Genomic DNA, 274,897 nt, shown 5'->3' on the forward strand with positions numbered 1-274,897 from the left:
CTCTCTCCGTTAATCATTTGTAGGGGAAACGCAAAACTGACCCAAGATCGGTGTCAAGGGGCAACTTCTCCCTACATGTGTATAGTGTCCATATAATGTCACTGGTCCTAGTTTTTCTGAGAGTTCCAAAATAATTGTACTGGTATATATATACAATTGGAATAATCTGGAAGAGGCAGTGTAATTGTTATTTCCTGGAAATGTCAGTGCAGCCTCATGGCCACTAGATGTCACTGTTGAACAAAGAATTCCCTCATGTGGATTTTTTTTTATTTTTTTTTTTTTTTTTTATTTCACCTTTATTTAACCAGGTAGGCTAGTTGAGAACAAGTTCTCATTTGCAACTGCGACCTGGCCAAGATAAGGCATAGCAGTGTGAACAGACAACACAGAGTTACACATGGAGTAAACAATTAACAAGTCAATAACACAGTAGAAAAAAGGGGAGTCTATATATACATTGTGTGCAAAAGGCATGAGAAGGTAGGCAAATAATTACAATTATGCAGATTAACACTGGAGTGATAAATGATCAGATGGTTATGTACAGGTAGAGAGAGATATTGGTGTGCAAAAGAGCAGAAAAATAAAAATAAATAAATAAAAACAGTATGGGGATGAGGTAGGTGAAAATGGGTGGGCTATTTACCAATAGACTATGTACAGCTGCAGCGATCGGTTAGCTGCTCAGATAGCAGATGTTTGAAGTTGGTGAGGGAGATAAAAGTCTCCAACTTCAGCGATTTTTGCAATTCGTTCCAGTCACAGGCAGCAGAGAACTGGAACGAAAGGCGGCCAAATGAGGTGTTGGCTTTAGGGATGATCAGTGAGATACACCTGCTGGAGCGCGTGCTACGGATGGGTGTTGCCATCGTAACCAGTGAACTGAGATAAGGCGGAGCTTTACCTAGCATGGACTTGTAGATGACCTGGAGCCAGTGGGTCTGGCGACGAATATGTAGCGAGGGCCAGCCGACTAGAGCATACAAGTCGCAGTGGTGGGTGGTATAAGGTGCTTTAGTGACAAAACGGATGGCACTGTGATAAACTGCATCCAGTTTGCTGAGTAGAGTGTTGGAAGCAATTTTGTAGATGACGTCGCCGAAGTCGAGGATCGGTAGGATAGTCAGTTTTACTAGGGTAAGTTTGGCGGCGTGAGTGAAGGAGGCTTTGTTGCGGAATAGAAAGCCGACTCTTGATTTGATTTTCGATTGGAGATGTTTGATATGGGTCTGGAAGGAGAGTTTAGAGTCTAGCCAGACACCTAGGTACTTATAGATGTCCACATATTCAAGGTCGGAACCATCCAGGGTGGTGATGCTGGTCAGGCGTGCGGGTGCAGGCAGCGAACGGTTGAAAAGCATGCATTTGGTTTTACTAGCGTTTAAGAGCAGTTGGAGGCCACGGAAGGAGTGCTGTATGGCATTGAAGCTCGTTTGGAGGTTAGATAGCACAGTGTCCAAGGACGGGCCGGAAGTATATAGAATGGTGTCGTCTGCGTAGAGGTGGATCAGGGAATCGCCCGCAGCATGAGAAACATCATTGATATATACAGAGAAAAGAGTCGGCCCGAGAATTGAACCCTGTGGCACCCCCATAGAGACTGCCAGAGGACCGGACAGCATGCCCTCCGATTTGACACACTGAACTCTGTCTGCAAAGTAATTGGTGAACCAGGCAAGGCAGTCATCCGAAAAACCGAGGCTACTGAGTCTGCCGATAAGAATACGGTGATTGACAGAGTCGAAAGCCTTGGCAAGGTCTATGAAGACGGCTGCACAGTACTGTCTTTTATCGATGGCGGTTATGATATCGTTTAGTACCTTGAGCGTGGCTGAGGTACACCCGTGACCGGCTCGGAAACCAGATTGCACAGCGGAGAAGGTACGGTGGGATTCAAGATGGTCAGTGACCTGTTTGTTGACTTGGCTTTCGAAGACCTTAGATAGGCAGGGCAGGATGGATATAGGTCTGTAACAGTTTGGGTCCAGGGTGTCGCCCCCTTTGAAGAGGGGGATGACTGCGGCAGCTTTCCAATCCTTGGGGATCTCAGACGATATGAAAGAGAGGTTGAACAGGCTGGTAATAGGGGTTGCGACAATGGCGGCGGATAGTTTCAGGAATAGAGGGTCCAGATTGTCCAGCCCAGCTGATTTGTACGGGTCCAGGTTTTGCAGCTCTTTCAGGACATCTGCTATCTGGATTTGGGTAAAGGAGAACCTGGAGAGGCTTGGGCGAGTAGCTGCGGGGGGGGGGAGCTGTTGTCCGAGGTTGGAGTAGCCAGGCGGAAGGCATGGCCAGCCGTTGAGAAATGCTTGTTGAAGTTTTCGATAATCATGGATTTATCGGTGGTGACCATGTTACCTAGTCTCAGTGCAGTGGGCAGCTGGGAGGAGGTGCTCTTGTTCTCCATGGACTTCACAGTGTCCCAGAACTTTTTGGAGTTGGAGCTACAGGATGCAAACTTCTGCCTGAAGAAGTTGGCTTTAGCTTTCCTGACTGACTGTGTGTATTGGTTCCTGACTTCCCTGAACAGTTGCATATCGCGGGGACTATTCGATGTTAGCGCAGTCCGCCACAGGATGTTTTTGTGCTGGTCGAGGGCAGTCAGGTCTGGAGTGAACCAGGGGCTATATCTGTTCTTAGTTCTGCATTTTTTGAACGGAGCATGCTTATCTAAAATGGTGAGGAAGTTACTTTTAAAGAAAGACCAGGCATCCTCAACTGACGGGATGAGGTCAATGTCCTTCCAGGATACCCGGGCCAGGATGTTGCCCATCTTATTTATATTTGATTTTAATTCAGATTTTTCAGGGGGTGCTGCAGCACCCTCAGCGACCCTACTTCCTGCCGCTATGCTTCCAACCCTCAGAAAATACAAGTACTAAGTTTTTGTTTTTTCAAGGACAAACTTGACCACCACCCCTATTGTCTCATAAAATAGGCTTGCTCATTCGTAATATTACACTTGCTAGATTCTGCCAGTGGTTGTTCAGTAGCTTTAACATCTGAAAGAAAAACAAAATACAGACTATCAAGATGCTGTGTCATCGTGCCATCAGGTTACAGTTTGTTTTCTTGTGCGTTGGATTGGCATCCTAGCTTTGCCCCCCTGTGGCTGGCCTATCATAGGTGGAGTGCTATGAGTGTTTTTGCGTCCTCCAGTGAGGCCCAGAGTGGAAACAGACAGACAGCTGCCCTTGGGGCTGTTACCTCGACACACAGATCAGCCACGACATGGGGCGTGTTCCACCCATTGAAACCCCCAAGCCACCTGGTGCCTGAGCTACAACAGTGATCACATATACATACACACACACACAAACACACACAGTTTATGATTTCCTTTTGCTACCTCTCAAGTTGCCGTGGCAATGCCCTCTGGGTAGTGCCAGGCGGTCCTTGTTTCCTGTGAGGGATTGGGATGTTTAGAGGGGTCTCTCGGGGATGCCCGCCTTAGGTTGGCACTGCAAGCCTTTAACAGCCGCAGGCGAGCAGGGCAGAGGCCTGGAGTGCAGTCTCTTCATCCCAGATTATACCCTCTGGAGTGGGGTCTCCCTGTTGTTTATCAGGGGCCAACACACTGTCCTCCCATCAACAGGAACAGGACTCCCACCTAGAGAGGAAGAACGGAGAGAGAGTGGGGAAGAGAAAGAACAAAGACAGGAAGGGATGGAGCGGAGAGAGACCAAAGAGTGCATTTCTTGTGTCCTTATGGGGAATTACTGTAGGACGGAGTTCTATAACCAGATTTATATTTCCTCCACCTGGTTTGTCACTCTGGTTGACAGTAAGAAATCTCCAACATTGCTTGTCCCTGTCCAGTTCAGGCATCCCCCCGCACCTCTCTGATTCAGAGGGGTTGGGTAAAATGCGGAGACACATTTCAGTTGAAGGCATTCAGTTGTACAGCTGATTAGGTTGTTTCCCTTTCACTATGTTGCTGACATGTCTTACAAACAATACTGTCTAAGCCTATAGATGTTATATGTTGGGTACTTTCCTTCACAACCCCAGTTTCGTTGTATTGAACCTTTATCTAACAGTTAAGAACACATTCTTATTTACAATGACGGCCTACCGGGAAACTGCTTTGTTCAGGGGCAGAATGACCAATTTTTACCTTGTCAGCTCGGGGATTCGATCCAGCAGCCTTTCGGTTACTGGCCCAATACTCTAACCACTAGGCTACCTGCCACCCCGTATGACCTTAGGAAGGGAAATGTAATCTTAGTGTACAGTCTGTAATCTAACCCAGTGAGAGGTCTTTGTAGTTATCAAGTCCTTAGTCGGAGCCCCGGGTACTGGGCAGTTGTGGTGACTGAATGGTTATTGCCCCTCTAACAAAGCTCTGTGTTGTTATTGCCCAGTGGGTATTGTCCATCTTCAAAGGAAGGAATCCACATACACCTGTCACTGGCATCAAGACTGTTGTATACCATCTCACAACAAGTTGTTCAATGTGTACATTACTGTGTTTCCTCAATACCAGCCTGTTTTATGGTCTAGGCTCTATGGGCTCAACATTTTTTGTATTATTTTGCATGTAAAATCAGAGAACAAAAAAAGACAAACATGAGCAGTGAAGTGAAACACTTCATAAGGACTTATGATAGTGTCCTAACCCAAACGATCACATAAAGAATTAATTAAAATAGACCTACTACTGTAATTCTATGATATTTTCGGGAAATAATTGTACTTCAATGAACGATAACTGGCTGGCTCCTGGTCTTTGGTTTTGGATTTGTAACGGTTTTCTTTAGGCGAAGGAGAGTCGGACCAAAATGCAGCGTGGTATTCTTGATACATATTTAATAAATAAGAAAACACGAACAATACAAAAACGGAACGTGAAAACCTATACAGCCTATCTGGTGACAACAAACACAGGAACAATCACCCACGAAACACTCAAAGAATATGGCTGCCTAAATATGGTTCCCAATCAGAGACAACGATAAACACCTGCCTCTGATTGAGAACCACTCCAGACAGCCATAGACTTTGCTAGAGAACCCCACTAAGCCACAATCCCAATACCTACGAAAACCCCAAGACAAAACACACCACATAAATAAACCCATGTCACACCCTGGCCTGACCAAAATAATAAAGAAAACACAAAATACTAAGACCATGGCGTGACAGGATTATTTGATGTGGTGATTAGAGGCTACTTTAATCTTGAGAAAACAACTTTGACCATACAGTACCAGTCAAAAGTTTGGACACGCCTACTCATTTAAGGGTTTTTCTTTATTTTTTACTATTTTCTACATTGTAGAATAATAGAAAAGACATAAACTATGAAATAACACATTTGGAATCATGTAGTAACCAAAAAAGTGTTAAAATAATCAAAATATATTTTATATTTGAGATTCTTCAAAGTAGCCGCCCTTTGTCTTGATGACAGCTTTGCACATTCTTGGCATTCTCTCAACCAGCTTCCAGGTGGTCTCCTGGAATGCATTTCACTTAACAGGTGCGCCTTGTTAAAAGTTCATTTGTGGAATTTATTTTCCTTCTTAATGTGTTTGAGCCAATCCGTTGTGTTGTGACAAGGTAGGAGTGGTATACAGAAGATATTTGGTAAAATACCAAGTCCATATTATGGCAAGAACAGCTCAAATAAGCAAAGAGAAATGACAGTCCCTCATTACTTTAAGACATGAAGGTCAGTCAATGTGAAAAAGTTCAAGAACTTTGAACGTTTATTCAAGTGCAGTCGCAAATAACCATCAAGCACTATGATGAACCTGACTCTCATGAGGACTGCCACAGGAAAGGAAGACCCAGAGTTACCTCTGCTGCAGAGGATAAGTTCATTAAAGTTACCAGCCTCAGAAAATGACGCTGTCTGGTTTCCTTCCACTCTGGTCTGGTCTGATAAGAGGATCATTTACTAGTCAACAAAATCAAAGCATCTTGTGATTTATCATAATGGAAAATCAGTTCCTACTACGGCTGGGTCATATTCATTAGACATCAAATGGAACAAAACCAACTGAAATAGGATGCACTACTTGTGCTTGTCCAATAAGAAACACATTTTTGTCTTCCGTTGCAAAATATTTCCTCTGCATTCCATAATGATGTTGACAGATCAGAGAGATGAGGTTTCAGCCCCAGATCGATGACATCCGAACCGGGGGGTCTTATGCCCTATGAGGGGCCCCTCCCTCTAACTCAATCAGTTTATCAGGCTTTTACGGGTAAGTACGCTAATCGCAAATAGGGACCCAGACAGAATAATGCGTTTCCTGATAGTTGTCATTACTAATTGCATTGAACATTTCAATTGGACCACAGGAAAAGCAAAGCACATGTATCGCTAGTGTAATTCCTCGTTGGGTTACAGAGAAGCACTATTGGTCGCTTTACTGTTTGTGTTATTATTATTATTATCTCTTAGCCGACTTCAGGACACTACCACTCATCCACTGCCGCTCGCCCGCCAAATGGACCAGGCGGATATCAGATACACAGTAGTACCACACCGCTAATGACCATCCTAGCCTCCATCACTCGCATTATCCAGTTTACCACACACACTGTCTGTCTGGCAGACAAACTGCATCTCAATAATATAACGCAGTGTCCTGTCCTCGTGTTCTCTCCTTCATCTGCATTGATTTTGGGGAACTTGCTTGAACCTATCCAGTCTTTTCACATGGGATGGATACAGGGGATAGGTACAGGGGATAGGTAGACATTTAAACCAGGTTTTCCCAAACTCGGTCCTGGGGGCCACCCTGGGTGTACGTTTTAGTTTGTTCCGTAGCACTACACAGCTGATTCAGAGGTTTATGATGAGTTGGTTATTTGATTCAGCTGTGTAGATCTGGGGGGGGGGGGGTGCACTCAGGGGGGTCCCAGGACCAAGTTTGGGAAACCCTAAGATGCTGGAAATGATAGATTTGTCATAGGTCGTCTAGCTGTAATGATTATGCCATCATTACGTAATGGGTGACAGTAATCCAGTCTGAGCTCAGCTGGGTAGCTTTACTGGGTAGCGTGCCATTATGCCAACCTGTTTGTCAGGGATCACCAGCCACAGAAGGTCAGGAGAAGGGGTGGGGACTCCATGATGATTTGTTGAAATACGTTTCCAATGTATGAATTTATGAATAATAAACTGTCACAGGATTGTTCATTAGAATCAACTTCTCCCAACAGCTAATAAATATGGGGAGCAGAGAAGTTCTCATTTGGAAGATGGGGCCTTGTGTGTCCGCTTTACATAGACCAACCAATTTGCGTGGGAAATCTATATGGGGAGAGATGAATCTAGGATGTAGAGTACAGACTGGGATAATCCTTTTATCACCTAAATACTCTTAACTCTATTAAGGCCAACACCATAAAGGGAATTGAATACAGCTGGATCAAATGTAATCACATTTTTTTGTGTAATCCAACTCATTACGTTGTAAATTACACTGAACAAAAATATGACCACAAAATGTAAAGTTGATGAAACTGGGTTTGCACAACCAAAGAATTTATGCAGCAACTGTCTGCAGTTGTCCTCAACTGGCTCGTCGTCCTCACCAGGGTCTTGACCTGACTGCAGTTCGACGTCGTAACCGACTTCAGTGGGCAAATGCTCACCTTCGATTGCCACTGGCACGCTGGAGAAGTGTGCTCTTCACAGATTAATCCTGGTTTCAACTGTACAGGGCAGATGTCAGACAGCGTGTATGGCGTTGTGGGTAAGCGGTTTGCTGAAGTCAACGTTGTGAACAGAGTACCCCATGGTGGCGGTGGGGTTATGGTATGGGCAGGCATAAGCTACGGGAAAAAAACACAATTGCATATTATTGATTGCATTTTGAATGCACAAGAGATACCATGACGAGATCCTGAGGCCCATTGTCATGCCATACATTCGCCGCCATCACCTCATGCTTCAGCATGATAATGCACAGCCCCATGTCGCAAGGTTCTGTACACAATTCCTGGAAGCTGAGAATGTCCCAGTTCTTTCATGGCCTGCATACTCACCAAACATGTCAACCATTAAGCATGTTTGGGGTGCTCTGGATTGACGTGTATGACAGAGTGTTCCAGTTCCCGCCAGTATCTAGCAAACGTGGACAACATTCCACAGGTCAAAATAAACGGCCTGATCAACTCTATTCAAAAAGATGTGCTGCGCTGCATGAGGCAAATGGTGGTCACACCAGAAACTGACAATTTTTCAGATCCACCTTTTTTTTAAAAAGGTATCTGTGACCAACAGATGCATATCTGTATTCCCAATATTGTGAAATCCATAGATTAGGACCTAATGAATTTATTTAAATGTAATGGTTTTTATGAACAGTAACTCAGTCTTTTAAATTGTGACATGTTGCGTTTATGTTTTTGTTCACTGACATGAGAAAGTTCATATCCTCACGTGCCCTTTTGGGAGATTGCCAGAATATTCAAAGGTATTGCTACAGATGTTTAGAATTTGAATGGAAGGATTTATCATAATAAATAGGCTATTGAGAGTCATACCTGATTCACACTACGTGCATTTACAAAACGTGCAGTGCTGGCTCGGTTGTTTCCATTTCACATGGTCCTTTCCAGCATGGTGCAAGTAAATATGAAAAAGGGTTTATTCAATTAGTGTAGACATACCTTACAATTGGAGGCAGTGCAAATAGTATCTTACTGCCCTGTTTGGAGGCATTGTTATTCATATTAGAACAGATTTTGTAGCTCACAGCCCACTGGGCAAAAATAGTTGGATTCAATGTTGTTTCCACATCATTTCAACCCCCAAAATCTATGTGATGATGTTAAATCAAGGTGGAAAATAGATTTGGATTTACAAAACCATATCACTTTTTAACCCAAATCCAATTACATGGTGACATTGTTGTTGATTTCACATTGAATTCACAATTAGTTGACAACTCAACGAAAACTAGACGTTGAACTACTAATGTCTATACCCAGTGGGAGTGCTCTATCAAGCAACTTTGGGACATGTGCATTAAACATAAAATGAACTCTCTACTTTTCACAGTGCAGCGAGTCACCTGAAACTCATCAAAAGGCGCTAACTGTGGGTCTTGAGTGCTACTGACGCAGGAACACTTTATCTGGTGGCTTTCCATGCTGAGAGCAATCAGAAAATTGATGCACAAACCACTAGTTGCTGCCCACGACCTCCACAGGATTTCCAATCTCCCAGAGCAGGAAGTGGTGGGAGCGAGTGGCGGGCGTGGGTGGTTTTGACACAGTGTGACTGAGTGGCGTTTATTTCAATCGAGATGTGCTAGTCTCTGCTGTGAGTGTGTGTGTCTGTCATACCTGAAATTGAATGTATGCGTGCATGTGAAAGTTTGTGTCCTTGGGCTCCTTTTATGCTGTGTGTGTGTGTGTGTGTGTGTGTGTGTGTGTGTGTGTGTGTGTGTGTGTGTGTGTGTGTGTGTGTGTGTGTGTGTGTGTGTGTGTGTGTGTGTGTGTGTGTGTGTGTGTGTGTGTGTGTGTGTGTGTGTGTGTGTGTGTGTGTGTGTGTGTGTGTGTGTGTGTGTGTGTGTGTGTGTGTGTTACGGAGCATTGTTTCTCCTGCCCATGCAAACCTTTGCTGATTCTGTGTGGAGCAGGTGCGTTGGCCAACCCTAGGCTGTAATTAGCAGGCCCAGTCTGCCACGGTGTTGGAGTGAATTCCCCCTCAAAACAACATGCCATGTTAGCAATTAGCCTATCTTTGCTCTGCTATAGTAAGGCCTCGCAAGGTATGAACTGTCCTCTAGTTTACAGCACAGTAGGAGTTCCGTTGCGGCTTGGGCAATGTATGTAGGCCTACACAATTCTGGGTGAGAAAGAAAACTTCTCTCTCACTTCCTCTATGCCCCTTCATAGACCAAGCAACAAAAACAATGCTGTAAAATGATTTAACCATTGTATTTAATCCAGGATTTTCAAAGCTTGGCAACCCTATAGGTAACACCATTTGGGGCTCTCAATATAACTTCCTCATCTCAGTCCTTTCCATAGTCTGCTCAGATACTGAGCACTAACTCTCGGTCAAAACAGATATGAGGAAAACTGTTGGCGTTTCCTTCGATGGCATGTCTCCTTTAGCAGAGAGCAGGTACATTAAGCTGTGTTCAGGACACTCTTGGTTCCTAACCGTAGAAACCAGCAGGTGGGGATGTTCGACAGTATCAGTGAGCTGATTACCCCACGTCTTTAGAGCTGATGGTAATGACAGTGCAGTTTATTACCAGCAGGTTTAGGATCTCGCTCTGGAGCACAGAAGTCAGGCTTGAATTGTGTGTGTGTGTGTGTGTGTGTGGACACAGACTGCAGGAGCGGCAGATGTGGGATGGAGGGAGATGAAGAGAAGGAGAGCGAGGGGGTAACAAGCCAGACTCCTGAGGGGATTGAGGTCAAAGGATCTGTGATTAAGACTAGCCTTTTCTCACGATCCTGTAAATTACACTGGCTTTGCCCCCGTCCAAATATGATCTCCTTATATCATCCTCCTAAAGGTGCTTAAAGAACCACATGGGAAGAAGAACTGGTTTCTAGTTTACTAATGCCTGAGTCGTATTCATTAGGGCACACCGTAGCAAAACATTTTGTAACGGAAAACAAAAATGAGTGTTTCTTATTGGGCAAAGTCACGTAGAGTAGTCCCTCCCTGTTTCAGTCTGTGGCCTAATGAATATGACCTACAGTGCCTTGCGAAAGTATTCGGCCCCCTTGAACTTTGCGAACTTTTGCCACATTTCAGGCTTCAAACATAAATATATAAAACTGTATTTTTTTGTGAAGAATCAACAACAAGTGGGACACAATCATGAAGTGGAACGACATTTATTGGATATTTCAAACTTTTTTAACAAATCAAAAACTGAAAAATTGGGCGTGCAAAATTATTCAGCCCCTTTACTTTCAGTGCAGCAAACTCTCTCCAGAAGTTCAGTGAGGATCTCTGAATGATCCAATGTTGACCTAAATGACTAATGATGATAAATACAATCCACCTGTGTGTAATCAAGTCTCCGTATAAATGCACCTGCACTGTGATAGTCTCAGAGGTCCGTTAAAAGCGCAGAGAGCATCATGAAGAACAAGGAACACACCGGGTAGGTCCGAGATACTGTTGTGAAGAAGTTTAAAGCCGGATTTGGATACAAAAATATTTCCCAAGCTTTAAACATCCCAAGGAGCACTGTGCAAGCGATAATATTGAAATGGAAGGAGTATCAGACCACTGCAAATCTACCAAGACCTGGCCGTCCCTCTAAACTTTCAGCTCATACAAGGAGAAGACTGATCAGAGATGCAGCCAAGAGGCCCATGATCACTCTGGATGAACTGCAGAGATCTACAGCGGAGGTGGGAGACTCTGTCCATAGGACAACAATCAGTCATATATTGCACAAATCTGGCCTTTATGGAAAGTGGCAAGAAGAAAGCCATTTCTTAAAGATATCCATAAAAAGTGTCGTTTAAAGTTTGCCACAAGCCACCTGGGAGACACACCAAACATGTGGAAGAAGGTGCTCTGATCAGATGAAACCAAAATTGAACTTTTTGGCAACAATGCAAAACGTTATGTTTGGTGTAAAAGCAACACAGCTGAACACACCATTCCCACTGTCAAACATGGTTGTGGCAGCATCATGGTTTGGGCCTGCTTTTCTTCAGCAGGGACAGGGAAGATGGTTAAAATTGATGGGAAGATGGATGGAGCCAAATACAGGACCATTCTGGAAGAAAACCTGATGGAGTCTGCAAAAGACCTGAGACTGGGACGGAGATTTGTCTTCCAACAAGACAATGATCCAAAACATAAAGCAAAATCTACAATGGAACGGTTCAAAAATAAACATATCCAGGTGTTAGAATGGCCAAGTCAAAGTCCAGACCTGAATCCAATCGAGAATCTGTGGAAAGAACTGAAAACTGCTGTTCACAAATGCTCTCCATCCAACCTCACTGAGCTCGAGCTGTTTTGCAAGGAGGAATGGGAAAAAATGTCAGTCTCTCGATGTGCAAAACTGATAGAGACATACCCCAAGCGACTTACAGCTGTAATCGCAGCAAAAGGTGGCGCTACAAAGTATTAACTTAAAGGGGCTGAATAATTTTGCACGCCCAATTTTTCAGTTTTTGATTTGTTAAAAAAGTTTGAAATATCCAATAAATGTCGTTCCACTTCATGATTGTGTCCCACTTGTTGTTGATTCTTCACAAAAAAATACAGTTTTATATCTTTATGTTTGAAGCCTGAAATGTGGCAAAAGGTTGCAAAGTTCAAGGGGGCCGAATACTTTCGCAAGGCACTGTAGGTGTGTGTCTGTCCACACAGACTAAAGGTGCAATATGTAACTTTTTCGGTGACCTGACCGAGTTATAAATCTGTCATTCTCATTGAAAGCAAGTCTAAGAAGTGGTAGATCTGTTCTATGTGAGCTATTTCTATGCTTCCTGTTCTTAAGTTTTGTTTTTGCTTCTTTTAATTTCAGTTTTGTACACAAGCTTCAAACAGCTGAAAATACAATATTTTTGGTTATGGAAAATATATTTCACAGCGGTTTAGATGGTATAGTGGTTCAATACACTATACTTGCTTGTTTAGTCACATGAACTGAAATTTTAGCAACCAGGAAATGGCAGATAGATTTTTGCATAGTGCATCTTTAAACAGTGGTGAAATTAGTTCATTAATATTTATAGCTTAGCCCTACAACTGACTTGTTCTGCTTACTGGAATACTTTTTTTAGGCCACTTTTACCTCCTTTGTCTTATTCTTAAAACTAGACCTGTCAAAAATAGAAACAATTAACTTTTTTAAGTGCTGTGAAGTAGGTCGGATAATATTATGCTTTGTGTATCCTGGGCCTCCAATAGAAGTTAAGGCCAGCTAATAAACTATTATCTCTGTCTCTCTATCTCTCTCTCTCTCTCACTCTCTCACTCTCTCATTCTCTCACTCACTCACTCACTCACTCACTCACTCACTCACTCACTCACTCACTCACTCTCTCTCTCATTGTCTTTGTTTTCAAATTATTTGTGTATCTAACATGGTCATATTTGACAGGAGTTTAGGAAGTGCAGCTCAATTTCCACCATTTTGTGAGCAGTGTGCACATAGCCTGTCTTCTCTTGAGAGTCAGGTCTGCCTTCGGAGGCCTTTCTCAATAGCAAGGCTATGCTCGCTGAGTCTGTACATAGTCAAAGATTTCCTTAATTTTGGGTCTGTCACAGTGGTCAGATATTCTGCCACTGTGTACTCTCTGTTTAGGGCCAAATAGCGTTCTAGTTTACTCTGTTTTTTTGTAAATTCTTTCCAATGTGTCAAGTAATTATATTTTGTTTTCTCATGATTTGGTTGGGTCTAAATGTGTTGGTGATTCAGTGTTGCTGTCCTGGGGCTCTGTGTGGTCAGTTTGTGAACAGCGCCTCAGTCTCTCTCTCTCTCTCTCTCTCTCTCTCTCTCTCTCTCTCTCTCTCTCTCTCTCTCTCTCTCTCTCTCTCTCTGTCTCTGTCTGTCTCTGTCTCTCTCTGTCTCCCTCTCTTTTGTTTCTCCTGACCCTCATTAGTCGACAGAATGAACTTCAGAAGGAGTTGCTCTCTCTTCCTCACTCCCTCTTTCTTTCTCTCTTTCCCCTGACCCTGGCGAGCTGTCTCGTTGAATTAGCAAGACAATGCCACCCTTAAAGACGCAGCAAAACACAGAGACGTTCTGAGGTCAGGCATCCTAGAGGACAACAGGATCGGCTCTGAGGACCACTCGCATTATGTCTGAGTGAGGAGGGCTGGGGCTGACATGCTGTTGGAGGGGGTTCCGGTATTATTGTTTTTGTGGCTTTGGCCTCCCAGAGCACACTCACTGCTGGCTTGACTTTCCTGGAAGCTCGTCAAGGAGAGGCACTTGCCACACAATTCGGCAGTGGCTTGAATTGTTTACTCTAGATCTTCTTAAACTCCAGGGGGTATGTGGGATGGTCTTTGAGAAAGGCGATTATTCAGCACTTGAACAATTTTTTGATGCTTGAACACTATCCAACACCGAGAAGAGTGTATGATCATTCAAAACCCTTCAAAACATCCCTTGTTTTTGCATCTTTAGGGGGTCCTTGAGAAACAATCACCCAGGGTCCCATTTTGACAATCAAAGTAAGTAGTGTTAGCATCAATATAAATACAGTGCCATAAGAAGCTGTGGTAGCATCTAAATAACAAGTGGTAGCATCCAGATAAGAAGTATTATCACCCAAATAAGCAGTGGTAGCATCTAAATAAGAAGTGGTAGCATTTAATAAAAAGTGGTAGCATTTAATAAGAAGTGGTAGCATCTAAACAAGAAGTGGTAGCATCTCAATAAGAAGTGGTAGCATCTCAATAAGAAGTGGTAACAACTGAATAAGAAGTGGTAGTATCTAAATAAGAAGTGGTAGTATCTAAATAAGAAGTGGTAGTATCTAAATAAGAAGTGGTAGCATCTCAATAAGAAGTGGTAACAACTGAATAAGAAGTGGTAACAACTGAATAAGAAGTGGTAGTATCTAAATAAGAAGTGGTAGTATCTAAATAAGAAGTGGTAGCATCTCAATAAGAAGTGGTAGTATCTAAATAAGAAGTGGTAGCATCTCAATAAGAAGTGGTAGCATCTCAATAAGAAGTGGTAGCATCTCAATAAGAAGTGGTAACAACTGAATTAGAAGTGGTAGCATCTAAATAAGAAGTGGTAGCATCTAAATAAGAAGTGGTAGTATCTAAATAAGAAGTGGTAGTATCTAAATAAGAAGTGGTAGCATCCCAAAAAGAAGTGGTAGTATCTAAATAAGAAGTGGTGGCATCTAAATAAGAAGTGGTAGTATCTAAATAAGAAGTGTTAGCATCTCAAGAAGAAGTGGTTGAATCTCAATATCCAGTGGTAGCATCTAAATAAGCAGTGGTAGGATCTAAATAAAAAGTGGTAGGATCTAAATAAGAAGTGGTAGGATCTAAATAAGAAGTGGTAGGATCTAAATAAGAAGTGGTAGGATCTAAATAAGAAGTGGTATGATCTCAATAAGCAGTGGTAACATCTAAATAAGAAGTGGTAGGATCTAAATAATAAGTGGTGGCATCTAAATAAGAAGTGGTAGCATCTAAATAAGAAGTGGTAGCATCCCAAAAAGAAGTGGTAGTATCTAAATAAGAAGTGGTAGCATCTAAATAAGAAGTGGTAGCATCTAAATAAGAAGTGGTAGCATCCCAAAAAGAAGTGGTAGTACAGTGCCTTGCGAAAGTATTCGGCCCCCTGGAACTTTGCGACCTTTTGCCACATTTCAGGCTTAGCACCTGTATTTTTAACAAATCAAAAACTGAGAAATTGGGCGTGCAAAATTATTCAGCCCCTTTACTTTCAGTGCAGCAAACTCTCTCCAGAAGTTCAGTGAGGATCTCTGAATGATCCAATGTTGACCTAAATGACTAATGATGATAAATACAATCCACCTGTGTGTAATCAAGTCTCCGTATAAATGCACCTGCACTGTGATAGTCTCAGAGGTCCGAGATACACACCAGGCAGGTCCGAGATACTGTTGTGAAGAAGTTTAAAGCCGGATTTGGATACAAAAATATTTCCCAAGCTTTAAACATCCCAAGGAGCACTGTGCAAGCGATAATATTGAAATGGAAGGAGTATCAGACCACTGCAAATCTACCAAGACCTGGCCGTCCCTCTAAACTTTCAGCTCATACAAGGAGAAGACTGATCAGAGATTCAGCCAAGAGGCCCATGATCACTCTGGATGAACTGCAGAGATCTACAGCTGAGGTGGGAGACTCTGTCCATAGGACAACAATATTGCACAAATCTGGCCTTTATGGAAGAGTGGCAAGAAGAAAGCCATTTCTTAAAGATATCCATAAAAAGTGTCGTTTAAAGTTTGCCACAAGCCACCTGGGAGACACACCAAGCATGTGGAAGAAGGTGCTCTGGTCAGATGAAACCAAAATTGAACTTTTTGGCAACAATGCAAAACGTTATGTTTGGCGTAAAAGCAACACAGCTGAACACACCATCCCCACTGTCAAACATGGTGGTGGCAGCATCATGGTTTGGGCCTGCTTTTCTTCAGCAGGGACAGGGAAGATGGTTAAAATTGATGGGAAGATGGATGGAGCCAAATACAGGACCATTCTGGAAGAAAACCTGATGGAGTCTGCAAAAGACCTGAGACTGGGACGGAGATTTGTCTTCCAACAAGACAATGATCCAAAACATAAAGCAAAATCTACAATGGAATGGTTCAAAAATAAACATATCCAGGTGTTAGAATGGCCAAGTCAAAGTCCAGACCTGAATCCAATCGAGAATCTGTGGAAAGAACTGAAAACTGCTGTTCACAAATGCTCTCCATCCAACCTCACTGACCTCGAGCTGTTTTGCAAGGAGGAATGGGAAAAAGTCTCTCGATGTGCAAAACTGATAGAGACATACCCCAAGCGACTTACAGCTGTAATCACAGCAAAAGGTGGCGCTACAAAGTATTAACTTAAGGGGGCTGAATAATTTTGCACGCCCAATTTTTCAGTTTTTGATTTGTTAAAAAAGTTTGAAATATCCAATAAATGTTGTTCCACTTCATGATACTTCCACTTCAAAATATAGTTTTATATCTTTATGTTTGAAGCCTGAAATGTGGCAAAAGTTCGCAAAGTTCAAGGGGGCTGAATACTTTCGCAAGGCACTGTATCTAAATAAGAAGTGGTAGCATCTAAATAAGAAGTGGAAGTGGTAGCATCTAAATAAGAAGTGGTAGCATCTAAATAAGAAGTGGTAGCATCCCAAAAAGAAGTGGTAGCATCTAAATAAGAAGTGGTAGCTTCTCAATAGAATGTATCAGGTTCGTTCCACCATTTTGTTGCCTTCTGGGATGTGTAACTTGGTGAAAAAAACATTTGATTTCACCATATTTTTACATTCTGTCATAAAGAGCACATGTTCAATTTCATAAAAAACATGCTTCCCATCTGAAGAGGTTCATTTAAACATTACTATAGTAAGTGCCTATTATGGGCTAAATAAAATTACAGCGTTGACCGTAACAGGCTTGACAATTTTGTCTTAAATCCTTAATAGTCTATTTATGGCTGATTTAAGTAACATAATAAAAAAATCCCCATGAAAATCTGTCAGTTTAAGCTATTGATGGCTGTTTTTTCATGGGCTGCGTCTCAATACATCACATCTGCCTGTGTCGGCCTTCCACATCTGCAGTGGAAAGTGGCAGAGCTACTTTGTCAGACCAGGAGCCTATGGAAAGATGAGACTCTCACGAACACGATGGCGTTCTCTGTTTGGCTCTAGGACTCCCACAACTGTCACGGGACTGATCTGAAGGTAACCCATACAAATGAACGGAAGCACGCTATGGAGGTAGTTTTGGGCCAAAAAAAGAGGAATTAGATATGTCCAAAAAAACTAAAATATTTCCAAAACGTTCTTATATCTCATAGATATAGAACAGACACTTTGAAACCTTTCTTACGATTGTATTTTTTTACTGTCTTTCTGGGGGTTATTTATGAACATGTTTTTCAATGCATTTTTACGGGCTGTAATAGTAAAGGCCAAATTCAAAATGTTCTCAAACAAATGTTTTATATGTATGTTTTTATACATAAAGGGGTCCTAAAATGCTAAATCAAATAGCTAAAAGATCCAAGATCCAATAGCTAAATTGACCAATGAGTCAATTTGCAGAAGTTTGAAATGCAACTTTTCCTAACCTTGATTCAACAGGGTCTTACTGTAAGTGAGGGATGCTCTTCTCTGTCACTATAGATTACCTCTCTGTATGGCTGTGGGTGTGTGTTGGCATGACCTGCATGTGTGTGTGTGTGTGTGCACATGCATGTATGTGAGTGGTGCGGTTCGTAGTCATCTCCGTGTGAGACGGGAGACAAACAGGAGGATTAACCCCAGGAGAGTGAGGTCAGATCCTCCCACCGGGACATTCTCATCTTCCGAGGGCCATCCTGAGTCCTCATCAGGACCAGGGCTTCCATGGCAACGCCATACAACAACACACCGCTCCCCCGGGACCCACCGTAGACACAAGCTTATCTCTGAACACATAGAGGCAGGGGAGAAGAGAGGAGAGGAAGTGAGAAGGAGAAATAAATTAAATTACAGAGAAGAATAGAGAGAGAGACCCCAGTGCTGTCTGACTACTGCTCTGTTCTGCCTCATCACAGAAGGGACCTGTGGTGGGTGGCAGTGCTAGTCAGCTTTTTTTCAGTTTACTAAGGGTTTTCCATTGACACAGACTGTTTTAGTTCAAGTTAATGGTCATGTGTATGTTGTAGTTACTTCTTAATCCACAATGCCTTTTGTTGACTTTATATTGTATGTGTTGATATAATAATGGATTTAAACCCTCAACTTAAATACAGTGCTTTTCAATAGAAGTAAATATTATTCAAACCTAATCACTGCGGGAGCAAAACAGTCTGGAATAGAATACAATAGGATATCATAAAATGATAATCACTTTATGTACGGTAGGTTCTGTAAACTTGTGGCCAACTGTGTGGCTAGCTGTTGTCTTCTGAGCATCCCATGCGGTGTTCTCTCTCAAACCTACCCTCTTAACCAACTCTAACCTACCTGTTAACCAACTCTAACCTCCCCTCTTAACCAACTCTAACCTCCCTGTTAACCATCTCTAACCTCCCCTCTTAACCAACACTAACCTCCCCTCTTAACCAACACTAACCTACCCTCTTAACCAAATCTAACCTCCCCTCTTAACCAACTCTAACCTCCCCTCTTAACCAACACTAACCTCCCCTCTTAACCATCTCTAACCTTCCCTCTTAACCAACACTTTCCTCCCCTCTTAACCAACTCTAACCTCCCCTCTCAACCAACTCTAACCTCTAACCAACCTATGTTGGTTTCATCATTGACTCTGCAAATAAACTCCAGACTAAGTGCCTACCCTACCAGGACTAGCCAACTGCACCCCAACTTCTGGCTAGGGCACAGGACAACATTTGCCCAATGTTCACCCAACCCACAACTACCCCTTCTCCCCAATGGTCCGCCTACCCATAAATCCCTGGGTGGTGGGTAGGACACACACACAAACACACACCGTATCAGGATGCCGACCTCAAGGCACTGCTGGCTCCAATAAGAAAGGCAGACCGAGACACTCATGGTGCCAGTGTCAGCAAAATGTGCAGTGCTAATGTCCTCACCCTGTCATGGTCGGTCTGCTGTTAGATGCTAGTATTTTAGTGCCCTGGTCGAGAGACAAATACTCCCACCAAATAGCCCCTTTTCCAGGGTTCACTGTCTGTTTGTCTTTCTAACACAGCTGTTAGAGGCAAAACTGGTGGTTTACCAGTCCAAATCTCATCTCTCTCTCCTACCATCCCCACATACCCACCCACTACCCTATCCCACTCCTCACCCCACTGTCTCTCTCTCTATCCCAAACCCCCTCATCCCTGTCTGCTATCCCCCATCTCCTCAATCCTTAAATCCCCTATTTCCTTACCATACCTACTCTTATCTTAAATAATAATAATAATACATTTTATTTAAAGCACTTTTGAAGACACCCAAAGTCACATTACATACAGGAGATGATCAGCAGGATAAAAAGTTATAAAAACACACATTAAAATAAATAAATATATAAAAGAAGACTAATCATAACGACAGACTAACCAGGGAAGTAAACTACATTTCGGATCTTAACTTGATCACTCTTTTATCAAAGAGAATTTTCCTGATGCATCAGGAAATTCAAATGAGCCTCGTGAGTGGCTGAAAATGAGCAGTTCTCTTTCTCTCCTTGAGGGGGCAATTGAGTCACTGGGATCAGGGCTTGCTATTAAAATGACGTTCTCTCTCGATAGCTCATTAAATGTTAGACCGATGTCCTTTTACTGCAACATTCAAATGTACAAAAATGTATCTGAAATGAAGCCAATACACATCAACAATTGTCATTTTATATCGCGTAATAACACAATTTTCACCATCTTGAAGGAGTTCCCACATATGCTGAGCACTTGTTGGCTGCTTTCCTTCACTCTGCATTCCAACTCATCCCAAACCATCTCAATTGGGTTGAGGTTGGGTGATTGGGGAGGACAGGTCATCTGATGCAGCACCCTCACTCTCCTTCTTGGTCAAATAGCCCTTACACAGCCTGGAGGTGTGTTTTGGATGGGATGGCGTATCGTTGCAGAATGCTGTGGAAGCCATGCTGGTTAAGTTTGCCTTGAATTCTAAATAAATCACAGACAGTGTCACCAGAAAAGCACCCCCACACCATCACACCATCACACTACCTCCTCCATGCTTCATGGTGGGAACAACACAAGTGTCAGGAAAATAACCTCACACTCAACAAAATTAAGAAGATGATTGTGGACTTCAGGAAACAGCAGAGGGAGCACCCCCTATCCACATCGATCGGACAGTAGTGGAGACAAACTGAATTGGTCCACCCACACAGACAGCATCGTGAAGAAGGCGCAGAAGCGCCTCTTCAAACTCAGGAGGCTGAAGAAATTCGGCTTGTCACCAAAAGCACTCACAAACTTCTACAGATGCACAATCGAGAGCATCCTGTCGGGCTGTATCACCGCCTGGTACGGCAACTGCTCCGCCCACAACCATATGGCTCTCCAGAGGGTAGTGAGGTCTGCACAACTCATCACCGGGGGCAAACTACCTGCCCTCCAGGACACCTACACCACCCGATGTCACAGGAAGGCCATAAAGATCATCAAGGATAACAACCACCCGAGCCACTGCCTGTCAGTGTATATGTATATACTGTACTCTATATCATCTACTGCATCTTTATGTAATACATGTATCACTAGCCACTTTAAACTATGCCACTTTGTTTACATACCCTACATTACTCATGTCATATGTATATACTGTACTCGATACCATCTACTGCATCTTGCCTATGCCGTTCTGTACCATCACTCATTCATATATCTTTATGTACATATTCTTTATCCCTTTACACTTGTGTGTATAAGGTAGTAGTTTTGGAATTGTTAGGTTAGATTACTCGTTGGTTATTACTGCATTGTCGGAACTAGAAGCACAAGCATTTCGCTACACTCGCATTAACATCTGCTAACCGTGTGTATGTGAAAAATAAATTTGATTTGATTTTGAAGTGGAGATCATCTATTCACTTACTCTGTGTCTCACAAAGACACGGCGGTTGGAACCGAAAATCTCAAATTTGGATTTCCATCGGTCTAATGTCCATTGCTCGTGTTTCTTGGCCCAAGCAAATTTCTTCTTATTATTGGTGTCCTTTAGTAGTGGTTTCTTTGCAGCAATTTGACCATGAAGGCCTGATTCACTTAGTCTCCTCTGAACAGTTGATGTTGAGATGTGTCTGTTACTTAAACTCCGTGAATTGTGTATTTTGGCTCCAATCTGAGGCTGGTACCTCTAATGAACTTATCCTCTGCAGCAGAGGTAACTCTAGGTCTTCCTTTCCTGTGGCGGTCCTCGTGAGAGACAGTTAACTCTAATGGACTTATCCTCTGCAGCAGAGGTAACTCTAGGTCTTCCTTTCCTGTGGCGGTCCTCATGAGAGACAGTTAACTCTAATGAACTTATCCTCTGCAGCAGAGGTAACTCTAGGTCTTCCTTTCCTGTGGCGGTCCTCGTGAGAGACAGTTAACTCTAATGGACTTATCCTCTGCAGCAGAGGTAACTCTAGGTCTTCCTTTCCTGTGGCGGTCCTCATGAGAGACAGGTAACTCTAATGAACTTATCCTCTGCAGCAGAGGTAACTCTAGGTCTTCCTTTCCTGTGGCGGTCCTCATGAGAGACAGTTAACTCTAATGGACTTATCCTCTGCAGCAGAGGTAACTCTAGGTCTTCCTTTCCTGTGGCGGTCCTCGTGATCCTCTGAGGTCTTCCTTTCCTGTGGCGGTCCTCATGAGAGACAGGTAACTCTAATGAACTTATCCTCTGCAGCAGAGGTAACTCTAGGTCTTCCTTTCCTGTGGCGGTCCTCATGAGAGACAGTTAACTCTAATGAACTTATCCTCTGCAGCAGAGGTAACTCTAGGTCTTCCTTTCCTGTGGCGGTCCTCGTGAGAGCCAGTTAACTCTAATGAACTTATCCTCTGCAGCAGAGGTAACTCTAGGTCTTCCTTTCCTGTGGCGGTCCTCATGAGAGACAGTTAACTCTAATGAACTTATCCTCTGCAGCAGAGGTAACTCTGGGTCTTCCTTTCCTGTGGCGGTCCTCGTGAGAGCCAGTTAACTCTAATGAACTTATCCTCTGCAGCAGAGGTAACTCTGGGTCTTCCTTTCCTGTGGCGGTCCTCGTGAGAGCCAGTTAACTCTAATGAACTTATCCTCTGCAGCAGAGGTAACTCTGGGTCTTCCTTTCCTGTGGCGGTCCTCGTGAGAGCCAGTTAACTCTAATGAACTTATCCTCTGCAGCAGAGGTAACTCTAGGTCTTCCTTTCCTGTGGCGGTCCTCATGAGAGACAGTTAACTCTAATGAACTTATCCTCTGCAGCAGAGGTAACTCTAGGTCTTCCTTTCCTGTGGCGGTCCTCATGAGAGACAGTTAACTCTAATGAACTTATCCTCTGCAGCAGAGGTAACTCTAGGTCTTCCTTTCCTGTGGCGGTCCTCGTGAGAGCCAGTTAACTCTAATGAACTTATCCTCTGCAGCAGAGGTAACTCTAGGTCTTCCTTTCCTGTGGCGGTCCTCATGAGAGACAGTTAACTCTAATGAACTTATCCTCTGCAGCAGAGGTAACTCTAGGTCTTCCTTTCCTGTGGCGGTCCTCATGAGAGACAGTTAACTCTAATGAACTTATCCTCTGCAGCAGAGGTAACTCTAGGTCTTCCTTTCCTGTGGCGGTCCTCGTGAGAGCCAGTTAACTCTAATGAACTTATCCTCTGCAGCAGAGGTAACTCTGGGTCTTCCTTTCCTGTGGCGGTCCTCGTGAGAGCCAGTTAACTCTAATGAACTTATCATCTGCAGCAGAGGTAACTCTAGGTCTTCCTTTCCTGTGGCGGTCCTCATGAGAGACAGTTAACTCTAATGAACTTATCCTCTGCAGCAGAGGTAACTCTAGGTCTTCCTTTCCTGTGGCGGTCCTCATGAGAGACAGTTAACTCTAATGAACTTATCCTCTGCAGCAGAGGTAACTCTAGGTCTTCCTTTCCTGTGGCGGTCCTCGTGAGAGCCAGTTAACTCTAATGAACTTATCCTCTGCAGCAGAGGTAACTCTGGGTCTTCCTTTCCTGTGGCGGTCCTCGTGAGAGCCAGTTAACTCTAATGGACTTATCCTCTGCAGCAGAGGTAACTCTAGGTCTTCCTTTCCTGTGGCGGTCCTCATGAGAGACAGGTAACTCTAATGAACTTATCCTCTGCAGCAGAGGTAACTCTAGGTCTTCCTTTCCTGTGGCGGTCCTCATGAGAGACAGTTAACTCTAATGAACTTATCCTCTGCAGCAGAGGTAACTCTAGGTCTTCCTTTCCTGTGGCGGTCCTCGTGAGAGCCAGTTAACTCTAATGAACTTATCCTCTGCAGCAGAGGTAACTCTAGGTCTTCCTTTCCTGTGGCGGTCCTCATGAGAGACAGTTAACTCTAATGAACTTATCCTCTGCAGCAGAGGTAACTCTAGGTCTTCCTTTCCTGTGGCGGTCCTCAGGAGAGACAGGTAACTCTAATGAACTTATCCTCTGCAGCAGAGGTAACTCTAGGTCTTCCTTTCCTGTGGCGGTCCTCATGAGAGACAGTTAACTCTAATGAACTTATCCTCTGCAGCAGAGGTAACTCTGGGTCTTCCTTTCCTGTGGCGGTCCTCGTGAGAGCCAGTTAACTCTAATGAACTTATCCTCTGCAGCAGAGGTAACTCTGGGTCTTCCTTTCCTGTGGCGGTCCTCGTGAGAGCCAGTTAACTCTAATGAACTTATCCTCTGCAGCAGAGGTAACTCTAGGTCTTCCTTTCCTGTGGCGGTCCTCATGAGAGACAGTTAACTCTAATGAACTTATCCTCTGCAGCAGAGGTAACTCTAGGTCTTCCTTTCCTGTGGCGGTCCTCATGAGAGACAGTTAACTCTAATGAACTTATCCTCTGCAGCAGAGGTAACTCTAGGTCTTCCTTTCCTGTGGCGGTCCTCGTGAGAGCCAGTTAACTCTAATGAACTTATCCTCTGCAGCAGAGGTAACTCTGGGTCTTCCTTTCCTGTGGCGGTCCTCATGAGAGACAGTTAACTCTAATGAACTTATCCTCTGCAGCAGAGGTAACTCTGGGTCTTCCTTTCCTGTGACTGTCCTCATGAGAGACAGTTAACTCTAATGGACTTATCCTCTTCAGCAGAGGTAACTCTGGGTCTTCCTTTCCTGTGACTGTCCTCATGAGAGCCAGTTTCATCGTAGCGCTTGATGGTTTTTGCGACTGCATTTGAAGAGACGTTCAAAGTTCTTGAAATGTTTCGCATTGACTGACCTTCATGTCTTAAAGTAATGATGGACTGTCGTTTCTCTTTGCTTATTTGAGCTGTTCTGGCCATAATTTAGACTTGGTCTTTTACCAAATAGGTAAATCTTCTGTATTCCACCTCTACCTTGTCACAACACAACTGATGGGCTCAAATGCATTAAGAATGAAAGAAATTCCACAAATGAACTTTTAACAAAACACACCTGTTAATTGAAATGCATTCCAGGTGACTGCCTCATGAAGATGACTGAGAGAATGCCAAGAGTGTGCAAAGCTGTCATCAAGGCAAAGGGTGGCTACTTTGAAGAATCTCAAATATATTATATATTTTTATTTGTTTAACACTTTTTTGGTTACTACGGTGCCCTCCACTAATATTGGCACCCTTGGTAAATATGAGCAAAATGGCTGTGAATAAAAGGTCTTTGCTGTTTATCATCTTGGTATTTCATTCAAAATATTCACAAAAATCAAACCTTTAATTGAAGTAAAATAATTTAAAAAAGAAATGTGAATTAAATATTTTTCTCCAAAACATGTGTGCCACATTTATTGGCACCCTTAAATTCTTATGAGTAAAATCTAACTGAAGTATATTCCCATTCATATTTGACGAATTTAAGTTTACCTTAGTGATTAGGAAGACTTAAGTGGTAAGCCATGACTTCCTGTTTCACTGGGGTATAAATATGAGGTGACACACAGACCAAGTTCCCATAATCATCCATCACTATGGGAAAGACCCGAGAATGCAGTAATGATGTGCGACAAAAGGTTGTTGAGACGCACAAATCAGGAAATGGCCTCAAGAAAATAGCTCAACGTTTGAAAATGCCCATTTCCACTATCAGGGCAATAATGAAGAAGTGTAAAGCAACTGGAGATGTTAACGATCAGCCCGGGAAGAGAACGTGTGTCTATATTGACACCACGCACAGTGAGGAGGATATTTTGAGTGGACAAACATCTCCAAGGATCACAGCTGGAAAATTGCAGCTGTTAATTGGGTTTTGGTGTAGGAAAGTTTCCAAACTACGATCAGACATCACCTACGTAACCACAAGTTGTTTGGGAGGGTTGCCATAAAAAAAAGCCTTTGCTGGCATCAAACAACAAACTCAGTTTGCCAAACATTACTGGAACTTTCAACGGGACCGGGTTCTATGTTTAACTGGTGTGAAATAGCTAGCTAGTTAGCGGGGTGCGCGCTAATAGCGTTTCAATCGGTGACTTCACTCACTCAGACCTTGAAGTAGTTGTTTCCCTTGCTCTGCAAGGGCAGCGGCTTTTGTGGAGCGATGGGTAACGATGCTTCGTGGGAGGCAGTTGTTGATGTGTGCAGAGGGCCAGGTAGGGGCGAGGAGAGGGACTGAAGCTAAACTGTTACATATGGTCAGATGAGACCAAAACAGAGCTTTTTGGAAACAAACACCAGAGGTGAGTTTGGCATAGACAGAAAAGATAGCCATGCAGAAAAGTACCTCATCCCCACTGTGAAGTATTGTGGTGGATCTTTGATGTTGTTCTTTCCAAGGCACTGGACTACTTGTTATGATACATGTTATCGTGGACTTCATCAAGTACCAGCAGATATTAAATCAAAACTACACTGTCTCTGCTAGGAAGCTTAAACTGGACTGTGGTTGTAAATTCCAGCAGGACAATGATCCAAAGCACACCTCAAAATCAACACAAAAATGGTTCACTGACCACAGAATCATGGTTTTACCGTGGCCATCCCAGTCCCCTGACCTAAACCCCATAGAAAACCTGTGGGATGAGCTGAAGAGGAGAGTCCACAAGTGTGGACCTGGGAATCTGAAGGATCTGGAGAGATTCTGTATGGAGGAATGGTCGCAGATCCCTTGCCATGTGTTCTCCAACCTCATTATACATTATAGGAGAAGACTCATAGCTGTTACAGTATCTTGGCAAAGGGAGGTTGCACAAAATATTGAATGAAGGGGTGCCAATAATTGTGGCACACATATATTTGAGAAAAATATTTGTTTTATGATTAGAATTTATTTTACTCTAATTAAAGGTTAGATTTTTGTGATTATTTTGAATGAAAAAGCAAGAGGACAAACAACAAATAGATTTTTTCCCAGCCCATTTAGCACATATTTACCAAGGGTGGCAATATTAGTGGAGGGCACTATATGATTCTATATGTGTTATTACATAGTTTGATGTCTTCACTATTATTCTACAATGTAGAAAATTGTAAAAAAATAAAGAAAAACCTTGAATGAGTAGGTGTGTCCAAACTTTGACTGGAACTGTACATACATACACAGCTCTTTGGTCTTGGCCATAGTGGAGTTTGGAGTGTGACTGTTTGAGGTTGTGGACAGGTGTCTTTTATACTTATAACAAGTTCAAACAGGTGCCATTAATACAGGTAACGAGTGGAGGACAGAGGAGCCTCTTAAAGAAGAAGTTCCAGGTCTGTGAGAGCCAGAAATCTTGCTTGTTTGTAGGTGACCAAATACTTATTTTCCACCATAATTTGCAAATAAATTCATAAAAAATCCTACAATGTGATTTTCTGGATTTTTTTTCTCGTTTTGTCTGTCATAGTTGAAGTGTACCTATGATGACAATTACAGGCCTCTCTCATCTTTTTAAGTGGGAGAACTTGCACAATTGGTGGCTGACTAAATACTTTTTTGCCCCACTGTACCTTTGACTACTGGATGCTCTAATAGGCACTTTAGTATTGCCAGCCTAATCTCAGGAGTTGATAGGCTTGAAGTCATAAAAATCGCTGTGATTTAATCATTGCTAAGAGCTGCTTGCAAACACAGTAAAGTTTGAATGAATGGTTATGAGCCTGCTGCTGCCTACCACCGCTCAGTCAGACTGCTCTATCAAATATCAAATCATAGACTTAATTATAATATAATAAACACAGAAATACGAGCCTTTAGTCATTAATATGGTCAAATCTGGAAACTATCATTTCGAAAACAAATTGTTTATTCTTTCAGTGAAATGCAGAACCGTTCCGTATTTTATCGAACGGGTGGCAACCATAAGTCTAAATATTGCTGTTACATTGGACAACCTTCAATGTTATGACATAATTATGTAAAATTCTGGCAAATTAGTTTGCAACGAGCCAGGCGGCCCAAACTGTTGCATATACCCTGACTCTGCTTGCAATGAACACAAGAGAAGTGACACAATTTCCCTAGTTAATATTGCCTGGTAACATGAATTTCTTTGAACTAAATATGCAGGTTTAAAAATATATACTTCTGTGTATTGATTTTGAGAAAGGCATTGATGTTTATGTTTAGGTACATTCGTGCAATGATTGTGCTTTTTTCGCGAATTAGATTTTGTTAAATCAGCACCCGTTTGGCGAAGTAGGCTGTGATTCGATGATGAATTAACAGGCACGGCATTGATTATATACAATGCAGGACAAGCTAGTTAAACTAGTAATATCATCAACCATGTGTAGTTAACTAGTGATTATGTGAAGATTGATTGTTTTTTATAAGAAGTTTAATGCTAGCTAGCGACTTACCTTGGCTCCTTGCAGCACTCGCGTAACAGGTGGTCAGCCTGCCACGCAGTTTCCTCGTGGAATGTAATGTAATCAGCCATAATCGGCGTCCAAAAATGCCGATCACCGATTGTTAATCGGCCATGCCGATTAGTTAATCGGCCATAATCGGTCGACCTCTAGTTCCCACAGTGAAGCATGGAGGAGCAGGTGTGATCCTGTGGGTGTGCTTTGCGGGTGAGCTGTCTGTGATTTATTTAGAATTCAAGGCACACTTAACCAGCATGGCTACCACAGCATTCTGCAACGATGCTCTAACCCGTCTGGTTTGCGCTTAGTGGGATTATAATTTGTTTTTCATTAGGACAATGACCCAACACACCACCAGGCTGTATAAGGGCTTTTTGACCAAGAAGGAAAGTGATGGAGTGCTGCATCAGATGACCTGGCCTCCAAAATCACCCAACCTCAACCCAATTGAGATGTTTGGGATGAGTTGGGCCGCAGAGTGAAGGAAAAGCAGCCAACAAGTGCTCAGTTAGACAGGTTTACCCGACACCAGCTCAAATAGACAGATGCGTGCCATATAGCAGACTAATCCAAACTCACCTCTTGGCATGTTCGCCCACTCAAGGTTGCTGCCTTTTTCTGTGGCTTAACCAACTAGGCTCCTAATTTAACAATTTTATTAGTATTTATAGATGGCATAAAAGTTTGTTATTAATGCACGTGAAAGTTCACATGTTCGAGAAGGCTGTTCTGCTGAAAAACGCATTTTGATTAAAAAAAACTTTTTTTTTTACACTCAAACGGCTCTCCTGTGAAGTTGTGAATTGCGACCTACGCCTAGTTTCCTGAAATGGGTCACATGTAGGAACTCCTTCAAGACTGTTGGAAAAACATAGCAGGTGAAGCTGGTTGAGAGAATGCCAAGACTGTGCAAAGCTGTCATCAAGACAAAGGCTACTTTGATGAATCTCAAAAATAAAATATATTTTTATTTGTTTAACACTTTTTTGGTTATTATGTGATTCAAAATGTTATTTCATAGTTTTGATGTAGGTGTGTCCAAACTTTTGACTGGAACTGTATTTAAAACTAGCCTACACTGCATTACACACTGCAATGGATAGTAGTTTCCAATTATGAGCCCTGGACTGCTCTTGCTGATGTAAACACTGTTGTTCTGTCTATCTAATGGCTGTTCTGTGTACAGTGGCACTTCAGGAGGTGAGTCAAATGCTTCTTTAATTTGTAAAAACAAATGCATTATCTGTACATGCGTACTACTCCTTCTGGTGTCCTGTTCATTTGGAGAGCGCAAAGATGAAAAGGAGGACTGGAGGTAAGCTTGCTACTGCTATAATTGACTTTAATGAAGCTATTTGTCAGAGTTATTGATGTCACAATAAGCCATATTCGAGAAATATACATAACTACATTACTATGAAGCTGCATCCGCTAAGTTGCGAAGCACATGGGTGCTGAAAGTACAGTGCCTTGCGAAAGTATTCGGCCCCCTTGAACTTTGCGACCTTTTGCCACATTTCAGGCTTCAAACATAAAGATATAAAACTGTATTTTTTGTGAAGAATCAACAACAAGTGGGACACAATCATGAAGTGGAACGACATTTATTGGATATTTCAAACTTTTTTAACAAATCAAAAACTGAAAAATTGGGCGTGCAAAATTATTCGGTCGCAAAGTTCAAGGGGGCCGATTACTTTCGCAAGGCACTGTAGGTTAATTCAAGAAGGCCTATAATTAATTTAAACAGTCTTCATTTTAATTTGACTTTAGGCTACCAACAATGAAAGGGCATTGTGTTGGAGCCCATTTCTTCTTATTCAAGAAGTAAGCGGTAGGCCTACCTGTTTACAGTTGGTGGAAAAAGTATCCTATTGCCATACTTGAGTAAAAGTAAAGATACCATAAAAGAAAAGTGAAAGTAACCCAGTAAATTTATAATTGAGTAAAAGTATTTGGTTGGAAATATATTTAAGTTTCAAAAGTAAATGTAATTGCAAAAATATACTTAAGTATCACAATTAAAAGTATAAATAATAATTTCAAATTCCTTATGTTAAGCAAACCAGATGGCACAATTTGTACAAAAAAAATATATAGATAGCCAGTGTCACACTACAACATGCAGAAATAATTTACAATGGGATGAGCATTTGTGTTTAGTCAGATCAGCATTTGTGAGTCCGCCAGATCAGAGCCAGTAGGGATGACCAGTGATAAGTCATTGAATTGGACCATTTACCTGTCCCGCTAAACATTCAAAATGTAACGAGTACTGTTGGGTTTCAGGGAAAATGTATGGAATAAAAAGTACATTATTTTCTTTAGGAATATAGTGAAGTAAAAGTAAGTATGAGTATAAATAGCAAAGTACAGATACCCCAAAAAACAATCTGTGTCCCTTCCCCGGGATGGTTGAGGTAACGTAGGCTAATGCGATTAGCATGAGGTTGTAAGTAACAAGAACATTTCCCAGGACATAGACATATCTGATGTTGGCAGAAAGCTTAAATTCTTGTTAATCTAACCGCACTTTCCAAGTTACAGTAGCTATTAAACTGAAAGAATACCATGCTATTGTTGAGGAGAGTGCACCATTTTGAACATGAAGTTATTAATAAAGAAATTAGGCACATTTGGGCAGTCTTGATACAAAATTTTTAACAGAAATGTAATGGTTCATTGGATCAGTCTAAAACATTGCACATACACTGATGCCATCTAGTGGCCAAAATCTAAATTGCAATCGCACTGGAATAATTTATTTTGCCCTTTCTCTTGCATTTCAAAGATGATGGTACAAAAAATACAAATTACGGTTGGTTTTTTCTTTGTATTATCTTTTACCAGATCTATTGTGCTATATTCTACTACATTCCTTTCACATTTCCGTTAACTTCTAAGTATTTTATTTCAAATGGTACCAAGAATATGCATATCCTTAATTCAGGGCTTGGGCTACAGGCAATGAGATTTGGGTATGTAATTTTATGTAGAAATTCTTTAAAAAGGGGCTAATCCTTAAGAGTTACTAAATAGTACTTTAAAATATTTTCACTTAAGTACTTTACACCACGGCCTGATTGACAAACTAAATTATAGTCTACTATCCATAGATTTTTGTCAGCCAGGTCCTTCTGTCACCATGCACTCCTTAAATATCTGTCAGCAAAGGGCTTGGTGTGTTAAGTTAAAACCGGGGCTCGAATTGTGGGGGTATGTGAGGGAATTGTGGCTTTTGATAAAGAACATTTACTTTGCTTGTGAAGTAATGTGTGATTCTGTCACTATCAATGGATGTTCAACATTGCAACAGGCTATTAAAGAACATACTGTAATTCTCTAAATCAGTCAGTAGCAAGCCAGGTAGCCTAAAAAGTAACGACAATTAATTATTTAGGTCATATTATTACTATTTCAATGTTTTAGCCTACCATTTAAGAAATACAGTGCATTCGAGAGGTACCCTAGACTTTTTATACCTTTTGTCACGTTACAGCCTTATTCTAAAAAGGATTTTAAAACATTTTTAAAACATCAATCTACACACAATACCCCATAATGACAAAGGAAAAACAGGTTTTTACACATGAAATATCACATTTACATATTGGGGACTATTCTACATTGCCTTTATATTCAGTTCAAGAAACAGGATTTTGGCCTCTCTTTGGTTTGAGGATAATGCGGTGAGTTATGCATGCCTAGTTTGTTAATTTAGCCTTGCAGATGCTATTAAATGCCCATGCCCTAATCGAAGTCAACATAAATCTATTTTGTATCAACAACATCATGGAATAAAATAAAATTTAAAATGATACTTTCCCAAATGAAACAAATTGCTTACACTGTAGGCCTAGTTGATGATATAAAGCTGCTGTGTTTAAAAACATGTTTTTTTCTCTAATTCATTGATGATCAGTCACATTTTTACAGTTGATAAACCACTTTGGCACTGTTCCATACTTAGACTACCCTCCTGGTGCTGCAGCATGCACTCATTCGTTGGCATGCTCTGTTGTGGTATTAAAACGATTCTGCTTATCTCCAGTCATGGAAAATTACGTAGAATTGCATGAAATGCATTAATAAAGGCCATTTTTTTCTCAGACGACAAATAAGATGATTGATGCTTTTCATATAATGGAGATCCTCCTGTGAATTCACAACCTTCTGGCTACTTTGCCAACGCTTATAAAATGAGGAACAGTTTCTAAAACTGCATATCTAAGCTTCTGGTCTGTCCTAGGAGTGAGGGTAAATGGTAGGCACAGCCAGAAGAGGACTGGCCATCCCACATATGCTCTCTCTAATTCTCTCTTTCTTTCTCTCTCTCGGAGGACGTGAGCTTTAGGACCATGCCCCAGGAATACCTGACATGATGACTCCTTGCTGTCCCCAGTCCACCTGACCGTGCTGCTACTCCAGTTTCAACTGTTCTGCCTTATTATTATTTGACCATGTTGGTCATTTATGAACATTTGAACATCTTGGCCATGTTCTGTTATAATCTCCACCCGGCACAGCCAGAAGAGGACTGGCCACCCCACATAGCCTGCTTCCTCTCTAGGTTTCTTCCTAGTTTTTGGCCTTTCTAGGGAGTTTTTCCCAGCCACCGTGCTTCTACACCTGCATTGCTTGCTGTTTGGGGTTTTAGGCTGGGTTTCTGTACAGCACTTTGAGATATCAGCTGATGTACGAAGGGCTATATAAATAAATTTGATTTGATTTGATTTAGGCATGTGCTCTGCTATCCACGCTATGTTTTTATTGTTATTTTGGTAATAGGCGAGTGTCACTTGTTTTTTTTTCAAGAGTTCAGGGATGGTCGGGTAAAAATATATTTTACTGAAGGCAGGGCCATCGATTTTCTTTCAGAGATGTCTGATTTTCTCCAGGTAACCCTCATTGTAAATAAAGAACAGTCCCTCAAATACTCATTTTCAGGGACTAAAGTGGTCACCATGTTTCACTCCATTGCATTGGCTTGCCAGGAGACTCGTTTGGAGGTAAGACATTTTAACAACATTTGATGAAAAACGTAGGATATATAGCCAGCTGTGTTCTGTTCAGTCTAGGCTTGCTAGCCAGCCAAGTTATGTTTTACATTCTGTTGATTAGTCTGTTTTTCTACCTATCAGCATGCAGTGTCTGCTTACCTAGCTAACGTTAGCTATATTTCACTTGCCATATTACCTTCCCCTATTGTGTTGCACCATTGGGGTTGGTGTTTCTAATTTATTTTACTCTTACTGTAGGCTTCCTAGCTGTTACAAAACTATTGTACATTAATGAAGGTAATTGTGGCTTCAGCAGCTGTGCCCCCAACCGGCCTTTGCCGGACATCGGAGCAGGCGCTTCTACTAGCCCTGAACTGCTAACTTTAAACGCTGTATCTCCCGCTTGCTAGGTAGTAACGACTTCCCAGTGGCTTCTCTGTTTCATCTATTGCTGTTCACTGGACCCTATGATCACTTGGCTACATAGCTGATGCCTGATGGACTGTTCATTAATCACGGTACTCCATTTAGTTTATTTTCTGTTTATCTCTCGGCCCCAGCCTCGAACTCAGGCCCTGTGTGTAGTTAACTGACACTCTCTGCACAATTCAATTGATTGCCCCTCATCTATTTTCAGAGTTTGTTCTGTTAGGTGACCTAAACTGGGATATGCTTCACCCCGGCAGTCCTACAATCTAAGATCTTCAATCTCACACAAATTATCAAGGAACCCACAGGTACAACCCTAAATCCGTAAACATGAGCACCCTCATAGATATCATCCTGACCAACTTGCCCTCCAAATATACCTCTACTGTTTTCAATCAGGATCTCAGTGATCATTGCCTGCATCCGCTATGGGTCTGCGGTCAAACGACCACCCCTCATCACTGTCAAACGCTCCCTAAAACACTTCCGCAAGCAGGCCTTTCTAATCGACCTGGCCCGGGTATCCTGGAAGGATATTGAACTCATCCCGTCAGTCGAGGATGCCTGGTCGTTCTTTAAATGTAATTTCCTCACCATCTTAAATAAGCATGCCCCTTTCAGAAAATGCAGAACTAAGAACAGATATAGTCCTTGGTTCACTCCAGACCTGATTGCCCTCGACTAGCACAAAAAAATCCTGTGGCGGACTGCAATAGCATCGAATAGTCCCTGCGATATGCAACTGTTCATAGAAGTCAGGAACCAATACACGCAGTCAGTCAGGAAAGCAAAGGCTAGCTTTTTCAAACAGAAATTTGCATCCTGTAGCTCTAACTCCAAAAAGTTTTGGGACACTGTAAAGTCCATAGAGAACAAGAACACCTCCTCCCAGCTGCCCACTGCACCGAGGCTAGGTAACACTGTCACAACCGATAAATCCACGATAATCGAGAATTTCAATAAGCATTTCTCTACGGCTGGCCATGTTTTCCTCCTGGCTACCCCAACCCTGGCCACCAAAGCCCCGTATACCACCCACCACTGCGACCTGAATGCTCTAATCGGCTGGTCCTCGCTACATATTCGTCACCAGACCCACTGGCTCCAGGTCATCTATAAGTCTTTGCTAGGTAAATCTCCACCTTATCTCAGCTCACTGGTCATGATAACAACACCCACCCGTAGCACGGGCTCCAGCAGGTATATCTCACTGGTCATCCGCCTTTCCTTCCAGTTCTCTGCTGCCAATGACTGGAACAAATTGCAAAGATCGCTGAAGCTGGAGACTTATATTTCCCTCACTAACTTTAAACATCAGCTATCCGAGTAGCTAACTGATCGCTGTAGCTGTACATAGCCCATCTGTAAACAGCCAATCCAATCTACCTACCTCATCCCCATATTGTTTTTATTTACTTTTCTGCTCTTTTGCACACCAGTGTTTCTACTTGCACATCATCATCTGCACATCTATCACTCCAGTGTTAATATGCTAAATTGTAATTACCTGCTACTATGGCATATTTATTGCCTTACCTCCTCACGCCATTTGCACACACTGTATATAGACTTTCTTTTTTTTCTATTGTTTTATTGACTGTACGTTTATTCCATGTGTAACTCTGTTGTTGCTTGTGTCACACTGCTTTGCTTTATCTTGGCAAGGTCACAGTTGTAAATGAGAACTTGTCATCAACTACAGTGCCTTGCGAAAGTATTCGGCCCCCTTGAACTTTGCGACCTTTTGCCACATTTCAGGCTTCAAACATAAAGATATAAAACTGTATTTTTTTGTGAAGAATCAACAACAAGTGGGGCACAATCATGAAGTGGAACAACATTTATTGGATATTTCAAACTTTTTTAACATACAAAAACTGAAAGATTGGGTGTGCAAAATTATTCAGCCCCTTTACTTTCAGTGCAGCAAACTCTCTCCAGAAGTTCAGTGAGGATCTCTGAATGATCCAATGTTGACCTAAATGACTAATGATAATAAATACAATCCACCTGTGTGTAATCAAGTCTCCGTATAAATGCACCTGCACTGTGATAGTCTCAGAGGTCCGTTAAAAGCGCAGAGAGCATCATGAAGAACAAGGAACACACCAGGCAGGTCCGAGATACTGTTGTGAAGAAGTTTAAAGCCTGATTTGGATACAAAAAGATTTCCCAAGCTTTAAACATCCCAAGGAGCACTGTGCAAGCGATAATATTGAAATGGAAGGAGTATCAGACCACTGCAAATCTACCAAGACCTGGCCGTCCCTCTAAACTTTCAGCTCATACAAGGAGAAGACTGATCAGAGATGCAGCCAAGAGGCCCATGATCACTCTGGATGAACTGCAGAGATCTACAGCTGAGGTGGGAGACTCTGTCCATAGGACAACAATCAGTCGTATATTGCACAAATCTGGCCTTTATGGAAGAGTGGCAAGAAGAAAGTCATTTCTTAAAGATATCCATAAAAAGTGTAGTTTAAAGTTTGCCACAAGCCACCTGGGAGACACACCAAACATGTGGAAGAAGGTGCTCTGGTCAGATGAAACCAAAATTGAACTTTTTGGCAACAATGCAAAACGTTATGTTTGGCGTAAAAGCAACACAGCTCATCACCCTGAACACACCATCCCCACTGTCAAACATGGTGGTGGCAGCATCATGGTTTGGGCCTGCTTTTCTTCAGCAGGGACAGGGAAGATGGTTAAAATTGATGGGAAGATGGATGGAGCCAAATACAGGACCATTCTGGAAGAAAACCTGATGGAGTCTGCAAAAGACCTGAGACTGGGACGGAGATTTGTCTTCCAACAAGACAATGATCCAAAACATAAAGCAAAATCTACAATGGAATGGTTCAAAAATAAACATATCCAGGTGTTAGAATGGCCAAGTCAAAGTCCAGACCTGAATCCAATCGAGAATCTGTGGAAAGAACTGAAAACTGCTGTTCACAAATGCTCTCCATCCAACCTCACTGAGCTCGAGCTGTTTTGCAAGGAGGAATGGGAAAAAAATTCAGTCTCTCGATGTGCAAAACTGATAGAGACATACCCCAAGCGACTTACAGCTGTAATCGCAGCAAAAGGTGGCGCTACAAAGTATTAACTTAAGGGGGCCGAATAATTTTTTTTTGATTTGTTAAAAAAGTTTGAAATATCCAATAAATGTCGTTCCACTTCAGGATTGTGTCCCACTTGTTGTTGATTCTTCACAAAAAAAACAGTTTTATATCTTTATGTTTGAAGCCTGAAATGTGGCAAAAGGTCGCAAAGTTCAAGGGGGCCGAATACTTTCGCAAGGCACTGTAGCTTACCTGGTTAAATAAAGGTGAAATAAATAAAATATATATAAAAAAGGTTAATTTCTCCCCCCTTGTCTCTGTGTTCCAGGTTGAAGGACACCCTACAGATGTGATGTAAAAACTTGTTGTGAACCTCCCAGCCACCAGGATAATCACCATATCCCAGGATATTATTTAGGAATGTGCAACATCACCATGTTAGATAGAAATAGATTCCTCAATGTTATTGTTTATCATGCAGATTTGTCAGAACATTGTAACTTATGAAGGCAGCTTATGGTAGAGAAATGAGCATTAAATTCTCTGGCAACAGCTCTGGTGGACATTCCTGCAGTCAGCATGCCAATTGCACGCTCACTCAAAACTTGAGACATCTGTGGCATCGGGTTGTGGGACAAAACTTCACATTTTAGAGTGGCCTTTTATTGTCCCCAGCACAAGATGCACCTGTGTAATGATCATGCTGTTTAATCAGCTTCTTGATATGTCACACCTGTGTCCCTCTCCTCCTCTCTCTCCCTGTAGTGCTGTACTGAAACAGCTGCAAAAATGGGTCACCTGACTCGTGACGTTGTTGGATACAGGCCTCGCTCTGCTCCGCCAGTGAATTTGTGATTCAGAAAGTGTGGACTATTCGTTTTTTATTGAAAGTGTTCGGCCGAATTAGCTATTTTTTGTCAAAAGTAGTAATGGTTTTGAGTCAAAAAATTTATGCTTTTCCACCTAAAACATTTGCGATTATTTAATTGAATTATGTTATGTGGATATGGGTAACAACTCCCCATGTGCGCCCTTGTGGGGGAGACCTTGCTACGTAGAAACGTCACGCTATAGGCTCTTATTCACAGCAAGTTTTTTTCAGCTCTTATGCAACAAACACACAACATTACAGATCTACATATTTTAGTCAGAGGCCTTCATGCTCTCTGTTGTCTAAGCTTCATGTTAAGGATTATAGAGTGATACAGTGATATGAAACATATAGAAGGTCTTTTGATTTAATGACTAATCAGAGCTTAGAACTGAGAGGTTGACTTACAATGGAGCCTCATTGACTTATTGAGAGCATATTAAAGATCACAGTCATACAGCAGACTTGCTGGTATGTCACGTGGGGATACATTCCAGCCTTGTGATGTTCTGCTATGTCCGCTGAGCCTCTTCCTTCCCCCATTGCTGATTGGTTAAACTCACACCTCAGGTTGAAATACCCCCACCGACCAATGCCATCGAATTGCTAGCTTTTCTGTGGCGCAGCTGGTTAAGAGTCACGTGTGTTTGCATGACAGACGACCTAATATCTAGTCCCTGTGAGAACTGGTGAGGAAGGAATCAATACTGTTACACTATAGCTATTCTATACCTGGAAGCCGGTTACATATCCATGTGTGTGTTGTGCGTGAGAAGAGTGGGAGGTGGCGGGGGGATGTTCAAACACCTAACATGACGAGGATGCATAGTCCTGACTCGTGCTGTGGCAGCAACGTGTCCAGAGTGTGTGCGACAGCACCATGTGATTGATAGGAATGAGCCGGGTGAAGGTATGGAAATAAGCACCGTGCCTTAACCATAAGACACACAAGGTACACACTGAGCCAAAGTGACAACTGTCACTGTGTTTTAATGACAGACACGACCCGAGGGGACCACTGAACAGTCAGGTGAGACAACTACATGGGCAATGTTTACATAACACACAGATATACGTCATGCATAATTTATAGTGCCCGTTCCTGTCCCCTAATAAAGCCTAGTCCTGGATTAAAAACAATTCGGATAAAATATTTTAGTCCAGGGCACAGTGTCTCATAACTTGACATGTTTACAAGGACACAGCTGTGTCCTACGTGTGCTTAGAACTTGATAATGTTGGAAATGTTGAAAATGTTTATAATGGATGATCTAGGGTCAGTTTTTACTTTCAGATCATAAGATATAAAACAGGGGAGCGATATTAAAACAGGCAAATTATTTTATTATTTTATTTCACCTAATATGTGACCGACCGGCTCGATTTGGTCTTATGTAGAAACATTTGAAATTGTGTTTTTTACATTGGATAAAAGTGGAGACTCTGAGCTAGAAAATGGTATATCATACAGTTGAGGAACAATGGGAAAGTAATTCTGCTTTCAAAGTTGATAAACTTGTAACTTCACTTTTTAGAAAATGGCTTTTGAATATTTTGGTACCAACTGGAGAGTTCTTCATTGTCTACACCCATTCAGTATTGTTCACACCCTCTTCAATTTAGCCCCACCCATTTCTTTAAGGGTTGATTGGAGCATTCTGTCTTGACAACAGCAGTCAAGCACCCAAGCTAACTGGCTAACGTTGGCTAGCTACTTCCAGATGCAAATGAGAGAACAGCTCACTGACCATTTTACCTGCCCTAGCATAGCTGGTTAGGCTGTATTAATGTTATCCAGGGAGTTGATGACTGCAACTGTGCTGCTGGCAACAATGTATTTTTTTTGCCAACGTTTACTGACACCGACCATATTCAACGTTGAGTGTTCGTATATTCGTCAGTTATTCTGCACTCTGGCACACTCAGGTGAGAGTGCTCTGAAATCGGAGTAGATAGCTAGAGCGAATTACCAGCTACATCTATCAACAGCTGTCGTATTGCAGTGACATCATTAACATTCTATTGAAATGAATACTTGCATTATGGTTAATAGCTAAACAATTAACCATAATCCCAACTCATGACGTTGCTACCCTGCATGAAGCTGCAGGTAGCTAACCAACAAGGTTCAATGTTAGCTAGCTAACATTAGGCTATACCTAGCAAAGCAAATGCCTCTGAGATATGAATATTATTACTACACAAATCATACACGTAATGTTAGCTAGCTGACCTAACAACAGCAGTCAAGCACCCAAGCTAACTGGCCAACGTTGACTAGCTTGCTAGCTACTTCCAGACACAAATGAGAGAACGGCTCACTGACCAATTTACTCGCCTTAGCAGAGCTGGTTAGGCTGATTTTATGTTATTCAGAGTGTTGGTGACTGCAACTGTGCTGCTGGCAACAATTTAATCACACATTTTTGCCAACGTTTGTGACATCATCCATATTCAACGGGTGTTGAGCATTCGTAAATTCGTCAGTTATTCTGATGCCGTGTTTGCCCTTAGTTTGAAGATGTAATCCAGAGACAGGTGTTTTCTCCATCTCCTTAGCTACCGTACTCTAATTCCACTGATTTAAAAACTCGGTCCTCCAGAAAGTGGAGAACAACAATTATGCAGTTCTACTACACCAGGTATTTCATAAACTGGGGTACGTGCAATGCGATTCACATTTAAATGTGATTCACATTTAAAAATATATAGATCTTTTTTTTGTTCTTCACATTTTCAAACAGTCCATTTATATTTTCCAATGGTGCTATACATTTGGCTGAGGTTTTTTCTCGCCTGAGTAGCCCGTTTCACTGCCAAAAATCAAATTAAACCATCTAGTGTTCAGCGAAATAACAGCACAATGTCAAATACAGGTAGCCTAGTCAAATAATTAACATCCAATCACATTAACTGTTACTCTCTCGCGGGAATTCCACTAACGGTCCATATGTAGCCAAACATAGCTGCTACTCATTCCGTTTTCTTGAAAATTGATAAATGGTTAAAAAAAAGTCCATAGAGACACATACAGTGGTTCTTTAAAAGTTGTGTCATACTGCGGCACACCTTGCATGCTGCCACAGCATTCTGTGCCACGTTATTTAATTCCGAGCCATTTTTTTCTGTTACTGCATGTTATTGCTAGTTTGACCACCAGAGGCATCTTTGAGAAGCATTTGGTAGTATTCCATATTGGCATTACCAGAGAATTTAAAACCTTTTTTATAATAACATAGTATATGGGATTGATTTTAAGAAATTTGGCTTAATTAATGTGATTAATATTATGGAGTTTCTATTAAGAGGAAAAACAAAAAATTAAACCCTGAGGGTTTCTGTTAGGATGGAATGGAAAATATGGCGATGTATTGTACAATAGGCTACAGGATTGGAGGATTCTAAATTGTTTTCCTTCATTAGACAACTTTGTTCCAATATTTTTGTAAATCAGTGATATTTATTCCCATAGTAATTCATTATGGATCCATAACTAAATCAACATCTGCATTTTGAAAGAGTCCCATGTTAACTATAGCATGTATTGTAGACTGCACAGTAGCCTAAAAAACAAATAAACACATTTTGTTAATAAAATAATGATAAGAAAATACTCTTTCAAAATGCAGATGTTGATTTAGTTATGGATCCAAATGGATAAATGGTTAAACAAAAGTCCATGGAGACACATACAGTACCAGCTCTCCTGGTCATACTGCTACTACCAGCAGTACTACACCTGCAACTGTCAACAACACATGTTGTTCTGTTTCCACGAGCGCATTCCAATGCTAGCATCAGTAATTCTACATTTGTTGTTAGCCAAGCTAGCATGGACACTGAATCTGATGCAGCCGAAGAGCTACTGCCCCCTTACCCAGGAAAGCACCGAACAACAGACAGGGACAACAGACAGGATTTGAAAGTTCACTTATATTGGGAGTAGTGCCTTTCCTCAGCCACAGTGTGTTGTATATGCAAAAGTACTTTCTCACAACTATTGCGCAGACATTTAGAAACCAAATATGCCAATTTGAAAAATAAGCCATAGGAGATTTCTAAGCGAGACTATAGACGACTTTCGAGTAGTAGGACATGTATAAAAGCAACAGATACCATTAATTAGAAGGGGCTAGAAGCATCTTATATGGTGAGCTACCGAGTGACTAGGACAGGCAAGCCCCATACTATTGTGGAGGATATAATTCCTCCTGCTGCCAGGAGGAATAGTGGGGACAATGATGTGGGAATAAGCCCAAAAAACTATATAGACAATGCTTTTATCAAACAACACTGTTTCACGATGCATCAGTGACATGGAAGGAGATGTTTTGAAACAATTACTGCTTTGCATACAAGCCAGTGAATTCTATGCATTACAGCTGGATGAATCAACAGACGTGGCGGGCCTGGCACAGCTCCTGGTATATGTCCATTACGTTTATGGGGGGTCAATTAAGGAAGACATCCTCTTCTGGAAACAAGGACAACATGAGAGGATATTTTTAAAGTACTGAACAGCTTTGTGACATCAAATGGACTTTGGTGGTCAAGATGTGTTGGTATCTGTACTGATGGTGCAAAAGCCATGACAGGGGACTGGTAATGCGCGTGCAAGCAGTTGCTCCAAGTGCACTGAAGCACTGAAGACTCTTGCTGCCAAAAGAATGCCTGACAGCTTGAAAGATGTTTTGGACACTGCAGTGAAAATTATTCACTTTGTTAAAGCAAGGCCCCTGAATGGGCAGCGACCATGTAACACTTTTACAACATATAGAAGTGCGCTGGTTATCAAGGAGCAAAGTATTGACATGTTTATTTATTTTTTTGAGATGAGCTTCAAGTTTTCTTTACTGACCATCATTTTCACTTGTCTGACTGCTTGCATGATGACGAGTTTCTCACAAGGCTGTCCTATCTGGGTGATATTTTTTCTCGCCTGAATGATCTGAATCTAGAATTACATGGACTCTCCGCGACTATATCAATGTGCAGGACAAAATTGAGGCCATGATTTGGGTGGCAGGTAGTCGAAAGGTTGCTGGATCGAATCCCAGAGCTGACAAGGTAAAAATCTGCCGTTCTGAACAAGGCAGTTAACGCACGGTTCCCCTGTAGGCTGTCATTGTAAATAAGAATTTGTTCTTAACTGACTTGCCTAGTTAAAAATAAAGGTTACTTTTTAAAAAATGATTAAGAAGTTGGAGCTCCTCTCTGTCTGGACAACATATATGTCTTTCAATCATTGTATGATTGTTGTGTGCAAATGAACTCAAGCTTACGGACAATGTCAAATGTGATATAACGAAGCACCTGAGTTAGTTGGGTGCTCAATTACGCAGGTACTTTCCCGAAATGGATGACACAAACAACTGGATTCGTTATCCCTTTCTTGCCCTGCCTCCAGTCCACTTACCGATATCTGAACAAGAGAGCCTCATCGAAATTGCAACAAACGGTTCTGTGAAAATGTTATTTAATCAGAAGCCACTGCCAGATTTCTGGATTGGGCAGCTCTCAGAGTATCCTGCCTTGGCAAATTGCGCCATTAAGACACTAATGCCCTTTGCAACCACATACTTATATCTAAGATGGCTAAATAAAGAATGTATTGATTATTATTATTTGTGCCCTGGTCCTAAAAGAGCACTTTGTTACTTCCCATGAGCAGGGTTGTGACAAAAACTCACACTCATTCTTATGTTTAATAAACACATTGTATAGTGTGTGTGTTGGCAGGCTTACAATGATGGCAAAAACAACATTTGAGAGTGTGCTGACCCTGGTGCTAGAGGGGGTACACTGCTGGAGGTTGAATGTTTGAAGGGGTACGGGACCATAAAAAAGTTTGCGAACCACTGTACTACGCGATATATATAAAAAAAAGCAATGTTAGACAGGATTACCTACACATACTGACCAGCTCAAATAGACAGAAGTGTTGCAGACCAATCCGAACTCATCTCTCGGCATGTCCAGCCCACTCATTATCTCAGCCAATCATGGCTAGCGGGAAGGTTGCCTCCTTTTTCTGTGGCTAAACCAACTAGGCTCGTAATTTAACAATTTTATTTGTATTAACAGATGGCATACAAGTTTGCTATAAGACACATGGAAGTTCACTTTCCAGAAGGTGTTTCTGCCAAAAAACGCATTTTGATGGGAAAAAAATATGTTCAAATGGCTTTCCTGTGAAGTAATGACATGCAACATACACCTAGTTTCCTGAAACGAGTCACCTATAGTCAAATAAAATTGAGTAAACTGAAGGACTGTGGCTTTCTATAGGTCGTTGTCCTCTGATGAGACCTGCTCCAGTGGAGGAAGAGCTCATCTCTCTCATGTACAAACACTAATCTAATAGAAGACATCAAGGCAACTTCCTTCCCAATGACATTGATGAGGACATACAGGGAGTTGACTGCCTGGCTAATGTCGACATTTCCGCCACTGTCTGTCACTTGGCTTGGCTATTCTACGTTTCTCCCATACCACGGGTGTGTGTGCTGCCAGTGGTTGAGTGTGTCATGTACATTCACTCAGTTCCCACAGAGACATATGTCGATGTTGTCCGGGCATTTAGACATTTCAGACCAGGGTCAGACCAGGGTCAGATTAGGACCCTCCTTCACATCTTTACTACTAGGGTACGTTTCCATAGTCTACAGTGTCTTTGGGTGACCCCAATCTCCTTGATTTCAGGCCCCCCAGATAGCAAATGAACATCTCATAAGCCCATAGCCACGGGAAGTAGGGGTGCAGCACCCCTTGAAAAATCTGAATTGACCAAATAAACCATGATTTTGTTGGCAGGAATGACAGGAAATTAGCTTTAATGTTGCAAAAATTATATCTCAGCCTCATAGCAAAATGTGTAGAATAGGAGGAAATTAGCTCAGGGATTCTTGAAAGTTAGGATTAGTGGCACACCCGTCATTCAGGATGCAGAGCCCCACATGTAATTATTTTTTTTTTTAAATATGTCACATATCAGTTTGAAAACAATGTAAAAAAAAAATTAATAATAATAATACAAATAAATAAAAAATAATAAAAATATATAAAAGATATAAAACAAACCCCTGGGTGGCAGGTAGCCTAGTGGTTAGAGTATTGGACTAGTAACCGCAAGGTTGCAAAATCAAATCCCCAAGCTGACAAGGTTGTTCTGCCCCTGAACAAGACAGTTAACCTGCTGTTCCTAGGCTGTCATTGTTTCAACCTAGCTCAGTGCTTTCTGTGGTGGTAGGGCATCCAGCGGAAAATAAAGAGCATTGGGGTTGATAATGTTCTCTAGTTGCACATCCGATCTGAAGATTACTGACGTCATGATTCAACCTCGTTTTTTTTCAGTTGTTTCCAGTTGTCTTGACAGCACCATAAATCCAGAGAATGTCAGACTTTGATGACAAAGTTTGATGACAAAATTTGCCCACAAGAAGGACCGCCACGTCACGCCACCTTCCTGTTCAAGTGAGCACAGCACAGTAAGGTGAGTCCAAAAATGTATTGTATGCCGCTGCATAAATTATGTAATATGCCAGGGAGATATGTATACTGTAGCTAAGAAAGTAATACTAAGTGTATGCTTTTAGTAACCCTAATAATTTGGTCCCTTTCCCCCTCATAACTTAGCCTACTGTTCTGACTTGGTGGTGTACATGTAGCCTATAGCCTGTTTTAGAGAAATGTCATCATCGAATATTGTAATAGCTTTCATTGTCTGCTTATATGACCCCTTTACTTGGTGTACAGGAAGAATACTGTAAGAACGGCCCATGTTCTGAACTCTATTGCTGTACATTTCAAAAGTGCTGAACAAATAGTTATATTGACTATGTCCGTCTTAGCTCGCTCATTAATGTCTTAATCGAAATTACTCATTGCCTCTTATCCACTCATCGTTCCCTTATGCCATAGTTTGTACATCTCAAATGTCAGTAGAAACCACATTTCTTTCATCAAGTCAGCCATATCAGCTATGTTTTTTAAAAGGCAGTAAGTGAGGCTGAGTGAACTGTTTCGCTGCGAGATAAGGCTCCGCTGACAGCCAGGTGTAGCAGTGGTAAGGATTCACTACATGGTGCTGAAATGAAAACTCTGCTGTTGGGACAGCTTTATGTAGGCCCCAGGGGTGGAAAGAGTACTGTAAAATACTACTCAAGTAGAAGTACTGTTACTTTAATGAAATTGTAATCAAGTGGAAGTTAAAGTACTTGAGTAAAAGTCAAAAGTAGCACATTTTAAAAGTACTCAGAGTAAAAGTTATTAAGTTACATCTAAAATAATGTTCTATTGAAATATTTGATGGTTCTTTTTATTTTCCTTTTACAAGAATGGAAGTTCTTGGAAGGTGTGACAATTGAATGCAGCTTCACAAACAAATCAATATATATAAAAAAATCTATATTTTCTATATTCTATATTTCTGTATATGTAATATTGTTTACATGTAATGCTTGACAGACTAAATGTTTCATAAAACACCATAAAACAACCAACAAGATAAGATCCAGCACAGCTGACTTTAACCCTTGTGTAGTCTTAACATTCTGTATACTCCCCTTGTGTAGTCTTAACATTCTGTATACTCCCCTTGTCCTAACGATAAAAAAGTATCCACCTTCACTAAACCCCTAAAATAAAGCAGCTTAATTGAATTTTAAACCTCAAATCTATTTGGCATGAAGAAACAACCTGTTGTTCATCACAACCTTTGTGAATATCTGTGCTTTCCCTCTTCACTATGAAGAAAGACTGCATTTAATCAATAGAGACACCACTTGTTTTTATTACAACACACCTGTCATAATTGTTTTCTTTACTAAATTTTATTGAAGAGAAACAATAACAGTCTTGAAAGTTTTTGGTAACATAGTGATATATTCTTATATACTGTACAATGAGGAATGCAACTACAAAATACTAGTCTTCTCCCATTTTTTTTAACCATTGCCCCCACCCACAAGGTGTATAAACAACAACAATAAATAAGAATAAAATAAGATAATAGATACAAAACAAAAATGTGAAGAACATAAATCAATCAACTCTAATTAGCACATGTAGGACAGTATGTAAGTATGTAAGTGTGGTTGCATGGACTTTGCAGATGTATTTCTCACAGGTGCAGCACATAGTATTTGTGTTACAGTCCTTCTTTGGGGGGCAGAATTGGCATCTCCTCCTCTTACCTGCACCAGCTGCAGCCTCAGGTGGATCATGACAAGATTCAGCCCCCTGAACAGCTTTCACAAGCGCTGCAGAGGTTGCTGTGCGGGGGAGGCGTTCCCTTCTTTGAATGTGTGGGGTTACAAGTGCCTTTCCCAGCTGCTCCAGGAACACCCTCCTCTTGTTCTGCTTATCAGGCATCCAGGTAGAGTTGATCTTGTTCCATATCACGAAGGCATTGTATGAGGACACATCAATGATGTTATGGAAGATGACCAGGGGCCAGCAGGCAGTCATCCTCCTGCAGCTGTAAGTTCCAATAACCTAGTCCAGGTTGTCCACACCTACTTTGTTGTGGTTGTAGTCCAGGATGATGGCTGGCAAACTGTCCTCATGATCACTGATCTCAGCCGTTTTGTGCAGTGTGCTCAGGAGGACCACATTCTATTTCGCAACAAAGCATCCTTTACTCATGCTGCCAAACATACCCTCGTAAAACTGACCATCCTACCGATCCTCGACTTCGGCGATGTCATTTACAAAATAGCCTCCAATACCCTACTCAATAAAATGGATGCAATCTATCACAGTGCCATCCGTTTTGTCACCAAAGCCCATATAATACCCACCACTGCGACCTGTACGCTCTCATTGGCTGGCCCTCGCTTCATACTCGTCGCCGAACCCACTGGCTCCAGGTCATCTACAAGACCCTGCTAGGTAAAGTCCCCCCTTATCTCAGCTCGTTGGTCACCATAGCAGCACCCAATTGTAGCATGCGCTCCAGCATTTATATCTCTCTGGTCACCCCCAAAACCAATTCTTCCTTTGGCCGCCTCTCCTTCCAGTTCTCTGCTGCCAATGACTGCAACGAACTACAAAAATCTCTGAAACTGGAAACACTTATCTCCCTCACTAGCTCCCTCACTAGCTCACTCACAGATTACTGCACCTGTACATAGCCCATCTATAATTTAGCCCAAACAACTACCTCGTCCTCTACTGTATTTATTTATTTATTATGCTCAATTGCGCCCCATTATTTCTATCTCTACTTTGCACATTCTTCCACTGCAAATCTACCATTCCAGTGTTTTACTTGCTATATTGTATTTACTTTGCCACCATGACCTTTTTTGCCTTTACCTCCCTTATCTCACCTCATAGACTTATTTTTCTACTGTATTATTGACTGTATGTTTGTTTTACCCCATGAGTAACTCTGTGTTGTTGTATGTGTCGAACTGCTTTGCTTTAGCTTGGCCAGGTCGCAATTGCAAATGAGAACTTGTTCTCAACTTGCCTACCTGGTTCTTCTCCGGGCCTCCACTGGTCTGCTTCCCTGTGTAGACTTGCTTCTTCCAAGCGTAGCTGGATTGTGCGTCACAGACCACCCATATCTTGATGCCATACTTTGCTGACTTGCTGGGCATATGCTTTAGGAAAGGACAACCTTTTTACGAAAGAGATTACTATCAGTAATTAGTATCACTGTCACAGAAAACAATTACAATTACATAAATCAATGATATTACAGCAATACATAATAAAACTATGAAAATCACATTTCAGAATTGAAACTAAAAATGTACCTCTGAATGGAATGTACCTCCACTGTTACTTCAGGCCCAGGGTTGAAGAAGACGCTCCACCACTTCTCCCAGACCTCTCTTACCGCCATTTTGGCCGCCAGGCCGCCAGTTCTCTCACACGTCTTGCAGGTCTTGACTCACGGTTATAAAATTCTTGAGAAAGTGTGAAAGACTTTCAATGGCATCATGGAACGAAAAATTGCCCTTCCACTCTCTACATCCCAGAGACTACATGTAGCATTACCTTGGGACTTACAGTTGAAGTCGGAAGTTTACATACACCTTAGCCAACTACATTTAAACTCAGTTTTTCACAATTCCTGACATTTAATCCTGGTGAAAATTCCCTGTTTTAGGTCAGTTAGGATCACCACTTTATTTTAAGAAGTGAAATCTCAGAATAATACTATAGAGAATGTTTATTTCAGCTTTTATTTCTTTCATCACATTCCCAGTGGGTTAGAAGGTTACATACACTCAATTAGTATTTGGTAGCATTGACTTTAAATTGTTTAACTTGGGTCAAACGTTTTGTGCAGCCTTCCACAAGCTTCCCACATTAGTTGGGTGAATTTGACCCATTCCTCCTGACAGAGCTGGTGTAACTGAGTCAGGTTTGTAGGCCTCCTTGCTCGCACACGCTTTTGCAGTTCTGCCCATAAATGTTCTATGTGATTGAGGTCAGGGCTGTGTGATGGCCACTCAAATACCTTGACTTTGTTGTTCCTAAAGTCAGTTTGCCACAACTTTGGAAGTATGCTTTGGGTCATTGTCCATTTGGAAGAAACATTTCCTGACTGATGTCTTGAGATGTTGCTTCAATATATCCATGTAATTTTCCTTCCTCATGGTGCCATCTACTTTGTTAAGTGAACCAGTCCCTCCTGTAGAAAAGCACCCCCACAACATGATGCTGTCACCCCCATGCTTCATGGTTGGGATAGTGTTCTTCAGATTGCAAGCATCCCCCTTTATCCTCCAAACATAACAATGGTCATTATGGCCAAACAGTTCTATTTTTGATTCATCGGATCAGAGGACATTTCTCGAAAAAGTACAATCTTTGTTCCCATGTGCAGTTGCAAACCGCAGTCTGGCTTTTTGATGGCGGTAATGGTGCAGTGGCTTCTTCCTTGCTGATCGGCCTTTCAGGTTATGTCGATATCGGGCTAGTTTTACTGTGGATATAGATACTTTTTGTACCTACCTGTTTCCTCCAGCATCTTCACAAGGTCCTTTGCTGTTGTTCTGGGATTGATTTGCACTGTTCACACCAAAGTACGTTCATCTCTAGGAGACTGCATGCGTCTCCTTCCTAAGATGTATGACAGCTGCGTGGTCACATGGTGTTTATACTTGTGTACTATTGTTTGTACAGATGAACATTGTACCTTCAGGCATTTGGAAATTGCTCCCAAGGATGAACCAGACTTGTGGAAGTCTACAATATTGTTTCTGAGGTCTTGGCTGATTTCTTTTGATGTAGATGTCCTAACCGACTTGCCAAAACTATAGTTTGTTAACAATACATTTGTGGAGTGGTTGAAAAACGAGTTTTAATGACTCCAACCTAAGTGTATGTAAACTTCTGACTTCAACTATATACACACCCGCTAAGATTAGCATCCCTATGTAGGCACGCAGGTCAATCTCATCCATTCTTTACCAGTTGTCTCCATATTTACTGAAACCCTCCAGATTTGTCATCTCAAGGATGATTTTTTTCGGTGGCTGGTGTGATGAACATGTAGAATGTTGAGGTGATGTCCTGGGCATGGGCAACTGACTGCATGTCTTGTCGGCCCTGGGGTCATTCTTATGACATTTTGTGCTACCATCCTGCCCTTGTTGTCATATGGTGACAAGGACCATGTTCTTTTTCTGTTCTTTGACAAAAATGTCTCTCTTTCAGCTTGGGGGATTTCTTCTTCATCTGAAGATGATGCATCATGCTCTGGGTTGTATTCTTCCCCATCTTCTTCTTCAGATACCTCCTCCTATTCTAAATCATTGTTCTCTTTTTCCTCCTGGACATCTGAAAAAATCCGATCTACGACCTCATGGCTTCAGCAAAGAGAGAATTGGGGGGACTGTTATCTGAAGCCCCTTTATAGCCTCTGGCTGCATTCCCCATTAGTAAACATGACTGCATTCCCATCTTGAAAACATTAGTAATGCTTTCAAGACATTTTTATTTTGTCTGAAAATGTGTTAATTTTGTCTGAAATGTTGTTTACTTTGTCTGTGAACTTGAGTCATGTGTGGGGTCATGGAGGGAAGATGCTGCACATGCACAATAAAGTTTTAGTTTAGTCTAAGTTCAATCAGTAGCACACACAATCTCAATCTCTCATTGTGTCTGTGTGTGTGTGTCTTTGTGGTTTTTGGCGTTTGTCAATTATTTTATAACTGCCGGGTCAAAAATGACCCTCAGACAATCTTTGTACCCTGGTGGTGTACAGCTTTCATGGAAATATGATGTTGGTGATGTTTTACTTTTTCTAATGTTGGGGTCACTCTAGGAAAAGTCATCAAATTTCAAGTTGAAAAAATATCATTTAGGGGGTTTTCTCTGCTGTTAAACATAGTGGCGGGTCATTTTTGACCCTTAAGACAACACAATCTTCAACTTCACATACACAAATGTTCAAAGGGCATATGTTTTGTGGAACTACTTATTGAACACTTAACTCACTTCACTTCTCTCTGAATTTGCCATTCAGTTTCAGTAGGAGCAGAATTTCTAAGTTAATTGTGGCTCTCCTGGCTTGATTTGCATGAAGTTTAATCCAGCACAGCTAAAAAAGACGCTCACCGGTGGCAGATGCAGCCAGGCCCGTGTTGAGTTTGATGGACAATTTCTTTAAGTACGGAAACAAATTAAGTAAATCCATTTTGTCCGATGGACTAGCAAGATACTCATCCAGCTCCCCTGTACCTTCTGACCGTTCAGTTGTCAGTGATGAGAAGAAATCCTCTTCATCAGATGAATGCTGCCTTAGATGCTCAGTCTCGTCCTGTGTGATTGTGTCAAGATGATTCTTCAGGTACAGCAAACTCTGTTGTATGTGGCTGACAACACAATCATAGTATTGGCATTGCAATAGCTCTAACACAGACTTCCACACTTGTTATTCTCAGATACTGAGATTGGTTTGAGTTGTTCAAATACATTCAGACCTAACAAATTCTCTAATGTTGAGGTGAGTCCATGTCTGGCTGTACCCAAACATAGTTATATGCAAAGGTTACTGTCCGGCACCTGTAATGCAACTTAAATAATGAAAAAATGAAAAACAGAACAAAAAACAATTTAAAGAAAAGACCAAATGATATCATCCTATGGACAATGAGGTTAAAACCTTTTGGAGTAAAGAAATCATACCGGCTGTGATGACATCAGCTTTGTCCAAGACGTCTTGAACTTCGGCAGAAGGAATGCAGCAGCAATAAGCGGTGGCTCCTCCATCATTTCTCCAAAGCGCTTTTGGAGACCGTTCTGAATGGCTCTGATAAGTGGTAGGCACATTTGGCAAGATGCTTCCAGCCTTTGAAGTTTTGTTTTTAGTAAGAAGATCACTGGCAGCAGCCACCCCATATTCCTGTTGGTCTCAGACTGTTGAATATTCAAAGCTGAGACCAACGGCTTCATCACTTTGCAGTACTCTTTCAAGAAGGACATTTCTGCCGGGCTCAGCCTGAAAGATAAGGTAAGGTAAATGTAATACCTCTTAGAATTCTAACATTTCATGGACAATACATATTACTGTAATAGGAAAACATTTTTATTGATTCAAAGAATTGCTACTCACATTTTCACTTTTAATTTGTCACACACATTTCTTATGGCATCCTCCCCCTTCTCTTGTATGATACCTGTGATCCTCTCCACAGCCAGGTAAGTGGAGTTCCAACGTGTTTGATTTGGACAGATCAACTGCAGTTTGCACTCATTCACTACAACTTCAGCAGCTAAGGTTGACCTCCCCGTTGTCCGCTAGCGGGACACCAGCTGACAACATCCAGGGAAATTGGAGGGCACGCAATTCAAATAAATAATTGTAATATTAAACATTCATGAACATTCATGAACATCTTATATCATTTGAAAGCTTAAATTATTGTTATTCTAACTGCATTGTCAGATTTCAAATAGGCTTTACGGCGAAAGCATACCATGCAATTGTCTGAGGACAGCGCCCGACATCAACATATTTCTCAACCAGCACAGGCTTCATAAAATCACAAATAGCGATTAAATAAATCACTTACTTTTGAAGATCTTCCTCTGTTTGCAGTCTCAAGGGTCCCAGCTACAACTTGAATGGTCGTTTGGTTAGATAAAATCCTTCTTTACATCCCAAAAAGTCTGGTTAGTTGACGCCATCGATATCAGTAATCCACTCGTTCAACATGCAGACAAAGGAGTCCAAAAAGCTACCACTAAACTGTGTCCAAACAGGTAAAACAACTTTTCTGTTTAATCCCCAGGTACTCTAAAATGTAAATAAACTATAATATTTCAAATAGCGCAAAAAAATAAATAATTCCAGTTGATTTTCTTCTGTTTTTCGCCTGCCATATCAATTCTGTTATAGTGTCAGACATTATTTTAATAGTTTTAGAAACTTCAAAGTGTTTTTACCAAACATGATTTTTGGCTATTATTCGAAACTCAGTGATCCAACCAGATATAGCTAGGTAATAAGCAAGCAAAAAAAGACAATGCACATACCTAACAATCCCAGGTCTCAAAATTCAACAACATACATTATGGGGATGGCTAGCTACTAGCCACCATAATGTCAATGCGGTAGTAGCCCGCACTACAGCTTATAGTTCCTTCAGCTGTGTAAAAGACATTGGTCAGGGTTAGCTTCTAACTAGCTAGCAACAGGATGTGCTAGCTAATGTTAGCATTATGCTACAGATTAAATGCAACTGGCTAGTAGCAACACTTTTTTAGCTCCATAGTCTACACGACAAACGCCATTGATGGTGATAAAATATATGTATAACTTTACTTTTCATACCATTACATGTTTGACGCAGAGTTTTTGTAGTCAGCCACCTCCACCATCTTAGGTAAGTAGAGCTTACATTCCATCATTACACTGTCTCCTCTTCTCTGCTTGAAGCTGAAGTGTTCTTTGAGATGCTGCCAGGGATCGCCTTCCACGTGGTCTCTGTGTGTGTCTGAGTAGGTTCAGGAGACAATACAACTCATTAGGCTCCATTTATTTTTCAAGTTGATTAGGAAACTTGTTTTTTTTCATGGCACGTAGCTACCTTTTTTTTACTGTTAGAAAATCATGCTACCGATCATCATTTGGTTTGCATACAGCTGTGATTGGGCCATTTTGGTGTGATGCGTGAAATTAAATTGTATTGGTCATGTTACTTGTCACTGACAAACAAGTGGACAGTTCTAGCTGCTACAAAAGGTGCAAACTTTATGTGCTTGCCATGATGATGTGTATCCTTTTTCTAGATTGTACTCTGTAACAGATGGTTTTGAAAAGATACCTAATTCAGGTGAAAATTCAGGAAACTAGACCCTATTCCTAAGTTATTTAAGTACTTTACTTCATTCAAAATGTACTTAAGTAAAAGTACAGCCTTTGAAAAATACTCAAAAAAGTACAAGTACACAGAAAGGCTACTCAATTAGAGGAACGTGAGTCATTGTAATTCGTTACTTCCACCCCTGGTAGGCCCTAACACTTTGTGGGCACCGTTTGTCTCTGTCATAGTGCAATTAGTATATTGTTCAGCGTTGTGTTGTATAGTGGCTTTGCTGGCATGCATTAACAATATTTAAATGCTCAAATTGCCACTGGCTAGGACTATACTTGTCTGACAGGGAAACTTAGTTTTTTAGCTTAAAATGTACATTATGGGCAAAGGAAAAATATTTGTTTTAGGAATTTTCTAAATACTTTCAATATTGTTAATTTTCATGTCGGCTTTATGCTTGGAAATGCACTTGTCTGGGGCAAAGTATCCCAAATTTAAACTCTCCAAAAAAGTGTTTTACATTTGAAAAAACTGCCAATAATGAATGCCACTAGCACAGTCAGTGTAGTCAGCTCAGTTGACAGACCGTGCCTGTGCCTCGATCTAGGTTGGACAAAACTAAACATGGCGGTGTTCGTTTTAGCAATCTCACTGGAATTAAAGACCACCTTCATTCCTGTCATTAATGAAAGAGATTGTGATATCTCACATCTCAAAATAGGGCTACTTAATGTTAGATCCCTCACTTCCAAGGCAGTTAAAGTCAATGAACTAATCACTGATCATAATCTTGATGTGATTGGCCTGAATGAAACATGGCTTCAGCCTGATTAATTTTTTGTGTTAAATGAGGCCTCTCCTACTGGTTACACTAGCGACCATATCCCCTGCGCATCCTTCGAAGGCACAGGTGTTGAAAACATTTCCGATACCAAATTTCAATTTACAACCATTTTTGTTTTTGTTTTTGTCTCTTGAGCTTCTTATCATGAAGCTTATCATGAAATCTATGCAGCCTACAAATCCAGGAGGCCTACAGGCCGTATACAGTGTTCCTCACTAAGTTCCCTGAATTCCTATCGGATCTAGTAGTCATGGCAGATAATATTCACATTTTTGGTGACTTTAATATTCACATGGAAAAATAATAAATATTGTGGATCTCAATGTTTTTCCTCATAATCCTGGACTATGAGACCACCATTTTATTACATTTGCAATCGCAACAAATAATCTGCTCAGACCCCAACCAAGGATCATCAAAGTCGTGCTATAAATTCTTGGGACAACGCAAAGATTCCTAGATACCCTTCCAGACTCCCTCCACCTACCCAAGGACGTCAGAGTACAACAATCGGTTAACCACCTAACTGAGGAACTTAATTTAACCTTGCGTAACACTCTAGATGCAGTCGCACCCATAAAAACAAAAAACATTTGTCATATGAAACTAGCTTCCTTGTATATAGAAAATACATAAGCTCTGAAGCAAGCTTCCAGAAAATTAGAATGGAAATGGCGCTACACCAAACTGGAAGTCTTCCGACTATCGAAGAGCCCTCACTGCTGCTCGTTCATCCTTATTTTCTAACTTAACCCTCCTGTGTTCGTTTCATGTTAATTTATTCTGTGTTCCTGGTCCAAAATGACCGCCCCATTATAGCTGATTATAAATCCATAATAATACATATATTATCACCTAATGTTGTGTTAAATCTTTTTTATCACCTTAAGTTCTTGTGGACATTACAAGTTTTGAACTTCTATTTGCTATTTACGGCCTGTAGGCCTCATTGACCTGAGCTCATTAAACTCGTTTTTGAGTTTAAAAAAAAGCATCATGTGTTTTGTTTTTGTTTTGAAACCATTTCACATTTTTAAATAGTGGCAGGATTTTATGTCATCAACTCGGGATATGGTGTATCTCATTGGTGCTGGGTTCATCCTGATAACATTTTCAGCTGACAGCCGATCTCTCCTCTCAGGTGGGGATGAAGACCAGGACAAATTCCCATTCTTTGACCGGAATGTAACAACAACCTCAGCAGGGCCCTCTTCCTCATCACTGGATTGTTCCACATCGGTTGTCTCTTGTTCTGTGTTGTGTTCAACACTTCCTCCTCTAATGCATCTTCACTGTCAGTTTCCTGGCCTCTCTCCTTCTCACCAGTGTCATGATCAAAGATATGATCAAGAGCCTCATATACAGTATATCGTTTGGTCATTGTGCTGCCACAGAATGAATTGTGGGCCAGGCCTCAAAAAAGCTTAATATACCAGAGCTGCGAGAAAAGTTCTATATATTATTGAAACAATGTTGCGATTGTTTGTGAGAATGCCAAAAGGTGTGGTTCCCGTGGGGGGAAGATTCTATTGGGGAAAGGTTCATGTGGGGGTAGCCTAGAAGGGGAGTGAGGTGTGTGTGTGTGTGTGTGTGTGTGTGTGTGTGTGTGTGTGTGTGTGTGTGTGTGTGTGTGTGTGTGTGTGTGTGTGTGTGTGTGTGTGTGTGTGTGTGTGTGTGTGTGTGTGTGTGTGTGTGTGTGTGTTCAAACACATATGTATGTGGGGGTCTGGGAGAGGAAGTGTGTCCATCTGATGAATGGGCATGTGCCTGAACTCAATTTTATACACTAATTGCAGTCTCACCCATTAATTTCTAATGACCGGTCATTTTTGACCGGGAACACCACAAGTTAAATAAAACACTCAAAATGTATTTTGTGTGTTCAGTGTGGACAAAGTCATGGAACCTTATGACAATCAGATTCAATTAAGTACATTTTTCAGAAAGGAAAACGGAACAATTCGACCGGAACACAGCAGGAGGGTTAATTGAGGAGAATAAGAACAATCCTAAAATTATTTTTGATACTGTCGCAACGCTAACTAAAAAGCAGCATTCCCCAAGAGAGGATGGCTTTCACTTCAGCAGTGATAAATTCATTAACTTCTTTAATGAAAAGATCATGATCATTACAAAGAAAATTACAGACTCCTCTTTAAATCTGCGTATTTCTCCAAAGCTCAGTTGTCCTGAGTCTACACAACACTGTCAGGACCTGGAATCAAGAGAGACACTTACGTTTTTTAATATTATATCTCCTGACACATTGATGAAAATAGTCATGGCCTCTAAACCTTTAAGCTGCATACTGGACCCTATTCCAACTAAACTACTGAAAGAGCTGCTTCCTGTGCTTGGCCCTCCTATGTTGACCATAATAGACAGCTCCCAGATGTGTAGCAAACTCACTAAAAGTGGCAGTAATAAAGCCTCTCTTGAAACAGCTAAACATTGACCCAGAAAATGTAAAAAAAAACTATCAGCCTATATCAAATCTCCCATTCCTCTCAAAAAAAATTGAAGAGCTGTTGGTACATTTTAATGGCGTCAGACCAAGGCTCTGCATCTGTCCTCGTGCTCCTAGACCTTAGTGCTGCTTTTGATACCATCAATCACCACATTCTTTTGGAGAGATTGGAAACTCAAATTGGTCTACACGGAGAAGTTCTGACCTGGTTTAGATCTTATCTGTCCAGAAAAATATCAGTTTGTCTCTGTGGATGGTTTGTCCTCTGACAAATCAACTGTACATTTCGATGTTCCTCAAGGTTCCGTTTTAGGACCTCTATTGTTTTCACTATATATTTTACCTCTTGCTGATGTCATTCGGGAAACATAATGTTAACTTTCACTGCTATGCTATGCAGACAATACACAGCTGTACATTTCGATGAAACACGGTGAAGCCCCAAAATTGCCCTCCTTGGAAGCCTGTGTTTCAAACATAAGGTAGTGGATGGCGGCGAATGTTTTACTTTTAAACTTGGACAAAACAGAGATGCTAGTTCTAGGTCCTAATAAACAAAGAGATCTTCTGTTTGATCTGACAATTAATCTTGATGGTTGTAGGGTCATCTCAAATAAAACTGTGAATGACCTCTGTTACTCTGGACCTTGATCTCTCTTTTGACGAACATATCAAGACTGCTGCAAGGACAGCTTTTTTCCATCTACGTCACATTGCCAAATAGTGGTGCTAAACACAGCTTCTAGATTCTTGACTAGAACCCCCAAAATTGATCATATTACTTCAGGGTTAGCCTCTTCCTGTTAAGGAAAGGGGTGATTTTAAGGATTTACTGCTAACCTACAATCATTACATGGGCTTGGGCTTACATGGGCTTGGGCTTGCTCCTACCTATCTTTCCGATTTTGCCCTGCCATACATACCTACATGTATGCTACGGTCACAAGATGTAGGCCTCCTAATTGTCCCTAGAATTTCTAATCAAACATCTGGAGGAAGGGCTTTCTCCTATAGAACTCAATTTTTATGGAATGGTCTGCCTATCCATGTGAGAGACGCAGACGGTCTCGACCTTTAGGTCTTTATTGAAGACTCATCTCTTTAGTAGGTCTTATGATTGAGTGTAGTCTGGCCCATGGGTGTGAAGGTGAACGGAAAGGCACTGGAGCGACAAACCACCCTTGCCGTCTCTGCCTGGCCGGTTCCCCTCTCTCCACTGGGATTCTCTGCCTCTAACCCTATTACGGGGGCTGGCTTACTAGTGCGGAGTCACTGGCTTACTAGTGCTCTTCCATGCCATCCCTAGGAGGGATATGTCACTTAAGTGGATTGAGTCTCTGACATGATCTTCCTGTCTGGGTTGGTGCCCCCTTTGGGTTCGTACCGTGGGGGAGATATTTGTAGGCTATTCTCGGCCTTGTCTCAGGGTAGTAAGTTGGTAGTTGAAGATATCCCTCTAGTGGTGTGGGGGCTGTGCTTTGGCAAAGTGGGGTTATAGTCCGGGGGTATAGTCGGACGGGGCCACAGTGTCTCCTGACCCCTCCTGTCTCAGTCTCCAGTAATTATGCTGCAATAGTTTGTGTCGGGGGGCTAGGGTCAGTCTGTTATATCTGGAGTATCTCTCCTGTCTTATCCGGTGTCCTGTGTGAATTTAAGTATGCTAGCTCTAATTCTCTCTCTCTCGCTTTCTCTCGCTTTCTCTTCTCTTCTGCTGCTGCTCCAGTTTCAACGGTTCTGCCTGAGGCTATGGAACCCTGACCTGTTCACCGGACGTGCTACCTTGTCCTGGACGTACTGTTTTCGACGCTCTCTCTCTCTACCACACCTGCTGTCTCTAACTCTGAATGGTTGGCTATGAAAAGCCCATTGACATTTACTCCTGAGGTGCTGACCTGTTGCACCCTTTACAACCACTGTGATAATTATTATTTGACCCAGTTGGTCATCTATGAACGTTTGAACATCTTGGCCATGTTCTGTTATAATCTCCACCCGGCACAGCCAGAAGAGGACTGGCCACCCCTCAGAGCCTGGTTCCTCTCTAGGTTTCTTCCTAGGTTCCTGCCTTTCTAGGGAGTTTTTCCCAGTCACTGTGCTTCTACATCTGCATTGCTTGCTGTTTGGGGTTTTAGGCTGGTTTTCTGTACAGCACTTTGTGACATTGGCGGATGTAAAAAGGGCTTTATAAATACATTTGATTGATTGATACAAGCAAAAAATATACACACATACACAATACCCATTACATAATACACAATGTATACAGTAGATATACTCTTGGGGCACACACGAGAGCATGCACATAAGCTCACACACATATTTGGACACACACAATCACACAATTAAAGCTCAGGCTGTGTGCCATAAGACTTAGGGCTGAATTCAGTCAAACCTACCATGGAAATGTTTCTGCCATGTCTTGCAGTATAAAATCACTGCTCTTCCACATGTACTCGGAAAACCATAAGCATTGGAGTGAACAAAATCAACTGCTTTTTTCTTCTTTTTACAGTAACGACAGATGTGCATTCTTATCCTCAGAGAACCTCAGCGTCATCCTCTGGCATGATATTAGATGATAACCGTTTTAGGATTTTTCTGACAACAGGAAAAACATATATACTGTACACTGAACAAAAATATAAACACAGTAAAGTGGTGGTCCCATGTTTCATGAGCTGATCTTGTCTCAGAAATGTTCCACACGCACAAAAAGCTTATTTCTCTCAAATTTGTTTCCATCGCTGTTAGTGAGCATTTCTCCTTTGCCAAGAGAATCCATCCACCTGACAGGTGTGGCATGTCAAGAAGCTGATTAAACAGCATGATCATTACACAGATGCATCTTGTGCTGGGGACAATAAAATGCCACTCTAAAATGTGCAGTTTTGTCACACAAAACAATGCCACAGATGTCTAAAAATGTGTAGGGAGCATGCAATTGCCATGCTGACTGCAGGAATGTCCACCAGAGCTGTTGCCAGAGAATCTTATGTTAATTTCTCTAACATAAGCCGCCTCCAACGTTGTTTTAGAGAATTTGGCAGTACGTCCAACCTGCCTCACAATCGCAGACCATGTGTAACCACGGCAGCCCGGGACCTCCAGATCTGACTTCTTCACCTGTGGGATTGTCTAAACTCAGCCACCCGGACAGCTTAGGAAACTGATGAGCATTTTTGTCTGTAATAAAGACCTATTGTGGGGAAAAACTCATTCTAATTGGCTAGGCCTGGCTCCCAGTGGGTGGACCTGGCTCCCAAGTGGGTTGGCCTATGCCCCCACCAGGCCCACCCATTGCTGCGCCCCTGCCCACTCATGAAATCCATAGATTAAGGCCTAGTGAATTTATTTCAATTGACTGATTTTGTTTTGTGAACTGTAGCTCAGTAAAATAATTTAAATTGTTGCATGTTGCGTTTTATGTTTTTGTTCAGTATATTTATAAGCTACAGCATAAATACTGCTTTCAAATTCGATTGGATTGAGCCCTAAAACAGGTTTAGGGTCCATTTTGAATGTCTCCTTCTTGTTGCACATAGCAATATGCACAGTACAATGCAAATAGGCTTAAAGTAATTTCCTCTACTGTAACATCTATACCTTTAATGTGAGTTTTTTTTCAGCAGTTTCTGTATCGTTGGCCCTACCTCATGATTTGATTATTTTAGCTTGCCTAATTATGTTCCCTTCAATCTGTGTTTGAAAATAAATTAATTACCAATTTACTGTTGCCAGAATGAACCCAACTGAATCCAAATTACATTATCTCTTTTCAGGGTTGTTGGGATCATCTGCATTCTAACCCTGGTGTGGTTTCTGTTTCAATAGCCAATCTTCCTTGTGTGACCATCCACTGGGCAAAAACTGGTTGAATCAACGTTGTTTCCACGTCATTTGAACCCCGCTGAATCAATGTGGAAAACTAATTTTCAAAAAGTCATCAAAACGTAAGCACATTTCTTTTTTTTACCCAACTTTTAACCTAAATCCAATGAAATTGTGATTTTTTTGTTGTTGAATTCACATTGAATTTCAACATCTCACGGCACAATACTTCTCTCCCCTATTTGACCTAGGTAGTTTATGTGTATGTATTGATATGTAGGCTACGTGTACCTTTAAAAAAAAGTTCTGTCCTTGAGATGTTCTTGTCTATTAATGTTCTGTATTATGTCATGTTTCATGTTGTGTGTGGACCCCAGGAATAGTAGCTGCTTTTGCAACATCTATTGGGGATCTTACTAAAATACCCAAAATACCAAATACCACTTGAGTTCATGTTCTGAGCTACTGTAGCATGATGCTGCATTCCTTCTTCATGCCAAGTCCCAACGTCTTCTTCATGCTGCGGCATCACACTACAATCTATCGCATTCTTCTCAATATAATGTCACTCTCATTTGGCAAAATAAAGACTGCTTGCATAATACTGTACCACATGCCAGACCTGCATTCAAAAAGTATCCATTTGATTGTGCCTGGATTGGGGGTGAGTTTACCCTTTTGGGACTATCTCATTACTTCCATGTCACCAGAAAAGCTAAATCGCGCACAGTTATTATATTATCACAGTTAAAGTATTTGAAAGAAAATAATATTTGAACCTGGGTCTGCCACATAAATGACTCTGAAATCAAAAGAATAATCAGTGATATTGTAGGCTCTCTTTTATTTCACAGGAGGTCGTTATTTTATATACAGAGGCATGTGTTTGCAAAGTACAAAAAATATTTAAACTTAAAGTACTAAAATGTATTTATAAATAATATTTACTGCAATATGGGCATTACTGAGGCACTGCATTGTGGTTGAGCAGTGAGACATGTAAAGCCATTATCTACTGACTGCTGAGAAGATGCCTGTTGTAGGCTACTGCATTTATGACAGTTCATAAGAATGGAGAGAGAAAAAAACATTTTATGTTCATGTCTTGGATGTTATTATGATGAAGCAGCTCTTGTTATGATGAAAACAGTACATTTATGACAGAGATGTGTCGAGTTGACTTTTCACCATGATGTTTTTGTGTAAAAATGTCCCCCCCCCCCCCCCTAACAACAAATAGGACCGCTCCCGAGTTCTAAACATTTTCCCCAATGTTCCCGATACAAAGCAAGCAATCAGAAATCTCTTTAGAAAAGTCCCCCGTAGACACTGATAAATAGCAGTGTGATCCCAGTCACTCATCCATGGCATCTAATGGGGCAACGATGTGGGTAGAGATCCATTTTAGAAACAGGACAGGGGTACTGTATATACCAGGCACACACTGGATCTATTGCTACAGAAAACAGCCCTTCAACACACCTGCAACCATAACATGAAAATATACAGTATATCATATTAAAGTTGAGCGGTGTCTTTTTTATTATTATTCTAGTCGAATAGAAACTATATGTGCCGGTATCAGTCCTACAGTGGAGAGTAGTCTATGGGTAACCAAGAGAAGCTGAATGGCCTGTAGAGCAAACCAAAAAAATGCTGTACAAACGTTTACACTTTTTTCTGTAAAATAATTCACTTAAAAGTAGCAAATTACTTCTAAACACAGTTTCTGCAAAATACTGTAGAGAAATTATAGCTGTTCAGCCTTGGGCGTGACTTGTCTATATGATGCATTCAAAACATGCAAAACAAATACTTAAAATAATAAATAAATAGGACGATTATCCACCCATCTAATAGTGAATAAGATCTCTGATGCTCATAAAATATGCAGCCATTTGGGCAGTTTAAGTCCTAAAGAAGTTACGGAGAAAAAAAAAACATCTGTCAATCTTAACCATGAGATGTAGGTTTGATTGTCACATACTGATCTTGGTTACTGAATTGCTTCTTAGCTTTGTGTAACTAAGACCAGATCGTTATGGTTGAAAAATGAACTAATATGCAGGGAGCCCGGGATATTTTGACATGTAAATGCAAGAGAAAGAAATGCTTAAAACAGTTCAAATACAGCGTTTTTTAATGTGAAAAGTTATTACCTGCCCGTTCGTCTTGTTACAGTGTGGAAGTATTCCCTTTCATGGTAAGCGACTCCAATTCAGAAGAGGCCATGTTTTTTTTTCTTACTCTAAAAATATCAAAAATAGTAATAATTGTACTGCTATGAAAGACTGGCAACATCAACAAAGTTATACTTTACTACGAAAAATTGTATCCCTTTGTTTTTTCTCCCACATCTCACAGTTATAAAACTGTTGATCATAATCAATCACACCAATAATAGTAAGACCTTTAATGAACTCATACGGTCAGGCATTCTTTGTAAATACTGATAAACTGTATTTCTTTTAGTCTAATAAATGATTATTACATCAGTGATATAATTGTTGTGACCCTGCAGAGGTTATTCATGCATATTAACTGTGAAGCGAACTTGACATGAGCAGGGTCAATGGTCATCTAGGATTTACACACGCCCCCTTTGTGTACTCCCACAAAGCATGTTCACCAAAAATAAACAAATAATTTGCCTTTTCTCTATGAAAACCCCTAGCAGAACCACATGTACTAAACCAGGGTAATTTGAGCTATTTTACATTCGGTAAACAACAACAACAACAACAAAAAATGTAAAAGAGAAAAAAAAGCATTTCCTAGTCGCTGTTACAGAAATGTCTCACGGTCTCTGTCGGGGGCAAGGCAATGTTCGCTTAGGTCACTGTTCCTGGACTGTTCGAGAATTAAAACTTGGAAAAGTTCACTAGTCGCCCGTGTGACGCTGTCGTAAGACGGTGGAGAGGAGGTGGAGGACAGGGTCTCCATCAGCTCCATCTCAGGCCCCCCGTAGTTCTCCTTGATCATGGAGGCTATGAGGCCCTCTTTCTCCGGGGCGGTGACCCTCTTGTCCGTGGAGCTTTGCGTCAGATTGATCTGCATTGATCTGTACATGAAGGAGGCTTGCTTCATCTGCCTCCGCAACAGGTGCCGGCGGTAGCACCTCTGGATGACTGCTGCGGACATGTCCTCCTGTTTGCGCCTCAGCGTGGTTGTGATGGGCTCGTAGGAGATCTTGGATGGGTTGGCCATCATGAACTTCTCCTCCATTTGCTGCTTAAGAGCGTCCATCTCGCCCGACTCGCCCAACACACGCTTGGTGAAGGCAAACAGAATGTCCAGGCAGTGGATCTTGTCTCCACTGACCATGGGCAGGTCCATGGAGATCAGCTTAATCTTGTTAGGCTTGCCAATGCGCAGTGGCTCCGACAGTGTGTCGGCAAAGTCTGACAGCTTGGCGTACTCAATGAACTGCGTGGCCTCTGGGTCGAACTTCTCCCACACCTCATAGAACATCTCAAAGTCGTCCTCACTCAGCGGCTCGGTGCTCTCCTCGGTGGCCACGCTGAAGTTCTCCAGGATGATGGCGATGTACATGTTGACCACGATGAGGAAGGAGATGATGATATAGGTGACAAAGAAGGTGATGCCCACTGAGGGGTTGCCACAGTTGCCCCGGGCGTTGGTGCCTGTGTGGACGAGGTTGGGGTTGCACTCTTCTGGGGAGTTGTTGAGGATGGGGCTGAGCAGGCCGTCCCAGCCCGCTGACGTGGTGATCTGGAATAGGCAGATCATACTGTTGCCGAACGTCTCAAAGTTGAACATGTCGTCGATGCCAGCCTGCTTCTTGACATAGGCAAAGTTGGCCATGCCAAAGATGGCGTATATGAACATGACCAGAAAGAGCAGGAGGCCGATGTTGAATAGGGCGGGAAGGGACATCATTAAGGCAAAGAGTAAGGTCCTTATTCCTTTGGCTCCACGGATGAGTCGAAGTACTCGTCCGATCCTGGCCAATCGAATGACTCGGAACAGTGTCGGCGACACAAAGTACTTCTCTATGATGTCAGCGAGAACGATACCTGGAAGATAGGGGGAAAAACATGAGATCTCTGTACTTCTAATTAGACCATCATTAACAGTAAGGCTAGCTCTTTCCCACACTACGCACGCAATATCATATGGAATTAGATTGACTATTGGTAACCAGGAGTAAATTAGGCTGAAGGACAGGGTCTCACTGCTATCACCAATACGCTTCCTTCTCCTTCATGTCAATTCTAGCTTCCCCAAACCCATTCACCAATGAGCTCATGATAAAGGCTTCCACTATTACTGGGTCTGCCTGCCTTCAAATGACATTCAAGTTGCCTCCAATCCCTCTCACCTCCACGACCACTTTACCATCTGTCCCTGATTTGTGACCCTCCTCTCCCATGGACCAGGAAGGTCACACCTGAGTTATTGATTGTGGAGAGGGGTTGGGAATCACCCTTTGGAGCCATACATTAAGCCCCCAACCCCCCACCAACCACAACCCTCTGATGCAGCACTTCAATCATGCCCAAATCACCCCCGCTGACAACCCTGATTGCTACAATTACCTTCATCTCAACAGAGGCATCCTTGCCCACGCATGTCATTTAGCATGGGGACGGATACTTAGATTCAATCTATATATTAGCCCTTTGGTTTGTTTTAGTTCCCCATTAGGGCCATGCAGAACATACATGTGCCTCTGATTCATCAGATAAAAGCCCCACTTACTATCAATGACTTGATTGACATGATAGATAACCTTGCCAAATGGATACAAAATCTTTTATGCCAGAGGTGATGGCCAAGGTATATTGCAAAACACAATTACGGTTCTGAAATGTGTTCTTCAGGTATGACTTATTGTTTAGAACTAAACAGCAATCTTATCCAGAGCGACTTACAGTAGTTCCCTCTAAGCTGCACGCGTGTGCGGGTAGTAGCCCTGAGACTACCGAGTAGACTGCCTCGCAGGAATATCAGCCCCCGAGAGAAGCACGAAATTGAATTTCACTCAACTTTCTAGAGCCGTGTTCACCAACTGGTCGATCTCCAACGCATTCCTAGTCGATCACTAAACATTTCTGTAAAACTGTTGGCAGTAGGTGCACCCGATTCAGCTACCCTGTGAGATTTCAAAACGTTTAAAACCATGACTAGAGAGAGGCTGTCAACGAATAAAGCAATGAGATGCTGTTTTTATGAGTGAGTTCATGTTTAAGTTCTTTCTCAGCATTGTCAACACTTTGTATCCAACACTTTTATAAACCATAAAATGCACGTTCTTCCTATTTCCACTCAGCGCAACAAGCACTGCAGCATTAATGAATAAGTCGGAAAGTGTCTCTATAGACTTGCGCTGTTGTTATTATTACCATGTGGGTCTTTTTTAATATCGAGGAACATTTCACTGTTCATCGGAGTAATAACATGAATTTGTGCATGAGGCAGAAATAATGCGGTGCGACTCGAGTTTTGCCATCAGCTGGAAGACGGTGTCCCTTTTTGGTCAGTGTCAGTGGAGGAAAGAGGGAGTAGGGATGTTAAGAGGTGGACCCTCAGTCTGCTGCTCTCTCACTACGCTGAGACTGACCATCAGATGCAGGCACCATCAGCCCAGTAAAATAAAAATAAAATGATTTAAAGGTATGCTCACTCAGCTGTGATTCACAAGTAATACATCAATGGATCTATTACTGGCGTGATCATATAGCCTACCTCAAATGTTGAAATATAACTTTAAAAATGGCCTGAACAACATGTTGCATTGGCAGGGCAATTCAAGCAAACCCAATATGCTGTGATAATGTATTGGGCCTATGGCTTACTGTACAAACATCATTGTTACAGTACTGTTTTTAATTGGTTAATGTTGCATAGGCTTACATTTTTTAAGTCATGTTAATTAAACATCAGAGCGGGAGATCTCGGCTTGCATTTTGACTCAAAGTGATCGAATTAACGCAACAGTAGCCACGTTCAATGCAACAAAACAAAACAAACTATGCAAGAGATTTTGTTGTAGGCAGAAAGCATCGGAGTAGGATTTTATTGAATTGACATGTACTACTCAGCCCGTACTCTACCGAGACCGGTGCGGCATAAACAATCAGAGCTACAGTAGGCCTATATGCAAATAGACAATTGCAATACATGGATCTGTGCAATTTACTTTGAACTGGACTGTGTTCACAGCATGAACGGTTGTGAGTAGATACACTTGTTTTGAGATAAAAGCGAGACCTGCATGTAGCCACTTCATATCCTTTGCTACTTTGTGAGTTATTAGCTCAGTTATAGATCATTTATAGTTAGCAATAGGAGAGTGATTGCTTCCTACAAGAGCAGAAAATGTGTACATTTCTCTTTGAAAAGAGAGTCAGGTAAAGGGTTAATTTTTGTCTTAAAGGGGCAGTGTTGTATTTTGGATAAGCTAAGTAGCCAATAGCCAGAGGGAAGCATAATTTGTCTGATTCTCTGTAATAATGGTATGGTAAAATGTATGCATTTTATTTTGTAAAGTGATTTATTGCATTAAGCAACACAACAACATTTTCAGTCACCTCCTTGTCCGAAGGACGAGTGGATAAACAGGTTAAGGTCAAGCCCTGCATGTTTTTGGTCTCATGGAATGTAGGCCTACATTGAACACCACACATTGGCTGCTACTGTAGACAGACTAGCTATTTCCATGTTAAAATGTTATGTGATGCATTTTCATTGTTATTTTATGGTAAGCCACTCTGGTAGGCCTCCATTATGATCAAATAGCCACAGTAGCCTACACGGCCACAGTAAAACTGTAACTTAAAGCGGGTACAGCCTCAGTGTTCACAGTAAACGCAAGCTGGAAGTTGCACAGAATTTTCATAACGTTCAAGTTTGCACTCAACAGACCTAAAATTTGCTCAGTGATAAAAAAAATGAGAGGGAACATTGCCATAACCCTAGCGTTGCAAGCACCCAGGCACTAAAACTGAGCTACATGGGAAATCTGTCAATATAATATTTATTGGTCAATTTGAAGGTCCCAAGCTAAATGTCATTATCTGTGTATGAGCCAGCTAGTGACTTGGAATGCCTTGCTTATAGGCAAACAACCAAGGTCATGAGTTCAACTGTATCACCCAAGGATGTTGACCTGCCACAGCAGCATTAGACGAGAACTGCAGTGCCTTCGGAAAGTATTCAGACCCCTTGACTTTTTCCACATTTTGTTCTATAACAGCCTTTTAAAATCGATTAAAATAAAAAACTCCTCATCAATCTACACACAATATCCCATAATGACGAAGCGAAAACAGGTTTTTAGAAATTTTAGCAAACAAAATTAAATATAAAAACAAAAATACCTTATTTACATAAGTATTCAGACCGTTTGCTATGAAACTCTAAATTGAGCTCAGGTGCATCCTGTTTCCACGGATCATCCTTGAGATGTTTCTACAACTTGATTGGAGTCCACCTGTGGTAAATTCAATTGACTGGACATGATTTGGAAAGGCACATACCTGTCTATATAAGGTCCCACAGTTGACAGTGCACGTCAGAGCAAAAACCAAGCCATATGGTCGAAGGAATAGTTCGTAGAGCTCAGAGACAGGATTGTGTCGAGGCACAGATCTGGGAAAGGGTACCAAAACATTTCTGCAGCATTGAAGGTCCGCAAGAACACAGTGGCCTGCATCATTCTTAAATGGAAGAAGTTTGGAACCACCAAGACTCTTCCTAGAGTGGCCAAACTGAGCAATCAGGGGAGAAGGGCCTTGGTCAGGCAGGTGACCGAGTACCTGATGGTCACTCTGACAGAGCTCTAGAGTTCTGTGGAGATGGAAAAACCTTCCATAAGGACGACCATCTCTGCATCACTCCACCAATCATGCCTTTATGGTAGAGTGGCCAGGCGGAAGCCACTCCTCAGTAAAATGTCAGTCCACTTGGAATTTGCAAAAAGGCATGTAAAAGACTCTCAAACCATGAGAAACAAGATTCTCTGGTCAGATGAAACTAAGATTGAAATCTTTAGCCTGAATGCCAAGCATCACGTCTGTAGGAAACCTGGCACCATCCCTACCGTGAGGCATGGTGGTGGCAGCATCATGCTGTGGGGATGTTTTTCAGCGGCAGGGACTGGGAGACTAGTCAGGAGGGAGGCAAAGATGTACGGAGCAAAGTACAGAGAGATCCTTGATGAAAACATGCTCCACCGTTAAAGTTTGCTTTCTAGAAGAAGAAAAACGAGAATAAATTTGAACTTAATTGTTTAATGTGATAGATGCATGTAAGGACCTCAGTCTGGGGCGACGGTTCACCTTCCAACAGGAAAATGACCCTAAGCACACAGCCAAGACAAAGCAGGAGTGGGTTCGGGACAAGTCTCTGAATGTCCTTGAGTGGTCCAGCCAGAGCCCGGATTTGAACCTGATCGAACATCTCTGGAGAGACCTGAAAATAGCTGTGCTATCCTCTCAACCTGACGGAGCTTGAGTATCACCAGAGAAGAATGGTAGAAACTCCCCAAATACACGTGTGCCAAGCTTGTAGCATCATACCCAAGAAGACTCGAGGCTGTAATCTCTGCCATAGGTGCTTCAACAAAGTACAGAGTAAAGGATCTAAATACTTATGTAAATGTGATATTTACGTTTTTTAAACATTTCTAAAAACGTGTTTTTGCTTTTTCATTATGGGGTATTGTGTGTAGATTGAGGAGGAAAGAAAACGATTTAATCAACTTTAGAATAAGGCTGTAACATATCAAAATATGGAAAAAATGAAGGGGTCTGAATACTTTCCGAATGCACTGTACATACCGATAGCCATACATCAGCTACATATAGCAACCATATTTCAGTATAACTGCCAGTTAACTTCTTGGATATAGGGGGCGCTATTTTAATTTTTGGATGAAAAACGTTCCCGTTTTAAAGAAGATATTTTGTCACGAAAAGATGCTCGACTATGCATATAATTAACAGCTTTGGAAAGAAAACACTCTGACGTTTCCAAAACTGCAAAGATATTGTCTGTGAGTGCCACAGAACTGATGTTACAGAAAAAAACAATCAGGAAGTGCCACATTTTTTGAAACCGCCTCATGGCAATGGCAATATGGCTGTGAAAGAGCTAGGAGTCAGCTTACGTTTTCCACGTTTTCCCCAAGGTGTCTGCAGCATTGTGATGTATTTGTAGGCATATCATTGGAAGATTAACCATAAGAGACTACATCTACCAGGTGGTCGCTTGGTGTCCTCCGTCGCAATTATTGCGTAATCTCCAGCTGCAGTATTTTTCCGTTTTCTTCTGATGAGAAGGCAACTGCCACCACTGATAGATTATCGAATAGATATGTGAAAAAACACCTTGAGGATTGATTCTAAACAACGTTTGCCATATTTCTGTCGATATTATGGAGCTAATTTGGAAAAAAGTTTGGCGTTGTAAGTGACTGCATTTTCCGGTGTTTTTCTTAGCCAAACGTGATGAACAAAATGGAGCTATTTCGTCTACACAAATAATATTTTTGGAAAAAATGAACATTTGCTATCTAACTAAGAGTCTCGTCATTGAAAACATCCAAAGTTCTTCAAAGGTAAATTATTTTATTTGAATGCTTTTCTTGTTTTTGTGAAAATGTTGCCTGCTGAATGCTAGGCTTAATGCTATGCTAGGCTATCAATACTCTTACACAAATGCTTGTGTAGCTTTGGTTGAAAATAATATTTTGAACATCTGAGATGATAGTGTTGTTAACAAAAGGCTAAGCTTGTGTTTGAATATATTTATTTCATTTGCGATTTTCATGAATAGGAAACGTTGCGTTATGGTAATGAGCTTGAGGCTATGATTACGCTCCCGGATACGGGATTGCTCGACCCTAGAGGTTAACAGACCCATGCAATTACATCGCAATGAGCATCATTGAAAACCCCTGATTATTTATGACATTTTTTGGTACTTTTTTACCTTTTTTCTCCCCAATTGGTAGCTACAGTTATTTCCCATCACTGCAACTCCCGTATGGACTCGGGAGAGGCTGCTGTCGAGAGCCATGTGTCCTCCAAAACACGTTACCCTGCCAAGCCGCACTGCTTCTTGACACACTGCTCGCTTAACCAGGAAGCCAGCCGCACCAATGTGTCGGCGGAAACACCGTACAGCTGGCGACCCAATTCAAATTGCATGCGCCCGGCTCGCCATAAGGACTTGCTATAGAGCGCGATGGGACAAGGACATCCCGGCCGGCCTAACCCGGACGCCGCCGGGCCAATTGTGCACCGCCTCATTGATCTCACAGCCAGCTGCGACACAGCCTGAGATCAAACCCGGGTCTGTAGTTACACCTCTAGCACTGCGATGCAGTGCCTTAGACCGCTACGCCACTTGGGAGGCAGACCCCTGATTAATTAAGCCCAAGCAACAAACTCACCAACGATGGAGAGGATGACCACTACAAAGTCGAAGATGTTCCAGCCAATGGTGAAGAAGTAGCAGCGTAGCGCCACGATCTTGATGAGGCACTCGCAGGAGAAGATGATGATGAAGGCCAGGTTGATTTTGTTGAGGATGTACTCCATGCGGGCCGGCTGCTCGTCCGTCTCCACCATCATGGTAATCATGTTGAGCAGGATGAGGACCATGATGATGATGTCGAATGCCTGCTTTCCCACCAGGTCGAAGAAGAAGCCCTGTACTTGGTTCTGGGAGAAGAGAGGTAGTGAGTAATAGGTGTTATTTTGAAACGCAAGAGGCTTATGCACTAAGGTGAAGAAAATTGAAAGAATAGGAAACTTTTTTAAGGTTTGAACTTTTGTTATATATATTTTTTTTAAACTATCCTGCCCAATACTTCGCCCAGTCCTTTTTTTTTTTACATATTTGTATTTCACCTTTATTTAACCAGGTAAGCTAGTTGAGAACAAGTTGTTATTTACAACTAATTTACAACTATCCCTATAAGATCCAGAAATACCAGTCATTGGAACACAAGAGGCTTAGGCAAAGAAAATAAAAGGAATAGTTCCCTTTTTGGGGGGTTTTAACTTATTTTCTACTTATCTGGCATGTTATCAAAAATAAGCTAAAAGTTCCAAAAACGTGAACTATCCCTTTAATTAGATCAAGAAAATAGGGTTCAATTAGCTCCAGCTCACCAATGGCCTTGGAATTGGTTTCTGAGGCTTTTTAGACCCTAGCTTCTTCATGGCATTGTAGTACTTTTTCTGTTCCTCTGTCATGAAGATGTCTTGCCCACCTAAGTAAAGAGACATCCCTTTTCTGTTATTTTCACTGTGAAAATAACCCACTTTTTTAAAAGCTCATGGCATTTGTTGGCCATGATGGTTTTGATACTTATCTTTCGTTTCTGCTGGTTGAAGTTGTCAATGATGACACCAATGAAGAGGTTAAGGGTGAAGAAGGAGCCAAAGATGATGAAAATGACGAAGTATAGGTACATGTACATGTTGACCTCTCTGATAGGCTGTTCGTCCACCTAGTGCAGCCAGAGAAAAAACATGTTAGGACAATACACCGTTCAGCTACATACGTTATTCTGGTAAATGTTATGGTGGTATTACATCAAGGCATGATTATGACAACAACAAATATTTTCACATTTAAATTTCAAGTCATTTTTAAGACAGTCTTATATAGGCTTTATGATGGAATATTCAAATGTTAAAATCGTGTTATACAAAACAAGTACATTGACGTGTAATACTTACAGCACGAGAATCCACTGCTGCATACATGATCTCCATCCAGCCTTTGAATGTAGCCTTGTAACAAAGGACATGAATGTCAATGAGCATGTGCCACTATCAACTTCAATGAGCATGTGCCACCATCAACTTCAATGAGCATGTGCCACTATCAACTTCAATGAGCATGTGCCACCATCAACTTCAATGAGCATGTGCCACCATTAAATTCAATGACATGTGCCACCATCAACTTCAATGACATGTGCCACTATCAACTTCAATGAGCATGTGCCACCATCAACTTCAATGAGCATGTGCCACTATCAACTTCAATGAGCATGTGCCACCATCAACTTCAATGAGCATGTGCCACTATCAACTTCAATGAGCATGTGTCACTATCAACTTCAATGAGCATGTGCCACTATCAACTTCAATGAGCATGTGTCATTATCAACTTCAATGAGCATGTGCCACTATCAACTTCAACGCCATGTGCCACTATCAACTTCAATGATCATGTGCCACCATCAACTTCAATGAGCATGTGCCACTATCAACTTCAATGAGCATGTGCCACTATCAACTTCAACGCCATGTGCCACTATCAACTTCAATGAGCATGTGCCACTATCAACTTCAATGAGCATGTGCCACTATCAACTTCAATGAGCATGTGTCACTATCAACTTCAATGAGCATGTGTCACTATCAACTTCAATGAGCATGTGCCACTATCAACTTCAATGAGCATGTGCCACTATCAACTTCAATGAGCATGTGCCACTATCAACTTCAATGAGCATGTGCCACTATCAACTTCAATGAGCATGTGCCACTATCAACTTCAATGAGCATGTGCCACTATCAACTTCAATGAGCATGTGTCACTATCAACTTCAATGAGCATGTGCCACTATCAACTTCAATGAGCATGTGCCATTATCAACTTCAATGAGCATGTGCCACTATCAACTTCAATGAGCATGTGCCACTATCAACTTCAATGAGCATGTGCCACTATCAACTTCAATGAGCATGTGCCACCATCAACTTCAATGAGCATGTGCCACTATCAACTTCAATGAGCATGTGCCACCATCAACTTCAATGAGCATGTGCCACCATCAACTTCAATGAGCATGCGCCACTATCATCACTATATAAAGGCATGCATAGGAACATTATTTTAAAATGCAAACGATATATGCTTGTATTTCTATATGACCCCCTTCAAAAAACAAAAACATACAGTCTCTACAAAATAAATACTGGCCATGTGCCATGTTAGAGCTGAGATGTTATGAATGGCAGTGGAAAGGATTTATATGTGCTTCCTCCTGACCACATGGAGTGTCTTTCTAGACGGAGGAAGAAGGAGAGTGAGCGGGGTGCCCTACTTCATCACAAGTGAGTTCTTATCAGCGAGAAATCACGGTGGTGGGTCTTTTCGCCTTGGTTACGGGTTATTATTGGCTTTTGTGAATGACTGAGGGCCAGACTGTTTCCAGATGCAAATGGGGGAAGGAGCTAAGTGCAAATGTGGAAAGGAGCTAAGTGAATTGTTGCTAGGCACCCACACCAACTAAGTTAAAGCGAAGAATGAAGTGCATGCACTTGCCATTACAGAGAATGTTGTGCATTTAGCAGTGATGGAGGCCTTTATAAAGAATGTTGTGCTTTTAGCAGAGATGGAGGCAGAGAATGTTGTGCACAACATTCTCTGTAATGGCCTCCATCGCTGCTAAAAGCATAACATTCTCTGTAATGGCCTCCATCGCTGCTAAAAGCATAACATTCTCTGTAATGGCCTCCATCGCTGCTAAAAGCATAACATTCTCTGTAATGGCCTCCATCGCTGCTAAAAGCATAACATTCTCTGTAATGGCCTCCATCGCTGCTAAAAGCATAACATTCTCTCTAATGGCCTCCATCGCTGCTAAAAGCATAACATTCTCTGTAATGGCCTCCATCGCTGCTAAAAGCATAACATTCTCTGTAATGGCCTCCATCGCTGCTAAAAGCATAACATTCTCTGTAATGGCCTCCATCGCTGCTAAAAGCATAACATTCTCTGTAATGGCCTCCATCGCTGCTAAAAGCATAACATTCTCTGTAATGGCCTCCATCGCTGCTAAAAGCATAACATTCTCTGTAATGGCCTCTATCGCTGCTAAAAGCATAACATTCTCTGTAATGGCCTCCATCGCTGCTAAAAGCATAACATTCTCTGTAATGGCCTCCATCGCTGCTAAAAGCATAACATTCTCTGTAATGGCTTCCGTCGCTGCTAAAAGTAAAAGCTTGCGACTTGTTGATCGATTCGGGGATCTCTGGACAGACATGGTGGGCAGCGTAAAAAAGTATGAGCGAGGAAAGAACGTCTCAAACTGTGAGAAAAACTAAAAGAAAAGGGGAAAAAAAAGTCCAACTCACAACTTGTAAGAGGGCAAGGTAACCAGCGCCCACGTTGTCGAAGTTGACCTTGACTCTGGTCCAGTAGAACTGCGTGTCATTCATGGCCCGGCAGTCGGTCTTGTTGTTGACCATGGACACATTGTGGATGTAGCCCGTCTGGTTGACGCAGCGTCCGTACTTTCCGGCGAACAGATTGACCCCCATGATGCTGAAGATGAGCCAGAAGATCAGGCACACCAGCAGTACGTTCATGATGGACGGGATGGCGCCGATCAGGGCGTTTACCACAACCTGTCGCCATGGAAACACACACGTCAAGCGTCCATCTGCCCCATTCTGCTTTCACATGACACACTCCATACATGATGCCAGTAACTTAATCAGAGAAACTCATACCAGTGTGCACATGCTTGTGGTTCACTTACTCTAAGTATATATACATATCAAACTATTCAAACACACTTTGTAGAATAATCCCACCACCTTAAAAATATCACATTTCCAAAATTCATGCAAACTAGTGAAACTGGCAAATGAGATTAAAATGAGAATGTTTGTTTGTCTCATATTCAATCACAAGCAGCAGCAACTTTTTAAAACTACCCTGGTAAGATTTTTCCTGGTTGAGACGAACCTTAAAGTGCTAGACTAGAGGAACAGGAGGGTAGTGTGCAGAGCTAGGAGTTCCTGAGTGTGACTGCTCTAATAGAACGAGTGGATATTGGGGTTTAGCCCTGCACATCCCTTAAGGTGTCACAAAGAAATCTGCTGCTCACTCACTCCTCTGTATACTGTAGCCGGGCTGCACTTCCACTTCGCGTTTCCCACTGAGGAGTAGACCCAGACGTTTTCAAGCAGCGTGACGCCTTATCCCATTTGCCAAATTTACAGTGGAGGAGAGCAGCGAGCTCGGCGGACATCAGCCCTCCCATTTCCGACAGCATGCAAATTTCATGGGCAGGAATTCAAATTCATTCCAGTGGATGTCAGGGGAAATTATATACATATTAAAGGGCTACAAGCTAGGCTGACAGCTGTTGACTTAAACTAACACTGTGCAACAGGAGGGAACAATAGCCCAAAATCTTAACTTCAGTGTGCATGAACTGTTCGAGGGGGTTTAAGGATGTGTTTGAGGGAATGAATAATGATTATGGAAATGTTACTGGCTAAACATTCATCTGAATATCTGTACACAGAAATGCATGTAAGAGAACGTGATAAGAAAATCAGCCACTTAAACAAACAGTGGAATAGCAATGAGATTTATATTAATACTGCCAGAAGTGAGAAACAACTTGTAAAGCAGTATCACAGGCAGGTAAAGATGTGAGAAAGGATACAAAGATTGGAATGAGATAATGGAAATGCTACATACTAAGTATACGTATTATGTACAGTTGAAGTCTGAAGTTTACATATACCTTAGCCAAATACATTTAAACTCAGTTTTTCACAATTCCTGACATTTAATCCTAGTAAAAATTCCCTGTTTTAGGTCAGATAGGATCATCACTTTATTTTAAGAATGTGAAATGTCAGAATAATAGTAGAGAAAATGAATTATTTCAGCATAAATTTTTATTTATCACATTCCCAGTGGGTCAGTCGTTTACATACACTCCATTCGTATTTGGTAGCATTGCCTTTAAATTGTTTAACTTGGAAAAACGTTTCGGGTAGCCTTCCACAAGCTTCCCACAATAAGTTGGGTGAATTTTGGCCCATTTCTCTTGACAGAGCTGGTGTAACGGAGTCAGGTTTGTAGGCCTCCTTGCTCGCACACACTTTTCAGTTCTGCCCACAAATATCTATAGGATTGAGGTCAGGGGTTTGTGATGGCCACTCTAATACCTTGACTTTGTTGTCCTTAAGACATTTTGCCACAACTATGGAAGTATGCTTGGGGTCATTGTACATTTGGAAGACCTATTTGTGACCAAACTTTAACTACCTGACTGATGTCTTGAGATGTTGCTTCAATATATCCACATAATTTTCCTTCCTCAATATGCTATCTATTTTGTGAAGTGCACCAGTCCCTCCTGCAGCAAAGCCCCCCCACAACATGATGCTGTCACCCCCGTGCTTCACGGTTCTAATGGTGTTCTTCTGCTTGCAAGCCTCCCTCTTTTTTCTCCAAACATAACGATAGTCATTATGGCCAAACATTTTTGATTCATCAGACCAGAGAACATTTCTCCAAAAAGTACGATCTTTGTCCCCATATGCAGTTGCAAACCGTAGTCTGGCTTTTTTTATGGCAGTTTTGGAGCAATGGCTTCTTCCTTGCTGAGCGGCCTTTCAGGTTATGTAAATATAGGACTCGTTGTACTGTGGATGTATATACACATTTCTACCGGTTTCCTCCAGCATCTTAACAAGGTCCTTTGTTGTTGTGGGATTGATTTGCACTTTTCACACCAAAGTACGTTCATCTCTAGGAGACAGAACGTGTCTCCTTCCTGAGCGGTATGACGGCTGTGTGGTCCCATGGTGTTTATACTTGCGTACTATTGTTTGTACAGATGAATGTGGTACCTTCAGGTGTTTGGAAATTGCTCCCAAGGATGAACCAGACTCGGGGAGGTCTACAATTGGTTGTCTGAGGTCTTGGCTGATTTATTTTGATTTTCCCATGATGTCAAGCGAAGAGGCACTGAGTTTGAAGTTAGGCCTTGAAATACATCCACAGGTACACCTCCAATTGACTCAAATGATGTCAATTAGCCTATCAGAAGCTTCTAAAGCCATGACATCATTTTCTGGAATTTTCCAAGCTGTTTAATGGCACAGTCAACATAGTGTATATAAACTTCTGACCCACTTGAATTGTAAGTGAAATAATCTGTCTGTAAACAATTGTTGGGAAAATGACTTGTGTCATGCACAAAGTAGACTTGCCAAAACTAGAGTTTGTTAAAAATAAATTTGTGGAGTGGTTGAAAAACTGATTTGAATGACTCCAACCTAAGTGCATGTAAACTTCTGACTTCAACTGTACATGAAGTATGGGCATGCATGACACTGCTATATTTATTAGCTTTTCTGGTAACACTTTACAATTATGTGTCCATATTCCTGTGTAATAATGCTGTAACAACATTGATTTAGTGAGAACTGGGCTTTTTAACGGAAACCCCTTGATAAAGACAGGCAATAATGATTGTATAAAATAAATCATTCAAACAGTGAGATATATTGCATGCTCCCAAAAAAAATGTAATACTTTTTTTCTCTCAGAAAAAGAAGGGGTCAAAATGATTGACACCCCTAAAGATTCTTATTAAAAACGTAATCAAAAGTTTAGTATTTGCTCTCATAATCCTAGCACTTAATGACTATATAAATCTTGTGACATGTTGGATGCATTTGGAGTTCATTTTGGTTGTGTTTCAGAATGTTTTGTGCCCAAGACAGCCTCCTCTGTTATTGGTAATGGTGAGAGGTTAGCACATCTTTGACCCTCTGTAACTTTCTCACTCATCATTATTCATGATTATCCTTAATCATGGTAGCATCGTCATTAATGTAGAAGTGTATAGAAACATATTTTATTCTTATCTATAATAAAAGTGACTCCAAAATGACACAAAACAACAGCCCTTGTTCAACCTCAGGAGGCTGAAGAAATGGGTCTTGTCACCTAAAACCCTCACAAACTTTTACAGATACATAATTGAGAGCATCCTGTCGGGCTGCATTACCGCCTGGGAAGGAAACTTCCCCGCACACAACCGCAAGGCTCTCCAGAGGGTGGTGCGGTCTGCACAACGCATACCCGGGGGCAAACTACCTTCACTCCAGGAGACCTACAGCACCCAATGTGACAGGAAGGCCAAAAAGATCAACAGCCACCCGAGCCACTGCCTGTTCACCCAGCTACCATCCAGTAGGCGAGGTCAGTACAGTTTTTTTATTTTATTTATTTCACCTTTATTTACAACAACACATGGAGTAAAACAGACATACAGTCAATAGTACAGTATAAACAAGTCTACAGTATATACGATCTGAGCAAATGAGGTGAGATAAGGGAGGTAAAGGCAAAAGAGGCCATGGTGGCAAAGTAAATACAATATAGCAAGTAAAACAGTGGAATGGTAGATTTGCAATGGAAGAATGTGCAAAGTAGAAATAAAAATAATGGGGTGCAAAGGATCAAAATAAATAAATAAATTAAATACAGTAGGGAAAGAGGTAGTTGTTTGGTCTAAATTATAGGTGGGCTATGTACAGGTGCAATAATCTGTGAGCTGCTCTGACAGCTGGTGCTTAAAGCTAGTGAGGGAGATAAGTGTTTCCAGTTTCAGAGATTTTTGTAGTTCGTTCCAGTCATTGGCAGCAGAGAACTGGAAGGAGAGGCGGCCAAAGAAAGAATTGGTTTTGGGGGTGACTAGAGAGATATACATGCTAGAGCATGTGCTACAGGTGGGAGATGCTATGGTGACCAGCGAGCTGAGATAAGGGGGGACTTTACCTAGCAGGGTCTTGTAGATGACATGGAGCCAGTGGGTTTGGCGACGAGTATGAAGCGAGGGCCAGCCAACGAGAGCGTACAGGTCGCAATGGTGGGTAGTATATGGGGCTTTGGTGACAAAACGGATTGCACTGTGATAGACTGCATCCAATTTGTTGAGTAGGGTATTGGAGGCTATTTTGTAAATGACATTGCCAAAGTCGAGGATTGGTAGGATGGTCAGTTTTACAAGGGTATGTTTGGCAGCATGAGTGAAGGATGCTTTGTTGCGAAATAGGAAGCCAATTCTAGATTTAACTTTGGATTGGAGGTGTTTGATATGGGTCTGGAAGAGTTTACAGTCTAACCAGACACCTAGGTATTTGTAGTTGTCCAGTATTCTAAGTCAGAGCCGTCCAGAGTAGTGATGTTGGACAGGCGGGTAGGTGCAGGTAGCGATCGGTTGAAGAGCATGCATTTAGTTTTACTTGTATTTAAGAGCAATTGGAGGCCACGGAAGGAGAGTTGTATGGCATTGAAGCTTGCCTGGAGGGTTGTTAACACAGTGTCCAAAGAAAGGCCAGAAGTATACAGAATGGTGTCGTCTGCGTAGAGGTGGATCAGAGACTCACCAGCAGCAAGAGCGACCTCATTGATGTATACAGAGAAGAGAGTCGGTCCAAGAATTGAACCCTGTGGCACCCCCATAGAGCTGGCCAGGGGTCCGGACAGCAGACCCTCCGATTTGACACACTGAACTCTATCAGATAAGTAGTTGGTGAACCAGGCGAGGCAATCATTTGAGAAACCAAGGCTTTCGAGTCTGCCGATGAGGATGTGGTGATTGACAGAGTCGAAAGCCTTGGCCAGATCAATGAATACGGCTGCACAGTAATGTTTCTTATCGATGGCGGTTAAGATATCGTTTAGGACCTTGAACGTGGCTGAGGTGCACCCATGACCAGCTCTGAAACCAGATTGCATAGCAGAGAAGGTATGGTGAGATTCAAAATGGTCGGTAATCTGTTTGTTGACTTGGCTTTCGAAGACCTTAGAAAGGCATGGTAGGATAGATATAGGTCTGTAGCAGTTTGGGTCATGAGTGTCCCCCCCTTTGAAGAGGGGGATGACCGCAGCTGCTTTCCAATCTTTGGGAATCTCAGACGACACGAAAGAGAGGTTGAACAGGCTAGTAATAGGGGTGGCAACAATTTCGGCAGATAATTTTAGAAAGAAAGGGTCCAGATTGTCTAGCCCGGCTGATTTGTAGGGGTCCAGATTTTGCAGCTCATTCAGAACATCAGCTGAACGGATTTGGGAGAAGGAGAAATGGGGAAGGCTTGGGCGAGTTGCTGTGGGGGGTGCAGTGCTGTTGACCGGGGTAGGAGTAGCCAGGTGGAAAGCATGGCCAGCCGAAGAAAAATGCTTATTGAAATTCTCAATTATGGTGGATTTATCAGTGGTGACAGTGCTTCCTATCTTCAGTGCAGTGGGCAGCTGGGAGGAGGTGTTCTTATTCTCCATGGACTTTACAGTGTCCCAGAAATTTTTGGAGTTAGTGTTGCAGGAAGCAAATTTCTGCTTGAAAAAGCTAGCCTTGGCTTTTCTAACTGCCTGTGTATAATGGTTTCCTGCTTCCCTGAACAGCTGCATATCACGGGGGCTGTTCGATGCTAATGCAGAACGCCATAGGATGTTTTTGTGTTGGTTAAGGGCAGTCAGGTCTGGGGAGAACCAAGGGCTATATCTGTTCCTGGTTCTAAATTTCTTTAATGGGGCCTGTTTATTTAAGATGGTTAGGAAGGCATTTAAAAAAAATATCCAGGCATCCTCTACTGACGGGATGAGATCAATATCCTTCCAGGATACCCCGGCCAGGTCGATTAGAAAGGCCTGCTCGCGAAGTGTTTCAGGGAGCGTTTTACAGTGATGAGTGGAGGTCGTTTGACCGCTGACCCATTACGGATGCAGGCAATGAGGCAGTGATCGCTGAGATCTTGGTTGAAGACAGCAGAGGTGTATTTAGAAGGCAAGTTGGTTAGGATGATATCTATGAGGGTGCCCGTGTTTAAGGCTTTGGGGAGGTACCTGGTGGGTTCATTTGTGTTAATTTGTGTGAGATTGAGGGCATCAAGTTTAGATTGTAGGATGACTGGGGTGTTAAGCATGTTCCAGTTTAGGTCGCCTAGCAGCACGAGCTCTGAAGATAGATGGGGGGCAATCAGTTCACATATTGTGTCCAGAGCACAGCTGGGGGCAGAGGGTGGTCTATAGCAGGCGGCAACGGTGAGAGACTTGTTTTTAGAGAGGTGGATTTTTAAAAGTAGAAGTTCGAATTGTTTTGGTACAGACCTGGATAGTAAGACAGAACTCTGCAGGCTATCTTTGCAGTAGATTGCAACACCGCCCCCTTTGGCAGTTCTATCTTGTCTGAAAATGTTGTAGTTTGGATTAAAAATTTCAGAATTTTTGGTGGTCTTCCTAAGCCAGGATTCAGACACAGCTAGAACATCCGGGTTGGCAGAGTGTGCTAAAGCAGTGAATAGAACAAACTTAGGGAGGAGGCTTCTAATGTTAACATGCATGAAACCAAGGCTATTACGGTTACAGAAGTCGTCAAAAGAGAGTGCCTGGGGAATAGGAGTGGAGCTAGGCACTACAGGGCCTGGATTCACCTCTACATCACCAGAGGTGTGAGAGAGATATTGTCTCTAGAAACATCATTGAAACCAGGAGATGTCATTGCATGTGTGGGTGGTGGAACTAATAGGTTGGATAAGGTATAGTGAGCAGGACTAGAGGCTCTACAGTGAAATAAGCCAATACACACTAACCAGAACAGCAATGGACAAGGCATATTGACATTAAGGAGAGGCATGTTTAGTCGAGTGATCAAAAGGGTCCGGTGAGTGGAGAGGTTGGTTGGGGGTCACGGCGATTTAGACAGCTAGCCAGGCCATCGGTAGCAAGCTAGCATAGGATGGAGGTCTGTTATTAGCCACCTCTTGCGTTCCGTCAATAGATTAGTGGGGTTCCTTGTGGTAGAGGGGATTAATCCAAATCACACAACAACAACAAAAATAAAAACAATAGATATAGTTATAGAGGCCCCCCAAAAAATATATAATAATAATAATAATAAAAAATAAAGAAATAAATTGTCAGATTGTCTATTCAGATAGCAGCCGATAAGAAGGCCAACGGCTAGCAGGCCGCAGATGGGCGCCCAGGCAACGTCGCGACGGAGGAGCCAGCCGGACAACTCCCTCGGGTAGACAACGTCGGCAGTCCAGCTGTGAAGGCCCGGTGGGGCTCCGCGTAGGCAGCAAAACGGGTCCGGATAGGTGACTGCAGCCCAGGAGCGATCGATGGAACTCTTCAGCTGGCTAGCTCCGGATCAATTGATGTTTGCTCCGGAATCGACGAAAGCCGATAGTCACACGGATAGCAGCTAGCTAGCTGTGAGATCCAGGCATGAAAGTCCAGAGCCAGCGGTCGAAATCCAGGGACATGGAGAGAAAAACTGGTCCGGTATGTTCCGAGCCGCGCTGCGCTGCGCCGTACAAGACTGGCGATAGACTCTCGAGCCAAAGGACAGCCGATGACCACAAACCGTGGTTAGCTGAACACCAACGATTTGCCAGCAAAGAAGCTAACTAGCTTCTGAACCAGCTTCTGATTAGCTTCTGGCTAGCTTCTGGCTAGCTCCCGGCTAGCTTCTGGCTAGTTTCTGGCCAGCCTCCTGGAGCCTCCGGCTAGCTTCTTGGAGGACCACAGTTCTGAGGTAAATAATACTTTTTTATAAATATAAATTGGTGAGGCGGGTTGCAGGAGAGTGTTTTGAAGATGAGTTTATGAAAAAAAAAAAAAAAATGAATGTGAAAAAAGTTGTAAATATATATATATATACGGGACACGACAGGACGAGGACAAAAGACCTCTGAACTGCTATCCAATCTTGGACGAAAGGTGCATCAAAGCTGGGACAGAGAGACTGAAAAACAGCTTCTATCTCAAGGCCATCAGACATTTTAATAAATGGATCACTAGTCACTTTAATAATGCCACTTTAATAATGTCTACATATATTGCATTACTCATCTCATATGTATATACCAGTGGAGGCTCCTCAGAGGAGAAAGGGGAGGACCATCCTCTTCAGTGAATTTCATACAAATGGTTAAACATTGAGTTATCCTTTTTAGATAAAACTATACTAAATATACTCACGTCACCAAATAATTGATTAAAGCACACTGTTTTGCAATGAAGCTCTACAGTAGCCTCAACAGCACTCTGTAGGGTAGCACCATGGTGTAGGCGGAGGACAGCTAGCTTCCGTCCTCCTCTTCGTATATTGACTTAAAAACAAAACCTAGGAAGTACTTGGTTCTCACCCCCTTCCATAGGCTTACACGGTAATTATGACAACTTCCGGAGGATGACCTCCAACCTATAAGAGCTCTTGCAGCATGAACTGACATGTCGTCCACCCAATCAAAGGATCAGAGAATGAATCTAGTACTGAAAGCATAACCTACAGCTAGCTAGCACTGCAGTGCATAGCTAGAAGAAGCAAGAGAGAGAGAGATTGTCATTTATTTATTTTTCACTTTTAGTTTAATTTACTTAGCTAGCAAATGCAGCTGGCTAGTTTGGTTACTCAAACAAAGGGAAGCTATTTTATCTATCTGGCAATGACTATCCAACACAACACTGGAACTCTTCCAAGTCAAGGTAAGCTCTTGGTTTTATTAATTTATTGCCACCGGGGCCCACCGGTGTAACTGCTAACTGACTAACGGTGACTAACCTCATTCTGTACAAATTTGCGCAACCGCGATATTCAAATGAGGCTGCACTGAAAACTAATGGGACTATAGCAACTGTGTTGACATCAAAATCTTGGGTGTGAACTATGTTTCTATTCAAGCATTGATTGACATGGTAATGGCTCAATAGTACTGGAGAAAAGTTATTAAAAAAACGGACCCCTCCGACACTACGTTAAATTGTGATGTGTCATGACGTAACGTACAGCACGCATAAATCAACTAATTATCTGTCTTACAGCCTCTCTCCACCAGGTGTAGCACTTCTCTCACCATTTAAAAACAAGACAGGGACAGGGACAGGGTAAGGGGGATACCTCGTCATTTCTTGGTTCATCACTGCAAGCCATCGTGACTCTCAAAAGCCGCTGTTCACTTCTGAAGATAACTTTAGCGCCGCCTTAAAAACTTGTTTCAAATTTGACACAACTCTTCAAATAGGTATGTAATGACACATTTACATTTGAGAGGTTTTAAGGTGATAAGTTGGACAGATCGAATGAAAAACGCAGCTTCCCCACACAACATCTCTCCTTCTTACTATCACACAATAGGTTTCACTTCCCCACCCACCATTTTTAAAAAGACCCGACAGAGCTCATTGCCTTCTTGAATCATGCAGAGATGGGCATCATGAAGGTCTCGTCATTGATTTTTTCGGAAAGGGGAGAAATTGTGCTTTACAATGGTATTGATATTATGGTATTATATGGTATTACTTTTTTTGGGCGCTAAAATAAGGTCAATTGTACGGACCAGCACGATGTACACAAGTGAGTTAGTTAACGTTATGCATTGTAACATTACTGCATGATTGTAGCAGGTTTACTAATGCATTAGTTATATTATCTATGTTGACTAGGACGATACTTTAGCTAATATGGGGACAACGATGTAGGCTGTGTGTAGCGGTTATGACATGGTATGGCAAGTTTTTTTTTCCGGCTGGTCAAACACAGCTTATGTGTTGTGCATTGAAGTCCACAAGCGAAGAGAAGAGAAGGAATACAAAGTGGCTGTTATGAGAGTGAACTCTGTTTACGCGTGATCAGGGGTGTATTCATTCCTCCGATTCTGTTGAAAAAAAAGTTTCTTAAACAGAAGCAAATGGAACAAAACAGGGATAAACATACCTGAATTTGTTCAATAGAAACTCTAGTTTGCAACTGTTGGACTAATGATTACACCCTAGATCAGATAATGCAGTTAAGAGTGTGCAAGGCGGTATTGAATGTCACTGTGTGTCACCTCAAATTTGTTTCTCGATCTGTGTGTACCTATGTTGTAAACGTTCATTCATAGGCTAGGTTGTAGCAACCTCATGATGGGTATAGGGGACAATTCGAGTATCATGTAGTAGCTTAAACCTATTGCTGTTACATTGAACTAGGTGAATGGAATATGAATGAGAGTCATCCAATGTGCTGTAACAGAAACATGAAAGAACATTTTCCTCCCTCATCTTAAACGGCACTGACCCCCACTGGCTATATATACTGTATTTCATACCATCTATTACATCTTGCCTATGCCACTCTGTCATTGCCCATCCATATATTTATATGTATATATTCTTATTATAAATGCGAATCCGACCGTCACCCCTGGTGAGACAAAACCACGACTTGTCAGTGAGAGCACCTTTTGCCAGTCGTGTCTGGTCCACGACGGTGGGTTTGTGCCCATAGGCAACGTTGTTGCCAGTGATGTCTGGTGAGGACCTGCCTTACAACAGGCCTACAAGTCCTCAGTCCAGCCTCTCTCAGCCTATTGCGGACAGTTTGAGCACTGATGGAGAGATTTTGCGTTCCTGGTGTAACTCGGGGAGTTGTTGACATCCTGTACCTGTCCCGCAGGTGTGGTGTTCGGATGTACCGATCCTGTTACACATGGTCTGCCACTGCGAGGACGATCAGCTGTCCGTCCTGTCTCCCTGCAGTGCTGTCTTAGGCGTCTCACAGTACGGACATTGCAAATTATTGCCCTAGCCACATCTGCAGTCCTCATTCCTCCTTGCAGCATGCCTAAGGCACGTTCACGCAGATGAGCAGGGACCCTTGGGCATCTTTCTTTTCTTTTTTTTCCAGAGTCAGTAGAAAGGCCTCTTTAGTGTCCTAAGTTTTCATAACTGTGACCTTAATTGCCTACCGTCTGTGAGCTGTTAGTGTCTTAACGACCATTCCACAGGTGCATGTTCATTCATTGTTTATGGTTAATTGAGCATTGGAAACAGTGATTAAACCCTTTACAATGAAGATATGTGAAGTTATTTGGATTTTTAAGAATTATCTTTGTAAGACAGGGTCCTAAGTTTGCAGCGAAATGTTTGTGCTTCTACTCTGCTAACCATATGTATGTGACCAATCAAATTTGATTTGATTTCTATTGGGTACAAAATCTGACACACAAACAAAACAAACTGCAAATAAATCCCACACGTTTGTAGAGTCACAAACTTCATGTAGCCATTGCGTGGTAAGAATACGGGACCAAATACTCAACTTTTGACGACTTTATTCATAAGAATGTGTCAATTTTGACCCCTACCTTTTGAGATTTTTTTATATATATTTTTATTAAACAAAATCATTCTCTGAGCAATTGAATTAGTATAAAATAATATAAATTCACTATTTTTTTGGAGCATACTCAGTATTTGAAGTATTTATTTTTTACAGTCATTATTGCTCAAGGGTGTCAATAATTTCAGACCCTACCGTATCTGTCAAGGATTGGAAATGATGTGATGACAATAGGCAATTTTCTGTTCTAACTTAAATATGGTGTAAACATTTGGTATATGTTACCTGTTTTGATGATTCCTAAATGGTGATGTAGGGCCTAATAATGATTTCACTATGAAAGGTTGAGGTAAAAAAAAAAAAAAAGACCACAAAATAAAGCTTAATACGAAATAAAGCTTATCCAAATTGATCAAATTGATAATCTGGATAATGATGTAGTCATGTCATGCTAAGGGGAGAGTTGAGGGTAATTATGAAAACATAATTAGCTCTTCATGCTAATATTGCCACTTTGTGCTAATATTGCCACTTTGTGCTAATATTGCCACTTTTGGCTCCAAGGGAAAGATTGGCCAGGGATTAGTGGCGTTAGCTGGAGAATTAAGAGATGAGCAATTCATGGATTTGATGGCATTATAACACCATAAGAAGAGATATGAGTATTCTAAAAAGAAACTGAAAATTCTGGTAAGGAAAAGAAAGGGTGGCAACAGAGGTAGAGTGTGACAGATGAGAAGGTTCGAAGACATCAGGAGTGAGGGAGTTGATGAGTTAGAAAAGAGAGCGGAGAGATGACTCTTACCCGCATGCCTTCAAATCGGGACAGTGCTCTTAGCGGCCTCAGAGCTCTGAGGGTTCTAAGTGATTTGATGGCAGCGAAGTCCGAGTAGCCAAGCGTGTTAGCCACTAGGCTCACCAAAGACACCTAGGAGGATGAAGAAAGGGCAAGTACTCACATGGTTAGGGGGGCTGCCACAAACTGTTCAAAGAAATGTCAACACAGTACCTGAAAAGGAACACTGGACCACTCTGGCAAGTCCCTCCGGTTAGCAACTATGTTAAGGGTTTATAAGTCAACCCAGAGTGGGAGCATCGAGGTCGTCCTTTTAATATTCAAGGGGATATAATGTTAAAATTCGGTTATTTCATAGCAGAACATAGAATGGTCACAAATCTTCTGCTTTGATCTGTGTAAGAGAGAGAGGAAGAGAGGTCAATCAAAAGCCAACCTCAAAGCCAACCAGAAACTACAGTTCTAGGTGTCTACTGTGTACGGTCAGTGGTGGTGTTTAGGGGTCAGATTGGGCCTCACCCTTATGCCGGCAAACCGGGCCACCACAATGCTCACAGGGTCCTGAGGACTCGTGGGTGCCAATTTGCTCTTCATTGACGGCACTGGTCAACAGGCCAATCACTGATATCTTGCCAACAGTGAATCAAATTACTTACTTTTAAATATGTAGTACAGACTGATCCAATACATACAGGTTTTTACACAAGCAAACTTGAATGTAGTAAAGTGGGTGGTTTTGAATTCCCTTTTGCCCCTCACAAATTAATATTCAACTGCCCTCCATGCACTGTCTGAGACTCATACCACAATCAGATAAATTACTGAAATGATTCTCCAAGGTTCACAGACATCTGTGCTTCGTCATGTTGTTTAAATGAATCACTGATTCAAGAGCAGGGGCTTTTTGTGCTCTTATGCCTTGGGGTGTAAGAAAATTAATACATCACAACACCTTTGTTGAACACGATCAGCACAGCACATAGAGATGGACAGAGGGAGTAAACCCACTGGTGATCTTCTTGCCAAAAGGGTTTGGTACTTCAGCACTTGGAGACCTTTCGGCATTACGCATACTGTTTCGGTATGAATTATAACACTTCGGTGAGGGGGTTTAAAGAAGATTCAGCAAGCACACGTACACATTGTGATTTCCCCTCCAAATCTAGATCAGGAATTTAGAATATTGAATCACTCAGGAGGAAACTGCACATCACCACCAGTGGTATGAATCCACCGTCACATTTCCGTTACTTCCGTGTACAATAGGAAGGCATGATCATTTTGATTTCCATGTTTGGTTATCTTTTCAATTCACTTCGTCTCACAATTTACATGAACAAAAGGAAATGATAAGCGCTGAAGAAACACAGGCAATATGGCAGATTACATAGAACAACATCTGCTGCACATCCTAAAAAAAAGATGCATAAAGGTATCATCTATCATTAGAAATAGTCCCAACAAGCTGTGTAAGGGGAATATGTATTGACTTGGTAGTTTGCATGGCAATGGTAAAACATGAAGCCATGCCGGAGAAATTTCCCTGGGGAAAAAATGCTGTTTACATCTATCTAGTCAGCTCTGGCCTCTTTTTCTTTCTTTCTCTCTCTTCTCTCCTCCTCCCTCTCCCACTCCACCACTCTTTCTCTTCCTTCCCCCCTGCCATCTCTCTCCCTCCCTTTGTGCGGTGTGTCTGTGTGCAGAGAGCAAACACTAATTGCTCAAGGCTCTCTCTCTGCCTAAAGACTCTCTGCCACAGACCAATATGTCCAAACTACTGACGTGAACTCAGCTCTCATGTTTCTCCCCGAGGATAAAGTGGTAACAAATAAGTGACGTATGAACCCAGGGGATTGTGGTGTTGCTAGACTCGCTACAGGGCTGCACTGATTGGACAAAGCGTTTTTGAGAACAGCAGTAGGTCGGTGAGCATTCCAGAAATGTGCCCAATCCTGTACATACTGTACATTATGAGCAGTTTTCCCACATACAAATTAAGATTCCCTGACAATATTCTCCATTCAGCATCCTTATTAATTTGGGATTAGGCTTTTCTGAATCCGGCCCTATGACTGTCTGGCATGACAGCCAAGCCATCCAGAAAGTGAAGTGCCTCAATAATGTTCAATGTGTTGGAAAACTATTATTGACAGAGTAAGACAAGACAAATCAGGATTCCACATTGTCCAAGTCACAGAGCTTTCAGAATGCATGCGACAAACAGATCGATTGATCGCGTCTGACCAGATTATAAAACACAATCAAGTGAAGTGGGCCGCCGTTTTAGCAAATGACCTCATCGTCTCAACATCATGTCTGAGGGTTTGGAAATAAACATGGCACTTACATCCACAATCAGGAAATCCAGCCAGCACCAGTAGTTAGTGAAGTACTTCTTGAATCCGTATGCAATCCACTTGAGGAGCATCTCCAGAATGAAAATGTAGGTGAAGATCTTGTCGGCGTACTCCAGCACCACTTTGACCACTTTTCTCTGTTCGATGTAGATGTCCTCAAAGGCCTTCGAAAAGACACATGGGGAGACGAGCCATGATTAGGGCTTTTAAAATAGTCAATAGGCAATTAGTCTCATGCTGTAATTCTATGGAACGTCCCTAGTCTCGTAATCACTCGGCAATCAATCTTACCATAGCAATATTAATGCAGTATCTTAATGACATACATACTGACTGTGTGTATCAGTGTCTTATTCTAATCACTAGAAACTGGCAGTATGTATTGTTATGATGTGGGGGAAGGTTAGTGTTAGGACAGACACACTACCAGGATACACTTCCACACTCCATCCCCAGGTGGCAGCAGCAACTGGTTTAGATGCTGAGCCAAGCCTTTATTTGCACAGACGTGCTGCCAATTAAGGTGATTGTCAGTCAGTGTCCCAGCTGGCATGGCTGTGAGGCTGCTGGCTTTGTTAGGTGGCAATTGAGTCTTTAGTTTAGGCATGCCTCCTTGTAGTTTTCTTTTTGTATGTCACCATCTGAACAAATAATAATCTGCTTGGACTGGCTGACAATGGGAGTCAAGACTGAGCTGGCCCTGGACCTGAGGTATAAGGTCTTCTGGGCACAAGCACTGAACACCTGGTCGCATATGCTTATGTCTCACATTTAAGCACACATCAAATCAGGTTACAGACCATGTAGCTAGGCCTAAGATCCCTAGACATAATGAGTCAGGTTACAGACCATGTAGCTGGGCCTAAGATCCCTAGACATAATGAGTCAGGTTACAGACCATGTAGCTAGGCCTAAGATCCCTAGACATAATGAGTCAGGTTACAGACCATGTAGCTGGGCCTAAGACCCCTAGACATAATGAGTCAGGTTACAGACCATGTAGCTGGGCCTAAGACCCCTAGACATAATGAGTCAGGTTACAGACCATGTAGCTGGGCCTAAGATCCCTAGACATAATGAGTCAGGTTGCAGATCATGTAGCTGGGCCTAAGACCCCTAGACATAATGAGTCAGGTTACAGACCATGTAGCTAGGCCTAAGACCCCTAGACATAATGAGTCAGGTTACAGACCATGTAGCTGGGCCTAAGACCCCTAGACATAATGAGTCAGGTTACAGACCATGTAGCTAGGCCTAAGACCCCTAGACATAATGAGTCAGGTTACAGACCATGTAGCTAGGCCTAAGACCCCTAGACATAATGAGTCAGGTTACAGACCATGTAGCTAGGCCTAAGACCCCTAGACATAATGAGTCAGGTTACAGACCATGTAGCTAGGCCTAAGACCCCTAGACATAATGAGTCAGGTTACAGACCATGTAGCTAGGCCTAAGACCCCTAGACATAATGAGTCAGGTTACAGACCATGTAGCTAGGCTTAAGACCCCTAGACATAATGAGTCAGGTTACAGACCATGTAGCTGGGCCTAAGACCCCTAGACATAATGAGTCAGGTTACAGACCATGTAGCTAGGCCTAAGACCCCTAGACAAAATGAGTCAGGTTGCAGACCATGTAGCTGGGCCTAAGACCCCTAGACATAATGAGTCAGGTTACAGACCATGTAGCTGGGCCTAAGACCCCTAGACATAATGAGTCAGGTTACAGACCATGTAGCTAGGCTTAAGACCCCTAGACATAATGAGTCAGGTTACAGACCATGTAGCTGGGCCTAAGACCCCTAGACATAATGAGTCAGGTTACAGACCATGTAGCTAGGCCTAAGACCCCTAGACATAATGAGTCAGGTTACAGACCATGTAGCTAGGCTTAAGACCCCTAGACATAATGAGTCAGGTTACAGACCATGTAGCTAGGCCTAAGACCCCTAGACAAAATGAGTCAGGTTACAGACCATGTAGCTGGGCCTAAGACCCCTAGACATAATGAGTCAGGTTACAGACCATGTAGCTAGGCCTAAGACCCCTAGACAAAATGAGTCAGGTTACAGACCATGTAGCTAGGCCTAAGTCCCCTAGACATAATGAGTCAGGTTACAGACCATGTAGCTAGGCCTAAGACCCCTAGACATAATGAGTCAGGTTACAGACCATGTAGCTAGGCCTAAGACCCCTAGACAAAATGAGTCAGGTTACAGACCATGTAGCTAGGCCTAAGACCCCTAGACATAACGAGTCAGGTTACAGACCATGTAGCTAGGCCTAAGACCCCTAGACATAACGAGTCAGGTTACAGACCATGTAGCTAGGCCTAAGACCCCTAGACAAAATGAGTCAGGTTACAGACCATGTAGCTAGGCCTAAGACCCCTAGACATAACGAGTCAGGTTACAGACCATGTAGCTAGGCCTAAGACCCCTAGACATAACGAGTCAGGTTACAGACCATGTAGCTAGGCCTAAGACCCCTAGACATAACGAGTCAGGTTACAGACCATGTAGCTGGGCCTAAGACCCCTAGACATAACGAGTCAGGTTACAGACCATGTAGCTAGGCCTAAGACCCCTAGACATAACGAGTCAGGTTACAGACCATGTAGCTAGGCCTAAGACCCCTAGACATAATGAGTCAGGTTACAGACCATGTAGCTAGGCCTAAGACCCCTAGACATAACGAGTCAGGTTACAGACCATGTAGCTAGGCCTAAGACCCCTAGACATAATGAGTCAGGTTACAGACCATGTAGCTAGGCCTAAGACCCCTAGACATAACGAGTCAGGTTACAGACCATGTAGCTAGGCCTAAGACCCCTAGACATAATGAGTCAGGTTACAGACCATGTAGCTAGGCCTAAGACCCCTAGACATAACGAGTCAGGTTACAGACCATGTAGCTAGGCCTAAGACCCCTAGACATAATGAGTCAGGTTACAGACCATGTAGCTAGGCCTAAGACCCCTAGACATAATGAGTCAGGTTACAGACCATGTAGCTAGGCCTAAGACCCCTAGACATAACGAGTCAGGTTACAGACCATGTAGCTAGGCCTAAGACCCCTAGACATAATGAGTCAGGTTACAGACCATGTAGCTAGGCCTAAGACCCCTAGACATAACGAGTCAGGTTACAGACCATGTAGCTAGGCCTAAGACCCCTAGACATAATGAGTCAGGTTACAGACCATGTAGCTGGGCCTAAGACCCCTAGACATAACGAGTGCAGCAAACCCAGTAGGCTAGTTTCTGGTTTCGTAACAGTATGTACCCATGAGGGAAGTCCACATGCTATTTTTACATGAAACCCTTTCAGTGATTTTATTTCACAACCGGAAAAATGATATATTTATACAGTATGCATCAGTGTATAATAATTGATTGAGGCCTTTTGCATCACAGTTATTACTCAGATAATAAAGTTGAATGAGAACAACAAAGGGTCTTTACAGATGATAACATTTCTAGAATGAGGAACATTGAGTTGAAAAATGTCCAGTATTGTATAATGTACCGTACGCACATCCAATGACTTGTGGCTGCTGGGTACAAAAATAAACTCAGGAAATAATAGATACTCACACACTGATGAAAGCTCCCGTTGTTTAACGTTTCAAACCAAATGTCCTCGTCAGGCTTAACCCACATAAAAAAATGTGATGATATTTATAGATTCAACATAATAAGCAGGCGATACAGGCTGTGTCATTAACTATACCTTCGTCATAATACACACACATTGCACAGTAAAGCAACAGGAATATTCATCACTGTGTCAGTATCTATTCTTTATCATAATGACTAACATGCCGCACACATGGAATATGCCTCTGCATGCTTTTCTGTAAAAGAAGGAAAGTGCTATCAGAGGAAAATAAACAAAATGGAGTGCTTTTGCTGAGCAACAAGAGCACTCTCTAGCTAGACGCGTCGTCGTCATCGGAAACCTTTTGCTTTACTCTCATGAGGTATGCCGCCATGCACCCTAAATTAACGCCACGCAGGCTTAGCCTGCATACCCATCACCGGGCAATACCCAGGAGAATGCCCACACTGACAGGGAAAGGCCCAGGAGAAACAACAATCTGCTTGGACAGAGATTGAGGAGTAGGAGGGTGGATGGAAAACGGGTTAGGGGTCGGGGGGGGGGGGGGGGCACTGGTAGCACAGCTGAGGTTTGGGCACGCTCCGACCAATCCACTGCTAATTAGGAGGAGAGCGGAGAAGGCTTGACTAATCATTGATCTGACTCCTCTCAGCTGCATATCTGTTCATGCACTACATCACTGTGGAGGAGGAAATTGAGGACGATGAGGAGTGAAAGGGCCCAGGCAGATGCAATGAAAAGCTGCACCTCAACCAATCATTCCTTGTTTCTGTGTGCCCAATTTATTGCAATAGACACTTTGTTTTCAATGTTTTTATACTATATATATATATATATCACAATTTGTCTTATCTCAATTTCGCCTGCTTGACATTCTCAGCTAGCTCTACTATGTTGGGCACTTCATGCCTGCCAACCTTGGTGTTAGATTGTAATAGCAGGTGAAAGAGTGATTGACCTTGTTTGTGAGCTGCATCCTGGAACAAATGGTCTTAGAGTTAGTCCTTGGAGGCTTGTAGGGTGCTGTCTAGGAAATACTGTACAAGGGCTCATGGAAATAACGGCCATCATAGTGTTAGTGTTATTACAACCTAAGGCCAAGGTTAGCACATCACAAAAGCTGATCAAGAGTCGGCCATCCATGTTAGCATCCTCCCGACATCAAATATGGGATTTTGAGCAGTCTATTGGCTAACCTATTTGATGAGATTATCTTATTATTATCTTATTAAATAGCCTGGATCTTAGAGTAAATCATTAACTGTGGAGACAAAGAGCAATAAAAAAAGAGATGAGGTAACAAACAACTTGTATGATCAGAGAGATTATTCCTAAGCATCACACACAGCCGGAAGCCTCTACTTACAGCATATTACACTCTTAGAAGAAGAAAAAGGTGCCATCTAGAACCAAAAAGGGTTCTTTGGCAGTCCCCATTGGCAAACCCTTTGAAGGACCCTTTTGGTTCCAGGTAGAACCCTTTTGGTTCCAGGTTCCTTTCTACAGAGGGTTCTACATGGAACTAAAAATGGTTCTACCTGGAACCAAAAGGGTTCTCCTATGTTGACAGCGGAAGAACCCCTTTGGAACTGTCCTTGTTGGATATCTCTGTCATCCCCTGTTTCACCCCACACTGAGTGGCCTGGCCTGGCATATTGACCATTCAGCAGGCAGGGCCGACTGCCCGACCCGACCCCCGCCACCCCTACCCAGCATGCACGCTGCTTACCAGAGCGCCGCTGCTCAGCAGGATCATAAAAATGATGAAGGACTCGAACCAGCTGTGCTCCACGATCTGAAAGCAGGTCTTCCTCAACCGCCACCATGCCTGGCCCAGGCCCGCCGTGGTTTGGATGTCACAGCACTGGAAGTGGCGCACGCATACTGGGGGAGAGAGAGAGAGAAAAAGAAAGAGAGAGATAGACGGATAAAGAGAGACAGAAAAAGAGAATGACTACTACATTGTAGGTGTGCAAATGGCTACTCTATTGACTGATCAGTGTTTTAAAGAGAGAGAGAGAATGGAAGTGTTTGACAAGTGTACTGTAATGTCAATGTCTCTTTTTCCCAATATGTATCCAAGGCCAACATTTTACCCATTAATTTAATGATTCAATTAGTATTTCTGCGAACTCATCTTAATACACATAAAACAGGAAGTAATGACAGGAAGTAGTGAACTTACAGAGATCATAGCCCATGTGAGTGCTAGCTAGCTAGCACACCTTAGCCTAGTGGTTAGAGCGTTGGACTAGTAACCGAAAGGTTGCAAGATTGAATCCCTGAGCTGACAAGGTAAAGATCTACCGTTCTGCCCCTGAACAAGGCAGTTAACCCACTGTTCCTAGGCTGTCATTGAAAATAAGAATTTGTTCTTAACTGACTTGCCTAATTTAAAAATGACTTTATACTAGCTCTCCAGCCTAGCCAGGAGGATAAGGACCGAGTGTCCTTGCTAATCTCGACTATGGTTTTGGAGCAACATATTCCCTGGTATCAATTACTCTTTAAAAGCTTTCCAGCCAGAACAATGGCTGAGGCTGGCTGCTATGAAATCGCATTTGAGCCGTCAACCCATAATGGCCGCAGAGTCGACCCAGCTCCTCCATAACCGTCATCTGAGCCCCCCGTCCAAATGAATTTATTGCCTGTAAACTTAATAATGATGGGATTATGGTAACGGACCACTTGCAACTCAATTTCTAACGATGATCCCAGGCTCTTTCTTGGAAACCGCGGACGTTTTAGCGCCCTGGCACTGACATCTGCCAAGCAATTAATGGCCATCAACAAGAAATCAAGAGGTTTTATTGACTTTGACAAGGCATTTACAGTTATCATCCGGTCGATATACGGTCAGACCTCGGAGTAGAGGCATTTCCTAAGGGATGTCTTTTTTTGTTTTGTTCTTTGAGAGTACAAATAATGCAAATATCTTGTGTTGAAATGCTGCTACCTCTCATCTCTGAGTGTAAAACGCCATGAATTGCCCGCATAACCTTGTGCATGTTTGAGTACACGTCGGCTTGAGGGAGCTGGATAGAAACTTAACGCAGGGTGAAGACAGGCCTTCTTCTTACAGTTTGTCCGTTTAGCTCAGTTACTGTAAAGTCTATTGATGGTCTGGAAATCGATACAGTTACTTATTTTGGAAGATATTAAGATATAGGTTTGTTTTATTTTGCTAGGCAGCATTAGCTAGCACTAGTCAGGTTTACCTGCGGCAAAATGCTGGTATTTTTCATCCTATAGCTTGTTCTCCTTCTTCTTTTTAAATAGTGAGCCAACATGTTTTCAGCACTTTCATTTCCATGATTGATCAAATAAATTTTCTCATGCTCTCTCGTCTCTCTGCAGCAGACATATAGTGAGCAATATCGGCTTGCAATACATAAAGAATACATAAAGAATCATTTTAATTGTACGAATTTTGAGAATCGCAATACATATTGTATTGCAATACCTAAGTATTGTGATATTTCATTGTGAGCCCCCTGGAAATTTCCAGCCCTAGTAACGTCCCTCTAATGATTTAGTCCCTCGAGCTATCGTTAGAAAAGTCCAGAGAGTTGTGGTTTGTTAGGTTGGCGGCCATTTTGTATGAAAAACCACTAGTCATGGCACGGAGACATAGAGACAAAACCAATGTGACATGAGCTTGCCCCAAGCGCATGCCTCAAATGTAAACAATGGTCCTCATGTATATAAAGTGCCTGCCCCCAGCCAAACTACAATGCTAGCGCTACCTCCTCTAGCTGTGAAACGACCCTGCTGAACCTGAACCTAAACTACTCCATGTTTCTTTCAACAGGGAGGCAACAGCCATGTAGCCTAGGTGTCAGTCTCTTTTCGCTTTAACCAACTTTTGTTGAATGGTTAAATCCAGTAACAACAGCAACAACAATTATCACCATTTGACTTTATTCTGCTGTGCTATTCCTGTCTGGTGAAAAGCCCCACACTAGGCTAGAGACAGAGGAATTGATAGGCAGCTGTAACGTCCCAGTACGTAGCTCCGGGATTGATCTGTTTTCATTTATTTTATGGCGGAACACCACCATTTTGTCTTTCTTACGCCACCCAGAACAGTGTGAAATATGGCCATGTAACAGCTCTTCATCTACTCTCCAGTGACAGTACTTCTGCTTCATCCCATTCCCATTTTGGGGAAGCACAGGAACATGTAGTGTTCTTAGTGTTGAAGGTGTAGATACACAATCACAACTTACTACATGCTTGTGTTGGGCTTAACTATACTATATTTAAGCAATAAGGCCTGAGGAGGTGTGGTATATGGCCAATATACCACAAATCCCAGAGGTTCCTTATTGCTATTATAAACTGGTTACCAATGTAAATAGAGCAGTACAAATAAATGTTGGGTCATACCTGTGGTATACGGGTGGTCTGATATACCACGGCTTTCAGCCAATCAGCATTCAGGGCTGGAACCACCCGGTTTATAAATGCCCTTTTGGGCTTTCCAGGGTGCACATGCTTCTGTGTTGGCACCACACCTAACAAACAGGCCGTGGCTAAGTCTACCGTGAGTATCATATGATTGATAATAAATCAGTGTCACTAAGAGCCTGCGGTACTGGTGGGATCAGAGTCCCGGTCACGTCCAAGGAACACAAATGGGTTTCCATGGTGAGGTAATCAAACCATTAGGTTTGCATTTAGGATATTATGACGTAACCTTAATAGAGTCCTCTGATTAGAACTATCCACCACCCACACCTTTGAGTTTACTAGCATTCTGAGGTAGTACTCTGAAAGGAATAGAGGGTTTCAGCCTCTACTGTAGTCCACGTTATTAAAGTAGTGATGGTGCTCTGGTTGTTTTTCTACGGAGACTTCCTGTGTAATCGAAGGAACACGTACACATGGTAATATGATGCCTCATACACAATTCACACTCTAATCAATGACTACCTATCAGTGTCAGCATTCAGGAAACACCTCTTGTTCATTGAACCCAGAAACACTTAGAATGAAAGTACTTCACAACCACAGTGTAAGTGTAATCAAAGAGTGTGATCCCCTAATCAAATCTAGATTAAAAACACTGTACTTTTCAACAATTACCAGACCTTTAGTAATGATGTTACCGCTATAAAATAAACATGTCGAAAGCTTTTTAGAACAACCTCCAACGATGCTGACCGTTTCAATGTACACTCAGCCAATGCTGACTGGTTCAGTGTACAGAGAATTACCACGATTGTCTCGGAGGCATCACGTGATTGGTCCAGCGTACTAGGTTACCTCAGAAGGTCTGAGGGGGTTGATTAGTTGGGACCAAATTGAATTCAGGGAGTCAGTCATCATCAAATTAACTAGAGTCCATTTTGTGCCTGACACGCCTTTTCAAATCTCTGCTGACACAGGACATTCAATTTAATGCGCCATTACCCTTTGAAATGTCACTTAATTGTTTAATGTTTTATATCAAATGGCCTCCACTTGAAGCAAAAGCCAACCATTTTGGATAGTCCCAAATAAATGTTTAGATTCGGGCTCACAGAGAGAGTGAGTCAAACCCTATACTAACATAAACTGTTAAAAATATACAAATGTTTAGTTTGGACTGCAAAGTTATCATGACATACTAATATACACATTTGAAGTATGATGGAAACACATTCATTGACGTGTTTGACATGTTTCTGTTCTGTTTCCATTTCCACATACAGTATACGGATGAACCTCATGTCTAAATCTGATTTTTTTCCCAAACAATAGAAAATAATGCTGCTGATAATATTACATTAAATAATATTCCTTAAATGTGCTTACCTGTCTTTTACCTGTCTTTTACCTGTCTGTCTTTTACCCGTCTTTTACCCGTCTTTTACCCGTCTTTTACCTGTCTTTTACCTGTCTTTTACCTGTCTTTTACCTGTCTTTTACCCGTCTTTTACCCGTCTTTTACCCGTCTTTTACCTGTCTTTTACCTGTCTTTTACCTGTCTTTTACCCGTCTTTTCCTGTCTTTACCTGTCTTTTACATGTCTTTACATGTCTTTACCTGTCTTTTACCTGTATTTTACCTGTCTTTTACCTGTCTTTTACCCGTCTTTTACCCGTCTTTTACCTGTCTTTTACCTGTCTTTTACCTGTCTTTTACATGTCTTTTCCTGTCTTTACCTGTCTTTTACCCGTCTTTTCCTGTCTTTACCTGTCTTTTACCTGTCTTTTACCTGTCTTTTACCCGTCTTTTCCTGTCTTTACCTGTCTTTTACCCGTCTTTTCCTGTCTTTACCTGTCTTTTACATGTCTTTACATGTCTTTACCTGTCTTTTACCTGTATTTTACCTGTCTTTTACCTGTCTTTTACCCGTCTTTTACCTGTCTTTTACCTGTCTTTTACCTGTCTTTACCTGTCTTTTACCCGTCTTTTACCCGTCTTTTACCTGTCTTTTACCTGTCTTTTACCTGTCTTTTACCTGTCTTTTACCTGTCTTTACCTGTCTTTTACCCGTCTTTTCCTGTCTTTACCCGTCTTTACCCGTCTTTACCTGTCTTTTACCTGTCTTTTACCTGTCTTTTACCCGTCTTTACCTGTCTTTACCTGTCTTTTACCCGTCTTTTACCTGTCTTTTACCTGTCTTTTACCTGTCTTTTACCTGTCTTTTACCTGTCTTTTACATGTCTTTTACATGTCTTTTACATGTCTTTACCTGTCTTTACCTGTCTTTTACTTATGTACCATTGCAGTATACTGTATTATTAGTGCATGTATACAGTATATTAAGCTGCATGACTGTTTATGCTTATACCTCTTGCGCCAGAGCTCCCTTGAAAAAGAGATTAGTATCTCTGCTACTGTACATAATGGCATGATGTACTTTAGCATGAATTACTACAGTACCCATAATGCTCTCTACCAGTTTCATTTTAGCAAAGATGTTCTAACGAAAACATAATGGTGTCCTCTCTCCTTATTGACACATGGTGTCATAAGTGGATTACGAAACCACGCCCGCTTACCAATAGAATCTCAAGGGGGACTCACCTGATTAAATAAAGGATGGATAAGCTTACCATCAGGGAAGCAGTTGTCAGGATCCATGGTCTCTTCGGCCATCTCCGAATACTCATCCTCTTCCTCCCCTGGCTTCCTCAGATCCACTGTGCTGCCCTCTGAAAGGCTGATGTCATCCTTTACCTGAGGAAAACAACCAATCAGAGCCATGTTAGATGAAAATATATATTATATATTACCATTGATATATTGGTAATATAGTAGAAGGTGATCTGGTAGGTATGGAGAGAGAATTGTTCCGTCTTTTTCTCCATCTATGAAAACCATTCAGAAGGAAATAATAAATAACTACTACTGTCATGATGACGACATATTTGATTTTCACATTCTGGTGCCTATAAAGTCTGGGTATGTCTAATATGACATCTAACCTGGCATTTCCTTTGTGGCTTTTATCGTATTGTATTTTACAGCACATCTTAATCTGCAGCATTTGTTTCAATCTGATCTGGTAAATTTCAAGTCAAGCAATCAGAGATCTGGAGTGAGATTTATAGCATCAGCCTTTAATAGACAGAGGTGTAGTAGGATGGATATTTAAAAACAAATCCAGGCAAAACCCAGAGACTGCATTGTTGAAAATGGACCGGTAAGGAAGCGTTTCACTGTTGTTTATGAAGCATGTGACAAATAACATTTGATTTGACTCTCTAGATTGGGATTAATGTGGATATCTGTTTACTCACAGATACACTATAAAAAGCTAGAGGTTGCCATGTTCACCTGTTAGTAAACACTGAGGCAATACAAGACCAATCTACTTGAAGACACTCTTCCAGTAACCCTGTGTGTGTGTGTGTGTGTGTGTGTGTGTGTGTGTGTGTGTGTGTGTGTGTGTGTGTGTGTGTGTGTGTGTGTGTGTGTTTGAGCATGTGTTTGAGTGCATATCAGAGTGGGAATGTTGATGGAGATGATGAGTGAAGCCTAACACCTCGAACACACCCACAGTGTCATTGGGCAAAATGGAACACAGCATCATCTGGATATGTACTGTACGCAACAAAACTTCAACATTCACCTTCTGCTACCATTTTTGTCAAGCCGTTTACACATACAATTTGATGCATATGTTCAATAAATCCAATGTACGCACAACACAGAACGCACTAAGGAGCAACAGAAAGAGCAAGAAAGGGGCGGAAGAGGGAGAGAGAGAGACAGAGAAGAGAGGGGGGGGGTGGATTGAGAGAGAGAGACAGAGAAGAGAGGGGGGGGGCGATGGATTGAGAGAGAGAGGAACTTTAAGACAAAGCAGATCTCTCTTGACAAGTGGCCGCTGTGCCTTACTCTCCTAGAGACTAACTGTTGAAATGCGTCCTGTCTGACGACACCTCTCTACTGAGGAGAAGGAATCATCCGTAATCAACCTTCACAAACCACATCTGACCAGATACAAAGGCACAGGATGCGAGGAGCAGGAAAAAAGCCCTTCTTTACTTCAAAGGCTCGTGTTTTCCAAGCTGGAACATCTCAATTTACTGTACGAGGCCAACAACAAAGACGTGAGCCCCTGACACGGATCTTCTCCTGAATGTAGAGACCATTTTACCTCCATAAGGATAATGATGATGGGTTGTATTTACATATATATAATGCCGGATTGCACTTCTTTTCAATATGTCTCAGTGCAATACATTGTTGTAAGGGTAACTCACATGATAAAACAGTCCCAAATGTAGGGAAAATTATGAATAGTTGGACAATATTTTTTTTTTTAAACCTGTATTTTACTATTGAATACTATTGAACACACACGTAAACTTTTCCAACAGGTTTTCAGTCTTCAACAGTGTGTGATTTATATACAGGATCTATTTATTTTCTATTTGGGTCTAATCCTGAATACTGATTGGTTAAAACCGCATTCCAGCTAGTGTCCATTCCATTTTTATACAATGGGTGGGTCCAATCCTGAATGCTGATTGGTTAAAACCACATTCCAGCCAGTGGTTTTCCATTCCATTCTATGCACTTGGAAAAATAATGGATCTACTTTTGAACTACCTATTTGCACCGGGACTCTGTGGACTGCTCGCGGTGTATCGTAGTGTCTGAGGTAAGGTGACAACACCAGAGTCAATGAGACAGTCATGCATAAACACAGAGTAAAGTCTGGGTAGAGGAAGTTCCAGGGTGACGAATGTCAGCCTTCGGCATAATAGAACCCTCAACGCTCTCCATCTTTAATCATTCTTTAATTCATATCCTTCATGGCCATGTGTCATTTAAAAGGATGGTGCACTCCAAAACTGAAGTATGATCGATGTTTTTATATTTGTAAAGTGGGCTAAAGTGGAGCACAATCCATACCTTAATTCTTCTGTTCGGTGGAATACTTTTTCATTGTGGAATTCCCTATGCATTTTCTCCACCCTCAAGGATGCTAGCCTTGGACAGCACCGCTGAGAGAGAGAGGGATGACTTAACAGTTCAGTAGATGTTCTCAACTGTCCAATACAGCCATACAGCCATTCTGTACAGACAATAAAAGGAGGCGGCCCTTCAACAAACAATCTTTACTCCAATTTCACTCTCACATTCTCTGGGCATTAGAGGATCAGTATTATATTACCGCTGCCAATAACCCACGAATGCCCGACAATAACTACAACATCAATCTAAAACCAATACTGTACAGTCATTGTCCCGCTCAACTTTATGAAGCTTTCTTTTCTTTTTCCTCCTAAATAAACAGATAAACCTTTTATGTCATCTCATCTCTTGAGTTTTACTGGTCATGCCATACCTATGTCAGACTTGTAACAACATATCATCAGATGGACAGTACCTGTCATGCGGGCATCCCATGAGCCTTTGGGTTTTACAGAATCGTCAGGCTCAGCTAAGGGGGGCCCTACTGTGACAAGGTCAGCTATGTCTGGTAAAAGCACCGATGATGGCCTCACAAACCCCCACGGTCCTGATACACATACCAGGGGCCATACACCCCCCCCCCCCCCCCCCCCCCCCCCCCCATATGACAGACCCATAAATAGCCCCTTTGGAGAGAGAATGGATAACTAACAAGAGTTAGACACGAGCGTGCGCAACACACACACACACACACACACACACACATATCCCAACTCTATGAAACAGGACTCCCCTGAATGCATGTTTAGCCATGTGTTGTTGTCAGAAGCCACCTGCGGGTAGTCTCTTTTCCTCTACGGGGTTAAAGGGGGTTAAGAGTCAGGGGTCATGTACACATGGTGTAGTGTCAGGCATTAAGGGTGGCCATGAGGTATTTAAGGGGTCCCAAAGAGCGACACAATAAGATAGAAAAGAAACTGCCAAAGTAAATGCCCTGCTTGAGTGACACTCTTCTTGGACTGGCTAGCCAAAATTGGAGAGGTATGTTTTATAGAACGCACCAGGGAGAAGTCTGTAAAGTGGCTATAGTTGGCAGTGTAATATATGGATGAATAAGGAGGTATCCGTAAATGTCAATATGAACGACAACTGTTTCTATCATCACTACCCATAACACTCTGGGGTGCAGCAAAAACCCTCCTGCAGGTTAGGAGAACTCACACAGCAGGTTAGGAGAAGTAACGTAGCAGGTTAGGAGAATTAGGTTATGGTTAGGTGTTGGTGAAAATGCTTTCCTAACCTGCTACGAAAAGTCACTTGCATTGAAGTGCCGTATCTTATGGAGGCTCCCCCTGGGGAGCTACCCCCCCCCTGGGGAGCTACCCCCCCCCCCCCCCCCAAACCCTAATCTACCCCACCTGATGCTAATGCTTACAAGGACCTCGACTGGCTGATAAGCTGAATCAGGTGTGTTACAACAGGGTTGGAGCAAAAACCTGCATACCCATTTCTCCCAGAGGAGGCTTGGCCCCAACCCTTATTTAGACATTAAGAGCCACTGACATGCTAGGAGAAATTCCCCGCCAAAACAATTTCAAGCATGTTTTCAGTCAATGAATTATACCAGAAAAAAGGTCTCATCTCATCATGTATCCCATTTCCTCTTCAGTCTCCTCTGGGATCTGGGGCGGCCCCGGTTGTTGCCGTGGTTGCTTTCGGACACAGCTGTGCGGCATTACCCAACCGTTGGTCCCTGGAGGACCCGAGCCATCAGAGCCGACGCTCATACCTCACACTTCCTGCTCTTCTCCACGACTGACAATGACACGTTGCTGCCAGAGACGTTCGTACCCCTTATAGGTACCACTACGCCACTTAGAATAGATGGCCAACACATACAGTAGCTTCATCCCATGCTATTACTTTGGTAATCAGAACGTTTTAAATGACTCAACTGTGAATTGCTAATAACGTGCAAATTGCATAATTTATTAGCACTGAAAGGAACATGATTGAAAGTTTCAACTAGTTTACTAGTTCAACCCAAACAAATCCCATGTTCTATCTGGAGAACGCTGAGGTATTTACCCTTGGGGTTAGCAGAAGTAAAAGTTAAGCACACTGGCAGGAAGTGTAGCACTGTGACGTGAGCATGGTCTTTCTATGTTTTTACAGGATTAGCCTTGCACAATAACCTTGTTAGTGGGATAATCAACATAGGCTTCCCGCTAAAACATTATCAAGCCACTAGTGACAGAGTTGAATTTACAAGCTATGGTTCTGATATACAATGGCTCACTGGTGTGAGGAAATGGTCAGTAACAGCTCCAGCCTCTACAAACACTCACACTCACACACACACACACACACACACACACACACACACACACACACACACACACACACACACACACACACACACACACACACACACACACACCCTCCGAGGTGTAAAAAGTGGTCCTGGCCTTGGCCCCCTGTAGTGATGAATCAGACAGACAGGCTGTTGACTGAGGAAGAGGTAAGGTGGGGGTCAGAGGTTAAAACATGCCATCTACATTTTCCCAGTCTTTCAGCCGGCAGTGACATAACAGCTCATATGGGAGGTTTGTCTGCATGTGTGCTAGCACTGCTTTTCTCTCACCCCCCCCCCCCCCCCCCAGCCACACTTTGACGTTAAGGGGTTGTGAAAGGGACGAGCCACGTCTGCCTCCGCTGCACACTCTCCACAGCAAAAACTAAAGCAGAGACACTTTGTTTCCTGCTGCTAACCTATATGAAACTCTTCATTTCCAATGTTTTGGATGTTTCTATTATTTATTTTTTTTTACAATAGAAAACATACACATACAAACGACAACATACAGAAATATCCACAACATCACCCCTGCCCTGTTTTGAATGTTTCTAATTCACTTGTAGGTGCTAACTAATGTTTCAGGGCAATATTCTCTCTCGCTGCCCTTTTCCTGACAAGGGATAGCGACAGGCACGCATCCGAGGCCACGGTTACATGAATAGATGCAGACAGTTGATTTTTATGCCATGTTTTCCCTTGTGGGCCACATCCCTGTCTGCATGGGAAACTGGCTAGGGAAACAGAGGGAACGGCACACCACCATGATCATCTACACATTGAGCCACGGCAAACGTTTAGGGAACATTTCACAAACGTGGAAACCTGATAAAGCCTCCATGGGAGACATGTACAGAACAGGTTGTTGAGAGAGGACAGGTGTAGAGAAAGATAAAACAGAATGAGTGGGTGGACGGGCAGGTGTACCGAGATGGAGTGAGTGTAGAGATAAAAGAGGGAAAAAGAGAACAAGGGAAGGTGAGAAGACAGGTGCGTTGTGTGATTAAAGCAGGTGGGCAAGACGTAACCGCTCTCTTAAAACTGATTGGAGCACAGGTGTGCAAAGAAACAAACCAGTCATCTCGGTTTAGAGTGAGAGAGAGAAAGAAAGAGAACACAGATGCTTTTTGTCTCTCACTCTCTCTCCCTCAACAACCTGTTCTACATGTTGGTAATTCTACATCATATTCCCATAAACAGCCATTGCTCTATATACTTCAACCTTGTAGTACACACCGGTGGTATGCCGAGTCCTCTCTCCCTCTCTCCTTGCCTCAACTATTTTAACAAGTCAAATTACAGTTTTACATTTATTCATGGAGCCTTGCTCATTTCACATGCCTCCTTATCAACATCAATTCATCTTTGAAATTGACCATAACCCCCAGACAACAAAGTAACGGCACACGATCTAGCTTCCTATAGTGGATGCAGACACAGAGACAGTAACGTTAAAGACAAATGCAGGCAAACAAATGCACCTTGCCCTTAAGGATCTAATTCCATATTCCTGATTGGGCGGAAATATAGAGGGCCATTGTTACCAAATGGAAGAAGGACCCAATTGCCAAAATAGTAGTATAAATCTTTAGAAAGGGGTAAAATTGGACAGGGCATCCATTTTGGGAAGAGTCCGCTTGGGGCCAAATTGCTCTGGAGGAAACGAGAAAACAAAACAAGGCATGAAAATAGCCTTTGTGCGTGGGCTTGGAGTGGCTCACTTGGAGAGAGGGAGAGAGAGGGATAGGGATGGAATGAGAGAAAGGGAGGAGGGAGAGCATGAGAGATAGAGGGAGCAAGAAAGAGAGAAGGCTTTCTCTCTCCCTCTAAGGCTCTCTCTCCAGTTATTTGCCTAGCTAAGCAACCTCTCGGGCCAGAGAGCGAGTGAGCGAGAGAGAGAGAGAGAGAGAGAGACAGAGAGAGAGAGAGAGAGAGAGAGACAGTGAGAGAGAGAGAGAGATCTACAATAATTAATTAATCTATCTGATCCTCAATTAGTAAACACAATCAAACAGTACAGCTCTACCATTTCATGAGCGAGCCGATGTCAGAGAAGCACACATGATAATACCTGTACAACAGGGAGGGGCAAATGGTGGCCAGCGGGCAACAGGCCCTCAGATTTTAACTTTTTTTTTTTTAAATGCTATATTTTTTAAATCTTAGTTGGAGAAAAACTTACTGTTGCAAGTTAGAACAGTAGAATCCGCAAGATGCAATTTCGAAATATGGTTTTGCGTCAGAAGTTTTTATCTTGTTATGTCACTGATAGTCATTCAATTAGCCATGTTACTGTCAGGGGGGGCATAGGTTTTGTTAGTCAGTCTCAATCAGATATCATATTAAAAACTACAAACATTTGTAGAAATGTGTAGAATTGCATGAAATGAATTATACAATTGTAAAATATTGTCTCCGCCCCATAGCAAAATGTGTAGAATTGCATGAAATGAATTATACAATTGCAAAATATTGTCTCCGCCCCATAGCAAAATGTGTAGAATTGCAGAAAACTAGCTTTAATAATGCAATATTTTCACTACGCACAATGGTAAAATTAGTAAAAATAACTCAAAATGTCTCTCTGCTGTCAAGAAGGGGGCTGCTAAAATGTTTTGCTCGCAATGTGGTAGTGGCTATGTGCATTTGGGTACGCAGACCTGTGAGCAACTGCGGATTTTGTGTGGCCCCCACCCCATCAAAGTTGCCCATCCATGCTGTAGAGTGAAACAAGACAAACTCTGTCACGATTCCATTCCTACCACTAGTCTGCACTCTGGAGTCAATTACTAATTAAAGATGCAGTCCGGGATCTTAAGTACTTACAAATTCAGAACACATTGTACCAATTAAAATTCGTAACATATCATACGAATTGCACTTTTTCTTTGCAGGACGTAACATATCATACGAAATGGATGACGTAGAACACAATTTTCGGGGACCCATTTTAGCTCGTGAGCAATACTTTCAAAACTATTGGCTGAAATTATACAAAAGCTCTGGAGCATCACTTAAAAGTAGGAAATATTAGCTTAACTAATCAGGAATCCATCCAACCTTTTTATGCACGTAAAGTACATGTTGGATACATTTCTTTACGACGGGCCTGATTGAAACAGCAAATTTGGTTAGTAAACTTTGTAAATGTCAACAAAACAAAATCCGCTAGACAAGGTGGGATCTTTTTGTGTCTGTAAAATTAATCATGCAAGAAATGGCGATGGAAGCATTTTATTCACAAATAGTGATATGATAACCATCATATCAAAGTAAACGTGGAGCCATGTTGTGTGGTCCTCCTACAACAACTGGGGAGGACATGCAGTTTATTAGGCTACTGATCAAATCAGTTATGATGAACTTCACAGGGTGGTGAAAGTGCAAGGTGATGAGCTTGATGCTCCTGTCCAATAAATTGCACTACACAGCTGATTCAAATAACCAAAGCTTGATGATTAGTTGGTTATTTGAGTCAGCTGTGTAGGGCTCGAGGGGGAGTACATTTGCTATAAAACGCAACTTTTTTGAGTGACAAAACCATCAGTAGAGTTGAAAACACATGGAAACATATTTAACTTGTATTTTGTATTCAGTACACGGGAATTTAACCGCAAAAGTTACCACGTCACCACGCACAGCCTCTTATCCGCAGCAAGTAAATTGTTTTAATGCAGATTTTTAAATATTTGCATAAAAATCTTTCGCCAACTGGTTGGAAACCTAGTTTATGAGGAGATAACAATATCTGAATAGCTCGTATCGCAAAGATGCAGCTGATATTGTTATAGACTTTCCAATATCGGTACCCAACACTACCACCAACCCATCCTACCTGCTTGCTCTCCTCCACTTCCTCCTCCTCCTCCTCCGAGCTCTCGCTCTCATCCTCATCATCATCATCCTCCTCAGGGAACTCCACGTCTGATTCGCCAGGAGCGATGGGCACGCTGATGGTCAGATTGGGGTTTGTCATGTAGCTGTCATCGACCTCCGGGACCATTATCTTCTCTCCGTGGCGCCCGATCACCCCGATCCCTCCCCCCACCGTCACCACTGTCCCGTTGCCCACCTCGCCAAGCGGAGCACCGTGGCTCAGCCTCTTGAGCTTCACCATGGCCTTTGTTTCTTTTCTCTTCTGCCGTCGCCTCTTGAAGTTGCCGTTGAAGAAGTCGCAGATCTACAATGAAGTAATGAACTATGTTTACAAGATGTGATGAACTTGTATTTTTGTATGTACTTCATTTTTTTCCGGTGATTCATTTGTTTGTTTGGTTGTTATTGGTTGTTTTATTTTGCCCCGTCGTACATTTTGTGTCATATCTTACCTAGAATCTATGTAATTGTCCACACTATATAGTAAAAAAAGTATATCATAATTATGAAATAAAAATATATGAAAAAAGTGTCCGACCTGGCTTCGGAGCCAGCCCATGCCGCTTTTGATGCGACCAAGAGCGATTTGCAGGTTGTTCATCTCGCCGTCGTCATCGGGTGCCGAGAGGTTGTCTGAGCTGAATGAGCTGAGCAGCAAGGCTAGGAAGAGGTTGAGTACCTGGGAGGAGTAGAGAGGGAGATGAGTTTGAATAAAACCTTGTCCTTCTGTTTAGTATAACTAGGTAAAGTCAATGATGAATATATGCCCAACTGGAGTCCTTAAGATGTTATTACTTTCACGTTGATTGAAAAGTTAGTCACAAACAACATCTTACAGTTAACCATACAGCTGGATAAAAAGACTAGATAAAGCTAGCCTGCGGGTTTGGTTCCTGAGTCGGTGTGGATGGAGAGGGCCCAGATGTGTAACACTAGAAATGTAAACAGCAGGAGTGATTTGAGCCCGGTATAAATGTCAGCCTCCAACTGGAACCGGAGATCTCCTTGTCCATGTTAAACAAGAGAACCTACTCCTCTGGGTTGTAGGGCTGTGTGGTTTTAGTGTGTGTCATCCGTGCTTGTGTGTGTGCCTGCCTGCATTTGCGGATGCGCGTGTGTGTGTGCATGTGTGTGCGCTTGTTTGATTAAAGTGCACGCAGCAACCATGGTCCCTTAGACACAGGGCCACTTTTCCTCGGTTTAGTAAATGTCAACCGTGCATGCAGTTTCATGATGGAGTTTCATTACCACCGTGTAATGATTACAAACACCATTTTGTAGTCAAATTTAGATTTTTCTCCATGTCCTAACATGAGCTTCACTAATGAAATCCTTTCTGTGATTTGATAGAGCCTATCAAAGTAACATTACAATTTTTTTCCCGGGGGCCGCATTTGGTCTTCAAAGAGGTCTGGAGGACCGCACTGAAAGTTAGTTCTAGTTCCTCTACGTCTTCTGTTTGACACCCCTGTCCTAAGACCTAAAATGCATTGTTCACGTTTACCTGAGACGGTTCTCTCTCTGTTTCTCCAAAGACTCATAGCTGTTGTAGCAACACATCGATCAAATCAATCCAAATCAATTAATTGTCATGTCATTCATCTGTTTCTTGATAAACATCCATTTATTATATCTCTGCAGCCAGCATCAATCAAAGTTGACAATGTTCATTGGTTCTGAAATTCTGAAATTTGGTGAAGTGAAAACCAAAATTGCCCGTGAGTGTCTAGCGTGTCCCCAAATTACCAAAGGGAGCGAACTATCACAGTGCGTGCGTTGTGCATATATTCATCCATATGTGTATGTGTTTATGTGTGTGTGTGTTTGAGGATGGGAGTTGGAAGCAACATAGCCCTGGACCCCCTGTGCCGGCCCCTCCCACCCCCTGTGCCCCATACCCATCTCGCCACGCCTGATGCCCACTGTGACAGGTGTAATTGGGTGTCTGGTTTTTCCATTTTCTGCCCTGCTACACTTGTCCTTTACAACACACCGTCCATGACATCCTGCCATCTCAGAGAGTGATACAGCAAAACACCATGTTGTCCACTGAATCGCCACCTCATCTTGCTTCCAACCATTCCATTTTTTTTCAGATCAAGAAAAGGTGTCCTAGGATGTAGGCTGGTTTTGGGGCGGGGATTTTTAGGTTTACAGGATGTGGTCGACCTTAGAAATGATGGACATTCAGATCTACCACCAACACTCCCCCATTGAGAATCCACAGGAGACACATCATAGCAGCTCCTCCATAAACACCTCATATCTCATCCCATATATCCCAAGGAACCCACTGTGCTGCGCTGGGCAGATGAGTGCGTGTCAAATCGCCACACTCGTCTCGCGTGCTGATATGTTATGCTTGTCGCCAGGGGATCCCTGACACACCTAGCCAGGATAGAATCAGCAATAAGCTGCTTTGTCATGACTGATGTATATATGGCGTAGTCTGTTGCTTTACCGTGATTATAAATATATATGGCATAGTCATCTGCTTTAACATGACTATAAATATATATGGCGTAGTCGTCTGCTTTAACATGATTATAAATATATATGGCGTAGTCGTCTGCTTTACCATGACTATAAATATATATAGCGTAGTCGTCTGCTTTAACATGATTATAAATATATATAGCGTAGTCGTCTGCTTTACCATGACTTCAAATATATATGGCGTAGTCGTCTGCTTTACCATGACTATAAATATATATGGCGTAGTCGGCTGCTTTAACGTGACTATAAATATATATGGCGTAGTCTGTTGCTTTACCATGACTATAAATATATAGGACATAATCAGCTCAACCCTCCTCTTCCAACCTCCATCCACCTGATGGTGTTACAATGAAATCCCCCCCCCCCCCCCCACAGAATTACCAAGGGGTAATATAATTTAAGCTATAGAGCTATAATGCTAGGATAAACCTTATAGGCTAATAGGATTTTATTTTCCAGACCAACTTGGCTATTATGCTGAATGTGTCCTTTTTTTATTTAATGATGAATTTGCATTGTATGGCTACTGTAGCCTATAGGGGAAAAGAACGGCTGTACATCCAACTTGATTAGCAGATATAATGTAAAGGGGAATTCTCAATTCCCAATGGGATTAATAGGGACTCACAAACACCTCGGGATGCTCTTCATTTGGTGATGTCAGTCATTCAGCCAGTCAGTCAAACACACAGATTTGCGCATTGGCACACACAAAGACACAGGGCGGGTTTAGGGTCATGAAATATTGTGTGGGTTGCATAAAGAGAAAACAATACCTTAAAAAATGTCAATTTATAGGTTACATTTAGGCTTTTCTTTGATTATTTAATCTGGCATTAGTGCGTAAGCCTAATAGCCTACATACCAATAGCCAAATGCTATTGGGAACAGGCATAAAAAGTGAATGTCAGTCCATCGAGGCAAAAAGGACAAAGTCTGAGTTTAATTCAATAAGAGAAAAGCTGTGGAGAGTTGAAAATCAATAGAAGGCAGGGCCAGAAAAGTAATGTTTTGGAGAGATTAGTGGTAAAAGATAACGATAGCAATGCCTATTTGTGATTATGGTGAGGCGCTACAGTTGAAGTCGGAAGTTTATATACACCTTAGCCAAATACATTTAAACTCAGTCACAATTACTGACATTTAATCCTAAAAATTCCCTGTCTTAGGTCAGTTAGGATTACCACTTCATTTTAAGAATGTGAAATGTCAGAATAATAGTAGAGAGAATTTCAGCTTTTATTTCTTTCATCATATTCCCAGTGGGTCAGAAGTTTACATACACTCAATTAGTATTTGGTAGCATTGCCTTTAAATTGTTTAACTTGGTTCAACAGTTTTGGGTAGCCTTCCAATAGCTTCAAATAGCCTATAAGTTGGGTGAATTTTGGCCCATTCCTCCTGACAGAGCTGGTGTAACTGGGTCCGGTTTGTAGGCCTACTTGCTCGCACACGCTTTTTCAGTTCTGCCCACAAATTTTCTATGGGATTGAGATCAGGGCTTTGTGATGGCCACTCCAATACCTTGACTTTGTTGTCCTTAAGCCATTTTGCCACAACTTTGGAAGTCTGCTTGGGGTCATTGTCCATTTGGAAGACCTATTTGCGACCAAGCTTCAACTTGATGTCTTGAGATGTTGCTTCAATATATCCACATAATTTCCCTTCCACATGATTCCATCTATTTTGTGAAGTGCACCCGTCCCTCCTGTAGCAAATCACCCCCACAACATGATGCTGCCACCCGTGCTTCATGGTTGGGATGGTGTTCTTCGGCTTGCAAGCATCCCCCTTTATCCTCCAAACTTGTGGAGGTCTACAATTGGTTTTCTGAGGTCTTGGCTGATTCCTTTTGATTTTCCTTTTGATTTTCCTTTTGATGTCAAGCAAAGAGGCACTGAGTTTGAAGGTTGGCCTTGAAATACATCCACAGGTACAACTGACTCATATGATGTCAATTAGCCTATCAGAAGCTTCTAAAGCCATGACATAATTTTCCGGAATTTTCTAAGCTGTTTAAAGGCACAGTAAACTTCTTACATACGCTAATTATGATACAGTGAATTATAAGTGAAATAATCTGTCTGTAAACAATTGTTGGAAAAATTACTTGTGTCATGCACAAAGTAGATATCCTAACCGACTTGCCAAAACTATAGTTTGTTAACAAGAAATGTGTGGAATGGTTGAAAAACAAGTTTTAATGACTAAAACCCAAGTGTATGTAAACTTCCAATTTCAACTGTATACAAATTAGACAGTCAAAGGCCTATGGCACATCAAGGGACTCTAGAATACTGTTCATCTGGGTTAAATGGAAACTCAAATCTGGATACTGACTGTAGGTCTATAATCTCTGACAGAGCCTTAATATGAACTCCTACAGAATTAAGCATTTCTTGCAGTAAAGTATTTTCTTTGCTCCATGAAAGAGGTAGAGATGACAGAGAAAACTTTACCGATGTTAACTAGATTACTTGTCCAGTTGTAAGCAAAATAGAAAGTTGCGAAAACGACCCAACATGTTTATCGCAAGATTTAAATTTGGCTAGGATGCATATTTTATGTGTTTGAAATACTAAAAGATTTTATGATGCTGATAAAGATAGCATCTCTACAGATTGTATCGAAATGAGCATTCACATTTTCTAAAGATGCTGAAAGAAATTGGATTTCTCCTGTTCCTGATAATTTTTTATGTCTACATTTGATGTATCATTTTACTGCAAGAAATCCTTAATTCTGCAGGAGTTAATATTAAGCATATGTGGGAGGTTATAGACCTACAGTCAGTGTCCAGATTTCAGTTTCCATTCAACCCATCTGAACAGTATTCTAGAGTCCTTTGACATGTGAACTCACAGCCTGGTCTCATAGACTAGAGGTAACATAGTAAATGTAAATTCGGCACTCAAATGAGTATGGTATGTTAAGTTTGGCATGGTTACATAAGACAGAAGGTTACTTAAGGCAAATATGAAAGGAGGTTGGTTGGTCGCGGTGGATGTGTAGGCTTATAACGCAAATGTCTAGCAACTCAAATGTTGCGTGTTCGAATCTCATCACATAACATTTTAGCTAATTAGCTACTTGCAACTACTTAGCATGTTAGCTAACCTGTCCCCTAACTTTAACCCTATCCTTAATCCTTTTAGATAACCCTTCCCCTAACCCTTAGCCTAGCTAACGTTAGCGTTAACCACCTGGCTAATGTTAGCAACAACAAATTAGAATTCATAACATATCGTACATTTTTCAAAATCGTAACATTGTTCCTTTCGCAAATTCAAAAAAAATTGTCCGAATTGCAATTTGTAACATATCATACAAAATGGATGCTGGACATCTACAAATTAATACATACCATACGAAACCTAACAACTAAGTGCAGTGTCTCGGATTTACGTACAGCATAATATGAAATGCTGTGAGACCAGGTTGCTTTTCTTAACTCAGGACAATGACAGGACAATGCCAACACATCACATGCATTTGTGTGCCATTAACTGCACCCACTGATGGTGTATGTACATCACCTCATTGCGTAATATTAATACAGGGAACAAAATAAATTGTGCTCCTGGTTCAATAAACAAATCCCTTCCTTAACATAATCTGACCTTCACAGTTGGGCCTGCACAGATTGAGATGTATTTGGATTCACCTGCAGTGTGTGTTTTTGTTTTACTATCCTTGTGGGTACCAGAAGGCCTCACAAGGATAGTAAAACAAGGAACAGTTGGACAAGTGGGAACATTTTTGCAGGTCCCCATGAGGAAAAATGCTGTTAGGCTTAGGGGTTGGGTTTAGGGTTAGGGTTACAATTAGGATTAGAATTAAGGTTGGAGTTAGGATTAGGGGCTATGGTTAGGTTATGAGTTAGGAGTTAGGTAACGTTATAGTTTTATGGTTGGGGGGTTAGGGCTAAGGCTTAGGGTTAAGTTGAGGGTTATGGTTAGGTTAAGGGTTGAGGTTAGGGTTAGGGTTAGGGGTTAGGGAAAATAGGATTTTGGATGGGAATCAATTATTTGTTCCCCACAAGGATAGCAATACAAACGGCTGTGTGTGTGTGTGTGTGTGTGTGTGTGTGTGTGTGTGTGTGTGTGTGTGTGTGTGTGTGTGTGTGTGTGTGTGTGTGTGTGTGCATCTATAAATTGATTATAGTGTGTGATCAGCGGTAAAGATCTGGGATGGGTGTCAGTCACCATCCACATGACCCCTTCCTGTTCCCACTATCCTGGGATCTGATTGGCTGTCGCACATTTTCAACCAGTAATGGATCAACTAGTCATGGCATGAGCTGACAGTGCTGGGTGGACAACTTCATTCATAGATTTATAGATAAATTATATAAATCTATAAATATAAATTATATATTTTTTTACAGTCAACCATGCTCTATACCTACTGTACAGGAATATCATAATATATCAAATATAATAATTTATATATAATAATTAATATATAATATATCCTCCATCTTTGTCAGATATATAGTATATACAAATACTAGGCACTTCATTTATCTTGGAATTTGAACCCCTGGTTCAACCCGGGATTGATCTTAACAAAAAGGAACAGCTGTCCAATAGGGGGACACGGACCCTCCCACCCACATCCTGCGATAGGATGAAAAAATGAATAAAACATTTGCTAAATGTCAACGTTTCAAGTCAATTTGGTGGATCTATCCGAGGCAGAGAAGATGTTTTGACGTGAGGGGTATGTGTCTGCCAGGGAAGAGCAGCAGGATTTTGATGATAAACGCTGAAGTGGAAGGGGAGGGTGCAGTAATGTCAGCTGCAGTAATTCAGGGCCACAGTGAATGACAGAGAAATATGTGTGTGTGTGTGTGTGTCTGTTGTTGTACTTGTTTTCCTACCTTATCAGGACCCCAATGTCCTAACAATTCTATCCAATTCACCTCAATGTCCTGACAGGGTAGAAAAACAAGAACTTCGTATTGACTACTTTCTTATGTCATTCTCGCTGGCACCAAACGTTTAAAAAGAGTTGATAGGGGACAGAATGCGGCCGGACCATCCTATAATTACGTTATAATTTCAACGTAGGCGAGGATATTGGAAATGTATTCAAAGCTGACAACTTGTTTTTACACAGGACAGAATAATTACAGAATAATTAATAACAGACTTTTTCCAACATAATATAGGTACAGCATATCACCTTATTGTATAGGATACTTTTATTCAATTCAATACTGATCTTTAAAACAAAAGCCATTTAGGTCAAAATAATTCATATTAGCAAAATAAATGAAGGGACTAACAGTACAGTTAGATAGCAATCCAAACTGTACCATAGAGGCACAGAATACGTTAGAGGAAAAACAAAAAGAAATGAAGTAACTTATTCAAGAAAGATCAAGTGTAATACTGTATATTATAAAAAATAAAGCAAACTGGATGGAATATGGGGGAAAACGCACCAAATTATAGAAATGCTACCAAAAATAATTTACTGAAACTTTTTTTAAATGATGGAGTCACCCATGATTCACAAAACAATATTTAGAAAGAGGAAGCAAAGTAGTTTAAGCAGATGTTTTCAGTTCAGTCTCCTCCATCTTCACTAACCAAAGTTAATTGTAAGGATTTTCTATTAATAATGTAAAACGAACAGCTGTACAGAAAGACTCAAGTGAAGGCTAAAAATACAGAGGAGGAACTTAAAGATGCAATTAAAGCCTTTAAGTCCCGAAAACCTCCAGGGCTGGATGGCATACCAGTTGAGGAATACCAAACCTTTTTTTATGTACTAAGAGGACCGTTATTAGCATATTTTAACCACTCCTATAAAAATGGTATATTATTAGATACACAAGGTCTGATTTCAATATTACTGAAACAGGACCCAAATATAAATATGGAGGCCCCTTACACTTACACACTTACACAACCAGTGCTGTGATGCAAAAATTCAAGCAAAATGTATAGCGCATATAATTAAAAAGGTATTGTCGGATATTATTCATCCTAATCAGATTTTTTACATTGGTGATACATTGGGGATAATATAAGACCAGTACCAGTAGTGCATTTATCTAAACAACCCAGTTTTTTTGTTATTCGGCAAAGGGTAACGTCTACAAAACTTAGTCCACTTTGTTCGTAACAGATTTTAGTTTTGGGAACAGAAAACTGTATTGAGATCAAATATTTCATTGACGAGAACATTGCAGAATGTCAGTTTTTGCCATGTTCTGTCCATGTGTGAGTGATTGAAGCAGGGAGAACATGGCATGGCCTGGGTGGCTGGGGTCCCTGATGATCTTCTTGGCCTTCCTGCGACACCTGGTATTGTAGGTGTTCTGTAGGGCAAGCAGTGTGCACCCAATCGTGCGTTCGGCTGCATGTATCACCCTCCGAAGAGCCGTGCGGTCCAAGGCGGTGGAGTTGCCATACCAGGCTGTGATGCATCCCAACAGTACGCTCTCGATGGTGCTGCTGTTGAACACTATGAGGGCCCTCGGGGACAGCCCAAATTTCTTCAGCATCCTGAGGTTGAAGAGTCGCTGTCGTGCCTTCTTCACTACGCTGTCCATGTGGTTAAAACATTTCAGCTTCTCTGAGATGTATACGCCGAGGAATTTGAAGTTATTGACCGTTACACGGCGGCCATGTTGATGAGAATGGGGGCGTGTCCAGCCTGGTTCATCCTTAAATCCACAATAATCTCCTTTGTTTTCGTAAAGTTGAGGGAGAGGTTGTTTACCTGGCACCACGCCATCAGAGTGCCTACCGACTCCCTGTAGGCTGTCTTGTCGTTTTTGGTGGGCAGGCCGACTACTTTTGTGTCGTCAGCGAACTTGATGATGGAAGGCCACGCAGTCCTGGATATACAGAGAATAAAGGAGGGGACTGAGGATGCACCCTTGTGGGGCTCCGTGTTGAGGATCAGTGTAAAGGAGGTAATGTTGCCTACCTTCAACACCTGTGAACGTCCCATCAGGAAGTCCAAGACCAAGTTTAATATGGAGTAGTTCAGACCCAGGGCTGTGAGCTTTGTTAGGAGCTTATAGGGCACTATGATATTGAAGGTCGAACTGTAGTCGATGAATGTATGTATTCCTTTTGTCCAGGTGTGTAAGTGCAGTGTGCAGTACAATGGCGATTGCGTCGTCTGTGGATCTGTCAGGGCGATAGGCAATTTGGAGAGGGTCAAGAGTGTCGGGGAGGGAGGAGGTGATATGGTCTTTGACTAGCCTCTCGAAGCAGTTCATGATGACGGAAGTGAGTCCTACTGCTCGGTAGTCATTCAGTTCAGTTACTTTCCCTTTCTTGGCCACAGGGATTATAGTGGGTATAGAGGCCTGAGCTAGGGAGAGATTGAAAATGTCAGAGAACACAATAGCCAGCTGGGCCAGCTAGGCCATGGCTAGCGACATCATCCGGCAGCCTTGTGGGGGTTAACACGTTTGAATTACATTACATGTCCTCAGTGGAGACTGAGTGTGTAGCCCATGTTGTCATCGGGGGCTCTCCTCGGCAGCTCAGGGTCATTGTACTCTAATCTTGAAAAAAAGGTGTTTATCACGTCTGGTAGGGTGGCGTTGGTGACCATGATGTGCCTGGGTTTCTTTTTGTAATCGTTGATCATTAGGAGCCCCTGCCACATATGCCTTGTGGCCGACCTACTGAATTGCTCCTCCACTTTATATTTGTCTCTATGCTTGTGTTTCACCATCTTCCTAAATCTGCATAAATCCTACTTGTACTGTTTAACCAAACTATTGTCCACGGTCACCTTGACTTGATTATAAGCAGCATATAACCACCATAATTTGCAAATAAATTCATTAAAAATCCTACAACGTGATTTTCTGGATTCTTTTATCTCATTTTGTTTGTCATAGTTGAAGTGTACCTATGATGAAAATTACAGACCTCTCTCATCTTTTTAAGTGGGAGAACTTGCACAATTGGTGGCTGACTAAATACTTTTTTGCCCCACTGTATACTGTATCTATGGGGGATACAACCTTCCCAGCTCTACAGATTTTGCTGCAAAGAGACAGAATCATTACATCATATGTTTTGGTAATGTCCATATGTAGCTTGTTTTTGGTCCAATCTATCAATAATATAATAATACTCATCTAAAATGTTTATCTTTCATTTACAATCTGTACAAACTATGAGAATAGAAAGGTTCAGAACTTTTGTGAAACATCACAGCACAGTTGAAATATATATGGCAAATAGAAATCAAAACTGGATGGTGTTCAGAGATAGATGGGAGGGGTTGAGGGTAGCTGAAGGATGGGACTAAAAACAAACAATAGATAACTAATGTAAAATATACTGTGTATGTAAAATTTATATAGTATGTATAAGATGGAATTAGAAGCCTTAGTGTTGTTGTCCATTGGTTTACTCCAATTACTGTAGGTGAGGGATGGTAGGGTTAGGGGAAAATAATAAAGGAAAATATATTTTAAAAAATATATATATATATTATATATTTACAAATAAATGTATGGGAGATTGGTAATTATGCAGACAATTACATTGATGGAAGCGATTAAAGCTGATCTACCCCATAAACATGAGAACAAAAAACATTGTTGAACATTTTCCAGGGCCTGATTTGTTCAAATGCTATTTTAAGCTTAAGGGTTAGGTTTAGGGTTTTGGGGGTAGGGTTAGGGTTATGTTTAGGTTTAGGGTTTTGGGGGTTAGGATTAAGGTTAAGGTTAGTGTTAGGTTTAGGGTTATGGGGTAGGGAATATATGATTTTTAATGGTCAAGCATTTTTACTCCTCAAAAAGTCCTGACATTTCACAAAAATAAAGCTCTATGTGTGTGTCGGGGTTTGTGCGTGTGTGTGTGTTTGTTAGTGGTACCTTAATTGGGGAAGACGGGCTTGTGGTAATGGCTGGAGCGGAATGAGTGGAATGGTATCAAATACATGGTGTTTCATTCCATTCCACTCATTCTGCTCCAGCCATTATTATGAGCCGTCCTCACCTCAGCAGCCTCCACTGGTGTATATACTGTATGTGCACACACAAACACACACACTGAACCAACATCCCACCTGAAACTGCACCCATCATGTCAAAGTACTTTACTCTTCATAACAATAACAACATCAACAACAATAAACCAGTTGCCCTGTGTGAAGTATTAAACCCTGCGTTCGAAACAAATCACCTTTAACAGCCACAGCCCTGCTTCCCCCTCCACAGCCTGCTCCCCCCTCCACAGCCTGCTTCCCCCTCCACAGCCTGCCTCCCCCTCCACAGCCTGCTTCCCCCTCCACAGCCTGCTTCCCCCTCCACAGCCTGCTTCCCCCTCCACAGCCTTCTTCCCCCTCCACAGCCTGCGTCCCCCTCCACAGCCTGCTTCCCCCTCCACAGCCTGCTTCCCCCTCCACAGCCTTCTTCCCCCTCCACAGCCTGCTTCCCCCTCCACAGCCTTCTTCCCCCTCCACAGCCTTCTTCCCCCTCCACAGCCTGCTTCCCCCTCCACAGCCTGCTTCCCCCTCCACAGCCTGCTTCCCCCTCCACAGCCTGCTTCCCCCTCCACAGCCTTCTTCCCCCTCCACAGCCTGCTTCCCCCTCCACAGCCTGCTTCCCCCTCCACAGCCTGCTTCCCCCTCCACAGCCTGCTTCCCCCTCCACAGCCTGCTTCCCCCTCCACAGCCTTCTTCCCCCTCCACAGCCTGCTTCCCCCTCCACAGCCTGCTTCCCCCTCCACAGCCTGCTTCCCACTCCACAGCCTGCCCCCCCCCCCCCCTCCACAGCCTGCCTCCCCCTCCACAGCCTGCAGCTCTGGACCTCTGACTCTGTCCGAGACCAGAGGCAATATCGCCAAGTGAAGACCTCAACCCACAAAGGCGCTATAATCGCAACATACACACAAACGTGCACATGCACACACCGGCTGTGGCAGCCTCACATTTTACTGGGGGAAGGGGCGGCAAACCGTGATGCATTCATCAATTTCCCCCGTGAAGGATTACAGAATGTTAGGAGTCCCATCCCACCTGAGCCCGACTCATTTAGCAGGAGCGTACCAATTAGTTTAGATTGGGTCAGGCCTTTACTCCAGATAACTGGTATACTCTCATATAAATCTGTGAAAAAACAATATAATAACCTGGCTAAAAGGAAACTGGAGCTCAAACCAAACCACGTACTTAGTGTATTGGGGCACAGCAACAGAACGAACCAAGTAAGGCTTCTGCATCGTAAGAGTTAGCTCAAGACTAGGGGAGAATACAGAGGTATGTTGTGATAGCCTCAAGGGCCTTGAAGGTGCTGAGGCCTGAACGACAAGGCAGCAGTCTAGCCCCATAGCTCTCTAATACTCCCTGTCTGCGTCCCTCTCTGAGACCCAGGGCAGCGCAAATGTCACCTGAACCAAATCGCTCATCACAGCATGCAGTCATGCTTCCCACAACAAAACACCAGACACTGACTTGTGTTAGAGAGATAAACCCTGAGATACGAAGGCAGAATATTTAAGGTTGTCGGGATTGAAAGAGTTATGACTCTGTGTCTTTCAGTTGTATCGATGTTGCCCAGAATTAGCCATCAGTTGAGTAAAAAGCTACCAAGCTAAAGCTCACTAGCTCTCTCTCTCTCAATTCAATTCAAGGGGCTTTTTGGCATGGGAAACATATGTTTACAACAGTAAATATTACACTTCCAAAATAATAGAGACATTCAAAATGTCATATTGTGTCTATATACAGTGTTGTAACGATGTGCACATCGTTAAAGTACAAAAGGGAAAATAAATAAACATAAATATAGGTTGTTTTTACAATGATATTTGTTCTTTGGCTCCCAAGTGGCACAGCGAGACCGGCACTGCATCTCAGTGACTACAGACACCCTGGTTCAAATCCAGGCTGTATAACATCTGGCTGTGATTGGGAGTCCCATAGGACGGTTCACAATTGGCCCAGCGTCGTCCGAGTTTGCCTGGTGTAAGCCGTCATTGTAAATAAGAATTTGTTCTTAACTGACTTGCCAGGTTAAATAAAATACTTTTTTTTTAAATTCACTGGTTGCCCTTCTCTTGTGGCAACAGGTCACAAATCTTGCTGCTGTTATGGCACACTGGTATTTTACCCAATAGATATGGGATCTCTCTCTGTCTGTCTCTCTGTCTCTTGAACCTGGGTGGTAGGCATACCACAAGACTGTTAGCACGCTGAGCTAAAGACCTGGGATTGGCATGGAGAGCTAATGCAAGTCTTCAGGCCTGAGGAAAATATCCTTCTTCCTTCATCGTTGTCTAATACCCTTTCACACTAATGTACCATCCCGAACCATACAATACCACCTCTGATGTTGTCTGCTGGAACTGTTCTGGATACGTAACCAGGCCAGCTCAGCTAGGCTCAGTAGTGTGAAATGGGTATATTTGTGTCTGTGTCTTAGTTTATTGAGGAGAGCAAATGATGTTTATTAGGTCACAATCTCCCAGTGGAGGAGAGTCTAGTGCCTTAGCCTGCCACCCGAACACACAGCAGGCAATGAACGTGCCCAATGAAGCATAAAGACCACTCTTCCAGTCCACTTGAGGCCCTTTATAATGAAATAATGCACTTCAGAAAACATTAAGTGCCCATGATAGTTAACGATGCCATCTAACTTGATTCACACGCCTCTGATTGATAGAAATGTGTACGGCTAATAACATAGCCCTAATGACAGAGAGGAGAGGCGCAGTATTAGATGTTGTAATTACAACCAAGGCATTTTTGCATTAAAGCATTTTTTAAAGCGTTGTTTGAAGCGTTCTTAGAAGCGTTGTTAGAAGCGTTCTTAGAAGCGTTGTTTGAAGCGTTGTTTGAAGCGTTCTTAGAAGCGTTCTTAGAAGCGTTGTTTGAAGCGTTCTTAGAAGCGTTGTTTGAAGCGTTCTTAGAAGCGTTGTTTGAAGCGTTCTTAGAAGCGTTGTTTGAAGCGTTCTTAGAAGCGTTCTTAGAAGCGTTGTTTGAAGCGTTCTTAGAAGCGTTGTTTGAAGCGTTCTTAGAAGCGTTGTTTGAAGCGTTCTTAGAAGCGTTGTTTGAAGCGTTCTTAGAAGCGTTGTTTGAAGCGTTCTTTGAAGCGTTCTTAGAAGCGTTGTTTGAAGCGTTCTTAGAAGCGTTGTTTGAAGCGTTCTTTGAAGCGTTCTTAGAAGCGTTGTTTGAAGCGTTCTTAGAAGCGTTGTTTGAAGCGTTCTTTGAAGCGTTCTTAGAAGCGTTGTTTGAAGCGTTCTTAGAAGCGTTGTTTGAAGCGTTCTTAGAAGCGTTCTTAGAAGCGTTGTTTGAAGCGTTCTTAGAAGCGTTGTTTGAAGCGTTCTTAGAAGCGTTGTTTGAAGCGTTCTTAGAAACGTTCTTAGAAGCGTTGTTTGAAGCGTTCTTAGAAACGTTCTTAGAAGCGTTGTTTGAAGCGTTCTTAGAAGCGTTAGAAGCGTTGTTTGAAGCGTTCTTAGAAGCGTTGTTTGAAGCGTTCTTAGCGTTGAAGCGTTCTTTGTTTGAAGCGTTCTTAGAAGCGTTGTTTGAAGCGTTAGAAGCGTTTTGAAGCGTTCTTAGAAGCGTTGTTTGAAGCGTTCTTAGAAGCGTTCTTAGAAGCGTTGTTTGAAGCGTTCTTAGAAGCGTTGTTTGAAGCGTTCTTAGAAGCGTTGTTTGAAGCGTTCTTAGAAGCGTTGTTTGAAGCGTTCTTAGAAGCGTTCTTAGAAGCGTTTTCTTAGAAGCGTTCTTTGAAGCGTTGTTTGAAGCGTTGTTTGAAGCGTTCTTAGAAGCGTTGTTTGAAGCGTTGTTTGAAGCGTTCTTAGAAGCGTTTTGAAGCGTTGTTTGAAGCGTTGAAGCGTTTTGAAGCGTTCTTAGAAGCGTTCTTAGAAGCGTTCTTAGAAGCGTTGTTAGAAGCGTTCTTAGAAGCGTTCTTAGAAGCGTTGTTAGAAGCGTTGTTTGAAGCGTTGTTTGAAGCGTTGTTTGAAGCGTTGTTTGAAGCGTTCTTAGAAGCGTTGTTTGAAGCGTTCTTAGAAGCGTTGTTTGAAGCGTTCTTAGAAGCGTTGTTTGAAGCGTTCTTAGAAGCGTTGTTTGAAGCGTTCTTAGAAGCGTTGTTTGAAGCGTTCTTAGAAGCGTTGTTTGAAGCGTTGTTTGAAGCGTTCTTAGAAGCGTTCTTAGAAGCGTTGTTTGAAGCGTTCTTAGAAGCGTTGTTTGAAGCGTTGTTTGAAGCGTTGTTTGAAGCGTTCTTAGAAGCGTTGTTTGAAGCGTTGTTTGAAGCGTTGTTTGAAGCGTTGTTTGAAGCGTTGTTTGAAGCGTTCTTAGAAGCGTTCTTAGAAGCGTTCTTAGAAGCGTTGTTAGAAGCGTTCTTAGAAGCGTTCTTAGAAGCGTTGTTAGAAGCGTTGTTTGAAGCGTTGTTTGAAGCGTTGTTAGAAGCTTTTTTTAAACTAATGCTTTTGTGATTCTCAACATTTTCTTTCAGTTCTTTGTAATGAATTACACCAGATACAATTCTGATGATTTTACTAAAATGCGAACTTTCTCTTGAAAATAGGTATTCAATCTCAAGAGATTATAATGGTTACACACACACACAATCCCCCACCACTGCCACCACCTACCAATACACACACACACACGTGTCTTGACCCGTGCTCATTAGTGTCCAGTCTGCAGAACCCAATGGGTATTATAATATCATATTAGTATTAAGAGCCATCTGGGTGACCAAACTAAACCAGTCTTCTCTCTCCCAGCCCACCACCATGTCTTAGCCACCACCATGTCCTAGCCACCACCATGTCTTAGCCACCACCATGTCTTAGCCACCACCATGTCTTAGCCACCACCATGTCCTAGCCACCACCATGTCCTAGCCACCACCATGTCCTAGCCACCACCATGTCTTAGCCACCACCATGTCCTAGCCACCACCATGTCCTAGCCACCACCATGTCTTAGCCACCACCATGTCCTAGCCACCACCATGTCTTAGCCACCACCATGTCCTAGCCACCACCATGTCTTAGCCACCACCATGTCCTAGCCACCACCATGTCCTAGCCACCACCATGTCTTAGCCACCACCATGTCTTAGCCACCACCATGTCTTAGCCACCACCATGTCCTAGCCACCACCATGTCTTAGCCACCACCATGTCTTAGCCACCACCATGTCCTAGCCACCACCATGTCTTAGCCACCACCATGTCTTAGCCACCACCATGTCTTAGCCACCACCATGTCTTAGCCACCACCATGTCCTAGCCACCACCATGTCCTAGCCACCACCATGTCTTAGCCACCACCATGTCCTAGCCACCACCATGTCCTAGCCACCACCATGTCCTAGCCACCACCATGTCTTAGCCACCACCATGTCCTAGCCACCACCATGTCCTAGCTACCACCATGTCTTAGCCACCACCATGTCCTAGCCACCACCATGTCCTAGCCACCACCATGTCCTAGCCACCACCATGTCCTAGCCACCACCATGTCTTAGCCACCACCATGTCCTAGCCACCACCATGTCCTAGCCACCACCATGTCCTAGCCACCACCATGTCTTAGCCACCACCATGTCCTAGCCACCACCATGTCCTAGCCACCACCATGTCCTAGCCACCACCATGTCCTAGCCACCACAGCCACCAGGAGATATTCACCTTATCCCTTTTTAGAGGCAGACAGGGACAATTAATTTGAACCTTAATAATATCCCATATGCTTGCCTAGCCACCACCCCTGTCTCGTCATCCTACTCACAGTCCCATTTCCAACACTGTCTTTTTACCCCGTCCTATAAATCACTGAATAGTTAAGAAAGTGCTCAAGGTAGAATTATGTTGTCCCTAGTCTATGATCAGATCTCCCTAACCTCAAGCTAAATCTTTACCATTATGGGACAACACATATCTGAAAGAGTATCAGTGACAACTAAGGACTGGCACAGCGGTCTAAGGCGCTGCATCTCAGTGTTAGAGGTGTCACTAAAGACACCCTGGTTTGAATCCAGGCTGTATCACAACTGGCTGTGACTGGGAGTCCCATAGGGCAGTGCACAATTGGCCTAGTGTTGTCTGGGTTTGGCCGGTGTAAGCTGTCATTGTAAATAAGAATTTGTTCTTAACTGACTTGCCTAGTTAAATAAAGAAAAAATAAAAGGGCAACTAGTACCTACTCTCACCTTAACCACACTGCTAAACTTAAATTGCATTTTTGTTTTCATGACTTTTATAAAACGATATAGCCAATTTTGACTTTGTGGCTGTGTTATCTAGTGGAAACCAAAAAGTGGGCCTGGTCGGCCATCTTGGATGAGGTCAGATTAGTACGAGGTCACTGAGCAGGTAGCTCCGGTGCCATAGTGTCACCTGTTCTGTATAGCCTAATAGCTGCATACCTCCCCTGGCTTTAGCTGGGGAGCGACATGAGCCATAAATAGACCATTGTCTCTACAGGCCTAGCACACACACACACAAGCACGTAGATTTACACAGCCCAGTTATGACATTCATCAAATGGTCTTACCCATTATCAACTTAGAAAAAAGCAGTATAATACCTCATCAGATCAGTCTGGATTGGTTTTACTGTAAATGTACAACGAGGATACAACTGGAGAACAGATTTTAGAATTTCATCAGTAGCATCAACAGAATTCCATCAGTAGCACCAACAGATTTTCTTCAGTAGAACCAACAGAATTTCCTCAGTAGCACCAACAGATTTTCTTCAGTAGCACCAACAGAATTTCATCAGTAGCATCAACAGAATTTATTCAGTAGCATCAACAGAATTCCATCAGTAGCACCAACTGAATTCCATCAGTAGCACCAACAGAATTTCATCAGTAACAGCAACAGAATTTCATCAGTAGCACCAACAGAATTCCATCAGTAGCACCAACATAATTTCATCAGTTACAGCAACAGAATTTCATCAGTAGCACCAACAGAATTCCATCAGTAGCACCAACAGAATTTCATCAGTAGCACCAACAGAATTTCATCAGTAACAGCAACAGAATTTCATCAGTAGCACCAACAGAATTCCATCAGTAGCACCAACATAATTTCATCAGTTACAGCAACAGAATTTCATCAGTAGCACCAACAGAATTCCATCAGTAGCACCAACAGAATTTCATCAGTAGCACCAACAGAATTTCATCAGTAGCACCAACAGAATTTCATCAGTAGCACCAACAGAATTTCATCAGTAACAGCAACAGAATTTCATCAGTAGCACCAACAGAATTCCATCAGTAGCACCAACATAATTTCATCAGTTACAGCAACAGAATTTCATCAGTAGCACCAACAGAATTCCATCAGTAGCACCAACAGAATTTCATCAGTAGCACCAACAGAATTTCATCAGTAGCACCAACAGAATTTCATCAGTAGCACCAACAGAATTCCATCAGTAGCACCAACAGAATTCCATCAGTAGCACCAACAGAATTTCATCAGTAGCACCAACAGAATTTCATCAGTTGCACCAACAGAATTTCATCAGTAGCACCAACAGAATTTCATCAGTAGCACCAACAGAATTCCATCAGTAGCACCAACAGAATTTCATCAGTAGCACCAACAGAATTCCATCAGTAGCACCAACAGAATTTCATCAGTAGCACCAACAGAATTCCATCAGTAGCACCAACAGAATTTCATCAGTAGCACCAACAGAATTTCATCAGTAGCACCAACAGAATTTCATCAGTAACACCAACAGAATTGGAGCAAATATTGTTTTCATGCCTTCTACTCCCTTGAGGATCAGTGACATCTTGACAGAGAGGAGAAACAGCAAAATGTCCAGGGCAAAATACCAAAAAGGTAGACGTTAATGCACTGTTGATTGGTATTTTACCAACTCACACAGTCTAGCCAATAACCATGAGTCATACAAGACCAAGTACAGCCAACCAATAACTTCAACCGCAGACATTTTAGGATATCTTGACAAACTGAATCTCAATATTGTGTTTGATAACGATTGACATTTGACATTTGACTTGGCATTTGAAGCTGTTCTCGAGTAAAAAATTGACCGAAACCCTGTCGTCTGTATCCAAGCAACGAATGTTGTGACAACTGAATATTAAACTGCAACCAAACACGCACGCACATGCATGAACTCACACACACACACACACACATTGCGTGGTTACTTTACCCATCCATGCAAAATGATAGCATTTCTGTGCCGATAAGTCACATGAATGGCTGGAAGGCATTAGCCTTAGAGCAGTGTGGCCCATATTCTCACTGCTAAACCCTTTGAGGGTCTGCATCATTGTCTCCCAAAAACCTTATCAAAAGAGGGCTCTTTTTACTATGAATCCTACTGTTACAGTGAGGATCAGGGTCCGCCTATGGCTAGCCTATGGTATGATTTGAGACACATGATTCAGGATAAAAGTAATTAAAATGCCTTGCATCAATGAATTTCAATGCTTTAATATTAGTAAGTACTAAACCACTGTGTTATTTGATTAGACTATAGTGAGACTACCCTGGCAGTAAATTCTCACATGAATTAAATTCTAATTAAAAATGTAGTGATTATTTGGTAATATTAGAATTACTTGGTGATGGCTTTTTCTAATCTGTAGTAATATGCTTTGAGGAAAACACAACAACAAATCCCTAGAAACTGTTGCCATCAGAGACTGTGTGTAAACATAAGAGGAATTTGGAAAGAGCAAGGTGTAGCAGGCTCCTGGTTGCCATACAGTTAGTGAGGTGCTAACTGCTGCCAGTTGTGTCTGGGTATTAACACCTAGCATAGTTAGGAGTCCCACAGGGCCAGGGTCCAATGGAAGGACACCACCTAACATGCAACCTTCCAAAGAGACACCTTAGGAGTCCCATACACACTTAAAGTAGAGGTGGACACACACACATAAACACACATTTAGTATGACTGTCACTGGGCTTTGGGTGTGTGGCATTTAACACTCACTGATGAGAGACCATGAGACCCAATCTCTGCCTTAGTTTAGCTGATCTGGTGATTAATTATTTATTTTACCTTTATTTAACTAGGCAAGTCAGTTATGAACAAATTCTTCTTTTCAATAACGGCCTAGGAACAGTGGGTTAACTGTCTTGTTCAGGGGCAGAACGGCAGATTTTCACCTTGTCAGCTCAAGGATTCAATCTTGCAACCTTTTGGTTACTAGTCCAACGCTCTAACCACTAGGCTATGAATGACAGTGATACTGTCACGCACTGACCTGAAAAAGCCTTTTATGTCTCTATTTTGGTTTGGTCAGGGTGTATTTGGGTGGGCATTCTATGTTTTGTTTTCCCGGTCCGGGGCCCGCAGCGAGGGTCCCCAGTCCCGCAGTGAGGGTCCCCACACCAGAGGCCCTACCAAAGTGAGGTGAGTCAGAGGTGGAGCGGGGTCTACGTCCCGCACCAGAGCCGCCACCGCGGATAGATGCCCACCCGGACCTCGCCTATAGGTTCAGGTTTTGCGGCCTGAGTCCGCACCTTTGGGGGAGGGGTACTGTCCCGCCCTGACCTGAGAGAGCCTTTTTTCATCTCTATTTTGGTTTGGTCAGGGTGTGATTTGGGTGGGCATTCTATGTTTTGTTTTCTATGTTTCTTTATTTCTATGTTTTGGCCGGGTATGGTTCTCAATCAGGGACAGCTGTCTATCGCATTGCGTAAGTGGCCAGCTGATGGCTCTCAGAGTGATTCTTGCGTAAAAGAGAGAGGTAGCCATTTTTCCTCCCAGTCCTACTGAAAAGCCAACTGTCCCGGTTGATATATTATCAAATAGATATTTGAATAACACCTTGAAGATTGATTATAAAAAACGTTTGCCATGTTTCTGTCGATATTATGGATATTATTTTATGGATAGAATTGGATAGAATTTTTTTCGCTGTTGTCGTGACCGCTATTTCCGGTGGATTTCTGAACTTAACGTGACAAACAAACGGAGGTATTGTGGGTATAAAAATAATCTTTATGGAACAAAAGGAACATTTGCTGTCTAACTGGGAGTCTCGTCAGTGAAAACATCCAAAGATCATCAAAGGTAAACGGTTCATTTGATTGATTTTCTGATTTTCGTGACCAAGCTTCCTGCTGCTAGCTGGACATAATGCTATGCTAGGCTATCAATAAACGTACACAAACGCTTGTCTTGCTATCGCTGTAAAGCATAATTTTTAAATCTGAGACGACAGGGTGATTAACAAAAGGATCCGGGATGTGCAGTTCCAAGAGGTTTTAACCTTTTGTGACTAGGGGGCAGTATTTTCATTTTTGGAAAAATAACGTTCCCGTAGTAAACGGGATATTTTGTCAGGACAAGATGCTAGAATATGCATATACTTGACAGCTTAGGATAGAAAACACTCTAAAGTTTCCAAAACTGTAAAAATATTGTCTGTGAGTATAACAGAACTGATATTGCAGGCGAAAGCCTGAGAAAAATCCAATCCGGAAGTGCCTCATGTTTTGAAAGCGCTGCGTTCCAATGCGTCCCTATTGAGCAGTGAATGGGCTATCAACCAGATTACTTTTTCTCCGTATTCCCCAAGGTGTCTACAGCATTGCGACGTAGTTTTACGCATTTATGTTGAAGAATACCCGTAAGCGGCTACATTGCGCAACTGAGTTGCGTAAGAGTGACTCTCGCGTAAAATACAGAGGTAACCATTATTCCAATCGGTCGTACTGAAAAACCAATTGTCCCGGTGGATATATTATCGAATAGATATTTTAAAAACACCTTGAGGATTGATTATAAAGAACGTTTGCCATGTTTCTGTCGACATTATGGAGCTAATTTTGAATATTTTTCGGCGTTTTCGTGACTGCAATTTCGGGGCGATTTCTCAGCCAAACGTGAAGAACAAACGGAGCTATTTTGCCTACAAAAATAATCCTTTTGGAAAAAAGAAACATTGGCTATCTAACTGGGAGTCTCGTGAGTGAAAACATCCGAAGCTCATCCAAGGTAAACGATTTAATTTGATTGCTTTTCTGATTTCCGTGACCAAGTTACCTGCTGCTAGCTGGACAAAATGCTATGCTAGGCTATCGATAAACTTACACAAATGCTTGTCTAGCTTTGGCTGTAAAGCATATTTTGAACATCTGAATTGACAGGGTGATTAACAAAAGGCTAAGCTGTGTGTCAATATATTTCACTTGTGATTTTCATGAATAGGAATATTTTCTAGGAATATTTATGTCCTTTGCGTTATGCTAATTAGTGTCAGTCGATGATTACGCTCCCTCATGTGGGATGGGGAGTCGCTACAAAACAATGTGCTTTTCTTTAAAAACAAGGACAAGTGACCCCAAACTTTTGAACGGTAGTGTATACATATGAGATGCAAAATGTGTAAACATTATTAAAGTGTTCCCTTATTAAAGTTGCCAGTGATTTCAAGTTTGTGTATATAGGGCAGCAGCCTCTAAGGTGCTACTGATGGCTGTTTAACAGTCTGATGGCCTTGAGATAGAAGCTGTTTTTCAGTCTCTCTGTCCCAGCTTTGATGCACCTGTATTGACCTCGCCTTCTGGATGATAGCGGTGTGAACAGGCAGTGGCTCAGGTGGTTGTTGTCCTTGATGATCTTTTTGGTCTTCCTGTGACATTGGATGCTGTAGGTGTCCTGGAGGTCAAGTAGTTTGCCCCCGTTGATGCGTTGTGCAGACCGCACCACCCTCTAGAGAGCCCAGCGATTGCAGGCGGTGCAGTTGCCGTACTAGGTGGTGATACAGCCCGACAGGATGTTCCCAATTGTGCATCTGTAAAAGTTTGTGAGGTTTTTGGGTGTCAAGCTCAATTTCTTCAGCCTCCTGAGGTTGAAGAGGTACTGAAGTGCCTTCTTCACTACACTGTCTGTGTGGGTTGACCATTTCAGTTTGTCAGTGATGTGTACGCCGAGGAACTTTAAGCTTTCCAACTTCTCCACTGCGGTCCCTTCGATGTGGATAGGGTGGTGCTGAGAACTCAACTGGCTGTATGGACTCAGACAGTATATCCCCATGTTTCCATATAACAGGGTATGTTACAATACCTGATGTCGCTCTGGAAGGAAATCCTTGGCCTGAGCTTGTCAACTTTATTATCCAGAGACAGAAAATGTGTAATATACTCGGAAGCGGTGGGTGGGGTGTGCGCATCCTGAGTAGGACTAGAAGTCCACTCCGATGAACACTTCTCTGCCGGTGGTGTTTTGGATCAGCCTCTGGAATCCAATTCCCCTGGGGGGTACGAACAAAGTAACCGATTCGGGAAAGTCGTATTCCTGTTCGTAATGCTGGTAATGCTGGGGAGTTACCGGCGCTCTGATATCCAGAAGTTCTTCCCGGCTGGATGTAATAACACCCAAAAAATTCTGGGCTAATAATGTAAGAAATAACGCCTCCCGGGTGGCGCAGTGGTTAAGGGCGCTGTACTGCAGCTCCAGCTGTGCCATCAGAGTCCCTGGGTTCGCGCCCAGGCTCTGTCGTAACCGGCCGCGACAGGGAGGTCCGTGGGGCGACGCACAATTGGCCTAGCGTCGTCCGGGTTAGGGAGGGCTTGGTCGGTAGGGGTGTCCTTGTCTCATCGCACACCAGCGACTCCTGTGGCGGGCCGGGCGCAGTGCGCGCTAACCAAGGTGGCCAGGTACACGGTGTTTCCTCCGACACATTGGTGCGGCTGGCTTCCGGGTTGGATGCGCACTGTGTTAAGAAGCAGTGCGGCTTGGTTGGGTGTGTATCGGAGGACGCATGACTTTCAACCTTCGTCTCTCCCGAGCCCGTACGGGAGTTGTAGCGATGAGACAAGAGTGTGTTCTAGAGTGTGCTACTACAACAATTGGATACCACGAAATTGGGGAGAAAAAGGAGTAAATTCAAAAAAATAAAAAAATATTTAACTACACATAAAAACAAACTACTGCAAAGTTGCCTAGGAGTTAGAAACACGGCTGCCCTATCTATCGGCGCCATCTTGGTCTTGTGAAACACTTCTCCTGCATGGTATTCTGTGAACACTCCCCTCTCCTGCATGGTACTCTGAACACTCCCCTGTTCTACATGGTACTCTGTGAACAATCCCCTCTCCTGCGTGGTACTCTGTGAACACTCCCCTCTCCTGCATGGTACTCTGTGAACACTCCCCTCTCCTGCATGGTACTCTGTGAACAATCCCCTCTCCTGTGTGATACTCTGTGAACATTCCCCTCTCCTGCATGGTACTCTGTGAACACTCCTCTCTCCTGCATGGCACTCTGTGAACACTCCCTTCTCCTGCGTGAGACTCTGTGAACATTCCCCTCTCCTGCATGGTACTCTGTGAACACTCCCCTCTTCTACATGGTACTCTATGAACACTCCCCTCTCCTGCATGGTACTCTGTGAACACTCCCCTCTCCTGCATGGTACTTTGAACACTCCCCTCTTCTACATGGTACTCTGTGAACAATCCCCTCTCCTGCATGGTACTCTGTGAACACTCCCCTCTCCTGCATGGTACTCTGTGAACACTCCCCTCTTCTACATGGTACTCTATGAAAACTCCCCTCTCCTGCATGGTACTCTGTGAACACTCCCCTCTCCTGCATGGTACTTTGAACACTCCCCTGTTCTACATGGTACTCTGTGAACAATCCCCTCTCCTGCATGGTACTCTGTGAACACTCCCCTCTCCTGCATGGTACTCTGTGAACACTCCCTTCTCCTGCGTGGGACTCTGTGAACACTCCATTCTCCTGCGTGGGACTCTGTGAACACTCCCTTCTCCTGCGTGGGACTCTGTGAACACTCCCCTCTCCTGCATGGTACTCTGTGAACACTCCCCTCTCCTGCATGGTACTCTGAACCCTCCCATGTTCTACATGGTACTCTGTGAACATTCCCCTGTTCTACATGGTACTCTGTGAACACTCCCCTCTCCTGCATGGTACTCTGAACCCTCCCCTGTTTTACATGGTACTCTGTGAACATTCCCCTGTTCTACATGGTACTCTGTGAACACTCCCCTCTCCTGCATGGTACTCTGTGAACACTCCCTTCTCCTGCGTGGGACTCTGTGAACACTCCCTTCTCCTGCGTGGGACTCTGTGAACATTCCCCTCTCCTGCATGGTACTCTGTGAACACTCCCCTCTTCTACATGGTACTCTATGAACACTCCCCTCTCCTGCATGGTACTCTGTGAACATTCCCCTCTTCTACATGGTACTCTGAACACTCCCCTGTTCTACATGGTACTCTGTGAACACCCCCCTGTTCTACATGGTACTCTGTGAACAATCCCCTCTCCTGCATGGTACTCTGTGAACACTCCCCTCTCCTGCATGGTACTCTGTGAACACTCCCTTCTCCTGCGTGGGACTCTGTGAACACTCCCTTCTCCTGCGTGGGACTCTGTGAACACTCCCTTCTGCTGCGTGGGACTCAATGAACACTCCCCTCTCCTGCATGGTACTCTGTGAACACTCCCCTCTCCTGCATGGTACTCTGAACCCTCCTCTGTTCTACATGGTACTCTGTGAACATTCCCCTCTTCTACATGGTACTCTGTGAACACTCCCCTCTCCTGCATGGTACTCTGTGAACACTCCCTTCTCCTGCGTGGGACTCTGTGAATACTCCCTTCTCCTGCGTGGGACTCTGTGAACACCCCCTTCTCCTGCGTGGGACTCTGTGAACACTCCCTTCTCCTGCGTGGGACTCTGTGAACACTCCCTTCTCCTGCGTGGGACTCTGTGAACACTCCCTTCTCCTGCGTGGGACTCTGTGAACACCCCCCTCTTCTACATGGTACTCTGTGAACATTCCCCTCTTCTACATGGTACTCTTTGAACACTCCCTTCTCCTGTGTGGGACTCTGTGAACACTCCCTTCTCCTGCGTGGGACTCTGTGAACAGTCCCCTCTCTGTGGACACGAGTGGACCAATTTGAACAATCCAATAGCTGCCCTGAATGTGCTTGTAAATGTCTGCACAATATCCCCATGGCATGAATGTCTTGTTTTCACTCAGGGAAAGGGAGAGTGAGATAGAGAGAAAGAGGGAGAGAGAGGAATAGAGAGAAAGAGAGACAGAGACAGAGAGAGAGTAAAATGGAGAAGGGGGGTGAGTATCGTGGAGATCCATGGCAATAGCATTCTCTAATCCCTTGTTCTGGGAATCCTGTGAACGCGATGAGTGCAGCACAAACACAGGTCATTACGCCACCGCCTGCCACTCTCATCCCCAGCAACAATGTTCAGAAGCAATCTGACTGGAGAGACTAGACTAGAGAGTCTGTCCTCTATCCAGGCAGCTTGCCAGCCTAACCCTACACCCCTGCTCTCAAACATACTGTATGTGGGCCATGGCCAGTAAGGTTCAGTTACAGTATACAGTGTGGTCTTGGCTTGGGGGGTTGAATATACAGGTGTAGGATCTTAATTCGAGCCAGTTTGCTACAACAGGAATAGAATCCTGCAGCAACAGGAAATTAGAAGTACTATGTGGATTATATTTAATGTATATTTATTTGTAGGGGTAGATACAAATCAAGTCTGACGTTTTAAAGTGGAAATTTCAAACTTTAGAAGCCTTTTTAAACATTGAATACACTACAGTATAAGTTAGCATTTCTCAGCAACAAAAGAGTGATCAAATTAACATCCTACATTTTTTACAGGGATAGGGGATGGTTATCTCCTTTAATTATCCCTTTTCATCTCGGTGTCATGTTACCTTACCAGCCTTGTACCTCTCCTCCCCTTCGCCTCTAACTTTGAAAGGTTGTTTGGACCACACACACGGTGGAAACAAATGTGTCGTCAGTCAAGAAAGAAAGAAAGAAAGAGAGAAAGAGACAGAGAGAGCGAGCGAGTGGGTGTTGTGCACGTGTGTGTGTGTGTGTGGGAAGTGGGGTCACTAAACAGAGAGAGATGTGTGTGTGGGAAGAGGGGTCACTAAACAGAGAGAGATGTGTGTGTGGGGGGGGTAACTAAACAGAGAGAGATGTGTGTGTGGGAAGAGGGGTCACTAAACAGAGAGAGATGTGTGTGTGGGAAGAGGGGTCACTAAACAGAGAGAGATGTGTGTGTGGGAAGAGGGGTCACTAAACAGAGAGAGATGTGTGTGTGGGAAGAGGGGTCACTAAACAGAGAGAGATGTGTGTGTGGGAAGAGGGGTCACTAAACAGAGAGAGATGTGTGTGTGGGAAGAGGGGTCACTAAACAGAGAGAGATGTGTGTGTGGGAAGAGGGGTCACTAAACAGAGAGAGATGTGTGTGTGGGAAGAGGGATCACTAAACAGAGAGAGATGTGTGTGTGGGAAGAGGGGTCACTAAACAGAGAGAGATGTGTGTGTGGGAAGAGGGGTCACTAAACAGAGAGAGATGTGTGTGTGGGAAGAGGGGTCACTAAACAGAGAGAGATGTGTGTGTGGGAAGAGGGGTCACTAAACAGAGAGAGATGTGTGTGTGGGAAGAGGGGTCACTAAACAGAGAGAGATGTGTGTGTGGGGGGGGGGTAACTAAACAGAGAGAGATGTGTGTGTGGGAATAGGGGTCACTAAATGAGAGAGATGTGTGTGTGGGAAGAGGGGTCACTAAACAGAGAGAGATGTGTGTGTGGGAAGAGGGGTCACTAAACAGAGAGAGATGTGTGTGTGGGAAGAGGGGTCACTAAACAGAGAGAGATGTGTGTGTGGGAAGAGGGGTCACTAAACAGAGAGAGATGTGTGTGTGGGAAGAGGGGTCACTAAACAGAGAGAGATGTGTGTGTGGGAAGAGGGGTCACTAAACAGAGAGAGATGTGTGTGTGGGAAGAGGGGTCACTAAACAGAGAGAGATGTGTGTGTGGGAAGAGGGGTCACTAAACAGAGAGAGATGTGTGTGTGGGAAGAGGGGTCACTAAACAGAGAGAGATGTGTGTGTGGGAAGAGGGGTCACTAAACAGAGAGAGAGATGTGTGTGGGAAGAGGGGTCACTAAACAGAGAGAGATGTGTGTGTGGGAAGAGGGGTCACTAAACAGAGAGAGATGTGTGTGTGGGAAGAGGGGTCACTAAACAGAGAGAGATGTGTGTGTGGGAAGAGGGGTCACTAAACAGAGAGAGATGTGTGTGTGGGAAGAGGGGTCACTAAACAGAGAGAGATGTGTGTGTGGGAAGAGGGGTCACTAAACAGAGAGAGATGTGTGTGTGGGAAGAGGGGTCACTAAACAGAGAGAGATGTGTGTGTGGGAAGAGGGGTCACTAAACAGAGAGAGATGTGTGTGTGGGAAGAGGGGTCACTAAACAGAGAGAGATGTGTGTGTGGGAAGAGGGGTCACTAAACAGAGAGAGATGTGTGTGTGGGAAGAGGGGTCACTAAACAGAGAGAGATGTGTGTGTGGGAAGAGGGGTCACTAAACAGAGAGAGATGTGTGTGTGGGAAGAGGGGTCACTAAACAGAGAGAGATGTGTGTGTGGGAAGAGGGGTCACTAAACAGAGAGAGATGTGTGTGTGGGAAGAGGGGTCACTAAACAGAGAGAGATGTGTGTGTGGGAAGAGGGGTCACTAAACAGAGAGAGATGTGTGTGTGGGAAGAGGGGTCACTAAACAGAGAGAGATGTGTGTGTGGGAAGAGGGGTCACTAAACAGAGAGAGATGTGTGTGTGGGAAGAGGGGTCACTAAACAGAGAGAGATGTGTGTGTGGGAAGAGGGGTCACTAAACAGAGAGAGATGTGTGTGTGGGAAGAGGGGTCACTAAACAGAGAGAGATGTGTGTGTGGGAAGAGGGGTCACTAAACAGAGAGAGATGTGTGTGTGGGAAGAGGGGTCACTAAACAGAGAGAGATGTGTGTGTGGGAAGAGGGGTCACTAAACAGAGAGAGATGTGTGTGTGGGAAGAGGGGTCACTAAACAGAGAGAGATGTGTGTGTGGGAAGAGGGGTCACTAAACAGAGAGAGATGTGTGTGTGGGAAGAGGGGTCACTAAACAGAGAGAGATGTGTGTGTGGGAAGAGGGGTCACTAAACAGAGAGAGATGTGTGTGTGGGAAGAGGGGTCACTAAACAGAGAGAGATGTGTGTGTGGGGGGGGGGTAACTAAACAGAGAGAGATGTGTGTGTGGGAATAGGGGTCACTAAATGAGAGAGATGTGTGTGTGGGAAGAGGGGTCACTAAACAGAGAGAGATGTGTGTGTGGGAAGAGGGGTCACTAAACAGAGAGAGATGTGTGTGTGGGAAGAGGGGTCACTAAACAGAGAGAGATGTGTGTGTGGGAAGAGGGGTCACTAAACAGAGAGAGATGTGTGTGTGGGAAGAGGGGTCACTAAACAGAGAGAGATGTGTGTGTGGGAAGAGGGGTCACTAAACAGAGAGAGATGTGTGTGTGGGAAGAGGGGTCACTAAACAGAGAGAGATGTGTGTGTGGGAAGAGGGGTCACTAAACAGAGAGAGATGTGTGTGTGGGAAGAGGGGTCACTAAACAGAGAGAGATGTGTGTGTGGGAAGAGGGGTCACTAAACAGAGAGAGATGTGTGTGTGGGAAGAGGGGTCACTAAACAGAGAGAGATGTGTGTGTGGGAAGAGGGGTCACTAAACAGAGAGAGATGTGTGTGTGGGAAGAGGGGTCACTAAACAGAGAGAGATGTGTGTGTGGGAAGAGGGGTCACTAAACAGAGAGAGATGTGTGTGTGGGAAGAGGGGTCACTAAACAGAGAGAGATGTGTGTGTGGGAAGAGGGGTCACTAAACAGAGAGAGATGTGTGTGTGGGAAGAGGGGTCACTAAACAGAGAGAGATGTGTGTGTGGGAAGAGGGGTCACTAAACAGAGAGAGATGTGTGTGTGGGGGGGGTAACTAAACAGAGAGAGATGTGTGTGTGGGAATAGGGGTCACTAAACAGAGAGAGATGTGTGTGTGGGAAGAGGGGTCACTAAACAGAGAGAGATGTGTGTGTGGGAAGAGGGGTCACTAAACAGAGAGAGATGTGTGTGTGGGAAGAGGGGTCACTAAACAGAGAGAGATGTGTGTGTGGGAAGAGGGGTCACTAAACAGAGAGAGATGTGTGTGTGGGGGGGGGGTAACTAAACAGAGAGAGATGTGTGTGTGGGAAGAGGGGTCACTAAACAGAGAGAGATGTGTGTGTGGGAAGAGGGGTCACTAAACAGAGAGAGATGTGTGTGTGGGAAGAGGGGTCACTAAACAGAGAGAGATGTGTGTGTGGGAAGAGGGGTCACTAAACAGAGAGAGATGTGTGTGTGGGGGGGGTAACTAAACAGAGAGAGATGTGTGTGTGGGAAGAGGGGTCACTAAACAGAGAGAGATGTGTGTGTGGGAAGAGGGGTCACTAAACAGAGAGAGATGTGTGTGTGGGAAGAGGGGTCACTAAACAGAGAGAGATGTGTGTGTGGGAAGAGGGGTCACTAAACAGAGAGAGATGTGTGTGTGGGAAGAGGGGTCACTAAACAGAGAGAGATGTGTGTGTGGGGGGGGTAACTAAACAGAGAGAGATGTGTGTGTGGGAATAGGGGTCACTAAACAGAGAGAGATGTGTGTGTGGGAAGAGGGGTCACTAAACAGAGAGAGATGTGTGTGTGGGAAGAGGGGTCACTAAACAGAGAGAGATGTGTGTGTGGGAAGAGGGGTCACTAAACAGAGAGAGATGTGTGTGTGGGGGGGGGGTAACTAAACAGAGAGAGATGTGTGTGTGGGAAGAGGGGTCACTAAACAGAGAGAGATGTGTGTGTGGGGGGGGGGTAACTAAACAGAGAGATGTGTGTGTGGGAAGAGGGGTCACTAAACAGAGAGAGATGTGTGTGTGGGAAGAGGGGTCACTAAACAGAGAGAGATGTGTGTGTGGGAAGAGGGGTCACTAAACAGAGAGAGATGTGTGTGTGGGAAGAGGGGTCACTAAACAGAGAGAGATGTGTGTGTGGGAAGAGGGGTCACTAAACAGAGAGAGATGTGTGTGTGGCCCTTTTTGCACCAACTCCAATGACTCATCACATACACTGCTGCTACTGTTTATAATATATCCCATCGACTAGGTACTGGTACCCCGTGTATATAGCCGTTATCATTACTCATTGTGTATTTATTCCTTACATAAAAACCATTTTCTCAATATTTTTCACTCTGCATTTTGGGGCATTTAAGCATTTCACTCTTAGTCTACACCTGTTGTTTACGAAGCATGTGACAAATAAAATGGGATCTGTCTGTGTGTCTGTGCGTGAGTGTCTGTGTGTCTGTGCGTGAGTGTCTGTGTGTCTGTGTCTGTGCGTGAGTGTCTGTGTGTCTGTGCGTGAGTGTCTGTGTGTCCCTATCTGCTGGGAGCTTCAATCAGCGGAGCAGATGATGCGAGCGGATATGCTCTGGGTCCCTGCACCTGCGGGGGTCTGGTGCTAATCAGCATTATTCAAAGCAGAACGGACAGCCTGGTAACTGGAGAGGTGAAAGTAGGCCCGTTATCTGATGGGCAAGCCTAGATTATATCCTGGGCTGTGTATGTATATGTGCCGGACCAGGGACCAGACTGGGTCAGGTTGCGCTCAATCTTTCAGCCTGGCTGAGTCACACCATGCCCGTTGTACACGCCCGTTGGTTTTCTCTTAGCATCACAGAGGCGAGACATTCATCATTACCAAAACTGTTGAATTCTATATGAATTCCGTCCATTGAATGACCTATGTAAACGTAATTCTAGGTAACAAGATAGCTTTAAAATAACATCAAATTGATCAGAAATACAGTGTAGACATTGTTAATGTTGTAAATAACTATTGTTCCTGGAAACAGATGATTTTTTTAGGGAATATCTACATAGGCATTCAGAGGCCCTTTATCAGCAACTATCACGCCTGTGTTCCAATGGCACATTTTCAGCTGTGTTAACATAATTGCAAAAGGATATTCTAATAATCAATTAGCCTTTTAAAATGATAAACTTGGATTAGCTAACACAACGTGCCATTGGAACACAGAAGTAATGGTTTCTGATAATGGTCCTCTGAACGCCTATGTAGATATTCCATTAAAAATCCACCGTTTCCAGCTACAGTAGTCATTTACAACATTAACAATGTATACTCTCTTTTTCTGATCAATTGGATGTTATTTTAATGGACAAAAAAATGTGCTTTTCTTTCAAAAAGAAGGACATTTCTTAGTGACCCCAAACTTTTGAATGGTAGTGTATACTATATTCTATTCTACTGTATCTTAGTCTATGGCGCTCCGACATTCCTCGTTCAAATATTTATAGATTCTTAATTCCATTCCTTTATATTGGATTTGTGTGTATTGTTATGAAATTGTTAGATACTTGTTAGATGTTACTGCACTGTTGGAGCTAGAAACATAAGCATTTCACTACACCCACAATAACATCTGCTAATCACGTGTATGTGAGAAATAACATTTGATTTGATTTGACAACACTTGAGACAATAGGGACCTGAGGTAGAAGATCACTTGAGGTCAGGTCTGGATACCTAGACGAGTGCTCATTTTCTAATGAACCTCAGTATGACTCGAGTCTTTTGACGTTGACGTTGGTTGATCTGGATCTGTTAACACGCCGTCCCACATCAGACATTTTGTCAGCCTCCCGACAAGACACTGGCAGCCATGTTATGTTACACAACACAAGGTCTCGCAGACCAGGCAGTACTAAGTCTCACTGACCTCCTTTGACTGCTCAGCTAAAATAAATATGACAGGGGGAGGGAGGAGGAGGGAGAGAGAGAAAAGGAGGTAGAGAAGGAGGGAGGAGGAGGGAGAGAGAGAAAAGAAGGTAGAGAAGGAGGAGGGAGGAGGGAGAGAGAAAAGAGGAGGTAGAGAAGGAGGGAGGAGGAGGGAGAGAGAGAGAGAAAGGAGGTAGAGAAGGAGGGAGGAGGAAGGAGAAAGAGAAGAGGAGGTGGGGAAGGAGGAGGAGAGATGGAAGAGGCCGAGAAGAGGATGAGGGTGGCGGAGGAGGGGGGGCAGAAGGGGAGAGAGAAGAGGATGAGGGTGGCGGAGGAGGGGGGCAGAAGGGGAGAGAGAAGAGGAGGAGGGGGGGCAGAAGGGGAGAGAGAAGAGGATGAGGGTGGCGGAGGAGGGGGGGCAGAAGGGGGGAGAGAAGAGGATGAGGGTGGCGGAGGAGGGGGGGCAGAAGGGGGGAGAGAAGAGGATGAGGGTGGCGGAGGAGGGGGGCAGAAGCGAGGAGGAGAGGAGGAGAGGAGGGGTCCTCTAACACAAGTGCGTAAGCAAATGACAGGCGCTGACTTGACTAAGGGACTGGGGGCGACCCCGCAGAGAAAGATAATATTAGCAGATACATTTGGCTGGGTAATTGTGGCTTCGTTGCTCGGCTGCCCCGCGGATGGAAACAGTAGTGGAGTATGTAGTGAAAGAGGCGACCACTGAGGACAGAGAGGACACTGTAAATAGAGAGCGGTACTGGGAAGACTGAGTACCACTCCATACAGTAGAGAGCCTTGACTCATTTAGTCCCTAATTAAGTGGCTCAATGGGTTGGGGTGGGGTAGGGCAGTGGCAAGGATGTGGGTTCACTTCCTGCATGGTAATCATGAGACATTTTGTATTTAAACAACCCCAACACATACAGTAGGAGACTTATACACTAACCCTCAGTATGGCATTGGGCTGCCCAACGATGCCAGTGTAAACTTCAGCACCTGTCTACATGTCAGTTAGTGTGGAAAACCCCTCACCGATGACAGCCTTAAGGACATGGAATTAGGTCTGCCAGGACAAAGTGTGTGTGTGTTTGTGAGTGACAGAGAGAGAGAGAGATACAGACAGCAGAAATACAGTCAAGGAGGTCAGCCTTGTAAGTGTGCAGATATCCCCAGGATCTAACAAAACTGCTGAAGTCAGCCTTGTAAGTGTGCAGATATCCCCAGGATCTAACAAAACTGCCAAACTCAGCCTTGTAAGTGTGCAGATATCCCCAGGATCTAACAAAACTGCCAAACTCAGCCTTGTAAGTGTGCGGATATCCCCAGGATCTAACAAAACTGCTGAAGTCAGCCTTGTAAGTGTGCAGATATCCCCAGGATCTAACAAAACTGTTGAAGTCAACCTTGTAAGTGTGCAGATATCCCCAGGATCTAACAAAACTGCTGAAGTCAGCCTTGTAAGTGTGCAGATATCCCCAGGATCTAACAAAACTGCTGAAGTCAGCCTTGTAAGTGTGCAGATATCCCCAAGATCTAACAAAACTGCTGAAGTCAGCCTTGTAAGTGTGCAGATATCCCCAGGATCTACAAAACTGTTGAAGTCAACCTTGTAAGTGTGCAGATATCCCCAGGATCTAACAAAACTGCTGAAGTCAGCGCTACAGTCGGTAACACTGCATAGGCTTCTGTGACAAATGGTATCTAGACCTACTGAGGCCCAGGACCCTGTTACTTCCTTTATCACTGTTAGTTTCCCCAGCTGAACCCCCTGACCTTTAAAGGGGTGTCTTTTAATTACTATACATGTGGAGCAGGACTGTAAAACGAAGCAGTCACAAAACAGAACCCTGTGACATCTCAACATTTCATCCCTCTGTGTTCCTTTGCCAAGGCTAACAAGGCTAACAAGGCTAACAAGGCTAGCCACTGCCAGGCATGCGTCTTTGTGAAACTGAATCAGGCCCCGTATCGGGAACATGTGAGCTTTGTGGGGAAGGGGGAGGGAGGGGGATCATTTTATTGCAACACTCCCTTCCACCGACCCCTGCAGCTCTGGACACAGTAGTGGGCGGTGGGGAGTTCGACGAGGGCCACCATCAGGGTCGTGTTGTCATACCACTACCAAAACAGTTCATGGAGATTAGCTCACCCCCACCCTCTCTCCTTTCCCACAACCCCCTGTACACCCCTCCCACCCTGCCAAAAGCTCCAAACATGGCAGGTAGAGAGACATTGGTAGGAGGGGGATAAAGTGGATGGGCAGAAAGCTAGTTGAGGCACTCACCCCCTCACTCACACAAGCATACAAACAAACACCCCATGTTTTTTGAGGACACTGAGTAATGTCAAACTTGGGTATAAGCCCTGAAATTACACATAATCTAGACGTTTCATAAACAACACAGCAAAACTAAATCAGTAAAAACAATGTGTCCAATGTTTTCCTTTAAACTCGAACATGCTACTAAATTACATACTATTTATAACCCACCCTAGCCAAAGAGACTGAGTGACTTAGTTTGACTTAGACAGTCTTTATAACCCACCATAGCCAAAGAGACTGAGTGACTTAGTTTGACTTAGACAGTCTTTATAACCCACCCTAGCCAAAGAGACTGAGTGACTTAGTTTGACTTAGACAGTCTTTATAACCCACCCTAGCCAAAGAGACTGAGTGACTTAGTTTGACTTAGACAGTCTTTATAATCCACCCTAGCCAAAGAGACTGAGTGACTTAGTTTGACTTAGACAGTCTTTATAACCCACCCTAGCCAAAGAGACTGAGTGACTTAGTTTGACTTAGACAGTCTTTATAACCCACCCTAGCCAAAGAGACTAAGTGACTTAGTTTGACTTAGACAGACTTTATAACCCACCATAGCCAAAGAGACTGAGTGACTTAGTTTGACTCACCACTAGGTTCCCGATCACCATGACGAGCATGAAGACCAGGATGCAGAGAGGTTGCCCGGCCACCTCCATACAATCCCACATGGTCTCGATCCACTCGCCACACAGCACCCTGAATACGATGAGGAACGAGTGGAAGAAGTCCTTCATGTGCCAGCGCGGCAGCGTACAGTCCTTGGAGATCTTACACACACAGTCCTGGTAGTTCTTGCCGAACAGCTGCATGCCCACTACGGCAAAGATGAAGACTATGATGGCTAGGACCAGGGTCAAGTTTCCCAGGGCGCCCACCGAGTTGCCGATGATCTTGATGAGTGTGTTGAGGGTGGGCCACGACTTGGCCAACTTGAACACCCTCAGCTGTGGGAGGGGAGATAGTGAGACCAGCTGTTTGTTAGTTGTCTGAGAAATGAATTTAGAAATTAATGTTAACTAGAAGCTGAATCAAGAGATTTAGAGACAAATTATATTTTCTTTATCCTATTCTCATGTTCGAGTTTAAACTTTCAGTAAAATGTTTATTAGTCACATTTAACTTTTCTGTGTAATTTTTATCCCCCCCTTTCGTGATTACAATCGTCTCATCGCTCGTTGCAACTCCCCAATGGGCTCTGGCGAGGCAAAGGTCAAGTGCTGCAAATCATGACCAGCTAAATCGCGCTTCTTAACACATGCTTGTATAACCCGGACGACAGCTGCACCAATGTGTCGGAGGAAACACAATTCAACTGATGACCGAAGTCAGCCTGCAGGCACCCGGCCCGCCACAAGGAGTCACTAGAGCACGATGAGCTAAGTAAAGCCCCCCTGGCCAAACCCTCCCCTAACCCGGACAACGCTGGGCCAATTTTGCGCTGCCCTATGGGACTCCCGGTCACTGCCAGTAATGACCAAACCCCAGGCTGTAGTGGCACCACAACACTGTGATGCAGTGCCTTAGACCGCTGCACCATTCGGGAGGCACACATTTCACATTTCTAAATAAAGAAGTGGCTACTGACTACAATTCAAATTATTCTGTCAATGGGATATGGTAGTAAAATGGGGTTACATAACTCAGGCTGGTTTAGTAACTGTTGAGAAGGACTTGCCAATGGTCTCACAGTTAGGGGTACTTACAGTTCGCATACATGTACAGTACCATTGGGTGAGAGACCTAACCAGTCACACTGTCCAACAGTGCAGGCTTTAACACACCCATTCCAGACAACCATCACCTACAATCACACAGAGAGACAGACAGCACACAGAGACAGAGATAGGCCAGAGGGGTGACATGTTAAATGGTTAAATACCAGTCTGAAGGACCGGAGAACGGACAGTCCCTCCACGTCGGACAGGCCCAGCTCCATGAGGCTGAGGCACACGATGATGCTGTCAAAGATGTTCCAACCTTGTTGGAAATAGTAGTATGGATCCAGAGCGATGATCTTTAAAACCATCTCAGCGGTGAAGATCCCGGAGAATACCTAGGAAACACAGACACACACAGACACAAACAGAGAGGGAGAGCTTAGCCTGGGGGTAGGAAACTTCAGAGCAGGTTAGAGTCAGAATCAGGCCTCCCTTGAACATGAAGCACTGCAGTAGGACACTGGTGGCTGTCGCTTTGCCTGATTGTCTCCCAATCTACTGATCTTATCCATCTGGAACCATCTGGAACCATCTGGAAGTCAGGGCTGTACTTGGAGGACTAATGGGAGCTGATGAGAAATGTTTTTAAATAAGATCTAAAGTATTGCCCAAAACCATCCTCTTAGATTTGTTTTTTGCCAATGCCTACCCATACAAGCACAGCAGCTCTACCTGCATCGTTGACAAGTGCACTGCACTCAACAAAAGGTCATTTACGCTTGATCCGACATCCGCAGCGTTTAGTGTGAATGTGATCTCAGCGAACGTCAGGGAAATTACCAGTACAATGCACCTTTGATTAAATCCCTGTCTTGCTGTTTTCTTCATTGGAGCATCTGGAACTGCGACATCAAACTGCACAGTTAATGCAACGTCAATAATAAAACTGAGACCTCAGACTGGGAGCTTTCCTGTATATTGAATTAAGACTCACAGCCTTTACTGCACACAGTGAGCTGGCTCCTGTGTCCACCTAATCTCCTTAAGGGGAAATCTGCTTATGATATCAGTTTTCAGATGCTGTTTTAGGAGCATCCTCATCTCTTTCATGTTAGCCACCATCGTTGTTTTTTCTTCCTTTGGCTGGACCACTATGGAGATAGGTATTGCCTCTTGCTCTGTGTTTGTGTTGTAAAAGCTAAAGCAGCTGACAGGTCTGCAGTATAGGTGTGTGTGTGTGTGTGCGTGTATTTGTGCTTTGCTTCTGTGATCTCTGTGTGTTTTCGTCTTGCAGCTCTCTGCTAGTTGTTCCTTGCAGACGTGCTCCTCGATGCGACACTGAGTACGTGACACACGGGCGGAAGGCGAGGGTGGAGGGGGTAGCGGGTGGACAAGGTGAAATCGTCATAGGGCACGTTTGGGTAGCCTTGAAAGGATCTGATCTGGAGTCTGTTTAGACTAGCTGGTTATGTCCACACACAAACACAAACTCACACACACACAGTGAGTGGCTTAGTGAGCAGTTTGGTGTGATTACAGCTGGGATATTGACTGGCACTGAAGCCCCCACTTTCAGTCGCCTGGAGGGGCCTAATGTCTGTGTGTGTGTGTGTGTGTGTGTGTGTGTGCACGCGCCTGCCTACCTGCTTTGGTGTGTGTGTGTGTGTGTGTGTGTGTGTATCTATTCTCATTTACATGGGGCTCATTAAGCTCGGTACACAGCTCGTTATCAATGACAAGGTACTTCACAATCATACTGTTATTACGCTGTCAGGACCCGAGGATGAGACAGGGCGTTTATTATGATTGGGCGGAGGAGTATCCTGCGAGCGATGATGCTGCCGCTGCATCTCACAGAGATCAGTGCCAACATGAAGCCAGGAAGACGTCCAACACGACATGGCATCGCCCCAGAAAAGGACAACACATGGACATGTAGCCTACTATATGAATTGATTGAGTTTGTGGCTCACACTTTATTCTGATAGTCCCATATAGATGATCTACAGATGGCCATATAATCAACAAATGACTAAATATGTTGATAAACAACTGCTTGCTAAGGTTACGGTTAGGATTAGGGTTAGAATAAATGTTAGGTTTAGGTTTGGATTATGGTTTGGTGTAAGGGTTAAGTTTAGTTGATAGTTCATTGAAATTTTGTTGACACTTATTCAACATCTACTGAACATGCACAAACCATCTACAAACCATGTACTTGGGACTATCCATATAAAGTGTTATCAGTTTGTGTGCTGTACTGTATTGGTTTGGGGTAGATATGGTGCAGGAGACAATAACTTAATGTCTTTAGGATGAAGTTGATGTCGCCTAGTGTGATGCTCAAATTCCTGTGAGTTAATAATAACGGTTTGCTTGGGTGAATGACTTTCCACTACTGGAAATGCGCACACCAGAAATGTGTTGAAAAATTAATTTACTTTGTTGCAATGTTATTAAAACGCATTTTCATCAAGTCTGTACTTCAAATTAGCATCTCTGTAATTCGAAAACAGATAATGAGTATTTACATTTTTGTTATTTAACCTTTATTTAACTAGGCAAGTGAGTTAACTTATTTGCAATAACAGTCTACCAAAAGGCAAAAGGCCTCCTGCAGGAACGGGGGCTGGGATTTAAAAAACAAATAAATTAAATAAAGATATAGGACAAAACACACATTATGACAGGAGAAACAACACAACACTACATAAAGAGACATCACAACACTGCATAAAGAGACATCACAACACTGCATAAAGAGAGACCTAAGACAACAACATAGCATGGCAGCATCACAACATGACAACAACATGGTAGCAACACGATATGGCAGCAGCACAGCATGGTAGCAGCACAAAACATGGTACAAACATTATTGGTCACAGACAACAGCACAAAGGGCAAGAAGGTAGAGACAACAATACATCACGCAAAGCAGCCACAACTGTCAATAAGAGTGTCCATGATTGAGTCTTTGAATGGAGAGATGGAGATAAAACTGTCCAGTTTGAATGTTTGTTGCAGCTCATTCCAGTTGCAATCTGCAGTGAACTGAAAAGACGAGCGACCCAGGGATGTGTGTGCTTTGGGGACGTTTAACAGAATGTGACTGGCAGAACGGGTGTTGTACGTGGAGGATGAGGGCTGCAGTAGATATCTCAGATAGGGGGGAGTGAGGCCTAAGAGGGTTTTATAAATAAGCATCAACCAGTGGGTCTTGCGACGGGTATACAGAGTGGGCCACGGCACTAACACTGTTTGTTCAACTAATCTCATATGTTAATTCAAATATTATTTGGGCATATTAACAAAAATAGTCTGCATAACAATGTTTTCAACTCAGGTATTTGATACATATGACTACATTATACATATTAATTTATACAGTAATTATTATTCAACATGTCCTCATCTGGGATTTGAACTCACAACCTCTTGGTTCATGGCATTCTGATCTTCCTGCTACTTTATGCCACCATGTCTGTGTCAATTATCAGTTCATCTCACTATTCTCTCATTATTTATTTCACTTGTTTATTTCAGAAATGTTGGGGTTTTCTGTATAGTTGTCTAATGTTTGTGGGGCATATTAACCTGTGTAAATGTTACTCCTTAATTACTCCTTAATCACAATAATTGCAACTATTTTCAACTATTGCATGTCACTAGTTCCACAGCCTTATTTAGTGAAAATGCCCAAATAATAATTTATAGTTGAATGAACATATGAGACAAGTGGAACAAAAACATAATTTGAAGTTGACTGAATTTTGCAAGTTTGGGAAAAGCTTTAATTGAAAAGTTGAGTAAAAAAAAAAAAAAAACAGTGGAACCAGTTACTTAAAAATAATTAGTTTAAACAACTACAATGTTTTTATAGTGAATGTTGTGTCACAAATGGTTCTCTATTCCCTCCATAGTGCACTACTTTTGACCAGGGACAATAGGACTCTGGTCAAAAGTAGTGCACTATATTGGGAGTAGAGTGTCATTTGGGACACAATCCAAAGGCATGAAGGTTAATTATTTCTGTCAGGCCAAAGCAGCAGTAATGAGTAAGTGTTTAGGATGCCCAGGCAGACATGGTAATTGAATAATACTGACGTGTTGGTCTGAGCATGTCACGGCATCGTGACCACACAATTCATATCTCCTGTGATAAGAGTACAGCTGGAATCATTAATTGGTGGAACTGCCACGTCCGTTTGGGACATTACAAAAACAAAGAAATTACTGCAAATAAACGAACATCATTGCCAGTGGTGATTCGTCATTCAGGGCAGAGGGCTTGGTAATGTTCTCTAGTTGCGTCGTGATTGGCTCAGTGTTTTGTCACTCTAGGGGACACTACATCACTGCCAAATCTAAGGGTAGAGCTAAAAAATGCAAGCCCCTTAGGTGCTGCCATAGAGTTACATTAGAAGTGCCCATCCAAGAAGGCTCAAGGTCATTGGCCACAAATAAAATGATGTCAAATGATGTTATATCTACAGTAGCTTTGATTGGACTGATACTTTCAAAATCTTAGCTAGCAAGCTAGCAGTCATTATCATGACCCATGTTGACAATCAACTGGCAAATCCTTTTTAATCCTTGTCATATGAATATAAATAATTAATAGAAATTATAGACAAAACGTATCGGTGCTTATCGGCCATTGGACATAAACATTACACAACAAGTTGGAAATTGCAAATTCAACAATCAGTGGTTTTGAAGGAATCAGTGGCTAACTGCAGGCATCGCAAAGCAATCACTAGCTTGCTATTCAGTGGAGTGGCTGTGTGGTCCCAAGTCTGGATTTGAGGGTCTCTTTTCCAAGCTTAAAAAGATAAACAATCAACATTGGCCCTGCTGTCATTCTAGTATGACTTCTGCCATGCTCAAAACAACTGGAAACTCAGGACTGGGAAATCTGACTTCAGTGAGTTCAAGACAACTGGGAACTCAGAAAAAAATAACTCTGACTCTGAACATGGGAAAATACATTTTGAATGGTCATCCAACTCAGAATTGCAAGTCTGGAACTCAGGCCCCAGTTGCCTTGAAGCTGTTAGTAGCCCATATGCCTCACCCTAATAATTTGGTCCCCTCTTAATTTCCCCTACTGTCCTGACTTGGTGGTGCACATGTAGCCTATGGCCTGTTTTAGAGAAATGTCATCATCAAATACAGTAAGAGCATTCATTGTCTGCTTATATGCCCCCTTTATTTATCATGCGGTTCTGACTTGGTGTACAGGGAGAATACTGTAAGAACGGCCCATGTTCTGAATTCTGTCGATATGCATTTCAAATGTGCTGAACAAATAGTTATATTGACTACGCCCATCCTAGCTCATTGTCTTAATCAAAATTACAGATTGCCTCTTATCCACTTATCCAGTCGTCCCAATATGCCATAGTTTGTACATCTCAATTTTCTGTAGAAACCACATTTGTTTAAGCAAGTCAGACATATCAGCTATGTTTTTATCAAAGGCAGAAAATAAAGCTAAATGAACTGTTTCGCTGCAAGACAAGGCTCCGCTGATAGCCAGGTGTAGCAGTGGTAAGGTGTTGGGACTGCTGTTTGTGGGCACCGTTAAAGTGCAATTAATGTATTGTTTAGTGTTTTGTTGTGTTGTGTAGTGGCTTTGCTGGCATGCATCTAAAAAAAAATATTGCAGTACCTTGATGTACATTTACTGTACTTTGTTTTGCACGCATTACTGTCCTCTGTTTCTACTCCATAACATCAACAAAACAATAACAAAAACAGCAAGGCACTGTTTTCTCCAATGTGGATTGGATCTTTAGGAAAGTGTGCAGGTTGTGTGTGAAGTCTACCCTCTTAAGGACACTGAGACAAGCAACGTTATACTGAATAGGTCAAGTGAAGCACTGAAATGGCACCCTATTCCCTAGAGCAGAAGTGCTCTACTGTAGACCAAGCTCTGGCAAAAAAAAACATACATTATATAGGGAATAGGTTGCTTTGAGGCGGCAGGTAGCTTAGTGGCTAAGAGTTGGGCCAGTAACTGAAAGGTTGCTGGTTCAAATCCCCAAGCTGACGAGGTGAAAAATCTGTTGATTTGCCCTTGAGCAAGGCACTTAACCCCAAATGCACCTGCAAGTCACTCTGGATACGAGCTGAAAGAATAGAATGCCATTTCAGATGCAACCATTCTGTTTTGTGCGGAAAACCTAATACAAAAATATGTTTAGTGTTTTTGTGTTGTGCGCGTGGGCGTGTTGAATATCCCACAACGTTGAACCAAATTAGCTTGGTTTCCAGGCTAAATGGGAATATTAAAATGATATATTCAATCAGATGAACCTACTAAAAGACTGAAAGGACACACCTGTGTGTTGCCTATCTGCTGAATCCTTACTGAAAAAAACACATTCATGTCACATGATCACATGTGAAGTGTTCCAAAAACATGTTTTTAATCAAATGATGTGTTTTATCCGTAAGAGATTACTCATCTAACCGCTGCCTCAGACAACCTGTCTGTCACTCTCCCACCCCAAACAACTCACTGTCCTCTCACAGACATACAGATGTACGGTTCTGAAAAGAACATCATGCCAGCATCCAACACACTCATGTGTCTATCTAACAGCCCGGAGGTGTTGTCCATACATCTGTCCAGCTGTGTCTGTGTGACTGAGGGGTAGCTGAAGGGCACAGGAGGACAGCTGGATGGGTATTGCTGTGTAAACTAGGGCCTGTGCTGTGCTGGCTGTGGCTGTGATAGTAACAGCAAAGAGTCCTGGCTCAGCATATATGAAGATATACACGCATGCATACATAAATGTATACAGACACACACACACACACACGTGTGTATACAGAGACACACACACACACACACACACACACACACACACACACACACACACACACACTCGTATACACACACACACACACACACACGTGTGTATACAGACACTCACACACACACACACACACACACACGTGTGTATACAGAGATACACACACACACATGTATACACACTCGTATACACACACACACACACACACGTGTGTATACAGACACTCACACACACACACATACACACACACACACACACACACACACACACACACACACACACACACGTGTGTATACAGAGACACACACACACACGTGTATACACACTCAAATACCCACACACACACCCACACACAGCAGAGTGAGGCTCATGCGAGCGGAAGGGCGGTGGGCGTGGGCTCAACGGGGAAGGGGGCAGAGAGGAGATGTCATGTGACAAGCACTCTCTGTGAAGCACGTCAACAAGGTTTCGCTCCCACGGTCAACACAATCCACGTGACTACGCACGCCCAACTGGCCTCGGGTGAACAGTCCACACATAACGTATACAAACACACACACATACGTGTGCAGATGGAAACATTTCAAACACACACATTTCCAACACACACACACACGTATACACACACAAACACACACACATACACATTTGGGAGAATTGAGGGGAAAGAAACCTCTTTGTTACAAGGAGATTCCTCCCGTCATAACGGTAACATCAAAAGGTTAAATAATGAAACAATATTTCTGTAGTCCAAGTGGTTGGAGTGGTCCTTGGGCACTTATAGAACAATTATGTCAGATCAGTTGTGTTTTGTGATCCCATGAAGGACAGTATAATAACATAACTGAATATCTGAACGTGTATTTTTCCAAGTGATCATATTCACATCCAAATGTTGGTGAACTGACATAATTAAAAATTAAACTATTTGTGAGAAGATATAAAGTGATGTTAGCCTTCTAAATGAGAGAATTGTTTTTCATGTGAAGTCTTAACCAAGTCAGTGGCCACATCCACGTGAGTACAGACATTATGTCGGCGCCATGGAACATCCCTTTTCCCAGAGTGCATAAAACTAATTTCTGACAAAAATGTACATTAGACCAAGCAGGCGGACAGTGTTGAACCATACATCACGAATGGTTAGACTCCACCAGACCAGCTACGTGCAGCGCCAGCTGTACACGTTGAAATGGTTAAGAAAACTACACTTTCACAGTCTGCAGCTGTATAGGCAAAATAGTCTAGGAAACTCGACCGAAGAAGAGAAAGAAGAACAATTTCCTCTCACCACTATAGATCCCTCTAAAGTATCTATCTTAACAAACCGAGCACGAGAACAACCGGCTGGTACTTTGAAAATATCCATTCTAAAATAACATTCCCATATCCAACCACCATTGGTACGTCTGGAAGACCCGTTGTAACAGACACAACCAGAGACTTTCTGTCGAATTACACCCCAGACGGACCGATTCCAACAGAGACAACAAAGGCATGCAATCATAAATATATAGAGTGGCTTGTGAAAGTATTCACCCCCCTTTTGAGGGTTTGTGTCATGTGATTTACACAACAAGCCTACCACTTTGAAGATGCAAAATATTTTCTCTTGTGAAACAAACAAGAAATAAGACAACAAAAAAAACTGAAAACTTGAGATTGCATAACTGTTAACCCACCCAAAATCAATACTGTGTAGAGCCACCTTACTCAGCAATTACAGCCGCAAGTCTCTTGGGGTATGTCTCTATAAGCTTGGCACATCTAGCCACTGGGTTTTTTGCCCATTCTTCAAGGCAAAACTGCTCCAGCTCCTTCAAGTTGGATGGATTCTGCTGGTGTACAGCAATCTTTAAGTCATACCACATATTCTTAATTGGATTGAGGTCTGGGCTTTGACTAGGCCATTCCAAGAAATTTAAATGTTTCGCCTTTAACCACTGGAAAGTTGCTTTAGCAGTGTGCTTAGGGTCATTGTCCTGCTGGAAGGTGAACCTCCATCCCAGTCTCAAATCTCTGGAAGACTGAAACAGGTTTCCCTCAAGAATTTCCCTGTATTTAGCACCATGCATAATTTCTTCAATTCTGACCAGTTTCCCAGTTCCTGCCGATGAAAAACACCTCCACAGCATGATAATGCCACCATGCTTCACATGTGGGGATGGTATATTCTCGGGGTGATGAGAGGTTTTGGGTTTGCACCAGACATATGGCCAAAAAGCTAAATTTTTGTTTCATCTGACCAGAGTACCTTCTTCCATATGAACACCAAACTTGCTTGCTTATTTTTTCTTTAAGCAATAGCTTTTTCTGCCCACTCTTCAATAAAGCCCAGCTCTGTGGAGTGTATGGCTTAAAGTGGTCCTATGGATAGATATTCCAATCTCCGCTGTGGAGCTTTGCATCTCCTTCCGGGTTATCTTTGGCTTCTTTGTTGCCTCTCTGATTAATGTCCTCCTTGCCTGGTCTGTGAGTTTTGGTGGGCGGCCCTGTCTTGGCAGGTTGGTTGTGGTGCCATATTCTTTCCATTTTTTATCATGGATTTAATGGTGCTCCGTGGGATGTTCAAAGTTTTGGATATTTTTTTATAACCCAACCCTGATTTGTACTTATCCACAACTTTGTCCCTGACTTGTTTGGAGAGCTCCTTGGTCTTCATGGTGCCACTGGCTTGGTGGTGCCTCTTGTTTAATGGTGTTGCAGACTCTGGGGCCTTTCAGAACAGGTATATATATACTGAGATAATGTGACACTTAGATTGCACACAGGTGGACTTTATTTAACAAATTATGTGACTTCTGAAGGTAAGTGGTTGCACCAGATCTTATTTAGGGGCTTCATAGCAAAGGGGGTGAATACATATTTTTTTTTTTTTACATTTTAAACAAGTTCTTTTTTTCATTTCACTTCACCAATTTGGACCATTTTGTGTATGTCCATTACATGAAATCTAAATAACAGGTTGTAATGCAACAAAATAGGAAAAACGCCAAGGGGGATGAATACTTTTGCAAAGCACTGTGCAATGCAAATTATATTTTCGAATGAACGGCCGATCATGTGCAAAGTATTACCATTTCCATGAGCCTAGTTATCAGCTGTATGTACGATAGTGGAGTCCTTTGTCTTTTCTCCTGCTCTTTCTTACATGCCCCTCCCTTTTCATTTGGTGTAACAAGTCGTCATATCTATCGGGTTTAGTCCACTTGGGCCTTTCATTTCATTATGTAGTACTCAATGTGTAAGCTATTCTGTTGGTGTGTTTATGTCATTCTTTGTGATTATTTAGTTAGTAAATAAATAATTAGGCCAATTTGTGTATTGCATATTCATCATTTATGCTAGAGTTCGTGCAGATATCCAAGGATATTGCGACATTCAGAAAGAGACTGATAGAAGATAAAATTAATGAATGACTGATTGATGACTGAAATGTCAGAGATATTTATATCTTTAGAGTTCATTCGGAAACGGTAACTCATTAAACAAACTTTTTCCATGGTGTCCCAAGATTGCTGATGAGTTAATTGTTACATGAGTAATTTAATCATCGTAATAATTAAACATACTGTAGTTAATCGATTTGATAAAGCAATTGTCATCACATTAATGATAGCCAAAAAACACGACACAAGCATGCACATAACACTTAGAGAGAGAGCCAATATCTCTCCACTATAATAGGGATGAGAGAAAAATTCCTCTTCAAACAAATCTCCAAGTACAGAGACAAAAAAGTTTTTCATGTGTGATGCTGCATCTAGCAAACTGGCAGTTATCCAATACAGTCACCACCCCACGACAGTTCAGACTCTCTATTTATCCAACACAGTCAACACCCCACGACAGTTCAGACTCTCTATGTATCCAACACAGTCACCACCCCACGACAGTTCAGACTCTCTATGTATCCAATACAGTCACCACCCCACGACAGTTCAGACTCTCCATTTATCCAACACAGTCACCACCCCACGACAGTTCAGACTCTCTATTTATCCAACACAGTCACCACCCCACGACAGTTCAGACTCTCTATTTATCCAACACAGTCACCACCCCACGACAGTTCAGACTCTCTATTTATCCAACACAGTCACCACCCCACGACAGTTCAGACTCTCTATTTATCCAACACAGTCACCACCCCACGACAGTTCAGACTCTCTATTTATCCAACACAGTCACCACCCCACGACAGTTCAGACTCTCTATTTATCCAACACAGTCACCACCCCACGACAGTTCAGACTCTCTATTTATCCAACACAGTCAACACCCCACGACAGTTCAGACTCTCTATGTATCCAACACAGTCACCACCCCACGACAGTTCAGACGTTTGTCACCAAGGCGATAATGACTTGCTGAAATATGGGAAAGACCAGAGAGGGAAGTCATTACAAATATAGTTGAAGTCGGAATTTTACATACACTTAGGTTGGAGTCATTAAAACTCGTTAAACCACTCCACAAATTTCTTGTTAACAAACTATAGTTTTGGCAAGTCGGTTAGGACATCTACTTTGTGCATGACACAAGTAAATTTTCCAACAGTTGTTTACAGACAGATTATTTCACTTATTTTCACTGTATCACAATTCCAGTGGGTCAGAAGTTTACATACACTAAGTTGACTGTGCCTTTTAACAGCTTGGAAAATTCCAGAAAATGATGTCATGGCTTTAGAAGCTTCTGATAGGCTAATTGACATCATTTGAGTCAATTGAAGGTGTACTTGTGGATGTATTTCAAGGCCTACCTTCAAACTCAGTGCCTCTTTGCTTGACATCATGGGAAAATCAAAAGAAATCAGCCAAGACTGATTTGTAGACCTCCAAAATTGTAGACGTCCACAAGTCTGGTTCATCCTTGGGAGCAATTTCCAAACACCTGAAGGTACCATGTTTATCTGTACAAACAATAGTGCGCAAGTATAAACCCCATGGGATCACGCAGCCATGATGCCGCTCAGGAAGGAGACACGTTCCATTTCCTAGAGATGAACGTACTTTGGTGTGAAAAGTGCAAATCAATCCCACAACAACAGCAAAGGACCTTGTGAAGATGCTGGAGGAAACAGGTACAAAAGTATCTATATTCACAGTAAAACGAGTCCTATGTCGACATAACCTGAAAGGCCGCTCAGCAAGGAAGAAGCCACTGCTCCAAAACCGCCATAAAAAGCCAGACTACGGTTTGCAACTGCACATGGGGACAAATATCGTACTTTTTGGAGAAATGTCCTCTGGTCTGATGAAACAAAAATATAACTGTTTGGCCATAATGACCATCGTTATGTTTGGAGGGAAAAGGGGGAGGCTTGCAAGCCGAAGAACACCATCCTAACTGTGAAGCACGGGGGTGGCAGCATCATGTTGTGGGGGTGGTTTGCTGCAGGAGGGACTGGTGCACTTCACAAAATAGAGGGCATCATGCGGAGGGGAAATTATGTGGATATATTGAAGCAACATCTCAAAACATCAGTAAGGAAGTTAAAGCTTGGTCGCAAATGGGTCTTCCAAATGGACAATGACCCCAAGCAGACTTCCAAAGTTGTGGCAAAATGGCTTAAGGACAACAAAGTCAAGGTAATGGAGTGGCCATCACAAAGCCCTGACCTCAATCCCATATTACATGTGTGGGCAGAACAAGAGCAAGGAGGCCAAAACGGCCTACAAACCTGACTCAGTTACACCAGCTCTATAAGGAGGAATGGGTCAAAATTCACCAAACTTATTGTAGGATTCTACCCGAAACGTTTGACCCAAGTTAAACAATTTAAGGCAATGCTACCAAATACTAATTGAGTGTATGTAAACTTCTGACCCACTGGGAATGTGATGAAAGAAATAAAAGCTGAAATAAATAATTATCTCTACTATTTTTCTGACAATTCTCATTCTTAAAATAAAGTGGCGATCCTAACTGAGCTAAAACAGGGATTAAATGTCAGGAATTGTGAAAAACTGAGTTGAAATGTATTTGGCCAAGGTATATGTAAACTTCCCATTTCAACTGTATCTGCTGTGGACACACATGCACATACATACACACACACACACACACCAGCCAGATTGTCCACTGTAGCACACAGTGGCCAGCCAAGTGGAAGAAAACTCTATTGATTTTGACACCGTTGGCCTGAAATGACTTCCTTGTTGGACTACTCCTGGTACCACACAACCAATTACATAACACCAACAATACCATGGCTGTGTCCCAAATGGCACCCTATTCTCTATATAGTGCTGGACTTCAGACCAGGGCCCATACCCAGCACTATAGAGAACCAGCATATATCATACAAACACACATAACTGGTTCCAGTGAATTGTAATGAATCGAAACACCATATTGACTTCATAATGTGATTGTAAACTCATTGTTGTGAATGATGTCTGTTGATGTGTGATTAACAGGTCATTTCACGGTTATTATCCCAATGGAACCTTAGCCCCTACGCCCTATGGAGGTTTGATACTGTGAAAATTCAGTGAGCCAATCAGTCAGCCAATCAGATGCTACTAACATACTACTTGTACCTAACTATTCCTCTCAGGTCTCCACAAGTGCATAAGGGGTAGAGGCTTGGGGTTCATTTAGGTTTGGGTGTGAATCTCAGTGACAATATCAAATCAAGTCAAATCACATTTTATTTGTCACATGCGCTGAATATGTAATGCTTACTTCCAAGCCCTTAACCAACAATGGAGTATAAGAAATAGAGTTAAGAAAATATTTCCAAAATATATATATATTTTTTAATCTAACTGTAACACAAGAAAATTACATAACAATAACGAGGCTATGTACAGGGGGTACCGGTACTGAGTCAGTGTGCGGGGGTACAGCGAGTAGCAGCAATGCAAATAGTCCGGACGGCCATTTGATTAATTGTTCAGTAGTCTCTGTTAAGGAACCTTTTGGTTCTAGACTTGGCGCTCCACTACCACTTGCCGTGCGGAAGAACAGAGAGAACAGTCTATGACTTGGGTGACTGGAGTCTTTGGGCCTTCATCTGACACCGACTAAAATAGGTCCTGGATGTCAGGAAGCTCGGCCACAGTGATATACTGGGCCGTACACACTACCCTCTGAAGCGCCTTACAGTCAGATGCCGAGCAGTTGCCATACCAGGTGGTGATGCAACCGGACAGCATGCTCTCGATGGTGCAGCTGTATAACTTTTTGAGGATCTGGGGACCCATGCCAAATCTTTTCAGTCTCCTGAGGGGGAAAAAGTGTTGTCGTACCCTCTTCACAGCTATCTTGGTGTGTTTGGACCATGATAGTTCTGACCTCCTCCCTATAGGCTGTCTCATCGTTGTCGGTTCAGGCCTAACACTCGTCAGCAAACTTAACAACGGTGTTGGAGTTGTGCTTGGCCCGCAGTTGTGGGTGAATAGGGAGTACTGGAGGGGAATAAGCACTTATCCCAGATGTGTTGTTGACAGATGTGTTGTTGCCTACCCTTACCACCTGGGGGCGGTCCGTCAGGAAATCCAGGATCCAGTTGCAGAGGGAGTGTTTAGTCCCAGGGTCCTTATCTTTGTGATGAGCTTTGTGGGTACTATGGTGTTGAATGCTGAGCTGTCATCAATGAACAGCATTCTCTCATAGGTGTTCCTTTTGTCCAGGTGGGGAAGGGCAGCGTGGAGTGCGATTGAGATTGCGTGATCTGTGGATCTGTTGGGGCGGTATGCGAATTTTAGTGGGTCTAGTGTTTCCGGCATGACGGTGTTGATGTGAGTCATGACCAGCCTTTCGAAGCACTTCATGGCTACAGATGTGAGTGCTACGGGTGGTAGTCATTTAGGCAGGTTACCAAGGCATTCTTGGGAACTATGGTGGTCTGCTTGAAACATGTAGGTATTACAGACTCGGTCAGGGAGAGGTTGAAAATGTCAGTGAAGACACTTGTCAGTTGGTCCGCGCATGCTTTGAGTGCACGTCCTGGTAATCTGTCTGACCCCGCGGCTTTGTGAATGTTGACCTGTTTAAAGGTCTTGCACACATCAGCTATGGAGAGCGTGATCACACAGTTGTCCTGAACAACTTGTGCTCTCATGCATGCTTCAGATTTGCTTGCCTCGAAGCAAGCATAAAAGGCATTTTGTTTGTCTGGTAGGCTCGTGTCACTGGGCAGCTCGCGGCTGGGTCTCCGTTTGTAGTTCTTAATAGTTTCAAGCCCTGCCACATGTGACGAGCATCAGAGCCGATGTAGTAGGATTCAATCTTAGTTCTGTATTGACGCTTTGCCTGTTTGATGGTTCGTCTGAGGGTATAGAGGGATTTCTTATAAGTGTAGGGATTAGTGTCCTGCTCCTTGAAAGCTGCAGCTTTGGGCTTTCTCTCAGTGCGGATGTTGTCTGTAATCCATGGTTTCTGGTTGGGATATGTACGTATGGTCACTGTGGGGACGACGTTGTCGAATCACTTATTGATGAAGCCAGTCACTGAGGTGGTATACTCCTCAATGGCATTGGATGAATCCCAGAACATATTCCATTCTGTGCTAGCAAAACAGCCCTGTAGCTTAGCATCCGCGTCATCGGACCACTTCCGGGGCGGCAGGGTAGCCTAGTGGTTAGAGTGTTGGACTAGTAACCGAAAGTTTGCAAGTTCGAATCCCCCGGCTGACAAGGTACAAATCTGTCGTTCTGCCCCTGAACAGGCAATTAACCCACTGTTCCTAGGCCGTCATTGAAAATAAGAATGTGTTCTTAACTGACTTGCATAGTAAAATAAAATAAAAATCGTACCACTTTCGTATTAAGTGTTAGTCACTGGTATTTCCTGCTTTAGTTTTTGCTTGTAAGCAGGAATCAGGAGGATATAATTATGGACATATTTGCCAATTGGAGGACGAGGGAGAGCCTTGTATGCATCTCTGTGTGTGGAGTAAATGTGGTCTAGAGGTTTCTTCCTCTGGTTGCACATGTGACATGCTGGTAGAAATTAGGTCAAATTTAAGTTTGCCTGCATTAAAGTCCCCACTAGGAGCGTTGATTTTGGATGAGCATTTTCTTGGTTGCTTATGGCCTTATACAGCTCGTTGAGTGCGATCTTGGTGCCAGTATCTGTTTGTCGTGGTAAAGAGACGGCTACAAATAATAAAGATAAGAGCTCTCTTGGTATATAATGTGGTCTACAGCTTATCATGAGGTATTCTACCTCAGGTGAGCAATACCTCAAGACTTCTTTAATATTAGACATCGCGCACCAGCAGTTCTTGACAATAGACAGACACCCCCGCCCTTGTCAGACGTAGCTGCTCTGTCCTGCCGATGCACGGAGAAGCCAGCCAGCTCTATATTTTCAGTGTTGTCGTTTAGCCACGTCTAGGTGAAACATATGATATTACCGTTTTTAATGTCCCGTTGGTAGGATAGTCTTAATCATAGATCGTCCAGTTTGTTCCCCAATGATTGCACGTTGGCCAGTAATACAGAGGGTAGTGGTGGTTTACCTACTCGTCGGCAAATTCTTACAAGGCACGTTGCCCTCCTTCCCCTTTTTCTCCATCTTATCTTCATGTGGATGACGGGGATTTGGGCCTTGTCTTGACAAAGCAGCATATCCATTGCGTCGGACTCATTAAAGAAAAAAATCCTTGTCCAGTTCGAGGTGAGTAATCGCTGTTCTAATGTCCAGAAGCTCTTTTTGGTCATAAGAGACGGTAGCAACAACATTATGTACAAAATGAGTTACAAATAATGAGAAAAAACTAACAAAATAGCACAGTTAGTTAGGACAATAGTGGAGCCAATAGTTTTTTTTTCTCTGAGTAACTGACCTGACTAGGGTAAACCTCTAGGCCCTAAACTTCCGTGTTCCTCCAACAAAAATGGTGGGTAAAAATGTACACAAAAATGTTTCTCCAAGAGTTTCCTTTGTGCCCTCTCCTCTCCACTTACCAGGTTGCCTATGGACAGCATGCCGTTGAATTCGTCAGTCATGGGGTAGTGCTCCATGGCCATGAACAGGGTGTTGAGCACGATGCAGATGGTAATGGCTAGGTCCAGAAAGGGATCCATCACCATCACCTTGACCAGCGCCTTCAACCGAAGCCAACGTGGACTGCTTTCCCAGATCAGGTACTTGTGGGCAAACTCATACCAGCAGGGGTGGCACTTCTGATGCGACTCCTCCAGTTCTAGGGGGGGGGGGGGGGGGGGGGTGCAAAGGAGTACATTTTCTTCAGGGAGGTTATCACAGTGTGCCTTTGCCAGATGTGGGTGGGGCCTAGCTTGGGTGCATGCATGTGTAATGAGGGAGTTTGATGAAGATTGATAGCAAGTCACTGAGGATGAGGTGGTAGGGCCTAATGTGTGATCATGACTCTGCTAATGTTTTTATCTGTCGGTGTAACTTTGCACTGTGGCTTCTGCCGCACAGTCACCCTCTATCTAGTCCATAGGCACGGCCCGTGCACATTTGAGGACACCGTCAGCCTCAATCCTCATAGAGGGGTAAACAGCAGATAAGAGGAGCTGATGGGCTCACACAATTTGCCCCTCAATGAGGCAGTGGGGCGAACAGCAGAGGACAGAGGACCTTACCCTCCAAGGCATCTGTGAGGTAGCTGGCGGCGCTCAGAGCTCGGTCCCTGCGTGCGTGCTCTTGTCTGGATACCTGGCGAGGGAGCAGCATGTTGCTCAGCTCTGTGCTGGAGTTAGGCCTCTGGAGGAGAAAGAACAGTTGATATACTGTATATATTGGTGAGGAGAGGTGGCCATATTGGTGAGGAGAGGCAGCCATATTGGTGAGGTGAGGAATCCATATTGGACAATATAGGCAGCCATATTGGTCAGGAAAGGTGGCCATTCTGGTGAGGAGAGGCATATTTGGATTATTCAATGCAGTCAAATTTAATTTAATTATCTGCTAGTGATTAGGAAATGACTGGGCCATAAGTCAGGGTTACAGCTTCAATATGTACTTTATCTCACATTGATTCCACAGACAGGTCTTTCAATTTATGTCGGGTCAATGGCAGTGGCATGATTCAAGACAGAGGCAGGTTGGTGACATTTATCTAAGACACACACACACACACACACACACACACACACACACACACACACACACACACACACACACACACACACACACACACACACACACACACACACACACACACAGAAACATACATACACATTGTTGTGGCAATTTCCTGTATTACCAAATGAGGAGAGTTACAAACCACACAACATTCAGAGTTATACTTAAACTTCATCTTTAATAATATGAGCTTTACCATAGCCCTTTGACTTTCAACAATTCACTATCTATAATGAATTTTTGAGAGTCCCAACATAATGGCAACTGAGATCTTTTATAGCAAAGATACACCCCTCTCAACTTACATGACGAACCACAGATCTTAGGAACTCTTCACAAAGGGCCGTTTACTTGAGAAGGGAGAATCCCTTAGCCAGATTGCATTCGCTATAAATTATCGCTCAGTTTGGTCTCTAAAACGAGGTTCTAATCTCATTCCTGGTACTTCATAGTACCAAAAACATTACCTCATCCAAGGCATAACTCAATTGTCAACTATATCTACTCCCATCTCAAGTAAAACCCCTCTTCTCCCCACTCCTGGGCAAGCTCACTGAGGGGAGTGACTTGCGCACAAACATTGTGGAGTCAATTAATTGGTTCCCCCTTAATCACGCCATCCCTTCACATGTTTTAACAGATACATTCACATATGAAGACAATGTTCCATCCTGTCCTCTTCCCTTTCTGATATTCTGCATAGCACCAGAGACATGTAAAAGACAAGTCTGACCTCTCCCCTCTCTGGGCCCCAAATGACTGAGCCCCAGCTGAGAAGGGAAAAGTGCAACTGCCAACACTATAGTCCAAAGGGATACATTCTAATGACAAGTATCTCACATAAGCATATTATGTAAATAAAACATCTTATTTATCTATGTTACCCAACTAATTCAGATTCATCCACCACAACATACAAACACACAACACATACATATCATCCCTAGTGTCGTGATATCCCTATACCTAGTATTAGTAGTGTTCTCTACACTTCAGATACATTATTACACCAGGATTTCAAATATGAATGTAAAACATTGTAAATGAGATTCAAATGTAGTTATTTATTTTGCTGAGGGAGGATTAAGGGAGGATCTATTGTAATTTTCCTCCAAACATCCTACATCTTTCTTATTCTGCAGAATAACAGCAGTCCACCTCTTACCGCAAATATAACAAGATACACATTTCCTTCCAGCTGAATGTGTGAATGACAGGGGTTATATTGAGTCCAATCAAAGCCTTCCCGACACAAATCAGACTCCCTCTATGATTACATAGCATCTCATTGCTGTCCCAGGTAGTCAGGCTGGCAGGCATGTGTGACGCACATCCCCAGTCTCAGGGCTCACATAAAACCACCCACTCACTGTTTGGCAAGTAGGGAATCCACCACCGGACCATTCACCATCTCTCCCTGGTGAAAGGAGAGCAGCAGGCCCCTCCACCAAAACTGCCACAAATGCTCGTTTAGCATTTGTCTCTACTGTGGGTTGCCATGGTTGCATTTTCAAGACTACTGGGCGTCTGTGCAGCACACAAGCACGCACAATACACTATATCATATGTATATACTGTATTCTATTCAAGGCTCGTGCTATATAACTACTGCCATACACACCTTTCTATTCACATGCTGTTCATAATGTCTATACACACCATTATATACAGTATATTTATATTCCGGACTCTGACATTCCTCGTTCTGATATTTCTTAATTTCTTTATTTGTATTTTGGGGATTTGTGTGTATTGTTTTGTATTGTTAGCATTTCACTTCACCTGCGATAACATTCTTTAAAATATATGTGTACGCAATCAATACAATGTTACTTTATTTGACACACACACACACACACACACACACACACACACACACACACACACACACACACACACACACACACAGATCTGTATTAGCAGACTTAAGAGCATCCTGGTGTAAAAGCAACACAGAGGTTTATTATTACTGTATTGTCCTCCAGAGGACAATAACTCTGGTTATTAGTTCCTCCAGGATTTTGGTGTCATTTTTTGTGGTATTTGCAACAACAAAAAAAATGGTTTTGCTGTGGTAAATCTGACATTTTGCATGGCAATATGCAATGATTTTGTCAAATTTCTCCCAAAAAATTGCCGACGAGGGAAAGAGTTTGTTAACATGTGGCTTGATTGAACTCTATTATGTGGTAAAGGTGCTGTGATTGGTTGAAATTGCAAGCCCTCTTTTCTAGTGCGGTGATCGGTCAGTTTTATGAGATAATATTGTGATGATTTGACTGTTTTATGTGGTAATAGTGAGTTGATTGGTTAAGTTTGCAAGACCAAGCATGATATGCGGGAAATGTTGATTATGCTAAAAAAAATGGTGGTCAATCTCAAAATGATCAATGAACTGTGCTTGTTCTTTTGTTTGGGGTAAATATAAATTATTGGTAGTCCTTTGAAATAGAATCTTTTGATTTGATTTATTTTCATCATTTGTTTATAGTGTATTCGGAAAGTATTCAGACCCCTTGACATTTTCCACATTTTGTTACGTTTTTAAATGTCCTCAGCATTCTACATACGATACCCCATCATGACAAAGCAAAAACAGGTTTTTAGACATTTTTGCAGATTTATTACAAATAGAAAACATCCTTATGTACACAGTATTCGAAAATGAGCTCAGGTGGATCCTGTTTCCATTGATCATACTTGAGATGTTTCTACAATGGGATTTGAGTCCACCAGTGGTAAATTCAATTGATTGGACATGATTTGGAAAGAAACACACCTGTCTATATAATGTCCCACAGTCTACAGTGAGTGTCAGAGTAAAAACCAAGCCATGAGGTCGAAGGAATTGTCCGTAAAGCTCCGAAACAGGATTTTGTCGAAGTTTGGAGTCACTGAGATTCTTCCAAGAGCTGGCTGCCCGGCCAAACTGAGCAAGCGGGGGAGAAAGGCCTTGGTCTGGGAGGTGACCAAGAACCCGATGGTCACTCTGACAGAGCTCTAGAGTTCCTCTGTGGAGATGGTAGAAGCTTCCAGAAGGACAACCATCTCTGCAGCACTCTACCAATCAGGCCTTTATGGTAGAGTGACCTGACAGAAGCAACTACACAGAAATGGGCACATGACAGCCCGCTTGGAGTTTGCCAAAAGGCACCTTAAGTCTGTCAGACCATGAGAAACAAGATTCTCTGGTCTGATGAAACCAAGATTGAACTATTTGACCTGAATACCGAGCGTCACGTCTGGAGGAATCCTGGCACCATCCCTACAGTGAATCACGTGGTGGCAGCATCATACTGTGGGGATGTTTTTCAGCAGCAGGGACTGGGAGTCGAGTCAGGATCGAGTGAAAGATAAACGGAGAAAAGTACAGAGTGATCCTTGATGAAAATCTGCTCCAGAGCACTCAGGACCTCAGACTTGGGCGACAGTTTACCTTCCAACAGGACAACGACCCTGAGTACACAGCCAAGACAACGCAAGAGTGGTTTGGGTGACAAGTCTCTGAATGTTCTTGAGTGGCCCAGCCAGAGCCCGGACTTGAACACGGTTCAACATCTCTGGAGAGACCTGAAAAAAGCTGTGCAGCAACGCTCCCCATCCACCTTGAAAGAGCTTGAGAGCATCTGCAGAGAAGAATGGGAGAAACTCCACAAATACAGGTGTGCCAAGCTTGTGTTTCATACCCAAGAAGACTCTATGCTATAATCACTGCCAAAGGTGTTTCAACAAAGTACTGAGTAAACAGTCTGAATACTTACGTAAATGTGATATATCAGGTTTATATTTTTAATAAATTTGCTAACGTTTTCTAAAAACCTGTTTTTGCTTTGTCGTTATGGGGTATTGTGTGCAGATTGATGAGGGAAAAAACAATTTAATACATTATTGAATAAGGCTGTAACGTAACAAAATGTGGAAAAAGTCAAGGGGTCGGAATACTTTCCAAAGGCACTGTACATGATACCTGGTCTGGCAATAGACAGGCAGATAGGTTGGTCACCTAAGGGGGACCTAGGCAGGGAAGAAACACAGCCAGCCATAGCCAGGGGATTTGGCCAGTAAATCTCATTGACCCAGGAGACCCTGTTGCTGTGTGTGTGTGTGTGTGTGTGTGTGTGTGTGTGTGTGTGTGTGTGTGTGTGTGTGTGTGTGTGTGTGTGTGTGTGTGTGTGTGTGTGTGTGTGTGTGTGTGTGTGTGTGTGTGTGTGTGTGTGTGTGTGTGTGTGTGTGTGTGTGTGTGAATGAAAAAGAGATATCAAAAAGGATCAGTAATGGAGATAGGGTTAGTGGAGTGCATTGACACCCATGCTGGTCTGACACGTCTGTTCTGAGAGCAGTCTGTTCTGATATCAGTCTGTTCTGAGAGAAGTCTGTTCTGAGAGCAGTCTGTTCCCTGGGAGAGAGGAGCATAATGTTCTTTATTTGTGCCCACACACACACTCGCACTCTCTGAAGAGCCAGATAAAACAAGAGGGTCCCCTGCGTCAATGAGATTTACTGGCCAAATCCCCTGGCTGTGGCTGGCTGTCCTGTGTGTGGTCTTGCTGTTCCCAGCCTGGGTCCCCCTGTTAGGTAACCTACCTATCTGACAGTCTACTGCCAGACCACACAAATGACTACAGCTGAGGGGAAAAATAGATTTGAACCTGTCATTTCTTGTATCACTTACTGTTATTTCTTAAAACAAACATGCCTCATTGTAAGAAATTGCAGGAAGTCAATCAATAAAATGTTGAATTGTGACAAATTGTTGTGCACTGGAGTTAGAAGGTGTGATGTTATGGATTACTCTTAATAATAACTGTGGATGAATAACTTTTAACCATTTGAGTCTAAGCCATGTTTAAGCCGGGGGTCATTTTGCTATTTGATTTTGAATTTTAAGACCCTTGCAATATATACAAAAATAATTTGATCAAAAAATGTATTTCCGCCTTACTGCTATTAGCCCATAAAAACTAATTGAATAACATATTCACTACATGGAACAGATAGTCCCCCCCAAAAAAATCTAAAGGAAGTTTGTTCTGAAGTGTCTATCTTATATCTGTCAAGAAAGATAAGGATAGTTTTATTTTTGTATTTTTTTACATGTATTTAACCTGTTATTTTTGTCACTAAACAGTATTGATATGCAGTACCAGTCAAAAGATTGGACACATATACTCATGCAAGGGTTTTTCTTCATTTTTGCTATTTTCTACATTGAAGAATAATAGTGAAGACATCAAGACTATGAAATAACACATAGTTTTGTTTAACAAAAAAGTGTTAAACAAATCAAAATATATGTGAGAATTGAGATAGAATTGAGATTCTTCAAAGTAGCCACCCTTTGCCTTGATGACAGCTTTGTACACTATTGGCATTCTCTCAACCAGCTTCACAAGGTAGTCACCTGGAATGCATTTAAACTAACAGGTGTGCATTGTTAAAAGTTAATTTGTGGAATTTCTTTCCTTCTTAATGCATTTGAGCCAATCAGTTGTGTTGTCACAAGGTAGGGGTGGTATACAGAAGATAGCCCTATTTAGTAAAAGACCAAGTCCATATTATGGCAAGAACAGCTCAAATAAGCAAAGAGAAAAGACAGCCCGTCAGTACTTTAACTTCTTATGGCTGGGGGCGCTATTTTCATGTTCGGATGAAAAGTGTGCCCAGAGTAAACTGCCTGCGACTCAGGCCCAGAAGCGAAGATATGCATATTATTAGTGGACTGGGAGATGTTTCGTATTGCGTCAGATAACAACATTGACGAATACGCTGATTCGGTGTGCGAGTTCATTAGAACGTGCGTTGAAGATGTCGTTCCCATAGCAACGATTAAAACATTCCCTAACCAGAAACCGTGGATTGATGGCAGCATTCGTGTGAAACTGAAAGCGCGAACCACTGCTTTTAATCAGGGCAAGGTGTCTGGTAACATGACCGAATACAAACAGTGCAGCTATTCCCTCCGCAAGGCTATCAAACAAGCTAAGCGCCAGTACAGCGACAAAGTAGAATCTCAATTCAACGGCTCAGACACAAGAGGCATGTGGCAGGGTCTACAGTCAATCACGGACTACAGGAAGAAACCCAGCCCAGTCACGGACCAGGATGTCTTGCTCCCAGGCAGACTAAATAACTTTTTTGCCCGCTTTGAGGACAATACAGTGCCACTGACACGGCCTGCAACGAAAACATGCGGTCTCTCCTTCACTGCAGCCGAGGTGAGTAAGACATTTAAACGTGTTAACCCTCGCAAGGCTGCAGGCCCAGATGGCATCCCCAGCCGCGCCCTCAGAGCATGCGCAGACCAGCTGGCCGGTGTGTTTACGGACATATTCAATCAATCCCTATACCAGTCTGCTGTTCCCACATGCTTCAAGAGGGCCACCATTGTTCCTGTTCCCAAGAAAGCTAAGGTAACTGAGCTAAATGACTACCGCCCCGTAGCACTCACATCCGTCATCATGAAGTGCTTTGAGAGACTAGTCAAGGACCATATCACCTCCACCCTACCTGACACCCTAGACCCACTCCAATTTGCTTACCGCCCAAATAGGTCCACAGACGATGCAATCTCAACCACACTGCACACTGCCCTAACCCATCTGGACAAGAGGAATACCTATGTGAGAATGCTGTTCATCGACTACAGCTCGGCATTCAACACCATAGTACCCTCCAAGCTCGTCATCAAGCTCGAGACCCTGGGTCTCGACCCCGCCCTGTGCAACTGGGTACTGGACTTCCTGACGGGCCGCCCCCAGGTGGTGAGGGTAGGCAACAACATCTCCTCCCCGCTGATCCTCAACACTGGGGCCCCACAAGGTTGCGTTCTGAGCCCTCTCCTGTACTCCCTGTTCACCCACGACTGCGTGGCCACGCACGCCTCCAACTCAATCATCAAGTTTGCGGACGACACTACAGTGGTAGGCTTGATTACCAACAACGATGAGACGGCCTACAGGGAGGAGGTGAGGGCCCTCGGAGTGTGGTGTCAGGAAAACAACCTCACACTCAACGTCAACAAAACTAAGGAGATGATTGTGGACTTCAGGAAACAGCAGAGGGAACACCCCCCTATCCACATCGATGGAACAGTAGTGGAGAGGGTAGCAAGTTTTAAGTTCCTCGGCATACACATCACAGACAAACTGAATTGGTCCACTCACACAGACAGCATCGTGAAGAAGGCGCAGCAGCGCCTCTTCAACCTCAGGAGGCTGAAGAAATTCGGCTTGTCACCAAAAGCACTCACAAACTTCTACAGATGCACAATCGAGAGCATCCTGGCGGGCTGTATCACCGCCTGGTATGGCAACTGCACCGCCCTCAACCGTAAGGCTCTCCAGAGGGTAGTGAGGTCTGCACAACGCATCACCGGGGGCAAACTACCTGCCCTCCAGGACACCTACACCACCCGATGTCACAGGAAGGCCATAAAGATCATCAAGGACATCAACCACCCGAGCCACTGCCTGTTCACCCCGCTATCATCCAGAAGGCGAGGTCAGTACAGGTGCATCAAAGCTGGGACCGAGAGACTGAAAAACAGCTTCTATCTCAAGGCCATCAGACTGTTAAACAGCCACCACTAACACTGAGTGGCTGCTGCCAACACACTGACACTGACTCAACTCCAGCCACTTTAATAATGGGAATTGATGGGAAATGATGTAAATATATCACTAGCCACTTTAAACAATGCTACCTTATATAAATGTTACTTACCCTACATTATTCATCTCACACGCATACGTATATACTGTACTCTATATCATCGACGGTATCCTTATGTAATACATGTATCACTAGCCACTTTATACTATACTATGCCACTTTGTTTACATACTCATCTCATTTGTACATACTGTACCCGATACCATCTACTGTATCTTGCCTATGCTGCTCTGTACCATCACTCATTCATATATCCTTATGTACATATTCTTTATCCCCTTACACTGTGTACAAGACAGTAGTTTTGGAATTGTTAGTTAGATTACTTGTTATTACTGCATTGTCGGAACTAGAAGCACAAGCATTTCGCTACACTCGCATTAACATCTGCTAACCATGTGTATGTGACAAATAAAATTTGATTTGATTTGATTTGATTTAGATTTGGATAGAAAACACCCTGAAGTTTCTAAAACTGTTTTAATTACGTCTGTGAGTATAACAGAACTCATATGGCAGGCAAAAACCTGAGAAAAAATTCAACCAGGAAGTGGGAAATCTGAGGTTTGTAGGTTTTCAAGTCTTTGGCTATCCAAGAAACAGTGTAAATTTGGTCCGATTGCACTTCCTAAGGCTTCCACTAGATGTCAACAGTCTTTAAAACCTTGTTTCAGGCTTCTACTGTGGAGGGGGAGTGAATAAGAGGTGTTTGACTAAGAGGTCTAGCAGAATGCCAAGTTATGAGCGCGGTCGTGAGAGTGAGCTACGTTCCTTTTCATTTCCAAAGATAAAGGAATTGTCCAGTTGGAATATTATTGAAGAATTATGATAAAAATATCCTACAGATGGATTCTATACATCGTTTGACATGTTTCTACAAACTGTAATGGAACTTTTTGACTTTTTGTCTGGACTAAGTGCCTGCGCCTCGTGAATTTGGATTTGTGAACTAAACGCGTGAACAAAAAGGAGGTATTTGGACATAAATGATGGACTGCTGCAGAGGATAAGTTCATTAGAGTTACCTGACTCAGAAATTGAAGCCCAAATAAATGCTTCACAGAGTTCAAGTAACAGACACACCTCAACATCAACTGTTCAGAGAAGACTGCAGGCCTTCATGGTCGAATTACTGCAAAGAAACCACTATAAAACACACCAATAAGAAGAGACTTGCTTGGGCTAAGAAACACGAGCAATGAACATTAGACCGGTGGAAATCTTGGTCTGATGAGTCCAAATCTGAGATTTTTGGTTCCAACCGCCGTGTCTTTGTGAGACGCAGAGGGAAAGTAATCTAGGGAAAGGGTGACTACGATGAAGAACCTCAAATATAAAACATATTTTGATTTGTTTAACACTTTTTTGGTTACTACATGATTTCATATGTGTTATTCCATAGTTTTGATGTCTTTACAATGTAGAAAATAGTAAAATAAAGAAATCAGTAGGCGTGTCCAAACTTTTGACTGGTACTGTATCCTTCCATACATTCGGGCGGGTCTTGTGAGGACTGTGGGCTTCCTTCCTGAGAGTCTCACCTTTACACAGAGGGGTCATATTAGTGTGTAGCCAAAACTGTACGGATGCTACACAGAAGTTGGCAGATCTGCTGTATCGACATCAGACGAGTCCCTTGATCCTTGTGGGGGTCGTAGAGCAAAACCTGAGAGTATCATCTTTGTTCCTGAGATCATCTTTCCATAGAGGGGTCATACATGTTTTTAGGCCAAACCGTTCAGACGCTACAGAAGATTTTTTGAGAAGACAATTTTCTGGATGTCTCATGGTCTGACAAACATCACTCTAGCTCTCTTACCTTTCACCGCAGTTTTACATAGACGGATGAGGTGTATTGAGATGCATCCAATGCAGAAAAACGGATATCTCTAGCTTAAACTGACAGATTATTATGTTGATTTTTTCTTTATGCTAAATACATTTCCGCGTGGGTTGGACATCAGTTGGTGTTGAAGACTTTCATTAATGATCAAGTTGTAATGCTTTCTAAATGCATATTTCCCTCCACCTTTATTCAGGTATTTCATTTGATTTAGGTTTGTGGTAAAAGGAAGGATGCCTTTGAAAGTATCCAAATAGGGCCCTAGTTTAGATATTTTTTAATTTCTTTAATTATTTTACCCCTTTTTTCTCCCCAATTGATAGTAGTAACAGTCTTGTCTCATCGCTGCAACTCCCGCAGGGACTCAGGAGAGGCGAAGGTCGAGAGCCATGCGTCCTCCGAAACACAACCCAACCAAGCCGCACTGCTTCTTGACACAATGCACATCCAACCCGGAAGCCAGCCGCACCAAGGTGTCGGAGGAAACACTGTACACCTGGCGACCTGGTCAGCGTGCACTGCACCCAGCCTAACACAGGATTCGCTAGTGCACGATGAGACAAGGATATCCCTGCCAGCCAAACCCTCCCCAACCCAGACAACACTGGGCCAATTGTGCGCCGGTCGCGGCCGGCTGCGACAGAGCCTGAGCTCAAAGCCAGAATCTGGTGGCACAGCTAGCACTGCGGTGCAGTGCCTTAGACCACTGCGCTACCCGGGAGGCCTAGATATTTTCCTTGAGGTCATGCAGGGCAGCATAATATCATGGGATATGTAAGATATGTACAGTAGCTATCCAGACCAAAATAAGCACATGCTCTGTTTCACTCTACAATAAACCCTGTCAACACAAACACACACAGACACTCACACACAAACAGCCACACAGACACACACACACAAACACAAGGCAGCGACAGCATGGAAAGTGATTCATTGAGTATTAGAGAAAATGCAATTGCATTAAGGCTCTTTCCTCTTCCGTTCCTACACAGTTGCTAACACCTCCGCGGGGTAGTGTGAATCATCTGTATTGAAACAGCAAATCAAACCGTGTGTTGTGTTAATGTTGAGGAGCCCAGTGGGGAAGAGGGAGCTGTTAGCTGTACCAGTGTCACAGAGGTCTTGGCCAATGACTCCAGACAGCCAGAGGCTACTAAGCCCTGAGTCTACACTGCAGGATACGAGCCTGGCCATTCCTTTGATACAGGCTTATATAATAGTTATCCAGTTATCCACAGAGTGAATTCCCATGATGCACGCAGATACGCAACAACACACACAGACACACAAAGCAACTCAGTAACTCCACTCAGAACATGACGCCGTGCTGGATAGTCGCATGTACTTTGCTATGTTGTGATTCTTTTGACGTTTATCTTTACTTTATTTTCATGAAATGTCTGCTATCATTTTTTATAACCAACAATAAATTTGAACATCAGATTGGCAGTTACTTCCCCAATTCCTGCTGCAACTTTGACTTATCTGCGCTGGGCTCTTTCTTATAATTCCGACCCAATTTTCGGGGTATGCAAGAGGAGCGCCAGCATTACAGAGGCAGGAGAGGGGGAGTCCTGGCGAGATTAAGGTGAAGTGAAAACCAGCCACCTCTTCCCGACTTTCTATTGGCCAATGTACAGTGGCTTACAAGAGTATTCATCCCCCTTGGCGTTTTTCCTATTTTGTTGCATTACAACCTGTAATTTAAATGGATTTTATTTGGATTTCATGTCATGGACATACACAAAATAGTCCAAATTGGTGAAGTGAAATGAAAAAAATTACTTGTTTCAAAAAATGCTAACAAATAAAAAACTGAAAAGTGGTGCGTGCATATGTATTCACCCCCTTTGCTATGAAGCCCCTAAATAAGATCTGATGCAACCAATTACCTTCAGAAGTCACATAATTAGTTAGATTGCACACAGGTGGACTTTATTTAAGTGTCACATGATCTCAGTATATATATACCTGTTCTTAAAGGCCCCAGAGTCTTAACACCATTAAACAAGGAGCACCACCAAGCAAGCGGCACCATGAAGACCAAGGAGCACTCCAAACAGGTCAGGGACAAAGTTGTGGATAAGTACAGATCAGGGTTGGGTTATAAAAAAAATATCCAAAACTTTGAACATCCCATGGAGCACCATTAAATCCATTGTTAAAAAATGGAAAGAATATGGCACCACAACAAACCTGCCAAGAGAAGGCCGCCCAACAAAACTCACGAACCAGGCAAGGAGGGCGTTAATCAGAAAGGCAACAAAGAGGCCAAAGATAACCTGGAAGGAGCTGCAAAGCTCCACAGCGGAGATTGGAATATCTGTCTATAGCACCACTTTAAGCCATACACTCCAAGGAGCTGGGCTTTATGGAAGAGTGGTTAGAAAAAAAGGCATTGCTTAAAGAAAAAAATAAGCAAATATGTTTGGTGTTCACCAAAAGGCATTTGGGAGATTCCCCAAACATATGGAAGAAGGTACTCTGATCAGATGAAACAAAAATTGAGCTTTTTGGCCATCAAGGAAAACACTATGTCTGGCGCAAACCCAAAACGTCTCATCGCCCTGAGAATACCATCTCCACAGTGAAGCATGGTCGTGGCAACATCATGCTATGGGATGTTTTTCATCGACAAGGACTGGGAAACTGGTCAGAATTAAAGGAATTATGGATGCTGCTAAATACAGAGACATCCTTGAGGGAAACCTGTTTCAGTCTTCCAGAGATTTAAGACTGGGATGGAGGTTCACCTTCCAGCAGGACAATGACCCTAAGCACACTGCTAAAGCAACACTCAAGTGGTTTAAGGGGAAGCATTTAAATGTCTTGGAACGGCCTAGTCAAAGCCCAGACCTCAATCCAATTGAGAATATGTGGTATGACTTAAAGATTGCTGTACACCAGCGGAACCCATCCAACTTGAAGGAGCTGGAGCAGTTTTGCCTTGAAGAATGGGCAAAAACCCCAGTGGCTAGATGTGCCAAGCTTATAGAGACATGGCCCAAGAGACTTGCAGCTGTAATTGCTGAGAATGGTGGCTCTACAAAGTATTGATTTTGGGGGGGTGAATAGTTTTGCACGCTCAAGTTTTCTGTTTTTCTTGTCTTATTTCTTGTTTAATTCACAATAAAAAATATTTTGTATCTTCAAAGTGGTAGGCATGTTGTCTAAATCAAATGTTACATAACCTATTTAAAAAATATATATTTTAATTCCAGGTTGTAAGGCAACAAAATAGAAAAAATGCCAAGGGGGGTGAATACTTTCACAAGCCACTGTACAGTCACATGATAATAAAATGCATGATCTCCGATCGCGGATTGTCCACCAACGTGACTCTCGTAACTGCAATATTCTCGGCTTTTCTTAAACATGGCTTTCGGACAACTCGAGAAGGTCAATGGATTCTCCATTCACCGAGTGGACAGGGCAGTAGAGTCAGGGAAATGAAGGAGGGGAGGTTTTTGCCTCTTCATAAACAACAAATGGTGTGCTGACTTGAGCGCAGTGGTAGTCTCAACCCATTGTTCACCTGTCTTGGAATAACCGATGGTCAAATGCCGACCCTTCTACCTCCCTAGGGAGTCTTCAGCTGTTATTGTGACTGTTGTATACATTTCACCTCAGGACAAGAAATATAACAATCTGGCACTTAACGAACTGTACAAGGCTATAAACAAGCAGGAAAACTTACACCCAGAGGCTGCCTTTCTTGTCGCTAGCTATTTTAACTCCGTGGCATTAAGACACATGATTCCCTATTTCCATTAACACGTCTCCTTCGCCACAAGGTACAATAAAGTCCTAGACCATTGTTACTCTACCCACAACAAGCATACAAGGCCCTCCTTTGTCCGCCATTCAGCAAATCAGATCATGACTCCGTACTGTTTACAAGCAGAAGCTTAAACAGGAAGTACCCGTGACTCACTTTGTTAAGAAATGGTAGTCAGAATCAGAGATTATGCTACAGGACTGCTTTGCTAGCGCTGATTGGAATCTATTCCGACACCCCGGCGATATCCATCGATGAGTTAACCACCTCCGTCACCGGCTTCATATGGAAATGCATAGGCAATGTTTCCCCACAGAAGGTTCGACGCTTCCTCAACCAAGAGCCCTGGATTAACACAGAGGTTGGCGCTAAAATAAAGGACAGAGCTACCGCACACAGGGCTATCACAGACGACTCTGAGCCTACTGGTAAGGACAGGAACAAGTACAAGAAGTCCCGCTACGACCTGCACAGAGTCATCGAACGAGCAAAAGGACAATATAGGAATAAGGTGGAATCATATTACACAGTTTCCGATGCCCACCGCGTGGCAGGGCATCGGAGTCCATTAAGGATTTCAAAGGAAGATCCAGCCGTGATCTGCCCAACGATGCTTATTTTCCAGTTGAACTCAATGCATTTTATGCACACTTCGACAATAACAACACTGTGCGTGAGGTCCCCCCCAACCTAGAGGACTGGGTGATCTCACTCTCTGGGGCCATTGTGTGTAAGGTATTTAATCAGGTCAACACTCGCAAGGCTTTGGGTCCGGACGGTTGCACATTGACAGGGCTGCAGTGGAGCAGGTCAAGAGCTTCAAATTCCTCGGTGTCCAAATCTCTAAGAACTAAAATGGTCAACGCGCACAGTCATGAAGAAGGAGCAACAGAGCCTCTTCCCCTCAGGAAGTTGGAAAGGTTTGGCATCAAATCCTCAAGTTATACAACTGCACCATTGATAGCATCCATACCAGACGGTGATGCGGACAGCCCAATATATCAATAGGGCCGAACACCGTGCCATCCAGGACCTCTATATCAGGTGGTCTGAAAGGAAGGCCCGGAAAATCATTAAAGACTCCAGCCACCCAAGCCATAGACTGTTCTCACTACTTCCGCATGGTAAGCGGTATTCATGCATCGTCTGACACCAAAAGGCTCCTGAACAGATTCTATCCTGAAGCCATAAGACTACTAAATAGCTAACAGAATGGCTACACAGACTATCTGAGTTGACCCTTGTATTTAATTTGTATTCAGTTTTCACTGTTTCTATGCACACTCTAAGGACTCTACACACTCACACACACACTGACACTCCAACACACATATACTGTAACATAAACACATATGTATACTGACTCTACACATGCACACACACTCACATACAATCAGAATTTACACTGCTGCTAATCTGTTTATCATACACTGAGTGTACAAAACATGTTCTTTCCATGACATAGACTGACCAGGTGAATCCAGGAGAAAGTTATGTTCCCTTATTGATGGCACTTGTTAAATCCACTTAAATCGGTGTTGATTAATTAAGGGGGGGAGACAGGTTAAATAATTATTTTTAAGCCTTGAGACAATTGATACATGGATTGTGTATGTGTGCTATTCAGAGGGTGAATGGGCAAGACAACACTTTTAAGGGCCTTTGAACGGGGTATGGTAGTAGCTGCCAGGCGCGTGTGTCGAGAACTTCAACGCTGCTGGGTTTTTCATGCTCAACAGTTTCCTGTGTGTATCAAGAACGGTCTACCACCCAAAGGACATCCAGGGAACTTGACACAACTGTGGGAAGCACTGAAGTCGACATGGGCCAGCATCCCTGTGGAACGCTTTCGACACCTTGTAGAGTCTATGCTCTGACGAATTGAGGTTGTTCTGAGGGCAAAAGGGGGTGCAACTTAATATTAGGAAGGTATTCCTAATGTTTTGTACAATCAGTGTATATCCTGGTGCCTAGTCACATTACCCCTATACATATCTACTTCTATCCCTCCAGTATCCCTGCACATTGTACATATGGTAATATTGGAGCTGACCCTGTATATAGCTTCTTACTTTCTCGTGTTCTTTTTCTTATTTGTATTTCTTGCTTGTGTTTGTTCTATCTTGTGTTATTTTTAATGCTACATTGATATTGAATACTGCATTGTTGGGTTTGGAGCTTGTAAGAAAGGCATTTCACTATACTTGTGCACGTGACATTAAAACTTGAAACATCAAACTCAGTACTCACACTCTCCTCCTTGACCCTCTCAATGGTGCATGCTGGGAGGCCCTGCGGGGTGACCCCGTTCTGGTCCATGGCCACAAACAGCTTCCCATTGATGTTGAGGAAGACCTGGGAACCCCGGCTGCCCGTGCTGTAGGTACTGGGCCTGCGTCTGGTGCTCCACGGGACCACCAGGGACCCAGCACGACTGTGTGTCCCCTCATTGTCCCCATGGACACTGAGCTCATCGTCGGCAAAGTCACCCTCTGAGTCTTTGTTCCGGCGATTGAAGTTAAATATACTGACGTTGCTTCCTCGTCTAGTGCGCGTGGAGATTGTGCGGATGAGGAGGGGGTGTGTCGGCTGGTGGGGGAGTGGAGAAATAGTTTTGAGTGGGCTATAAGGTAGGTACGTCTTCTGTTAGAAAAGAGTAAGATACTTGACTAAAACCCTGGAAATCAGATAATTCTTTGACAAATCAGGATTGCCTTTAATCACTATAGATTCAGAAAAGTGAAAGATCTATATACCAAAATACATACTTCTCTACAAAACCTGAAATTCTACTTCAGATTCAGCATGTTTGTATTCATCCATAATGTTTTATCCATGATGAAACATCATGATTAAATAACAATCCATTACGAATACATAATTATGATATTTACCCTGCCCCCATCCACTGTATCCACCTTTAATGTTTTCACGTCTCCCTTCTCCACGTCTCCCTCGTTCTCCGTCTCCTCCACCAGCCCCTCTAGACTTCTCCTCCTGCTCTGCAACTCCTTGTTGTCAGGCAGAGCCAGGCCAGGGGACAGGTCCAGGAAAATCAATGAATCTGTGTCTTGAGCTTTCTGAGTAGCGTTGGAAGGCAAAGCGTCAGTTCATTTATTTTTACCTAGATTTGCTATGAAAAACATTTTCATGTATGAGTGACTGGGTTTCGAACCTGAGTCTTTTAGGTCTATCAAGGCTATGTTAGCCTGTTGAACAGAATCCTAGGGCCAACAGCTATAGTCCTTTTTCAGGATATTGTCTCATTCCAAATTAACAGAAGTCCCATACCAGTACCTGATAACCAATTTAAAGAAATCTGCAAGTGTATGTCTACAGTCCAAGTTCCCAAAGCATTAGCCATAAAATGACAACATGAAACTCTGTCTTACCTGTGCTTCCTTCTTGAGGCACTCCATGGCCAGCTGGAACTCCCTCTCTTTCTGCCAGGCCTCCTGGATAGTGGCCTGGTTCTGTTCCTCGTAGGCCATAGCCACCACAGCCAGGATCAGGTTAACCAGGTAGAATGACCCCAGGAAGATGACCACCACGAAGAACACCATGTAGGTCTTTCCTGCTGACCGCAGAGTCTGAGGAGGGATGGATGGACACATGATCTTTCAGACTATGACCTGAATTAGGAGATCGTTTGAAATAAAGCTGACCATTTCCAGGTGTCCTTACTGACCTGGTGATAGAGGTTCTCCCAGTAATCTTGTGTCATCAGCCGGAAGAGGGAGAGAAACGCCCAACCAAAGCTGTCAAAGCTGGTGTAACCATAGTTAGGGTTCCTTCCTGCCTTCCTACATTCAAACCCATCTGGGCAATGCCTGGGGAGAAAACAGAAACAAAACATCAAGATAACGGCGTAAGGCTCTTGTCCAGAAACAAAACATCAAGATAACGCCGTAAGGCTCTCGTCCAGAAACAACACATCAAGATAACGCCGTAAGGCTCTCGTCCAGAAACAACACATCAAGATAACGCCGTAAGGCTCTCGTCCAGAAACAACACCTAGCTCCTTAACACCTAGGCACGTGTGTAAAGCTGAAGGAATTGGATATGTTTAGGCAATATGGCAAAAAAATCCACTTAGCCTATGAAGATGGAGGGCAAGATGGAGCTGCAACCATATTGCTCATACCTAGATGATTATTTCAAATCTACCTGTGCTTAGGGGTTAGGAGCCAGGGTTTCTGGATGGGGCCTAAGATCCTAAAAAAAACACATACTAAAGGAAATGTAGAAAAAGATTGGATCTCGTACCAATATGCTGCCTCTTTAAGGTGACCCCATACGAGGGTCGGTTTGCTCCTAGCAGAACTAGGCTAGGTGGCCTGTGCTTTGCACTTAATGTGTTGTGAAATCTGTTGTGAAATGTACTGTAATGTCAACTGCCTGAACTGTTTTAATGTTGTTGGACCCCATGAAGAGTAGTTGCTGCCTTAGCAACATCTAATGGGGATCCATAATAAATGCAAGTACAAATACTCCCTTAAAAGACCTTCGCTTGAAAAATCTGGGGAAAAAAGTAATTTGACTGTTTGTCCCTTTTGAGACACCATAGCCAGTATGCCAGTACGCTTCCTCAAAATAGTATGAATAATCTTAGATAAATCTGTAATAAAATCTGACATTTATGCCGAGGATGTCTTAGTCTCACAATTTTAGATTTAACTAAGATGTTTGGTGCAGTATTTCTCAAGTAAAAAAAAAAACTCAACTAAACGCCATCATAAAAACCTACCGAACACCAAAACAATCAAAAACTTCACAACAACATTTCTGCGTAACATATACGCAAACTGTTTCAACTGGGAAGCATGCGACAGGCTTTAAGTGTGTACAGTTCATGCACATTCTTTGGCTTGTCATTGCCGCACAGTGAGCTCATCCTATGCCTGTTATCTTAGAGAAGGGGGGCCATTAAGATAAATAACTGTGTCCACAGGCTTTATCCAAGCGACAAGGTCCCATACAGGTCATGGCAGTCACTTATTACAGATAATATAAATTCAGCAAGGGGAAATTTCACACATATAGTACATCAGCTTATCGGAGTAGTATGGGATTGTTGTTCAAAATATGTAGATGACATAATGGGACAGGTTTAGATGCTTTTCCATGACTAAACCCTCGTGTAGACAACACTTATCGGGCCTAAGAGGGTGATGTCAGCCCAGAGCAATGCCACTGCATGCCACCCCACGTTAGATATGCCCCCCACCCCCTCGAACCCCCATGACAGAAAGGTGAGTGACTCCGACACCCGGCTTCCTCTGAGACACGGACCGAGCTAGAGTGGCTAGAGGAGCTAGGGGGGCATGTGAAATGGGTGGGTGTCTTGAAGAGGAGTTGAAAGGACGTGGCGCCACCAACCTGCCATCACGCCAGTCACTCGTCCCCTCACACCACCTCAGCCCTTCACCCATCCCTGAAAAGCCTACCAGGCAACACGTGTCAACCAGGGATAGGATTGATTTCAATTTAATTTGAAATTCTAATTCAATTCTTGAATTCACTCATGAAGTGGAAAATGTATGTTGAATTCAATTTCAATTTCAACAGTTCAAGTTATGGAATTGGAATTGAATTGGAAATAGACTGTTTGGACTTTTTGAATTGGAATTGAATTGGAAATAGACTGTTTGGACTTTTTGAATTGGAATTGAATTGGAAATAGACTGTTTGGACTTTTTGAATTGGAATTGAATTGGAAATAGACTGTTTGGACTTTTTGAATTGGAATTGAATTGGAAATAGACTGTTTGGACTTTTTGAATTGGAATTGAATTGGAAATAGACTGTTTGTACTTTTTGAATTGGAATTGAATTGGAAATAGACTGTTTGGACTTTTTGAATTGGAAATAGACTGTTTGGACTTTTTGAATTGGAATTGAATTGGAAATAGACTGTTTGGACTTTTTGAATTGGAATTGAATTGGATTTGTAAAAACAAAATCTTTGGAATCTTTTAATTATATTGGAATTAAATATTTTTACATTTGCCAGTTGATGGGCTTAATTCACATACTGTAGTATAAAAAATGTACTTCAGGATATGTTTTAAATAATTTATACTTGTACATCTACAATTCCAGTATAGCTAGGCTGTCTGAACATTTACATGATCAGCCTCAAAGCATGAGGGAATTTTAATTTGTGGACGTGTTGGGGTTAATATTGAATCGGGAATTTAATTATTATAATTGACCTAACACTGGAATTGAGAGAAATTGAACCATCTCAGAATTCAAATACTGACCTGGAATTTGAATGGAATTAAATGGAATTTACAGGGAGAGAGAATTGAATTAGAATTGAATTTGTGGAATTAACCCAAACCCTGCAGGCAACATCCATCTCTCAGCGGCTTTGGCCGCGGCTGTGGCATGTGGAGGGAGAGTGTGAGGGTGTGGGGCAATGGGCTCTATCACCCACCAGACACGTCTTTGTGTTTCTGAGGACGTGTTAATGGACAGGCCCCACTTCAGCCTCTGGGACGCCCTTAATGGGAGGCCCTAAACCCTGCTCTTCCTGGCCTTCGCCTCATATCACACACACACACAAACACACACACACATACCCCAACACAATTCTCATACAGTGGCTCGACATAAACACGTCTGAAGTGGAGATAAAACAGAATTTAATCTATCATCGTTTTTAAGATGTATTTACTACTTTTTCAATTTCAGAATCTACATGTAAGTACACCCTTTTCGTGTTTTCTGTAATTGTTATCATGGCTGCATGTACGCAAGTCCATAGTTAGCCACAAAAACACGCTAGCTGAACAATGTTTTGTTAATTTCTAGTGGCATAAATCCTTATGGCCTTTCAGGAAAACCAGGAAAGAGTGGCAGGGATTACACCGAGGAAGATGAGCACTCGTGCTATCTTTACAGGGGTGGATATACTCCTCCCTGCCATTGGTAATGCCACGCATCGATGTAGACGGAACGTTCTGAACGTTCTGAACTCTGTCATTTTGTGATGGTTCCTGTCCTAGAACTGTCAATCTGAGACCCAGATTATAATATCACCTGTGTTTGCAATCTCTAACAGTGGGGCACTTAAAGGCATCAATAAAATTGATCTAATTTGAGCCAGAAATGCTGGACTACAACATGAAGAGGAACAGGAAAAACCTTTTCAAACATAACAATGCCTCACAATGTAATTAAAAGGACCATGGATTGGTTAAATTAATGTTTTCACCCTTCATCTCTAATTTGACGGCACAGAATGTGTCACTACAAACTTGGCAGTTGATGAGCCCCAAACATGCAACAGCTACAGAATCAGATCACTTTTATAGGATACAAGTCCTACCCTGCAATCAAAACCCTGCCCGCCGTTCTTGTTGTTATGTGTAACGTGTTGTGTTCTTGTTAGCGAGAGATAAGGAGGAGTCATTGAGCAGGAAGGAGTCACTCAGAAGGGAGGAGTCACTCAGCAGGGAGGAGTCACTGAGCAGGGAGGAGTCACTGAGCAGGGATGAAGTCAATGAGCAGGGAGAAGTCATTCAGCAGGGAGGAGTCAATGAGTAGGGAGAAGTCACTGAGCGGGGATGAAGTCACTGAGCGGGGATGAAGTCACTGAGCGGGGATGAAGTCACTGAGCGGGGATGAAGTCACTGAGCGGGGATGAAGTCACTGAGCGGGGATGAAGTCACTCAGCAGGGAGGAGTCACTGAGCAGGGAGGAGTCACTGAGCAGTGGGGAGTCCCTGAGCAGTGGGGAGTCACTCAGCAGGGAGGAATCACTGAGCAGGGAGAAGTCACTCAGCAGGGAGGAGTCACACAGCAGGGGGAAGATACTGAGCAGGGAGGAGTCACTGAGCCGTGGGGAATCACTGAGCAGGGAGGAGTCACTCAGCAGGGAGGAATCACTGAGCAGGGAGGAGTCACACAGCAGGGAGAAGATACTGAGCAGGGAGGAGTCACTGAGCAGTGGAGAATCACTGAGCAGGGAGGAGTCACTCAGCAGGGAGGAATCACAGAGCAGGGAGGAGTCACTGAGCAGTGGGGAGTCCCTGAGCAGTGGGGAGTCACTCAGCAGGGAGGAATCACTGAGCAGGGAGGAGTCACTCAGCAGGGAGAAGATACTGAGCAGGGAGGAGTCACTGAGCAGTGGAGAATCACTGAGCAGGGAGGAGTCACTCAGCAGGGAGGAATCACTGAGCAGGGAGGAGTCACACAGCAGGGAGAAGATACTGAGCAGGGAGGAGTCACTGAGCAGTGGGGAATCACTGAGCAGGGAGGAGTCACTCAGCAGGGAGGAATCACTGAGCAGGGAGGAGTCACACAGCAGGGAGAAGATACTGAGCAAGGAGGAGTCACTGAGCAGTGGAGAATCACTGAGCAGGGAGGAGTCACTCAGCAGGGAGGAATCACAGAGCAGGGAGGAGACACTGAGCAGGGAGGAGTAACTGAGCAGTGGGGAATCACTGAGCAGGGAGGAGTCACTCAGCAGGGAGGAATCACTGAGCAGGGAGGAGTCACACAGCAGGGAGAAGATACTGAGCAGGGAGGAGTCACTGAGCAGTGGAGAATCACTGAGCAGGGAGGAGTCACTCAGCAGGGAGGAATCACTGAGCAGGGAGGAGTCACTCAGCAGGGAGAAGATATTGAGCAGGGAGGAGTCACTGAGCAGTGGGGAATCACTGAGCAGGGAGGAGTCACTCAGCAGGGAGGAATCACTGAGCAGGGAGGAGTCACACAGCAGGGAGAAGATACTGAGCAGGGAGGAGTCACTGAGCAGTGGAGAATCACTGAGCAGGGAGGAGTCACTCAGCAGGGAGGAATCACAGAGCAGGGAGGAGACACTGAGCAGGGAGGAGTCACTGAGCAGGGAGGAGACACTGAGCAGGGAGGAGACACTGAGCAGGGAGGAGTCACTGAGCAGGGAGGAGTCACTGAGCAGGGAGGAGACACTGAGCAGGGAGGAGTCACTGAGCAGGGAGGAGTCACTGAGCAGGGAGGAGTCAATGAGCAGGGAGGAGTCACTGAGCAGGGAGGAGTCACTGAGCAGGGAGGAGACACTGAGCAGGGAGGAGTCTCTCAGCAACCTGTTGTTATGTGTAACGTGTTGTGTTCTTGTCAGCGAGAGATAGAGAGGAGTCACTGAGCAGGGAGGAGACACTGAGCAGGGAGGAGTCACTGAGCAGGGAGGAGTCACTGAGCAGGGAGGAATAACTCACCAGGGAGAAGTCACTGAGCAGGGAGGAGACACTGAGCAGGGAGGAGTCACTGAGCAGGGAGGAATAACTCACCAGGGAGAAGTCACTGAGCAGGGAGGAATAACTCACCAGGGAGAAGTCACTCAGCAGGGAGGAGACACTGAGCAGGGAGGAGTCACTGAGCAGGGAGGAGACACTGAGCAGGGAGGAGTCACTGAGCAGGGAGGAGACACTGAGCAGGGAGGAGTCACTGGGCAGGGAGAAGTCACTGGGCAGGGGGGAGTCACTGCGCAGGGGGGAGTCACTGGGCAGGGGGGAGTCACTGAGCAGGGAGGAGTCACTGAGCAGGGAGGAGTCACTGAGCAGGGAGGAGTCACTCAGCAGGGAGGAGTCACTCAGCAGGGAGGAGTCACTGGGCAGGTGGGAGTCACTGAGCAGGGAGGAGTCACTCAGCAGGGAGGAGTCACTGGGCAGGGAGGAGTCACTGGGCAGGGAGGAGTCACTGGGCAGGGGGGAGTCACTGCGCAGGGGGGAGTCACTGGGCAGGGGGGAGTCACTGAGCAGGGAGGAGTCACTGAGCAGGGAGGAGTCACTGAGCAGGGAGGAGTCACTCAGCAGGGAGGAGTCACTCAGCAGGGAGGAGTCACTGGGCAGGTGGGAGTCACTGAGCAGGGAGGAGTCGCTCAGCAGGGAGGAGACACTGAGCAGGGAGGAGTCACTGAGCAGGGAGGAGTCTCTCAGCACTCCGGCAGCTGGGGGTGTGATTGGCTGCTATCCTATCTCTGGCCAGGGAACTGGGCATTCTGATATGGGGTTATTTTGGGCACCAGCTGTGAGCCCTGGCCACTGTCCCGTTAGGAGGATCGGGGGGGGGGGGGGGGGATTGACTATATCCCAGGGAAGATAGTAACTACCTAACGGTTCATCACAATACGCTGTTGAAAAGGGAGCAGTAATGTACACTATATATAGTATATGCCAGTGGTTCCCAAACTTTTCATAGTCCCGTACCCCTTCAAACATTCAACCTCCAGCCCCTCTAGCGCCAGAGGCCAGTGTTTTTTGCCATCATTGTAAGCCTGCCACACACACGCACTATACGATACATTTATTAAACATAAGAATGAGTGTGAGTTTTTGGCAGAACCCAGCTCGTGGGAAGTGACAAAGATGCTCTGTCAAAATGGCACCGGAAGAAATGGCAGCAGTTTTACAGGCGCCCAACCAATTGTGCTATTATGTGTATTTTCGCATTATTTGAAACTCATTTTGTACATAATGTTTCTGCAACCCTATCGTATGGCAAAAAAGAGCTTCTGGATATCAGGACAGCGCTCACTCACCTCAGATTAGACAAATATTTTATCTTCAACAAGCAAGGACAAATGAGGTGCCCAATGTAAACTACCTGTTTCTCAGGCCCAGAAGCTAGGATATGCATATGCATGGTAGTACTGGACATAAAACACTCTAACATTTCCAAAACTGTTCAAATAATGTCTGTGAGTATAACAGAACTGATATGGCAGGCGAAAACCTGAGAACAAAATCCATCCAGGAAGTGGGATATTTTTGATGTGGGTACTTTTCAATTGAATGCCTATACAGTATGTAATGGGATAGGACCCAGATTGCAGTTCCTATGGCTTCCACTAGATGTCAACAGTCTTTAGACATTGTTTCAAGCTTGGTTTCTGAAAAAATGAAGAGAATGAGACCATTCTTTAGGTGGACTGTAGAAAGAAGCAGAGCTGGTTTGCAATTTCTCTGCAATTTCACCGGATGTTGGCCAGATAGATAATGCAGGGAAACTTAAATCAGTTCTACCAAATTTCCATCAACATGTTAAATGTGCAACCAGAGGGAAAACAATTCTAGATCACCTGTACTCCACACACAGAGATGCGTACAAAGCTCTCCCTCACCCGCCATTTGGAAAATCCGACCACAACTCTATCCTCCTGATTCCTGCTTACAAGCAAAAATTAAAGCAGGAAGCACCAGTGACTCGGTCTATAAAAAAGTGGTCAGATGAAGCAGATGCTAAACTACAGGACTGTTTTGCTATCACAGACTGGAACATGTTCCGGGATTCTTCCGATGACATTGAGGAGTACACCACATCAGTAACTGGCTTTATCAATAAGTGCATTGAGGACGTCGTCCCCATAGTGACTGTACATACATACCCCAACCAGAAGCCATGGATTACAGGCAACATTCGCACTGAGCTAAAGGGCAGAGCTGTCGCTTTCAAGGTGCGGGACAATAACCCGGAAGCTTACAAGAAATCCTGCTATGCCCTGCGATGAACCATCAAACAGGCAAAGCGTCAATACAGGGCTAAGATTGAATCATACTACACCGGCTCCGACGCTCGTCTTATGTGGCAGGGCTTGCAAACTACTACAGACTTCAAAGGGAAGCACAGCCACGAGCTGCCCAGTGACACGAGCCTACCAGACGAGCTAAATCACTTCTATGCTCGCTTCGAGGCAAGCAACACTGAGGCATGCATGAGAGCATCAGCTGTTCCGGACGACTGTGTGATCACGCTCTCCGTAGCCGACGTGAGTAAGACCTTTAAACAGGTCAACATACAGAAGGCTGCGGGGCCAGACGGATTACCAGGACGTGTGCTCCGGGCATGTGCTGAACAACTGGCAGGTGTCTTCACTGACATTTTCAACATGTCCCTGATTGAGTCTGTAATCCCAACATGTTTCAAGCAGACCACCATAGTCCCTGTTCCCAAGAACACAAAGGCAACATGCCTAAATTACTACAGACTTGTAGCACTCACGTCTGTAGCCATGAAGTGCTTTGAAAGGTTGGTAATGGCTCACATCAACACCATTATCCCAGAAACCCTAGACCCACTCCAATTTGCATACCGCCCAAACAGTTCCACGGATTATGTCATCTCTATTGCACACTGCCCTTTCCCACCTGGACAAAAGGAACACTTATGTGAGAATGATATTCATTGACTACAGCTCAGCATTCCACACCATAGTACCCTCAAAGCTCATCACTAAGCTAAGGATCCTGGGACTAAACACCTCCCTCTGCAACTGGATCCTGGACTTCCTGACGGCTGCCCCAGGTGGTGAGGGTAAGTAGCAACACATCTGCCAAGCTGATCCTCAACACTGGAGTCCCTCAGGGGTGCGTGCTCATTCCCTTCCTGTGCTGCCTGTTGTATTCGGCGCACGTGACAAATCAACTTGGACTTTTATTTTAGCTCTTATAGGATCAGGGCACAAATAATAACATAATAATAATCAATAATTTTGCTCTTTATTTAGCCATCATGCTTATAAAACCTTATTTGTTCATTGAAAATTGTGAATAACTCACCACAGGTTAATGAGAAGGGTGTGCTTGAAAGGATGAACATAACTCTGCAATGTTGGGTTGTATTGGAGAGAGTCTCAGTCTTAAATAATTTTCCATACACAGTCTGTGCCTGTATTTCGTTTTCATGCTAGCGAGGGCGTAGAATCCACTCTCACATAGGTATGTGGTTACAAAGGGCATTAGTGTCTTAACGGCGTGAATTGCCAAGGGCAAGAAACTTTGACTGCAGCCATTTCCAGAAATTTGGCAGTGGCTTCTGATTAAGTAAAATTTTCACAGAACCGCTTGTTGCAATTTTGATGAGGCTTTCTTGATCAGATATCGGTAAGTGAACTGGAGGCAGGGCATGAAAAGGATAACGAATCCAGTTGTTTCGGGAAAGTACCTGCATAAGGTGTATCCAAGAGGTGTATCCAAGATGGAGTAGCAGTCAGACGTAACTTTTTCTTCGCGTTCTTTTTAATATTTTTCCTAAACCTCAACTTCAAAATACTCTCCTGCAACACGCCTCACCCAATGTGGTGTGGATCTGTTTTTTTTTCCTAAAGTATTTCTATTTTCATCTGAACTAGAATACCAAAGCTAGCTAGCTAACTAGCTACCAGCTATCAATCAGCTAACCACTGCGAGCGGTCATCAGCTAACCTTTAGCTTGGAAAGCTCTCGCCAGTTCGTACAACGTGCTTCAAACCAGAGCATACCGGACCTATTTTTCTCTCCATATCCCCGAATTCCTACCGCAAGCTCCTGGGCACTCCTGGGCTACAATATCTGTACCCCTTCTACTGCCGGTGCGGGGCACGGAACCCCACCGATCCTCTATGACTGGAATACCGACATCATCTGCCCGAGGATTCCAACAGGCCCCTCAGACGCTTGGCTACGCATGCCTCTCTCAAATACCAGGAGCTGTGCCAGGCCCGTCAGGTCTGTTGACTCATCCAGCTGTAACGCATTTAATTCACTGGCTTGTATGCAAAGCAGTAATTGTTTCAAAACATCTCCTGCCATGTCACTGATGCATCGTAAAACAGTGTTGTTTGATGAAGACATTGTCTATATAGTTTTTTGGGCTTATTCCCACATCATTGTCCCAACCATATCCATGGCAGCAGGAGGAATTATATCCTCCACAATAGTATGGGGCTTGCCTGTCCTAGCCACTCGGTAGCTCACCATAAAAGACGCTTCTAGCCCCTTCTAATTAATGGTATCTGTTGCTTTTATACATGTCTTACTAATCGAAAGTTGTCTTTATTCTCGCTCAAAAGACTCTGGTGGCTTATTTTTCAAATTGTCATGTTTCGTTTCCAAATGTCTGTGCAAGAGTGAAGGTTTCCCGCGAGAGAGTAACGGTTAATGTGATTGGATGTTCATTATTTGACTAGGCTACCTGTATTTGACATTGTGTTTTTATTTTTGCTGAACAGTAGATGGTTTAATTTTATTTTTGGTAGTGAAACGAGGCTACTCAGGCGAGGAAAAAAACCTCACTCATATGTATAGCCCAGTTGGAAAATATAAATGTACTGGTTGAAAATGTGAAGTATTTGGCATACCCCCGACGGCATTGCATGTACCCCTGGGTGTAAGCGCAATGCCGTACCCCAGTTTTGGAATATCTGGTCTATACTATAGACCCTCACTCTTAGAAAAAAGGGTTGCAAAATGGTTCTTCGGTAGTCCCCATAGGAGAACCCCTTTTGGTTCCAGGTAGAACCCTTTTTGGTTCCAGGTAGAACCCCTTTGTGGTTCCAAGTAGACTTTTGGGGTTTCATGTAGAACCCTCTGTGGAAAGGGTTGAACCTGTAACCAAAAAAAGGTTCTTCAAAGGGTTCTCCTATGGTGATAGCCAAAGCATCCTTTTAGGTTCTTGATAGCATCTTCTTTTTTGAAGAGTGTAATACCAGGGAAACTATTTGTCAAGGAAGGAACAGTACACCACTGACAACAGTGTTGTAAAGTACTTAAGTAAAAATACTTTAAAAGACTACTTAAGTCATTTTTGGGGGTATCTGTACTTTACTATTCATATGTTTTACTTTTACTTCACTGCATTCCTAAACAAAATGATGTACCTTTTACTCCATACATTTTCTCTGACACCCAAAAGTACTCATTACATTTTGAATGCTTAGCAGGACAGAAAATCATCCAATTCACACACTTATCAAGAGAACATCCCTGGTCATCCCTACTACCTCTGATCTGGTGGACTCACTAAACACACATACTTTGTTTGTAAATTATTTGCTTATATGCTTTCTGTTTTGCTTAATATAAGGAATTTGAAATTATTTATACTTGTACTTTTACTTTTGATACTTAAGTATATATACTACACTTACTTTGATGCTTAAGTATATTTAAAACCAAATACTTTTAGGCTTTCACTAAAGTAGTATTTTACTGGCTGACTTTTACTTGAGTCATTTTTCATTAAGGTATCTTTACTTTTACTCAAGCATGACAATTAGGCACTTTTTCCACCACTGACAACAGTACACCTCTGACAACAGTACACCTCTGACAACAGTAAACCACTGACAACAGTAAACCACTGACAACAGTACACCTCTGACAACAGTACACCACTGACAACAGTACACCTCTGACAACAGTAAACCACTGACAACAGTACACCTCTGACAACAGTACACCTCTGACAACAGTACACCACTGACAACAATACACCTCTGACAACAGTAAACCACTGACAACAGTACAGCACTGACAACAGTAAACCACTGACAACAATACACCTCTGACAACAGTAAACCACTGACAACAGTACAGCACTGACAACAGTAAACCACTGACAACAGTACACCTCTGACAACCATACAGACCACAACACGGATGGAGACCAAACAGATTGGCAGCAGCAAAACAGTATTAGTGGTCTACATGCATTACAAACTAGTAGGCTATTAAAAGTATCAATGCAGCTGTGGAGGATTTATTGTAACATCAGATCGCCATATCTGAGCACATGGCCCATGTAGCAGACAGGTGTGTGTTCATCAGATTGGGCCATTACATCACATCCCCCCAGTAGTTGGCCGATCATAGAAGAGAATAGAAGCGGGAGCAGGGGGAGTGCGAGAGCATCTGAGGGTTCCCTAGGGTCGCGGGGTGGAGGGAACATTGGCTTGGCTGAGAGTTGAGTCACCCCTTTCAGATCCAACCCTTTCACCCTGTGAAACAACAAAGCCCAGTGGGGAAGCCTTCAAAGACTGGTGGGTGGAGGAGGCTGCCTTGACCTGGTGTTCTCACAGCTCAGATTTAGGCATTAGGCACCAAATGGAAGAAAACATTTGAATATCCAGAGGGACTACCAAGACTGTAAATGCTCCCCCCCCCCCCCCCCCCCTAATGTGCCCTAATGAACATGAGCCAGGATTCTGACCAACCACAGGCTCAGAATAGCCAGGGCTGAGTCTTTCATTAGAGCTTGCAATGGAAAACTCTTCAAAAAATGTTGCAGTGGAAAATGAAAATGAGTGTTCTTAAGTCCAGTTTATCCCTCCCTGATTCAGTCTGCTTTTTCCATTTGGTATCTAATGAACATGATCCTGATGAATAACTCTGCAATAGGCCTCAGTTCTCACGAAACCACACTTCCTCCCGAGGTACTGATACAGATAGAGTGAACAAATCAGAAAAATAATACAGAAATGAACTAAGATTCCTACACTGGTAATAATGATGTTCAAAATGTTACGTCAAAGAGGAAAATGAATAGTTTGGGTGTATTTTGTCACTACATAATACGTGTTTTAGCAGAATTACAACGTTCACTGGAAATTAAACTGTAGATACAGTATGTCTAGCTACTGTAGGCACCCATAATGTTAGGTCCTCTCATCTCACATAGAAACAATCTCATCATTACAACCTACTACTAGAGAGGTCTAGGACTGAGGTCTATGATAATGAAAGTACTTAACATTTCTATAGCAACAGTATCCAGGAGGTTGTTGCCCATGGAGATTGTTTTGTGACACCTCTCCGGAGGATGTGGATCGGCCTCTCAGGGATTGGAGGAACTCAGTGGAGGCAGGTAATATGATTGTTTTGTCATGATTTATGTTTGATTTTATGACGTTTCTTATTTCCAGTGTAGCTCGTGAAGATTAGGACGGATTGACTGATTAGGTAAGAATGCCATAAGATTTACTTTCACAAAATTGGCATTTATTAGATATTTCATGTTATTCATGCATTTACAAAATAGTTTAGTTTCCTTTAAAATTAATTCATATATTGTTTATAAGTTGATAGTTTATGCCAATTTAATTTATATACTGTAAGTATATTCAGTCTGCTCATAACCAGAATCCATAATAATTTGATAAAGGGAAACTTCTGATCAACGTTTATCTTAGGTAAATAAGCTATGAAGTAAAACGTCTGGAGAAACACACAAACAATAATACAACTACGACTATGCTGTTTCCAATCAAATGCTTTTAGGTGAACCTGTCTGGCTTTTGACCAGAACCTAGAACCGTCCGTTTGGTCAAATTATATACATACTCATGTAATCTTACGAGCATCTAAAATACATCCTAATTACAGTTTATTAATATAAAAAAGTACCTTAATGAAATACATTTACACTCTGTAATTATCAGTGTAATACAAGCTTGCTGATGGGTCTTTATGAACATTTACAGTTCTAAGAAAATGACCAGATCATTAGAGTCCTTCAGCTGGTATCATAACTGGGAAAATGTGGCGTAGTTGTTAGCATACCCTTGGCCTATCTTAAAGTATTCTGTGAAGTAGCCCCCTGAATGGCCACCCCTAACGACAAAGGCCTATAGCCTAAACCAGTGATAATGCCATCCCCCAAAAAATTCTAACAGCAAAACTAGCCAGCATAAATAACCAAAAATAAAGGCCCTTCAACATGCACTCGATATAAATGCAATTAACGAGCTGTTACATTCAATTTGATGACTCATTCGAGTAGAACTGGATAGAACTGGAGTAGGAGAAATACCAGGAGTTAAGAACACTTCAACGGTTCTATAGAACATGACACATACGGAGAGCTTAGTGGGGGGGGGGGATCGTAAGTGAGAGGCAATAATCTTCACTTTGCAGTCAGGGTAGCCATTAACAACCCCATTAGAGTGAAGCCAGAAAGCTTCAAATGGATTAAATGTGACTTAAATGGAGGGAAAAAACATTCCCCCTCCATCCACGGGCCCCTACACCCCCATTTGGAATGCTCCGTAGAACTGCCCACGTCGATTGTATTTAGACTGAGTTAGACTAGCCAAAATGCATGTGCCAATCTAATGTAACTGTCTGTAACACACAGGGAACAAGATAGTGAACAACACATTCTCATTTACTCTCCAGTATAGCACAGTTCTGACAGAGTTTTTGCACTTTTTCTTGGATGGGACAGGAACTAGAATGATTTTTGATAAGGGTAAAGATACCTCTCTGATGCATTTTGTCTCTTGATATCTGCACTATTAGTCCTAGGGTATGCCTGGGCCGTTGTCATCAAGAGTCTCCTAAATCAGCATTTCACAGGATTCTTACGATATTTTTTCTCAAAAGTTTGATAAATATGGGCCCAGATCCATGTGCATTTTGATTGACAGCCAAAAGTTCCGGTGAGTGACAGCCAGTGAGCAGTTGAATGTGGGACTGGCCTATGGTAGAATTGATTTCTTCAGACCTTTATTTACACTATGAGAGAGTGGCAGCCAGACCAGTAAACAAACGAATATCATTGTCTGTCATGTATTTAATATAAAGGGTGCTGTGTCAATACAAACTCCCAAAAGGCATTTGACAGTTCACCTCGGTTCATCTCCACAAAAAATACAATATATATTATACAGTGCACTCAGAAAGTATTCAGACCACTTTACTTTTTCCAGTGGTGTAAAGTACTACTTAAGTAGTTTTTAATTTATTTTTGGTATCTGTACTTTACTTTATTATTTATATTTTTGACTACTTTTACTTTCACTTCACTACATTCCTTAAGAAAATATATGTAAGGGAGTTCGTAACTGGCAGCAGGGAAGTCAGGCGCAGGAGAGCAAAACTGGGTATTCAACAGAGCAGTTTTATTTAAAAAACCACCGGAAAGCAGAACAATAAACAAATGGGTACAAAACCCGTCGCGCACCAGAGAAAACGTGCACATGCACTTACAATAAACAATTCCGCACAAGACATGGAGGGGAACAGAGGGTTAAATACACAACATGTAATGAGGGAATTGAGACCAGGTGTGTGGGAAGACAAGAGAAAAACAAAAGGAAAATGAAAAGTGGATCGATGATGGCTAGAAGACCGGCGACGCCGACCGCCGAGTGCTACCCGAACAAGGAGAGGAATCGACTTCGGCAGAAGTCTTGACAATATAGCTTTTTACTCCACACATTTTCCTTGACAGCCAAAAGTACTTGTTACAGTTTGAATGCTTAGCAGGATAGGTAAATAGTCAAATTCACACACTTATCAACCGAACATCCCTGGTCATCCCTACTGCCTCTGATATGGCGGACTCACTAAACAGAGAACATCCCTGGTCATCCCTACTGCCTCTGATATGGCGGACTCACTAAACAGAGAACATCCCTGGTCATCTACTACCTCTGATTTGGCGGACTCACTAAACACACATGCTTCATTTGTAAATGATGTCTGAATGTTGGAAGGTGCCCGGGGCTTTCCGTAAATTCAAAAAACAAGAAAATGGTGCCATCTTGTTTGCTTAATATAAGGAATTTGAAAGGATTTATACTTTTAATTTTGACAGTTAAGTATATTTTAAACCAAATACATTTAGACTTTTACTGAAGTAGTATTTTACTGGGTGACTTTTACTTTTACCTGAGTCATTTTCTATTAAGGTATCTTTACATTTACTGAAGTATGACAGTTGGGTATTTTTCCCACATTTTGTTATGTTACAGCCTTATAATACAATTGATTAAATCGTTTTTTTCCTTCATCAATCTAAACACAATACCCCATAAAGACAAAGCAAAAACTGGTTGTTATACATTTTTGCAAATGGATTAAAAACAAAAAAATGAAATATGACATTTACATAAGTATTCAGATCGTTTTCTCAGTACTTTGTTGAAGCACCTTTGGCAGTGATTACAGCCTCGAGTCATCTTGGGTATGACGCTATAAGCTTGGCACACCTGTATTTGGGGAGTTTATCCCATTCTTCTCTGCAGATCCTCTGAAGTTCTGTCAGGTTGGATGGGGAGCGTCGCTGCACCGCTATTTCCAGGTCTCTCCAGAGATGTTTGATCGGGTTCGAGTCCGGGCTCTGGCTCGGCCACTCAAGGACATTTAGAGACTTGGCACCAAGCCACTTTTGCACTGTCTTGAGTGTGTGCTTAGGGTCATTGTCAGGTTGGAAGGGGAACCTTGGCCCCAGTCTGATGTCCTGAGTGCTCTGGAGCAGGTTTTCATCAAGGATCTCTCTGTGTTTTGCTCTGTTCATCTTCCCCTCGATCCTGACTAGTCTCCCAGTCCCTGCCGCTGAAAAACATCCCTACAGTATGATGCTGCCACCACCATGCTTCAGAGTAGGTATGGTGCCAGGTTTCCTCCTGAAGTAATGCTTGGCATTCAGGCCATATAGTTAAATATTGGTTTCATCAGACCAGAGAATCTTGTTTCTCATGGTCTGAGAGTCTTTAGGTGCCTTTTGGCTAACTCCAAACGGGCTGTCATGTGCCTTTTACTCAGGAGAGGCTTCCATCTGCCCTCTCTACCATAAAGGCCTGAGAGATGGTTGTCATTCTGGGAGGTTCTCCCATCTCCACAGAGGAACTCTGGAGCTCTGACAGAGTGACCTTCGAATTCTCGGTCACCTCCCTGACCAAGGCCCTTCTCCCCCGATGCTCAGTTTGGCCGGGCAGCCAGCTCTAGGAAGAGTCTTGGTGGTTCCAAACTTCTTCCATTTAAGAATGATGGAGGCCACTGTGTTCTTGGGGACACAGTGCTGCAGACATCTTCCCCAGATCTGTGCCTCGACACAATCCTGTCTCGGAGCTCTACAGACAACTCCTTCGACCTCATGTCTTAGTTTTTGCTCTGACATGCACTGTCAACTGTGGGACATTATAAAGCCAGGTGTGTACCTTTCCAAATCATGTCCAATCAATTTAATTTACCACAGGTGGACTCCAATCAAGTTGTAGAACATCTGAAGGATGATCAATGGAAACAGGATGCACCTGAGTTCAATTTCAATTCTTAAAGCAAAGGTTCTGAATACTTACTTAAATAAGATATTTCAGTTTTTTCTTTTAAATAATTTGCAAAAATGTCTAAAAAACTGTTTTCACTTGATCAATATAGGGTATTGTACGTAGATTGACAAAAATTTTGATTTATTTTATACATTTTGGAATAAGGCTGTAATGTAACCAAATGTGGAAAAAGTCAAGAGATCTAAATAAGTTCCAAATGCACTGTATTTTCTAGTCAATATTTGGAGGGGAAGTTCAAGCCTCTGACCACTTAGATGGGTGTTTGGATTTTGGAGAAAAAAAAAACATTGAAAAAATAAAGGTGAGACATAATGTAAGGCCATGCAAGGCCACCGGATTTAAATCCTTTATTGTACCATTTACATTTTAATTAATGGCTAAAATAAGGTGACTAAATCAGAGCTTTGGTGACCAATCACCATGCACCAGACAGACAAAGCTTAGAATCTGTCTGTTTATCATTCGTGGACACAAGCTGTATCGTGCGTTTGGATTGGCCGTTATCTCTCAGAGAGACAGACAGATCTGTCGTTTGTCTTTTTGTAGCTGGAGGCAGATGTTACATTCACCGAGTCCCCAGCCCATCATAACTCACCCCAATGGACCGTTACACTGCTCTCCCGTTAGGCAGCCTCCCAATAACTCACAACCCCAATGTCCTTTATATGTTCAATATATTCCCAGTCTTACAGGAATAATCAAAAATAGATTTGAATGTTGATGATATCACGTTGTCAATTACAGCTGCTTTAAAGATAATGTTTCAAACATTTGTGGAAGGGGGAAGTTGAAAGCATGAGCTAGCATCACAGGCATTGAGGGCATTGGAGGTGGTTTGCATCATGTGTCAGCACATCCTTTGCTCATAAAAGATGGAGATTGCCTGTGTGATTGCTTGTGTGAGTTCCTGGAAAAGACATGGGCGCAATGTTGTTGGTATTCCTTTTCCATATTTCTCTTGTAACTATAAAAGTAGGAGATGAAATTGAAAGTGGGGACTATTTTGTCTGTGAGCATGACCCGACCTGTCTATAACCCTGATATGATGCAACAATGTCAGATCACTGGTTCAAAGAGCTCATAAAACCACTTAAATGATACTCTTCAAATCTGGCAAAACAGACTTTAGGCACGCACCAAATAATAAGACAATGACATCTAATATTTATTGAGTAATTGAATCTATACAGAACAAATATATAAATGCAGTGTTGGTCCAGTGTTTCATGAGCTGAAATAAAATATCCCTGAAATGTTCCAATATGCACTAATAGCTTATTTCTTTCAAATTTTGTGCAGAATTTTGTTTACATCCCTGTTAGTGAGCATTTCTCATTTGCCAACATAATCCATCCACCTGACAAATGTGGCATGTCAAGAAGCTGATTAAACAGCATGATCATTACACAGGTGCACCTTGTGCTGGGGACAACAAAAGGCCATTCTAAAATGTGCAGTTTTGTCACGCAACATAATGCCACAGATGTCAAGTTTTGAGGGAGCATGTAATTGGCATGCTGATTGAAGGGATGTCCACCAGAGCTGTTGCCAGATAATTTAATGTTAATTTCTCTACGATAAGCCGCCTCCAACATCATTTGAGAGAATTTGGCAGCATGTCCAACCGGCCTCACAACCACAGACCACGTGTAACCACGCCAGCCCAGGACGTCCACTTCCGGCTTCTTCACCTGTGGTATCGTCCGAGACCAGCCACCGGACTGCTGGTGAAACTGATGAGCATTTCTGTCTGTAATAAAGCCCTTTTGTGGGGAAAAACTCGTTCTGATTTGCTGGGCCTGGCTCCGCAGTGGGTGGGCCTGACTCCCATGTTGCCTATGCCCTCCCAGGTCTATGCCCTCCCAGGCCCACCCATGGATAGGCCCACTCATGCCTTTGCCCATGCCGAGTCATGTGAAATCCATAGACTAGAGCCTAACAAATTTATTTCAATTGACTGATTTCCTTATATGAACTATAACTCAGTAAAATTTTTGAAATTGTTGCATGTTGCGTTTAAATTTATATTCAGTATAGTTACTTACTTATTGATCTGTTTCTAATACATTTATCCATGTATTCATACGGATAACAAGTGCATTCCAATAATGGATACCTTCCAGTGGTGTAAAGTACTTAAGTAAAAACTACTTTAAAATACTACTTAGTTTTTTTCGGTATCTGTACTTAACTATTTATATTTTTGACAACTTTTACTTTTACTTCACTACATTCCTAAAGAAAATAATGTACTTTTTACTGCATACATTTTCCCCAACAACCAAAAGTACTCATTCCATTTTGAATGTTTAGCAGGATAGTAAATTGGCCCAATTTACACACTCAAGAGAATATCCCTGGTCATCCCTACTGCCTCTGATCTGGCAGACTACCTGAACACAATTTTTTTTGTGTTTATAAATTATATCTGAGTGTTGGAGTGTGCCCCTGGCTATCCGTAAATTAAACAAAACAAGAAAATCGTTCCGTCTGATAAGGAATGTGAAATGAGCTATACTTTTGATACGTAAGTATATTTAAAAGTAAATACTTTTAGACTTTTCCTCAAGTAGTATTTTACTGGGTTGCTTGCACTTTTACGTGTCATTTTCTATTAAGGTATCTTTACTTTTACTCAAGTATGACAATTGAGTACTTTATCCACCACTGATACCTTCCAATAATGTCCTGCACCAACACAAACCATGTATTTGAACCCATTACAGTTGTTCAAATATCAATACCAGACAAGAAACAGAGACTTACAGTGTGGTAAAAAAGTATTTAGTCAGCCACCAATTGTGCAAGTTCTCCCACTTAAAAAGAGGAGAGAGGCCTGTAATTTTCATCATAGGTACACTTCAACTATGACAGACAAAATGAGAAGAAAAAATCCAGAAAATCACATTGTAGGATTTTTAATGAATTTATTTGCAACTTATGGTGGAAAATAAGTATTTGGTCACCTGCAAAAGTTGATCTCAATACTTTGTTATATACCCTTTGTTGGCAATGACAGAGGTCAAATGTTTTCTGTAAGTCTTCACAAGGTTTTCACACACTGTTGTTGGTATTTTGGCCCATTCCTCCATGCAGATCTCCTTTAGAGCAGTGATGTTTTGGGGCTGTTGCTGGGCAACACGGACTTTCAACTCCCTCCAAAGATTTTCTATGGGGTTGAGATCTGGAGACAGGCTAGGCCATTCCAGGACCTTGAAATGCTTCTTACGAAGCCACTCCTTCGTTGCCCGGGCGGTGTGTTTGGGATCATTGTCATGCTGAAAGACCCAGCCACGTTTCATCTTCAATGCCCTTGCTGATGGAAGGAGGTTTTCACTCAAAATCTCACGATACTGTACATGGCCCCATTCATTCTTTCCTTTACACAGATCAGTCGTCCTGGTCCCTTTGCAGAAAAACAGCCCAAAAGCATGATGTTTCCACCCCCATGCTTCACAGTAGGTATGGTGTTCTTTGGATGCAACTCAGCATTCTTTGTCCTCCAAACACAACGAGTTGAGTTTTTACCAAAAAGTTATATTTTGGTTTCATCTGACCATATGGCATTCTCCCAATCTTCTTCTGGATCATCCAAATGCTCTCTAGCAAACTTCAGACGGGCCTGGACATGTACTGGCTTAAGCAGGGGGACATGTCTGGCACTGCAGGATTTGAGTCCCTGGCGGCATAGTGTGTTACTGATGGTAGGCTTTGTTACTTTGGTCCCAGCTCTCTGCAGGTCATTCACTAGGTCCCCCCGTGTGGTTCTGGGATTTTTGCTCACCTTTCTTGTGATAATTTTGACCCCACAGGGTGCGATCTTGCGTGGAGCCCCAGATCGAGGGAGATTATCAGTTGTATGTCTTCCATTTCCTAATAATTGCTCCCACAGTTGATTTCTTCAAACCAAGCTGCTTACCTATTGCAGATTCAGTCTTCCCAGCATGGTGCAGGTCTACAATTTTGTTTCTGGTGTGATTTGACAGCTCTTTGGTCTTGGCCATAGTGGAGTTTGGAGTGTGACTGTTTGAGGTTGTGGACAGGTGTCTTTTATACTGATAACAAGTTCAAACAGGTGCCATTAATACAGGTAACGAGTGGAGGACAGAGGAGCCTCTTAAAGAAGAAGTTACAGGTCTGTGAGAGCCAGAAATGTTGCTTGTTTGTAGGGGACCAAATACTTATTTTCCACCATAATTTGCAAATAAATTCATTAAAAATCCTACAATGTGATTTTCTGGATTTATTTTTCTAATTTTGTCTGTCATAGTTGAAGTGTACCTATGTTGAAAATTACAGGCCTCTCTCATCTTTTTAAGTGGGAGAACATGCACAATTGGTGGCTGACTAACACTCGTGCTTGGCACCGAACAGAACACAGATGGGTATTATTTACATTTGTAAATTCCTAGATCTTTGCCCTGGCAGCGTTGGCATCAAGAACTCCTCTCCTGCCACTCCTGCCCGCCGCTCCAAAAGCACTTGGCATTACAGGATTAGAGTGTCAGTGGAACGGGCCGCGCTAGAGTTAAGGGTATTCATTACTTCTATGTCTATGGACAATATAGTCATTTGATGAGTAGCCGGGTTGAGAATGAGACTGAAAATGTCTCAGACCTACATCAGAGGGTTTGGGACAACACAGATATCATGTGCAATGAACAGCCCCTTCGTCCCCAAGTCTGTCTGTATGTGAAAGTGACTTAGATGTTATTTCTTGACTAAGAAAGATGCCACATTTTCAAGGACAAATGTTTTTCACCGTTGCGTACTCAGTGTAGTTATGTCCAGGCTCATTTCCTTCTTTACTGTTGACAAAAAAACTGCCGCTTTGTCTCCTAAAATGTACACTGTAAACTCTGTGGGATTTTAGAGGTCACAGTCAAGCAGCAACAGGTATGTTCTCCAAATCACCACCCCCATCTCAGTCCAAAATAGAGTACATCCCCTCGCCATTCCAAATCTCGGTCCAAAATATATCAGAGTTGGGTTTAGGTCAATTTCATTTCACTACAGTCAATGTGGGAGATAAATATTAATTGCAGAAAAAAAGTATTTAAAAGTATTATCAACTGTAAAATGGAGTTGTCCCCAATCTTTAAAACACAAAGATCATCCAATGCCAAAGTGACACTACAAAGTTACACACCCCAAAGTTATGAGTTACACAAAATTACACTGAATTTATAAGCTGGGTTTACTTCTATCCACATTCCTACAACTGTCCTACAATAACTAAAGGTTACGCATTTTGACAGCAAAAATATATTTTTTTAACTATGGGATTCAGTCCTTCTTGGACCTGTAAGACTACTGCCTAGAACACCAGTGCCATCCACACGACTCAAAAATACACTATCCCTCTGAGCTAAAGCCTAAACAAGGCATTAGCTCTGGGAGCTAACACAAGTGTTCCCGTCCAAGACAAGGTTACTCATTAAGCATAGTTTGGGGAAACCACCTCAGGCACGTAATAAACATAACCATAATTAACATCACTGTCAAGGCCCACTCTCTTGTTAAAGCCTATTGGCTCTCACAGACTGGGTGGTGGATGATAAACCCATGGTCTCTTCTCTCTACAGCCTGAGGGCAGCTGAGTCACCATCGGTCGCCATCACTCCGTTTTGCTGACTCACACCCTCAGAGCCAGGCTATCTCTGTTGACTTATCCACACAGCGACAGGCATCACCTCAGCCACCTAAACCTTAACCTCAGGGCCCCTTCGTGACGTCCTTTGGTAATGCTCAACGGGATGTACTAGATTAGAGTATACAGCATGAGTCTATGGTTCATGAGTCTATGGTTCACGAGGCTATGGTTCACAAGGCTATGGTTGTACCATCTACAAGCCACCGTTATACTAGCCTGGTGGTCCAGTCTGTTTGGGCTTCAGCCATGCAAAACAAGATTAATAAGAGGAGAGCTGGCCACAGCACGTACAGAATGGGACCAGGCTATCATCACTCTAACCCACATTCATAATCACTGGCTTTTCTTCACTGATAGCAAGAAGAGCAAAGGAAGGACGAGAAAGAGTAGTCACTTACCCAGCATCACTCCCGTCCCCGCATATTAAGGCATCCTTCGCTCCCTCCACTTTGTAGTAGTTATCTGAAATCAAAGAAAATAACAGAAGATTTGATTCATTTGATTACAAGGATTAATTTGAATACACTTTGTAGTAGTTTTCAAAAATAAAAATAGAATATAATGGATGAGACCTGGATTTGATTCATGTGATTACAGTGATTCATTTGATTAAAGGGATTAACTTGATTACATGGCACTAGTATTGCTGATCCTACAAACATTTTCATCTCAAGGTCAAACGTCTGTCAGTGGCACTCAGACCTTATGACCAGAACTCCTGCCCTGGTTGGGGAAAGAAGTTTATTGAATATATTAATCATAAGGCATCAACATTGATCTTACATCAGTCCACCCTTAAATAACCCACTGAATGTACGATTTTAGCCATTTATCAAATTAAGAAAATGGTTTTGTTTCGTGTTTCACCCGAGCTTTTAGGGATCAATACCGAGGCCTGCCTTGGACATTTTACATTTGTGTAAGGTGATGGATAGCAGAGACTGCTTGAAGTTGAAGGGGATGGAAATGAAAGAATAAATAGCAATAGCATAACCTGTTGACTGTGTTGCTGCCGACTCCAACTAGAGCACACTAAGAGATTACAAGTCCAGAAGGTTCCATGACCACTCCAACGCTCCTTCATGCTAAGCGTTCCTCCATTTTATCTTGCCTCCTTTTCACAGCGTTTCAGCTTCACTGTCCCACTCTAGAGGGTTTGAGTGCCGTTAGACCACTATGGGGCTGGGAGAGGAGCCGCAGGAGGAGAGGGGCTGGAGAAGGGCTCGCCTGACGGGCACTTTGGCAGGCGGCCCAAACCCTCCGTCAGTTGTCAGCATTCCTGGTTTCAGCATGGCCTTAAATGTTCCTCCTTTATGGACCATGGACCTCTCCAACACGCACGCACGCACGCACGCACGCACGCACGCACGCACGCACGCACGCACACACACACACACACACACACACACACACACACACACACACACACACACACACACACACACACACAAAAGCCGGACCCCAGAGCCACTTTTCAGTGACAGCCCAGAGCCACTCTTCAGCGACAGCTTTCACCTTTCACCACCATACTGTGCAGATTGACTAGATGTGTTTTTGAAAGATGAGTCTTACATTTTGATAAGGGTGTTTTGTGTATTTTTTTTATTCATTTTACATTATTGCTGTTTTAAAGAAAAAAACAGTAGACGCAATCTCAGGAAATGCCTTGTTGTTTTGGTTGTCTCATGTACTGTCATCTTTAAGCGTCGTACAATGTGCACCTCTTTGGGTCCCCGGGACCAGGATTGAGAAGCACAGCCTTTGAACAATGTAAAAAATGTCCATGACCCTCTGACTCATCTACACATATGTAACTGCATGAAGTAATCTGAAAATGTCAATCATGAAATATGTAATAACTTGAAATATGTAATAACTTGAAATATGTAATAACTTGAAATATGAAATAACTTGAAATATGAAATAACTTGAAATATGAAATAACTTGAAATATGAAATAACTTGAAATATGTAATAACTTGAAATATGTAATAACTTGAAATATGAAATAACTTGAAGTATGAAATACGAAGTCCGGCCACGTGACCATTCATGATTAGAGGAATGACTGTTCATTTAAACATCTGCCCCACATCAGTGTTGTGCAGCAAAAGTAAGCATGCCATAATCTGTGTCAGTGAGGGAGGACCCATTCTAGTTGTGCAATCGCTGCAGGGCTGTCTCTGTTACTGCCTGTTTGGATAGTGCAGTAAAGAGGACACTGGAATGGAACTTTGCCATGTCATGCGTGCCCATGACAAGCTTCTGAACTGCTGTGTGGGACTTTTTTCTAGGCTACAAATTATCCCTTACAAACATGTCATGTTATAGCTGCAAGTAGCGTTTTGTTGACACCACTGTCACACAACTGCAAGACTCATCCAAAGCTAAGAGACCCACGACCAACATCGTGACCATATTAGTGCAGTTAAGAAACGTCAATCGCTACGACAGTATGAGAGCCAGATCTGAGTTTAACTAGATGAAATCAGTAAAATACTTTCACTGTGCTGGATTGAGCTTGACTGGCACAATGTAGCCAATTTAATAGTCCCAAACATACATACTCTGCCCATCTGGCCCTACAGGCAGGCTAAAGCAAGCATTGAAAGTATTTGAAAGATTTCAAATACTGTTTGAAACCAGGTCTATATTACAGCACATTCATCTTATACACTAACAGAGACAAAGAAACCATGGCTTGTGCCTTGGCCCATAGCTCATATGAGAGGGAGAGAAAGAGAGAGTGTAGGCCAGCGCAGGTCAGGAACAAAGAAGAGAGATAACAATTAATCTAAGACCCTTTTATAAGAATCTGTTGTTAGGATTCAAAATCTGACTCGTTGACCAATAGCTTTACTGTTGAGTTAACTTCCAATCAGACATCAGACCCACATGATGTAAAGACAACAGACCCTCTGCTTCAAAGAGGTGAGACTAAATGTGGGTGGGAGAGACACTGAGGTGTTCTGAAGACAACACACACGCATCGTTGCATACAGCTGATAAGAGTCACTTTGAGGGCAGTAATACCATTAAACTACTGCTGCAGTGTTGTTCACTGTCTCATATTCTGAGGATATCGTATCACAAGTCAACAACACACATAGCCTTGAGTGAAAACTCAACTTCACAGAAACTTGAGGCACGCCCACGCCATTTCATGAGTCTAATTAGATTGTGCCAGTCTTTACATCATGTAGGTCTGATATCTGATTGGAAGTTAACTCAACAGTAAAGCTATTGGTCAACGAGTCAGATTTTGAATCCAAACATCAGATGCTTATAAAAGGGTAGATTCATTGTTATCTCTCTTCTTTGTTCCTGACCTGCGCTGGCCTCTTTCTCTCCCTCTCCTATGAGCCAAGGCACAATATATTGTTTCTCTCTCTCTCTCTCTCTCTCTCTCTCTGACCATGCTTAGAATAATGCCTTGTAATGTTGTTAATGCCTTGTAACGTAAGCTTTATGTCTTCTATGTGAATCCACTCATTTTTACAAAGCAATTAACTCAACTATAGTGTTCTATTACTGTAACTCAACTATAGTGTTCTATTACTGTAACTCAACTATAGTGTTCTATTACTGTAACTAAACTATAGTGTTCTATTACTGTAACTAAACTATAGTGTTCTATTACTGTAACTATAGTGTTCTATTACTGTAACTCTACTATAGTGTTCTATTACTGTAACTCAACTATAGTGTTCTATTACTGTAACTATGGTGTTCTATTACTGTAACTCAACTATAGTGTTCTATTACTGTAACTATAGTTTTGGCAAGTCGGTTAGGACATCTGCTTTGTGCATGACACAAGGAATATTTCCAACAATTGTTTACAGATATATTATTTCACTTATAATTCACTATATCACAATTCCAGTGGGTCAAAAGTTTACATACACTAAGTTGACTGTGCCTTTAAAAATTCCAGAAAATTATGTCATGGCTTTAGAAGCTTCTGATAGCCCAATTGAAATCATTTGAGTCAATTGGAGGTGTACCTGTGGATGTATTTCAAGGCCTACCTTCAAACTCAATGCCTCTTTGCTTGGAAAATCAAAAGAAATCAACCAAGACCTCAGAAAAACAATTGTAGACCTCCAAAAGTCTGGTTCATCCTTGGGAGCAATTTCCAAATGCCTGAAGGTACCACATTCATCTGTACAAACAATAGTACACAAGTATAAACACCATGGGACCACGCAGCCGTCATACCACTCAGGAAGGAGACACGTTCTGTCTCCTAGAGATGAACGTACTTTGGTGTGAAAAGTGAAAATCAATCCCACAACAACAGAAAAGGACCTTGTGAAGACGCTGGGGGAAACAGGTAGAAAAGTATCTACAGTATATCCACAGTGAAACGAGTCCTATGTCGACATAACCTGAAAGGCCGCTCAGTAAGGAAGAAGCCACTGCTCAAAAACCGCAATAAAAAAGCCAGACTACGGTTTGCAACTGCATATGGGGACAAATATCGTACTTTTTGGAGAAATGTCCTATGGTCTGATGAAACAAAAATAGATCTGAAGAACACTATCCCAACCGTGAAGCATGGGGGTGGCAGCATCATGTTGTGGGGGTGCTTTGCTGCAGGAGGAACTGGTGCGCTTCACAAAATAGATGGCATGAGATGGAAAATGATGTTGATATATTGAAGCAACATCTCAAGACATCAGTCAGGAAGTTAAGCTTGGTCGCAAATGGGTCTTCCAAATGGACAATGACCCCAAGCATACTTCCAAAGTTGTGGCAAAATGACTTAAGGACAACAAAGTCAAGGTATTGGAGTGGTCATCACAAAGCCCTGACCTCAATCCTATAGAAAATGTGTGGGCAGAACAGAAAAAATGTGTGCGAGCAAGGAGGCCGACAACCTGACTCAGTTACACCAGCTCTGTCAGGAGGAATGGGCCAAAATTCACCCAACTTATTGTGGGAAGCTTGTGGAAGGCTACACAAAACGTTTGACCCAAGTTAAACAATTTCAAGGCAATGCTAACAAATACTAATTGAGTGTATGTAAACTTCTGACCCACTGGGAATGTGATGAAAGAAATAAAAGCTGAAAGAAATCATTCTCTTGTCACGCCTTGACCATAGAAAGCTGTTTATTCTCTATGTTGGCTGGGGCGTGATAGTGACTAGGGTGGGTCATCTAGGTGTTTTTGTATTTCTATGGTGGCCTGCTATGGTTCCCAATCAGAGGCAGCTGTTTATCGTTGTCTCTGATTGGGGATCATATTTAGGTAGCCATTTCCATTGGTATTCGTGGGATCTTGTCTACGGATAGTTGCCAGTGTGCACCAGTAGCGGCACGGTTCGTTTGTGCTTGTTAGTTTTATTTTGTTCGGTTTCGGTTTATTAAAAATATGTGGAACTCTACTCATGCTGTGCCTTGGTCTACTCCTTTCGACGAGCGTGACATCTCTCCACTATTATTCTGACATTTCACATTCTTAAAATAAAGTGGTGATCCTAACTGACCTAAGACAGGGAATTTTTACTAGGATTAAATGTCAGGAATTGTGAAAAACTGAGTTTAAATGTATTTGGCTAAAGTGTATGTAAACTTCTGACTTCAATTGTATATATAATATACTGTATATTCAAATATCAAATTTAACTTCCCACTGCAGAGTATTCGTTGGGGTTCTCATTTTGGCACAAAGCTCAACTATGCAGTACAGGAAAACTCCAATAGACGAGAGGTCTTCTAATATTGACAAATTAACTGACTGGCTGACAAACAGACTGACTGGCTGACTGGCTTGCTGACAAACTAACTGACTGGCTGGCTGACTGGCAGACAAATGAACTGACTGGCAGACAAACAGACTGACTGGCAGACTGGCAGACAAACTAACAATGGCTGGTTGGCTGACTGGCTGACAAACTAACAATGGCTGGTTGGCTGACTGGCTGACAAACTAACTGGCTGACTGGCTGACAAATGAACTGACTGGCTGACAAAGTAACTGACTGGCTGGCTGACTGGCTGACAAAAGAACTGACTGGCAGACAAACTAACTGACTGGCTGGCTGGCAGACAAACTAACAATGGCTGGTTGGCTGACTGGCTGACAAAGTAACTGACTGGCTGACAAATGAACTGACTGGCTGACAAATGAACTGACTGGCTGACAAAGTAACTGACTGGCTGGCTGGCAGACAAACTAACAATGGCTGGTTGGCTGACTGGCTGACAAACTAACTGACTGGCTGGCTGACTGGCAGACAAATGAACTGACTGGCAGACAAACTAACTGACTGGCTGACTATTTTCAGTCTCCTCAAACATAACAAATCTTTGCTCTCAATAGGGGTCAACATTTTAAATAAGTGATACATTCATGAATCAATTAAAAAGGCATTTAACTGACACACAGTGCTCACCTTCGTCTGCAATAAAGTCTTTTAGTGAGGACCACGTCCGGTTGTTGCAGAAAAAGGTTGTGTTGGTGTTGAGGGTGTTGTTGACGCAGTTCGCCGTGCTGCGTACGCACTTCTGTCGTAGGTTACCCATGAAGAGCTGAAGGCCGATGAGGGCGAACACACTGAGGCAGAAAACGGTTAGGATCATCACGTCCGCCAGCTTCTTCACTGACTGGATCAGCGCACCCACGATGGTCTTCAGGCCTTCCCAGGAAAACAGGGGCAGAGGTCAATAGGTCAGCATGCACACACATGGACATGGAAATGGACACGGTAATTATCTTTGGCTAGCTAGCTCCGTGTAATCATAAGGAGTTGGTTTAGATCTAGAATCTGAAGTTATGGTTATTGTGAATATGTAATTTATTAACAAAACATTTTGAAAAAATTATTAAAAATTCTGGAAGCTACTTGTCTGGTTACTTTTTATAATCACATACAGTATAGTAGTAACAGTAACTTAAGTACAGTGTATTACTATGTATAATACATTATACAAATTACAACTATTGTATTAGGAACAATACAACAACTCACTATCCATAAACATGACATGGATTAAATATACTGTACAGTAACAAATTCAGAACATCAAAGCAACAAAGCCAAACACAACTTTAAGACACCAACACCACAGTGAAGACAAAAATAAATCTAACGCAAACAAACTAACCACAGCAGGAAGAAAAATTGTCTTGCGTTTCTTTTCGAGATTTCAAAAATGCACAGCAAATTCACAATGTATGCTCATTGACAACAGACACTTCCCAAAATAATAAGTGAAACCATCTAATTGAACTAGTTTTGGCTGGCTGGCTGGCTGACTGGCTAACAAACTAAATAACTGACTGACTGACTGACAAACCAACTGACTGACTGAAAAACTAACTGGCTGGCTGGCTGACAAACTATCTGACTGGTTGACTGGCTGACAAACTATCTGACTGGTTGACTGGCTGACAAACTATCTGACTGGTTGACTGGCTGACAAACTAACTGACTGGTTGACTGGCTGACAAACTAACTGACAGGTTGACTGGCTGACAAACTAACTGACTGGCTGACTATGGCGGCTGACTGGCTGACAAACTAACTGACTGGCTGACTATGGCGGCTGACTGGCTGACAAACTAACTGACTGGCTGACTATGACGGCTGACTGGCTGACAAACTAACTGACTGGCTGACTATGGCGGCTGACTGGCTGACAAACTAACTGACTGGCTGACTATGGCGGCTGACTGGCTGACAAACTAACTGGCTAGCTGGCTGGCTGGCTGGTTGATCGGCTGACTAATTTACTGACTGGCTGGCTGGCTGACTAGCATATTTAGACTTTAACCCTGTCTCAGAGTGTGCCCAAAGCATTTTCAAGCTTTCCTAGCATTTTGTTTGCTAGCTAACTACATATCATCTGAGCCTATGCTATTATCTCACTATCCTGATTCCTACTGGATTAAAGGTAGTGTAGCTGGGGCAGGGTCAGAATGCTGCACAGTACAGTATGAACACAAAGAAGAATTGACAGACTCTAAGCCATCACTTCCACTCTGGCATTTACAGCAGACGGCGTGGGCCAAAGGAGGTCAGCCGTGAAGAGCCTGACGCACCATGTCTCTGAAGAGCACCAGACAACAGGAAGTAGTGGTGGAATACCTGGGCCATGACTGATGTAAATTAGCCCTTTCAGAGTAGATACTGGGTACCTATGGTACTGGCAATCCCTATGTGACCTAACCAGGAAAAACTCCAGGCCCTAGTTAGGCTAAAGTAAAAAGTAGGGTTGAGGGTGTTTCCCTGGTCAGGTCAAGTGGACATGTTATGTACTGTAGGATTACAGATGTAGGATCTTAATTTAGCCAGTTTATCACAGCAGGAAAATAATCCTGCAGCAACAGAAAATGTGAATTATTGTTTGGATTATAATGAATTACATTTTTTGTACGGGTAGATATATTTTATATTAGATCAAATCAATTCGGACATTTTAAAGTGGAAATTACAAACTTTAGAAGTATTTATAGACCATGAATACACTACAAGTTTGCGTTTCGTGCTGTGCATGACATTTCCTCCAACAACAAGGTGCCTAAATTAAGATCCCTGCTCAGAAATATACTGCACTATATGTTCCTAAGGGTACTGTACAGCTATTTCATCCAAACAAGATTTGGTCCTACTTGATTAGAGATCCGTTCTGAATGGGGAGCGTCTGTTGTGAATTGAGATATTATTACCATATGAAGTGGTATTTGACTATACCCATGCATGTTTGATGTTAAACACTAAGGGTGAATGAGACCTGTTGAGTTTAACCTTTATTTAACTAGGCAAGTCAGTTAATTAAGAACAAAATAGTATTTACAATGACAGCCTACCAGGGAAGAGTGAGTGTGTGGACCTGCCTTGTTCAGGGGCAGAATGACAGATTTTTACCTTGTCAGCTCGGGGATTTTATCCAGCAACCTTTTGGTTACTAGCCCAACGCTCTAACCACTAGGCTACCTGCCACCCCAAAGGTAACATGATCTTTGGGCTTCAGGCCAGATGTCATGCTGAAACTTTATCCATGGACTACATTCACTTTGTTGATGTCTATAGCATAGTGTTTGCATATAGCAGGTGGACGCAAGCATGTGTGCATGGCCACTAGATTTTTTAAATGTATTTAATTTTTAATTTTTAATAAATGACTGACATACAAACTTAACATCTTAATAGAAAACAAACTATAGGCAAACATATTCTATAGAGTACCTAAAAATGTGAGAATCCTCCATTTTGAATCAGAGGTTGCCCAACCCAAAGGTCTCATTTCCTACACCTCTGGCATTTCCACTCACTGGTTTTTTAATCAACAGAAACACAAATGAAATGACAAGGGATTCTGTTCCAATACCCACACTAGCAGGCCACTTTGAATGCATTGCTTCATCCTAAGTAGTGTGCTAATAAGGACGTATTGGAACAAAGCCGGGGGGTTTAGTTCTTCCAGCGGTGGGTGGTGTCTTAGTGTTTGAAACTCCCTTCTCACCTGGGATGACTGAGATAGTTTTCAGTGCTCGTAGGACTCTGAATGTCCGTAATGCTGAGACATTGCCCAGGTCCACAAATTCAGTAACATATCTGCAATAAGCGAAAGTCAAGCAGACACAATGACAAAGCACCAACGACAGGCAAAACACAACAGGTGAAGGGCCAGGATTGGAGGAGAGAAAAGAGGGGGGAATGTGGCTAGAGGTCAAGGGTCATAGAGAGTGGCTTTGGATTGGAGAGAGGTGGAAGACGGGGGAGGGGCTTGTACAGAATAGTAACAGTACGTGGACTGGACAATAGAAGATGCAACCCATTTTTTTCGGTAACACTGCAGCAGCAGGGGAGACTCCCTCTTACCTGGGATTACCGAAATAGTTTTCAATGCTCTGAGGACCCTGAATGTTCGAAGTGCTTGGAGATTGCCTACTTTAACAGACTCGGTTAGCAACCTGCAGGATCAAATTACAGTTATTTGGTCAAACACAAAAAAGGAAAGATGACTGTAGGCTCAGCACTGCTCACTGTGTCTTAGTGTGTTGTTTCCCTGGAGAACAGGACAGAAACAGATATTTAGAGGGACCCTTTTGACCTTTAAGACTGCTGTTAGTGTATCTCCAAACCAAGAGACAGCTGAGAGCCCAGAAAATGTTGGGAAAAACCAGTATGGTGCCAGTCCATGTAATGCTTATGTGAGTTACAGTATATCAAGTCTTCTGTGCCAAAGTGGTTCCTTTCCCTATTGCATTTCTTATGTGAGTTTCCCAAAAGCTTCATAGCTAACATGGCATGTTATTTCTCTCGGGGACCCAGGCCCAGCCTACTTGTAGAACAGCAAAATGTATCTTCCCCATTTAACACAACCGCTCTGAATTAGAGAGGTTGCCTTAATCTACGTCCATGGCGCCCTGGGAGCAGTCGTTATTGGGGGTTAACTGCCTTGCTTAACGGCAGAACCGAAATTCTTTCCACCTTACCGGCTCTGGGATTCAAACCAGCGACCTTACGGTTACTGGCCCAACGCTCTTAACCGCAAGGCTACCTGCCAACCCACAGGGGGATGACATCCCTCCGTTTCCATGGGAACCCACGGGGTTGGGGGTGTGGACATTTATCAGCGTGGTGGGGGGGTTAACCGCTTCTCCGATCATCAGTCTGAATTTAATAAAGCCAGCAGCGGGAAGGAAGGTAGCCTGTCGTAGAAACTAGCAGGAGGGCTGCGAGGGTCGGTGACTTATGTGTTCCTGTCCTGCTAAAGATCCATCTGACCCCACAGAGGCTTCCAGTTCAAGGACGACTGGCCCTCTGGAAGGAGAGGTAAATAAAACTGTAGAAGCCAAAAGAGAAATCAGCACTTCATCACCGTACGGGGGGATTCATGGGGGGGGGTGGGTTCAAAATTGTTGCCTTAGAAAAAGGTGCTGTGTTTAGACCATCCACAGTCGAAGGTCATGAGGAAAATACATTAATCAAAAGCAACTTAAGGTGCTTTCTACACCCACACAACTAAAGCAAAATATAACATTTTGGTCATTTAATTTAGGTTGCATTGTACAATTTTGGAAGTAAACGTTTGTACTGCCACGGTTGGCAAAAAAAAGGGATTGAAGAGGATTGAAGTATAATATACCTCTATTACAGTAATGCAAATGTCACAGTCAAATTTTGAGGAAAATATAATTGTTTTATAATCATAAAGAGAAGCCCTCAATATTGAGGTCAAATATTAATTGAAGCTTCAGAGTTGAGGATCATTCCTCTTATCTGAGTCGTATGGCACTTTGTCAACTCAAATTAATCTCCAATTGGATCAGTAACTAATCCCGATGTTAGTGATTTTCAGTTAATCATTAAGTAACATGGATGCATCAAAAAGATGTATCAACTTAAAACAACCAAGTTGTTTTCATAGAACTGTAGTTTCCTCCAATATTGAAGAACAAGAGGAAGTAAGAACAGCATCCACAAACTTTTACTTCCAGTGACATTTTCCGGTCGAATGTAAAGGGACTTGACAAATGAGTATAGTGGAGAGATAGACGGAGGTCAGAATATAACATGTCAGACAATAAATATCATACAATACTCAAATACACTCTTCACACTATTGTGCAAACCCAAACCGTAATCTGCTGGCTCAGATGTTTTCCTTTCACGTTTTTCATTCCATCACGGTTACGTCAACTGTTACAACAACGGTTCCAACAACTGTTACAACATTGTGGATGCATAACCAGGCCAGCACAGTACAGCTTGGCTCGGCTCAGTTCGACTCAGCTCAATAGTGTGAAAAGAGTATTAGAGAAGGATTAAAAGGACTTCTATTGCTTTGAGAGTTCAGGTTAGAAGGAATGAGAGGACAGGTTAGAAGGAATGAGAGGACAGGTTAGAGGGAATGAGAGGACAGGTTAGAAGGAATGAGAGGACAGGTTAGAGGGAATGAGAGGACAGGTTAGAAGGAATGAGAGGACAGGTTAGAAGGAATGAGAGGACAGGTTAGAAGGAATGAGAGGACAGGTTAGAGGGAATGAGAGGACAGGTTAGAGGGAATGAGAGGACAGGTTAGAGGGAATGAGAGGACAGGTTAGAAGGAATGAGAGGACAGGTTAGAGGGAAGGAGAGGACAGGTTAGAGGGAAGGAGAGGACAGGTTAGAGGGAATGAGAGGACAGGTTAGAAGGAAGGAGAGGACAGGTTAGAAGGAATGAGAGGACAGGTTAGAGGGAAGGAGAGGACAGGTTAGAAGGAATGAGAGGACAGGTTAGAAGGAATGAGAGGACAGGTTAGAGGGAATGAGAGGACAGGTTAGAAGGAATGAGAGGACAGGTTAGAGGGAATGAGAGGACAGGTTAGAAGGAATGAGAGGACAGGTTAGAGGGAAGGAGAGGACAGGTTAGAGGGAAGGAGAGGACAGGTTAGAGGGAAGGAGAGGACAGGTTAGAGGGAAGGAGAGGACAGGTTAGAAGGAATGAGAGGACAGGTTAGAGAGAAGGAGAGGACAGGTTAGAAGGAATGAGAGGACAGGTTAGAAGGAATGAGAGGACAGGTTAGAAGGAATAAGAGGACAGGTTAGAAGGAAGGAGAGGACAGGTTAGAGGGAAGGAGAGGACAGGTTAGAAGGAAGGAGAGGACAGGTTAGAGGGAAGGAGAGGACAGGTTAGAAGGAAGGAGGGGACAGGTTAGAAGGAATGAGAGGACAGGTTAGAAGGAATAAGAGGACAGGTTAGAAGGAAGGAGAGGACAGGTTAGAGGGAAGGAGAGGACAGGTTAGAAGGAAGGAGGGGACAGGTTAGAGGGAAGGAGAGGACAGGTTAAAAGGAAAGAGAGGGCAGGTTAGAAGGAAGGTTTAGGGTCACACAGTAACAGGAGAAATACAGGGAGGTCTACTGTAACAAGAGAGATACTTACGCCATGACAATCACACTGAAATCCAGCCAGTTCCAAGGGTCCCGTAGGAAGGTAAATGGCCCCACACAGAATCCCCTTGCCAGAATCTTTATCAACGATTCAAACGTGTAAATGCCAGTGAAAGTGTACCTGGGTGGGTGTATGGGGTAAGGGAAGGGGAGAACAAAAGGTCAAAACATTAGCAAGCAATGGCATAAGCTAGGGTGAGGGACAACCCTCCCCCTTCTTCCTTCACATGGTTGCCCCAACTCCAAGTGCAGTTCTAATAAAATAAAATGTAAAAAGAAGAAAGAAACCAAGAAGGAAAGGGACAGAGAGGTAAACACGTAGCAGATTTAGGGAGACAGAGACACAGGACAGGAAGAATGAGAAGTGCATGGACAGTACAGCACTTGTCAGCCCAGAGGGAATGAGACAGACAGCAAGCTCTTTGACAGCAGTGCTCCTTGATGAGTTAAGCAGGTCATCAAGACAAGAATATGCATTCAAATCCAGGATGTCACTGTAATGTATTGGTTTGGCTCAGACTGACGGGAATCATTGAACTGTACTTTACATTGACAGTAAATATCAGTCCAAGTCAATACATTAGTCACTTAATTGTAACATCGAATAAATGAAAGAGAGTGAGAGAGAGACACTCTTCAGAGTCAAAGGACACTGGGATGAAGGATGCAGCATTCGGCGGAAGTGCACAGCCATATTCCTTTTAGTTTTTGTCATAGCTACTGACTCAGTTCTTCCTGTAAGGTTAATGGTTAACAAGTGAGACTGTGACTGGCTCGGAGTCATTTCATGCTACAGATTTTTCCAATGAGCCCCTTTTTGAGTGAGAATATAAACAGCCTGATTTGTAGTGTGTTGTTGACAGTGTAGATTCCATTTGCTGAAAGGCTGCCTTCATTAAAGGTAAACTTGGCAGGCTGACTCTGACTTAAAACAGGGTGGTTGCTTTAACATAGAGGACTACACTACACTGGTTACATGTCTGTGGGTCAAATACACCTTGTCCATATGACAGATGCCTCTGCCTAACAGCAAATCCATAGTGTGGGATGGACTTATACTCTGAATGATTGAGAATAGAGAAGAGATAGATAGATAGATAGATAGATAGATAGATAGATAGATAGATACATTTTACCCAAGTCCAACTCTACTGATCCCATTTCTATAAAACTTCATCTGAATGATAATTCCCATTTCATCATTGATTTTGCTTTCAGTTGTTTGTTTATCGTAGTGGTTGGAATATGAATCCCTTTAATGAAAATTTAAGAAGGCATAAACGCTATGTGTCACCCATGGTTGTTCATTCCGATGCAGCATAGCAAGAGTGCAATTAGCAAATTAGCTGGGTACACTAAAATCATGAACTTACTTGCTAATTGTGGTTGGCAAGGCAACAAACACCTGGCAAAGCGTTACATCAGGACACATAGGGCACAGAGGGTCAATACAGTCAAAAAGGTTTGAGGGAACAGAAAAGAAAGAACACAAGAGAGAATTCACAGAAGAAGCTAGCGTCAATGCTGAGAGACAGAGAAGATGGGAGGACAAGGCATACTTACTCTACATACTTGGCCCAATACTCTGGTTCCGACATGGCCATGAAGCAACAGTTGGTCAAAATAGTGCACATTATGAACAGACTGAATAACGTGCACGTGGTTAAGGAAAATAGTGATTCAATAACAACATATACATACATCACAACACTACTATTCTGAATATAAAGACATAATGATTATGCCCTTGTTCCCCATTTAGGTTTGGTTTGACTGCTGTCATTATCACCGTCATTGAGCAGAGTAAAGAGAACAAAATAAAATTGCAAACACGTTATGGGAAAGGGAAAGGGGGGTAACTAGTCAGTTGTACAACTAAATGCATTCAACTGAAATGTCTTCTGCATTTAACCTAACCCCTCTGAATCAGAGAGGGGCGGAGGGCTGCCTTAATCGACATCCACGTCTTCGGTGCCTGGGGAACATTGGGTTAACTGACTTGCTCAGGGGAAGAACAACATATTTTTACCTTGTCAGTTTGGGGATTCAATAAAGCAACCTTTCGGTTACAGGCCCAACGCTCCTACCCGCCTACCCTGCTACCCGCCATGTGTTTTAAAGCTGTTTAACAACATTGTTGTTAAATACATTTTCAGTGTTGTAGTTGGATAAATATGACATTTACAGAAGTATTCAGACCGTTTACTCAGTACTTTGTTGAAGCACTTTTGGCAGTGATTACAGCCTTGAGTCTCCTTGGGAATGTTGCCACAAGCTTGGCACACCTGTATTTGGGGAGTTTCTCCCATTCTTCTCTGCAGATCCTCTCAAGATCTGTCAGGTCGGATGGGGAGCGTTGCTGCACAGCTATTTTCAGGTCTCTCCAGAGATGTTCAACCGGGTTCAAGTCCAGGCTCTGGCTGGGCCACTCAAGGACATTCAGAGACTTGTCCCGAAGCCACTCGTGCATTGTCTTGTTTATGTGCTTAGGGCTGTTGTCCTGATGTAACGCTTTGCCAGGTGTTTGTCCTGTCCCCCAGTCTGAGGTCCTGAGTGCTATGGGGCAGGTTTTCATCAAGGATCTCACGGTACTTTAATCTATTCATCTTTCCCTTGATACTGGCTAGTCTCCCAGTTTCTCCTGCTGAAAAACGTCCCAACAGGATGATGCTGCCACCATCATGCTTCACCGTAGGGATGGTGCCACCACCACCATGCTTCACCGTAGGAATGATGCCAGTATTCCTCCAGAAGTGGACAGGCCAAAGTGTTCAATCCTGGTTTCATCAGACCAGAGTATCTTGATTCTCATGGTCTAAGAGTCCTTTAGGTGCTTTTTGGCAAACTCCAAACGGGCTGTCATGTGCCTTTTCCTGAGGAGTGGCTTCCGTCTGGCCACTCTACCATAAAGGCCTGATTGGAAAGTTCTCTCATCTCCACAGAGAAACTCTGGAGCTCTGTCAGAGTGACTATCGGGTTCTTGGTCACCTCCCTGACCAAGGCCCTTCTCCTCCGATTGCTCAGTTGGGCCGGGTGGCCAGCTCTAGGAAGAGTCTTGGTGGTTCCAAACTTCTTCCGTTTAATAATGATGGAGGCCACTGTGTTCTTGGGGACTTTCAATGCTGCAGATATTTGGTACCCTTCCCCAGATCTAGAACCAGGTTTGGCCGGGGTAAGCCGTCATTGCACATAAGAATTTGTTATTAACTGACTTGCCTAGCTAAATAAAGGTTAAATAAACAATTAAATAAATATATAAAAAGATCTGTGCCTCAACACATTCCTGTCTTGGAGCTCTACGGACAATTCCTTCAACCTCATGGCTTGGTTTCTGCTCTGACATGCACTGTCAACTGTGGGACATTATATAGACAGGCGTGTGCCTTTCCAAATGTCCCATTGAATTTACCACAAGTGGACTCCAATCAAGTTGTAGAAACATCTCAAGGATGATCAATGGAATCAGGATGCACCTGAACTCAATTTCGAGTCTCATGGCAAAGGGTTAGATGAAGCTTACGTAAATAAGATATTTTTTTGTTTGAATACATTTGCAAAAATGTCTAAAAATGTGTTTTCACTTTGTCGTTATGGGGGATTGTATGTAGAGTGATGAGGAAAATAGATAATTTTATAAATGTTAGAATAAGGCTGTAATGTAACAAAATGTGGAAAAAGTCAAGGGGTCTGAATACTTTCCGAATGCACTGTATGCGTTCTCCAAGATGTATGTTAAGTTATATCATCCAATTTGTATACTATTGTAAGACTGGGTACGATGAATGATACTATACGTCCTCTAATTCGTATGATATTGTTTGGCCGCTATTCCATTTATAATGTAACCTAACGTAACGTAATACTGTACATCAATGGATGTACATCAATGGAGGGAACAGATTTAAGTACCGAATCCTACGAATTGCCCTGAGACCAGGTTGGGCAAAGTGCAAGCACAAAACAAATATTCTAACTGTTTGCTGGGGGGGGGGGGGGGGGGGGGGGCGAAAGCTAATTGACGCCAACAATTATACCTCAGCTGTTGGTTAGCCCTGGCCACCATGGTGCTGATAGAATTATCATCCCGCTCCCACCTCCCTTCTCATTTCATAGGCAGGATTAGATCATCTGCTGTGCTGTGTGGAGAGTGGTAACAGGAACCCAAACCGCTTATTTAAAAACATATTAAATATGCAACTTAAACTCACCCAGTGAGGTGGAATTGAGAAGGTGTTTATGGAAACTATGTGGCTTGAAAGTTGATTTCCTGTCCCAAATGTTCTATTTAGCCTATATTTTTGGATGCTGATTGGTTGATATGTCTATCAAACTTTTCTTGATAGAATAAATTTTCCCTCATTTGCATTAATAGTTGGAATTGGCTTGCTCTAGGCTACGCCAAAAGCAATTGGCTATTCGTATGGGAGAACTTTCTGCAAACTTATTGTTTCTTGTATTCATACACTCTTAGAAAAAAGGGTTCCAAAAGGGTTATTCGGCTGTCCCCATAGGAGAACCCTTTTTGGTGTCAGGGAGAACCCTTTTGGGTTCCATGTAGAGCCCTCTGTGGAAAGGGTCCTACTTGGTATGTGAAAGGGTTCTACCTGGAACCAAAAAGGGTTCTTCAAAGGGTTATCCTATGGGGACAGCCGAAGAACCACATTAGGTTCTAGATAGAACCTTTTTTCTATGAGTGCAGGTGGTTCAGAAACACCCTCGGGTGATGAATAACTTTGACTGAGACCTGAAGATTCCTCATGCTAAGGCTTCAGCTCAGAGGGCTAGCCACAGGCGACCCAGGTTTAGAACCCCTGGTTAGTTACACAATCAAATGACCTACTGACAAAACAGAAGTGTCAAAATAATGGCTGCCGTATAGTCCTTTTGCCTGAGGAATAGTCCTTTTGCCTGAGGAATAGTCCTTTGCCTGAGGAAGCACTGCATTACTATGAAGTACCTCTCTCATCCCGACAGCTAGTTTCAATTCCCACACTCACAGACAGCACTTTACTCAAATGAGTCACCATAACGATAAGCACCCTGGCTCTACAGAGGATTCCAGAGCTCCCACACTATTAATGAGAAAGTCAATTTCAGCATTATGTACAAATCAGACTGCTGCCAAAAAGCTGCTAAGGCCTGGAATCCCAGGGTTTGTTTATAAACCGCTAGAGTAATGTACACAGGCGTTTTCTTACGCGCTAACAGGCCTGTCAAACTGCCAGTCGTCAAAGTATATCTTGGCGGCAGCTTTTGCCTCAATTATCATCCCTTTATGAAATGCTTACTTAGGTTTTTCCCCGCTTTATGGTCTCATATGGCTTAATCTACAGACTATATTCTATCTTCTCTCTTTGATGACTTCACTCACAGCTTTGTAGTGCTGTACCCCCTTTAAAGTAAGAGTGTTCTGGCTACAACTTCATTGATCCCTTGTTAGTAATCAAACATGTACCCTGATACCTTATGACCTTTGTCACTGCACAGTGCTTGACTTCAACTGAACTAGGTGCCGGTACTCATTTTGGGTTCCTTGACTGCTTATATTTCGGTGCAGGAGCGCCACAATACTTTTAATATTCTATAAGAGGAACAAGCAGTTTGAAACAAACATTTGAAGTGCTGGTACTCAGTTCCAGTGTGAGCTCCTGCCCAAGTCAAGCATTGTCACTACAGTAAATTTCCATATGGGCTTTCCCAATCCTCTGAGCAAAGAAGCTGGTGTTATTAGCTTGTCATATACAGCATCACTTGACTTAGCTTACAGTAACCATTCAGTCTATTACATAACCTACCATTAACCATCCAGTCTATTACATAACCTACCAGTAACCATCCAGTCTATTACATAACCTACCATTAACCATCCAGTCTATTACATAACCTACCAGTAACCATCCAGTCTATTACATAACCTACCATTAACCATCCAGTCTATTACATAACCTACCAGTAACCATCCAGTCTATTACATAACCTACCAGTAACCATTCAGTCTATTACATAACCTACCAGTAACCATCCAGTCTATAACATAACCTACCAGTAACCATCCAGCCTATTACATAACCTACCAGTAACCATCCAGTCTATAACATAACCTACCAGTAACCATCCAGTCTATTACATAACCTACCAGTAACCATCCAGTCTATTACATAACCTACCAGTAACCATTCAGTCTATTACATAACCTAACAGTAACCATCCAGTCTATTACATAACCTACCAGTAACCATTCAGTCTATTACATAACCTACCAGTAACCATCCAGTCTATTACATAACCTACCAGTAACCATCCAGTCTATAACATAACCTACCAGTAACCATCCAGTCTATCACATAACCTACCAGTAACCATCCAGTCTATTCCATAACCTACCATTAACCATCCAGTCTATAACATAACCTACCAGTAACCATCCAGTCTATTCCATAACCTACCAGTAACCATCCAGTCTATTCCATAACCTACCAGTAACCATCCAGTCTGATCACTCTTTTGTTGCTGAGAATTTTCCTGCACTGCAGGAAATGCTAACTTGTAGTGTATTTGAAGTTTAAAAAGGCTTCTAAAGTTTGTAATTTCCATTTTAACATGTCAGACTTACAGTGCCTTGCGAAAGTATTCGGCCCCCTTGAACTTTGCGACCTTTTGCCACATTTCAGGCTTCAAACATAAAGATATAAAACTGTATTTTTTTGTGAAGAATCAACAACAAGTGGGACACAATCATGAAGTGGAACGACATTTATTGGATATTTCAAACTTTTTTAACAAATCAAAAACTGAAAAATTGGGCGTGCAAAATTATTCAGCCCCTTTACTTTCAGTGCAGCAAACTCTCTCCAGAAGTTCAGTGAGGATCTCTGAATGATCCAATGTTGACCTAAATGACTAATGATGATAAATACAATCCACCTGTTTGTAATCAAGTCTCCATATAAATGCACCTGCTCTGTGATAGTCTCAGAGGTCCGTTAAAAGCGCAGAGAGCATCGTGAAGAACAAGGAACACACCAGGCAGGTCCGAGATACTGTTGTGAAGAAGTTTAAAGCCGGATTTGGATACAAAAAGATTTCCCAAGCTTTAAACATCCCAAGGAGCACTGTGCAAGCGATAATATTGAAATGGAAGGAGTATCAGACCACTGCAAATCTAACAAGACCTGGCCGTCCCTCTAAACTTTCAGCTCATACAAGGAGAAGACTGATCAGAGATGCAGCCAAGAGGCCCATGATCACTCTGGATGAACTGCAGAGATCTACAGCTGAGGTGGGAGACTCTGTCCATAGGACAACAATCAGTCGTATATTGCACAAATCTGGCCTTTATGGAAGAGTGGCAAGAAGAAAGCCATTTCTTAAAGATATCCATAAAAAGTGTTGTTTAAAGTTTGCCACAAGCCACCTGGGAGACACACCAAACATGTGGAAGAAGGTGCTCTGGTCAGATGAAACCAAAATGGAACTTTTGGGCAACAATGCAAAACGTTATGTTTGGCGTAAAAGCAACACAGCTGAACACACCATCCCCACTGTCAAACATGGTGGTGGCAGCATCATGGTTTGGGCCTGCTTTTCTTCAGCAGGGACAGGGAAGATGGTTAAAATTGATGGGAAGATGGATGGAGCCAAATACAGGACCATTCTGGAAGAAAACCTGATGTAGTCTGCAAAAGACCTGAGACTGGGACGGAGATTTGTCTTCCAACAAGACAATGATCCAAAACATAAAGCAAAATCTACAATGGAATGGTTCAAAAATAAACATATCCAGGTGTTAGAATGGCCAAGTCAAAGTCCAGACCTGAATCCAATCGAGAATCTGTGGAAAGAACTGAAAACTGCTGTTCACAAATGCTCTCCATCCAACCTCACTGAGCTCGAGCTGTTTTGCAAGGAGGAATGGGAAAACATTTCAGTCTCTCGATGTGCAAAACTGATAGAGACATGCCCCAAGCGACTTACAGCTGTAATCGCAGCAAAAGGTGGCGCTACAAAGTATTAACTTAAGGGGGCTGAATAATTTTGCACAAAATTATCACAAAAAAAATCTTCACAAAAAAATACAGTTTTATATCTTTATGTTTGAAGCCTGAAATGTGGCAAAAGGTCGCAAAGTTCAAGGGGGCCGAATACTTTCGCAAGGCACTGTACGTGCAATGAGTTCATTGCACATAAGGCAAGGGACAATTCTGTGTTGAGAAATTTTCAAGAGATACTCAAATATTCTGATTTCAGAGTATAAGTCTAGTCCTGTTTAGAATCCTCTCAATCATTGATTGCGTAATAAAACAGTACACTACAAACGAATAGTGGGACTGATGCTCCCTCTGTTTACTGACGGTGAGACAGCAGGCAACACCAACGGCTCAAATCTGAGCAGCTCAACACCCTTCCCAGTCCCTATTTCCCCGATCAGTACACAAAGTCAACATAATTACAACGAGAATGACATGACAATCTATCTAGACAAACTGAACTAGAGTAGGCTCTTACAGGCTATCCCAAGTCTTTTTCTTCCCTCCCAAATGTTAAATCTCTGCTCATTGATTTTCATTTTGAAACCCACCTCCTAAAACAGACAAGAGTTGGTGGAATGTTGAGTGTTCCACCAGAAAGGATATGAGTGTACTAAAACCTTTATTGATGCTCTTCTAACAGGATGAAAGGGGCTAAAAATATAGAGTGCAGATGTGGCACTAAATCGGAAGATGGCCTTCCCTTTGTTCAGTACTATAAAAGTCTGTGGAGAAACAGGAAGTGAGATAGGCAGAGAGGAGGAGGAGGAGGGGGGAGGGGTGATAGAAAGGGACAAGGGACAGAGAGATGCGTCATGGTTAAGGACAACATGGCATGGCAATAAACATGTACAATAAACTTGCAGTGACACCAACCACACACTCACATCTACACACACACACACTCACATCTACACACACTCACATCTACACACACACACACTCACACTCACATCTACACACACACTCATGCATACACACACACACACACACACACACACGCACACACACACACAGGCACACACACACACACAGGCACAAACAAAAACACTGATTACGTGGCATAACGAGCAAGATGCTGCTAAAAAAAAGCAGGCCTATAGAACTCTTAAGGGAGTCTCCTCATAGGAGATACAACACAACACAGAGATGAGGGGGAATGATAACAGCCAACCTAGAATGTGCTGGAACTCCCATGTCCTCTATCAAACGCTGCTCTGTGTTTAAAGGGACATTACACTCAAAGTGTGTCAGATGTTTTCAGACCTCAAATGTAGTCTAATGTGAAGATGAGTCCACATCCCAAGCCATCCGTTGTGTCGATCCAGCAATACGCCTCAACCACAAATGGATGTAAAACGTAAATACTAAACTTTTGAAATTATATGGTGCTTATCTTTTCAATGCATTTTGGAATGTAGCTAGTTGAATCTACGAAACAGATGGCCTGGAACGTGGACTAATCTCAACAGAAGACCACTTCGGTATGAACATATTTGACAGATGCTGATTTTGAAGTATAATGTCCATTTAAAATTCAAGCAGGTCTGTTCACATGTCTGTTCAGGGTAGTTGAGAAAGTGTGAGAACATTACAGTGGCTGTAGTCACATCACTGGAGTGGAACATACTGTGAAGTAGTGTTAACGTTCCTCTATTATCCAGAGATACCGAACAATAAAGCTAACCCACTCTTTACCACACGGCTGCACAACAAAGAAGTCTGAATATCTATCTACTCTCTCACTTTGAACTCGTGTAAACCTATTGGATCATCAGATAGCGAGCTCTACACCGTTTAAGATAAATGATGACAGCTTGGTTTTGCTTACACTGGAGATGTGCACCTGGGCAGATTTGGGGACTTGAGGAGGGAGGGGAGAGAGAGTGAGAGAGTGAAAGAGAGAAAAAGAGAGGGAACGAGAGATGGGGGAGAGAGAGAGAGAGAGAGAGAGAGAGAGAGAGAGAGAGAGAGGCATAGACAATGAGGAAGTGAAAGCGTTATAGAGAAATTGAGATATTGAGGACCCACAACTGTATCCAGCTGACCAGTCCACTGTTCCTAGGAGAACTACCTATCCTCAGGAGAAATTGCTTTTCACACACCCCTCAGCCTCTTTCTGGGTCCTGGGCAAACCAGCCAAAGCTACTGACTGATGCATTTTGAAAGAGTACATTTGAAACTGAGCATCATGAGAACCGTAGCTTACTCTAGTCCCTGTCCTTTTCACATACTGTAACGGTATAATTTCCACTCCCTGGGCAGCTGATTCAATCAAATCATAATGTATTTTCTCAACTGCTACACACTGAAATCACAACTCATGCCACAGCAACTACAGCCATAGCTGTCAGTTCAATTAGATTTATCCACCAGCTTAAAAGCCTACAATCCTGGAATGCATGTTTAGTCTTACAGTAACCCCAGGGTTGCACATTTTTGTTCCAGCCCAACACTATCACACCTGATGCAACTGATCAAGGTGCTTGACGATAAGTCGAGTAAAGTTCATTTAGGACGTGCTAGTGCTGGGCTGGAACACAAATGTGCCACTCTGGGGGGTTTACTTTAATACGTACTAAATAGCACATGTGTCAGAGGAGTTTCTAAGGGTTTTTGCTCCTCCCTTGTACTTCATTGATGAATTAAGGTCACTAATAAGTAAGGAACTGCTTCGCCTGGTTGTCTAGGGTTTAATTGAAATTAAAAAACAAAAACCAGCCAACACTAGGCCCTCAATGGAACAGGTTTGACACCACTTCCTTTAAAGAATCACCATCTACACCAGGTCTGCTCAACGCAGGACTTGGAGTGCCGAAACACTTCAGATTATTGTTTCTACCTGGTAGTAAATTGCACTCACCTGGTGTCTCAGGTCTGAATTAGTCCCTGATTAGAAGGAGAGGACGAAAAACAGAAGTGTTTCGGCCCACCAGTACCGACATTCAACAGCCCTACTCAACACGGTGAGAGGGGCATGATCCCATTTCAAAGCAGAACTTTAAACACTTATTAGGGAAGAAGGAGTGTGAGGGAAACAGATAGAGCTAGCGGTAAAAGAAGAAGAAGAAGAAGGCGTGTGAGGGAAACAGACATAGCTAGCGGTAAAAGAAGAAGAAGAAGGAGGAGTGTGAGGGAAACAGATAGAGCTAGCAGTAGAAGAAAAGGAAGAAGGAGGAGTATGAGGGAAACAGAAAGAGCTAGCGGTAAAAGGAGTGTGAGGGAAACAGACAGAGCTAGCAGTAGAAGAAGAAGGAGTATGAGGGAAACAGAAAGAGCTAGCGGTAAAAGGAGTGTGAGGGAAACAGACAGAGCTAGCAGTAGAAGAAGAAGGAGTGTGAGGGAAACAGACAGAATTAGCGGTAGAAGAAGAAGGAGTGTGAGGGAAACAGACAGAGCTAGCAGTAGAAGAAGAAGAAGAAGAAGAAGGAGTGTGAGGGAAACAGACAGAGCTAGCGGTAAAAGGAGTGTGAGGGAAACAGACAGAGCTAGCAGTAGAAGAAGAAGGAGTGTGAGGGAAACAGACAGAACTAGCGGTAGAAGAAGAAGGAGTGTGAGGGAAACAGACAGAGCTAGCAGTAGAAGAAGAAGAAGAAGGAGTGTGAGGGAAACAGACAGAGCTACCGGTAGAAGAAGACAAAAGAGTGTGAGGGAAACAGACAGAGCTAGCGGTAGAAGAAGAAGGAGTGTGAGGGAAACAGACAGAGCTAGCAGTAGAAGAAGAAGAAGAAGAAGGAGTGTGAGGGAAACAGACGGAGCTAGCGGTAGAAGAAGGAGTATGAGGGAAACAGACAGAGCTAGTGGTAGAAGAAGATGAAAGAGTGTGAGGGAAACAGACAGTGCTAGTGATAGAAGAAGACGAAAGAGTGTGAGGGAAACAGACAGAGCTAGCAGTAGAAGAAGAAGAAGGAGTGTGAGGGAAACAGACAGAGATGGTGGTAGAAGACGAAGGAGTGTGAGGGAAACAGACAGAGGTAGCAGTAGAAGAAGAAGGAGTGTGAGGGAAACAAAGGGGCTAGCGGTAGTAGAAGAAGAAGGAGTGGAGGGAAACAGACAGAGCTAGCGGTAGAATAAGGAGTGTGAGGGAAACAGAGGGAGCTAGTGGTAGAAGAAGACGAAAGAGTGTGAGGGAAACAGACAGAGCTAGCGGTAGAAGAAGAAGGAGTGTGGAGGAAACAGACAGAGCTAGCAGAAGAAGAAGAAGAAGGAGTGTGAGGGAAACAGACAGAGCTAGCGGTAGAAGAAGGAGTATGAGGGAAACAGACAGAGCTAGTGGTAGAAGAAGACACAAGAGTGTGAGGGAAACAGACAGAGCTACCGGTAGAAGAAGAAGGAGTGTGAGGGAAACAGACAGAGCTAGCAGCAGAAGAAGAAGGAGTGTGAGGGAAACAGACAGAGCTAGCGGTAGAAGAAGAAGAAAGAGTGTGAGTGAAACAGACAGAGCTAGCAGTAAAGGAAGAAGGAGTGTGAGGGAAACAGACAGAGCTAGCAGTAGAAGAAGAAAGAGTGTGAGGGAAACAGACAGAGCTAGCAGTAGAAGAAGAAGGAGTGTGAGGGAAACAGACAGAGCTAGCAGTAGAAGAAGAAGAAGGAGTGTGAGGGAAACAGACAGAGGCAGCAGTAGAAGAAGGAGTGTGAGGGAAACAGACAGAGCTAGAGGTAGAAGAAGAAGGAGTGTGAGGGAAACAGACAGAGCTAGTGGTAGAGGATGAAGGAGTGTGAGGGAAACAGACAGAGCTAGAGGTAGAAGAAGAAGAAGTGTGAGGGAAACAGACAGAGCTAGTGGTAGAGGATGAAGGAGTGTGAGGGAAACAGACAGAGGTAGCAGTAGAAGAAGGAGTGTGAGGGAAACAAAGAGACTTGTGGTAGAAGAAGGAGTGTGAGGGAAACAGACAGAGCTAGCGGTAGAAGAAGAAGGAGTGTGAGGGAAACAGACAGAGCTAGCAGTAGAAGAAGAAGAAGGAGTGTGAGGGAAACAGACAGTGCTAGTGATAGAAGAAGACGGAAGAGTGTGAGGGAAACAGACAGAGCTAGCAGTAGAAGAAGAAGAAGGAGTGTGAGGGAAACAGACAGAGCTAGCAGTAGAAGAAGAAGAAGAAGAAGGAGTGTGAGGGAAACAGACGGAGCTAGCGGTAGAAGAAGGAGTATGAGGGAAACAGACAGAGCTAGTGGTAGAAGAAGATGAAAGAGTGTGAGGGAAACAGACAGTGCTAGTGATAGAAGAAGACGAAAGAGTGTGAGGGAAACAGACAGAGCTAGCAGTAGAAGAAGAAGAAGGAGTGTGAGGGAAACAGACAGAGCTAGCAGTAGAAGAAGAAGAAGAAGAAGGAGTGTGAGGGAAACAGACGGAGCTAGTGGTAGAAGAAGGAGTATGAGGGAAACAGACAGAGCTAGTGGTAGAAGAAGATGAAAGAGTGTGAGGGAAACAGACAGTGCTAGTGATAGAAGAAGACGAAAGAGTGTGAGGGAAACAGACAGAGCTAGCAGTAGAAGAAGAAGGAGTGTGAGGGAAACAGACAGAGATGGTGGTAGAATACGAAGGAGTGTGAGGGAAACAGACAGAGGTAGCAGTAGAAGAAGAAGGAGTGTGAGGGAAACAAAGGGGCTAGCGGTAGTAGAAGAAGAAGGAGTGGAGGGAAACAGACAGAGCTAGCGGTAGAAGAAGGAGTGTGAGGGAAACAGAGGGAGCTAGTGGTAGAAGAAGACGAAAGAGTGTGAGGGAAACAGACAGAGCTAGCGGTAGAAGAAGAAGGAGTGTGGAGGAAACAGACAGAGCTAGCAGAAGAAGAAGAAGAAGGAGTGTGAGGGAAACAGACAGAGCTAGCGGTAGAAGAAGGAGTATGAGGGAAACAGACAGAGCTAGTGGTAGAAGAAGACACAAGAGTGTGAGGGAAACAGACAGAGCTACCGGTAGAAGAAGAAGGAGTGTGAGGGAAACAGACAGAGCTAGCAGCAGAAGAAGAAGGAGTGTGAGGGAAACAGACAGAGCTAGCGGTAGAAGAAGAAGAAAGAGTGTGAGTGAAACAGACAGAGCTAGCAGTAAAGGAAGAAGGAGTGTGAGGGAAACAGACAAAGCTAGCAGTAGAAGAAGAAAGAGTGTGAGGGAAACAGACAGAGCTAGCAGTAGAAGAAGAAGGAGTGTGAGGGAAACAGACAGAGCTAGCAGTAGAAGAAGAAGGAGGAGTGTGAGGGAAACAGACAGTGCTAGTGATAGAAGAAGACGAAAGAGTGTGAGGGAAACAGACAGAGCTAGCAGTAGAAGAAGAAGAAGGAGTGTGAGGGAAACAGACAGAGATGGTGGTAGAAGAAGAAGGAGTGTGAGGGAAACAAAGAGGCTTGTGGTAGAAGAAGGAGTGTGAGGGAAACAGACAGAGCTAGCGGTAGAAGAAGAAGGAGTGTGAGGGAAACAGACAGAGCTAGCAGCAGAAGAAGAAGGAGTGTGAGGGAAACAGACAGAGCTAGCGGTAGAAGAAGAAGAAAGAGTGTGAGTGAAACAGACAGAGCTAGCAGTAAAGGAAGAAGGAGTGTGAGGGAAACAGACAAAGCTAGCAGTAGAAGAAGAAAGAGTGTGAGGGAAACAGACAGAGCTAGCAGTAGAAGAAGAAGGAGTGTGAGGGAAACAGACAGAGCTAGCAGTAGAAGAAGAAGGAGGAGTGTGAGGGAAACAGACAGTGCTAGTGATAGAAGAAGACGAAAGAGTGTGAGGGAAACAGACAGAGCTAGCAGTAGAAGAAGAAGAAGGAGTGTGAGGGAAACAGACAGAGATGGTGGTAGAAGAAGAAGGAGTGTGAGGGAAACAAAGAGGCTTGTGGTAGAAGAAGGAGTGTGAGGGAAACAGACAGAGCTAGCGGTAGAAGAAGAAGGAGTGTGAGGGAAACAGACAGAGCTAGCAGTAGAAGAAGAAGGAGGAGTGTGAGGGAAACAGACAGTGCTAGTGATAGAAGAAGACGAAAGAGTGTGAGGGAAACAGACAGAGCTAGCAGTAGAAGAAGAAGAAGGAGTGTGAGGGAAACAGACAGAAATGGTGGTAGAAGACGAAGGAGTGTGAGGGAAACAGACAGAGGTAGCAGTAGAAGAAGAAGGAGTGTGAGGGAAACAAAGGGGCTAGCGGTAGTAGAAGAAGAAGGAGTGGAGGGAAACAGACAGAGCTAGCGGTAGAAGAAGGAGTGTGAGGGAAACAGAGGGAGCTAGTGGTAGAAGAAGACGAAAGAGTGTGAGGGAAACAGACAGAGCTAGTGGTAGAAGAAGAAGGAGTGTGGAGGAAACAGACAGAGCTAGCAGAAGAAGAAGAAGAAGGAGTGTGAGGGAAACAGACAGAGCTAGCGGTAGAAGAAGGAGTATGAGGGAAACAGACAGAGCTAGTGGTAGAAGAAGACACAAGAGTGTGAGGGCAACAGACAGAGCTACCGGTAGAAGAAGAAGGAGTGTGAGGGAAACAGACAGAGCTAGCAGCAGAAGAAGAAGGAGTGTGAGGGAAACAGACAGAGCTAGCGGTAGAAGAAGAAGAAAGAGTGTGAGTGAAACAGACAGAGCTAGCAGTAAAGGAAGAAGGAGTGTGAGGGAAACAGACAGAGCTAGCAGTAGAATAAGAAAGAGTGTGAGGGAAACAGACAGAGCTACCGGTAGAAGAAGAAGGAGTGTGAGGGAAACAGACAGAGCTAGCAGCAGAAGAAGAAGGAGTATGAGGGAAACAGACAGAGCTAGCGGTAGAAGAAGAAGAAAGAGTGTGAGTGAAACAGACAGAGCTAGCAGTAAAGGAAGAAGGAGTGTGAGGGAAACAGACAGAGCTAGCAGTAGAAGAAGAAAGACTGTGAGGGAAACAGACAGAGCTAGCAGTAGAAGAAGAAGGAGTGTGAGGGAAACAGACAGGGCTAGCAGTAGAAGAAGAAGAAGGAGTGTGAGGGAAACAGACAGAGGCAGCAGTAGAAGAAGGAGTGTGAGGGAAACAGACAGAGCTAGAGGTAGAAGAAGAAGGAGTGTGAGGGAAACAGACAGAGCTAGTGGTAGAGGATGAAGGAGTGTGAGGGAAACAGACAGAGCTAGAGGTAGAAGAAGAAGAAGTGTGAGGGAAACAGACAGAGCTAGTGGTAGAGGATGAAGGAGTGTGAGGGAAACAGACAGAGGTAGCAGTAGAAGAAGGAGTGTGAGGGAAACAAAGAGGCTTGTGGTAGAAGAAGGAGTGTGAGGGAAACAGACAGAGCTAGCGGTAGAAGAAGAAGGAGTGTGAGGGAAACAGACAGTGCTAGTGATAGAAGAAGACGAAAGAGTGTGAGGGAAACAGACAGAGCTAGCAGTAGAAGAAGAAGGAGTGTGAGGGAAACAGACAGAGATGGTGGTAGAAGACGAAGGAGTGTGAGGGAAACAGACAGAGGTAGCCGTAGAAGAAGAAGGAGTGTGAGGGAAACAACGGGGCTAGCGGTAGTAGAAGAAGAAGGAGTGGAGGGAAACAGACAGAGCTAGCGGTAGAAGAAGGAGTGTGAGGGAAACAGAGGGAGCTAGTGGTAGAAGAAGACGAAAGAGTGTGAGGGAAACAGACAGAGCTAGCGGTAGAAGAAGAAGGAGTGTGGAGGAAACAGACAGAGCTAGCAGAAGAAGAAGAAGAAGGAGTGTGAGGGAAACAGACAGAGCTAGCGGTAGAAGAAGGAGTATGAGGGAAACAGACAGAGCTAGTGGTAGAAGAAGACACAAGAGTGTGAGGGAAACAGACAGAGCTACCGGTAGAAGAAGAAGGAGTGTGAGGGAAACAGACAGAGCTAGCAGCAGAAGAAGAAGGAGTGTGAGGGAAACAGACAGAGCTAGCGGTAGAAGAAGAAGAAAGAGTGTGAGTGAAACAGACAGAGCTAGCAGTAAAGGAAGAAGGAGTGTGAGGGAAACAGACAGAGCTAGCAGTAGAAGAAGAAAGAGTGTGAGGGAAACAGACTGAGCTAGCAGTAGAAGAAGAAGGATTGTGAGGGAAACAGACAGAGCTAGCAGTAGAAGAAGAAGAAGGAGTGTGATGGAAACAGACAGAGGCAGCAGTAGAAGAAGAAGGAGTGTGAGGGAAACAGACAGAGCTAGAGGTAGAAGAAGAAGGAGTGTGAGGGAAACAGACAGAGCTAGTGGTAGAGGATGAAGGAGTGTGAGGGAAACAGACAGAGCTAGAGGTAGAAGAAGAAGAAGTGTGAGGGAAACAGACAGAGCTAGTGGTAGAGGATGAAGGAGTGTGAGGGAAACAGACAGAGGTAGCAGTAGAAGAAGGAGTGTGAGGGAAACAAAGAGGCTTGTGGTAGAAGAAGGAGTGTGAGGGAAACAGACAGAGCTAGCGGTAGAAGAAGAAGGAGTGTGAGGGAAACAGACAGAGCTAGCAGTAGAAGAAGAAGAAGGAGTGTGAGGGAAACTGACAGAGCTAGCGGTAGAAGAGGAAGGAGTGTAAGGGAAACAAAGGGGCTAGCGGTAGAAGAAGAAGAATGAGTGTGAGGGAAACAGACAGAGCTAGTGGTAGAAGAAGACGAAAGAGTGTTATGGAAACAGACAGAGATGGTGGTAGAAGACGACGAAAGATTGTGAGGGAACCAGACCGAGCTAACGGTAGAAGAAGGAGTGTGAGGGAAACAGACAGATCTAATGGTAGAAGAAGGAGTGTGAGGGAAACAGACAGATCTAATGGTAGAAGAAGGAGTGTGAAGGAAACAGACAGAGCTAGAAGAAGAAGGATTGTGAGGGAAACAGACACAGATGGTGGTAGAAGACGAAGGAGTGTGAGGGAAACAGACAGGGTTAGCAGTAGTAGAAGAAGGAGTGTGAGGGAAACAAAGGGGCTAGCGGTAGAAGAAGAAGAAGTAGTGTGAGGGAAACAGACAGAGTTAGCTGTCTGTCTGTCTGTCTGTCTGTCTGTCTGTCTGTACGTCCGTCCGTCCGTCCGTCCTTCTGTCTGTCCTTGGTTCAGATGTATAAAAGAACACGGGAAGATTCCAGTAATTGGAGTCGCACTAAAAAGGACATCCTTCAAGGAGGTCGAAAACACAAAGGAAAGAGATGGCAGTGGTGATGTAAGAAGTGACACACACTTGGATACAAGTTTGATATTCTCAGGCATCCAAGCACATAAGTGTAAGGACACTCAAGACACACACAACACACTGACACACCCACACACCCACCCACAGCCCCCCTCGAGAACCCCTCCCACCCTCTTCTCACTCTCTGGTTCATGAAATAGAACGGGTCGAAGTCCTCCAGTGGGACGCCCACCAGGCCGTTGGGGATGTCGCCGAAGATGCGCGGCAGCTGTTTGCCGGCCTCCAGGTCGGCCCGGGGCCTGGGCAGCTCCACATCTCCCAGGTCCTCCTGGTAGTGCTTGGTGCGCCGGGCCTCTTCCTCGGCGATCCGCTGCTCCACGGCAGCCAGGGACTCCCAGGTAAACCGGTGCAAGCTGTCAGGACCCGGTGGTAGCAGCACGGTGGCCATCTTCTCATCCTGAGTCTCCTGTCCTAGGGATGACTTCACCAGCTACCAGGAGGGGAGGGAAAGAGAGAGAGTACGGAGGGGGAGATAGACAGAGATCGGGAGACGTAAAAGGTTCATCAACATGGCAGTCACACATGGGAGGGTTATCAACCCTGAAAGCAGACCTGAGTTAGCCTAAGGTCCTATTTGGTTGCTATAGTACTGTATAAGCAAATCTTAGGGGGGGGGGGGGGGTTGTCATTGATATAGCCTCCCATTCACCCCCATTATCTCTTCAGCACGGGCAATGCCTCTCTGTCCTCAAAAAAAGATGGTGGCGCCAGCTCTGTCAGGAGGAATGGGTCAAAATTCACCCAAATAATTGTGGGAAGCTTGTGAAAGGCTACCCGAAACGTTTGACCCAAGTTAAACAATTTATAGGCAATGCTACCAAATACTAATTGAGTGTATGTAAACTTCTGACCCACTGGGAATGTGATGAAAGAAATAAAAGCTGAAATAAATCATTCTCTCTACTATTATTCTGACATTTCATATTCTTAAAATAAGTGGTGATCCTAACTGACCTAAGACAGAGAATTTTTACTAGGATTAAATGTCAGGAATTGTGAAAAACTGAGTTTAAATGTATTTGGCTAAGGTGTGTGTAAACTTCCGGCTTCAACTGTATCCTCCAAACACCACCTTCTCTGGCATTATCACTTAAATAAATGCTCATAAAGTGTTACTCAATATTCGTCTTCAGAATCACTTTCTGGGTCAATAACCCATTAAAATAGTCCTCAAATGCAGTATTTCAATGAGAGTCCACCACACAATAAGATATTAAAGATGTTAAACAACATCTCAGGCCTGACCCGCATTAAAGCTTATGGTAAAAGTATCCCGTCCTGTTTTGCAGCTTTATAAACGGGTTCGATTAATCTGTGTTTGGCTCCTTGGCCTTTGTGTGGCCCCTCGCCAGTATACCATGCATCTGAAACCTTGTCTTTTATTTCCACACAGTTTTAGTTGTTCGCCGCAACCGGGGAGCCCGCATTGCACTGACCCCTGACGCAACGGATATTGTGCAGGGCTGAACAGAACGGCAGTACGCTTGGGTTGCTTTTCACCCCCTTACAGCAGAATCTTAACCAACGTCACGTCTGCCTTTGCTTTGGCAGAATCCTGCCTCTCTCATCTGTCCATGTTTTCACATCAAGCTCACATGACCCCTTATGTATAGTCTGAATAATTATCGTAGTAACCACCAGTCCAGGATTCATGTGTAACATGAATATAATCAACGTGTTCAGTGCTTGTATTATAGATATTTTGGGAAATATAAAGATAATTCAATGAGCGCTTGCGTTAATAACGTGTTGTGTTGTTTGCAGACTTGGATATCCTGATAACACATCACCACTGAAACAGAATTACTGTACTGTACTGCATTGTACTGTACTGCACTGTGCTGCACTGTACATGCATCACAAGCAGCAAATGCAGAGCTTATTTATTTTCTCATTTCTTTTGTCTATAGGTCTTTATGTAATAGGCCTATTACGGTATAGGCGATGTGGGATTGTGTGCATGTGGTCATCACTGACTCTAACATCACAACGTGTGGCCAAGCAGACAAGAGAACAGGGCTCCAAAATGGAAGAAAACAGACAACTTAACCCCCCACCGCTACACGGTCAGAGCTGTCCCTCGTTCTCAACACATCAGTGACCTGTTAACCCCCCACCGCTACACGGTCAGAGCTGTCCCCCGTTCTCAACACATCAGTGACCTGTTAACCCCCCACCGCTACACGGTCAGAGCTGTCCCCCGTTCTCAACACATCAGTGACCTGTTAACCCCCCACCGCTACACGGTCAGAGCTGTCCCCCGTTCTCAACACATCAGTGACCTGTTAACCCCCCACCGCTACACGGTCAGAGCTGTCCCCCGTTCTCAACACATCAGTGACCTGTTAACCCCCCACCGCTACACGGTCAGAGCTGTCCCCCGTTCTCAACACATCAGTGACCTGTTAACCCCCCACCGCTACACGGTCAGAGAACAGTAATAGGTAAGATGACGCCGACAGACATGACAGCTCTGCTTCTAGCTCCTATTTTTTATTTTTTTTCGCTAAACCCACAATAACATCTGCTAAATATGTGTATGAGACCAATAACATCTGCTAAATATGTGTATGAGACCAATAACATCTGCTAAATATGTGTATGTGACCAATAACATCTGCTAAATATGTGTATGTGACCAATAACATCTGCTAAATATGTGTATGTGACCAATAACATCTGTTAAATATGTGTATGAGACCAATAACATCTGCTAAATATGTGTATGTGACCAATAACATCTGCTAAATATGTGTATGTGACCAATAACATCTGCTAAATATGTGTATGTGACCAATAACATCTGCTAAATATGTGTATGTGACCAATAACATCTGCTAAATATGTGTATGTGACCAATAACATCTGCTAAATATGTGTATGTGACCAATAACATCTGCTAAATATGTGTATGTGACCAATAACATCTGCTAAATATGTGTATGTGACCAATAACATCTGCTAAATATGTGTATGTGACCAATAACATCTGTTAAATATGTGTATGAGACCAATAACATCTGCTAAATATGTGTATGTGACCAATAACATCTGCTAAATATGTGTATATGACAAATAACATCTGCTAACACCCTGTAGTCTAGCACCCTGTAGTCTAGCACTCTGTAGTCTAACACCCTGTAGTTTAGCACAATGTGTTCTAAAACCTTGTAGTCTACACCCTGTAGTCTACCACCCTGTAGTCTAGCACAATGTGTTCTAACACCCTGTAGTCTACACCCTGTAGTCTACCACCCTGTAGTCTAGCACAATGTGTTCTAACACCTTGTAGTCTAGCACCCTGTTGTCTAGCAACCTAGAGTCGAACACCCTGTAGTCTAGCACCTGTAGTCTAACACCCTGTAGTCTAGCACCCTGTAGTCTAGCACCCTGTAGTCTAGCACCCTGTAGTCTAGTGACCTGTAGTTTAATGAACTGTACTCTAACACTCTGTAGTCTAGCACCCTGTAGTCTAGCACCCTGTAGTCTAGCACCCTGTAGTCTAGTGACCTGTAGTTTAATGAACTGTACTCTAACACTCTGTAGTCTAGCACCCTGTAGTCAGTATAGCTGGAGTTCATTGAATGTAAAGGCCAGCTCGGCCAGCTTGACTGAGAGTCCATTTAGGCAAATACAATTCCTTCCCAAAATAGGGTTGATCCACTGGAGTGCACTATATAAGTCACCAGGGGCATTGAACAAGTTAAATGGGCCTTGGATTCATTTCAAAGGCTCGCTGCCTACCCCGCTCGGGTCCTTCAGCTGCAGCACATGAGCGCAGGCGTCTAAAGTGAAGTCCGGACAAAAGGGATATGGGGGAAATACAGGGTTTACCTGAGGATAGGAGCGCAAAACTTCTGGGCCAGATGTCGATGATTTAGAACAGCTTGCTCACTACACACAATCACACACACACAGGCATGCACACGCACACGCACACGCACACGCACACACACACACACACACACACACACACACACACACACACACACACAAACAAAAACAACTGGGCAAGAGCAGAGAATATCACTAGGATGCTTCTTTGCATTGTAAAACACATTGCAAAATAGGACTTTGCCACTTTCAGCACTATGATTTCGTTATGGGGCAGATAAAGAGACATGAGGCATTATGATTTATATATGATGGGCAGATAAAGAGACAGGAGGGAAATAAAGAGGGAAAGCAGAGAGCCTATCAAGAAATAATTTCAAGTAGAGATCCCCAGTGCCTATTTCTTTGCTCTGAAATTACAACCCTCTAATTTTTTATATTTCTATACTTCTGATCATAATCAAAACGACGTCACTGTCACTGATGTTTTCTTTTTCTGGTAGGATTGACAAAAGTGAGCTAAAGACCTGGTCAGGTTACCTGGCATTGAAACTAATGGGATGAAAACAGTAGGTTATTCAGTAATGCACAACATGCAGATAGAAATATATTGTAAAGAACAAATGTAATTGTCTGCTGAGTAGAATTAGGAATCATGTCAGCGATATTTCTGTCTGAAATGTTATGAACATTTCACCTCATTGAACACACACCACAGCTATTGTGCCATAACCCAGGAAAACCCCCAACAAATCATAACTTAACCTAATCTTTATTTTACCTATCCCATTGAGGTCAAAATATTGCTTTTTCAAGGGAGACCTGGCACCTTACTTCAGCGCTGGGGTCAAGCCCACCACTCTCTGCCCCCCAATTCCACCCTAAACCCGTCTATCCTGGGACTGGGGATTGACCTGGTATTGCTTTGGGAAATCAGAAATAAAGAGCAACACATGGAGGAGCAGTGTACCAGCGGTGCCAGAGGCTAAGGGCTCAGTCAGAGCCTCTGTCCAGCCTATTCAACCGAAGCAGGGAGAATAATCTCTCACTTTACAGGCTGTCAACATGATTTGTTTATGTTTCCTATTAAAAAAATCCCAACATGTACTAGGATGTAAGAAAAGCCATAACCCTGAAGAGACTGACTGGATGCTGTGGGATGACTCGTCTTCATACCCACACGTTCGTGTCTCACCATCGTATGGTAGCCTGGGAGGGTGGCATTTTAACGTCATAGATTTAGCCGGTGGTAACTTGTGAAATAGACACTGTCTGGAATGCGGTTTTAAACAATCAGCATTCAGGATTAGACCCACTCGTTGTATAAATACATATAAACAGTTCATCGGGAGATGTGAGGAAAGAATGTTGGTAGATAAGAAACATTATTTGTTTTTCTGAAGTGTTACTGTGCAATTGACGATTCATTCTAGGATTTAAACAGAGTCACATAAATGGACAGAGACTTCGGGTGCATGTGCGTGTCAAGCATGACATTCTCACACTCACGTACCACGGTCAACAGAGGCTGACAGCGGAGTTATTCTTCATCGTGATTGTGTGTCGTGCACCTCTAACCTTGATGCTCAGTTCGCAAAGGAGCCAGTCACTGGAAGAAACACTGAGCCTTTCATGGCTGTAAGTCATCCTACAAAATACAGGCTTTGTTCAAATGATTCCATAGTCACCGTGATAAGGGGGAAAGGGGATCATACTTAATCAATTGTGCCGGCGTAATAGCGGACGGCTTCTTTATCATCAGTTAGTTATTACTTTAAAGGTCAATGCTACCGCAATGCTACCGTACCTGTAGACTTCCAGTCATTGTGCTAACGCTAGATAGTATTGGCTCGCGAAACTACAGCTAAGTTCCTTCATACTGCACGCAGTCACATATCCCTTTAACTCCCTATCAAAAGCTTCCAAGTTCCTCACTGTCCATATCACTAAGGAATTATCACAGTCCACACACATCAACACAGTCGTGAAGAAGGCACGACAACGCCTCTTCCCCCTCAGGAGACTGAAAGGATTCAGCATGGGCCCGCAGATCCTCAAAATGTTATACAGCTGCACCATTGAGAGCATCTTGACTGGCTGCATGACCATTTGATATGGCAACTGCTTGACATCTGACCGCAAGGAACTACAGAGGGTAGTGCGTATGGTCCGGTACATCACTGGGGCCAAGCTCCCTGCCATCCAGGACCTCTATACCAGGCGGTGTCAGAGGAAGGCCTTGAAAATGGTCAAAGACTACAGCCAACCAAGTAATACACTGTTATCTTTGCTACGGTATGGCAAACAGTCCCGATGCACCAAGGCTTGAACCAATAGGACCCTGAACAGCTTCTACCCCCAATCCATAAGAATGCTAAATAGTTAGTTAAATATACTGAACAAAAAAATGTATCCAACATGCAACAATTTAAATGGTTTTACTGAGTTACAGTTCATATAAAGAAATCAGTCAATTGAAATAAATTCATTAGGTCCTAATCTATGGATTTCAACAGTGGGCAGGGGCGCAGACATGGGTGGGACTAGAAGGGCATAGAATGAGTTTTTCCCCACAAAAGGGCTTTATTGCCAACATAAATATTCCTAATTTTCATCAGTTGTCCAGGTGGCTGATCACAGATGATCCCACACGTGAAGAAGCTGGATGTGGAGGTTCTGGGCTGGCGTGGCTACACGTGGTCTGTGGTTGTGAGGTCGGTTGGACATACTGCCAACTTCTCTGGAGGCGGCTTATGGTAGAGAAATTAACACTAAATTCTCTGGGAACATTTCTGGTGGACATTCCAGCAGTCAGCATGCCAATTGCACAATCCCTCAAAACATCTGTGGCATTGTGTTTTATGACAGAACTGCACATTTTAGAGTGGCCTTTTATTGTCCCCAGTACAAGGTGCACCTGTGTAATGATCTTGGATCACTAACAGGGACGTAAACCATGTGAGTATGGAACATTTTTGGGATATTTAATTTCAGCTCATGAAACATGGGACCAACACTTCACATGTTGGTTCATATTTTTGTTCAGTTAACCAATAGCTACCAGGACTATCAGCATTGAGCCTTTTTTGCAAAAATGATTTTGAATCATCACATCGCAGTTACTGTTTATTATCTATTATGTTGCCAAGTCACTTTACCCCTACCTATACGTACATTTGAAGTCTGAAGTTTACACACACCTTAGCCAAATACATTTAAACTCAGTTTTCCACATTTCCTGACATTTAATCCTAGTAAAAATTCCCTGCCTTAGGTGTTAGGATCACCACTTTATTTTAAGAATGTGAAATGTCAGAATAATAGTAGAGTAGAGAAAATGATTTATTTCAGCTTTTATTTCTTTCATCACATTCTCAGTGGGTCAGAAGTTTACATACACTCAATTACTATTTGGTAGCATTGCCTATAAATTGTTTAACTTGGGTCAAACGTTTCGGGTAGCCTTTCACAAGCTTCCCACAATAAGTCGGATGAATTTTGACCCATTCCACCTGACAGAGCTGGTGTAACTGAGTCAGGTTTGTAGGCCTCCATGCTCAGACACATTTGTTCTACAGGGTTGAGGTCAGGGCTTTGTGATGGCCACTCAAATACCTTGACTTTGATGTCCTTAAGCCATTTTGGCACAACTTTGGAAGTATGCTTGGGGTCATTGTCCATTTGGAAGACCCATTTGCGACCAAGCTTTAACTTCCTGACTGATGTCTTGAGATGTTGCTTCATTATATCCACATAACTTGCCTGCCTCATGATGCCATCTATTTTGTGAAGTGCACCAGTTCCTCCTGCAGCAAAGCACCCCTCAACATGATGCTGCCACCCCCGTGCTTCACAGTTGGGATGGTGTTCTTCGGCTTGCAAGCCTCCCCCTTTTTCCTCCAAACATAACAATGGTCATTATGGCCAAACAGTTCTATTTTTGTTTCATCAGACCAGAGGACATTTCTCCAAAAAGTATGATCTTTGTCCCCATGTGCAGTTGCAAACTGTAGTCTGGCTATTTTTTATGGCGATTTTGGAGCAATGGCTTCTTCCTTGCTGAGTGGCCTTTCAGGTTATGTCGACATAGGACTCATTTTACTGTGGATATAGATACTTTTGTACCTGTTTCCTCCAGCATCTTCACAAGGTCCTTTGCTGTTGTTCTGGGATTGATTTGCACTTCTCACACCAGAGTACGTTCATCTCTAGGAGAGAGAATGTGTTGCCTTCCTGAGTGGTATGACGGCTGCGTGGTCCCATGGTGTTTATACTTGTGTACTATTGTTTGTACAGATAAACGTGGTACCTTCAGGCATTTGGAAATTGCTCCCAAGGATGAACCAGACTTGTGGAGGTCAACAATTTGTTTTCTGAGGTCTTGTCTGATTTCGTTTGCTTTTCCCATGATGTCAAGCAAAGAGGCACTGGGTTTGAAGGTAGGCCTTGAAATGCATCCACAGGTACACCTCCCACTGACTCAAATTATGTCAATAAGCCTATCAAAAGCTTCTAAAGCCATGACATAATTTTCTGGAATTTTCCAAGCTGTTTAAAGGCACAGTCAACTTAGTGTATGTAAACTTCTGACCCACTGGAATTGTGATCCAGTGAATTATAAGTGAAATAATCTGTCTGTAAACAATTGTTGGAAAAGCTACTTGTGTTATGCACAAAGTAGATGTCCTAACCAACTTGCCAAAACTATAGTTTGTTAACAAGAAATGTGTGGAGTGTTTTAAAAACAAGTTTTAATGACTCCAACCTAAGTGATGTAAACTTCCGAACTATACATATCTACCTCAATTGCCTCATACCTCTGCAATTGTTCCATGTGTAGACTGCCAAGTTATCTTTACTCATTGTGTATTTATTCCTTGTGTTCTTATTTTTCTATTATTAATGGGATTTTCTCTCTCTCTGCGTTGTTGGGAAGGACCCGTAAGCATTTCACTGTTAGTCTACACCTGTTGTTTATGAAGCATGTGACAGATCAAATTTGATTTGATTTTATAGGGTTACAGCATGTCTTTAATCTAGCTCCCTTCACTTAAAATGTGCACACACACACACACACACACACAGATGCGTTCACACACACCCTGAGCCTCGCTGAAACCGTTACATGCTTAATAACAAGGGGGTGAGGACAAAAAGCTATCATCGATGACTGGTGACCCCCCCTATTTCCACCTCGTGACAGATTATTCATCTGGGCAAGACAACTGTACCCGAACTGAACGCTCTGTGTAATCAACTCCCTCGCTCCGACCACAGGGTAAGAGGAGACAAGAGGGGAAGAGTGAAAAAGATGAGAAATGAGAGTAAATTAAGAAATAAAGAGGCTTGAAAGGAGGGGGGGTACGGGGTCACGTAGGGGTCATTGATTTGAGAAGTCATAGTCTCTCAGAATTGGCCTCAGACGCAGCTTGTGTGTGCGTTTATAATCAGTGGCACTGTTTGATTATTCAAATGTGTCCTTGGTGTTCTTGCTAACATGTTGCTTCATTGTTGATTGTTGATTTTTATTTATTTTTTACAAAATGAGCTCACACTCTAATACTTAAAGGGATAGTTCAAAATATCAAAAAGTTCCGTTACAGTCCATAGAAACATGTCGAACGATGTATAGAATTAATCTTTATGATGTTTTTAACATAAAACTTCAATAATATTCCAACCGGAGAATTCCTTTGTCTTCAGAAAAGCAAAGGAACGGGAGCTACCTCTCATGTGAATGCGCGTGACTGAGCTCGTGACTGCTAGCAGACCTCTGACTCATTCCTCTCTCATTCAACACCCCTTTTACAGTAGAAGCCTCAAACAAGTTTCTAAAGACGGTTGACATATAGTGGAAGCCTTAGGAAGTGCAAGATGACCATTATCCCACTGTATCTTCAATAGGGGCTGAGTTGAAAATCGACCCACCTCAGATTTCCCACTTCCTGGTTGGATTTTGTCTCAGGTTTTTGCCTGCCATATGAGTTATGTTATACTCACAGACATCATTCAAACAGTTTTAGAAACTGTGTTTTCTATCCAAATATACTAATAATATGCATATATTAGCAACGGGGACTGAGGAGCAGGCAGTTTACTCTGGGCACCTTATTCATCCAAGCTACTCAATACTGCACCCAGGCATAAGAAGTTCATTTTATCTCTAATTCTTAATTTTGTGACTCCTCTCTTTGGCTGGAAAAATGGCTGTGTGTGTTTTTGTGACTTGGCTCTGACCTAACATAATCATATGTTGTGCTTTCGCTGTAAAGCCTTTTTGAAATTGGACACGATGGGTAGAATAACAAGAGGTTTATCTTTCGTTTGCTCTATTGCACTTGTTAATGTGTGAAATTTTTCCTGCTGCCTTTTCAGCGGAATGTTGTCGAGGGGTGCCGCTAGCGGAACCCCTAGCCATAAGAAGTTTTAAGGCTGGAGGAGAAAGTGGAATAGAGTTTGGAGGGAGAAGCTTGAAATTTAGAGTGATAGAAAGCGGCTTTAGCAGCAGATACAGAGGAAGAGAAGGCAGAGAGGAGGGAGTGGAAGGATGATAGGTCCTCCGGATGTTTAGTTTTCCTCCATTTCCATTCAGCTGCCCACAGCCCCATTCTGTTAGCACGGAGTGGGAGGGGGAGGGGAATGTTGAGCCAGCTAGAAGAAAAGGGGGCAGTGAGAGTCAATTGATGCGGAAAGGGAGGAGAGTAGGGTCGAAAAGGTAGAGTCAAAAGACAAAAAAAGGAGAAAAAAGGATTTAGCCGAAAGGAAAGGGGATAGGATAGAAGAGGAGAGAGTCGTGGGAGAGGGAGAGTGAATATTGCTGTGGTGCATGACCATCTGGGTAGGTGCTGAGTGGGTAGAGTTGGAGGAGAGATGGAGAGAAAAGTACTGATTAGAGACATGGAGATGGGTTGCAGTGAGATTAGTGAGTGAACAGCCTCTAGTGAAGATGAAGTCAAGCGTATTGCCTGCCTTGTGAGGTGACAGAAAGGGTGAGGTCAAAAGAGGAAAAGGAGTAGGAAAAGGTGGAAAGAAATTAATTGAAGTCAGGTGTCGGGAGGTCAAAGTCGCCCAGTACGATGAGTGGTCAGCCAGTGTCGGGAAATTAGCTTATCGAGATGTCAAGTTCATTGGGGAATTGTTCAAGGGCACCTAGTGGATGATAAATGACAACAATGTTAAGCTTGAGTGGACATGTGACAGTGGCTGCATGGAAAATCTCCAGAAATGAGTAGATCTGTGCCACCACTGCAACGACCAGATGCTCTCGGACTATGAGAGAACACACAGTCAAATGATGAGAGAGCAGCTGGAGTAGCAGTGTTGTCTGGGGAAATCCATGTCTCTGTCAGGGACAAAAAAGTGTAGAGACTGAAGGACAATATACTTTAATGACTGCAATTCGTCAGTTCCAAATGTTGCCGGAGATTAGGAATTCCACATGGGTAGTGCACGCAGGGTACACTAAATTAGAAGGGTTGCAGCCACGAGGTGGAGAGCGTCTGTAAAACCTTCAGGCAGAGGAGCGAACTAGGATAAAAAAAACACACATACTTGCCAAAGCTACAGAAGAACAAAATGAGATCATCTGAAAGTAACTAGGTAAGATACTCAAGTGAGAGAGTGGAACTTTCCTACTTTCCTTCCTCCAATAACTCTGCAGAGCAACTTGACAACTCTGCCACTTACAGATGCTTGTGAAAAAAACAGGAGCTACTGAAGTACTAGCACTAATTGCCTAGCAGAGGTGAAAGACACACCTCCCAGGTAGGTTCAGAAATTCTTCCCTCCTTATCAGAAGTAAAGCCTCTGTTTCACCATTTCACACACAGGAGTAGGTCAACTCATTGTCTGACAGCACATTGGGGAGGGTGTCATTTGATACACAAACAAGGACTGTATCCTGTAGGTACTGCCACCTACTTACAGTCTTGCCTTTGTCTTGTCATGTATGTTTGTATTTTTTTGTATTTTGTTGCAAATTAATCAAATTGGAAATCAAATTTCCCTATTTAATATGAATATTATTTTCTGCACAACTATCAGATGACGACACCCTCTAAAATATTTAATTGTAAAAAAAAAAACACACCAAAAATTCCCTGACTTGATTGCCGTCATGAAAAAAAACACAGGTTGTAATATGGTTATTATCTGACATCTATACAACCATATAAACAAACCGTTTAAACAACACAAAAATGACCAAATGCCAAATGCTAGACGTTGGGATGAGCAAGCAGTGGAATACTCCAGCAATCCTGTTATTAATATCTCATCCAGAGGCAGTGGCAGGCCTGGGAGTTGGCCTGTGATCATGGAATGGTAGGATTCATAGGTGGTGTATTAGCCGTGTGTGTGTGTGTGTGTGTGTGTGTGTGTGTGTGTGTGTGTTCGTTCATGCAAATGTGTGTGTGTGTGTGTGTCCGTGTGTGTTAACTGAGTCATTAAGGTCGCCTGCCTTCTGACTGACAGGGACATTCACAGCTCAGGGGGGCGGCTTGGGCTTCGCTGCAGCTTAGTTTGGTTAAACATGTGAGACATCCATCTCGCTCTAAAGTAATGACCGCTGTCAGAGTGGGAAACAAGTACAGTAAATAATGAAGAACACCTGAGCAGATGGTTGGGTTGCGGTTGATTTCCATCTGAAATCTATACTCTGTTTGGCCAGATCTACTCGGGTGGCAACATGGAGGCAACGTTTAAAAGAACATTAAAGCAACACTCATCAAGGATGACTCCACATGTCAGCACTGGAAACAATAGAATGGGAGGACTCGATAACCAAGAGAGAATCATTAAAATTACACTAAGGGTTGACTAGATTAAGCCGAGTCCTTGACAAAAAAAATCCAATGGAAAATCCATTGAAATAACTTTTAGTGCGAGACTAAGTTTATTCTATGTCTGGGAAACCAGTCCCATGTGTGGTGTTGTTCAGATTCAATTCCACTCTGGAGGTACAATAAAATGCTGTTTCACACCATTTTATGGTGATATGAATGCTGCCACATAATTGTGCTCTGGTTAATTTGACGGTTATTGACAAATTTCGAGAGGGTGACCGTGCTAAGAGGCGAAAACACTAGAATGAAAAATGAGGTGAATCGCAACATTAGAAAACACATCGTCTCAGTCAATCCCCAGTCAGTGTGTGGAGGTGGAGAGACAAAGACAGAGAGAGAGAGAGAGAGAGAGAGAGAGAGAGAGAGAGAGAGAGAGAGAGAGGGGAGGGGGAGAGAGAGAGGGAAAAGAGAGAGAGAGAGAGAGAGAGAGAGAGAGAGAGAGAGAGAATATCTCTCGTGTCAGCAGGTGGGCCTATCCATATGGATGTTCTGTCTGTAGTGGTGCCTGATTTGAAAGTTCTGCCTGCCTATCTAGATGCCTGCCTGCCTGCCTGTCTATCTAGATGCCTGCCTAAATGCCTAAATGCCTAAATTGCCTGCCTGCTTGGCTGCCTGCTTGGCTACCTGGCTGCCTTGATTTTGATGTGATTACTTAAGAACCCCATTAGCCAACACCAATGGCAACAGCTAGTCTTACTGGGTTCCGACACAACGAAAAAGACTTTACAGACAAAATACTTTAAAATCTAAATACATTAAAAAAAACATTAACATGTAGTATGTGTGTGTACCTTGTTGCCTGCCTGCCTGCCTGCCTGTTTTTTGAAAGTCATTGGGTCAGTCTTTCCTGGGTTTGGCCCTAGCTCCAGCCTTATAACCTGGACTTCCACCTCGCCTGTGGAAGTGCTTCGCTGCTTCGCTGCTCAGCAATCACTTTTCTTTGATTCCCCCGCCTAAAGATTATCAACCAGCAGCTCGTCACCACCTGTGTCCTGTGCCTTTCAGGACGGTGTTGTTTCAGCCACTCTCGCACCATGCCGAGCCAAAGCCAACCATGAGTTATCCCAGGGCCCCCGTGGTGGACGAGTCAACTCTGATATTATTAGACTCCCTGTTAGACGCCCCTGCTAGCTAAATATTCACACACACACACACACATACACACACAGTTGCTGGTGTCAGTTGGAGTACGGTGACAGGTGTCATTCAGGTTGGAGGAGTCATGCATTGTGCATAGTCTCATTGTCCAGTGTCATAGGCTCTGTTCCAATACAACAGCGGACCTTTCGCAATGGAACACAACGTGGTCTGTTCCAATAGCAGCACTAGCATATTATTTAGAATGCATACTCAATACATTGCTTATTCCAAGTGTACATGGTATGTTAGTATGGACAATGGCCATTGTCTCATTGGTTCTTATCCACATGCCTTAGGAGTCTCTTTTAAATTCTACACTATTTGGCAGTGAGGTAAAAGCCTACCCATTGGTTAAAAAGAAGAATAAAACGATGGGCTTCAACAAAACTGTCCAGTTAAGACTGTAAAAGTGAGAGATTTAACTGTCTTGGTCCAATTTTCAGTTTGGCTATATACACTATATACACAAAAGCCAAATTAGTGGATTCAACTATTTCAACCACACCCGTTGCTGACAGGTGTATAAAATCGAGCACACAGCCATGCAATCTCCATACACAAACATTGTCAGTAGAATGTCCCGTACTGAAGAGCTCAGTGACTTTCAAAGTGGCACCGGCATAGGAATGCCACCTTTCCAACAATTCAGTTCCTCAAATGTCTGCCCTGCTAGAACTGCCCCAGTCAACTGTAAGTTATTTTGTTATGAAGTGGAAACGTCTAGAAGTAACAACGGCTCAGCCGCAAAATGCTAGGCCACACAAGCTCAAAGAATGAGACCGCCGAGTGCTGAAGCACTTGGCGTGTAAAAATCACCTGCCTCTGTTGCAACACTCACTACCGATTTCCAAACTGCCTCTGGAAGCAACATCAGCACAAGAACTGTTCGTCGGAAGCTTCATGAAATGGGTTTCCATGGACGAGCAGCCGCACACAAGACTAAGATCACCATGCACAATTACAAGTGTTGGCTGAAGTGGTGTAAAGCTCTCAGCCATTGGACTCTGGAGCAGTGGAAACACGTTGGAGTGATGAATCACGCTTCACCATCTGGCAGTCCGACGGACGAATCTGGGTTTGGAGAACACTACCTGTTCCAATGCATAGTGCCAACTGTAAAGTTTGGTGGAGGAGGAATAATGGTCTGGGGCTGTTTTTCATGGTTCGGCCTAGACCCGTTAGTTCCAGTGAAGGGAAATATTAACGCTACAGCATACAATGACATTCTAGACGATTCTGTGCTTCCAACTTTATGGCAACAGTTTGGGGAAGGTCCTTTCATGTTTCAGCATGACAATGCCCCCATGCACAAAGCGAGGTCCGTACAGAAATGGTTTGTCGAGATCGGTGTGGAAAAACTTGACTGGACTGCACAGGGCCCTGACCTCAACCCCATCGAACACCTTTGAGATGAAAATGGAACGCTGATTGCGAGCCAGGCCTAATCACCCAACCTCCATGTCCTACCTCACAAATGCCCTTGTGGCTGAATGGAAGCAAGTCCCCGCAGCAATGTTCCAAAATCTAGTTGAAAGCCTTCCCAGAAGAGCGGAGGCTATTATAGCATCAAAGGGGGGACCAACTCCATATCAATGCCCATGACTTTTGAATGAGATGTTCGACGAGCAGGCGTCCACATACTTTTGGTCGTTTAGTGTATATATTCCCTCCATTTTCTTCACTCTTCTTGGCATCTCTCTCTCTCTCTCATTGTCCAGGCAGCTACAGTGATACATCTAATCAGACTGTCAGTTAGGAAACGCTGATAGAATTATTTCAAATCCATAATCTCCTTCTTGTCCACAGATGGTAGTTTACAGCAGTTTATATTTTTTCCCTTGGCATGCCACATTTGGTTAGAAAAAATCTATGTCTATCGTGCTGCTTCAGACTTAGGCCTAGGTTGCAGTTTGCAATACCTGGACCAAAACATCCCAAAAACAGCTTTACGTTTGTGACAATATAGTGTATAATACACAATTCCGAAGCTCTTAATGAACTGCAAAAAAGAAACAGAAAATCAACAAATCGGATATTGAGTCCTTTTTAAGACAATTGGTCACATATTGTGTTTTTATGAGGCCTTCCCTGCATCGCAGAATGCTGTACTAATTAATGAGGAGAAATGGCTCTCAGAATCCCACACATAGACTACCTGTAGCTCAGTCATTTAGCAGAGTGCTCCGCTTAAGCCTTCACTGCACAGTATGTGTTCTTCATAATAAACTGGCTGATTTGAGCCTTGAATGCTGATTGGCTGACAGCCATGGTATATCAGACCGTATACCACAGGTATGACAAAACATTTAATTATACTGCTCTAATTATGTTGTTAACAATTTTATAATAGCAATAAGGTACCTCAGGGGTTTGTGATATATGGCCAATACACCACGACTAAAGACTGTGTCCAGCCACTCCGTGTTGTGTCGTGCATAAGAACAGCCTTTAGCCGTGGTATATTGGCAGTATACCACACTCCCTCGGGCCTTATTGCTTAATTAGACATCAATGTTCAGGTTGATTTTAATTTAGCTTGAAAAGAGATCAGAAAGAATTGGTCGTTTTTGATAGTTTGTCTTAATTGTCAGTGTGTGGCGTCCACACTCCACAGTCAATCAGTTCTAATTCCACAGATATGGATACCATGAGAGCTATATGAATCATTGTTCAGCGCTCCCTGTCTTTGCCAATTACTTGTGCAGTCTTGAACGTCAAATAGGCAGCAGAGTGATAGTGTAATGGGCAGAAACCCTGTCACCCCTCTGCTCTAGTTCAGGGTGAGTCTCCACTCCCCATCACAGTGTTTACTGAGCTACGGGGGACACATTGAGATCAAATTCTCTGCCAACGTGAGCAAAGTTCAGACTCTACAGTAGACAGATGGGGAGGGGGAAAAACGGCTTATGGCTTGCGTGTAGAAGCTGTTAAGGAGCCTTTTAGTGATCCGGTACCACTTGCCGTGCAGTAGTGTAGCAGAGAGAACAGTCTATGACTTGGGTGAATGGAGTCTTTGACAATTCTTTGGGCCTTCCTCTGTCACCGCCTAGTATATTGGTCCTGGATGTCAGGAAGCTTGGCCCCAGTGATGTACTGGGCCGTATGCACTACTCTCTGTAGTGCCTTACGGTCAGATGCTGAGCAGTTGCCATACCAGGTGGTGATGCAACCGGTCAGGAGGCTCTCGATGGTGCAGCTGTGGAACTTTTTGAGGATCTGGGGACCCATGCCAAATCTTTTCAGTCTCCTGAGGGGGAAAAGGTGTTGTCGTGCCCTCTTCACAACTGTCTTGGTGTGTTTGGACCATGATAGTTTGTTGGTGATGTGGACACCAAGGAACTTTAAACTCTCGACCCCATACACTTTGACAGAGCACTATGTATTGTAAGTGAAGAGGCACAGCATTTCCCCCCCTTTGATTTTGTCCCCTTTGATATCCTTAAGGCATTCTCTTGATATAATGTGTATGTCATAACAAACCACCCACTTCCACTTTTAAGGAAATTCATAATCCCCTTCATTAGAAATGATTAAATTGTCCATCTTAGTAATAATGTTTTAGTAATAATTCCCCCGAGGCTAAAATGAGGCCTACTGAGTCAATGTTGAATCAAAACAAAGCTCACTGCTAGTTAGTTCTGTTCATTTCCTATGCATAACATCGTTACACATAGTCAAACACATAGCCACTACATCCAGATAAAATACAAAAACTACTACTACTGACATATTTAGAGTTAGTAATAGCCGAAAAATACAGGAATTTCAAACCCAAACCCTAAATTTGACCTAATATGTGCATATTTGAGACAAAGCAACAGCACAGGAAGCTTTGCCTTTGCCTAAATTCAACAAACTCTGTTGTGGCCCTGTTCTGGTCCTAAAATGACATGATCTTGATCATCCTAATAGCCTTTACATTGATTCGCTCCCTTTCCGTCTGTTTTATGGATGCAGAATTGCCTCACGCTCTCGCGACCCACTTAGATTCATCTTGTTTGAATCCTCTCCTCCCCACCTTGTCACAGTAGTTTCCTGCTAAAAGAGCAGTGTAGCCTCTTTAATAGAACTCAGGGCTTGATAAAGCTCATGCACTGTCATGAGGCTCGGTCTCATGCTTTTCTTTCTGTTTTTCTCCGCATTACTGTCTTTTTTGGGTTGTTCAATCTACTCCAATCTGGTTTTATGTGTGTCTTGACTTATCGTTTTCATCTGTACTTTCAATACAATTGAACCGGATCAGCCTTGTGTTAAAAATACTTTATGGTCAAACATACACTTTGTTGTTACACACACGCGCCTGTGCACACACACACACACACACACACAAACAAACAAACAAACACACATACCCACTAAATCTCACATGCACACAGGACATCATACCCAACTGGGCAAAAACTGTCAATAAGAATTTGTTCTTAACTGACTTGCCTAGATAAATAGAGTTTAAAAAATACAATAAAAATAACTGTTGCGCTTTTCTACAGGATCTGTCTATTCTAGCATTGAAGTCTGCCAACCTCAGCACGGCCTGTGCTTGTCAGACATGGGAAAGAGCTTGACAAAACACTGTTGGAGCGCAGTGCATCTAGCTACTACAAGTGATGGCCATATTTCCCCTGAGGCTACTGCCGACATAGACCAGGGTGGATGCCAGAATCAGTGTGTGTATAATTCATAATGTATCCAAACTGGCTTCCAAAAATAGCTGTGTCTCCTCTCCTATACAATGGAGGCAATGTCACAATCTATGGAGAGATATGTACAGTGTTTCTCCCTTCCGTGTCTGACACATTTGACTTTGTTCAAAGTATGTACTGAATGATCAAATCAATTTGTATTTGTCACATGCGCCAAATACAACAGGTGCGCCGAATACAACCTTACAGTGAAATGCTTATTTAAAAGCTCGTAACCAACAATGCAGTTTTAAGAAAAAGAGTTAAGAAAATATTTACTAGATAAACTAAAGTTAAAAAAGTAACAATAAAACAATAACAAGGCTACATTCAGGGGGTACCAGTACCGAGTACAGGTACCGAGTACAGGTACCGAGTACAGGTACCGGGTACAGGTACCGGGTACAGGTACCGAGTACAGGTACCGGGTACAGGTACCGGGTACAGGTACCGAGTACAGGTACCGGGTACAGGTACCGGGTACAGGTACCGGGTACAGGTACCGAGTACAGGTACCGGGTACAGGTACCGAGTACAGGTACCGGGTACAGGTACCGAGTACAGGTACCGAGTACAGGTACCGGGTACAGGTACCGGGTACTGGTACCGGGTACAGGTTAGCCAAGGTAATTGAGGTAATATGTAGGTAGGGTAAAGTGACTAATATGTACATGTATGTTTGATGGCTAACGCTGACAAAACATCCCTCCTTTGCTCTTCTTAACCCTCAAATCTCCTTTAATTTCTGAAAAGATAAACTGATAGAGATACGTGTGGGGAAATATCCAATTAATTAAATACTCCATTCCAAAATAAATATCCTTTTGAAAAGGACCTATCTGATGGGAAACTCTGCGAAACTAGCTCAACTGAACCACAACTAGTAATGGAGCTGAGGATATCAGATTGCAGAACACTAAAGTCACAAGGGCATCCTGTCTGTAAACCACTGATGTATAGCCTCAAAGCTAAGTGCCACCTCTACTCCGCGCTTTAACTTGGTTTAAACATCAAGATGGGTACCTAGGAATGATCTACTGACGAGAGAAACTGTTGAAACCTCAATGACAGCTTTTTGATTCACTCCAACAAGATATTTGTCAGTGGCGAATAAAAACCTCCACTTTTCATCTTCTTATTTAGTTGGCATTCTGTAAGGTAAAACCACACAGGGTTTCAGACAATGGACTTCCTCTGTGGAATTGCATTTATTCCTGCGTCTTATGTTTATGTGTCATCAACATTCTTTTATAGACTGGGTGGTTCGAGCCTTGAATGCTGATTGGCTGACAGCCGTGGTATATCAGACCGTATACCACAGGTATGACAAAACATTTATTTTTAGTGCTCTAAAAATGTTGATAACCAGTTTATAATAGCAATAAGGCACCTCTGGGGTTTGTGGTATATGGCCAATAAACCACAGCTAATGGTATATCCGCGTTGCGTCGTACATAAGAACAGCCCTTAGCCGTGGTATATTGGTCACATACCACACCCCCTCGGGCCTTATTGCTTAATTATAGTGCCTTTGAGCGTTATCAATTCTGCAAATCTCCAACTCATTCTTGTAAGTTCATACCGCGCTTGAACCCTTCTGACTGAATGCCGTTCAGCCTGCAAATCTCAAAGGAAAAGGCAGCGGACTTAGATTGCTGTTACTGCTGTTGAGATTTGGTCATCTCCCTTTACATTCCCAAACCGGTTAGAACAGTGGTAGCACATATCTGTCTGTCTGACCACCAGTATTTATTCAGTCCTGGGCTCTTATGTCATGACCGAGTTAATCAAAACTCTCAAATACTAATTCCACTTGTACACACAATCATAAAGGCCTACTGATATCATCTCATGAGACCGTATTAGACTCACATTGTCTCATGGGACGAAGCGAAATGTAATCTTGTGCTATATGACTAACCTTACTCTGAATACAGCATTTAAACACTGCTACTCTGGTCAAAAGGGGTCATTCCATAACAAGGTATGAATCACTTTTCTTTGTCCCTTGACAAATGCTTGTCTCCTCAAAAGGACTTGGGAAGCTGCGTGATCAATATGCACTGAACACAAATATATACGCAACATGTAAAGTGTTGGTCCCATGTTTCATGAGCTGAAATAATAGATCTTAGAAATGTTACATATGCACAAAACAGTATTTCTCTCAAATGTTGGGCACACATTTGTTTACATCCCTGTTAGTGAGCATTTGCCAAGTAAATCCATCCACCTGTCAGGTGTGGCATATCAAGAAGCTGATTAAACAGTGTCATCATTACACAGGTGTATCTTGTGCTGGGGACAATAAAAGGCCACTCTAAAATTTACAATTTTGTCACACAACACAATGCCACAGATGTTTCAAGTTTTGAGGGAGCATGCAATTGGCATGCTGACTGCAGGAATGTCCACCAGAGCTGTTGGCAGATACGCACACCTGCGCCCCATCATTAGGGCACACATGGACTTCATCAATACCCTGATTACTCCCCCTTTATCTAGCACTCCCTAGCATCACTATTCTGGCAGTATTAGTTCTGTGTTCATGTCAAGACGCTGCTCTTGTTTTGTATCGCTCTATGTTTATTATTATTAAACTTGCCACCTGCTTCCTGACTCCCTGTGTCATCGTTACAGAATTCTGCCTTTACAAATGAAAGCAGCAGGGAATCAGGACATTCCCAGATGATCGGTGAACAGGGACACCTATTTCACCAACAACACTACCAGCTGGCGCAACTGGGGATGGCTATGGATGAGGTTTTCTGCGTTCTTCAATGTCTCGACATTACCCGAGGGGAATCACTTCCAACTAGCGAAGGATTTTCTACCACAAGTCGAACCAGCACCCCAGCCCATCCAGCAGTCTGCCCAGGTCAGCGATGCCCATTTGTCCCTCCCGGACAAATATGACGTGGCTTTCTATTCCAGTACTCCCTCTATTTCGCTCATCAGACTGGAACCCCCACCACTGAGAGGTCCAACGTTGCCACGGTTATTTCTCTGCTGACCGGACAGGAGTAGGAGTAAGCTACGGCTGTCTGGGAGAGGAGGAGCTGGCTTCCTATGAGGGATTCATGGTTCTGTTCAGAGGAGTCTTCGATCATCCACCGGAGGGCAGAGAGGGGAGGTGAGCTCCTTCTCCAACTACGGTAGGATGACCAGTCCTCACCTTCCGGACCGTGGCACTCTCCAGCTGATGGAATGAACCGGCACTCAACACCCTATTCGGAAGAGGATTGCGCAAAGAGGTCCAGACCGACTTGGCATGCCGATACTACACCATCTCCTTTAACGCTCTCATCGCCATGGCCATCCTTCTGGATAACCTATTTCAGGAGCGTCGGCACCCCCATCGCCTCTCTCCCTCCTTCGTTGACCATTCTGTATCAGAGCCTGACTCCATGGAGGTAGGGGCCACATGCCTCCCCGTGGCTGAGCGATGCCATAGGAGACCGCTGGGGCTCTGTCCCTATTGTGGTCAAGAGGGGCACCAGCTTCAATGGTGTCCCGTACGTTCCAACACGCGGTCCACGAGAGCGTGAGTATTCCATCATCACTTTCCACCAAACCCATTTTAGTATCGATTTCACTAGCTGGCTGTCCCTCATCTACTATTTCTACAGTTCTAGTTGATTCTGGTGCCACGGGAATGTTATTGACCAGGCCCTTGTCGCCTGCCTGAACATCATCTTATACCTGCTCTCCTCTCCGGTTCAAGCGCTAGATAATCAATCTGGGATTATCACACACATCACAACACCATGCACCTTTCACTGTGGAGTCCATACATCCATCATCAGTGCACCCATACAAAAGATAGACCTCCCATGTCTCCAACGCCATAACCCCACCATCTCATGGTTGAGGATGACAATCATGGACTGGACACCCAAATGCCAGAGGACCTGCTTTCCCTTCCCCTGTGGTTCCACATTGGTTGAGAGTCCAGTAGTTGCCCTTCAGCCCAACATCCCGGAGGTATACCAACACATGCGGGAGGTTCTTTCCAAAACCAGTGGCAACTGTCTCCCTTCTCATCTCCCCTGGGGCTGTGTCATCGACCTACTTGCAGGCTCTGCACCCCCGTGCAGCCGCATCTACCCTCTGTTAATGACTGAAACTAAGGTTACGAAGGAGTACATCTGTGAGGCACTCCAACAAGGTTTCATTCACATGTTCACCTCCCCTGAGTCGGCAGGCTTTTTCTTTGTGGCAAAGAAGGATGAAGGATGCATTTATTACAGATGTTTGAATGCCATCACCACTAAATACCGTTACCCTCTCCCGTTGGGTCCCGGCAGCGATCAAACAGCTCCACGGGCCCACTTTTTCTTGTTTTACCCAATTGTACGTATGTAGTGCCTACAATCCTATCCGGGAAGGGGAAGAATGGTTGACATCTTTCAGCACAGTGTCCAACGACAAGGTCATCCACAAAAATGTTATCCATGTGCATATGACTCAGAGAAACTGTCTCCTGCAGAGAGGAACTATGACTTCGGCGATCAGGAGCTCCTGGCGGTGAAGTTGGCATTAGAGGTGTGGAGACACTGGCTGGATGGTGCCTAGGACCCATTTCTCATCCTCACCGACCATCAGAACCTGGAGTACATACTGCTGAACCCACTCCATGCAAGGTGCTCCCTTTTTTTCACTAGATTTGACTTCAATCTGACATATCGCCCAGATTCAAAGAACACCAAAGCCGATGTCCCGTCTCTATGATTCGGGAGAGGTTCCTTCCTTGAGTGCACTCATAATCTCACCCTCGAGTCGTAGCCACCGTGGTCTGAGATGTACATGTGGACATTCGCCAGGCCTTGGCGAGGGAACCTGCACCCACTACCTGTCCTCCTGGGTGCATCTACATTCCCACGGGGATAAGGGATTGGCTGCTGACCTGGGTGCATCTACATTCCCATGGGGATAAGGGATTGGCTGCTGACCTGGGTGCACACAGCTGTCGTCGTTGGACATCCAGGTATCACCCGCACTATCAATCCTTCTCCAAAAAGTAGTGGTGGTTCGCAGGACGCCACTTCCTACGTCAACTCCTGTTCCGTATGTGCCCATACTAAATCTTCACGGCATGTTCCAGCTGGGAAACTCCTTCCCGTGCCTAGCTTCCCTGGTCTCATCTGTCCATTGATTCTGTCACTGATCTCCCCTCTGATGGTTTCACCACTATTTTGGTGGTTGTGGACAGATTCTCTAAATCCTGCCGTTTTATCCCTCTCTCTGGTCGCCCTACCGCTCTCCAGATTGTTCCATCAGGCCATCCGGCACGATGGCTTTCCAGAGGACATCGTCTCCGAACGTGGCCCCCAATTCCCGTCACGGGTATGGAAAGCCTTCATGGAGAAGCTGGGGGTCACGGTCAGCCTCACTTCTGGGTACCAACCTCAGTTAAACGGGCAGGTGGAGCGCATAAAGCAGGAGCTGGGGAGATTTTTGAGGAGTCACTGCCAGAACCGGCAGGGGGAGTGGGCCTGATTCCTTCCCTGGGCGGAGTACGCTCAGACTTCATTATGTCACTCCTCCACCGGGCTGACTCCCTTCCAGCGTTATCAGCCGGCCCTGGCTCTGAACCCCGAGCCAGACCGCAGCCTCTGAACCCCAAGCCAGCCCTGGCTCTGAACCCCGAGCCAGCCCTAGCTCTGAACTCCGAGCCAGACCGCAGCCTCTGCGGTGGACGAGTGGTTCAGGCGCGCAGACGAGGTTTGGAACGACGCCCACATGATGCTCTGCCACCAGAAAGAGCAGGCAGATCACCACTGTAGTGAGGCTCCCATGTTCCATCCTGGTGATTGCGTCTGGCTCTACACCAGAAACCTCCCACTCCGCCTGTCCTGTAAGAAGCTGAGCCCCCGGTTTGTAGGGCCGTTCAAGTACTTCCGGCGGGTCAATGAGGTAACGTATAGATTATAGCTCCCCACTAATTACCGAATCTCTCCCTCTTTTCATGTTTCCCTCAGGCCAGTGGTTCCTGGTCCCATGGCCGTCCCCTACGACGGGGGGTACTGTCACTTCTACTCCCGCCCCGGTGCTCAACATCGTCGGTTTACTAACCACCGGTCCTGCCAACCCATCATCACACATACATCTGGCAATCCATATTATGCACACCTGCTCCCCATCGTGAGGCATACCTGGACTCTATCACTATCCTGATTACTCCCATTTATCTAGCATCATCCTTCAGGCAGTGTTGGTTCTGTGTTCATTTCCAGACGCTTCTCTTGTTTTGTATCGCACTGTGTTCATTATTATTAAACTCACCACCTGCATCTGACTCCCAACGTCATCGTTACATATTCATCCAAATTGAGCGGTCTGCCATGTTCCCAGGGGGAACCATTAAAGGTAGAGATTACTGCGTGGCCATTGGCTAATCAGTGTTCTTAGCCACTGAGAGAGCTTGGATCAAACGGGACCCATAACTAAACTTAGGCTGCAGACAAATCCCTTGACATAGGGGTCATTTCCGACAAACGAGATGGGTATCAAACCATTCCTCATATCAACCCCCTGAGGCTCCTCCAGAAGGCACATGTCAAAACACTGACACACTCTTTGGGCTTTAAATGGGTCTCTTTAAGAGCTAGTTTATTGGCCGCCCAAAGGGGTTATTACAGCAGAGCAACAAAGATAGAGGGGGTTGAAAGACAAGGTGTTTTTTACAATCGTTTCCCTGGTGATTAGTGACAGGTCAACAGTGCAACGGCACCACCACGATTGGTGTGGGTTACACCACACACCAACGCGATTGTGTAGCCTGAAGGCAAAGTTGCAACAGAGGGGAAAATGCTCAAATCCATTTCAAATAAATCTATAAATGCAAATACAGTTCTTGGTATGGCACACTGCTAATTCTAGCAATGAGAGTTGTGAAGAAAGATCTGCTGACAGCTTGTTTAACCTACATGACCCAGAGCAGCTGAAGTCAGTACATCATACAGATGTAGGATCTTAATTTGATAGCCTTGTTGAAGGAGAATTTTCCCGCAATGCAGTAAAATGTAAAACCTGAAGTGTATTTGAGGTTTGAAATAGCTTTTCTAAAGTTTGTAATTTCCACTTTGAAATTTCAGACTATTTTATCTTTGTTTTCTTTATTATTTTGGTTAGGTCAGGGTGTGACATGGGGGATTTATGTTTTTGTCTTATCTAGGGGTTTTGTATGTTTATGGGGCTGTTTCCTTTCTAGGTAGTTTTGTATATTTATGGGGGCTCTTTCCTTTCTAGGTAGTTTTGTATATTTATGGGGGCTCTTTCCTTTCTAGGTAGTTTTGTATGTTTATGGGGCTGTTTCCTTTCTAGGGGTTTTGTAAGTTTATGGGGCTGTTTCCGTTCTGGGTAATTGTATGTCTATGGTTGCCTAGATTGGTTCTCAATTAGAGGCAGCTGTCTATCGTTGTCTCTGATTGGGAACCATATTTAGGCAGCCATATGTGTATTTTGTGGGTGATTGTTTCCTGTGTCAGTGTTTGTGTCACACGGGACTGTTTCGGTTAGTTCACATTTATTGTTTTTTTGTATTTGTGTTCAGGTTGAGTTTTTCTTATTAAAAACCATGGACACCTACCACGCTGCGTATTGGTCCGATCCTTGTTTCACCTCTTCAGAGGAAGAGGAGGAAATCTGCCGTGACAATATCAACCGCAACAAAAATGTCCATTAATTATAATTCACATTTCCTGTCGCTGCAGTATTTTTTTCCTGCTGTAGAAGACTGGCTCAAATTAAGATCCTACATCTGTATGGCGATAGCAGCCAACGAAGGGCTCACAGTGTACCTAAAGTAAAGTCAGACCTATAGTTTGAGGCATACATCTGGGAATCTGTGAAATACCAAGATAAATATTTATGCACTTCCCCAGAATAAAAAATATTCCTAACAAGAGGAAAGATTCCTTTCTTCCTGTTTAGAGGAAATACAAGAAAGGGATAATAAAAAACAAGCAGTCCGATAAATCACAGAAATATCTGTATTCACACAGAAAATACCATGAGCTGCAAAACAAATAATGAACCCATGGTCATCAGTGGTGTCTGCTAGTAGTCATGGTGGTATCTGCTAGTGGATAGTCATGGCTTGCTTTGCTTTAGCAAAACAGACGCTGGTCATGTCAGAATGATGTGTTTCTACCATTGAAACAAACAAACAAATACATGTGGGATACAATGTTTCAACCAGGCCTGGTCTGCTGCCATGTAGTCCATACGGAAGTCTTGATATTTTGCCCAGAAATCTGTTCATCTGAGCTTGACATGTGGTTGGATTTGATACAGACACAAATCTTGGAATGTAGGCCTACTGTACCAACACAGTCCTTTTCATTTTCTGTAATTATACAAGATTTGATTATAATTGTAATGACACTCTCTTCAAAAATGACATTACCCCAAAAAAGGGAAATTGGGGATACCTCAAGGTATCCAGCTTGGTAAAAGACCTTTGAGCAGGTTATATTTACATACATTTTCAGAGATGCTATGACTGGGAGATGTAACGTGGACATGCCCATTCTGTGATTGACTGGACTCCTTTGTGTCTCCACATTTATAGCATGGCACACTGAAGCGTTTGGAAAAACAACAATAGGGACCCTGATGAAACCTCGGATGAATCCTCACCATAGGCTATAGCCCTTGTATAGGCTTTAGACAAACAAGAGGCAAAACTTATAAGTGACATCCTTTCTATTTGTAGTGTTAAATAATAATGAAATTGGAGTATGAGAATGCATTCGCCCTCATTTCTTTCCCTCTCACAATGCTGGGGGTCGATAAGAACACAAGTTGAGAGAACATTCCAGATGCGCCTATTGCTGATAATAACAAGACTTCAACTGAGAAAAGCTTTTGCTTAGACTCATAACTATGAATTCATAACTATCTCTCTATATATACACACAAACAGGCAAGTGAGGCAGCGTGAGTTGTGGATGTCTTGCCAAAGGCGTTGATGATGTTTTGACAGTTTTATGCAAATACAAAGGCTGTTAATCATGCGCAACCCCATAGCAAGCATGCATGAGCCTGGTATTTTATATAACCAACAAACCCCCTCATAGCAGAGTCAGAGGCTCCACTTCTGGATACCTGACATAGGGGAACATGGTGTGGGTTTGGAGGAATACAAGCAAAAGCTTCAGCCATAACATCGATCTGATGTGTGGTATGATATCACCTTAGTGGAGAATGCTCTGGACATAGCATATCCAAACATGTTGCACATTTCTGTTTTAATGTTTAGAATGTCATTGTATGCTGTAGCGTTAAGATTTCCCTTCACTGGAACTAAAGGGCCTAGCCCGAACCATTAAAAAATAGCCCCAGATCATTATTCCTCCCCTACCAAACTTCAGTTGGCACTATGCTTTGGGGCAGGTAGCGTTCTCCTGGCATCTGCCAAACCCAGCTTCATCCTTCGAACTGCCATATGGTGAAGCGTGATTCATCTCTTCAGAGAATGTGTTTCCACTGCTCCAGAGTCCAATGGTGGTGAGTTTTACACCACTCCAGCCAATGCTTGGCATTGTGCATGGTGATCTTAGGCTTATGTGCGGCTGGTCATCCATGGAAACCCATTTCAAGAAGCTCCTGACGAACAGTCCTTGTGCTGATGTTGCTTCCAGAGGCAGTTTGGAACTCAGTAGTGAATGTTGCAACCGAGGACACACGATTTTTATGCTCTACGCACTTCAGCGGTCCCATTCTGTGAGCTTGTGTGGCCTAGCATTTCGTGGCTGAGCCGTTGTTGCTCCTAGACATTTCCACTTTACAATAACAGCACTTACAGTTGACAGGGACAGTTATAGCAGGGCAGATATTTGACAAACTGACTTGTTGGAAAACTGGCATCCTATGAGGGTGTCACTTTGAAAGTCACTGAGCTCTTCAGTAAGGAAATTCTACTGCCAATATTTGTCTATGAGGAATCCACTCATTTGAAGGGGTGTCCACATACTTGTGTGTGTGTGTGTATATATATATATATATATATATATACTAGCCTATATCTTATTCATGTTTTTAAATATATATTCATATCTATATATATATATATTCATATCTATATATAATTATGTTTTTAACATTAATCAGTTATTGTATTTCTATTATTTTTGTCCTGATTAAACTCTGTTATTTTGCAGCTGTTGAAGCAAATTATTTAGTACAGTAGGTAAAACAACATTTAAGCTTTAAAGGGTTTTAACCTAGTACGAGATTCGACTTTAACCGAATCCCCCGTTAATTGTCTTGACTTTCAGGACCTTGGACAAGAGCACAGCGGTTCGCGTCGCCAGGAAAACCACCGCGCGACAGCTTCCGCGTCTACTTAGCCAACTACATACACCTCGAAAGGTCAGTTATTCGGGAGAACAGCTCGCTGGTACATTGAACAAACATCTCAGTGTCACGGCTTTTGAACTGCGATGGCACTCTCAGATCTAGGCTACCCTGGCATGCGAGGCATAGCCTGCAGACACCTGTTGTCCTTTATTGTAAGTTGTCTTGACGGTGTATCCAATGCCGCTCTTAGTTGATGTTATCTGATGTTAAAACGTTTTTTAATACTGTAACCTATACATAAATTGGAATCACTCTTTGGATCACATAAAGACAAAGGACAAGCGTAACACTAACCAACACAAATCCCAACCAATTTTTTGTGCCAAATTTGAACAGAAAAACCACGACACCGTCATCGCTTTGAACCTTTTGTTCTACTGTCGTGCCCTTATCATTTCAACCCATGTAATCAACCAAAGAGTGCTTCTAAACATGATTACCAAGTGGGGAAACTAATCCCCCGTGCTCGCGCCACGGTGATTTCCTAACAACATATTCAAAGCATTAAGGGTTGCGCATTTTCGAAAACCCTTTCCCAAATTAACATTATTACAACTTAAACAACTAGTAGCCAAGCCTATAATCTTTAAATCGTAAATGATAGCACAGGTTGTTTCACCACTTCATATGCCAAGTCAACTGTGTAAAATATTTTTTTTTAAACAACGCAACATATGTATTTAATAAGTCTTAAACTGTAATGAAAAAGCTCAATTATCGTAGCCTAAGTTTAATTTCCATGAATTATATCCCATATATGATATTCATTAGCCTATTTGAAAATATGAAATACCCTATTGGCCCCTCGAAAGGTTCAAATTAGTCTAACAGTCAACGTAAATCAATAGACGCCTATTTTGTGAACCATAGCTGAATTGTACAGGTTAAATGGGCTATGTTTAGTTAAAGAAAAAGCGTAGGGCCAGTAGGAATCTAATGACATATTTTGTTGAGGTTAGGAACCGGCACTGGACAGCAAAGGTAGATGAAAATAGTCTACTTACATGTGAATCTCCTTTATTTACAGCATTGCGTCCCCCAGTCTATTTCAACCAATTTTGGCATTTCCATCCACTGGAAGAGATAAGGCCATGTCGAACACTCTTTACATAATTCCAAACAATCCGAATACCTTATTTGAAAAGTATTATAATTATTTCGAAGATATAATTTGTTTTGTTAATGCAAGGTGCACCCAATGATTCGAAAACACGCGCGTATTCTACCAGTTGTTAACCCAACTCATTATTGGGCATATTTTTAACGGTTCTGAGTTGACCATTTATATTTTATTGCACTTTCCAATAAATAGACTCAAAATAAATGATTTAATATGCTCCGTGCAGAAAGTCGTTGTCCACAAAGCTGTTGATTTAGTCCAAGTAGTCTATAACAACTTTACGCGCGACGGTTTACCGCAAGAAGCGTCGGTGAGATTCTGTAACCTGTCTCGGAAAACAAGTCCGGACCCTTTGATTGCCCTTGAGCCGGGAAGTGAGGAAGTCAGACGTTCAGAGGTAACGCCTACTCCAATTTGTCTGTGCTGTTCGGACAGTACATCACATCATCGGCTGTGCTCTTCAGGAGGGCACAAGGCTAATAAAGTTATAGCGGAGCATGCAATAATAGGTTACTAAGTTTAAATAATGTAGAGACGGAATGAGGATGAGAAAGAATGTCTGGATAATGAAACAGTTTTATTAAAAACTCCTTATGATGAGTCTGTAATCCTCCTAGCTTTAGACGTGTCACAAAAAGCACATTGCGCTTTTAAATAGCCGACAGTTGAAATATAGGCCTAGCCCTATAGGATTAAAGGGTTATGCCATTTGATTGATCTTGAACATTATTATTAACTCAACTATTAGTGAGTTTTTGCCTCATCTTAATGGAGACTGTATAGTGACTTGTGGAATCTGTTTCCCGATATAATTAGCTAGCTTAACCTTTTTTTCAGGAAGTTAACATTAGGACCAATGTTGTTTTGAAAAACTAGACTCGCGGATTATGAGTCCAATCAGGATTATGACTTTTTCATGGGAACAAAAAATGTTTGCGCTATAGTTGATCCTTAATGGTTAGAACAACATGAGTCAATAATACAATATTCTATAAAATCGAACACCCCTGTGGGTAGCCTATAATGCAGGGCTCTCCAACCCTGTTCCTGGAGAGCTACCATCCTATAGGTTTTCACTCCAACCATAATCTAGCGCACCTGATTCTACTAATTAGCTGGTTGATAAAATGAATCAGGTTAGTTCCAACTGGGGTTGGAGATAAAACGTAGATGAGGGTAGCTCCCCGGGAACGGGGTTGGGGAGCCCTGCTATGTGTGTCGATGCCTTGTGGCCTGCGTTTATACAGGCATCCCAATTCTGATCTTTTGCTTCACTAATTGGTCTTTTGACCAATCTGATCAGCTTTGAAAAATATCTGATATGAAAAGATCAAATGTGATTGGTTAAACGACCAATTAGTGAGGAAAAAAAGATCAGAATTGGGCTGACTGTCTAAACGCAGCCCTAGTGAATCAAGCATTGAAATGTATTCCAAACCTGAGTTCATTACCCCCTCTGCTGGTAAAGAGTAAGAACAGCCTGTTGTAAATTGCACTGACAAGTTTACATTACAGTAGGCCTACGAGTCAGCATCACTGCTACCCTGGTCCTAAGAGGCTGGCGAGCCATCTGCAAAACAGAGATACTTAGCCTATCTCACATGGAAGTCATAATTAATCAACTTGATAAATAATTTCAATAAGCATTTCTCTACGGCTGGCCATGCTTTCCTCCTGGCTACCCCAACCCCGAACAACAGCTCCGCACCCCCCGCAGCTACTTGCCCAAGCCTCCCCAGCTTCTCATTCACCCAAATCCAGATAGCAGATGTTCTGAAATAGCTGCAAAACCTGGACCCGTACAAATCAGCTGGGCTAGACGATCTGGACCCTCTATTTCTAAATGTATCTCCCGCAATTGTTGCAACCCCTATTACCAGTCTGTTCAACCTCTCTTTCGTATCGTCCGAGATCCCTAAAGATTGGAAAGCTGCCGCGGTCATCCCCCTCTTCAAAGGGGGAGACACTCTAGACCTAAACTGTTACAGACCTATATCCATCCTGCCCTGCCTTTCTAACGCATTTTAAAGCCAAGTGAACAAACAGATCACCGACCATTTCGAATCCCACCGTTCCTTCTCCGCTATGCATTCCGGTTTCCGAGCAGGTCACGAGTGCACCTCAGCCATGCTCAAGGTCCTAAACGATATCATAACCGCCATTGATAAAATACATTACTGTGCAGCCGTCTTCATCGACCTGGCCAAGGCTTTCGACTCTGTAAATCACCGTATTCTTATCGGCAGACTCAACAGACTTGGTTTCTCTAATGACTGCCAGAGTGTGAAATCGGAGGGCCTGTTGTCCGGACCTCTGGCAGTCTCTATGGGGGTGTCACAGGGTTCAATTCTCGGGCGGACTCTTTCCTCTGTATATATCAATTATGTCGCTGTTGCTGCGGGTGATTCTTTGATCCACCTCTACGCAGACGACACCATTTTGTATACTTCTGGCCCTTCTTTGGACACTGTGTTAACAAACCTCCAAACGAGCTTCAACGCCATACAACACTCCTTCCGTGGCTTTCAATTGCTCTTAAATGCTAATAAAACAAAATGCATGCTCTTCAACCGATCGCTGCCTATACCCGCCCGCCCAACTAGCATAACTACTCTGGACGGTTCTGACTTAGAATATGTGGACAACTATAAATACCTAGGTGTCTGGCTAGACTGTAAACTCTCCTTCCAGACTACAGACTAAGCATCTCCAATCCAAAATTAAATCTAGAATCGGCTTCCTATATCGCAACACAGCATCCTTCACTCATGCTGCCAAACATACCCTCGTAAAACTGACTATCCTACCAATCCTTGACTTCGGCAATGTCATTTACAAAATGGCCTTCAACACTCTACTCAGCAAATTGGATGCAGTCTATCACAGTGCCAACCGTTTTGTCACCAAAGCCCCATTTACTACCCACCACTGCGACCTGTATGCTCTCGTTGGCTGGTCCTCGCTACATATTCGTCGCCAAACCCACTGGCTCCAGGTCGTCTATAAGTCTTTGCTAGGTAAAGTTCCGCCTTATCTCAGCTCACTGGTCCCCATAGCAACACCCACTCGTAGCACGCGCTCCAGCAGGTATATTTCACTGGTCATCCCCAAAACCAACACCATCCTTTGGCCGCCGCCTTTCCTTCCAGTTTTCGGCTGCCAATGACTATAACGAATTACAAAAATCACTGAAGTTGGAGACTTATATCTCCCTCACTAACTTTAAGCGTAAGCTGTCAGAGCAGCTTACCGATCGCTGCAGCTGTACACAGCCCATCTGTAAATAGCCCATCCAACCAACTACCTACCTCATCCTCATATTTGTTTTTGTTTTTCTGCTCTTTTGCACACCAGTATCTCTACTTGCACATCCTCATCTGCACATCTATCACTCCAGTGTTAATTGCTAAATTGCAATTACTTACTACTAATTACGCCTCTATGGCCTATTTATTGCTTTACCTCCTTACTTCATTCTGTATACAGATTTTTCTATTGTGTTATTGACTGTACGTTTGTTTATCCCATGTGTAACTCAGTGTTGTTGTTTTTGTCGCACTGCTTTGCTTTATCTTGTAAATAAGAACTTGTTCTCAAATGGCCTACCTGGTTAAATAAAGGTGAAATAAAATAAAAAATAAAAACCCTAACTCATAACCCTAACCTTAACCCCTTGCCTAGTTAATGTTTGGCACTTCACTAACATTAGCGTTAGCCACCTAGCTAACGTTAGCCACAACAAATTGGAATTTGTAATATATCATACGTTTTGCAAATTATGAACATATTGTACAAATTGTAATTCAGAACATATGATGGATGATGGAAATCTACAAATGAATACATACCATATGAAACATAACATATCATACTAATTGGAGTCTCTGTCACGCCGCCTCCCGCTCCCCCTCTCTGGCGCTCGAAGGGCGCCTGTCACCATTGTTACGTGCATCAGTGTCACGAACCGGCTCAAAGCCCGTAACAAAGGGAGACAACGTGGAGATAAGGAGTAACAAAATATATTTTTATTAACTAAAGCAACTAAGGAAAATATACAATGGTGTGTGTAATCAGTAATCAGTAGTGTAAGTGAGTGTTTTGCATGCATGAATGTGATAATGCAGGGTGTTGAAAGGTGCCAAAGCAAACAAACAAAAGGCCACCAAGAACCACAACACAATCTACAAAGGTGTCTGCATGGAGAGAGTCTCCCCCATGAATGTGGAAGAGGTCTATTTATCCTGGGAGACACCTGGCCCAGGTGTTTCTCATGAAGCTGACGACCCTCCCACCTCCACCCACCGGCATCCTAATAAGGAAACAAGAACAAAGACAGAATACGGCAGACAGAGTGGGAGGGTCGTCACAATCAGCACTTCATTGGACTCACCTGGACTCCATCACTTATTGATTGCCTCCCCTATATCTGTCTATTCATCAGTTTCATCCCCGTGTCAGCATTATTTTCATTTTGTTCCCCCTGTCCAGATGATGTTCTTGTTTTGTTTCATGTCGGTTATTTATTAAATATTCACTCCCTGTACTTGCTTCTCGTTTCCCACTGTCTGTCCTTACAGTCTCCCGGATTTACATGAACCATTTTACGTCTACCCCTGGGTCCAGGTTGGTACATTTGGATTTCAGGGAAAATGTATTTGAGTAAAAATTATATATTTTCCTTAGGAATATAGTGGAGTAAAAGTAAAAGTTGTAAAAAAAAATAAAATACTTAAGTAGTACTTTAAATTATTTTGGTTTACCTAGAGCGGCAAACAACCCAATCATTTAAAAGAATATTGCGTGGTGGCTTCAAATACCAAGTAAATAAAACACCACTAGATAGTTTCATTACAGAGAACAAACTGCACCACCTTTTTGTAGGAAACAGGTGGAGGTGCATTCGCCAAGTCACACCTGCAACCAATCAGAGCACACAAAACAATGAATTCAAACGGACCAATAATTTCACCGTTTCAATTTACTTACTTTAATATAGGCACTTCTATAGTCTCAGAAACCCAGACCTAGGATCAATGGTACATAGTGGGAGCCAACCCGTCTGTATAGGGTGTGCAGCTACATTTAAGGGCCCTAAATTCCTAGTCCCCTTGAGGGACTGTATAAATAGTCCAAGACAGAAATTAAAGGACATATCTGTGATAAAATCCAGACAGAACACAGACAAATGTAGGCCTTTTGTCGAAATTGCAAACCAATCAGGTACTGTTATGCACTATATGATGAATCCGGAGGCGAACATCACTTTGGTTGACTTTAATGAAACAATAATTAACATAACACAGGAGACTGTCTTCACTGGACTTGTTACGACGGCTGCACCAGGACCGACTTGCCCAATCACCTTTTAGATGACATCGTGAACATCCTTGCACCATGTGCTTTAATAAAATTGCTCCAGTCCAACACATCACCCTTTCTTTTAGTCTTTTAAGACGTGTTTCTAAAATGTTTACACTGTTTATAGTTCATCGCTCTGTAATAAACTTTTGTCTCCTTAACATATGACTTCATAAACAGACTTTTCGGACTTTAAAGTTCAACAACTCATGAAACATCAACTAATTTTCTGTTTTTAACTTTCCTTAAAACAGTCAGCCTCTTGTTTCTTCAACACTACCTAGATTCTACCCTAAGGTGAGCTGGGTGGACTGCAAGTCACCTTCACAGCTGCAGTGAGGTTATTCTGCTTCATAATGCAAGCTGTGTGTTAATTACTACACATACTCTCTGTCAAGTGGTTTGACAACTCTGCCACGAGAAGTCAAGTGCACTGGAGTCTGTGGTGCTGTGACAGGAGTTGGGTCGGCATCTGGAACAGGTAGGTACAACTCTGTGTCACACTGGGTGTTTCTCTCCACCCTTTCCAGAAGTCTCTGAAGCACTGGGGAGGGGTTTCAGGTGGCGTGGATTCAGACTGTGGTGCAGAGCTGTCTGCCAAGCATGAACTGTGCTGGGCTCACACCTGTGGCTGGCGGTGTCATTGCTCTGTAGGTCATGAGAGCTAGGAATTGGTCAGCCTGTTTCAGGATCCCTTTGGCTGTCTGCACTGTTCTCTCTTCTTCACCATCTGCTTGTGAGTAGTGGGGGCTGGTGGTAATGTGTTTGAAATCATAGTCCCTTGAGAATTGCGTGAAAGCTCTACCTGAGAACTGGGGACCATTTTCTGTAATTAGAATATTTGGGCATCCCCACCTGGCGAAGATGTTCTTCAGTTTAGCTCTTGTAGTTTCTCCTGACATGTCTTTGAGGTAAGCTATTCTATATATCTAGAGAAACAGTCCCCAACTACCAAGTAGTGTTGCTTGTTGAGTTCACATACAGTCAAAAGTTTGGACACACCTACTCATTCAAGGGTTTTTCTTTATTTGAAACTTTTCCAGATTGACTGACCTTCATGTCTTAAAGCAATGATTGACTGTCATTTTTCTTTGCTTATTTGAGCTGTTTTTGCCATAATATCTACTTGGTCTTTTACCAAACAGGGCTATCTTCTGTATATACCACCCCAACCTTGTCACAACACAACTGATCAAACGCATTAAGAAGAAAATAAATTCCACAAATTAACTTTTAACAACGCACACCTATTAATTGAAATGCATTCCAGGTGATTACCTAATGAAGCTGGTTGAGAGAATGCCAAAAGTGTGCAAAGCTGTCATCAAGGCAAATGGTGAGTACTTTGAAGAATCTCAAATATAAAATATATTTTGATTTGTTTAACACTTTTTTGGTTACTACATGATTCCATATGTGTTATTTCATAGTTTTGATGTATTCACTATTATTCTATTATGTAGTAAATAGTAAAAAATAAAGAAAAACCATTGAATGAGTACGAGTGTCCAAACTTTTGACTGGTACTGTATGTCAGCTACTACTCTTTCCCATGAGCGACTGGGGAGTGGAGTGGTGATCAGAGGTTCCACCCTCTGAGTAGGTTTGGACTCATGGCACTCATTGCATGTACTGACTAGTTAATCCAGGCCACCACACACTACCTCTAGCTCGCTCCTGGCACTGGCCATTGTGTTTTTAACATCTCAGTTCTCATGTCTTGAGACACCACTATTCTATTACCATACAACACTAGTCCTTGTGAGGTTGGGAGGTTCTGTCGGGAGGTCTAGTAGGCGTTTACCTTTTCTGGCCCTTTGGTTGCATACTGTCACATAGTGTTCCACCATCTGCAGCTCTGCCGCTCAGTCTCCTGTGTTGTTATTTATTGTTTCATTAAAGTCAACCAAAGTGATATTCGCATTCAGATTCTTCATATAACGCATAACACTACATGTTTCCACCTCCAGAAAACTTTGACTTCGGTCGCCAAGAACACCTGCCAGAATGGCGCCAATGATTTCATTGTTACAGGATAGCAACTAAGCTAAACAAAGAGGATGGAGAGTAACAGGTTTGCACTCTGCTTTATTCGCTGGGGAAAGAAGACATTCACGTATTCTGAGGATCAGAACGATTCTGAGATTGTCATGGGTAAACTGGACAATTATTTTGTGCCCAAAGTGAACACTATTCATGAAAGAGCCTGTTCTCATCGGTGCACCCATAATTCCGCAAAACCCACCGAGGAATACATCAGAAGCCTATACGAGCTAGATGTTACCTGTGCTTTAGACACTGCCAAGAACAAAAATGTCCGTGACAGGTTGGTCATAGGGATATTAGAGAAGGAGTTGGCAGAGGAGCTTCAATTAATGCCTGACTTGATGCTCGACAAAGCGGTAGAGCTTGTGAGGCAGTCAGAGCAAGTAAAGGAGGATATTAGCGAACAAGTGGCTAATGCTAACGGTGCACAGCTCAGTGAAGAGTATGTAGTAGCATACAAACGCAAGTAGCACAATGGAAAACAGAGACACAGCAAAAGACACAATGTGAACATGATAGGACTCAAATGCTTCAGATGTGGTAAGGCACATGCTAAAGAGGACAGGTGTGCTGCTAAGAATGCTGAATGCCGCAACTGTAGGAAGCTGTGGCATTTCCTGGTTGTTTGTCGCTCCCGTGTGGTCAACAAGGTTATTGCACCCAACAAGGTTATTGCACCCAACAAGATGACCAATCAAAATAAGCCTGAAAGATGATGTGGTGCCCTAAACACAGCCAGATGTGTGTCAGTGCCCATCCTCCCCAAAGTGAAATAGGGAGCTTGACCGCATGGTAGCGAGTGGTGTGATCACAGCGTTCTGGGAGGCTGTAGCCGCCAAGTTATGTGTCTAATCTGAGAAGGATCCTGGGTATGATTCACTACATAGGCAGGTACCTACCGGGTCTAGCCGATGTCAACAAACCATTCAACAACCTGCTCGAGAGTGATGCAACATGGACATGGAGTGCAGTGCAGGAGGACACCTTTAGGAAGGTAAAGCAACTCATCACAGAGTCACCTGTACTGGCATTCTATGATATGACAAAGCCTACCATAGTCAGTGCAGATGCCAGTAGTTATGGCTTAGGCTAGGTCCTACTACAGATACAGTTAAAGCCAGAATAGTATTGCCCTGGGACTCTCACAGATGCAGAGAAGCACTATGCACAGATGGAAAAGGAGTGTCTCGCAGCAGTCTGGGCATGTGAGAAGTTTACCAGATATCTGTATGGCCTAGATACATTCACACTGCAGAGTGATCACAAACATCTTATTCCACTGATAAACTGTAATGACCTTGACTTACTGCCTATGAGGTGTCAGAGACTGTTGATGCGCATAATGCATTTTAACCCTACAGCCAAGTATGTGCCGTGGAAACAGCTTGTTTTAGAAAACACCCTTTCCAAACACTCCCAGGCAGCTGTTACATGAGAGATCACAGAGCTGACCAATGAAACCGAGGCCCATGAGGATGCAGTTCATCAACCAAGCTTGATGTCATCAAGAAGCAGACACAACAGTATGCAGAGCTGCAGATGGTGAAACATTAGGTAACATAAGACAGGAGACTGTCTTCACTGGACTTATTTACGACGGATGCACCCGGACCGACTTGCTCAATCATCTTTGCATGACGTCATGAATATACAGTACTTGCTTGTAATAAAATAGTTCCAGTACAACAGATTGCAGGATAGATTCAAGCCCCAAATAATTCCTGTTTGGATTTTTATGTTACAATGAACCCGTCCTCCTATAGCTCATCCCACCCGCCTCCTCTGACATACATTCATGCAACACACACACATCACAACTGCTGCTACCAGACTCTTATTATACTGCTAAATTTAAACACTTGCCCCCCAATCCCCCCTTCCCCAAAACACATCCCTAGCCGCGTCCTCAGAGCATGCGCAGACCAGCTGGCTGGTGTGTTTAGGGGCATATTCAATCTCTCCCTATCCCAGTCTGCTGTCCCCACATGCTTCAAGATGGCCACCATTGTTCCTGTACCCAAGAAGGCAAAGGTAACTGAACTTAATGACTATCGCCTCGTAGCACTCACCTCTGTCATCATGAAGTGCTTTGAGAGACTAGTCAAGGATCATATCACCTCTACCTTACCTGCCACCCTAGACTCAATTTGCTTACCACCTCAATAGATCCACAGACGATGCAATTGCTATCACTCTGTACACTGCCATATCCCATCTGGACAAGAGGATGCTGTAAGAATGCTGTTTATTGACTATAGCTTAGCATTCAATACCATAGTACCCTCCAAGCTCATCATTGTGCTCGAGGCCCTGGGTCAGAACCCCGCCCTGTTCAACTGGGTCCTGGATTTCCTGACGTAGGATACATCACCTCCACTCCGCTGATCCTCAATACTGGGGACCCACAAGGGTGTCTGCTCAGAACCCTCCTGTACTCCCTGTTCAGCCATGACTATGTGGCCAGGCACGCCTCCAACTCAATCATCAAGTTTGCAGACAACACAACAGTAGTAGGCTTGATTTCCAACGATGACGAGACAGCCTACAGGGAGGAGGTGAGGGCACTCGGAGTGTGGTGCCTGGAAAACAACCTCCCACTCAACGTCAACAAAACAAAGGAGATGATCGTGGACTTCAGGAAACAGCAGAGAGTGCACCCCTCT

General features: G+C 43.1%; 1 protein-coding gene across 2 annotated transcripts; it reads right to left on the reverse strand.

The window, feature by feature from the left end:
- Window positions 1-61,653: 61,653 nt before the first annotated feature.
- On the reverse strand, window positions 61,654-235,270 carry LOC139420201 (sodium channel protein type 3 subunit alpha-like). 2 transcript variants are annotated; one of them, XM_071170029.1, is made up of 27 exons: window positions 234,968-235,270; window positions 225,395-225,513; window positions 218,325-218,414; window positions 216,754-216,882; window positions 213,348-213,439; window positions 210,275-210,517; window positions 204,271-204,334; window positions 181,091-181,232; window positions 180,795-180,992; window positions 180,321-180,482; window positions 179,653-179,991; window positions 163,606-163,726; window positions 162,961-163,199; window positions 146,435-146,608; window positions 145,143-145,499; window positions 109,662-109,802; window positions 109,083-109,427; window positions 100,578-100,701; window positions 95,261-95,415; window positions 89,902-90,075; window positions 87,564-87,686; window positions 74,964-75,236; window positions 72,549-72,602; window positions 72,175-72,316; window positions 71,976-72,076; window positions 71,252-71,522; window positions 61,654-64,868 (listed from the first exon to the last, which is right to left on the reverse strand). In XM_071170029.1, exons 1-27 carry the CDS (start codon window positions 235,232-235,234, stop codon window positions 63,616-63,618), a joined length of 5,892 nt encoding a protein of 1,963 aa, XP_071026130.1. In that variant the 5' UTR covers window positions 235,235-235,270; the 3' UTR covers window positions 61,654-63,615. The 2 variants fall into 2 exon arrangements, with proteins under 2 accessions (XP_071026130.1, XP_071026131.1); XM_071170030.1 differs by having other exon boundaries at window positions 180,297-180,482; window positions 234,968-235,240.
- Between the last annotated feature and the right edge of the window lie 39,627 nt (window positions 235,271-274,897).

The sequence above is a fragment of the Oncorhynchus clarkii genome, chromosome 11 (genome assembly GCF_045791955.1).
Source record: "Oncorhynchus clarkii lewisi isolate Uvic-CL-2024 chromosome 11, UVic_Ocla_1.0, whole genome shotgun sequence".
In the NCBI taxonomy this organism is placed as follows: Eukaryota; Metazoa; Chordata; class Actinopteri; order Salmoniformes; family Salmonidae; genus Oncorhynchus; species Oncorhynchus clarkii.

Coding starts and splice junctions, on each gene's coding strand:
- LOC139420201 (XM_071170030.1), bottom strand. CDS start 235,234: ATGGCCACCGTGCTGCTACCACCGGGTCCTGACAGCTTGCACCGGTTT. Junction 90,076..95,260: donor TGCTGAGCAGCGGCGCTCTG/GTAAGCAGCGTG, acceptor GTCTTTTCGAAG/GCCTTTGAGGACATCTACAT. Junction 75,237..87,563: donor CCCGATTTGAAGGCATGCGG/GTAAGAGTCATC, acceptor CCATGGCGACAG/GTTGTGGTAAACGCCCTGAT.